This window comes from Bacillus rossius, chromosome 1 (genome assembly GCF_032445375.1).
Source record: "Bacillus rossius redtenbacheri isolate Brsri chromosome 1, Brsri_v3, whole genome shotgun sequence".
Classification (NCBI taxonomy): domain Eukaryota; kingdom Metazoa; phylum Arthropoda; class Insecta; order Phasmatodea; family Bacillidae; genus Bacillus; species Bacillus rossius.
The window spans coordinates 277,568,366-277,812,530 of record NC_086330.1 but is presented as its reverse complement, the minus strand read 5'-3'; the positions used below and the strand labels follow the sequence as shown (position 1 = coordinate 277,812,530).

The 244,165-nt window shown below is 37.5% G+C and overlaps 2 protein-coding genes across 2 annotated transcripts; both read right to left on the bottom strand.

Moving 5' to 3' along the window:
* Nucleotides 1–95,017: 95,017 nt before the first annotated feature.
* Nucleotides 95,018–233,776, bottom strand: LOC134527621 (ABC transporter G family member 20-like). Its single transcript, XM_063360467.1, has 16 exons — nucleotides 233,643–233,776; nucleotides 171,602–171,769; nucleotides 155,259–155,418; nucleotides 153,398–153,552; nucleotides 148,610–148,811; nucleotides 145,943–146,074; nucleotides 143,909–144,013; nucleotides 141,924–142,027; nucleotides 138,245–139,940; nucleotides 131,032–131,209; nucleotides 126,324–126,439; nucleotides 121,770–121,840; nucleotides 120,951–121,039; nucleotides 112,237–112,413; nucleotides 104,575–104,661; nucleotides 95,018–98,210 (listed from the first exon to the last, which is right to left on the bottom strand). Exons 2-16 carry the CDS (start codon nucleotides 171,730–171,732, stop codon nucleotides 97,996–97,998), a joined length of 3,618 nt encoding a protein of 1,205 aa, XP_063216537.1. The 5' UTR covers nucleotides 171,733–171,769; nucleotides 233,643–233,776; the 3' UTR covers nucleotides 95,018–97,995.
* On the bottom strand, nucleotides 211,766–240,649 carry LOC134527501 (uncharacterized). Its single transcript, XM_063360226.1, has 2 exons — nucleotides 240,519–240,649; nucleotides 211,766–212,375 (listed from the first exon to the last, which is right to left on the bottom strand). Exons 1-2 carry the CDS (start codon nucleotides 240,647–240,649, stop codon nucleotides 211,766–211,768), a joined length of 741 nt encoding a protein of 246 aa, XP_063216296.1.
* Between the last annotated feature and the right edge of the window lie 3,516 nt (nucleotides 240,650–244,165).

Genomic DNA, 244,165 nt, shown 5'->3' with positions numbered 1-244,165 from the left:
GCTGTCAAATTCTCGCGCCAAACACATGTCCCGTTAAGTTGGTGCGGTAAGGATCGCAAGCTCGCGCGGCCGCAGCAGTTTCCTGACCTGAAGATGGCACCTGGAACTTCTGCCGAAACATCAAAGAGCTCCTCCCTTCAACGCGACTAGAACCCACTGGCGAAGCAACCTCAAAATTATTAATTTTTTTTGTTGGTTGTAACGATTCGAACTCGTTACAGTGAATTTTGTGGTATTCCTTTTATTAGTAATTTCAGAGATTTTTTTATTTAAGTAAAATATTATGTTTAAAATAAATTTTGTGCAGATGATTGACAGTTTTCTGCATACCCGTATTTTTTCCTCTCTGTATTTTTCATTTTTAAATGTTATATAATTATTCCTGTGCGTCTTTATGACATAAAAAAGTTTTTTTTTAATTGTGTTTGAAATAATTATCAAATAAAACCGAATATTTAAATTTTTAAGTCTGTTTGAATTTTCTTAATAAATTAAAAATGTATATGCATATGCGATCTTTTTTCAGCTTAAATATAAAGTTCATTCAAGGTTAATATGTGTCTTAGATATATGGTAATTTAAAGAAACCTGTAGATAAATAAATTAGAGAATCATGATTCTATATAATGTTCCCAAATATAAGATCACTACTATGTATTATTTTATTTGAGGTTTTAAACATTTGAATGTTCATTTTATTCATTGGTGCTTAACATATTTTTAACACTCAAAGCTACGGTAACTGTTTAGACTTCTAGTGGCAGTAACCCCACAAAAGTTTTAGCTGGCCGCTACAGAAAATGGCGTCCTCACATAGGACCTGTTGTAAGGATCATGACGATACAAGGTAATTCATACTAGCGCCATCATATATTTTGTGTAAATGACTGCGTCTTAAAATTTTTGGATGTTCGGCACAATCAGCCCAACAGAATCGTGGCCAGTGGAAACGGAAATGGCTTATGGCTTGCGTTTCTTTTAAACAAATCTTTAAAATTGTTACATAAACTTGGGAAACTAAGGATGTTATAAATACAAAATATGCTAAATTTCATGGCTCATTTAAAGAAATTTAGTTGGACGATAACAATACGTTTTTTCTTTTAAGATCGCTTTATATTATTATTTTTTGCAAAGAGTAACAATATGATTAATATGCAAATTGTTTTAAAAGCAAAGAAAACCATAAAAGTCTTAAATGTTCACATTTACCATCATGCATTATCATTAGTAACTTTAAATTTCAAATAAGTTTAAATTTAAAAAAAAAATAGCTACCGTGATGGAATTAAAAATATTTTTGACTTTACCTAGTAAATTTTATTTGATGGATAAAATGTTTATCCATATTGCTTTTAATATTTACCAATCTATTTTGTCTAAAATGGTTGGAGCACAAAATTAGACTTTATAACATTGCCTTTACGTCATAGCTTCCAGTTACAGAGCGAGTGTGAACCCCTGGACTGGTTTAGGCTCTACAGCAACATTCTCCTCAAACAATGTACAGGCAATTAATTATACACAACGTTAATAATTAAATGAAATGGGTTTTCACAAAATTATAATTGAAAGTTTCTAGGCATTTTTGTAACTTTTAATTATGCTTTTATTTTAATTGGAAAAATCATTACAGTCACAGTGTTGGAAACATTTCATTGTTTGGCGCAGGATTAAGGATTACTGTGCCACACACGCACGGAAGTTGAATATACACAAACAGTCAGCAGCTGGTACAATCACAAAACAGCACACTCACTGGTAAACAGCACACGCATGAACGAACGGAGAATTGTCGACCTTCTTCCATATCTCTGTGCAGCGCACCGATTTAAATTCGCGGCCAATCAGCATACGCGACGTCACAAAGTAGCTAACGATTGTGCTTAAGGGGCCCGCCTCGTCAGGGGTGTATGTGCGTTAGTGAGGCGGGGTGATAAGCGCGACGCTCGCTGGTGCTTCCAGCGCGGTATAGCCTCTAAGCGCAAGGCTCTGAACTGGCGCGCATTCGTCTCGTCGTCACAGGATAACTGTGAAATTTGAGCTGTGACCGTAACATTATATGGCGGAGAAATGAAGATAAAGGTGTTATGCAAGCCCCTTAAGTGCTTTCAAGAATCTGTACTGATTGTTTTATGCCTAAAAATTACTCTGAAAACACGCGTTTTAGGCATTTTAACGCTTCTAAAAATACAGTTTAATAACATAATCCGAAATTAAAAGTACTTTTCGGTCCTCAGCGAACTCTTAAATGCTATTCGTAAATAGGTCCCACTCGGATATCTTGAGTAGTTTTGAAATCGCGTTGTTTTTCCTGAAGCTCTGCACACCGTATGTGTGCCCAGGTAGGCGGGCCCCTTAATATACGCATTTCAAAGTTAAACCAGAGACTCGTTTTAATGTGATATTTTTTCCCGATGACATGTTTATTTGTGAACTATTTCTAGTCGTTGAAAACAAAAAAATGTAAATTAAAATTATAGGATTTATGTTAACAACTGCTTCATATCACAACAGCTGACAAATTTACAACTTTTTAAATTCAAATTTTGAAAGATAAAGGTGAGGGGGAAAAACTATTGGAACGCTCTGTGAAAAGAGCTTCGAAATATATGACATGCGTGTGCAACTGAGATATTTGCATGCTTTTTGCGAGCTATCTAGAATGTAGCGTAAGCTTTACTCTTTGGGTAGTAAAATCATGTAACATGTGCATAGAATCATCGTACCACTAGACTTTTAGTTTTTTTGTAGTTCTAGTTTTGTGCAATATGCCTCTTGGGTTTGTGATCGGAATTATATTTACCCACTTAAGTTTTTGAACTCAGTGAAACTGAAGCAAAGTCTGTTCGATTGCAGTTTGTTGGGCAAAGATAAATATCATTGGGCTATGTTCACAGGGATTATTTATAGCATTATGCTAATTTTTTTTTTTATTTCAAAAAGAAAAAATAAGTGGCACTTCCACCATTGTCAAGCCGTGAAGAAAAACGCAACTATGATATAGGGGGAAAAAAATATTTCATGTGTTTTTATGTGATAAATATTGCCGCCAAAATCCTCACTGCCACTGATTGCTTCGCTAGCTAGAACTGTAAAGCGAAAGCTCCGAGAAAGCTAACCATAAAGGTGAACATGCGTCAAGTCACACTGCCTGTGTCGACCTTAAAGGGTTTCCCATCCACACAAGATCATACCACCATTATAACTCGGTCTCACACACCTGTCGGTAGTTTAAATTCCTTGTCTTTTTCAATTTTTTTAAGGGATTTTCCTGAAAAAATATTTTTTTTTTCGTTTCTAGTTTCGTCTCTAAATTGCTCAACAGTTGTTTATTAAATATTATAAAATAACGAAAAAAATGTTACTTAAGTTTTCATAAAGATGATCACTTATAGAGCTAGGAAATATCGTTTAGTAAATAGATGTTGGAAAATTCGTCACTTAACAATAAATACAAGAAAAATTTCTCTAGTAGAAAGAAATGAAAAGAGACAAGAAAATTATTTAACCAATATGACGTGGAGACAGGGCCTTCAAGCAATTTGGATTTATTTATTTTTTTGTATTTTCACGTCATTATATTTATATATTTAGAACTATTACTGCAGATGTTTTACTATGTAAATACTTTTTTTTTAAATTTTTATTTTTTAAATCTATCTAAAATACTATGGATATGGGACAAAAAGTCATGAGACTTAAGTTGTAAATATCTTAAAACTGGTTACTTCTGGTGCAATAATTTTTAACGACATTAAATTTTGCCACAGTAAACCTCTAAATAAAATTGTTTGAAATTAATTTTTAAGTCAAACCGCCCTTACAACTTTTTGATGAAGTAAAATTTCAAATTTTTTCTTAAGTTAAGGTTAAAATCTGTACTAAATTGTACCAAATTTCAAGCTGCTAGCTCATCTGTAATAATAGATCAGTGATTAGCATTTGGAATCATAATTATGTAAACATTTTTTTTTACCAGATACTTGCAGAACTTAACCTTCTTTTTGTTAAGATCAGGCCAATATGCATTATTATAACTTGTACCTGACTGCTTAACGCATACAAAATAGTCCCAGAAACTAATTTTTTGATCATTTTTAACAGACAAATAAGAAATAAAAATTACAACATTGCAGGGTAAGAATTATGATTTAATACAATTTCTTGGACAAACGGTATTGCAGTTTTTCACTCTTTGTCATGAAAAACATTCAAGAACTCTAATTAAGAAATAAAAATAAACACATAAATACACAAAGAATCAGCCTAAATCAACTGTGTCAAAGTGATAAACCTAACGATGTACCTAAAGAGGTACAGCACAGACGAACACATTCAAAATTAATATCAGAAAGCACAATTATTACTTACTTCCACAGAATTCTTGTGCTGCCTCATATTTAATGTTAATGTATTGAACGTGTTTATTTCTTAATTTGCGTTCTTGAATTTTTTTACATGACAAACAGTGTAAAACTGCAATGGCGTTTGTTCAAAAAAATGTATGAAATCATTGCAGGGGAAGAAGATCCTTATATTCGTACCGGTAGAGACAAAAAAATTGATGGTTTCACTGAAAGTAAGGTTGGACTGCATAAACCCCTGCATACATATCCCGAAGTAATCTGTTCAATGGTAGATTGTGTCAATTCTCTTCAGCCTGCAACGAGGCATACCCGTGACAGTGTATTTTGCCTGGTAAATGGCGGCCGGGCACAAGCAAGGCATACCATTTTTTGACCGAGCCTTTCAGGACGCGTTTGCTTCTGCAAAACAAAAAAGCAAAAAATTATTTTGATTTGTGTGACGATATTAGACGATATAACTTAAAAGAATCTCATCTAATAACGAAGCTCAGTCTATGTTACAGTTTTTTAACACAGGGCTTCTCTCGAAATTTTTTCGTGAAAATGACATGCCCCACTGATGAGAGTTTTTGGTATCATATGGCTGTTTTTCAAAACACGGAACTGTTATAAGCTATGGTGTAGAAATTTCTGCTGACAGATCACTTTGTTGCTAGTACTGAAATTTTCCTACTTCTTTCTTCTTAACCAAATACAGGTTTGTCCTTCAGACCTTTAACCTTTTTTCAGTGTTAGCCGGTCTTGAACGCAGCCTCGCTTATATCCACCATTCTCCCAGTACCGACGCCTAACTACTTTGTCTACCAGGTATTGCACGTGTGCGCCTCAGGGCAGTTCTCATTAAACCAGTCAGAGGGAGCTACCCTGGAGAATCCCAGCTATACGCTATTATTACCTAGCTGCACCTCCAGTGAGCAAGTTCAGAGCGAGCGATGTCCACGGGGGACCGCTCAACGAAGGAGGGAAATGTCTCGATCATCCATGGACTATTGTGCTTCTTTAAGTTCCCGGTTTTTACTGATAATCCCTGCTAATATTATAAATACGGAAGTGCAGTTGTTGTCTGTTTGTCATTCTTTCACACAGCAAGCGTTTCACAGAGCAATGGATAGTCATGATTTTTTTTTGCTTCTACATACTTTATGGGCTGGATAGTTACATATATGACATCACGAAACTCCATCCCCAAGGGAGGGAAAAATATTTAAATTACGTTTTATAACTGAAAATCATTGAAGGTAGTCCTAGACACACAAACAGAAAGTTTTTTTTCATTTCTCTATGTTCGCCAGAAGGTCAAATAGATCCGCCAACATCCTATCCTTCTTCTTGGCGAAACCCATCCGCCTAGTGAAGCTCATGGCTGCAAATGAACTAAAGACGCTAATAACAGTTTAGTTTGAAACTTCGTCTATAGATGGCGTTGCCTTGCATTTGTAACGCGCTATCTTTTTGTGCGTCCGCCATGTCTTGTCTCAAGGGTTACCTGCCCTCCCCAAAATGAAGCTGAAGATGGGCGTCCTGGTGTAGCTGATGTGTAGCCTTGATGCACCAAGATTGTGCAATCAATGGGACTTAAAAATTAAAATTTCCCTTTTTTTCCAAGTGTTAGTCCTACAGACTTGAAACTCGGTAGTGATGTTACTTATATAATTATGTGTTTAGCCCGGGCAACGCCAGGTTCTTCAGCTAGTTTTAAATAATTTCATCATACATTAATGTGCATTTGTTGACAAATGGTTTTAATAATATAAAAAGTTCTTGTGCTTAATGTTTTCTAGCAACTTTAAGTAAAATAAATAATTTAATGCCAGAATGAACAAAGAACGTGTAATTGTGTCATAAACAGTTTTTATTTAAGATTTTATGTGCAGCCATTGCAGTAAAACTGCTTCATTTCAGAATTTTCTTTCTGAATTAATAAAAAAAAGTCTCAAAAAAGACCTAGGGAAAGTCGTACAATACAAATTGTCTTAGAGATTCAACCATTTCTAGTTCTCACTTCTGACGCTAGGCAACAGCACTTTGTAGGCGTTCGAGAATAACTTTTACCTTCAGAGTTCATATTGTCACGCGGTAAAATTTTACGTGTAGAGTTTTTTTTTTAACTTGGCTTTGTGCTTGTAGTGCTTTGTGAGCCCGCGTGAGTTCCTGACACTTGTTTGCGACACTCGGGCTTTGATTTGTTTTCCTGGCGCGGTAGATTGCTAACGCTCTCTGTTTTTCTGGGGCGGTGACGTGATTCGCCGCCCGAGAGCCTGGCCAGCTGCGCGGGCGGTTGCGTCATCCTGTCCTGGAATCTCCGGGAGTGTTGGCCGCCCTGGTTGGTTACGCTGCGTTGTTGTTCGTGCGCGTGACGTGCTGGTGTTTGTGTCGCCACCAGGTGGCAGAAGTGCGAGTCTAGCATGACCGGTGGAGGGGGGGGATAGCGTCGGTTGGCGGAATGGCGATTGGTTTGTGGAATCGCGGCCGGGATTTTGGTTTTCGCGTGGAGGGTTCTCGACGTGATGACGTTGTGAAGTGAATTTAATAAATGGGGCCACCCTGGGTGCGGCGGTGTGGTTCTTCTCGGTGAGGTGCTGGAGGTCTGTCGGAGCCCCGGCCTGGCGGGTAGCTGCGTGCTGCCGTTCGACGGTGTTGTAAGTAATGGCGAACTCGTAATTTTCTTTCACCTCTTGTAACATCTGGGGGCGTATTTCAAACTTGGGTTAGGATGACTTAACGTTTTGATTCTTTTCAGGAGTGCAGGCAGTGTGTGGTATCCAGTAATGTAAACTTTCTTTCGTTTATTTAGCTTAAGGATGGGTCGAGGTGTGCGTTAAGAATAATCATGTTATTTTAAAAGGAAGTAATACTCGTTCTAAGAAGAGGATAAATTATTGTGTATTTATTTATTTTTATTGTTTGTTACCAGAGATATTTTGACATGATTGACTTTATTTAATTAGTTATTTATTTACTTTTGTGTTGGTCACAGTTTACCATAAATAAAACCTGAAACGATGTGGGATAAATAATACTTTATTTTCTTTCAGTCAACACCCTACACCCCCTGTCCTAAGGAGGTTAGACCATCCCTGTACCAGCTCTACTGCTACCCCCCCCCCCTCCCCCTAATGTTTATTTTGAGTGACATTTGTGTTGATCTTGACGGAGACTGAGGGCGATTGCGACAATATTCTTGGTGACTATTGGCTTTGTTCAGAGTGAAGGCGTTAGTTAGAATTTCGTGCGCAATTGTTTATTTTGATTTGTCACCTTTCTGGGGTGAGATTTTTCCTCTTTGCCATTTTCTTAATCTCTAAAATATTGGGTTAAATAATATGGTATGGCACTGAAGATATTATTTAAGATAAATGTGCAGCAGTTATTAATGTTAACCACTTTGCTATCATATTGTCGTCCAGTAACGACCAATAAAATAAATATTTATTGCGAAATGCATCAAGAATGTTTTATTTTCAGAGAAAATTATCTGAAAGAAGAGAAGAAAGAAAGAATGAAAAAATGGCCAAATACGAGTAATGAGTTTTGCAATACAAGGATTAGTTTCACACAAAATTACTTAAAATCCAGCATCTGATGTTTTCTGTTCCAAAAACTACCTTAGAAGATAGAATAAGAGGCATCAAAGCTGGTAAAACCATGAATCTAATCCCCAAGATGGCCAGATTTCAAATGACTATTGACAGCAACATGAAAAAAAAAATCATTTTTTTTAATGCAAGATTCAGGCCATAGTTTTATGCCTCTCAGTAGGAGAGAATATACGAAATTAGAATTCGATTTGGTTGAGCAAAAATTGGCTATATAGCAGTTTTATTGTGACATTATGGCTCGTCATCCCAAGTTTGTTTTGAGAACTCCATAGTCCAAATTCCTTCAGATAGCTTTAAATTTACCAAACATCAAGTAGGTCGCTCTTCCTATTTACAAGTATTCCAGGCTCCTTTTTGAATACTATTTCCCAGCCAGTGGAATAAACTTCTTTGATAAAAAATAGGGGTTCTATTTTTTATGAAAAATATGTCAAGTTGATCTAAAAGCCTGTAAGTAAGATTCCACCAGAAAAAAGGTATAAATTTCACAGTTTTATTGTTTATAATTGTTGATAAGAATATCTTTGTTCCACCGCTGTTAGTTTTCCTAATAAACAAAGATTGTATGCTGCCCTGAAAAAAAATTTCCCCTAGGAAATACTTTCGCAGCTGAGGAAAATAGTTAGATCATCGCTAAAGAATTCTTGAAATAGTTAGAAATGATTGTTGAGAGGATTCATCCTACTCAGGAAGAACTACCCCAACTCTTTCTTTATGGGAATATCAGCCATAATGATCTCTAGGTTACCATGTTTTCTTAGAAAAATCACGTTAATGTGTTAAGCCTACCGCCACACACTGCTCATTGATGTAATCCGGCTTTTCCAAGGTTCTTTTCAATTAAGCTTGCGGTTTCTGTACGAGGAAGAATAACCCTTTAAACATTGTGGAGATGGATTTTGCTGGCCCGGTTAACACTGCCTACATACACTTCAATCTGTATAATAAACTTGACACACGTCAGCTTTTTTATATACACGACTTCGGCCGTTTAACCTAGATATGTTTCCAGATTTGGATTTCATTCCTTCTGAGCATTTTCGAGAGCCAAACGCTAATGATGTTAAATCAGTTCCAGCAACTTCAGAGGCTTAGTGCCAGACTGTAACATCGGTGCACTCTTTAGAGTTTAATGTTGTTACCATATATGATAGGGAGTTCTGACAAGATGGAATTGGTTAGCAGCAGTGAGTACGAATTGTCTTAATATGCACATTTATTATAAACACTTTTAAATCACAAATATTAATTGCTGATAAGCAAAGGGTACAATACTAATAATAATAATAATAATAATAATAATAATAATAATAACCCTTGGATAGACTAAACGTGTGCTCGTAACTCATCTGCGAACAATCAGAAAACCAGCATTAAAAATAGCCTTAATACAAATTTCCACAATACCCTTAATGTCTATTCGTCTGTAATGCCTCTTTTGCGTTTAGCTCAACAAATAACGCGCTGGTTACGTGGCAGTGTATGTATACTTACACCGTCAAAAATAAAACAAATATAAGAGAGGCGGAAAAATATTAAGTTTACTCAACAATAAATAATGCTTTAGCAAAAGCCTCAAAAAAAATTAAGTAACTCAATTGCTCTTGTTACCAGTAAATGCCTAAATGTTATCAGCACACCAGCACTGCATCACACTCAAAAATATTATGGCTTTGTTCACAAAATATTAATACCAATAAATATTTCAGGCTTAATTAATTTAAAATATTTTATGCAAAAATGTTTACAAATATATTCAAAGTATTATATACGAAGGGAAACATAATAAAAATATTAATGCTAAAAAAGTAATACCGAAATAACATTAATACTAGAATGTAGCAGTGGTACAAGACAACAATTTATTCTAGAAGGTCTATTCCAGGAATGGATAGAACAGTGTTCTCCACCGGTTATTGAGGGCGGGATCGTCGTGTTTACTCGCCTCAATATCCATCCAACAGTAGCCTCTCCCACTTTGCACCGAATCTTCCGCGATGTTACGTCTATCGGAGGAACACCGGGGCCTGCTGGCGGGACTGGATCCACTCCTCTTCTCACAGCCCGTCCAGTGAGACTCATCGGTACACCTGTCCTTGGCCTGCACACTTCAACGAGAGGCTCACAGATGACAACAAAGACATGACTGGCCAACTTCATCCTGCCCCGAAGTTATTTTCCAAGCTGATCGTCGTCCGAATACAGAAAGCTGCCAGGTATTCGTGAGCCTGCACGGGTCTACTTTCGTCACGCTTGCAAATGTACCGCAGTTCCAACTCCAAAACGTATGCACCGTATCTGTCTCCTACCGTCTCAACCCGTATCTCTAGATGTTTTAAATTTGTAACGTGTGTACCTGCGTACACATGCAAAGGTTAGTGCCCCTGACTTGTCAATGAATACCACCGGCGCAACAGTGAGCGCGTGGGCGTTCAAACGCTGCGGCAGGAGGCCTGCCGTCGTCGGACGAGTTCGTGCGCCGTCGGCTGCGCGCGGATCTGGACGGAAACGGACGTTGGGCTGGCTTCCCCCAAATAGACGAGACTGTTCTTCTTCCAGCTCGTCAGGGGAGTCAGCGCGTATAAAAGGGCATGCGCCAAGTCAACCAAGGAGCAGAACAACTGGGACATCAGCGGGCAGGCTGCCACTCTGCTCCGACACCGCTCACCGGCCTACACCGTCAAAATACCACGGAGTTGCTGCCGCACAAAGGACCGAGAAGACTTCGACTGGGTGAGACCTCTTCAAGTTGTAAACCGGAATTTAGACAGTTAAGATGAAGCGGCGCTGTATTTGGCATAAAATTATTCAGAGTGGTTATTAACTAAATTCGAAGGTCCAACGATAAGGCCAAGAGGGCACGCGATAGCAACTTCCGAGAGGGCTGAGCGAGCTGGTGTAGGCAAACTATCACGACCCGATCACGTCACTTAAAAACTATACGGACTTTAACTCTCCACATCATGTAATGAAGAATCGTAGCAATAACGACCCGAAGATAGTACGTACGGCATGACTATTTGCGGACACAATGTTTGGCACGCACGATAAGAATTACGTGTTACGGAAGCAATGTTCACGTGGTAACGGCAGAATAGAAACATAAAACTGATTATATAGACATAGTCTCGTGCTATGTTACGTTGTAATATTGTGGCTTTTGTAAACCTTAACCAAGGGTTGTGTGCTATAATAAGGTTAAAGAAATAAATGTAACAAACTGTAAAGTACAGTGTACATGGACTAAGGACTGGAGTTAATGTTAAGAGAATTAGTTATTAAGGTTATGAATGTTCGTGGTGACTAACACTTTGTATTTCTCAAGCCTCTGCAGATTGACGGCGTACTGGTCGTAGTCTGTGACGAGCTCACGCCTCGACAGGATTAAGGCTATTGTTTTTACATGTTACATAATTATTCACAGAGTGTTAATTCGTCTGTCTTGTGTTGTAGTGGTATCATTTAACAGCCGTTCGACATCACAAGGACCCGGCTTATTTACGACACATGTCAGTTTGAGATTCAATGAAATACTTGTTTGTGTCATTGGGCTTGTTAATAAATTATCATTGGAATGAAGTCTACTTGGCAGATAATTCACTAACCACTCGCAAACGTTCTTTTTCCTCCATGTTAGGGTTTTCCTATGTTTATTGTAAAACCCGTGACATGTTAAAGAAAGTCCAAGCTCGGTTAACGTCATTCACGTCTCTCTACGTCACCGTCACACGATCGCCCGCCTGCCGTATTAACTTCGGTCCCTCACTATTAACGCGTATAGTTCCTGCAAGCCGAAGTATGAGTTCCACTCTACTTGTAATACTTCGACTTGAATACTTCTACAACATACTCTACCATAAATTGTTGTTTCTACTTCTGCCGTTAAGACACATTTGAGTCACTCATCGAATATTTGTAAGTCCAGCTGGTTACGTTTGATGGCAGCAAGCTTACTGACAGCCTATCCGCGTTGGCGGCGATTTCTTCAGTCGAGCAGCGTAGCCTCCTCCTTCCCGGATGTCGTTCGCACATCGTCTATCTTTGGCTCGTCCATATATTTATACGTCTTGGGTAAGCTTCCACCAGTAGCCAGAAGCTTCCCGAGGCTCGTAGAACCTGAACAGCGGGGCCGGGTTTCCGCTCAATTCCCCGCCAAACACGAGGATGGCCGGGCGGCTCCGAAGATTGCCGATGTTCTCCCGCGACGCGATTTGCGGCCGCTCGCTCTCTACAGGGCGGGTTGCGTTCTCCGCGCGCTCAGGCGCACGGCTCATGACGACAATACATGCGAAGACGCTATGTCTCCGTAACAATGTTTTAACTGTACAGTTTCAAAATTTAGACCCACATCATTTCTTTCTCTCTCTTAAGCTGAGCCTACTGAACTGCAGCCTGGACCTCCATCGCTCTCTCCAAGCATGCGGTAAAAACTTTATGTGTTGTAATTGACGATATTTTTTTAATTCTCAAAGCAAATTTTTTAATTTTTTAATTATATGTATTTTTATATATTTAAAGGAACATTAAAATCCATATTTTAAAAAAAATATTTCAGTTTATAAAATGCTTTTTGAAAATACGATATTCTTCTACCTTACTTAACTTACCGTAAAAAAACTTGAGGTAGTCGGTACTGTAGGACTCTCCCCAACCTGAAATTTTCAGTCATTAAAAAAAACTTAATATTTTTTGGTTATTAATACAATTTTTACAGCAAATGCTATTAACAATGGCCAAATGAAATTACCGTTTTAAATTAAAGTTTTAAAAACTATTAATTGACTTTCAAGGCGTTCGGAAAGGAGAGGAGTATAGGAAATATGGTTACACCACCGTAGTTCAATTAGCACGCGCCAGCCACCCTCTCTATCTAGGAATCCCCCCTTCCCCTGGTGCTACCGCCACCCTTGTGATATTTCCCCTCTGCTCCCAAGCGCTCACGCATGAGCGTGACGAGGTTGAAAAACTATATGAACTCGTGATACTTGTTCCTCGGTCTCATTCAGGTCACAAAATTAATCGAGTTAGTTCCTCTTCTTAATATATACTCTGCCTCGTACGGGACTTTGCTTGTGACGTAGGTTCTTCGTAATTTTGACGTGCAACGGAAACCCAGGCCGGCGATGGTCAGTTGTGAGAAACGTATTTTTTGGTGCAATATCTCCCCTCCCGAGAACCTAAAAAAATTAATCATTCCTACTAACAAATGTAAATAATTAGAAAGCAAAACGGGAAAATATCAACCCCCCTCCTTTTTTCCACCGAATTTGTACGATCAAAAAAAAATGTGACTGGAAAAATTTGCTTGTTAAATTAACTCTAGGATTGATTTCACGGTCCTCTGCATATTTGGGGTCTCAACTGAGTAACTAGTAATTCGATACGTCATTGATTGAGGGTTTTTAAATGGCCAAGATTCCTCTATACTAATAGTAAAACAATAGCAGAAGACGCACAACGGTATGATTGTTTTTTTTTGTTTTCAATTTTTGAGTATCAGAGAAGGATTCCACGAATTTTTTCAGTCTTCTACTAATAACCCTTTTTAAAATGATACGACCATTTAAAACTACTGTTACATTATTAGTTTTATTTAATTCACAGGAAAAACACATAATTTTAGTGGCAAAATCATTAAGAAAACCTTCCCTTTAAAGTGTTATAGAGGTGGAGAGATAACTGCTGCGCGAGTGTGGTCTCGCCTCTAAGCTCAAGGCTCTGATCCGGCGTGAAGTCTTTCCAGAGGAGTATACATAAAAATTATGTTTAGTAGTTCACGGTCACTACAGTTCTTTGAAGATTATTTATCAGTGGTTTCATACCTAAGGTTTTTTTTTAAAACAGCCGTTTTTAGGACATATGCACTCTCAGAAATATGTTATTTATAGTGAATGGAAAATTTCGCGTTTACACAATGGCATATAGGCCAGACTCCACGGTGCTAAAAACACTTGGGAAAAAGTCCCCTGCTCATTGATTGCTCACCTGAGATATTTCTAGCCAGTTTTGCCTGTAAAGTTAACTTTTCTTGAAGAGCGATTCTAACTGGCTCAGAGTTTTTCACATATTTTAAAGTTTAAATATAAAACTGTTTGAATTATAGCCAACCACGAGAGGTTTATCAAATTGCATCCTTTAACATGACTACTGTTCTCACTTCCACATATTATACAAGGCTTACTTTTTTTTTTAACAGAACCTATTACAATATCTTGAATAGGGTTTTAATGTGAGCCTTAGTGGGTGAAGGTTTTTACTTTAATGATGGACGGCGGTTGTTTTGTAATTTCCTGGGTGACCTTGGGGCATACAGGTATATAAATGATGAGAAGAAATGTTAGCTCAGTCACTAACAATCCAACCCAACGGATGTAAAAGCAGATAACTTTGATTTCAGCCAACAAGCACTATAAAGTTCATAAGAGTTTTTATCATGTTATGGTGTATTTGACTACCAGGCTAGAATACCCAGGCCTACTAATACTCGACTTAAAGCAACCATTTCGTAAGTGTAGGCATATATTTTTGGCAAAAAGATTTCGAGGCCAGTTATTTTAAAGCACAGTAAAATTGTAAGTGCTTGGTGACTGGTTGAATTTTAATTTTCGCGTTTCTCGCCCACCATCGGCACACTAATCACAGCATTTTATTTTGCTTAAGAAAACGCGTCCTGAATAGCCTGGCATAATGAGGCAATGTGTGACTTCTCCCGCAGAATGTCACCACTCACGAGGAAGAAACTGTTAGAGCTGGTAAATACTGTAAAATACTTTTAAATACGGCCTTGTCGCAGTCTAGCAACGGTCATATTTTTTTCCGCAAAATGTATACTTCCAGTCATTAGCTGCCGCTTTTGTACGACTAAAAATACATGCTTTACTGGTACAAGTAGGGAATTGCAAAACCATTCTATCAGCGAGCTGCTCTTTTTAAAACAGTGTATTTTTAGTCTGGTGTGTTACGGCCGTTTTCAGTTCTACCTGCTCTAATTTGGCAAAAAAAAAATCAATTGGAAATCCAGTTGACAAGAAATAGTTCGTAATTCTAAAAAAATTGTAACTTTGCATAAATTAAATAAATATTATGATATAATACTAAAGTAGTATAGGAATGTATTTCCGGCGGCTGGCTTCTGGCTGTGGTGCTTGGTGCCGAGCCACATCTCTGACGTCACGTCTATCTGTGACGTCACGTCGGCCATCTTGGACGAGCGTAACGGGACACAGCGTAACGGGACACGGTGTAACGGGACATAACGTAACGGGACAAGTAGATCACGGCGGCCATTTTGGATCCGCCATCTTGGATCCGCCATCTTGGATGACGTCATTTTGTTTTCTCGAACTTTCCACCATTTTGTTTTCCGCCATCTTGGATTATGACGTCACCGTTGCAATTTCCGTTACGGCCGCCATCTTTAACTTTTTTATTTATTATCCGATTTTAATGAATTTTTTTTTAAATTTATAAAAAAAATTAAATTAATAAAATTTTAATAAAATATTTATAAATATTGAACTTTTTAGACACGGAGTTCGGAGTCCTCGGTTCGAACCCGACGAGGTCAAAAAATTAAAAATGGCGACCGATCCTTCCCCCTGTGGTGGCTGCTGACAGACTGCCCCCCACCACTTTTTTCAAAGCATATATATCGACAGTGAGCATGACGTCATGTCCGCCATCTTGTCTTCGATGTTGGAAACCATCATCATTGTATCGGAGGCGAGAGTGCGCTGACGCCTAGTTAGTTTGATTCTTACCCGCTAGAGTGCAGTAATCATTTATTACTGTGACACCCGCCATCTTGAAATTTGGCCGCCATCTTGAAAATCCGTAATTTTAATGCTAGAGATTCGGGAAAAAGTTCAAAATCCATTAAATAAATTTGTAATCTATATACTGATTGATTAGTTCGACTAAGGTCCTTGGTTTGATCCCTGGCCGATACAAAACAACTTTAATTTAAAAAAATACTAAAAAAGTGACAGGATTGAGAAAATAAAAAACACCGCAAGTACTTTTAAAAACTTTTATTACATAAATTCAATACACTACTACAAGCACAAAAAATAATACACAGACATAGAACTAAAGTCTTGTGGATTTCTCGATGTCTGCATCTGCCACCCACGAATTAAAGCGAGGTGGAAAGCCCCACCACTTGACGTAGGACAGTCCTTTTCTTCGTTTTATAATCTTCTCCACCAAGTACATATCAGGATACAACGTAGGCTGAATCTCTTCGGCATAGAAGCCGCCACGGATAGGTTTGTGGTCCAAATCTTCGAGGTAGTAGGTCCTAGGCTCTGATTCACGAACATGTGTCACACGGAAAAGTTCGGGACTCCAGTTCGCAGTGAATCCTTTCTCGAAGATACCTTTCTGCTTGGAGATTCGCACAATGTCACCGACGTTAGCTTTACGCTTTCGTGGATCTTTCTTCTTCATGTTGGAAAACACTGTTCGAAGCAGGCGATTGTCCCTTACATCCTTTGGCTTCATTTTCGTGGTAGAATGCACCGCGGAATTATACTCGTTTATTAGTTTCGGCAAGATGTCAAGCCACTTGTAATTTCCGTTAGCCGTGAACTGCCGCCACATCTTGGAACGCAAAGTTCTGTTAAACCTTTCGACAATGGAGCCTTTGACGTTACTAAATGTAGAGTAGTGTTTGATGCCATACTTCTTCATCAAAGCCTTGAAGGTTGCATTGTAGAATTCTTTCCCGAGGTCCGTTTGCAGGTGCGACGGTACACGTCCATCACGCAAAATATTGTTCATGGCCTTGGCTACTTCAGTTGCAGTCTTTGATTTGACAGGTCTAGCCCAAGCGAACTTGCTATAAACATCGATGACTGTCAACATGTACTTGAAACCTTTATTCATTCGGGAATACGGTATCATCTCAACAAGGTCCGCCTGGAATAAATCATCAATTCCACGAACTATGACTTTGCGACGAAGGTATTTTCGTCTAGCAGGAGCATGAAGTTCGTGAGCGATTCCGGTTCGACTCATTGTATGTAGCCGGCTTCCCTCAGTTCTTCAAGTATGGAGACTATTTCGTTGATGTGCGAATAGTTTCCTACGCTAAGCGAAGCATGTAGAATTCTAAGGCGATCAACTAATTCATTAGGATCGTCCCAATATACATAGTCAAATATCTGACCACTTTCTAGCTTTTTTAAACCTTCGCCATGTATTGTTAGTTCACTGAAGAGATTAGCGAGAATGTCGATTTTTTCATGATCTACGTCTTTATATACACCACTATCTGGATCGTTATCGCGAAAATGTGCATTGGTTAGCTCTAGCAGTTTTTTGTACTCTTGTAAGTCTTTGTGAGAATATCCTTTAGGCTCCCTGCGAAACAGCAATTCGTACAGACCAGGAGTCCCGCGCGTTTTGAACTCTTCTACGCGAACGATATTTCCTGGTAGAAAGTCTATTTCTTTAGCACCGAGGAACCACTTATTATGTTTTCTGTACACTCCATAGGTCGTGTCATTATTCCGACTCGTAAACGATATCAGGTATGGTCGGACCATTGCATTCACTTGATGTCCCTTTTTCGGTATTTTTTTCTTGTGCATGGTCTCTGTACTTGTTAAGTCTTCTTCTTCTCGATCTGGTTCATACTTTCTCTTCTTTACAGTTGGCATTTCATCTTCAACTTCTGTCTTCACAATGATAGCTGGTTCTTCCATGTTTTTAAGTTCGTCGAGGCGACTAGTGATTGGTTTAAATATCTCCTCATTTTCCATCTCACGTGCAAGTCTGGTTCGTCTAGCAAGTAAATATTTTTCACGAACAGACTGTATAGCTCGATGAAGGTCACTGGCCAGGTCTGACATTGTACTGGCTGAAAACGTATTGCAAGTCCTCTTTATATACTTTTTTATTCATTCGCAGAAACTTCTTTCTTGTGTGTGGCAAAATCTTAATTAGTTGACAAGTGAGATAGTGATGCTTTCAGACTACTTTGAAAAGTCCTCAAATCGTCACGTCTTTGTGCATTCGATACTTCGATCATGTCGCGAATGCGAGAATCCGAGGCTTCCACACGCAGGTCGATGGCAACGAGATACTCTATTATTTCGTTTTTCACACTTTCTACTTTTTGAGACAGTAGTATAATGTATTTGCGGATATCAGAGTCGGGGCATACAGTATGTCTGCTGCTACGACCGAATTTCGAAATGCTATGACTCATGTTTGACGATAAACTGATCGAAACCTCGTCTGTACCTGCCCTTATATAGAGGCCAGTCCTTTACGATGACTATGAATCCGTGCTCGTCTTTCCAACACAAGGAACACATGTCTTTGAATTCCTGAAACGACATGTCGGTGTTTACGTGGTCGTCGTAGGCGTGACGTAAATTAAGTTCGTCCATGCGAAAAAGCACTATAACATTCGCATTATCTCGTAGGAGATGTTTGGGTATTCTACTGTACGTCTGACACAGGTATACGCAGTCTACCTTGACGTGCCTGCCCATGGAAAAGTACTCTTGTATAATACCCTGCTTCTCGCACATTACATCGTCGAACACAAACACGGAATTAGGCTTTGCTTCGTCGGTAGACACCACATCGATATTATCGCTAAACGGAAAATACTCCAGTCCTTCCACCGAGCGTAGAACAGTTGCTAGGCGCTGGTACTTTGGCTGTTGCAACGACTTGGAATACAAGTAAACGTTCTCGAACCGAAGACCGTTTGGCTCCTCCAGTAAACTCAGTAGAACGCACGTCTTGCCACAGCTTGACGGTCCCGCCATTATGTATCGTACAGCAGAAGGCAACAGTAAGCCATGTCGCGATTCGCGACCGCTAGTTTCATCGTTTTGCGTAATGCGCACGGGCAAACAAACATCTTGCTTGACGACCTGCATTGTACTAAATAAATTGTATATAATCAAACACATTTATACTTTCTGGTCAGTTGCGCGTAATGACTCGAAGAGGTAAGAACAATAAACACATCGGTGCAGGACTCGTAAACTCGCTGATAAACAATCTACCATTCGAGCTACACATTCCCGGCTACAGATTTTGCGGCCCCGGCACTAAACTAGCGAAAAGGTTAGCTCGCGGTGACGTGGGCATTAATTCTCTCGACGAAAAGTGCAAGCAGCACGATATTGCGTATTCCCTCAGCAAGGATCTGGAATCCAGGCACCGGGCCGACGAGACATTGGCACAGGAAGCTGAAAATATTAGTAAATCGACGCACGCGGGGCTAGGAGAAAAAATCGCGGCCTGGGGCGTATCTAAAATCATGAAGGCAAAGACCAAATTAGGACTGGGTGCTCGTCGAACCAGCTCCATCAAGTCAAAGACTAACTCACGCAAGACCAAACGCAAGACTGGAGCAGGCATACAAAAAGCCAAGCAAAAATTACAGACTCTCGACAAGAAGATTATAGGAGGATTTCTTCCTTTGCTTTTGCCTGCATTGGGTGCTCTCGGCGGCCTCATCGGTGCAACGAGCGGTATAGTGCGGGCAGTCAACACTTCGAAGAATGAGCGAAAGCAGTTAAAAGAAGCACGTAGACATAATGCAAGCATGGAAGCCATTGCCATCGGTAAAAAAAACGGCGCAGGACTGTACTTACGTCCTCACAAATCAGGCCGAGGCATGAAAAAGAAACGAAAATCCTAAGTTCTCTGCCGAAACGACCGCTCACCAACGTAGATTTAATAAAGTACGCACGCAAATTGAAAATACCAAATTTCTGCGGCGTGTTTATGCGAGACACTTTACCCAGCAAACCAAAAACCAACGAACGCGCCATAATTAATTTAGACACGACTGCAGGTCGCGGCACGCACTGGGTAGCGTATATAAAGTCTGGAAAAAAAGCTACTTACTACGACAGTTTCGGTAATTTGAGACCTCCGCCTGAACTTAGGCGGTACCTGGGCCGGACCACTACACTGTTCTACAATTACGAAACGGAACAGAGGCCTAATCAAACAAACTGCGGACACTTGTGTCTTCGCTTTTTAACTAAAAAAATAATTTAGCTGACAAATAAAAATTGCTACTTAAAGGTTGTGCAGTGATGATAATTTATTAGTCATGTCGATAACACTTACCTTGACAGGTCACGCATCTGAGCTGCGGGCGGTTCATTTCCCGCCTCTGGATTTAGACGGAGAATGGTGTATCGGACTCGTAGATTTTCAAACGTATAATGCCATACCGAATATCGACGAAGGAAACTGCAAGATCTGCTTCCTGAAAAGCGATGGGACCGCTCATGAAATACAGTTACCTGTTGGATCTTACGAAATTGACGACATTGCAAATTACATCAGGGATATGTTACCACAGGATGTAGACTTTCAACTGCGTGGAAATCCAAACACTCAAAAAAGCATTCTAACATGCAGTGAAATTGTCGACTTTACGAATCCTGGGTCCATAGGTTCGATGTTAGGATTCGAATCAAAGGTGTATGATGCAGGAAGAACGTACGAATCTACGCGCGCAGTAAACATTTTGCCTGTGAATGTCATAAGAATAAACTGTAATTTGGCAAGTGGAACGTATCTCAACGGAAGACTAAGCAACATGCTGCACGAATTTTCGCCGATGGTCCCGCCAGGATATAAACTGGTCGAAGTACCGCAAAGTATCATTTACGTTCCAGTCGTCGTGAAGTGTGCACACGAAGTCGTCGTCAGAATCGTTGACCAGCGAGGACGATTGGTGAATTTTCAAGACGAAGAAATTACATTACGGCTGCACTTGAAGCGATGGGCATAAAGTTCGTAACACCGAACAGTTATAAAAGAAGTCGTATTGACGTGAATAAGAACAGTTCTCTACCAGACATCGGTGCATTAACACCTGACAACATAAAGTATCTTCTTAGTATTGGACAAGTGCCGAATAAATATGGAAGACGAAATCCTCAACGTGGAAGATCCGGTAATTTTTGATGACAGCATTACGAAAATGGAATTGCACGAGTACCAGCCTTTCCTGCTCGGACCGTACGCACTTCCATCGGAAGTACGTATTGCTGTACAGCACCAAGATATTTGTACTTTACCTTCACAGTCATTTCTACGTATAAGAGGCATGCTTACAAAGGCGGATGGTACGCATCCGACAACGACGTCAATATCCTGCAATGGTATTCTTCACCTCATCGAGCGCATTACTTATGTACTCAATGGCGTCGAGGTAGACCAGACAAGAGATGTAGGCATAACATCTGCTATGAAAAATTACCTTTCGCTCACGCCAAATGAACTGACTGCTGCAAAGATGGCCGGTTGGGCTCTCGAGGATGAATATAAGCTTCCAATTTATGCCGAAGGAAAGTTCGAAGTTTGTGTTCCTCTGTCCATGCTTCTTGGATTCGCTGAGGACTACAGGCATATAATCATTAATTCGAAACAAGAGCTCGTACTGCTTCTAGCCAACACACACATTAATGCAATTGTCGTCGCTGCAGAAAACCCTCAAGATGTCTCGCTAACACTACAGTCTATCGAGTGGATGCTGCCCCACATCCAAGTGAGCACCGTTGAACGAGTCAAGATGTTGAAGAACATAGAAAATGGCAAGAACTTCGATGTGCCATTCCGATCCTGGAGCCTGGAAACTTATCCTGGCTTGCCTCATAGTCAGCGTATCAATTGGATAGTAAAGTCCAGCTTCGCTACGGAAAAACCAAGATACATCATCGTCGGGCTTCAGACCGGAAGACAGCTCAATGCAGGAGTAAGTCGTTCCTTATTCGATAACTGTCAATTACGTAATGTAAAAATATTTTTAAACAGCGAAAGTTATCCGTACGTTGATATGAACATGGACTTTGAAAGTGGAAGATTTCTTCTCGCATATCAAATGTATGCCAAGTTTCAGCAAGCTTACTATGGACGGAGACAGTCACCGATACTGAGTCCCGACAGTTTCAAGAACAAGGCTCCGTTAATGGTGTTTGACGTTTCCAAACAGGATGATCGATTAAATTCAAACATCATCGACTGTAGGATCGAGATAACGACTAGCGGAAATATTCCACCAAACACCTATGCTTTTTGTCTGATACTTCACGATCGGCTTGCATCGTACAATTGTCGAGACAAACTTGTGAAAATTCTGACTTAAATACTGTTTCGATTGCGATAATAATTCAGTTACGATCGAGCATTGCTAGCGACAAGATGTACTGCAACCTGCAAGGTTTTCAGAGCCAAAACGGCTTTGTTCTCAAAGAAATTGCAGTCACCTCTGGAGACAAGACTCGAACCCGCAGCTTCCGACCTCCGTATCCTTGGAAACTACTAGACGAAAAAAGTAAACGCTCGAACGAATGGCTATGCAAATATTATCACGGACTAGAGTGGGACGAAGGAAAAATCCCATACCACCAAGTGAAAAACACACTTAAAGATTTACTAGTTCAAAACGAAACAATATACGTTGCCGGACCTGAACAGAAAAAATGGCTACGAGATCTATGTGACGACGGAACAGTTGAAATTGTAGACTTACAGACCGACTATGGCTGTCCTTCCCTGCGCAAGCTTAGTGCAATATACGACGTGCAGCTACGTGACAAGTTTGAATGTGTCTGTGCCTGTACAAACTCGCAGTTAATGCAGAAATGGCACACACAGTGTTAGTAGGAGCCTGCATATATAAATGACGTACCTACGTACATGCCTTCAGTTGACGTTCAACCTGCAAGAAGATGTTTACGTTTCATCCTGCTAACGTGTACGTGAGCGCAAGACCTAGCTTCAGCAGTGTCGAGTACAGCTACTGGGATTCCGGGTATCTACGTACATATACAGAAACCTGTGATGGAGATGCTCAGCATTGGCGGTTTGCTCACTTTCCTGTGTCCTACGAACCGACTCAGCAGCTATTAGATTGTTGCGAACCTGGAAACTGTGCCGTCTATCACATGAGACCGCACACAATCCTTCCTGCTAGCATCGCTGAGGTAGTTGCCTCGTCTGCACGTGTAACACCAAACATGAGCGTGTTGCAACCTTTTGCTACCTGTGATGCTTCTACGCAGACTTCCAAACGGCGTGCGTCACGTCGTCGAAGTTCAGGCAGTGAATCTGTCCCAACTAGCACTGCAGTAGAGCCAAGGCGCAGACGTGGTCACAGACGCCATAGACCATGTCTTGCTCGAGATGACGACATCGCAGAAGATGACCAGCTGGAAACCTGTGTTCCTGATCCCGTGACCTGCGAACCAGTTGGAACCGGAGTCGAAGAGGCAGTTCGTGCGGCATTAAAGACTTTGCTTGCGAAAATGCTTAATTCCTTAACCTAACATGCATTTGTGTAATTTTTTTATAAATAAATGTGTAAAACCTGAACTTGAGTTTCTTTTTTATTTCTACAATTTTTAGCTACCTAATCAAAATTAATTTTAATTACAGACAATATTTTGACTAATGTAGTATTCCAGTAGACCGCGGGTATATAAGCGAAGTTCAGACGAGTGGACCCTCAATATACCTCTGGCCGCGGTGCAGTACGGGCCTGCTCTCTTCAGTCAATTTCGTGAGATTTAGTTACTGCTCCAATGTCGACCGGGATAGACTGTTTACCGTCAGCAGCGGGGACCTCGATGACAGCAATGATGATGGAGTCGGAGATTCCGATACCGGATGCAGAGGAGACCACGACAGCGGAGAGCTCAGTGGCTGCGGTGTCGACAGTCGCGGAGATCCCGATACCGACTGCAGAGGAGACTTCAATTAATGAAGAGCGTACTTCGCATCAGTGCAAATACTGTGGCGCATCATTTACTAGCACTTCAAGCGCTCGCAGACATGAAAGAAGCAGTTGTCCGAATAATTTACTGAAACCAATACAATTTCAGTGCAATAAGTGTAATAAACTAATTTCACGCCTCGACAGCTTACATCGTCATTATATAAAATGCTCCGAGACAGTTAAGTGCAAGTATAATGAACATGGTTATTGTTTTGACTCATGTGTTGTACCAGCTGATGAGAACATATAAGTGAGACCCCAGGTGATATGAACTTTAGTCCGTCTCTGGCTGCGGTGATGAACGCATCGGGTAGTTAGACTTGAATAATAGACCAAAAACTAGCTGTTCTTGAGACCTCGATGGTGTCTTTACCAGTATCAACACCGACCTGGATCGAAGGTCTACCATCATCAGTGCAGACCACGATGACTACGTCGTCTACAGCTACACCTGCTCTCTCAGCACAGCAGGAGATTTCGTCGCGTGCAACATCTTCTGCAGAGCAGACCTCAAAGGCTTCCGAAGTTAACATGACAGCAGTGTTACAATGGTTGTCAACAGTTCCAGTGTCATTGATAAAGGAAGGAGCATCCAACGGTGTTCCATCGCCCAACTGTACGTACTGTGAGAAGATCAAAAACTTGAAATTACGTGATTATGTAATACACAATTGTAATAATAACTCTGAACGTATTAAATATCAGTGCAACAGGTGTTTAAGCAAGTTTATACACTATGGAAGATTAAAACGACACCTTAGGAATTGTAATAGACTGGCTGTACATTCATCAGAATCAAGCTGTATATTTTGTAACAAAACATTTACAACTATTCGAAGTGCTAAACAACATGAAATATATCACTGTCCTTTTAATGAAGTCGATAATTCGGTTTTGTGTGAAAATTGTAGTGTACCAATATGTCGACCTGATAGACTGAATAGACATTTACGAACATGTAAAGGACTTAGTCCATACAATAGGAAGACTGTTTGAATCGAGAAATCCACAAGACTTTAGTTCTATGTCTGTGTATTATTTTTTGTGCTTGTAGTAGTGTATTGAATTTATGTAATAAAAGTTTTTAAAAGTACTTGCGGTGTTTTTTATTTTCTCAATCCTGTCACTTTTTTAGTATTTTTTTAAATTAAAGTTGTTTTGTATCGGCCAGGGATCAAACCAAGGACCTTAGTCGAACTAATCAATCAGTATATAGATTACAAATTTATTTAATGGATTTTGAACTTTTTCCCGAATCTCTAGCATTAAAATTACGGATTTTCAAGATGGCGGCCAAATTTCAAGATGGCGGGTGTCACAGTAATAAATGATTACTGCACTCTAGCGGGTAAGAATCAAACTAACTAGGCGTCAGCGCACTCTCGCCTCCGATACAATGATGATGGTTTCCAACATCGAAGACAAGATGGCGGACATGACGTCATGCTCACTGTCGATATATATGCTTTGAAAAAAGTGGTGGGGGGCAGTCTGTCAGCAGCCACCACAGGGGGAAGGATCGGTCGCCATTTTTAATTTTTTGACCTCGTCGGGTTCGAACCGAGGACTCCGAACTCCGTGTCTAAAAAGTTCAATATTTATAAATATTTTATTAAAATTTTATTAATTTAATTTTTTTTATAAATTTAAAAAAAATTTCATTAAAATCGGATAATAAATAAAAAAGTTAAAGATGGCGGCCGTAACGGAAATTGCAACGGTGACGTCATAATCCAAGATGGCGGAAAACAAAATGGTGGAAAGTTCGAGAAAACAAAATGACGTCATCCAAGATGGCGGATCCAAGATGGCGGATCCAAAATGGCCGCCGTGATCTACTTGTCCCGTTACGTTATGTCCCGTTACACCGTGTCCCGTTACGCTGTGTCCCGTTACGCTCGTCCAAGATGGCCGACGTGACGTCACAGATAGACGTGACGTCAGAGATGTGGCTCGGCACCAAGCACCACAGCCAGAAGCCAGCCGCCGGAAATACATTCCTATACTACTTACTAAGTATTTCTTATGAAAATTAGCCCATAAACTTATATTTTAATTGATGTTTAATTCCAGCCTATTTTTTTTAACCATGGAAAAGATTATCAAATATTTAAAAATAGGATTTAATTTCGTTTTATCATGCACAGTTAATACTGGAAAGCTATTCAGGGAACAGTTTAAAAATAACGTTTTGGCAGGACTGGGAATCCAGTATAACTGCGAACACTATTTTGTACAGATACAGTTGTTTTTTATATATAATTTGCAGTATTACAAATATACGTAATTTTTAATCACTATTACTGTCGTTTTAAAAAAAATACATTGTATAAACAATATCTAAACATATACCTAAAAGGACCTCCACCAATCTCAAAACACAAACGATGTTTTCAACTAGTTTCGAATCTCGGGAAATCCACGTAACAAGTAAATTCCATTAAAAGATACAAACGTTTGCTGACAAACCTGACCCGGAGCAACAAAGAGGATCTCGTAAATTAATAATAATCGTGTTTGGAACAGATGGAGCCCGACTGATGCGCTCACGCACCGTTTCTCTCGTCGTCTCGTCATCTGCAGTCTCTCTGCTCTGCACACACTCCAGCGAGGTGGTCCAAGGTCCTGCGCTGCTTAAGTGCGGGCTGGAAACACGGCGTCTACACAGTAAAAAAAATTTGTGAAATTTTTTATGTTTCGTTCAGTACTCGTTAGAGATGTGTAGGCTAATTAACGAGCGAATTCATGTCTTCTCATTTCGTAAATACACTTATAATACGAAACTCGGACACGAAATTTAAGGTAGCATTCTATAAACTATTGCCGAACGTACGTAAGTTCGCAATTTAACTGTATTTCACACGCAGTTTCTGCAACCGCCACTATAATTCGTTGCTAGAGCAGCTGCGTCAACAATCAAATCATTCCGTTTGCATACCATAATTTTAAACTATATAATGAAACGGGTCCAATTAAAGCAAAAAAGACTTGAAAAAATACCAAACCCCAGCTTAGGGCCTTATTTTAGAGAGGGAAACATTTTAAATACTTTTCATCTTGTTAAATTTTACTAAACATTTAATACCATAAGAGTCTCCCTTTGGTTATATGAGCTTTGGTTCACGCCATCCGCTAGAGATGGCAGCACCATGGTTAAATATTTCCGTTCCATGTGAATTACTCCTACCAAATTCCGTATACCTAACTCTAAGATATAAAATGAGATTTAAAAACCTAATCAAATATTTTTAAAAATAGTAAGGAAAAAAACTTAAAATTATAATTAATTTTGTTTTAACCAAAATATTCTGCTGGATTTATACAAACGTGTATCAGGTAATAGTGGAACATGTTTATGTAAATTAAGTGTTTAGTCCACCGCTACTTTGAAAGACCTGCTATTAATGTTTTGTAATATCGCAAGTCACAGGAGTGTCACTCCCAGGATGTACTCTCTCCTCCTGGGAGTGTTACTTTTGTAATTAGTATTAGCTGCATTCCTCTTACATAAATTTACATCTCAGTTTGCCTTGGGAATATATGTCATATAACTTAGCATTTTTTTGGTACGAAAACATAAGGAAAATTGTAATTACTTGAACCGGGGAATATTACATCACTTAGTAATTACAAAGGAACCATACACAGGAGAACACGATGGGTTTGGCTGGCAAAAAACAACATAACAAAGTGGAGTAAAATTGTCTGGATCGTATTTTAACATTCAGTACCATGTATCGGCGGTGGGCTTACTTCCCGAGTCCATTGACCATTGTAAGAAGTATAGAAAAGGGCATACTGGGACAGGGTTCAGGGTGTGGTGAGTGGTGCCGACCGAACTCTGACGTCACGGCGGCCATATTGGATGACCGTGACCCTGACCTTTGACCTTGAACTGACCCCGGCGGCCATATTGGATCCGCCATCTTGGTTCCGCCATCTTTTAATCGAGCGCCCCACTCACTCATTATGAAATTTTCGTCACGGCCGCCACATAGATTTCTTTCTGTTCCGCTGGAGGCCGCCATCTTATATACAGTCAACTTTTTTTCTGCTGTTTGTTCCTAGAGAGCGCCAGCGTCGCTCAAAGACTGTAATTATTGACATGAATATTGAAATCTATTTTACATTGAGGTATTAAACAGCACAGTTTCTATTACCAAATTTAGGAACAACTTAACATTGCAAACAAGCAATATTGCGATTTCTCGGTCTACAGCAGTAATGAAGTTTTTTTTTTAAAGAATTTTTAAGGATGAACAGTTTTGGCTAAACAAGATGACAAACAAGACTGACACGTTCTACTTAAAATTCCATTTGCCTGAAATAATAGACAGCTACATGAAAAAATATAAGGTAGAGACCAAAAATATATTTTAGAATAAAAAGAAAAGATTAATTAATACAATTTTTTTCTTGTATATTTACATTTTCTTTAATGAATTACGTTGTTTACAGAAAGGGTTTTTACTAACGAAAATGTTGGAACTTACGTTTTATTTTTCATTTATTATCTTGTACATTTGCTTCCTGTTATAACATGTATGAGATGATTATTACAGGACAGGTTTGATAAAGTGTGCCTGATCTGTCTTAGCATAACTATGATGATACATGTCATTAGAATGCAAATGTATGTCATGGCACAGGCGCAGGCGAGAAAAGCCAAGGAACCGACCGCCATCTTAGATTGTGACGTCACGGCGGCCATCTTGGATAAACTTGACCTTGAACTTAGGCCTTGGCCTTGACCTTTGACCTTCAAAATTTGCCAAAATTTGTCCTTAATTCCTCAAAATTCATCAAAATTTCGAGTTTTTTCGAAAAAAATTCGCAAAAAATCTCAAAAAATTTGTAAAATAAAAAAATTCTCTTTTCGAGAGAAAATTCCCGTTTCAAAGGAAAATTTCCCGTTTTTAGTAGATCAAAATACCAGCGGGTAGAAGAAATGTTTATATAATATAGGCTTAAGCAGATATGAATAAAAATGAGTATATACTCTGGAGCATATACTCTTGAGTTTGAGCATGTTGTTGAAGTTTATACTCTATTCAAAATGAAAAAAAATTACAGAGTATATACTCAAACTTCCCCTACTTTTGGAGTATAAACTCAAGTGAAGCTGCAAATAGTCTTCTTATTCCCTGATGTTACGCTTGTAAACATAACCAAAAAATGGCAGATGTATCATCTTCTGACGGTGAAGAAGTGGAATGCGGGGAAATAACTGATGCTAGCTTTGTTAAAATCATTTGCAATTATCCGGCAGTATTTTTAAAATCGCAAACACCAGAAGCAAGGAAAAAAAAAGAATATATGTTTGCAGTCAATACGAGATAAGTATGTTGGTGTTTCTGGAAAAAAATTTCAGTGAAGCTCAAATACTTAAGAAAATAAATAACATGAAATCTCGTTTGAAGGCGAAAACAGATGTCCAGAAAACGGGCAACCAGAAAATTGTACTTAAAAATTGGGAGCAATTATTATTTATTGCCCTGCAAGGAGAGTGCAATCCCACTTTGCAGCAAGTTCCTGGTAAGAATAGTTTGTGTATATTCAAAACTTTACAAGATAGATTGATTTTTAATATTTAAACATAAGGCATTTGTAATTGTGGACATTAGCTAATTTTATAGACCATGAGGTCGTTTGTTAATATATATGTTCCTGTGATATGTGGGAAATGTGCTAGGTCAGAAACAAATAGGTTTGTTTATGTTTGGTTAGTTTAGGTTATGTTAATTTTGGTTAGTTTACATAATATGCTCATCCCCAAGCAAGTTCAGTTAGGTTAGGTTATGTTTTGACAGTTGTTTTACCTAAGGTTTAATTTAGTTCAGGTTAGTTAATGTCAGTTTGATTTAGGTAAACAATTATTTTAAGTACATAAGTATGTAAACTCAACAATTACCAAGGCATGGTATAAAATGGAAAGAATACTAACTAAAATTTGTGTGTGAAACATAACATAACCTCAGTTTAATGTTTGCTAGTCAGAGGTTGAATACACACAGAGTACTGTACAATGCAATTGTTTAAGGTGTTGTATCAGTCGGATGTGGCGAAGATGGAAATAAACCACAGCAATCAACATTGGCACAATAAAGTGATGTGCCTAGGCCCCATAATGTACCATTGCGGCCTGTGAAACGAAAAGTCTGCAATATCGTTGCTGCTTGTGAGACTGCTGAAACTGTAAAGTTAACAAATTCAGAGCTCCAGCGTATGGTGCTTCTCAAGCAGTTGGAAGTAATTGATTTAAAGAAAAAGAAACTGATGCAAGAATTAAGACATCAAGAAGTAGTCTATTCGAACCATGTGTGTGAAAGTGTTGAATGTGATGCCACAAACTTAAGCTAACTTAAACAATATTATGAGAAAAAAATTCAAATTTTGTTAACAATAACGCATTTAATAGGTATTTCACCCACCTGCCTTAATTACATAATAAAAACAAATGTAAGATACACAAGATCCTGTTAACATTAATGTCTTATAATTATTAGTAGCCTATGGTACAATTGTTTTCAAATTAAAAGTCTCATAACCCATGTGCTCTATAGCATCATATATAGTGCAAAACGAATTAACCAATTGATAAAATTATGTGCTCCAATGAACTTGAATTAAAATACTGGTACTGTAGCACTAAATGTGCCTAAGGTAGGCATATATGTTAAAAGATTTTTTTCAAATAAATCCGTGAATTATTCGAGTAATGTCCAGTCTTCGAACCACACCTCTCCCTCGAACATTGGCTTCTTCTTCGAAATATTCTCCGAGGTCATTAATTTCAAAGTTTTCAACAGGGAAGTCATCGTCTTGTAAATATTTTGCTATATTATGTAAAACAAAGCATGAAAGCACAACAGATGGTATTCTGTCATGTGTAGTCATATTTTGTGATGCAGTATTGGAAATCTTTGTTTGACCTAACCAAAGCACCGCTCTATCACACACCTCTCCCTTTTGTGTAAATTGTTATAAGACTGTTGTTCTTCTGTATTTGGGTTTCTGAATGGTGTCATTACCCAGAATGCTAATCCATATCCTTGATCTGCTAATATCAGTGCACCACGTGCATTTTCTCGAATCATCCTATATGGAGCAGAATTCCTCCAAATTCTCGAATTATGCACTGATCCTGGCCAAGAACAATCTACACTTGTAAATATTTATTTGCTGTTGCAAGTAGCTTGCACGTTCAAGGTTGCCATACCTTTCCTGTTTATGTATTCATCTCCATGAACAGAAGGTTTGCTTATAGGAATATGAGTACAATCCAATGCTGCTATTGCACAAAAGTAGTATAGGAAAGTATTTTCTGGCACAGGATTCAGGTTGTGGTGTGTGGTGGGGTCAATGACCGACCTCTGAAATCACGGCGGCCATTTTTGACTCAAAATTCCTCAAAATTGATTCAAAATTCCTCAAAATTGACTCAAAATGACTCAAAATTTCCCGTTTTAAGAAAAAAATTCCCGTTTTCGAGGGAAAAATTCCCGATCCGAGGGAAAATTTCCCGTTTTATTCCTCAAAAATCCCAACGGCTAGAAATGTCCTGATAGAGGCTTAAGCATCCTTAACTCAAGCCTCAGTTAAGCCTCTATCAGGATGTGACCTTGACCTTTGACCTTGACCTTGACCTCGGCGGCCATTTTGGATCCGACATTTTGGATGACGTCATTGTGTTCTAGAAAATTCCGGTGATGTGTTTTCCGCCATATTGGATGATGACGTCATCGTTGCATTTTCCGTTACACGGCCGCCATCTTTAACTTTTTTATTTATTATCCGATTTTAAAGAAATTTTTTTTAAAAAATATAAAAAAAATCAAATAATAAAATTTTAATAAAATACTTATAAAAAATATACTTTTACGACACGGAGGTCAGAGTCCTCGGTTCGAACCCGGTGAGGGCAAAAAATTAAAAATGGCGACCGATCCTTCCCCCGCGGTGGCTGCAGGCATACTGACTCCCACCACTTTTTTTCAAAGCATATATATCGTCACCCAGTATGACGTCATGTCCGACATCTTGTCTTCGTTGCTGGAGACCACCATCTTGTATTCGTCGGCGAGAGTGCGCTGATAACATGTTAGTTTAGTTCTTATCTGCTAGAGTGCAGTAATCATTTATTACTGTGACACCTGCCATCTTGAAATTCGGCCGCCATCTTGGAAATCCGTAATTATTTAGCTAGGAATTCGGGAAAAGTTCCAAAACTCATTAAATAAATAGCTCATTAATTTACATATTGATTCGATCCGCTCCTGTCCTTGGTTCGATACCCGATCGATGCAATAATGTTTAATTTTATGTAAAAAATAATAATTGCAATAAACCATGTTCAACATATATTTAAAGAACCTCTAAATCCTCTACGACCACCATCCTATCAGACATCAAGACCACCATATTGGAAATTCGTAATTTTAATGCTAGAGATTCGGGAAAAAATTCAAAATTCATTTAATAAATTTGTAATCTATATACTGATTGATTAGATCGAATAAGGTCCTTGGCTCGATCCCTGGCCGATACAAAAAAAATTTAATTTTAAAAAATACCACAAAAGCGACAGGTTTGAGAAAATAAAAACACCACAAGTTCTTTTAAAAAAATTTATTACATAAATTCAATACACTACTACAAGTACAAAAAAAAACACTGACAAATTACCAAAGCCTTTTGGATTCCTCGTTTCAAACAGTCTTCTTATTGTACGGACTAAGCCTTTAACATGACTTTAAATGTCTATCCGATCCGTTCATTACCTCAGCCAGAGACGGACTGAAGTCCATATCACCAGGGTCTCACTTATATAGACTCATCAGTCGGTACAACACATGAGTCAAAACAAGAACCATGTTCATTATACTCACACTTAACTTTCTCGGAGCATTTTACATAATGAAGATGTAAGCTATCAAGACGTGAAATTAGTTTTTTGCACTTATTGCACTGAAATTGTATTCTTTTAACATTATTAGAACAACTGCTTCTTTCATGTCTGCGAGCATTTGAGGTGATAGTAAATGATGCGTCACAGTATTTGCACTGACGCAATGTACGCAATTCATTAGTTGAAGAATCCATTGCTGACGATGAAACTTCGGATGATGGTGGTATCACGTCTGTTGAAATCTCCTCCAATGTTGACATCGTTGGTGCACACGGGATCTGCTCCTTCTCCGTCGTAGCTGTCGTCAAGGTTCCCGTAGTCGATGGTACAACCTCCGAGTTCAACGTTAAAGACGGTAAAGATGCCATCGAGGTCTCAAGAACAGCTAATTGACACGACTTATGCACCAGAAGAAACAAACTAGGTGATCCTTACACCGCCGTCGTCAGAAACAAACTGAGCGTCCTGCTGTCTAGGACTCGCTTATATACATGCACCGTATGGAATAATACGCTAGTCAAATCAAGAACCATGTACAATAATTCTAGAGTCAAATCTACAAATTAAAAAAGAGGATCATTTGATCGAAAAAAAATTCGATCTCTCCAATATACGCCAGGCTCCAAGAGCTACAATTCACGTCATCAGATCCATCTACATTTTGCTCCTATGCTTCAATTGACCATTAGCTGCAAGTGCTCCAACAGCTCCATCAGCTCCAACACGTAATGTACGCAATGTACGCGCAATACATGCAATTTACACGCAATAAATGTAATGATTACACAGTACACACAGGAAATGGAACGTACACACGGTACACTCAGGAAACTGAACGTACACACAGTACACACAGGAAACGGAACGTACACACAGTACACACACACAGGAAACGGAACGTACATACAGTACACACAGGAAACTGAACGTACACACAGTACACACAGGAAACTGAACGTACACACAGTACACACAGGAAACGGAACGTACACACAGGAAACTAAACGTACACACACACAGTTCACACAGGAAACTAAACGTACACACAGTACACACAGGAAATGGAACGTACACACAGTACACACAGGAAACTGAACGTACACACAGTACACACAGGAAACGGAACGTACACACAGTACACACAGGAAACGGAACGTACACACAGTACACACAGGAAACGGAACGTACACACAGTACACACAGGAAACGGAACGTACACACAGTACACACAGGAAACGGAACGTACACACAGTACACACAGGAAACGGAACGTACACACAGTACACACAGGAAACGGAACGTACACACAGTACACACAGGAAACGGAACGTACACACAGTACACACAGGAAACGTAATGATCACACATACAGTAGCAGAAACACACACAGGCTTAGTTGGAAATCAGAATACAAGAAATAAAAACATTAAATTTTTACTTTCAATATTTTATTACTTCTCAACATTAAAAATAAATAGGAAAAAAAAATTCAAACATTCTGCTAGCTTGTGAACTTCTCATTGTTGAGCAAAGATATAGTTCTAGTACAAGCCAGAATGTTTGAATTTTTTTTTCCTTTTTATTTTTAATTTTTTATTAATTTTTTTTGTATTTTAATTATATCAAAGAAAACTTGTTGCGGTTTTCTCTGTGTGCTCCTGATTATTCTTGCCAATATTATGATGGTTTTCTCCGTGTGCTCCTGATTATTCTTATCAATATTTTGATGGTTAATCCGTGTGCTTGCGATCATTCCTGCGGTTTCGGTCAAAGGTCTAGGTCACACCCATCCAAGATGGCCGCTGTGACGTCGTAATCCAAGATGGTGGACCGTGAGAAATCTGAGAAGCACTAGCAGGAAGGACGAACTTTTTTCTCCTTGGCTACTATCGAAGCCAACCTCCCTTTGCGATCGATAGTGAGCGTTCCGCATCCCACATTATGAAATATATATTATTTACCTGCAAGCAACACGTGGCGTCATCTGTTGACGACAGCCGGAACTACTTGCATCAATTTGCTTTGCATTAGATAACTTAACTCTCGCTGATGTAATATTTCAAAAACTCTATTTAAGAAATGGTTCCAATTGGAGAAAACTGACAGTTTGTATCTAACATTAGTCACAGAAGCTACCATGGATCGTGGTTTGTTATCTATAGCTGAATCGGAAGGAAGCCGCTGTAGATACTGTGGCAAGGATTTTGTCATGAGAAGGAATGCTAGACGACATGAGAAGAATGATTGTGCTAGAAACCCACTACGCAACATGTTAAGCTGTAATCGTTGTAGCAGGTTGTTAACACGAATTGACAGCTTAAAAAGACATGGTAGAACATGTAAAGTCAGGACTACTTACGGCATAGAGGACACCGATGGATCCACTATACTAAAGAAGAGTGATCTGCATTATGACAATAATTTTCCTTGTCCTGAGCGTGATGGAATTAGCTCACCCGATCGTGAGGAAGAACATAAATTGAAGGATGCTAATGGCTTCGGGAAGACTGAAACTAATGGAAGTATCAACACCGTGAAAAGTGAGAATACATTCAAGCCTATATTCAGTAGATCCTCCATTCTTTGTAAAAATGATGGACTCCTAAAAAGGAAGCATGAAGACGATGAAGACACTTCGACATCATCGATAGCGAATTCATACGGTAATCTGGGTGAAGAGGATGTCTTCTACAGTGATTGTTACAGTGACTCTGAGGCTGTTGACAAAGGCATAGACTGTGATGAAGCACCTAGAGCTGACAAGATCGAAGAATGTGGCGATGTCCTGAGACCGAAACGATGGAAACGTCGTGTTATAATAAATAAATCTGATAATGCTTATTATGATCACTGGGACGATTGTGATATTAAAAGTATTTATAATAAACAAGCAAGTAAGATGGTGGTAGAAGAGATTGATTACACATCATGGAAAGATCCAAACATATTGGTTGACCGGCTAAGACTTCTACATGGCTCGCTTTGTGCAGGAAACTATCCGTGCATCAAAGAAATATCCTTCATACTCAAAGAACTGAGGAAAGCTGGCTACATACAATAATGGCTTCTTTTACTTGTATTTGTGTAATGTTGAGAAGTAATAAAATATTGAAAGTAAAAATTTAATGTTTTTATTTCTTGTATTCTGATTTCCAACTAAGCCTGTGTGTGTTTCTGCTACTGTATGTGTGATCATTACGTTTCCTGTGTGTACTGTGTGTACGTTCCGTTTCCTGTGTGTACTGTGTGTACGTTCCGTTTCCTGTGTGTACTGTGTGTACGTTCCGTTTCCTGTGTGTACTGTGTGTACGTTCCGTTTTCTGTGTGTACTGTGTGTACGTTCCGTTTCCTGTGTGTACTGTGTGTGCGTTCCGTTTCCTGTGTGTACTGTGTGTACGTTCCGTTTCCTGTGTGTACTGTGTGTACGTTCCGTTTCCTGTGTGTACTGTGTGTACGTTCAGTTTCCTGTGTGTACTGTGTGTACGTTCCGTTTTCTGTGTGTACTGTGTGTGCGTTCCGTTTCCTGTGTGTACTGTGTGTACGTTCCATTTCCTGTGTGTACTGTGTGTACGTTCCGTTTCCTCTGTGTACTGTGTGTACGTTCAGTTTCCTGTGTGTACTGTGTGTACGTTCAATTTCCTGTGTGTACTGTGTGTACGTTTAGTTTCCTGTGTGAACTGTGTGTGTGTACGTTTAGTTTCCTGTGTGAACTGTGTGTGTGTACGTTTAGTTTCCTGTGTGAACTGTGTGTGTGTACGTTTAGTTTCCTGTGTGTACGTTCCGTTTCCTGTGTGTACTGTGTGTACGTTCAGTTTCCTGTGTGTACTGTATGTACGTTCCGTTTCCTGTGTGTGTGTACTGTGTGTACGTTCCGTTTCCTGTGTGTACTGTGTGTACGTTCATTTTCCTGTGTGTACTGTGTGTACGTTCCATTTCCTGTGTGTACTGTGTAATCATTACATTTATTGCGTGTAAATTGCATGTATTGCGCGTACATTGCGTACATTACGTGTTGGAGCTGATGGAGCTGTTGGAGCACTTGCAGCTAATGGTCAATTGAAGCATAGGAGCAAAATGTAGATGGATCTGATGACGTGAATTGTAGCTCTTGGAGCCTGGCGTATATTGGAGAGATCGAATTTTTTTTCGATCAAATGATCCTCTTTTTTAATTTGTAGATTTGACTCTAGAATTATTGTACATGGTTCTTGATTTGACTAGCGTATTATTCCATACGGTGCATGTATATAAGCGAGTCCTAGACAGCAGGACGCTCAGTTTGTTTCTGACGACGGCGGTGTAAGGATCACCTAGTTTGTTTCTTCTGGTGCATAAGTCGTGTCAATTAGCTGTTCTTGAGACCTCGATGGCATCTTTACCGTCTTTAACGTTGAACTCGGAGGTTGTACCATCGACTACGGGAACCTTGACGACAGCTACGACGGAGAAGGAGCAGATCCCGTGTGCACCGACGATGTCAACATTGGAGGAGATTTCAACAGACGTGATACCACCATCATCCGATGTTTCATCGTCAGCAATGGATTCTTCAACTAATGAAGAGCGTACATTGCGTCAGTGCAAATACTGTGACGCATCATTTACTATCACCTCAAATGCTCGCAGACATGAAAGAAGCAGTTGTTCTAATAATGTTAAAAGAATACAATTTCAGTGCAATAAGTGCAAAAAACTAATTTCACGTCTTGATAGCTTACATCTTCATTATGTAAAATGCTCCGAGAAAGTTAAGTGTGAGTATAATGAACATGGTTCTTGTTTTGACTCATGTGTTGTACCGACTGATGAGTCTATATAAGTGAGACCCTGGTGATATGGACTTCAGTCCGTCTCTGGCTGAGGTAATGAACGGATCGGATAGACATTTAAAGTCATGTTAAAGGCTTAGTCCGTACAATAAGAAGACTGTTTGAAACGAGGAATCCAAAAGGCTTTGGTAATTTGTCAGTGTTTTTTTTTGTACTTGTAGTAGTGTATTGAATTTATGTAATAAATTTTTTTAAAAGAACTTGTGGTGTTTTTATTTTCTCAAACCTGTCGCTTTTGTGGTATTTTTTAAAATTAAATTTTTTTTGTATCGGCCAGGGATCGAGCCAAGGACCTTATTCGATCTAATCAATCAGTATATAGATTACAAATTTATTAAATGAATTTTGAATTTTTTCCCGAATCTCTAGCATTAAAATTACGAATTTCCAATATGGTGGTCTTGATGTCTGATAGGATGGTGGTCGTAGAGGATTTAGAGGTTCTTTAAATATATGTTGAACATGGTTTATTGCAATTATTATTTTTTACATAAAATTAAACATTATTGCATCGATCGGGTATCGAACCAAGGACAGGAGCGGATCGAATCAATATGTAAATTAATGAGCTATTTATTTAATGAGTTTTGGAACTTTTCCCGAATTCCTAGCTAAATAATTACGGATTTCCAAGATGGCGGCCGAATTTCAAGATGGCAGGTGTCACAGTATTAAATGATTACTGCACTCTAGCAGATAAGAACTAAACTAACATGTTATCAGCGCACTCTCGCCGACGAATACAAGATGGTGGTCTCCAGCAACGAAGACAAGATGTCGGACATGACGTCATACTGGGTGACGATATATATGCTTTGAAAAAAAGTGGTGGGAGTCAGTATGCCTGCAGCCACCGCGGGGGAAGGATCGGTCGCCATTTTTAATTTTTTGCCCTCACCGGGTTCGAACCGAGGACTCTGACCTCCGTGTCGTAAAAGTATATTTTTTATAAGTATTTTATTAAAATTTTATTATTTGAATTTTTTTATATTTTTTAAAAAAAATTTCTTTAAAATCGGATAATAAATAAAAAAGTTAAAGATGGCGGCCGTGTAACGGAAAATGCAACGATGACGTCATCATCCAATATGGCGGAAAACACATCACCGGAATTTTCTAGAACACAATGACGTCATCCAAAATGTCGGATCCAAAATGGCCGCCGAGGTCAAGGTCAAGGTCAAAGGTCAAGGTCACATCCTGATAGAGGCTTAACTGAGGCTTGAGTTAAGGATGCTTAAGCCTCTATCAGGACATTTCTAGCCGTTGGGATTTTTGAGGAATAAAACGGGAAATTTTCCCTCGGATCGGGAATTTTTCCCTCGAAAACGGGAATTTTTTTCTTAAAAAGGGAAATTTTGAGTCATTTTGAGTCAATTTTGAGGAATTTTGAATCAATTTTGAGGAATTTTGAGTCAAAAATGGCCGCCGTGATTTCAGAGGTCGGTCATTGACCCCACCACACACCACAACCTGAATCCTGTGCCAGAAAACACTTTCCTATACTACTCACAAATAAACTTGAAATTATCTTGCCATGCAGCCTTTGCATCCTCTAGTTCTTGCTGAGTCCTTGAAGATTTAATCCAAACATTTGCCTTCTCTGTTATTTTTCCCAATACATAACCTATTGTTTTGGAAACAGATATCTGATGAATACCTACATCTTCACCAACACCTGACTGGAAGCCTGGATCACCAACATAACGAAGAAATACCCTCATTTTTTCTTGGCTTGATAGAGCTTTGCCTTTTGCCTCTTCATACTCCCCAAGAATATAGTTGGCTAACCATGACACATTTTCAGGGTTAAACCTGTACAGTACTTTACAGTTTCTTTCGGTAACACTTCTTCGCACATCATTAACTTTCGTCTTCCTGAAGCTTTGCAAATTCATAAATTCTGCCATTGTCAACAGCTAATAACAACATTTGAGTTTGCTTGATACCATTCTCATAAAAAATGGAGTATAAACTCAAAAAACTAAGTTTATACTTTCCTTATTCATATCGTTTCGGAGTATAAACTCAGTGGTTGAGCATTTCCCCCACTCCCTGAGTATCTACTCAATAATGAGTTTATACTTCAGTATTTTATTCATATGAAACCAAGTTTAAACTCCAAATATTGTGAGAAAAAGTATATACTCATTTGTATTCATATCACCCCATGTCTACAGCCTCCGATAAGCCTCTGACGTCATCATGGATAATTACGTCACCGTTGCAATTTCCGTTACGACCGTCATCCTGAAAATCTATATTTATTATCAGATTATAATGAAAAAAATTTAAAATTTACAAAAAAATAAATTTATTGAATTTAATAATAAAAATTAAATTAAAAAATATTTCAAAAAATTATATCGACACTCACGCCATGAAGCCCGGAGTCCTCGATTCAAACCCGGAGAGGTCAAAAAAATAATGGCGACAGGTCCTTCCTCAACGGACGCTATCGGCAGACTGAACTCCCAAAGATTTTTTTCCTAGCCTAAATTATTCTAAGTGTGTAAGGGGAGGGTCCAGGTTAGGGGAGGACCTAAGTGTGTCTCAGGCCGAAGCCTATACACTCTACCATGTGGGTTTTTAACCATGCAGGACAAAGGCGCGTGCATCATGTGCTATTTGGGTTTACTGGCCAGCCATGGTCGCGATTGGCGCCATGGCTGACACCCCATTGGTCGTTTAGTTTAAAAGCTAGATAATGTGACCCAGGTAAAACCTGCATAGACACAGGGAAAACCCTGGGCTGGGTCATGCGGGAATCAAATAACATGCACTAAGCAAGCAGGTAACTACTGGACAAGAGGGAAGAAGGGTCCAGGTAAGAAGAGCTGGAGGGGCTGAAAATCAACCATGCTGGAGTTGGGTGCTTAGGCCTTGCGGCCCGCATTTAAATGTTGGGTACTCCTGGGTTATTATTAGCCAGGGGCGCATGCGCCCCCAGGGGCGGGCGACTTCACTCGTCAGCCCAGCCCAGCTGCCCAGGCAGCCACAGCTTAAGACAGAGGGTCGAGGGCAGACGAGCCAGTAAACCGGCTCAAACTGCGGGCGCACGGGGCGATTGGCAGCCTGGCGGTGTGCCATCTTCATCTACCTTCGTCAGGTTGACAGCTGATGACCTTTCAAGCCAGGGTGGGGGTAAGTCGTTCAGGCGAATGAAGTATCTTGCGAGTCGGACCCTCTTGTCCTCCAAAATCCCCGGGACTGTTTCTTGTCGCGCCGCCCAGGGCTACCGCTGGCTCCAACAGGGCCCCAACCTGAAGGCACCGCCGTTTCTGCCTTCGTAGTTCCGATGCTTTTCAGTTCCGTTGCGCGCGCAGCGGTCTACAGCTCCGCAAGTTCCAGCCCGCAGTTCGTCTACACTTCGCATTATTTCAGCACATCGAGCTCCCCTGCGGTGCCTTCGCCGACGGAACTGCTTCCTGCAACGCGCCGAACAGCATCCAGGCTACCTTTCACCCGATAGCCGTGATAACGACTCCACCGGGCCGGCCATTGGTCCGCGGACTGCTATTGGCTAGTCACAGTCACCCCAGCGAGATTGCAACTCTCGGGCTGGGATCCCGTATCCGCCACCCGCGGGACGCGGTCGGTAGCAGTTGGCGCTGCTAGGCCGCCCCCAGCACGCACACAAAACCCACACGCACTGCCAGCCTTCGGTTACCCAATAGGGCGCAGGGAACTCCCAGCCAACAGCCCGCGAGAGAGATGCGCCCGCCACGAGAGACGACCGCCTACAACTCCCACCACTTATTTCAATGTATATATATCGTCAACTAGTATGACGTCATGTCCGCCATCTTGAAATCAGTAATTATTATCCGATTTAACGCCAACCACAAGGTCACTTTCATCATCAAACCAGTGATTATCCAAAGCTTGATCAGGATAATTTAATTTATTACGACGTTTCCTTCGTTTTGGTCTCAGGCCACTATCACAGTTACAGTAAGTGTACGTATATTTTTTTAAAATAATTTTTCATTTAATTTTTATTATTAAATTAGATAAATTTATTTTTTTATAAATTTATGATATTTTTCATTATAACCCGATAATAAATATAGATTTTCAGGATGGCGGTCGTAACAGAAATTTCAACGGTGACGTCATAAACCATGATGACGTCAGACGCTTATCGGAGGCTGTAGACATTTCTACCCGCTGGTATTTTGATCGAATAAAAACGGGAAATTTTCCTTGGAAACGGGAATTTTTCTCTCGAAAAGAGAATGTTTTTATTTTCCAAATTTTTTGAGATTTTTTGCGATTTTTTTCCCAAACAACTGGAAATTTAGGTAAATTTTGAGGAATTTTGGGCAAATTTTGGCAAATTTTAAAGGTCAAAGGTCAAGGTCAAGTCCAAAGAACAAGATCAAGGTCATACAAGATGGCCGCTGTGAAGTCACAATCTAAGATGGTGGTCGGCTCCTCGGCTCCTTGTTCCTGCGCCTGTGTAGGACATACTACTCATGTCTCGTTTTGGTTTTATATTTTGCAGGCAGTAAACATTTACATTTATAAAAATGTTGTGCTGAATTTGCAAAAAAGATTTTTTTGTGGTGTATTAGCAAAACTGAGGCGACATTTATTTTCTGATAGGATCTTGAATGTTTAGGCACTTATCATTTAAATTTTTTATTAATATATGCGAAATTGGTAAAGAAATGTTACTGTTTGCTTACGAGGATATACAAATTAAGCTGGAAAGTATTCCAAAGTGTTTGTATTTTGAATGAGCATACACAATAAAAATAATCGCGTTCTTTTACAGAAACATGTTTGATATTTAGATCTTAAAGATCTTTAAACATTTTATTTTTTAGAACACACTTTGGTAGAATATATAAAATTCAAGTTGCGATCTCTAAATATGTAAATACCATAAATAACTTTAAAATGAATATAATTATGCTTTTCTACTACAAAAAAATATTTTTGGCATCTAGTTCCCAAAAAAAGTATACTGTATAGCTGTATACATTACTTTGATTCTGTGCGTTTTCTTAATTTTAAATCTTGCACCTCCTAATATATTTCAAAACCATAAGAATCCTTACATGTACTGAAAAATGTATTTTATACTGTTTACCAAATGTGTTTGTATATATATAATATATGGACGCAATTTGACAATTTTTTTGGAGTTAAACTATTTAAAAATATTGGTGGTGACATGATATGTTTGATAAATATATTTATATGGCAATTTTCTTAAATAAAATTCCTAATACACACTGTTACAATAAATTATGTTCCTCTATGATTATTTTGTCTAAATCGTCGTTGCAGTTAATCAGTTTTCTGCGCCGGAAATAAATATGCTTGGACTAAATTAAAAATTATATGTTTTTCTTCTTCATTGCTCTATTTTTGCGGTCAAGCTTTTTATTACAAGGTGTTTTTTTTTTGTAAAGCTTTTCCAAAAAAAAAAGCAGTAAAAACATTTTGAGACAAATAAATTATTTCTCAAAAGAAGCACATCCAAGGCAGTTTAGATTGCACACGAAAATCGTTCGTATTTGTTGAATATAGAGTTCTTCTTATTTGTTCATATTTGCTGTAACATAATAACAAGGGTGACCTAATTTTATTGTGATAATTTTCTTTGCCTTTTAATCTTTGGCCACCTGCTTAATCCATTCATACTGAACGAGATTTAGTAAAAATTTGCAGCTAGTTCGTGAATTGAAAAATGATAAAGTATACTGACTTGTAGGACTGCCGAATTCAAAGTATAACATGTTTCTGTATCTCTTTTTCTTTTCATCACGATCCTTCTCGGTATAAATTGTCGTTTATGATTAGAAAATGTATGTATTTTTAGTGTTGTTCGTTTGAATTTCGTTCAGCAGTGATTTGATGGCCGATGTATTATGATGACTGCCCTGCGCGGTGCTGTGATTCACACGAAATCTCGAATTCCTTGTCGAGTAAGTTATGGCATGCCCTCAGTTCCTCGAAGTTTGGCAGGTAGTCCTCCGAGTGTTTGTGTGTGGGGGGGGGGGGGGGGGATTAGGGAAGGCATTACGGACAGTACAGTCGTGCCTAGAACATTGTAGCCGCGCATATAGCAGACTTGCTAGCAGGTAATATGGCCTTAAGACTTTAGTAATTTGCTGGTTCTTTTTTGTAGTTGTGTAGAATTTATGTAATAATTAATTTCTTTGTAAATGAACTTGTTATGTTTTATTTCTTGAACCTGTCACTTTTGTGGTTTTTATAATTAAATTATCTTTTTTTGAAATAGCAAGAATCAAATTAATCAATTAATTAATAAGGTATATTTAGTGATTTTTGGATTTTTCCACCAATTTATACCTTAATAATTACAGAATTTCAAATTCACTTACAAGACTTACTACAAGATGGCGGGCGTCCTGCCATAAATTATTACTGCACTCTAGAAGGTAGAACAACTAACATGGAAGCTATTATATTATAATCCAATATGGCTCACTCCAACAGATGAAAAAGATATGGTCGATGTTACTCATACTAGCTGCCATAATATATACATTGGTATTAATGGTGGGAGATCAGTCTGTTGGTGGCCTCTGTATAGTAAGGATCTGTCACCATTTTTTCCTCTCACCGGGTTCGAACCCAGGACTCCAAGTTCCATTAATGTAAGTGCATTTTTAATGAATTTTTTTAAAATTAGTTTAAGGAAATTTTTTATTAATTTTAAAATGCTTCCATTAAGATAGGTTCGTAATTATTGATTTTCAAGATGACCGCTGTAACGAAAATTTCAACATTGATGTCATAATTCAAAATGGTGGCAATATCTAGAAAACAAAATAACTGAAAATATAATTGTGAATGTGACATCAAACTTAAAAATGGCAGAATCCAAGATGGCGGATCCAAAATGGTGACCGGAGCCAAGGTCAAGGTTAAAGGTAAAGAACATCCAAGATGGCCACCGTAACATCTCAATCCCAGATAGGGGACACGACCAACAATCCACACTCCTACTCCTGGGCTCAGGTATACTATTATATACAACTAATAGCCATTGCCTTATTTGGCAAGGCCCTTCATGTCATGTTTGCTTCCTCACAAAATTTCCGTGAGTCTTGTGCTGACTGTGGGAATGTACCTGAAAGCAACTCAACCAAACAGGTCACACAGACTATACATAGCTAGACTCGAAATAATTTTGCGAATCATACATGCCACTCTTATCTTTTCTAGTCATTGGGAGGTATATCCAATGGCAGTGGCAATCAAAAGTGCAAACATTTGGATTCTATACTTTCATCAAATTGCAGCGCAAATTTGGCAGGTATTGTGTTAATTATTTTTATAGTACAATACAACTGCTTCTAAAACTCTATTTACGTACCTGGTTTCAAAACTAGGAGTCTATTGTCAGGAAAGGCAAGGTACTATTGATAACGAGGGCAAAATTTCAAATTATGTAAAAATCGGGGAATATATACATATATATATGTGTATATGTATATATATTGGTACATAGTTTATTACTAAAACAGGGTATTCAAATGAATGTTTATATTACGGTTTATACCGTTTAACTAAGCTGCTAACTTTGCCGTGCATTTTATACTTGTATTTAGTTGGTTTTCATTCTGGTGTGCAAAGAAATATTGAGCAAAATTGTAATTTTTGAGACGTGAAACTAAAATACACTTATGATGGTACCCGTGAGTGCGAAATAAGAAACACCACGTTGTGTATAGCTTTCAGGATATATTTTGTCGTGTTAATCGTTTTGCCACGGCAGTGAAAAATCAGTACCTTGTGAGGTAAAGTGACAGTGGCAATTAATGAAACCAGTTATGCAAAATATTATCTTTTTTATTGGAAGACATCTTGTTTTTGCCATCAAAGTTTTTAATAACTCTGGGACTTGCCAGGGAAAACTAACAAAATAATATTTTCAGGTTTATGGCGTACATCCAAAATGTTCAGGAATCCATTGTTGTGACTGACTACAGGATATATATATATATATATATATATATATATATATATAATTGGAACAGAAAATTAGTTGTAAAATTACACATATTTATAAATTTTTACATTTACATAAAAATAATTTCATCAGTACAAAGTAGTACTCGCTTTCCGTTGTCCCAGTAACTCCAAAAGCTAAAAGCATTATTAAACAAAACATAGTCAAATTATTATATATCTAATTGTATTTTTTATGGTTTAAAACATTATTCTTTTAATGAAAAAAAATGAATTGCAATATAAAATTATGCTCTCATTTTTCGTAAGAACTACACAGTATTATTTCGAAAATCTTATTTTATACATGCCAAAATAACCTCAGGCATTTGTTGTAAAAAGTTACAATATCTTTTTTAGTATCACAAACTATTTATTGGCAACTGGTTGCCAAAAAACTATCTTTAAAACAACAGAATATTGGTTTCTGTTCGCACGTTGCCTCTGCTCGAGAAAGCATAGGGAAGGAAATGTAGTGTTTTGGAGGAAGTAGAGAACAAAAGTGGGAATGTCCTCGGTAAGGCAGTAAACCCATGGAGATCACGGCCACGAAGCAAGCTGACCAACTCAACTAAAATAAATTAATAAACCGGTTTTTCTGTGGAATAATGATGGGGTAGAACGTGCCCGCGAACTGCGCACAAAGAATACAGTGCGTCCATAATAGAAGGTTCCAGTAATAAATTTCAATAATAAAATTCTGTAAGCGTTGTAGAGTATTGGTTCAAGGTCACAATTAAGTACTACTCAAACAGTTTTAGATAAGCGCATGCGCGAGTACTGCTTTGTTGTTCACTCGCTTGCAGCGCCGCCTATGTTGACAGAATGGCAGTAATATAAAAAAAATTCTGACACAGGGTCCAGAGTCTGGAGCCTGTGTAGCCTACAGTCCTGATATTAAGGCAACCATATTGAATGATAACTTCACCGTTGTTCCTTCGTTACTGCCACTGCATTGAATTCTGACGTCACTGCAACCATATGGGATGGCCTTGACATTGACCTTAGCCACCATCTTGGATTTTAGAACCTTAGAGTTTTCGTTACAGTTGTTATCTTGGATTCTAGAACATTGCTCTTTCTTTACGGCCGCAGTCTCGGATCTGTATGACGTCACCGTTTTACTCTTAGTTACGGCTGCCAATTTGAAATTCCGTAAATATTAAGTGAGAAATACAGGAAGAAATTTTAAATTTATAAAAATAATTAAATAATTTTTTTTTATAAAAACTTATACCACCGTTTTTTAAAATTTATTTGCTATATTTACTATCCGAATTTTTTTTTTGCTATAAAATTGGGAACAATTCCAAAAATCATCCAAAAATAACCCGTTATGATAATTATTGACTGGATAACATACAAACAAATATATTTATTCTAATTAAAGACCACTTATTAAAAATAATTATGTTAAAAATCCTAAAAGCAGCTTAAGTTCCTCATCTATCAGCATCTAGTAATACTATCATGACATAATGCCAACCATCTTGTAAATTCGTATTTATTGACCTAGAAATTCGGAAAAAAATTTAAAATTACAAAAAAGTCATCAATAATTTAATTAATGTTCCATAGAATTTCGTCCACGGTTCGATACCAGGCAGTACAGAGTTAATTAAATTGATTAATTATATACTAAACTGTCTAAGGTATGAAATAAAATAACTAAAAAACATCAATTAACATTGAAACAGCAGGACAGAGGAGAAAGGAGTTATCATACAGAAACACCAAGTGGCAGTCACTCATGTGGTAAGGACCACGTGTTCGACACCCACCCTCCAACTTTATTTATTTTTATTTATTTATTTTTTTGCCTTGCAAAGAAAATAATTCTCAATACTCATTAAATTAAAAGTATTCAGGTACGACTAGTCAATGTACCTATATTCAAGCACGTATATTCACGAGGCTGGACGAAGCCGAGCGAGATCCCCACTCGCCGGCAGCTGCATGTGAACATTGACCCCGCATGTTCGACAGTTGCAACTTTGAATATATATACTGTATAGAAGTCGCGAGTGGATAGGATTTACTCTACGTTTTTCAGAAGCGCATGATGAGCAGCTTGGGAACTTCACCGCTGCAGTGCGCTGCCGTAACGCCCTGTATCGTCTTAGTTGTTATTTACACGTTAGAGCGCAGTGCTGTCGCCCGCTGTCATTCCCCGCTCCCCTCATCCATCATTCACTGCAGCTCAACGTCGTTCAACGGGAGGGGGAAGGGGTGTTTGAAGAGTTCGACACTTGTCCGCTAGGGACCACCACAAGTCGATGCCCTAGAGATGGTGGCGATTGCGGCGGTGAATTAAGCAACTACCTCAAAACCGTATTAGAAATTTTAACCTGGGCTGGCGACTTCTATACAGTATATATATTCAAAGGTTGCAAGCTAGCAGAAGCTAGCAGAACGTCGGTTGGGCCTCCAGCTGCTCACTAGAGGCCCGCGGAACGGTGTTTACCGACCATCACGCCAATATGTATAAACATGGTTGAAATCATAACCCAGTACATGAAAAGTACTTGTTGTGATGTCTTCGAAGTAGCAAAATGGAACGAGATGAGAAAACTAACACACCAAAGTAACATGGACCCAGAAAATTTTTATAGTTCACATACCAGAGTTAAAGCCATATGCCACAAAGAAGACATCGCCACGAATAATAAGAAACAACAAATCTTCATGCTGGTCACGCGAATCGGAATCACACGACTATCTTTTCTTTCGTTACTCGGCGAACATTTTAAACAAGTCATGTATAAAGTCATGCCCGTAGGCCATGTGTTTCCGAACCGAGAGGTTTTTTTCAACTATACTCAACGAATATTTTAAACAAGCCGCGTACAAAGTCAAGTGTTTATACCAGGCATCTCCAACCAATTATGTAGGGGAAGTCCGGGCAAAGCAAATAACTTAATTTTAAACTAACATCTGCATGTCACTAAATAACTCAGGTGACTGAAATTTGTTGTGTTGATTCGTTGTTTTGTGTACTATTAAGTTTTGCCAAAATTAAATTTTATTTTAAATTATACATTGTTTAAATTATTTATTTTAAAATATCATACACATTATTCGCTTTGCCCTTGTATAGGTCCAAAGCGAATAAGAGCAAAGGGCAAAGTGAATATCAAAAACAATATTAAGCAAGTACAATTTAGCTACGACTTGACAGTTAAAACTTAAGTGGCAGGTTAATTCTCTTGTAAATAATAAGCTTTAATTTGTCATTTTTCATTTTTATTCATAAACAATATAGGCTGCAAAGTAAAATTCCTAATGTTAATGTAGGCCCTATTATTGATATTGCAATAGAAAAACATAAAAGTCCCAACTAAAGCATAGGTATTCTGAAATTCTGTTACACTTTAAAACATCATGCTTGGGATGTTGCAGCGTTATATTAAATTATGTCACCTCACTCACACTCACGATACAAATATTGTCCAGTTCCACAATATGAAGTGCAGGACTCATGACTCCAGAGTTTGCACAGAGCACACTGAATCCAGTCTTCTGTTGGGGGATCCTCATATGGTGATTCACATATTTGACAACTGTATTCTGATTCTGTGCTTTCGACGTGTTTTTCACTCTTCTTCAGTATCAACAATTTTTTCTTTGCTGAAACGTGAAGAGTAGTGCATTTTTTAGCATTTTGTTCCAGTTTCATCTTTCGGTAGACCTTAACTGGAGTGCTAGTCAGTACTTCAGCTTGCTGGGATTTTCTTTTTCTTGTGTTTTGCTTGCGAGATGCAGTTGTCAGGGGTCTAATGTCTCTTGGACTAGTCCTGGAAGCACCTGATAGTCCTGCTTCACCTTCTAAAACATTTGAAGTGCCAGGGACAATGCTGGAACAATAATTGCTATGCACTACTGATTCACCACTACCATTTTCATTTGCATTTCTGTCCGGCACTAAAGCAGGAGCATAATCTTCATCACCAAAGATATTTGGGTTGTAGGGCCACAAGCCAGCAGACTTGAATCCGCTTACAGCATTCTGTGTTGAGGTAGCTTTCAAGTATGCTGGGGAAAGCAATTTAGAAATATCGTATTGGTTGATAACTCTACCAGCATGGTTCTTCTGAAACGAATTTACTTCTTGTTCAAAGTATTTCTTCAAAGGCCCGTAAACAGCTCGGTCAAGAGGCTACATTTTGTGAGTGGTGTGTGGAGCAAAATACTCAAAAACCACATTATTTTCTGTGGCAAACTGAAGAGCAGGGTAAAATTTGTGTGATTCGTGGTTGTCAAGCAAAAGCAGAATTTTTTTTTCTGGTTTAGGGCGGACATGTTCAACAAAGAATTGCAGCCACTGCAAGAATGCTTCACCATTACTCCATCCATTGTCTGTGCACGTTGCTTGTGTTCCTGGTGGCGCATCATCCAGCAGTCTCTCTTGCATGCGTTTTCTAGGAAAAATTAAGAAGGGTGGAATGAAACCTCCAGCAGCATTACAACAACAAATCACTGTAGTAAGTGTTCCTCTTTCTGCACTTGAGATTATTCCTACCTGTTTCTTTCCACAAACTGAGAGAATTTTAGGGGGTTTATTTGTCGTCGTCTGAATGCCTGTTTCGTCCATGTTGAACAATGTGCTTGCACTCACATTATATTTCTCCATCTGGTCCCATAAAATCATGTAAAACCTATCAACTTGAGGCCGATTAAAGCCCCTTGCTCTAGCGATTGTTGTCGGTTCCGGCTGTCTGAGCGAAATTTCAGGATGCCTTTGCTGAAATCCCATAAGCCACTCATTACCAGCACTACGATTCTTATCCCAGTTTGATGGATGATCTATGTTGTTCTTCTGGGCGAAGTCATATGCTAGTCCCATGAATTTACGTCTTGTAAAACCGTAAAAGATGCTGTCCATTTCTTGTATATATTTTAAAAGATCAATTTCTTGTTCATCTATGAATACAGTTCTGAACCTACCAAGCCGCTTTTTGCTTGAACCTGACTTACGATGTCTATAAAGATTTGCAAAGGGTATTCCATATTTTGTAGCAACATAATTTATTGAATTAACTTCACATTCTTCCATCGCTCGTTTCATGGTTTCCTCCGACCAGTTTCCTTGGTTGGTTGTTCTCTTGTATTTATACACCATCTGTGGACAGAGTTCATTTTGATATAAAATGTCGTATACTGATTGTATGGTGTAATATTTATGAGCATTATTAAAACTATGAAACATTATAAACTTATTATGAAAACACATAGGCCTAAACTTAGAATTTTTTAATTTATTCATTAAGTGCGAGTTCCTACCACAACTGTATGCTTGCAGTTATAACATTATGCCAGTAAACTAAAAGTTTAAGAACAACAAATATGTGGTAGGATTAAAAGCACTGGAAGACGAGTGTTTAAAATCTTAGTATAAAATAAGTTTTGTAAAGAGTAAAAAGTTCCTGCTTCGTAATTATAATACTTATATTTTATAAATCGGTTTCTATACAGTTCAATATTGACATGTTAAAGATATTTAACAGTTTTTTTACATACTAATTTACAAAAATAAAATTAATTCTAACATTGTCAACATTCCACGAACAGCAGTTTATTTTCCACTGTAATTTTCGGTGTTATTCTGCTGAATAATACGACATGCACACTCGGGACACTTTAAATATCACTATGAATCATGTTTTTATAGTAAAATTGTTGTCAGGGCAAAGTGAATAGCTAATAATATTAATCCGGGCAAAGTGAATAGCTATTCACTTTGCCCTATTCACTTTGCCCGCTTTGCAGCCATTACAGAACCATGAGAGTAAATAAAATTTACTGACACGTTACTATTTACGTTATATGCTATACATGTAGGCCATTGTATGGGTATCATATGATACAGTAATAATTATTCTGTCGTTAAAACTTCTTGAGTAGTTTTAAACAACTCACCTTTATAAAATCTTAACAAATCTGGCAAAATCTTTTGTAATTATCTGTATGCGCCGTTCCTGTCGATGTCCATCTCGTACCAAGTTCCTTCGAGGGCCGATAGGTAGCTCCACCTCCTGGGTGAGTAGACTAGAGCCATCTGTTGTCGTTCAGTTAATACTGCCTTTATTCGTTTTACCCGGCCTATTCTCTTTGCCCGGACTTCCCCTACTGAGTATAGAATTAACTATCCACAATCAATGTTAATGAAGCCCATGTGGAAGATAAATAAAAAAAAAGAGTCACAATTGAAAGCCCAATTAAAAAGGAAGCTGTATTACAATAAATCAGTCTTAGAAAACAGATTTCTAGAAGTAAGACAATCTTTTTGAAATCCAATATATATACATATATATATATATATATATATATATATATATATAATTTATTTATTCTAATTTTATACATATGCAGTTAAAACAAGTCATTATTGTATGTAGCCAGTTTTCCTCAGTTCTTTGAGTATGGAGGCTACCTTGTTTATGAATGAGTAGTTTCCTCCACTAATCGATGCATCCAATAGTCTCAGGCGATCGACTTATATGTTAGGATCTTCCCGTGACCTATAATCAATCTCTTATGCTATCGTAAATTTCCTGGAAGGTTTGTTAATAATAATGTTAAGATCACTATTGTCCCAGTGATCATTGTAAGATTGATCAGAATAATTTATTTTATCATGTCGTTGCTATAATTTTAGTCTCAGGGCTTCATCACAGTCTTCGATCTTGCCAGCTTTAGGTGCTTCATTACAGTATTTTCAATAGATTCAAAGTCACTGTCACCATCATGATAGGAGTCAGCATCTTCCCCTATTTTACTATAATAATTAAAAATCCTTAACTTCGAAGCTTCTTCATCGTCTACAAGCAACCTATTCAAGAGCCATCATTTATCCAAAGTACATGGATCCACTTGAATTTGGCTTGAATGTACTCTAAACTTTTCATGGTAATGATACTTCCATTGTCTTCATTCTTTCTTAAAAAAATACGCCTTTGACCACACGGCCATTGAGTCATACACAGGACTAAGAAATAAGTTATATACAAAAAATAATATTTGGACTTGTAATAATTTTAGTATGAAGGAATAATAGAAAGCACCTGTTGGAGGCTGAGCGGTAATCTTTGTTTTAAATACTTGCTACTAGAAGCATTAGCGTCACGTATTGTACATGTCATCTTCTAGAGTGCGCTACCAACATCTCGGTTTAATTTAAACCTCCTAGAGTGCAGTAGTGTTAATCACCAGGCTGTCAGATGTCATAGCATCCGCCATCTTGTCGTCCATCTTGGCCATCATATTAAAAATCTGTAATTATCAATTAAACTATTCGGGAATTTTTTTTAAAATCATTAAGATATTTACCTATTAAAATTTATTAATGGAACGATCATTATCCTTAGTTAGATACTTTATCAATTAAAATATTAATTTTTTCCTCGAAATTATTTATTTTATTACCTCATAATTACCTTAATTTAATCCTTTACTACAAAGGTAAATGTTCATTGTTAAATAAATAAAACATCACATTTTCACAAATAGTATTTATTACATTAATTATGCCCTACTACATGTACAAACACGAAAATTAGTAAAGTATTAAGCGTTTCTCAATTCCTTCCATCGTTCTGGAGTGCAAATCAATTCATTAATGTTTATCATGTCTTCTTAGGGCAGTTTAAAATGAAAGATGACCAACACCCATGCCACACTGTTCTCCGTTTTTAAAACGGCAGGAATAAATTTCGTAGAATAGAATTTTAAAATATATCAAATTGTAGTTCTTAAAATGATTTTTTAGAAACTTTCTACAACCTCTTTAAGTTGATTACATATTTTCCATATTGCGGCCAAGATGACCGAGATGTTGAATTCTATGGCAGCTGACGGTCTGGAAATTGACAGTACTGTACTATAGCGAGAAACGAAAAAGAAACTAACATGGTGGCAGTAAACTCCAGCAGAAGAAAACCAAATGGCGAATACAAGGTGGATCCAATATGGCCATCATGACATACTGGTTGGCGTAATAAATATTCTTTGGCATTACTGTAGGGGGTCAGTTTGCCAGTAGTTACCATGAAGGCATGAACACCCTTTGTAATTGAATTAGCTCGTCGGGACTTGAACTGAGGACTCCAAGATAGTACAATGACGTAAATGATTTTTTATTTATGCATTAATTAAATTATTAAATTAATTGTTTTCCATAAATTTTAAAATAGTTCCTGACTTTGTAATAATAGTTACGGAGTTTCTATACTGTAGACGTAATGTCATAATTTAAAATGGCGTATAGTTTTAGAATACATGATTTTTGTTGTGGTTTCACTATACAAAATTGTGGAAAGTTCTAGAAAACCAAACGTTCAAAATGGGATGAGGATCAAGGTGAATGTCAAATGTCCCTAACGACTTACTGATGACTGGTAAATGGAGAATTTATGTCACTTTGGGTATTTTAAGATCTTTTGAAGGCAAAATAATTTTGAGAGGTTTAGCATTTTAAATGTTTAAATTTGATTGGAGTAGTATAGGAATGGGGCTACTGGAACAGGATTCAGGTTGTGGTGCCTGTGGTGCCGACCGCCATCTTGGATTGTGACGTCACGGCAGCCATCTTGGATGACCTTGACCTTGACCTTGACCTTGACCCCGGCGGCCATTTTGGATCCGCCATCTTGGATCCGCCATCTTGGATGCAGCGTAACGGGACAAAGTGTAACGGGACAAAGTGTAACGGGACATAACGTAACGGGACACGTGTATCATGACGGCCATCTTGGATCCGCCATCTTGGATCCGCCATTTTGGATGACGTCATTGTGTTCTCGAACATTCCGCCTATGTGTTTTCCGCCATTTTGAATTATGACGTCACCGTTGCAATTTCCGTTACGGCCGCCATCTTTAACTCTTTTATTTATTATCCGATTTTAACGAATTTTTTTTTAAAATTTTTAAAAAAAATTAAATAAAAAAATTAATAAATTTTTTATAAAAAACAAACTTTTATGACACGGAGCTCGGAGTCCGCGGTTCGAACCCGACGAGTGCAAAAAAAAAATTAAAAATGGCGACCGATCCTTCCTCCATGAAAGCTACCTAGACTGATCTACCACCACTTTTTTTCAAAGCATATATATCGTCACCTAGTATGACGTCATGTCCGCCATCTTGTCTTCAATGCTGGAGACCACCATCTTGTTTTCGGCCGCTAGAGTACGCTGACGCCATGTTAGTTTAACTCTTACCCGCTAGAGTGCAGTAATCATTTATTATTGCTGTGACACCCGCCATCTTGTCATTTGGCCGCCATCTTGAAAATCCGTAATTATTTAGCTAGAAATTCGGGAAAAGTTCCAAAATTCATTAAATAAATCACTCATTAATTTACATATTGATTCGATGGATTCCTGTCCTCGGTTCGATACCCGATCGATGCAATAATGTTTAATTTTATGAAAAAAAAACAATAACTTCAATAAACCATGTTCAACATTCTTAAAGAGACTTTAAATCCTCTACTACCATCATCCTATAAGCCATCAAGACCAACATATTGGAAATTCGTTATTTTAATGCTAGAGATTCGGGAAAAAGTTCAAAATTCATTAAATAAATTTGTAATCTATATACTGACTGATTAGATCGACTAAGCTCCTTGGTTCGATCCCTGGATGATACAATACAACTTTAATTTTAAAAAAATACTAAAAAAGTGACAGGATTGAGAAAATAAAAAACACCGCAAGTACTTTTAAAAACTTTTATTACATACATTCTAATCTACTACAAGTACAAAAAATAATACACAGACAAATTACTAAAGTCTTGGTTAAGATTTATTTCCGCATTTAATCTTGTGCTGTTCAAGACACTGTATAGCTGTGAGTCCTGATTTTCGAGGTCGATTAGCAAAATACTTAAAGCACATCTTACACATATAAATCTTATGTTGATGTTTTGTAACCTGGGGTCTCACAAGTCGGGAGAAGTTTTTGATGTAGCAGTAGTGTGCAGAACCGCCTTCACTTGTCACAAGCAACAAATCGAAATGATTTTTTCTTTCTTGTTTGGTTACCCGAATCGGACACACCTTATTATCCTCATTTAGCGCATACACATTAACTGAGACTTCAGGGTTATTTTTCTCAAAAACTTTTATCTGATTTAACGGTGGCGGATAGCACAGTCCATCGAAGTTGTACTTATTCTCCAAAGCATAATACCTCTTATCAACACGGTTTTGATGACTTCCCTCGACAAATCTTGCCAAAATACTCCATTTAAAACAAAACTGGTCCTTGAAGTTTTGGCAATTGACTACTGCTCTTTTGTTGACTATCGCCTCAGGTAAGGCAATAAATGATGATGTCTGATTGTATGGAAGCATACTATCACTTGATTCGTTTCCTATGCACATAATCTTGTGACTGTCCAGACTGTTACAATGCGAAAAAACCTTATCGTATTTGTCGCACTTATATGTCTCTCGAGAGATTGTCAGAGACCCACTGCAGGTTATTGATGCACCACAATATTTGCATTGATGCGATGTACGCTCTTCATTAGTTGAAGAATCCATTGCTGATGATGAAACTTCAGCTGATGGTGGAACAGCACGTATCGTTGTCTCCTCTGCAGCAGGTATCGGGATCTTCACAGCTGTCGACACCTCAGCCATTGAGCTCTCCGCTGCCGTGGTCTCCTCTGCAAATGGTATCGGGATCTCCGACTCCATCATCGCTGCTGTCGGTAAACATTCTATTCCGGTCGACATAACTAAACCTCACGAAACTTAATGGAGAGAGCACGTCCGTACTGCACCGCGACCAGAGGTGAACTGCGGGTCCAGTCGTCTGAACCTCGCTTATATACCCGTGGTCTACTGGTATACCTCATGAGTCAAAATAATGTCTGTATTAAAAATTTTTTTATTAGGTACCTAAAAATTGTAGAAATAAAAAACACACGAGTTCCAGTTTTACACATTTATTTATAAAAAGTACACAAATACATATTAGGTTAAGGAATCAAGCATTTTTACAAGCACAGTCTTTAATGCCGCACGAACTGACACGTTGACTCCGGTTCCAACTGGTTCGTTGACTCCGGTTCCAACTGGTTCGCAGGCCACAGGATCAGGAACACAGGTTTCCAGCTGGTCATCTTCTGTGACGTTGACAACTCCGACAAGACATGGTCGATGACGTCTGTGACCACGTCTACGCCTGGGCTTTGGCTCAGTGCTAGTTGGGACAGATTCACTGCCTGAACTGCGACGACGAGACACACACCGTTTGGGCGTCTGCGTAGAAGCATCACAGGTCGCAACAGGTTGCAACACGCTCATGTTTGGTGTTGCACATGCAGACGAGGCGACTACCTCAACGATGCTAGCAGGAAGGATTGTGTGTGGTCTCATGTGATAGACGGCACAGTTTCCAGGTTCGCAACAAGCTACCAGCTGCTGAGTCGGTTCGTAGGACACAGGAAAGTGCGCAAACCGCCAATGCTGAGCACCTCCATCACAGGTTTCTGTATATGTACGTAGATATCCGGAATCCCAGTAGCTGTACTCGACACTGCTGAAGCTAGGTCTTGCGCTCACGTACACGTTAGCAGGATGAAACGTAAACATCTTCTTGCAGGTCGAACGTCAACTGAAGGCACGTACGTATGTACGCCATTTATATATGCAGGCTCCTACTAACATTGTGTGTGCCATTTCTGCATTAGCTGCGAGTTTGTACAGGCAGAGACACGTTCAAACTTGTCACATGGCTGCATGTCGTATATTGCACTAAGCTTGCGCAGGGAAGGACAGCCGTAGTCGGTCTGTATATCTACGATTTCAGCTTCTCCAACGTCGCACAGTTCTCGTAGCCATTTCTTCTGTTCGGGTCCGGCAACGTAGATTATTTCGTTTTGAACTAGTAAATCTCCAATAGTGTTTTTCACTTGGTGGTACGGAATTTTTCCTTCGTCCCACTCTAGTCCGTGATAGTATTTACATAACCATTCGTTCGACCGTTTACTTTTTTCGTCTAGTAGTTTCCACGGATACGGAGGTCGGAAGCTGCGGGTTCGAGTCTTGTCTCCAGAGGTGACGCTAATTTCCTTGAGCACGAATCCATTTTGACTCTGGAAACCTTGCAGGTTGCAGTACATCTTGTCGCTAGCAATGCTCGGTCGTAACTAAATTATTATCGAAAACGAAACAGTATTTATGTCAGAATTTTCACAAGTTTGTCTCGACAATTGTACGAAGCAAGCCGATCGTGAAGTATCAGACAAAAAGCATAGGTGTTTGATGGAATATTTCCGCTAGTCGTTATCTCGATCCTACAGTCGATGATGTTTGAATTTATTCGATCATCCTGTTTGGAAACGTCAAACACCATTAACGGTGCCTTGTTCTTGAAACTGTCGGGACTCAGTATCGGTGACTGTCTCCGCCTATAGTAAGCTTGCTGAAACTTGGCATACATTTGATATGCTAGAAGGAATCTTCCACTTTCAAAGTCCATGTTCATGTCAACGTACGGATAACTTTCGCTGTTTAAAAATATTTTTACATTACGTATTTGACAGTTATCGAATACGGAGCGACTTACTCCTGCATTGAGCTGTCTTCCGGTCTGAAGCCCGACGATGATGTATCTTGGTTTTTCCGTAGCGAAGCTGGACTTTACTATCCAATTGATACGCTGACTATGAGGCAAGCCAGGATAAGTTTCCAGGCTCCAGGATCGGAATGGCACATCGAAATTCTTGCCATTTTCTATGTTCTTCAACATCTTGACTCGTTCAACGGTGCTCACTTGGATGTGGGGCAGCATCCACTCGATAGACTGTAGTGTTAGCGAGACATCTTGAGGGTTTTCTGCAGCGGCGACAATTGCATTAATGTGCGTGTTGGCTAGAAGCAGTACGAGCTCTTGTTTCGAATTAATGATTATATGCTTGTAGTCCTCAGCGAATCCAAGAAGCATGGACAGAGGAACACAAACTTCGAACTTCCCTTCGGCATAAACCGGAAGCTTATATTCATCCTCGAGAGCCCAACCGGCCATCTTTGCAGCAGACAGTTCATTTGGCGTGAGCGAAAGGTAATTTTTCATAGCAGATGTTATGCCTAAATCTCTCGTCTGGTCTACCTCGACACCATTGAGTACATAAGTAATGTGTTCGATTAGGTGAAGAATACCATTGCAGGATATTGACGTCGTTGTCGGATGCGTACCATCCGCTTTTGTAAGCGTGCCTCTTATACGTAGAAATGACTGCGAAGGTAAAGTACAAATATCTTGGTGCTGTACTGCAATGCGTACTTCCGATGGTAGTGCGTACGGTCCGAGCAGGAAAGGCTGGTACTCGTGCAATTCCATTTTCGTAATGCTGTCATCAAAAATTACCGGATCTTCCACGTTGAGGATTTCGTCTTCCATATTTATTCGGCACTTGTCCAATACTGAGAAGATACTTTATGTTGTCAGGTGTTAATGCACCGATGTCTGGTAGAGAACTGTTCTTGTTCACGCCAATACGATTTCTTTTATAACTGTTCGGTGTTACGAACTTTATGCCCATTGCTTCAAGTGCAGACGTAATGTAATTTCTTCGTCTTGATAATTCACCAATCGTCCTCGCTGGTCAACGATTCGGACGACGACTTCGTGTGCGCACTTCACGACGACTGGAACGAAAATGATACTTTGCGGTACTTCGACCAGTTTATATCCTGGCGGGACCATCGGCGAAAACTCGTGCAGCATGTTGCTTAGTCTTCCGTTGAGATACGTTCCACTTGCCAAATTACAGTTTATTCTTATGACATTCACAGGCAAAATGTTTACTGCGCGTGTAGATTCGTACGTTCTTCCCGTATCATAAACCTTTGATTCGAATCCAAAAATCGTACCTATGGTGCCAGGTTTCGTAAAGTCGACATTTTCACTGCATGTTAGAATGCTTTTTTGAGTGTTTGGATTTCCACGCAGTTGAAAGTCTACATCCTGTGGTAACATATCCCTGATGTAATTTGCAATGTCGTCAATTTCGTAAGAGCCAACAGGTAACCGTATTTCATGAGCGGTCCCATCACTTTTCAGGAAGCAGATCTTGCAATTTTCTTCGTCGATATTAGGTATGGCATTATACGTTTGAAAATCTACGAGTCCGATACACCATTCTCCGTCTAAATCCAGAGGCGGGAAATGAACCGCCCGCAGCTCAGATGCGTGACCTGTCAGGGTAAGTGTTATCGACATGACTAATAAATTATCATCACTGCACAACCTTTAAGTAGCAATTTTTATTTGTCAGCTAATTTTTGTTTGTTAAAAAGCGAAGACACAAGTGTCCGCAGTTTGTTTGATTAGGCTTCTGTTCCGTTTCGTAATTGTAAAACAACGTAGTGGACCGGCCCAGGTACTGTCGCAGTTCGGGCGGAGGGCGTAAATTTCCAAAACTGTCGTAGTAAGTTGCTTTTTTTCCAGACTTTATGTACGCCACCCAGTGCGTGCCGCGACCCGCCGACGTGTCTAAATTAATTATGGCACACTCACGTGTCTTTGGCTTGCTGGGCAAAGTGTCTCGCATAAACACGCCGCGGAAATTATTATTTTCAGTTTGCGTGCGTACTTTATTAAATCTACGTTGGTGAGCGGTCGTTTCGGTAGGGAACTTAGGATTTTCTCTTTACACGTTTCTTTCTCATGCCTCGTCCTGTCTTGTGAGGATGCAAGTACAGTCCTGCGCCGTTTTTTTTACCGATGGCAATGGCTTCCATGCTGGCATTGTGTCGCTGTGCTTCTTTTAACTGCTTGCGCTCATTCTTCGAAGTGTAGACTGCCCGCACTATACCGCTCGTTGCACCGATAAGGCCTCCGAGAGCACCCAATGCAGGCAAAAGCAAAGGAAGAAATCCTCCTATAATCTTCTTGTCGAGAGTCTGTAGTTTTTGCTTGGCTTTTTGCACGCCTGCACCGATCTTGCGCTTCTTGGTCTTGCGTGAGTTAGTCTTTGACTTGATGTAGCTGGTTCTACGAGCACCCAGTCCTAATTTCGTCTTTGCCTTCATGATCTTAGATACGCCCCACGCTGCGATTTTCTCCCCTAGTCCCGCGTTCGACGATTTACTTATATCTTCGGCTTCCTGTGCTAATATCTCGTCGGCCCGGTGCCTGGATTCCAGATCCTTGCTTAATGAATATGCGATATCGTGCTGCTTGCACTTTTCGTCGAGAGAATTAATGCCCACGTCACCGCGAGCTAACCTTTTCGCTAGTTTCGTGCCGGGGCCGCAAAATCTGTAGCCGGGAATGTGTAGCTCGAATGGTAGATTGTTTATCAGTGAGTTCACGAGTCCTGCGCCGATGTGTTTTTTGTTCTTACCTCTTCGAGTCATTACGCACAACTTACCAGAAAGTATAAATGTGTTTGATTTTATACTATTACTTTAGTACAATGCAGGTCGTCAAGCAAGACGTGTGTTTGCCCGTGCGCATTACGCAAGACGATGTATTTAGTGCGCGTGAATCACGACATGGCTTACTGTTGCCTTCGGCTGTACGTTGCATAATGGCGGGTCCGTCCAACTGCGGTAAAACGTGTGTTTTACTGAGTTTACTGGAGGAACCAAATGGTCTTCGGTTCGAGAACGTTTACTTGTATTCCAAGTCGTTGCAGCAGCCAAAGTACCAGCGCCTAGCAACTGTTCTACGATCTGTGGATGGTCTGGAGTATTTTCCGTTTAGCGATAATACCGATGTTGTACCTCCAAGCGAAGCAAAAGCCAATTCCGTGTTTGTTTTCGACGATGTAATGTGCGAGAAACAAGGCATAATACAAGAGTACTTTTCCATGGGCAGACACGCCAAGGTAGACTGCGTTTACCTGTGTCAGACGTACAGTCGTATTCCAAAACATCTCCTACGAGACAACGCAAATGTCATAGTTTTGTTTCGCATGGACGAACTTAATTTACGCCACGCTTATGATGATCACGTAAACACCGACATGACATTCCAGGAATTCAAAGACATGTGCTCCTTGTGTTGGAAAGAAGAACACGGATTCCTAGTTATAGTCAAAGACTGGCCTCTATATAAGGGAAGGTACAGACGAGGTTTCGATCAGTTTATCACCAAACATGAGTCATAGCATTTCGAAATTCGGTCGTAGCAGTCGAGACTTACGTACTGCTCTCAAGTCTCATGACGACGTTATCCGCAAATACCTTTCGCTACTGGCTCAAAAAATAGACGGGGTGAAAAAGGAATTACTTGAGTACCTCGTAGCCATAGACCAGCGCGTGGAAGCTTCGGATTCTCGCATTCGCGACATGATTGAAGTTTCGAATGCACAAAGACGGGACGATCTGAGGACTTTTCAAAGTAGTCTGAAAGCATCACTATCTCAATCGTCAACAAATTCAGATTTGGCCAAACACAAGAAAGAAGTTTCTGCGAACGAATAGAAAAGTATAAAAGGAGGTCTTGCAATAAGTTTTCAGCCAGTACAATGTCGGACCTGACCAGTGACCTTCATCGAGCTATACAGTCTGTTCGCGAAAAATATTTACTTGCTAGACGAACCAGACTTGCACGTGAGATGGAAAATGAGGAGATATTTAAACCAATCACTAGTCGCCTCGACGAACTTAAAAACAAGGAAGAACCAGCCTTCATTGTGAAGACAGAAGTTGAAGATGAAATGCCGACTGTAAAGAAGAGAAAGTATGAACCAGATCGAGAAGAAGAGGACTTAACAAGTACATAGTCCATGCACAAGAAAAAAATACCGAAAAAGGGACATCAAGTTAATGCAATGGTCCGACCATACCTGATATCGTTTACGAGCCGGAATAATGACACGACCTACGGAGTGTACAGAAAACATAATAAATGGTTCCTCGGTGCTAAAGAAATAGACTTTCTACCAGGAAATATCGTGCGCGTAGCAGAGTTCAAAACGCGCGGGACTCCGGGTCTGTACGAATTGCTGTTTCGCAGGGAGCCTAAAGGATATTCTCACAACGACTTACAAGAGTACAAAAAACTGCTAGAGCTAACCAATGCACATTTTCGCGATAACGATCCAGATAGTGGTGTATATAAAGACGTAGATCATGAAAAAATCGACATTCTCGCTAATCTCTTCAGTGAACTAACAATACATGGCGAAGGTTTAAAAAAGCTAGAAAGTGGTCAGACATTTGACTATGTATATTGGGACGACCCTAATGAATTAGTTGATCGCCTTAGAATTCTACATGCATCGCTTAGTGTAGGAAACTATTCGCACATCAACGAAATAGTCTCCATACTTGAAGAACTGAAGGAAGCCGGCTACATACAATGAGTCGAACCGGAATCGCTCGCGAACTTCATGCTCCTGCTAGACGGAAATACCTTCGTCGCAAAGTCATAGTTCGTGGAATTGATGATTTATTCCAGGCGGACCTTGTTGAGATGATACCGTATTCCCGATTGAATAAAGGTTTCAAGTACATGTTGACAGTCATCGATGTTTATAGCAAGTTCGCTTGGGCTAGACCTGTCAAATCAAAGACTGCAACTGACGTAGCCAAGGCCATGAACAATATTTTGCGTGATGGACGTGTACCATCGCACCTGCAAACGGACCTCGGGAAAGAATTCTACAATGCGACCTTCAAGGCTTTGATGAAGAAGTATGGCATCAAACACTACTCTACATTTAGTAACGTCAAAGCCTCCGTTGTCGAAAGGTTTAACAGAACTTTGCGTTCCAAGATGTGGCGGCAGTTCACGGCTAACGGAAATTACAAGTGGCTTGACATCTTGCCGAAACTAATAAGCGAGTATAATTCCACTGTGCATTCTACCACGAAAATGAAGCCAAAGGACGTAAAGAATAATCGCCTGCTTCAAACAGTTTTTCCCAACACGAAGAAGAAAGATCCACGAAAGCGTAAAGCTAACGTCGGCGACATTGTGCGAATCTCCAAGCAGAAAGGTATCTTCGAGAAAGGTTTCACTGCGAACTGGAGTCCCGAACTTTTCCGTGTGACACATGTTCGTGAATCAGAGCCTAGGACCTACTACCTCGAAGATTTGGACCACAAACCTATCCGTGGCGGCTTCTATGCCGAAGAGATTCAGCCTACGTTGTATCCTGATATGTACTTGGTGGAGAAGATTATAAAACGAAGAAATGGACTGTCCTACGTCAAGTGGTGGGGCTTTCCACCTCGCTTCAATTCGTGGGTGGCAGATGCAGACATCGAGAAATCCACAAGGCTTTAGTAATTTGTCTGTGTATTATTTTTTGTACTTGTAGTAGATTAGAATGTATGTAATAAAAGTTTTTAAAAGTACTTGCGGTGTTTTTTATTTTCTCAATCCTGTCACTTTTTTAGTATTTTTTTAAAATTAAAGTTGTATTGTATCATCCAGGGATCGAACCAAGGAGCTTAGTCGATCTAATCAGTCAGTATATAGATTACAAATTTATTTAATGAATTTTGAACTTTTTCCCGAATCTCTAGCATTAAAATAACGAATTTCCAATATGGTAGTCTTGATGGCTTATAGGATGATGGTAGTAGAGGATTTAAAGTCTCTTTAAGAATGTTGAACATGGTTTATTGAAGTTATTGTTTTTTTTTCATAAAATTAAACATTATTGCATCGATCGGGTATCGAACCGAGGACAGGAATCCATCGAATCAATATGTAAATTAATGAGTGATTTATTTAATGAATTTTGGAACTTTTCCCGAATTTCTAGCTAAATAATTACGGATTTTCAAGATGGCGGCCAAATGACAAGATGGCGGGTGTCACAGCAATAATAAATGATTACTGCACTCTAGCGGGTAAGAGTTAAACTAACATGGCGTCAGCGTACTCTAGCGGCCGAAAACAAGATGGTGGTCTCCAGCATCGAAGACAAGATGGCGGACATGACGTCATACTAGGTGACGATATATATGCTTTGAAAAAAAGTGGTGGTAGATCAGTCTAGGTAGCTTTCATGGAGGAAGGATCGGTCGCCATTTTTAATATTTTTTTTGCACTCGTCGGGTTCGAACCGCGGACTCCGAGCTCCGTGTCATAAAAGTTAGTTTTTTATAAAAAATTTATTAATTTTTTTTATTTAATTTTTTTTATAATTTTTTAAAAAAAATTCGTTAAAATCGGATAATAAATAAAAGAGTTAAAGATGGCGGCCGTAACAGAAATTGCAACGGTGACGTCATAATTCAAAATGGCGGAAAACACATAGGCGGAATGTTCGAGAACACAATGACGTCATCCAAAATGGCGGATCCAAGATGGCGGATCCAAGATGGCCGTCATGATATACTTGTCCCGTTACGTTATGTCCCGTTACACTTTGTCCCGTTACACTTTGTCCCGTTACGCTGCATCCAAGATGGCGGATCCAAGATGGCGGATCCAAAATGGCCGCCGGGGTCAAGGTCAAGGTCAAGGTCAAGGTCATCCAAGATGGCTGCCGTGACGTCACAATCCAAGATGGCGGTCGGCACCACAGGCACCACAACCTGAATCCTGTTCCAGTAGCCCCATTCCTATACTACTGATTGGATATCTTCCCTGAAATAACAATTGGGTAATTTTTAGATTTTTTTAGTTATTTAAATTTTTTCAAACAAAGAATTTGGAATCATTTCAGCGGTATTTGTGACAATTTTGGTCAATTTTAACGAATTACGAAACAATTTTCGAGAATTTTATAAAATATAAAACTTCAAGGTCAAAGCCGCCGTGACGTCACAATCAAAGATGGCTGATACCGGCACCAGCTCCTCACTCCGACTACAGCCGCAGCAGCTCCCAATATAGCCTGTATTAATTACTAATTGTGAAGGAAGTAAAACAAAAATTGAATATGATTAGTTTCGAACTAAAGGTGAACCTATTTTTGATAATTTGCTTTCATAATTACTTTAACGTGATACTGCAAATTTCAGCGAAGGAAATGTTAGTAGCTACATACAACCTATGGATCGGACAGTTTTGCAAATCACTCTGTGTAAACCCACCATCAAAGCCTTTTAATGGCTCGTTTTGGTATGCTCGTATTGTAACGCGTTCAATTAAAATAAAAAACTTCATCACTCAACCGTCTTATGGTTAAAAGACATTTAAAAATCAGACTTGGTTTGCCGCTATTGAGGAGCGCTACTTCCGCACATACATATGTTTATATTGAAGGTTCTGAGTTAATACGTAGATTGATTAAAAAAATAATAATTTAAACCTGTACAGTCCAGAATATTAAAAGTATCAATTTAGCGACATTGGATAAAGTCTCAATTTATATTGTTAAATGCGACACTGTTTTTTTTTTTAATCAAATGTAAAACTTGTACATCGGTGATTTTGGGCACTTCTTTATTTTCATGATCAACTGCCTTGTGAAATTATTATTTGTGTAGTTGTCCGCGTAAAATTAGAATTAAAATTCCTTAGGGTTAAAAAAATTGGGGCCAGTTATTGAAAATCATATTGTAACGAAAGTAGTATAGGAATGACGGAACTGGCGCAGGGTCCAGGGTGTGGAGCTGTGTGTCCTCTCCACCATCTTGGATTTTGACGTCACGGCGGCCATCTTGGATGGTTGTGACCTTGACCTTTGACCTTGACCTTGACCTCGGCGGCCATTTTGGATCCGCCATCTTGGATCCGCCTTTTTGGATGACGTCATTGTGTTCTAGAAAATTCCGGTGATGTGTTTTCCGCCATATTGGACGATGACGTCACCGTTGCATTTTCCGTTACGGCCGTCATCTTTAACTTTTTTATTTATTATCCGATTTCAATGAAAAAAATTTTAAAAATTATAAAAAAATTCATTTAATAAAATTTTAATAAAAAATATTTAAAAAATATACTTTTACGACACGGAGTTCGGAGTCCTCGGTTCAAACCCGACGAGCGCAAAAAAAAAAATTAAAATGGCGACCGATCCTTCCCCCGTGGTGACTTTTGGCAGACTAACTCCCAACCACTTTTTTTCAAAAGCATATATATCGTTACCTAGTATGACGTCATGTCCGCCATCTTGTCTTCGATGCTGGAAGCCATTATCATCATTGTATCGTCGGCGAGAGTGCGCTGATGCTATGTTAGTTTAGTTCTTATCCGCTAGAGTGCAGTAATCATTTATTGCTGTGACACCCGCCATCTTGTCAATTGGCCGCCATCTTGGAAATCCGTAATTATTTAGCTAGGAATTCGGGAAAAGTTCCAAAATTCATTAAATAAATCACTCATTAATTTACATATTGATTCGATCGATTCCCGTCCACGGATCGATACCCGAACGATGCAATAATGTTTAATTTTATGTAAAAAATAATAATTGCAATAAACCATGTTCTAAATTCATTAAATAAATTTGTAATCCATATAATGATTGATTGGATCGACTTAGGTCCTTGGTTCGATCACTGGCCGATACAAAACAACTTTAATTTAAAAAAATATCACTTAAGTGTAAGGTTTGAGAAAATAAAAACACCACAAAGTCTTTTAAAAAAACTTTTATTACATACATACTACACTACTACAAGTACAAAAAAATACACAGACAAATTACTAAAGTTTTGGTTAAGTTTTATTTCCGCATTTAATATTGTGCTGTTCAAGACACTGTATAGCTGTGAGTCCTGATTTTCGAGGTCGATTAGCAAAATACTTAAAGCACATCTTACACATATAAATCTTATGTTGATGTTTTGTTACCTGGGGTCTCACAAGTCGGGAGAAGTTTTTGATGTAGCAGTAGTGTGCAGAACCGCTTTCATTTGTCACAAGCAACAAATCGAAATGATTTTTTCTTTCTTGTTTGGTTACCCGAATCGGACACACCTTATTATCCTCATTTAGCGCATACACATTAACTGAGACTTCAGGGTTATTTTTCTCAAAAACTTTTATCTGATTTAACGTTGGCGGATAGCACAGTCCATCGAAGTTGTACTTATTCTCCAAAGCATAATACCTCTTATCAACACGGTTTTGATGACTTCCCTCGACAAATCTTGCCAAAATACTCCATTTAAAACAAAACTGATCCTTCAAGTTTTGGCAATTGACTACTGCTCTTTTGTTGACTATCGCCTCAGGTAAGGCAATAAATGATGATGTCTGATGGTATGGAAGCATACTACCACTTGATTCGTTTCCTATGCACATAATCTTGTGACTGTCCAGACTGTTACAATGCGAAAAAACCTTATCGCATTTGTCGCACTTATATGTCTCTCGAGAGATTTTCAGAGACCTACTGCAGGTTATTGATGCACCACAATATTTGCATTGATGCGATGTATGCTCTTCATTACTTGATGTCTGGAATGCAGATGATGAAACGTCAGCTGATGGTGGAACTGCACGTATCGTCGTCTCCTCTGCAGCAGGTATCGGGATCTCCACAGCTGTCGACACCTCAGCCATTGAGCTCTCCGCTGCCGTGGTCTCCTCTGCAAATGGTATCGGGATCTCCGTCTCCATCATCGTTGCTACCATCGAGGTCCCCGCTGCTGTCGGTAAACATTCTATTCCGGTAGACATAACTAAATCTCACGACAATTAATGGAGAGAGCACGTCCGTACTGCACCGCGGCCAGAGGTGAACTGCGGGTCCAGTCGTCTGAACCTCGCTTATATACCTGTGGTCTACTGGTATACTACATGAGTCAAAATAATGTCTGTATTTAAAATTTTTTTTATTAGGTACCTAAAAACTGTATAAATAAAAAACACACGCGTTCAAGTTTTACACATTTATTTATAAAAATTATACAAATACATATTAGGTTAAGGAATCAAGCATTTTCACAAGCACAGTCTTTAATGCCGCACGAACTGACACGTCGACTCCGGTTCCAACTGGTTCGTTGACTACGGTTCCAACTGGTTCGCAGGCCACAGGATCAGGAACACAGGTTTCCAGCTGGTCATCTTCTGCGACGTCGACAACTCCGACAAGACATGGTCGATGACGTCTGTGACCACGTCTACGCCTGGGCTTTGGCTCAGTGCTAGTTGGGACAGATTCACTGCCTGAACTGCGATGACGAGACGCACACCGTTTGGACGTCTGAGTAGATGCATCACAGGTCGCAACAGGTTGCAACACGTCCATGTTTGGTGTTGCACATGCAGACGAGGCGACTACCTCAACGATGCTAGCAGGAAGGATTGTGTGTGGTCTCTTGTGATAGACGGCACAATTTCCAGGTTCGCAACAAGCTACCAGATGCTGAGTCGGTTCGTAGGACACAGGAAAGTGAGCAAACCGCCAATGCTGAGCACCTCCATCACAGGTTTCTGTATATGTACGTAGATATCCGGAATCCCAGTAGCTGTACTCGACACTGCTGAAGCTAGGTCTTGCGCTCACGTACACGTTAGCAGGATGAAACGTAAACATCTTCTTGCAGGTCGAACGTCAACTGAAGGCACGTACGTAGGTACGCCATTTATATATGCAGGCTCCTACTAACACTGTGTGTGCCATTTCTGCATTAACTGCGAGTTTGTACAGGCACAGACACGTTCAAACTTGTCACGTGGCTGCATGTCATATATTGCACTAAGATTGCGCAGGGAAGGACAGCCGTAGTCGGTCTGTATATCTACGATTTCAGCTGCTCCGTCGTCACACAACTTGCTCAGCCATTTCTTCTGTTCAGGTCCGGCAACGTAGATTATTTCGTTTTGCAGTAGTAAATCTTGAAGTGTGTTTTTCACTTGGTGGTACGGAATTTTTCCTTCGTCCCACTCCAGGCCATGGTAGTATTTACATAGCCATTCGTTCAACCGTTTACTTTTTTCGTCTAGTAGTTTCCACGGATACGGAGGTCGGAAGCTGCGGGTTCGAGTCTTGTCTCCGGAGGTGACGCTAATTTCCTTGAGCACGAATCCAGTTTGACTCTGGAAACCTTGCAGGTTGCAGTACATCTTGTCGCTAGCAATGCTCGGTCGTAACTAAATTACTATCGGAAACGAAACAGTATTTATGTCAGAATTTTCACAAGTTTGTCTCGACAATTGTACGAAGCAAGCCGATCGTGAAGTATCAGACAAAAAGCGTAGGTGTTTGGGGAAATATTTCCGCTAGTCGTTATCTCGATCCTACAGTCGATGATGTTTGAATTTATTCGATCATCCTGTTTGGAAACGTCAAACACCATTAACGGAGCCTTGTTCTTGAAACTGTCTGGACTCAGTATCGGTGACTGTATCCGCCCATAGTAAGCTTGCTGAAACTTGGCGTACATTTGATATGCTAGAAGAAATCTTCCACTTTCGAAATCCATGTTCATGTCAACGTACGGATAACTTTCGCTGTTTAAAAATATTTTTACATTGCGTATTTGACAGTTATCGAATACGGAGCGACTTACTCCTGCATTGAGCTGTCTTCCGGTCTGAAGCCCGACGATGATGTATCTTGGTTTTTCCGTAGCGAAGCTGGACTTTACTATCCAATTGATACGCTGACTATGAGGCAAGCCAGGATAAGTTTCCAGGCTCCAGGATCGGAATGGTACATCGAAGTTCTTGCCATTTTCTATGTTCTTCAACTTCTTGACTCGTTCAACAGTGCTCACTTGGATGTGGGGCAGCATCCACTCGATAGACTGTAGTGTTAGCGAGACATCTTGAGGGTTTTCTGCAGCGGCGACAATTGCATTAATGTGCGTGTTGGTTAGAAGCAGTACGAGCTCTTGTTTCGAATTAATGATTATATGCTTGTAGTCCTCAGCGAATCCAAGAAGCATGGACAGAGGAACACAAACTTCGAACTTCCCTTCGGCATAAACCGGAAGCTTATATTCATCCTCGAGAGCCCAACCGGCCATCTTTGCAGCAGACAGTTCATTTGGCGTGAGCGAAAGGTAATTTTTCATAGCAGATGTTATGCCTACATCTCTCGTCTGGTCTACCTCGACGCCATTGAGTACATATGTAATGCGCTCGATTGGGTGAAGAATACCATTGCAGGATATTGATGTCGTTGTCGGGTGCGTACCATCCGCTTTTGTAAGCGTGCCTCTTATACGTATAAATGACTGCGAAGGTAAAGTACAAATATCTTGGTGTTGTACTGCAATGCGTACTTCCGATGGTAGTGCGTACGGTCCGAGCAGGAAAGGCTGGTACTCGTGCAATTCCATTTTCGTAATGCTGTCTTCAAAAATGACCGGATCTTCCACGTTGAGGATTTCGTCTTCCATATTTATTCGGCACTTGTCCAATACTGAGAAGATACTTTATGTTGTCAGGTGTTAATGCACCGATGTCTGGTAGAGAACTGTTCTTATTCACGGCAATACGATTTCTTTTATAACTGTTCGGTGTTACGAACTTTATGCCCATCGCTTCAAGTGCAGACGTAATGTAATTTCTTCGTCTTGAAAATTCACCAATCGTCCTCGCTGGTCAACGATTCGGACGACGACTTCGTGTGCGCACTTCACGACGACTGGAACGTAAATGATACTTTGCGGTACTTCTACCAGTTTATAACCTGGCGGGACCATCGGCGAAAACTCGTGCAGCATGTTGCTTAGTCTTCCGTTGAGATACGTTCCACTTGCCAAATTACAGTTTATTCTTATGACATTCACAGGTAAAATGTTTATTGCGCGCGTAGATTCGTACGTTCTTCCCGTATCATAAACCTTTGATTCGAATCCAAAAATCGTACCTATGGTGCCAGGTTTCGTAAAGTCGACATTTTCACTGCATGTTAGAATGCTTTTTTGAGTGTTTGGATTTCCACGCAGTTGAAAGTCTACATCCTGTGGTAACATATCCCTGATGTAATTTGCAATGTCGTCAATTTCGTAAGAGCCAACAGGTAACCGTATTTCATGAGCGGTCCCATCGCTTTTCAGGAAGCAGATCTTGCAATTTTCTTCGTCGATATAAGGTAGGGCATTATACGTTTGAAAATCTACGAGACCGATACACCATTCTCCGTCTAAATCCAGAGGCGGGAAATGAACCGCCCGCAGCTCAGATGCGTGACCTGTCAAGGTAAGTGTTATCGACATGACTAATAAATTATCATCACTGCACAACCTTTAAGTAGCAATTTTTTTTATTTGTCAGCTAATTTTTGTTTGTTAAAAAGCGAAGACACAAGTGTCCGCAGTTTGTTTGATTAGGCTTCTGTTCCGTTTCGTAATTGTAAAACAATGTAGTGGACCGGCCCAGGTACTGTCGCAGTTCTGGCGGAGGCCGTAAATTACCGAAACTATCGTAGTACTCGGACATTTTTCCAGACTTTACATAGGCTACCCAGTGCGTGCCGCGACCCGCCGACGTATCTAAATTAATTATGGCGCACTCACGTGTCTTTGGCTTGCTGGGCAAAGTGTCTCGCATAAACACGCCGCGGAAATTTGGTATTTTAAGTTTCCGAGCGTACTTTATTAAATCTACGTTGGTGAGCGGACGTTTCGGCAATGAACTTAGGATTTTTTCATTCGTTTCTTCCTCATGCCTCGTCCTGCCTTGTGAGGTTGCAAGTAGAGTCCTGCGCCGTTTTTTTTACCGATGGCAATGGCTTCCATGTTGGCGTTGTGTCGCTGTGCTTCTTTTAACTGCTTGCGCTCATTCTTCGAAGTGTTGACTGCCCGCACTATACCGCTCGTTGCACCGATGAGGCCGCCGAGAGCACCCAATGCAGGCAAAAGCAAAGGAAGAAATCCTCCTATAATCTTCTTGTCGAGAGTCTGTAATTTTTGCTTGGTTTTTTGCACGCCTGCACCGATCTTGCGTTTGGTTTTGCGTGAGTTAGTCTTTGACTTGATGGAGCTGGCTCGACGAGCACCCAGTCCTAATTTCGTCTTTGCCTTCATGATTTTAGATACGCCCCACGCTGCGATTTTCTCTCCTAGTCCCGCGTTCGACGATTTGCTTATATCTTCGGCTTCCTGTGCCAATATCTGGTCTGCTCTGTGCCTAGATTCCAGATCCTTGCTTAATGAATATGCGATATCGTGCTGCTTGCACTTTTCGTCCAGAGAATTAATGCCCACGTCACCGCGAGCCAACCTTTTCGCTAGTTTCGTGCCGGGGCCGCAGAATCTGTAGCCGGGAATGTGTAGCTCGAATGGTAGATTGTTTATCAGCGAGTTTACGAGTCCCGCGCCGATGTGTTTTTTGTTCTTACCTCTTCGAGTCATTACGCACAACTTACCAGAAAGTATAAATACGCTTCTTTTATACAATTACTTTAGTACAATGCAGGTCGTCAAGCAAGACGTGTGTTTGCCCGTACGCATTACGCAAGACGATGTATTTAGTGCGCGTGAATCACGACATGGCTTACTGTTACCTTCCGCCGTACATTGCATAATGGCGGGTCCGTCAAACTGCGGCAAGACGTGTGTTTTACTGAGTTTACTGGAGGAGCCAAACGGTCTTCGGTTCGAGAACGTCTACTTGTATTCCAAGTCGTTGCAACAGCCAAAGTACCAGCGCCTAGCAACTGTTCTACGCTCGGTGGATGGTCTGGAGTATTTTCCGTTTAGCGATAATACCGATGTGGTGTCTACCGACGAAGCAAAGCCTAATTCCGTGTTTGTGTTCGATGATGTGGCTTGTGAGAAACAAGGCATAATACAAGAGTACTTTTCCATGGGCAGACACGCCAAGGTAGACTGCGTATACCTGTGTCAGACGTACGGTAGAATACCCAAACATTTGCTGCGTGATAATGCGAATGTTATAGTTTTGTTTCGCATGGACGAACTTAATTTACGTCACGCTTACGACGATTACGTAAACACCGACATGTCGTTTCAGGAATTCAAAGACATGTGTTCCTTGTGTTGGAAAGAAGAACACGGATTCCTAGTTATAGTCAAAGACTGGCCTCTATATAAGGGCAGGTACAGACGAGGTTTCGATCAGTTTATCGCCAAACATGAGTCATAGCATTTCGAAATTCGGTCGTAGCAGTCGAGACTTACGTACTGCTCTCAAGTCTCATGACGACGTTATCCGCAAATACATTTCGCTACTGGCTCAAAAAGTGGAAAGTGTGAAAAAGGAATTACTAGAGTATCTCGTTGCCATCGACCAGCGTGTGGAAGCCTCGGATTCTCGCATTCGCGACATGATCGAAGTATCGAATGCACAAAGACGGGACGATCTGAGGACTTTTCAAAGTAGTCTGAAAGCATCACTCTCTCACTTGTCAACAAATTAAGATTTGGTCAAACACAAGAAAGAAGTTTCTGCGATCGAATAAAAAAGTATAAAAGGAGGTCTTGCAATAAGTTTTCAGCCAGTACAATGTCGGACCTGGCCAGTGACCTTCATCGAGCTATACAGTCTGTTCGTGAAAAATATTTACTTGCTAGACGAACCAGACTTGCACGTGAGATGGAAAATGAGGAGATATTTAAACCAATCACTAGTCGCCTCGACGAACTTAAAAACAAGGAAGAACCAGCCATCATTGTGAAGACAGAAGTTGAAGATGAAATGGCGACTGTAAAGAAGAGAAAGTATGAACCGGATCGAGAAGAAGAGGACTTAACAAGTACAGAGTCTATGCACAAGAAAAAAATACCGAAAAAGGGACATCAAGTTAATGCAATGGTCCGACCATACCTGATATCGTTTACGAGCCGGAATAATGACACGACCTACGGAGTGTACAGAAAATATAATAAGTGGTTCCTCGGTGCTAAAGAAATAGACTTTCTACCAGGAAATATCGTACGCGTGGCAGAGTTCAAAACACGCGGGACTGTACGAATTGCTGTTTCGCAGAGAGCCTAAAGGATATTCTCACAAAGACTTACAAGAGTACAAAAAACTGCTAGAGCTAACCAATGCACATTTTCGCGATAACGATCCAGATAGTGGTGTATATAAAGACGTAGATCATGAAAAAATCGACATTCTCGCTAATCTCTTCAGTGAACTAACAATACATGGCGAAGGTTTAAAAAAGCTATAAAGTGGTCAGATATTTGACTATGTATATTGGGACGACCCTAATGAATTAGTTGATCGCCTTAGAATTCTACATGCTTCGCTTAGTGTAGGAAACTATTCGCACATCAATGAAATAGTCTCCATACTTGAAGAACTGAGGGAAGCCGGCTACATACAATGAGTCGAACCGGAATCGCTCGCGAACTTCATGCTCCTGCTAGACGGAAATACCTTCGTCGCAAAGTCATAGTTCGTGGAATTGACGATTTATTCCAGGCGGACCTTGTTGAGATGATACCGTATTCCCGATTGAATAAAGGTTTCAAGTACATGTTGACAGTCATCGATGTTTATAGTAAGTTCGCTTGGGCTAGACCTGTCAAATCAAAGACTGCAACTGACGTAGCCAAGGCCATGAACAATATTTTGCGTGATGGACGTGTACCGTCGCACCTGCAAACGGACCTCGGGAAAGAATTCTACAATGCAACCTTCAAGGCTTTGATGAAGAAGTATGGCATCAAACACTACTCTACATTTAGTAATGTCAAAGCCTCCGTTGTCTAAAGGTTTAACAGAACTTTGCGTTCCAAGATGTGGCAGCAGTTCACGGCTAACGGAAATTACAAGTGGCTTGACATCTTGCCGAAACTAATAAGCGAGTATAATTCCACGGTGCATTCTACCACGAAAATGAAGCCAAAGGACGTAACGGACAATCGCTTGCTTCAAACAGTGTTTTCCAACACGAAGAAGAAAGATCCACGAAAGCGTAAAGCTAACGTCGGTGACATTGTGCGAATCTCCAAGCAGAAAGGTATCTTCGAGAAAGGTTTCACTGCAAACTGGAGTCCCGAACTTTTCCGTGTGACACATGTTCGTGAATCAGAGCCTAGGACCTACTACCTCGAAGATTTGGACCACAAACCTATCCATGGAGGCTTCTATGCCAAAGAGATTCAGCCTACGTTGTATCCCGATACGTACTTGGTGGAGAAGATTATAAAACGAAGAAATGGACGGTCTTACGTCAAGTGGTGGGGCTTTCCACCTCGCTTTAATTCGTGGGTGGCTGATGCGGAAATCGAGAAATCCAAAAAACTTTAGTAATTTGTCTGTGTATTTTTTTGTACTTGTAGTAGTGTAGTATGTATGTAATAAAAGTTTTTTTAAAAGACTTTGTGGTGTTTTTATTTTCTCAAACCTTACACTTAAGTGATATTTTTTTAAATTAAAGTTGTTTTGTATCGGCCAGGGATCGAACCAAGGACCTAAGTCGATCCAATCAATCATTATATGGATTACAAATTTATTTAATGAATTTAGAACATGGTTTATTGCAATTATTATTTTTTACATAAAATTAAACATTATTGCATCGTTCGGGTATCGATCCGTCGACGGGAATCGATCGAATCAATATGTAAATTAATGAGTGATTTATTTAATGAATTTTGGAACTTTTCCCGAATTCCTAGCTAAATAATTACGGATTTCCAAGATGGCGGCCAATTGACAAGATGGCGGGTGTCACAGCAATAAATGATTACTGCACTCTAGCGGATAAGAACTAAACTAACATAGCGTCAGCGCACTCTCGCCGACGATACAATGATGATGATGGCTTCCAGCATCGAAGACAAGATGGCGGACATGACGTCATACTAGGTAACGATATATATGCTTTTGAAAAAAAGTGGTTGGGAGTTAGTCTGCCAAAAGTCACCACGGGGGAAGGATCGGTCGCAATTTTTTTTTTTTTTGCGCTCGTCGGGTTCGAACCGAGGACTCCGAACTCCGTGTCGTAAAAGTATATTTTTTAAATATTTTTTATTAAAATTTTATTAAATGAATTTTTTTATAATTTTTAAAAAATTTTTCATTGAAATCGGATAATAAATAAAAAAGTTAAAGATGACGGCCGTAACGGAAAATGCAACGGTGACGTCATCGTCCAATATGGCGGAAAACACATCACCGGAATTTTCTAGAACACAATGACGTCATCCAAAATGGCGGATCCAAGATGGCGGATCCAAAATGGCCGCCGAGGTCAAGGTCAAGGTCAAAGGTCAAGGTCACAACCATCCAAGATGGCCGCCGTGACGTCAAAATCCAAGATGGTGGAGAGGACACACAGCTCCACACCCTGGACCCTGCGCCAGTTCCGTCATTCCTATACTACTAACGAAGTATAAATCTAGGATAAGTATCATTTATTTGACGTAAGAGCCAAAGTAAAAAAAAATTAAAATCCAAATAAGGAAGACTGTTCTAAGTAGCGATTGGTTACATCATCTTCTTTTTTTCGAATCTGAATCTCCAAGTTGATTCTATAAATAGTCACTGAATTCAAAACGTATATTCTTATAGTCATGAATAAAATAGTATATAAGGAAAAACTACGAAGTATAGGTTTTTTAGAAACATCCGAACGATTTATTTTAATTTTTAGTATTTAATTATAAAGCGCATTCACATGTTCAGGAAATATAGTGACAATTAAACATTCTGAAAGCATTGTAGCGGGTTTCTTTACATTTAATCCAATACAGCTCATGTATTTTTGTTAACTTTATTGTACCAACTTATTAACTACACGCAATTTGCAAGCCGTAAAAATTCATGCAAATTATCATAATTTCGAACAATTCCATGGCTTGTTACAGCTATGAGATAATATTATGTAAATATCTTCTGGATATTAAAGGCACATAAAATTTCAGCTATTGTAGTTAATTTTCAGGATAAGGCTTTAATGAATTAAGAGCAAAAAACATTTTTTAAAAAAAGTTTTTATTTAAACGCTTTAAAAAGAAGAAAATAAATTTTCCCTTAAAAATTTTAACTATCAAATTATAACCTCATTATATACAATTTATATGATCATAAAAGCTAGTCGCGCGATTTGTAAATAAACTATTACCAATTTTATTATGTAAATTGATCTGCTAAGTTGATTGTATTTTCAATTTCAATTTAATTAAATACTGATAGGTAATTAAACCTCGCGACAAGATTTTATGATCATATAAATTGTATATAATGAGGTTATAAGTTGAGAGTTAAAATTTTTAAAGAAAAATTTATTTTATTCTTTTTATAGCGTTTGAATTAAAGCTTTTTTTAAAAAGTTTTTTTTGCTGTTAATTATTTTATTTTATTTTTTAGTTATCGCTGGCTAGGTTTGTCAGTCTGTTCATCTCATTCAACTCATCATTGTTGCCAGGTCGTTTGCCGGTTAGTTTCGAACAGTCCAGCTCTTCAATAAGGAGAACTTCTAATGTTTTTACCTTACTTATATATTTGTTTTTCCCATTTTGTTCCCACGAGTACCAAAGAAATATTCGTCGACCCTCCCAGAGCTCCGTTTGGAACGGTAAGAGCTAATACACAACAGGGTTCGCCCAGGTGCCCTGTGGTGGTACGTTCACGACATCATATTACACCCCGATGCCACTCAGTCATCGGCACGGCCTCACCTTGACTTGGGTGTTTGGGAGAATGGGCCACTTAGTTCAGCTTGGAGCTTACTTGTGCCTGACGAAGCACAGTTCCGAGTTTGTTTTTGGAGTTCTCCTTCTCCTAGACAGGTTGCAGACCAATGCTGATGACGCCCATCTGGCCAAATTACACAAGTCAAACTTATTTCAGCTTGGAGCTCACTTTTCAATTAACTCTCAATAAGCCCTTTCCTTTGATACCCATATTGTAATAGTGAATTAAAAATAACTACTCCGCCATCTCGGATGGTCCACCATATTGGATTTATAATGACGCCAAATTATTTTTCGAGTTACTCTCAACCATCCCTTTCATTTGATACCCATATTGTAGCAGTGCATTAAAAATAACTACTCCGCCATCTTGGATGGTCCGCCATATTGGATTTAGAATGATGTTACACACCATATCGTGAATTGTCATCCAAACTAAACGTGTATACAAAATTTCAGCTCAATCGGTTGAAGATATCTACTTCAAAATTGAGTTCAAAGATTCCACCCGAACAAACATACTTACATACATACATTGTAAGTTAAATGAAAGCTTTTAAAAATAGTTGTTATTAGAAAAAGAAAAAAAGGCAAATGAAAATGAGCTTCAAATTTCGACATAAAGTGTAAGTCGTGTTCCTATAATATGACTCTGTGTATACCAGTTCAATGGTTTATGATCGTAGTTTATGTGTAGCGTGTGAATAGGATGTTGAATTAATAATTAACAGAAATACTTTTAATTTTTTTCTAACCGTTATGGAAAAACCTCAATTACAGCACAGTATTAGGCCTATATGTTCATGGCTGAAAATGCTGTGTGCTTGGTTTATGTCACTTAAGATATAATACGAAACAATTAATAAATAAAGGAGTTACTAGCAATACATCAAGAAACTAGTGAATGAACTTACACGTCATATATTAAAGTGATTTAGTAATAATCTTTATTCTTTTATGAACTTGGGAGTTCATTATCCTGATGTGTTTCTATTATATTTTTTGGTATTTCAAGAGTGTTTGAAAATGTGTTCACAGTTCATGAATGCTTATATTTTTAACCGAACATAAGTATATCTATTTTTGTTTTATATATTGACTCCAAATAGATTATATTATCATTTCCAGTATGTGTTTATATATTAATTTTTACTAATTATGGTTCTCAATCTTGTACAAATTCGAGATGACACGATAAAATTATGATATTAAGTGATTCAATCGTAGCCATATAACTGATATTTTAAACCAAATATCCAAGTTATCATGAATTAAAAATTATATAGCTAAGAATACGTAAATCAGCATGAATTTATTACCAAATCGTATGTTTTAATGCAGACGAAAACTACACATAAAAATTGCCGCTAAATTTAACTTGGCGGCATTCTAGCTCATTTTCATTGGCTGGAAATTAACTACCTCTTATTCAATCATAAACTAGAAATATGCAGTATTATTTAAAATTGAGCTCATATGCGTATAGGTTTAGTTTATAACTCTTTATCAGTTTAATTCGAAACCCACTTTTACATGTCCGACTCATGTTATGTTACCTTTTTAAACTGTCTAAGTGGCAATGAGACTTATTTACATCGCTACGTGCCGCACATTAGTATTCTCGCACATCTTTGAAACTATATCAGCGTGACGTTAGGAACTATACTAAGTAGAAAACATTGGCATTCACTGTCTGTACGTATGAATAAACATACGGCTCGTAGGACTAAAGGCACTGTCTAGATTGTCTCTGCTGCAGGGGTTTTAGGTGTCTTATGTTTGAAGAATTCATCTCCATCATTTCGGCCGATATTGCTCTTGCCATCGTCAGGATGGCTTCGCTGATTAATGTAGTGAAGTTTTTCTATTACAGAAGGTGAATATTAATTTCTTTATACTTAATATATGAAAACATATATATTAAGTTGCATTAATTATTATCCTAAGTGAAATCATTGAATTTTCATTTAGGTCAGACTTTCATCTATTGATGGGGTTTCACCAATCAAAAATGAAACTATTTTTGGTAGTAAACTTAAAAGAGTAGTGACTACAAAAATTAATTAATTTATAAATTAATGAACTATTTTTCTTTCATTTGAATTAATTTACACTGTATTATGTTAAAAAAAAGTGATAAAAAAAGAAGTATTAACCAAGAAAGTTTCCTTGAAAAATACAAATTTACCAATTCTAGAGAAAAATATGAGTTTTTTTTTGCAAAACCTTACTAAGCTTAGCCAAATAATAAATAGTGAAGAATTAAACATGTGATCATAATTTTTCAAAGTTATTAAAATATTGTTTAAGAATATATTTTTATTACACATTGAATACTATCAGCAGCTAAGTAGTATATTGGCAAATAATATTGTTTTATTACATAATCTTACATCTGTGAAAATACAGTTAAAAGTAAAAATACACTGCATTGATAAAATTGAAATAGAAAATCTGCTATTTGTTTTGGTATATACTACCGTAAATTTTAAGAAAAAGATGCATTGTATTTTTATTAATACATAAGAGACTATAATCGACTTTGATGGCTATTGATTTAGTGTACCAATTATTTGCCAGATTGAAAAAAAAAATGTATCCAGAGAATTTTATTATGTGAAAAATTCATACGAAATAAAACCAATTAAATTGTTTTGGGAACTGCCTATTGTGCTCCTATGTGCTGTCATTTTTTTTGTCATCGAGAACAGACTGTGTGTTATAAGTAATTTTTTTTGTTTCGTTTATTTAATCACATGATTTCTCCTTTCTGTTGTGCTTTGTATGGTTTTCACAGACTTCATTTTTTGTTAAATTCCATATTTGCTTACTTATTTATCTTTGACAAAATCTTAATCAAGCAGGGTTTCTGCGTTTTGTATACGATTAGGTTAGTTCCGGGAGAGATGGACCATGTTTTTTTTTGGTTTTACATATTATTCTGAATACTTATATTTAACCAAATATGTTATTAGTCCAAATCTTGCACAGAGATGTTTGTTTTGCGTTTGTGGATTTAGGTAGGATGAAACTGAATTAATTATATAATTTTTACGTTTTTTTATGTTTGCATGGTTCATCTATCCCATAGTCCTATGGGTAAAATGGTCTACATGGTCTGGGATGGATGGACCAAGAATTTTAAAATACGATTAGAAAATCATAGGTTCCTAAATAAATATTTCTCTTTTTTAACTAATATTAGTTCAATAAAGCATTGCTGGTAACAGTAAAAAAAAACTTGTATTTGATTTTACAACACTAGAAGAAATTTTTTTATTTTATTAAACTTATTTCACCTCAAAAGGATAAGGTTTTAAATATTACAGTTAACTATCAAACTAAATATCAAACCATTGTGTTCCTAATGAAATATTCACTCTGCCAAATGCTTTTTTTTTCGTAATTTTTTTTACACATTTGTGACACACATTTTCATAATGACTGCAGCCTTCGTGAAGTCAATAATGACATAAAACACACTGAAACCCCTCGTCATATTGTTTTGTTTCGTTATAGTATTCTTTCTCCGTAACCAACACATTCATAATTATTACACTCTTCTGGTAGACCTTCATCAATTTCCTGGTTTAAAACTGAAGAGTCGTATTCACTTTCCAGTGAAAGAGGCAGGCTTGAATTTCTTTTAGTTTACTTCCTTTCCTCGTAAAAATATTGTTTTCCTCTTCTTTTGCATGATGTGTCCTCCTGCTGTCAAATTTGAGTTTTATTTCCTCGTTTTGTTTTCATTTTTTTTTTCTTATTTAAATTCTTCTCATTCACTCTTATGTTTAATTTCTTCATTTTGTATTCTTTTCTTATCCTTTAGCTCTGCTAAAATTCAGGAGAGTTGAGATTTTGGCTAGATGTGCTGGTTTACCCCTTCGTCATATTGATTTAGCTTTCGTAACCAAGTAAACTAGTGGAATATCACTGTGTGTTAAATGGTTTGACTTAACTTCTTGCGGTATATTTTCAGGTGTAGCAACTTTACGTCTCATATCTAAAATATCAAAGGACGGTGAAATGTTCTCTTTTGATAACTCTGGAATAGAAGTTTGAGAAGTCCCAGGAAAAGGCGAGATGTTCTCTGTCAAAGTTGCTGGAAAGAACTTCGAGAAGTTTCTTGGCAATAAGAAATATTCTCTCCTGAATTTTCTTTAAGAAAGGTTCTAGAATTAATGATACTTTGTACTCTCGTAGGCGTATCAATATGTTAATTTTCTGGCTGGGTCCCATCGGTCCAATACCGTTTGTAAGTAAAGCTTATTATGGGATGACATTAGAGTTTAAAGGTTTAACTCAAGAAAATTTGTATACATGGATGGAATTTTCAACTGATGCTAACTTATTCCAGACAGCAGTCAGCCTTTCTCCAAAGGTCAGTTTTCTTGAAAGGTGGTTTGCCATTAAGTTGTTGCATGCCTTAAAGTTGTAGGGCTTAAGATACTTGAAAAATACCCTGTCTAGTGGTTGTCAGAATAAGAATAATATTTCATTGTTAGTTAGACTTTATGTATTTAGGACTAAGGTACATAAATATAATAAAAGAACTTCCTGCCACATGCGACCACAACACTAATTTTAAAATCATTATAAACCCATATTTTAATTACCCTTTCCTAAAATGCCTTGTTTACCTTACACATATAAAGTGTACCATGTACACCATTAAAATAAGTGGTTCAACTATCCCTGAATGTGTCTGGCCTTTCTGTCCCAAAACTATGGGAGAGATGGACCACTAAATTTGCAGCCAAACGCCAGAAAACTGCAGTTTGACTACCAGTGCTTCGATTACAAAGAACAATAATGAGATATTAAAATCCCTTAGCATGGGCCAATTGTTGTGTGTATAACTAAAATTTGTTTATATGGTGCTTCAATAATACATGCGTCTATTATCAATATAAGTTTATTTATATTTACAACCATTATCAGCATCATTTCTTTACATACGAATCTTTACAATTTGGGTATAACCTATATATATATCTCTTTAAATGCTGTGCATTTACTAAGTACGAATGTTGTACATATTTGATTTACTTTTACGGCACAAGGTAATAGTAACTGCTCTTTAATGTATTCCTTTACAATAAGCATAAGCAAAACTATGTCCGCCTATGTGTAGACCCAATGCTATATGCATATTCCCTTATGATTATACGTAACATGTTGCGGAAACGTTCCTAACGTACATAGGGATTGGTTTACAGTGTTCTCGTAAATATGTAAGCGTATATGTTACCTACACCGGCTATGCGCTAACGTCTGAGTAATAACGAAATAGCAAGCTAAATTAAATAGTGCTGGCGCACAACACGCAGTTGTAGAGAGCCGAACTAACAATATAAATTGCATACAAATAATGGCGGGCCCAACACTCAGCGATCGCCGTCACTATTACCAGCATTTACTTTGCAAAATGTTATGCCGCGGATTTACGGTTTCAAGATCTACGTAACACGAATCTAGGTTCATGACGGTCAGTCCGTATTCGGGCAGCATGACGACGCTGAGTGTAGACGTAACTCGTTAGCGCTAACCGGCGGACTGTCCCCTTAGACCTACTGGGCAGACAGCAACTATAGAGAGCTGAGAGCCCGCTTAAATACTCTAAAAAGAACTAAAATCACAGATGTCGCTAGTGTTGAATCTAGAGGGAAAAAAGGGGAAGGATGAGAGGCGGTGGAGGGGGAACAAGACACCTAGAGTGGGAGTAGGGGAAATGAAAGGAGGTGGCGCTGCATCGCGACTGACGGCGACTGAGCGCAGCTACTGCTGCAATCTCCCCTCCCTTAAGACCGCGCCTATCTGATAGTCCGCCTTAGTAATTTCAACTTGCAGGAAAACCATCCTCTTCATACCAATCATCATATACGGGTAGGTCCACTCATGGACACAACTATAACACTGCGACGTCAACGTACTCATACATAGTGCGTAGACAATAAAAAATAACAAGCACAAGGAACGCTTCTTGCAGCAGGGCTCTGGCTGGTGGCAGACAGTCCTGCGTGTCCCGCTCTTGAGGCCTCAAAGAGCCGGACACTGCAATGGGCCGCCGATGGTTATGCAGCCATCCTATACGAAGTAGCGCCAGGATATGCGCCCGGTCGTCCTCTGGGAGCCTAATCACGTAGCTCGTCCTCGGCGAGCTCGCAGAGCTGAGGCGTAGACTCCTTAGGCTGTCTCGATAAGACATTGGTCGGGGAGAGGAAGCGACGAGAAGAGCCTCGCTAGGACGTCTCCTTGCGAGGTCGGCATGGGGCCGTCGATGCAGATGCAATCAGCAGATGCAGCGAGGGGGGGTAGAGGGAAGGAAGGAGAGGCGCGCCCAGCTGTAAAAAGAATGGAAGCGACAAACACCGAACACACATAAAACACGAACACTCCTACAGTGGGGACAATCAACAAATAAATAAATTATAAATCTCACCCCTTATAGCCTATAATATGTTGATATATATATATATATAAACTAATTACAAAGAGTCTTAACTCACAAAAGGTTTTACTTGACTAACATGGCACTTTTTATATTTATTTTTAAATTTACAAGAGCGTAGCAATAATGTGTTGGTGCCAAGTATCCTATCGACCACGAAGGGTCCATCGTACAATGGTAATAATTTCGAACTAACTTGGGCAGCTAAGTTGGGTAAGCGATATGAGCGACATAAAACAAGCTCACCAACCTTATAATTAGCCACTGTTCTGTTTTTGTTATAGACCTCGGCTACTGTACTGCGTGCCCGTTTCAGATTACATTCAACAGAATTTAAAATTTTATCAAGCTGTTGGGCTGTGAGACTGGAGTCAATGGCAGGCAGGCCCCACTGATTTAGTAAAGGATGAATTAAATCTCGACCCAAAAATGGAAGACATGGGGGGAAGCCAGTGGAAGAGTGATGGGCGGAATTTAAACCAACATTAATAAAGGCGATATCAGCGTCCCACATGGTCTGACCATCCCTGTAAAATGATATGAGGATGCTCTTTAAGACTTTATTTACTCGCTCCACCATATTCCCTTGGGGAAAATATGGTGAGCTAAACACGGGTTTTACCGACCACTCAAAAAGCGCATTTTTGTATATTATGGACTGAAAGTATGGAGCATCATCAGAGACTATGATATTTGGAGGTCCAAATATTTTAAAAACCTGATCAGACAGAACCTTAAATATTGTTTCGGCTTTCATATTTCTCATTGGAGACAAAATTACACATTTTGTAAATATATCCATAATGACCAACAAACATATGTTACCCTTTTTTGATCGTGTTAGGGGTCCATAAATGTCAATATGTATGGTATTCCAAGGGGCAACTGGCGGGTCTGCCGCATACAAGCCCACATTATCATTACGTGGTGGTTTTGATACTTCACAATCTATGCAAGAACGTACGAATTTACGGACGTCATCGCGTAAATCCGGCCAAAATAGATATTTACAAATACGTTGATATGTTTTCTCAATGCCCAAATGACAACCTATGACCGACGAGTGAAAGTATGTAAGAACCATGGGACGTAAAACGCTAGGCACAACTGCTCGTCGTAATTTACCATTTATTCCTGTATAGTACAATATCCCTTGCTCTACAAAGTACGGAATTGGTTTCTTTAACTTCAACTCCTTTACTATTTCACAACACGATAGGTCTTGTTGTTGACATTGTTTTATATTAAAATAGGATTCTGGAATAAATTGGAAGGCCAGTGCGTGTTCTGTTTGTAATTGATTGTCAATGTCGTTCTGTTCAAACTCATCCGGGTTGTACATGCGGGAGAGTGAGTCAGCTATCAAATTTTCCTTACCGGGCACGTGATGTATAACAAATCTAAAACGTGAAAGACGTAAAATCCACCTACCTAATTTTCCCAGCTGGTGTGGATGATTAAATAACCAGCTCAATGCTTGGTTATCTGTGTACAGATCAAATTCACGTGAATCTAAATAGCTCTCAAATTTTTCTACGGCAAACAAACAGGCAATTTCAAGGTGCGCAAAGCCAAAAGATTACAGGCACTAAAACATCTAGTCCACGTATGTATCATATGACCACCCAACAGGGGCCTCACAAGGTAACTCCATTGAATATATATAACTTATAGAAGTCGCGAGGGGATAGGATTTATTATTCCAATTTTCGGATCCAAAACTGAGGTAGTTGTTAGCTCCGCCGCTAGACAGCTCTTCTTTCCACAAGAGGGTACTCGTAGTTACCAGCTTCCACGCTAGAGCGCTGTAGCGTCGCTTTTTTCAAGGTCGTGCGCGTAATTCTCTGTTTCACTCTATCGAGAGGCGGTGCCTTTTGTTGAAATCCGAGCGCTTAGATACCGGCGGGCGCAACTGAATTGGAGGAGTACGGCCACCGAAAAAAAAAACAAAAAAAAAAAACAGTGCGGTTAAAAGATGCCAACATAAAAAATTAAGTTATAATAATAAGAAAACTACAGAAATTTCTTAAAGCGTATCAGATTGGAATGTACAGTATAGTGTACATTTTCACTGACATTCGTAGTTCAGAATTTATAAAATGTTGTGTTAACGGAGTGGCGCATTGAGTAAAATGGCAAAACATAATTTGGAATAATTCTTGAGAACGTTGAATGATTTTGGTAGCTATGAAACAACTATGGCTGCGATGACTGTTCAAACGCGTGCACGTGTTGTTATTAGTAACTGAAACTAATGGTATGTCATACTTTGTGGCTATGCAGTTTATAATTTTTTTAACATAAGATGAAGCATTTTTACATAATGTTTTGGTTGTTACGTAATTCAAAATAAATAATCTTAAACGTTATATGGTGAATATTCCCAGTAGCGAATGACCACAAAAAAAAATCAATTTTGCCAACATAGATCTGAAAAGTTAACGATTTACTATGTTAAGTTGCTTATAAATAACGCACATTTCCCGGATTTCTCCAAAGAAAATAAGAGTGTCTGTTATAGCATTGAGTTCCCACTCTTTATATTCCTTGCTTTGAGGTTAGATACACAAGTTATGCTCGTAAAAACGATGCGCAAGTATTTTGAATACAAATATATTTTCTTTTAATAACCGAAAGGTAAATATTATTTCCATGAAATATAATACAATTCTTTAAACACAGACAACATATAAGAGCTATTTTTTGTTTGTTTATTCCATCTGGCGTGATAAATATTATATTTTAAAAACTGTTTGTGGATTTTTAATATAAAATAAATATTTATTTATGACATCAATTTAAGTTGTTCAAAAAATTCACTTTGGTATGAATTAAACCAAATTCATGTTATCCAGGGCACAAAGTTAGAAACTACCAAAAAAGATTATTTACATTGCTGTTTTGTGTAAATCTGTGCACGGACTTAGTAAGTGACATATTTATAATTCCTCATTTTAGCAACCCATTTTAACACAAGAGAAAAATTATTTTATACTAAAAAATTATTATTTTAAACTATTAATTAGCAGTAAACATGTATGAATAATCTATTTAAATTTGCATTTGAACAGGAAATATTATTTTGCAATAATAAATATTTTTATCATCGTATATTACTGATGAAAAGTTTGTATTTCCATCTAATCAGAAGTATTATGACACAGTTAATTAAATTGCTTTACAAGTTTTTATTCACATGAAAATCATTAAAAATTGGTTGGGAAGTTATATAAATATACAAAAACAAATCATTATACATACAATTTTATTATCTTAGTGGATTTAAATTAATGGTGTCCCAGTGACTACTGCGAAGAAAAAAGTCTTGCGAAAGGTTTCCTCGTAATTGAAATTCGTAAAAAAAAACTCTCTCATTTTTGGTGACATTTCTGACAAGTGGTACGATGAAATTTGAGACTGGCAAATGAATGTTGTGAAGCAATAAACAAAATATCACATTCGTGAACTACAAATGCATAATTGTTTTTATTTTATAATAAAAGTGTATCTAATAACCCGTGGCTTTGCTCACGTAATTTGCGGGTATTGCTGATATTCTACCATTTTAAGAAAATATGTATTAAATTTCAAAGATTTTTGAAGAATTATACACAAAGAACTGTCAAGTATAGAACATATTTAATAAATAAAAATATTTTTACGACTTATTTTTAATTGGTTTAGCGTAAGTCTATTTTAACTTTTATTTAAAATTAAGTACCTACCTTATTTTCTATCTCCCGGTTTAGTGACTTTGAGAATATATTTTTCCTTGATGAAATCTTAACTCTTTTCCATCTGGCGAAGAAGCCAATTAAAAAATAAACTAAGACTCGCGCACTTATTGTATGTTAAGACTGCCATCGTTTTAAATTACTGTAATTTTTTTAGTTATAGTCATGCTTAGTATAATAACATAATATGCCTTATTACGCATACATTTCAGTATTCATGAAACAAATGCATTTTTATTTGAAATGTAGAGCAGTTACCAAATTTCTTATCTCGCATATTGAACTTTTGGTATGGCTAGTATTACTTATAAATTTTTGAATTTTCACTGATGCACTGTTTTCCCTTTTCTATGTGATTTAGAAAATATAGCAATATACGTAAACCAATTAAACCAAAATCATCCTGAATTTTTATTACCGAAAAAAGTTAATTACAAAAAATTTTAATGTGCGTATTTTAATATTGAATTTATATATATCTTGCCAATACTGATTTAGTGGGTTACATTTTTTTTATTTTTAAAAATAATATTTACCCCTTTTACTACTTAATAGATAACGTTGAATAAGAGAAGGTTGTTTAAGGTATGTTGATTTTCCTTGCCAATATCTAAAAGTAAATTTGTACAAACGCGAAATATAGTTTAAATAAGTATTTTACTTTTAAAATAAAACCATATTTTGAACGTAACACTGAGCTGACTATTGGCCCAATACAAAGTTTTAATAGCTAATTTTCACTTCACTCGGGTACAGAATCCCATCATTCAGTGATTTCCGTGGCTAGCTTCTTTTGGGATTTCATCATTCTCAAACGACGGTAAGGGAAGCTCCTCTTCAAGGTCGCCTAACGATGCTGATAAGACCTGCCGGGTAATTTGAATCGCTGGTCTGGGATTTTCGGGGGGGGGGGGGGGGGTGAAGGATGATGTCACGACTGGGCTGGTTAACCTAGTTCTGCCAAATACCGCCAGGGGCGTATACGGCCGATACCCAGCGATGAAAGCGATCGCAGCGGCGGAGCTTGGAACTACAACAATTCTTCTAAGAAACCGGACAGAAAATTTAACCTGGGCTCGCGACTTCTATACATTATATATATTCAATGGTAACTCCGCCTTGTGTAAGTGATCCGGGTGAACAGACACCGTCGCGGCCGCTTCACATCGCCCGCACTGCCCAGCAACTACAGGGCGACACGCAAAATACTCACCTACGATGCGCTAATTGTAGTAAATTTGGCCACATAGCATTTAATTGTAAAGGGCCGCGTGTTGAGGCGCAAGAGCGTAAGTGTTTTAGATGCCAGGGAAAGGGTCACTATCGTGCGAATTGCCCGGAAAACTACAAGTGACGGGACGTAAAAGAGGGCGTTACCGTCGTTTTTTGGTGAAATCCTCTTACAGAAATTTTCTACATTTCATGCCCATACAGATAAAAGATAGGTTATATCCGGCACTGGTGGATACTGGAGCCACACGATCTATAATGAGTGAGCATTTTGTAAAGAGCCTTCAGCTCAAATTTCCTAAATTATTTTCTGCCTCATCATTTGTTAGTGAATCTATAAAGCTGTGTGTGGCAAATGGGAGTTGTGTTCCCTCTGAACAATCTGTAATACTGCACTTTAAAATCAAACATTTCTCATGGTCGTGGAAGTTTGCCATAGTGGCGGGAATTTCCCCTGAGTTTATTATTGGTTTAGATTTTTTAGGTCAGTCACGTAGTGTTGTAGATGTGGGTAACCACGAATTACGGTTTGACTTTGCTCCTAACGTTAAGATCCCTTTACGTTACGACGTATGTAGTAACATTGTCGTAGCTGGTAGCGATGTGAATGAGTCTACGCGTGAACAAACCTTACGATCTTTAAAGTCACAATTTGCAGACACCATAACTAAGAAAATTGGTAAATGTGATATTCTTCCCTATAAATTCTATTTACGTGACGAAACGCCAGTGTATAGTAAACCTTATCAGGCATCTCCGCCTAAATTGCAAGCAATGCGACAGATTGTGGATAAACTGTTAGCTGCAGGAGTTATAGCGCCCTCGACTTCGGACTTTAGTACGCCTACCTTTCTTGTTCGTAAGAAAGACGGCGTAAGCTGGCGACTAGCTCATAATTATATTCCTTTGAATAAAAAAATAGCTTATCAGGACGTGTGTCTGAGTAATAACGAAATAGCAAGCTAAATTAAATAGTGCTGGCGCACAACACGCAGTTGTAGAGAGCCGAACTAACAATATAAATTGCATACAAATAATGGCGGGCCCAACACTCAGCGATCGCCGTCACTATTACCAGCATTTACTTTGCAAAATGTTATGCCGCGGATTTACGGTTTCAAGATCTACGTAACACGAATCTAGGTTCATGACGGTCAGTCCGTATTCGGGCAGCATGACGACGCTGAGTGTAGACGTAACTCGTTAGCGCTAACCGGCGGACTGTCCCCTTAGACCTACTGGGCAGACAGCAACTATAGAGAGCTGAGAGCCCGCTTAAATACTCTAAAAAGAACCAAAATCACAGATGTCGCTAGTGTTGAATCTAGAGGGAAAAAAGGGGAAGGATGAGAGGCGGTGGAGGGGGAACAAGACACCTAGAGTGGGAGTAGGGGAAATGAAAGGTGGCGGCGCTGCATCGCGACTGACGGCGACTGAGCGCAGCTACTGCTGCAAATTAATACAAACTTCTTTGGATAACATAGATCCACGTAAGCTACATTTATGCAGAAATTAAAATATACCCTTAAAAAAGTGAATATAACCAAATCTTGCATTACAACAGTCAACGCATTTAATGAACTAAATACATTAAAAAGGTTTTTACTTACCTCGTTACAGAAGACACGTTTAACGTGTAAACTGTGTTCTTCATAACATACAGAAAACGAAATCACGGCTGTTACGCAACCCCGATCATCGAGCAAACGGGATATGGTTGCATTCCAGCGACCGGTTTATAAATTATTAGCAGTGGTCTTTTCCCTCCCGGTGGTCCATCTCTTCCGGAACACTCTATATTAAAAATTTCACTTCAACTATTGGTCCCACAACTTCGTTCACGTAAAATAAATAAAACTGTCATGTTATCTATGTAAAAATTATGGTCAGCTAATGTTCATTTATACCTTAACTTGAGTTGAAGTTCCATTAAATATTCCCAGTAGAACTACTTTTTTTTTTTTGCATAGAAGAGCAAGCATAAACAAAACTTGAAATCATGCTATGTATAACTGATCGTTAAACAAATTTCTAGCTTTCCTATTTTTAATGTGTGTAAATATTCGAGCAGTAAAAATTTCAACTTTTTAAAATATCACTATGAAAAAATACCGAAATAATTTTGGTGTTAGAGTCTAAAACCTGTTTCAGTTTAAAGTAAATTGAGTGTAGCATTATAAGTTTACGAATTAAATGTTTCATAAAAGCAGACGAATTTTTATTTGGATTTCAGTTTGGTCTTAGTTTAAGCAGGTAGAATTAATTAATTAATTATATTTTTTGTCGCAGAACTTTCCCTGATTATTTATATACATTTTTTTAAGTATTAATTGATGTCATAGTTTTTGATGACGGACAACTTCCCTGCAATGACCTGTTTATGTACATAATTTTTCACTAACTTGCTTTTCCACATAGCAAAAATTTTTACCGATTAACCAGAGATTATAGTGTCATAGCACTAAGTGATAAATTACAAACCGCAGTGTTCTTTATTTTTCTTCTTTTATTTCCTAAAGGTCTTATAGTTAACATATGTTTCCTTGGTATTGCAGTAGTTCGCTTTGTGATGTTTATCACAAGGCTATTAAAATAAGTTTTTGCTTGAGAGACGTAATTTTGTTTTATGTCAATTGCTGCATAGAAGTAGTTTAGCCTGTTCTCGTGACATATTGTGATAGTCCTTGAAGCTGATGGCTTGCTACAAGCTTTCATTTACTTCATTAAACCAGATAAATAAAGGAACTCAGAAAGATAATATCCAAACTATAATCTTTTTCAAAGGTTACTATGAAACAACTTGAGAATTAATGCGGCTAGCATTATGAACCACACACATAGCAAAAAGTTGTCTGAGGTGCATGTATACGAATGCGTGTGTGTTTGTCTAGTTTTATTTTATTACGGATATGAAAAGTTATTCACTACTCTATAAGTGAAAGTATAAATATGTATACCGTCAACAACTTCTGTAACATTAGATTATGGTTGGGCAGCAATGTTAAGATATCCACCTTAATATCTATTTTTTTTTTCTAATTAAATAAGATAGCAAACCAACACAGTGCTCGTTCCTGTTATTGATACTAATAAAAAATAATTTCAAATATTAAACTTAATAGTTATATACACTAGTTTATAAATTGAAACTAAAACCTTTTTTAATAATGGACAAGTATTTACTCTCATATATCAGAACATATGTATTAACACAAGTTTAAGCAATTTTAAAAATATCTTTAAACATAAACTAATACATATTCATTATTTAAAAAAAGCAAATATTCATTAGAACATCCTAACTACATTAACAATATAACTGAACAATGTATTATACATATGAAGAAAACATCAAATAAAAGTATTAAAAAAGAGTTTTAGTGTCATTCAAATGGGTTATTTTGTTTGAATTTGTTTTTATAACAGTTATCAAATGTAGGTAAAGTAAAATATGAATGTCCGGCATCAAGTTCAGTCTTTGAGCTTAAGGTCTTAATTATCCAACCATTGGGTTACAAATAACTCGATTGACTAATGATGTTAATTCAAGTGAAAAATGGTGTTCTTAATGACCACAAATTTCTCTACGTTATCTACGAAAAAACTATACTTTTCTTAATCTGCACAACTCATAAATGTTAATTATAGGACTGTTTTATAATCATGTTCTTGACGTCATTACAAAATATATATCGCAAAAGACATACTTCAATGTTGCATATTCCGTAAGGCATAGCCCAGGTTAAAATACATAAATAGTATCACTTACTAACATTGGATGGATAAATTTCACAATTCACTTCAACATTCAGCATTTAAGGATCTTACTTGAACTATCCTTACTCTTAGACAAAACATTACTAATAATCAAACGTTTCAATTTCGTTTCAGTTCTCAGAAAATATGTTCTCATGGGCTCTCAGCTTAATTAAACGACCATAGATAGTAACTACACATTAAACGTAAAACTCATCACTATAATAACTTCAAGTCACTGTAACAGATTTAATTAATATATCAACATTATATAAATAATATTATTAATCTCTAGGCATAAGCAATATATCATTGGAGGGTTCCAGATAATACAGTTTAATAGCCGCTCTACTTGCATAGAAACTTTGCATATAGAAAAGTTCAACTATCTCTCCTTTCGATATCACCATGCCTTTCAGCACCTATTAATATTAGTAAAACAGTTATCAGTAAATAAAATAAACAATTTAACAACGTCTGTAACGTTGTAGTGATACAGATTATTAATTGAAAGGCGTAATTTTATCGGCAAGGGCAGTTGTGTGATTGGAAAGACTTTATGATGCATTTATAATCATTCCTTTGAATTGTACGTTTATTATTTATTTGTAACCGTTCCTACGTTATCAATTAAGTATGGTATCAATATTCACGTTTACCGTTTATTTGTCAGCATAGTTATGGGCCTAGTCCCAATCAATTGAGCGTGATAGGACTTGATTTCCTGTCGTTCTGCTTGTACTTAATGTATATTTATGGGGATTACTACATTAGCTTAACGGTATATGTACCCTTTCACAGTTAGTTTAAATGTTTTATTATGTCAGTGTTGCTGTATTTAAATGTACTCATTTGTTCTTGTACGCAAACGTACGGTACCTAATAATTAAGCGAATCATCTTTGTTAATCCGTAATGTGTAGGAAAGTGTAATTTGAACTTAGTATTAGGGATTTCTACGCCCCTATTCTGTTGTCCCGCGCGCATACACACGCGTGCAAGTTTTGTAATTATTATTGAAGCTTATAAAGAGTTGTATTTCTCTAGGGCTATTTGCACGTCTATAAGTATTTGTTATTGAGAAGTGCATAGTTAAATGTATCCTGATATCATTTTTTTTTTAATCTCAGGTATCTTGTGTGTTCACCTTTAAGTGCACCTAAAATACACGATCTGTGCTGAATATTTAAATTCAGCCCCTCCCCATTTCCCCTTGATATCTTGTCCTGGCAGTTGGAAGCCATTTCCAGGAACCGTATAGTTAGGGCTTTGTAAAGGCTTTCAATGTTACTTAATTATATTGAATGTTTAACAGGAGTAAACGTCAGTGTGATAATTTCAGGTTGGATTTTGTATTTTCTAGATTTTACAAAGTTTACAGCTGCTTTCTTCTGCGCAGGGGGATGGTGCGAGGTGGCATTTAGGTATCTGTGTGTATGATTATGATACTCAAAGAAACCAATTTTTCTAAGTGGTACTTAGAAGACCAGCACATCATGTAATAGTAGGTTTTATTCTTTTTCCAGTTTTATAATGAAATTGATGTTTGGGTATAAGCGTTAGATTACCCATTTATCGAGTTAAGTTTTTTGAAAAACTGTCTATTTTTGTCAGAAAGTTTCATTGAGCAAACGTATATGAAATTTACTTGCGCATCATTTTCTGTTCATTTGTGGTAGTTCACTAATACTTTTTTCACTGCTATAATATTTTCAAATAAAAAATGTAATATTTATTTCATTGGAGTTAAATTTTTTATCATGTTTATGCAATGTGTTATTAACATAATACTAAGTTAAAAAATAATTTTTAAGTTGACATATTTTATTAATCCAGACATGAAACATCATGTCAGATTTATTGCCATTTTGAGACTGTTGAAACTGTAATAAATAAAAAGGATAAAAATGAGAGGAAAATAAAACACGTACAAAAATTCACAACAAAAATTTACTATCTCACACAAATCAATGATCAGGAACTGTCTAGTGTATTGAACATTAATTTTCGTTCATTGAAATATTTGGTTTTGTTTAAATGGTTAAACCTTGAAATTATATAATTTATAACCATTATGAAACAATTAGTAAATGCAGCTAAAGCTAAACTCTTAACTAATAAACAAATGTATTTTTAATTAAATAACAAATAACATTAATAAATTAATTTAAATTAATTTGCTTAGTAATTTCTTGGTAAAAACCAGAGATAGAAATAATTTAAATGCAGTTTCAATAATATATTAATACATTTAATTGTAATATTTTATTTTCTATTAGAGCTTAACTATAATTTATCAATTTATCTGGTTAAGATTTTACAAGATAAGTAAAAAAAGTTTATATTCTAACCAGACACGTATTAAGCACATAAAAGTTAATGATAGCACTTCATAATGTCTTTGATCGTTTTTTACAACCACTGATAACCGATATAGTCATTAACATCCGTTTATGTAAATGAATAGTTTCAACTCCTTGGAACAATCGAGGTACATTCACATCGTTCATGATCACTTTTTTTTTCATTAGATATCTATTATTTGTAGTTATGCTCAGTACATTCCGTGGTGAAATTTAAACATGGCTGTCATCGATTACGTTTCAACATAAAACACATGGAAAAGATGACAAATATTTTCCTGAGTAGTGAAAAATAGGCAAATAAAATAGAAGTTCTACTTAAAGTTCATAAAGTAGCAACAATCTAACTTCATTATCAACAACAGAATTATCTTTATGAAGTCTAAGTGGTAATTTATAACCAAAACATATTTTTCAGGGACAGTTGTATCCACCTCATAGTTGTTTTTATTTTAACAGTCTCTATAGCTTGAGGGTACCAAAATTTGCTTCTTAAGACTAAACTCTTTTTTCGGTTTTTGGTTGCGGCTCACAAACATTTACGTTCAAAGCTGCTTGAACTGTATTATTACGGTGCAGAATAACAAGGAGGAAAATGATCTTCTTTAAGGGGATAATTATTGCACAGTCCAAAAATTCGTCATCCAGAGGAAAACTGAGAACGAAAAACTTTGGTCTTTCTTGAATCCGTTGCTGACAATGCCGGAAATTAAATAGGCACTATAACACTCGATGACGGTAGTGTAGAGCGAGTCTCGCCGTTTCGGGAACAAGATGTTAAAAGGCAGGCAAAGATGAAAGGACCATAACAATGAAAGTAGGCAGGGCAGAGGGAATCTCACTGATTCTGAAACCGGATTTTTATGGTGCAGACAACAAAGAAGTAATAATTTATTCAAAAACGAGAGGGACGAAGGTGTCGTACTGCTTCAACTGGATGATTACAGTGAAGATAGCTCAGACAGTGCCATTCAAAAATGATAGGATAGAGGACGTCTCACCACTTCTTTAACCGGATGGTGATTTTGCATTTGACGAATATGACACCGTTTATGTCGAAGAGAGTAGGTGAGACGGAGTCTTATGAGTTTCTTTAACCTGATGACTTTGCAAATGATGAATAGACTACACACCCATGTGAAATGGAAGGTAAGTCTCACATCTTATTGAATCTGATTTCAATAGTGCAGACAATGTAAACAAAACTAATCCAGTTGAAGTGTTTAGGTGAGTAATAAAATCGCATGCAAAAGATTTAAATGGAAAGTCCTACATCTTATTTATTCGAATTTTAACGACGTAAACAATTAAGAAGGCACACTTTATGTATGCTATTTTATAGTAAATTGAGTTTCCCAGCTTCTTAAACTCGATGATTACGTTGCACACAACAAATAAAATGCCTACTCATCAATATGGATTTTAAGGTAATTCTGAAATCTTCTTTAATCTAATTTTAACAGACAGTGCAAAATACACTTCTAATAAAAGAGTGTAGGGTAGAGGCACCTCATAGCTTAATAGATTATGATGGCACCTATTATGGAAAAATAAACTCATACGAAATGAAAGGGTGGTCCCACAGTTTGATGACGACCGTGCAGATGACGAAATAGACATGGTTACAGTCTAATAGGTTATCGTAGAGGTAAATTGAAAGCTTTCGGAACCTGATGACAACTGTGCAGATGACAATTAGATAACATTCCAGTCCAATAGATTAATGTAGTGGTAATTTCACAGTCGTTTGAACCGGATGATGACGGTGCAGATGACGAAGAAGACACCATTACAGTCGAAAATGTTACACATAGATGTAATATTACAGCTTCTTTAACCGGATGATGATGATGGTAGTGCAGAAAACCATTAAAATATGGTGCAGATGACGAAGAAGACACAATTCCAGTCCAAGGGGTTATGGTACAGGTTATCCCACAGCTTCGTGAAGCGGATGATGGCGGTGCAGATAACGAAGAAGGCGCCATTCCAGTCTAAGAAGTTACACACAGAAGTAATCCTACAGTTTCTTTAACCGGATGAATATGATGGTATTGCAGAAAACCATAAAAATATCATTCATGTTTAAGAGGTTATGGTTGAGGCAATCAATCACACAGCTTCTTGAACTGAATGATGACGGTGAAGATGACGAATAATGCACCATTACAGTCTAAGAGATTGTGGTTGAAGTAATGTCACAGTTTCTTGAAGCGGATGATGACGGTGAAGATTACAGATGAGGTATTGTCACAGCTTCTTGAAGCGGATGATGGTGCAGATTGCAGATGAGGTAATGTCACAGCTTCTTAAAGCGGATGATGACGGTGCAGACAACATTGCAATGAGGTAATGTCACAGCTTCTTGAAGCGGATGATGACGGTGCAGAGGACGAAAATGCGCCATTACAGTCTAAGAGATTATGGTTGGAGTAATGTCACAGTTTCTTGAAGCGGATGATGAAGGTGCAGATTACAGATGAGGTATTGTCACAGCTTCTTGAAGCGGATGATGACGGTGCAGACAACATTGCAGATGAGGTAATGTCACAGCTTCTTGAAGCGGATGATGACGGTGCAGAGGACGAAGAAGGCGCCGATCCAGAGGAAGGAGGCGGCGAACCCGAGCACCACCTCGTGGCTGGACACCCCCCAGGCGCGACTCATGATGGAGCGCATGGCGCGAATGGGCAGCGACAGCGGCAGCACGAGAGCCACATACCTCAGGGTCGAGTTCATGCCCTCCAACGGCCATATGATGCCTGAAAAAGACCCGTAAACACCTCACTACTGCCCAACCATGCTTAAAGCTCGGTTCTCACTCGCCGAGTTGCTTATTTTATTTTCATCACTCTTAATAAAGGAATTTATTTGTTTTTAAATTTTTCCAAAAATTTATTTTGCATGTGCTGGATTACCAATTTTCTACCCATATTTTCTATAATTTTTGAGATATAAGAAATCGCACAAGTAGTAATAATTATGTACATTTCATGATACTTTACCACTATTAGTTTTGAGATAATTTTAGATAAAATCTTTGGTGCAACATAATATGCGAGAGAGAAATCTTTTTAATTTACAGTAAATGGCCTTACATAATATGGATGATGTGAGGATTAAATAATTAACATGGTAAAGAGTCCGAGCTCTTACTAAGCAATTTCGAACTCGACCATCCGAAAATTTCACTGCACGTAAATAGTGAATGAACGGATTGGGGCAAACGGGATGTTCCATCGCGTAAAAACATGTGAGCGAATATTTCAGTACTTGTCAGACGTGTGTAATACCCATCCTCGTTGACCAGCAAAATCACATGTTCTCATGTTGCAAATCCTAAATATAGTTACGGTCATCACTGACTTCATGATTGCGTAACGCTGTGAGATTGCGCCTGCCTGCTCTGCAGGTAGCCGCAATTGCTGTTTTACACACAGCCACACTATCATAATTTTTTTATAATTTAAGAGTGCATTTGAATTTTTCACCAAATGGTGGCGTTAGAAGGTAAAGAAAAGAGTTTAATGTCATTTAATTTGCGAGATTTTAATAATTATTTTACTTTTATAATTTGAATAATTAACTTGGCAGATTAAGTAAATGTTCAATTTATCGCTGAAAATCAATTTTAATTACGCGAGTATGTCGTCATAATAAATTAAAGATTATTGAATGAGACAATTCACACGCAATGTAGTTTTTGAAGAAGTTCGCCATTAAATACAATTTTTTCACATACTTTTAATCATTATGTATATATTATAGATCATTTTCATTTGCACAATATTAAAATAAATTGAAATTTAAATAAATATTTTGTGTATATTAAATGGTTTGATATATTCATAATTTTTCAAAGGGTGACTTAGTCAACTTACAAAAAACTAGTAATATTACAATACGAAATCGGTCACGAAATTTACCGAAGAATTATTAAAAATAATGCCGAACATGATAAGTATACGCAAATTGTGTTTTCAACATCAGATCTGGACGCGAATCACAAGTAGTTTGCAGACCCGCATTTAAAATTTGCTGTCGATGAAGCTAATTCAACTTTTGAATCATATGATTAGCAGACCGAAATTTTAAAACTATACAACTTAACAATCCAATAAAAACGAAAAAAAAATATTAAAAAATTAAACCCTGGCTTTTGACCTGATTTTCTACAAGGAATCTTATTTGAATACTTTCCATCTTTTATAAAAAAATTCATAAAATATTTAATTCTTTAAAGTTTCGCTTTGTCGTAGTGAAATTAGTTCGCGCGATCTATCACGGATTGCAACACTGTGGTTGCAACATCTGTTCTATTCGACTGCCCTTCCATTCAGAAAATTACTCCTAACAAATGCTGTATTCAGAGAGCTAAATTGTAACGCACAATTTTGATCAATATCTCTAGATCACATGAGCAAAGGCATTGATAGTAAGTAGTATATAAAAGTACGTCCTGCAACTGGTGCCGGTGCGAGGTGCCTGGTGCTAATATCCGCAATCTTGGATTGTGATGTAATGGTAGCCATCTTGGAAGACCTATAAAACGGACTTTGACGTTAATATCTATTTATGACCCAACCAACTTTGATGAGATCTTTTCCACCATTTTGGATTATGCTATTTTGAATTATGACTTCACAGCCGCCATTTGGTTTTCTAGAACTTGCAACCTCTGGGACTCTTCCATTTTGAATAATGTTACATCAAACCTTTTTTTTTAGAACTTTCTGTCATCTTGATCCACCATTTTATAAAATGATGTCACATACACAATTTTTTTCTATAACATTCCGCCATCTTTGAATCCATAATTTTGAATTATAATGTCACGTGCACCAATTTTTTTCTAAAAGTTTCCACATTCTTGCATTCCGCCATTGGGTTTTCTATCATTTTACTTGATGACTTTTCCATTGTAATTTTCGTTACGGTCATAATCTTGTGATTTGGGGAAATGATTCCATTTTATAAACCAATGCTTTAATAAAATTTAATTAAATAACAATAAAAAAGGCACTTACGTAATTGAAGATGGAATCCGTGATTCGAACTTGGCGATGGCAAAGAAAATAAAATTGTGAAGGGGTCATTCCTCCATGGAGGTCACTGGCAAACTGAACTCCCACCACTTTCGTCAGTGCATATACTATAACACCAACCATCATGATGACATGGCAGCCATCTTTGAGTTGCTATCTTGTTTTGTCTGCTGGAAGCCACCATCTTGTTTTCGTTTGTTAGAGATCTCTGCCGCCATATTAGATTCATTTTCATCCACTAGAGTGCATTAGTATTTATTACCAGAAAGCGTCACATTAGCCATTTTGTCGGCCAATTTGGCTACTGTCTTAAAAATTTCTGATTAACCTAAAACTAAACGTTAAAAAATCCTTTTAAAAATTGCTTATTCAAATATTGATCGATGTGAGCAAATTAAATATTGGTTTGATCATTGGTCACTGCGAAAATGTAATTTTTAATTTTCAATATTTGAATGAATGTTACTGGACATCACTACGCCTACCAAGTAGGTCCGTTTTGATATTTGACATACATTGCAACTAGGTCATGACTAAAGTCAGGCTTATAGGCCAAGTAAATCCGAACCATGAGGCCTTTTTTCGATACTTGCCATAACCGTCAAAAAAATATGACATATTTCAAGCAGACAAGTAGAGAATCTTGAACTGTCTACCTACAGTAAAAATATAATCAATTACACGAAATAGAGAATATAATACTTTTTTGCGCTTACTTTAGTAACAATAATCCCCGATAAATGCTTTACGCGTAACACAAAACCAAGATGTTAATGAACCATTAGATATTTAGGTCTGACTTCTGTTTACACTACGCACATTTACCGAGATGGCGGCTTCTAATAGACGAAACAAGATAGAAGATCCAAGATGGCTGACTTAACGTCATACTGGTTGGTGTAATATCTGCCTTGAATAAAGTGGTGGGAGGTCAGTCTGCCAGTGGCCTCCGTGGAGGAAGGACCCAAAACCATATATTTTTGCCCTCACCATATTCGAAACGATAACTCCAAGCTCCAAAATGTTAAAGCATTTTAATTTAAATTTTAATTAATTCGTAATTAAGTAATCTTTGTTTGTTTTTCCGATAATTTCCGATAATTATTACCGAATTTTAACAAGCAGCTGTATTTAAAAATTGCAATGGTGACATCATCGTTCAAATTGGCGGAATCAAAGAAGGTAGAAAGTTCTAGAAAACAGAATTGTGGATATGAAATCATAATTCAAAATAGCAGAATCCATGATGACGGAATGTTATAAAAAACCAAATGGCAGTTGTTATGTCATACTTTCAAATGGCGAAATCCAAGGTGGTTGTAATGATGTCATCCAATATGGCGGCCTGGGTATGGTCATAAATCAAGGTCAATGTCAGTGGACAAGGTTAAGGTTATGGTAAAAGACACCCAAGATGGCCGTCGTTGTGTCACAATCCAAGATGGCAAGCACTTCGCATCGGTGCTAGTAGCAGGACCTATTATAATATTGTTACGAACGTGAGCAAGGCCACGTCACGCGTAGGTGCAGAGCTAGCTGGGCTGCATCACATGCCGCCGTAACATGAGATGTTCAGTGCGCACCTGGGTCGCCGCTTTATCTCCCTCCAGCCCTCCGCTCCCCCCGCGTGGCACTGTTAGTTTGACATCCGAAACCTGACAGCTGCGGAGTTACGCGAGCCATCTACACGTGTTTCGAGAGATTTCTGCCATCGTGTCGACGCGGAATGACGCAACTGGCCCCAGCCACGCTCGTGAGTTACAGAAATGGCGGCTGATATATAAAAAGAGGACGTCGGCTTCAGCAGAGTCAGTTCAGTGGAGTCGGGAGTTTCCCGCGGCGGAGTTTCCGGGCGATAGAGCGGCGAAGTTCCTGGACGAAGGTTCCAGGGCGAATAGTTCAGTTCCGGGCTATAGTGTCGCGGGTGCGGCGGAGTTCCAAGCGAATTTCCGAGCGAGGTGTTGAGTGGAATCTCGGCGAAGGGGTAGTGCGACGGCGGCGGCGGAGTGCGGTGACGGAGTCCTGCGACGGAGGACCATGAGGGGTGCTGCGGCGAGAGTTGCGCCAGAGGTGCGGCCTAGCGAGGTGTGCGGTGTGTATAAACCGAGTGACTGATGAAGCAACATTTTTAAGTACAATTGATTAATTTAAATTTTTAGATTATTTGCTAGTAATGTAAATAGTGGCAACAAATAAAACTCTGTGTGTAATAAAACCTTTAATTGGGCTATCCTTTACGAACCCGTAAATCGTAACAATATAATACTATATTTATACTGGTGTTATATTTCTCGCATGTCCTCAGTTTTAGCCAGACCTATCACAATCACTCGCAAGACACGATTGACTTGAAATAAAATACATTCCCAAACAATTACGTTCGACAACATATTTGATGCCAGCGTAACAAACTTCGCGGACGTGACAGTCTTCTCAATATTGTTTTTTTTTTTCTTTACGTGCCCATAGCGTTGCAGATGCGACGTTACTGAACGGCCACAAGAAGTTTTTTTTACGAAGTTAAAAATTGCACAAAAAATTATATAGAATTATATTTCGCGTATTTGGTTGTATTTTGTTTACAAAATTCTTTTGTGAAAAATTAAATGCATTCAAGTTAAATTAATTTTTCTCATAAATAAATTTTTTTTAATCAAACGACTAGTTTAAGAATGTAAAAACAAAACCATATTGGATTAATTTATGACTGCTATGTATGAAGTGCGACTTTAGGTTGTTACTTTCAGTTAGTCACGTGTTTAAAAACTGCGTGTTCAAAATATTGCTATATTTGGCTGTTGCATTGCGTAGGCTACTTAGCGTCACGTCTGTCATACTATTTTGATTCCAGGATAATGATTATATGGGGTTAAATCATCGTTTATGCGTTTTGCAGTTGGTGATAATGCAGTTTAAATCAAATCAAAATCAGTTCGAATGCACTGAATGTGAACATATATCTCTAAAAATTTACTAATACAGGGTCCATTACTAGCTGGACTTGCTTGTCCCTTCGCTCTGGGAGGGCCTCATGAAGAACTTGGTGACCGACGTATCTAGACATCGAGGTCACTGGAGCCAGACGTGGGGCACAACGGTGGATGGGGATTCAAAAGTAAGAGCTGACATCCCCCCCCCCCAAAAAAAAAAAAATTCGCAGGATTAAGGGCAATTACCTTCACGTTTGCCCTTGAGAAAATCTGGGTGTGATCAAGCTGGGAATCAAACCCAGATCACTTTGGCGGAAGGCAAGAGACGCGAACTGAAATTATGGTTATCGTGCAAAACAGTCCAAATTTAAACCATTATTGAAGCAACATTATAAAGACGTATACACTGAAAAAAAAGTTATGTACTCTTACAAAAGATTTATTTGTAAACCAGTTGCCCAAATATAGTTTGTAATACTACAATAATGATGATGTAGGTAACTTTGTACAACACATGGGTATAGTTGTTTTAGAGTATATGAAATACTTTTCGAGATAATACTGAGTATTTTTTTTACAAAAATTACCGTATGATTTTTTTTTATTTTGACTGATGCTTCATTCCAAATTAATTTCTTTAAATTATGGAAAAGATAGTTGAATATTAAATAATTGGAATTTAATTTGATTGTATAATGTTTATCAATATGTGCATCTAACACTCGAGAGCTATTCAGGGAACGGTTCACAAATAACTATAACAATTGGAGGTAATGGGACAACACAAAGCACAAATGCCAGGGAAAGAGTACAAACCCAGTATTATTGAAAACACTATTTTTAAGTTTTACATGTTTTATGTAAATATTTAAATTCAAAGCTATCTGAAATTTTACGTAAAATTTTCTATTCTATTTAAAAAAAAATTACTTTGTGTTATTTTCCTCTTTACTTATAGCACAGTTCTTATGAGTGTCTCCATTTGTTTACATTTTCACAATATAAGATGCCAAAACTCTAGTGCGAGCTTCAAATTAGTTAATGCGTGTGTGCAAGTCTCCTAAAATAGTAGTAATGTGTTCAAAAACTGAACGGGCCGCCTTAATGTCCCGATTGTTCTCGAATTTCTGGATTATTGATGTCATACTCACCACAGAGATACAGCATTGGCTGAATACTTCCTGAGGCGACCACGGTCGCTGTGACTTCGTCTTCGCAAGCGGCCGATATTACGAAACCTAAACAAAAATAAAAATCATTCAGGAAAACATATAGTTGTCAACTCTTGGTGGATGATTTAACCTCAACCAAGAAACTATCTGGAATCTACAAATTACCATGTTCCTATGAACCGACAGAAAGAAGGGGAACTACGTAAAATAAGATCACATCCGAAAGTAAACAAGAAAACCGATATAAACTTTAGCAGAACATTCATTCATTTCCATATTGTAGAATTGGACCTATTTTAAACTAAAGAGAACAAAAAAATTACAATAACATAAAATTTAGGGACTTCATAGAGATATCAAAAAAACACAAAAAAAAACGTAAACTAAGAAAATTATGGTGTAACTAAATAATATTATTGGAATATGCTCCTTTACAAATTAACCCTTAACTTTTGACAGTAAGATATCTGATATTTTTGTTAATTTTCATACTTATATTGACATAAACTATTAAATAAAACCGTTTATTTAATAATTATATAATTAAATTGCTTATTGGAAACTTCTATAAACTTCTGGAAAATTTTAAGTATCTACTTAATGTACATAACATATTAATGTTCTCCAATACAGTATTACAAAATGATGAATTAATGTTTTCTTATTTTCCATACAGCAAAAATATTAAGAATATTTTTAATTCATTGAACAGCTTAGAACAAATTTCATATGATATGCCATCTAAGGTAATTATTTAATTTTTTTTAACCTTCAAACAGTATTTTTAATTCTTTGAACTAATAAAGTGGTCGTATAAAAATTTGCTTTGACCAAAGTTTAGGATAATATTAAGATGTTTTAAAATGAATTCAAATTTATTTGATACTAAGCAAATAGGATTTTTTTTATTTCAACCACTGTTTTAACGGTAGTAATTTGTTTCTGCAAAAATTGTTTCAGCCAAATTTTTAAATGAAGTTTTTTATTAATACAATAAATTATAACGTATTTGATTGTAAATCTATTTAAAAAATAATAACTTTTTACTTGCAAATCTTATTTTCACCCCTTGCAGTAATGGTTGGTAAGATAAACATTTGTTTAACAATGGTTTCAGTAAATATGTAGAAAGAAAAACAAAAATAAGAATGGACTGGGTAGTGTTCAAGGTAGGGAAGTTTTATTTATAATGGTTTGTTTTATCAAAAATTGTTAAAAAAAAAAATTTTGATAAAAATTATAAGGTATGCATGCGATTTTATAGTGTACCTAATAAGGGAGTCATGAATTATATTTTTTAACCCCTGTTTATTATACCCCTTGCAGTTATTGTAGGTAGTATAAAATATTATTTCAGAGAAAAGTTCTAGATAATAATAAAAGGTTATACAATGAAATAGAACGAATTTGATAGTGTACATGGTAGGAGAGTTATGGATTTATTTCAAACCCTTGCAGCAATAGCTCATCTTATCATTAATTGTTTTAGACAAACATTTTAGATAAAAAAAATTTATAGGATTTACATAAATTTGAACGGATTCGATAGTGTCTTTACTAAGGGAGTTGTAAAATTTTTTTCTTCTAAACCTGTTTTTTTTCTCACCCTTTGCAGTTATGGTTGATCATATAAAAATCGTTTCAGACAAAAGATTTTAGATAATATTCAAACGGTTTACAGACCATTCGAACGGATTATATAGTGTGAATTTTTAAGGAGTTACATTTTTTATGTCTTCCAACCCTTGTTATTTTCCACCCGAGTTATATTTTTCATGTCTTCCAACCCTTGTTATTTTCCACCCGTTGCAGTAATGGTTCAACATATAAAAATATTTTCTGACAAAAATGTTAGATACTAATTTTATGTTTTATAATAAAACGAAATGGATTTAATAGTGTAAAAGGTATGGATTATATATTTTTTAATTTTAATCCCATTTTTTTATTCGTTGCAGCAATGTTACGAGTTATCAAAAATTGTTTCAGACGAAAGCTTTAGATAAAAATTATAATATGTAAAAACACTTTGAACGAATTCGATTGTGTGCTTGCGAACACAGTTATGATTTTTTGGTCCTTCATCCCTTTCTTTTTTACCACCCCTTGCAGTTATGGTCGTATCAAAAAGGTTTTAAGACAAACGTTTATGGTATTAGTCCTACGCGTTATAATACGTTCAAGCTATGTTGATATTTTCCATATTATGGGTGTTAGGGTGATTTTTCCGTGTTTCAAGGAGCGCACACAAAAATATTTTAAAAAATGTTCAAAATTGAACAGATTGTAGATAAATGAAAGTGTAGTTTTTCTTTATGTTTTTCATAAACGTCCGTCGGCGACGCGATGAGTGTCCTTCAGCAGCTCCCAAACGACAGACAGACCCCAAAAACGCGGTGTGGCCTGGTCCTAGCCTCCCGCCAGGAGGACGCACTACGACAGCTAACCGCGCATTCCCGCTCCCCTAGTCCAACAACGCTTTCACCGGCGCAGCAGACGACATTTCCAGGCGCAGGCGTTGCCCGGACACGCGGCGTAAGCAGCAACGCACGGCCGAACGCCAACTGGGCTGAAGCAACAACACGCCCCGACCACGTGACAGCCGGGTGCAACGAGACGCAGCAAGCACAGGGCGGCTATCGCCTGGGCACAACTACCCTGACACGAAAAGTTAAACAAATACCACCGGAATTTAAAAAAAAACGAGAAAACAAATAACCGCAAAAAAAAAACTGCGCGGTTTAAGTTCCGTCTTAAGTGACACAAATATCAAGTTAGTTTGTCAGTTATACGTCAAGACGCTGGTCAACCTTGCAACCTTGCAACATGCTAGAAAGTCATGCAGTTGGAATTACTTTTATAACATGTTTATAAATAAGAAAGAAAATACAAGACGAAACCTTGACATAACTGGTTTTATAAACATTAATTTACAAACTAAACCAGGTGGGGGAAAAAAATAAATACAAGCATCGGCCATCTTTCAACTTTTTTGTTTTCTGCCTTTGTATACCTACTTCACGTTAAAAGTTATGAAAACTTTAAAAATTCAGATGTCACACGTATAGAAGGCAACAGTTTTATTTTTATCACATGAAAATAGTTTTCGTTTATTAAACTATTGCATAGTGAAAGCAAATTTTGCTTTCAAAATAAGATGATTTTTAATTTCACAGTTTTAGTTAAATAATGTTAATTTATTAAATTAAAAAAACCAAAACATTTTTTTTAATTTTAAAATTGTAGGATTTGTGATATCTTGCGACTTGTGAGTTTTATAAACTATCTTAGTTTTCTCTAGTTTATTGCATCCTTGAGCTCTTCCGTTTCTTGTTATATTTATAAACTCAGTCTAAAAGATAATTTTTCATGGAGCGGACCTCTAATGCGTATTTGGTTGAAGCTCCAGCTTAGGGCTGAGTTTATAAACCACGCAAGGAAGGCAACGACACAACAAAACAACACGCAAAAAAACTTTAAATTTTTTTTTCACAGTTTTATATAAAGGATACAAGTGGCAAAACATTACTAAACTTATAATTTAAAGTTGTAAAACAGTGGAAAACAAATTTTGTACACCAGGTTTTTTTTGACGATATGTTGATCATGGAAACAAAATAAATTGTGGATAATTTTATTAAAAAGTATATTTTATTATCTCGTCAGAAAGTTTAACATGTTCAAACATTATGTAGGTGTGTAATAAACAGAACATTTTGTTCTCCTATGAGAGGACGTCTGTGTATTTAAAAGTTTCGGAACACTTCTCTTTAAACAAGGCCTTTATAAACTCAAGCGAAACTCAAGAAAGTTGGAAGTTGAACAATACTCGAGTTGCGTTATTGCGCCGTGCGTAGTTTATAAACAGGTGCTCTAAAATTTGGTTGCTGAATATTTTACAGATTGCGTTCTAGCGTTCTTGCGTTCTTGCGTAATTTATAAACTAGGCTAAGAGCGAAATTAACCTAAGATGTAAAAATGGTGTTATTTTACACTAAATGTATGTTTCAGCAGTGTTTCCACCCACATTAGTGTAATTTTACACCTACATGTTTTGGTGTAATTTTACTCTTGTGTTGAACTAAAAGTACTATCAAAAGTGTAAAAGTACAACTGCTGTCACGTCTCTCGTTATTTGTATGCTATTAACAAATAGAGTGTTGGAAAACATGCTCAGTTTCCGAGTTTGAGAGACACGTGACAATTTATTTAACATTAATTTTATAAACATTATTAACCATTAGTGGACCGGAACCTTGGTTATGACCAGGGTGTACAAATAAAAAAATAAACTACATTTATCTTTGTTACTCTATACTTCACTGGTCTGTAGAGTTTTCTTTTTTCATCTCTTACGAGAACAGAAACTTCATTAACTAAAAAATATAAAAAAAGCATTTAACATTCTGTTCTTACGACAAGATAACGTAAAACGATTTGGCTCATGGTATTTCCAGAGTCCATTGAAACGTCAGTGCTTCAAAGATACAATGGAATAGTATTACTGAAAAATGCTTTCCTTAAACGGGGACGTTCAGCAGCGGTGTCGGGAGCCGCCCGCGAGGAGACATCCTGTGGACGCGCCGACGAGGGAATCCCTCGAAAAGCCAGAGAAACCAGAGAAACCGTTTAATTTGGGCGAAACTTGGACCCACTGCATCGCTAATAACGCAGCGTGATTACCGACGGCAATTACCAAAAGCTGCTTTGACTGAAGGTCGTAACTTTACAAAATTTAAAGGGACATTAAAGTTTCTAAAAAAATTCTACTTACCTATTACGTGGGTAGCCCTAGATTGATCAAGTCATGATGAGAAGACGAAGAAACACCGGAGAGTCCATGCTGAACCGCGTAGCAAGACACACGGGTAGAATACCCAACGGAAAAAATAAAGAGACCAGTAAAAGAAACCTCCATGTTGTAACAGATGGAGCTATTGGGAGTCAATGCCGTAGTTTTCTGTCTGCATCGCATATCGAAGCTTGTCACTGAGCACTGATACGCGAATAGCGATTCAGACGAGAGCGGCGGTAACGTGTTATCAAGACGAAGACGCGGACAATTCTCTCTGAAAACACTCGGGAGAGCCGAGAAGAATTTCTCACTGAGGCGAAAGTATTGCCGGAGGGCAGGACATACACGCATTGCGTGTACATAGGCCCCATGGGAAAGAGGGGGAAGGCAAATTTACATAGAAGGTAGTCCACGGAGGGATAAAATTGTATCGGCCAGATACCTGTCGGGTCGCGAAAAGAAAATGTTTGCTGTTGTAAATGGATGGGGGAGGGGATTTGTGGAACCAAGAGTCTACGCCGGGAAGAAGGTGTTTTTTTTTTTGAGGGAGGAGGGGGGGATTACAGCAGGACCGTCCATGTAGTGGTGCTCGGTGGCAGAGAAGTCGAACTAAATTTAGTAGCGCCAACCGTAGTGGGGAAGGTACTACCTAGCGGGAACAAGCGTTGAGTAGCTTAAACATTAGTTCCGCTGGAGCCCGAGAGATAGCGCAGGATGGCGCTGCGCTTATCGGCCAATGTGGGCGAAGGTAGAAAGAAACCCTATGGGAGAAGGAGGCTAGAGAGGGAATCCGTTAATTGGCTGTATCTGGGTTCTTGGAAGCACAGCGAAAAACAGCGACTGTGAAGGGGTGTGGGGAGAGTGCTTCCACCGACAGACATGCAATGCCAGACGTGCTCTGGCAGGCCGACAGAGGATACGCGCGCCCTGAAGAAAGATGCAGAGCCCAGCAGACACATTAGCCGTGCCAGTACTCCGAGTGCTGCTGGTGGCTAGTACGGGAGGAATCACACTCCAGGACGTGCAGCGGGACGAGGGGAACAGACATCTCTCTGCTAACACCACTTGGGAAGAAGAAAGCTTGGCTGGTCCCTGTGGTCAGACTTACAGGCCAAAGTTTAAATAATAAGGTCCCCTTAAAGCACGGAAGCTAGAAAAATTTTAATATGAGCCTTTATATACTGATCAAAGTACAAAAAAATTGGAATTTTCATGGTGCCGAGAAAAATACCTAATTTACGGCACACTGCTATTGCCTGGTATATATGTCAAAGCTGTTGGTGTTTTATTTAATCTGCGATATATAAATTTACACATGTATACATGTACCTATATTTTTGTTAAAACAGTCAGTTAATTGCACTGCATCGTTGAGTAGATTTACATTGACAATGAATAATGCTAATTTGTGTTACTTCCAAAAAACTTTTGTACCTTATAGCAAATAATGTGTACTTTTAAAATAATTATAAATGTAATAAATTTCACAGGCTCAAGGCCATTGTCAGGAGTTGCTCAGCTTCTGGGTTGTAGTCACGCCGAAGGTGAAGATATCACAATGTTTCGGTCGACGTTGCAGTCGCCATCATCAGGGAGCAGTTACCTACTGTTTGCAACGTCGACCGAAACGTCGGTGATATCTTCTCCTTCGACGCAGCTACAACCCAGAAGCCAAGCAACACCGATTTATTAATTTATCACCTTTAATTCTTCAAGCAAACACATCTAAAATTATGTGTGAAATAAAGGAGTAGAACTCACGAGCATTGGTAGTTGGTCTAGCATATTAACCTGTCGACCACCGTACACGGTAATAAATCTTCATGTAATAGGAATACCACTTTGTAACTTATATAAATTAATAGAGGCGTTGTCAGTATAAATTGTAAAATACATTGTTATTTGAAGTTCATTTGTTGTTGTAGATTTACTATGACAAATATTTTGTATTTTTACTATAACGTTTGTGTGTACCCACAAGTACTGCGTACTGACAAAAAAAAAACAAGACACTAATTAATTTAACACTGTAAGACTGTGTAATTTCATTTATACATCCACTGTGTATTTAAACACGTTAGTCATTGATTTTGAAGATGAACGTTCTTGTATTTTTACCAAAGCCTGAAGTGCAGTTTGGTTTTCTAGAAACATTTACGTAATGAAAATAAAATGTACCAATTAAAAAAAAAAAAGTGTGTGCTTTGAGTCCACGTGTGAAAGAAGAAAAAATTCCTGTTTATTAGGTATAGAGAGAGATAAATTATTTACATCTCCAATCACACTATTCCCACAAAAATGAAAGATACTCATAAAGTTAATTACACAAATAAATAACTATTTTCCCAAAATAAACAAATGTTAGATACTTTAAATTAAATAAACAAAACATAGAATCGTCAATTTTTAGACTCTACGAAAACTGAGGCGTAGACGAACACAAACAGCGTTACGAAAATTCCTTAGCGTCACTGCTGCGTCATTTCCACCTCTCCCTTGCCGTCTTCCCGTCCGGCCGTTATACAACTATCATACGGCACGCTACGCTCTGTGCCTACCCCTCTCTATCCCCCTTTCCAGTCGACCGCTAGTGCATGCGTTGGAGAGGCGTCGCCACTAACGCACTCTTCTCCTCTACAGGTTCCCCCACCACGTACCTACCCAACTATTCCCCTCACGCGATCGGAATTTGACCAAACACTCGAAAATTGTAGCCGACCCAGCGAAGACTCAGACACGAGAAAAACATGTGAAATTACCGAACCTTTGCTTGTGGATCGTTAGCTTCAACAAGACCGCCCAAACAGACAACCGAGAAGCAGGAGCGCGAGTTATGGCGGACGCACCCAGGGCCATGCCGCACACTCCCTGCAGCAGCAGAAGAACCACCACCAGCGCCAGGTCGCCGTGGCACTGGAAGTGGTACACGAAGATGCCCAGCACGATCAGCAGCGACGCCTGGCCGCACATCAGCACCGACTGCGACAGGAAGTAGCCGAAGAAGATCTCGAACGACTTCACGCCTGTGCGGGGAAATTCACACAATCAATCAATCAATCAGTAGAAATAAATGAAAGATAAACACTGTTTAAAAAATGTATGAAGAAAACTGTTTACAAACTATCAAAGTAATATATAATAGCCGGACGGAGTGAGGTGCTGCAGCAAGTGTCTGCCATCTTGGATTATGACGTCATTACGGCCATCTTAGATGGCCTTGACTTTTTAACTTGACCCCGGCCGACACTTGGAATTCCGCAATTTTGTATAATGTTTTCACATTCACCGTTTTGTTTTCTCTAAATTTCTGTCATTTTGGACTATGGCACTACTGTTGTAATTTTCGTTACGGTCACAATATTGAAAATCCGTAATTATTCTCAAAATATTATGGGAAAATTTTTTATTTATGTAAAAATTAAATAACATTTTAATTTAAAATGTTATTTAAAAACGTTCTTCCATTTTGTATTACGCCATGTTGAATTATGACGTGAACGTGGCAATTATCGTTACTGCCGCCCCGCCGCGCCGTCTTGAAAATCAGTAATTATTTAACTAGAATATTATAAAAAAACTTCAAAAAGAAAAATTATATATTTAAATACCATTTTAATTGAGCAAGTATAGAGTTCTAATACATGCTAGAAATTTTTTTTAAATCTTCATTCATTTTTGGTTTGTATTATTATTATTATTATTGATTTATAAATATTTTGTAATTTTTTATTTCTATCTAAATTTTTATTTTTTTTCCTGTAATTTTTCTGACAAAGGAAAATGCGCACTGTCACTTCTCCTGGGTGTCTAACGAAGCCTTCTTTCTCTTGCGATCGTTAGTGAGCATCCAACATCCCACATAAAAGAAATTAATAATTTTTACTTCAACACAACACGTGGCGACATCTGTTGGCAAGAATCGAGACTACTTGCAAAATTTTCTTTTCAATGAGATAAATTAACTTTCGCCGCTGAATGGAGCCAAAGACAGTTAAGAGTCATGTAACTTCATAGACTAAGTAGCCTCACAGACTTGTAGCCCCGTAGCCAGTTGAAACCTTCAAGTCTTGTAGTCCTGTAGTTTCGTAGCTTCGTAACCTTATAGTATTGTAGCCAAGTAGCAACTAGGCCTAAGACTATTTGGAGCCAAATACTTTTGGCGCCATTGACTGTTGAAGTCAATGACTCTTGGAGCCAATGAGCGTTGGACACTAATGACTGTTGGAGCCAAAGACCGTTGGACCCAAATGACTGTTGTAGCCTAAGACCGTTTGAGCCAAATGACTGTTGGAGGAATTATATCCTATCGTAAAAGTGACGATCGCATCCTACTGAGTTGAATAAACTTGGAAAGGCGCTTCCTTTTACGCGAATTTGCGTTCAAATGTTCATTCTTTTAGTTAAATGCTTGACCTGTGTAATACATTACGTTTTTCTGTGTGTACATTGCATGATCATTACGTGTTCAGTGTGTACACTGCGTGTTCATTACGTGTCCGGTGTGTACATTGCATGGTCGTTGCGTGTACATTGCGTGTAAATCACGTGACCATTCCGTGTACATTGCGTATACATTGTGTGTCCATTGCATGTATTGCGTGTACATTACGTGTACATTGCGTGTCAACTGCACATTGGAGCAAATGGTACTTGGGAGCCTATCGAATATTGACGAGATCGTATCACATCTGATCGAATTTTTGTCCATATGTGCTTCCTTTCTGACAACGAATGAGAATCGATAAGTCTGTACTAAGGACATGATTGGCCTTATGGCTCGGAGACGAGTAGTATATTGGCGTAACAATGAACATGACTTTATTAAAATGCAGGTCTCATATCATTGTATATTACCTCTTGATTCGGAGAAGCTTGGTCTATGTGCATGGTTTTCAACATGAACTGACTACAATATTCACCGAGTATCGACGAAAAATATATTTTGGCTACTGACTGGATGTGTTTGACTACCTACTGGATGCGTCTGGTCTCCGACTGGGTGCGGTATGACAGCTACTGGACGTGCCTGGCCACCTATTACGTGCCTGGCTACTGAATAGACATTTCTGGTTAATCAACTGTTATGTACAACTGACTCGAAAACACATGTCACAGCATACAAAGGACTTGCTTCGCCTTCTAAGAATATTGTAGAAATCGAGAAATGCTAGTGATGTGTTTTGTTTTGTTCTTGTTGTAGTGTAGAATTTATGTAAAAAAAAATTATTTTGTAAAAGAATTTGTGGTGTTTCATTTCTCGAACCTGTAACTTTTGTAATATTTTAATTAAATTACTATTTTTTTTTTCATTGACCAAAGATATAACGGAGGAAATATATCGTTCATAATCAATCTTTTTAAAGTGGTTTTATGATGACTTTGAAATTTTTCCCGAATTAATAGGTCAAAAAATACAAATTACAAAAATGGTGATCATAACGCTGCTGCTGGAGCTGAAGGCTTTTTCATGAGGAACATAAGCCTCTTGTAGTATGTACAACCATATTTTATAAAAAATATTATTTTTTGCTTAAATTTAATTTTTTTGCATGTATGAATTATATTACCGAGGACAGGGACTGAACGAATCAATCAGTAAATTAATTAGTCATTGTTTTATAATGTTTGGAATTATTCCCGAATTTATAGCTAAATAATTACACATTTTCAAGATGGCATCCAATTTCAAGATTGCGGTGCCACAGTAATAATAAATGACTACTGCACTCAAGCAGGTAAAAATTAAACATGGCGGCAGTGCACGCCAGCAGACGAAAACAAGATGGCGGACATGATGTCATATTAGCTGGCGATATATATATATATATACTTTAGCATAAGTGGTGGGAGGTCAGTCTACCGGCTGCTTCCATAAAGGAAGGATCTGTCGCCATTTTTTTTTTGCCCTCACTGGGTTCTAACTGAGGACTACCGAGTTCCATGACGTGCGTTTTTTAAATAATATATTTTTTTTTAAATTTGATGAAATAAATTTTTTACAAGTTTTAAATTTTTTCCCATTTAAATCTGATAAAAAATATAGATTATAAAAATGGTGGCCGTAACGGAAATTGCAACGATCTAGAATACAAGATGGTGTCCGTAACGAAACGCGCAACGACTATGTCATACTCTCCAAGATGGCGGTCGTAACGAAATATGCTATCTTTCTAGAATCCAGATGGCGATCGTAACTATATGTGGAATGGTGTTTTTAAATACATTTTATTACAATTTTATTAATAATTTTTTATGACTTCAAAATTTTTTTCCCGATTTTCTAGCGTAAAAATTACAGATTTTCAAGATTTCGGGCGTAACGAAAAATTGAAACGGTGACGTCATAATCCAAGACAGCTGCCATGCCATCCTAATTGTCAAGTTGCGGCTTAGAGCGCCTAGTGGTTAAGGATTTTAAACCATTTTTAGGAATTTCGAAGCCGATGACATTTTTAAGGACTACAACTAGAAATTTTACCTCAAAATGGAAAATATTCCGTCGAAATCCGGAAGTTTGGAAGAATTTTAAGTCATTTTTGTGTCCAAAATGGCCACCGTGACGTCACAATCCAAGATGGTGGTCGGCACCCAGGCACCACAGCCAGAACCCAGCCCCGGAACCCCTTTTTTACACTACTGTCAGCTTTATTTATAATACTCCTAAACGTTTTGAATGATTGTATGTTTATGATAGGTCAGCTCCCTAAAGTTCTGTAAATTGATGTGAATGGTTTGATAAGTTAACAATAGTGAAACAATATTACATGATATAAACAAAATATTAGAACACACATGATATTTCGTTAAATCAAGCTCTCACAAAATCTCGCTGGCTTTAAATTGTGTTTGTAAACATATAACTGCTTTTATTGTCACCTATATGATCACTATTTGTCCTCTCATTTGATACATTATGTAATATTATAAGAATTTGCAGGTTTGTGTATTGAAAAACAGATAGTGCTACAATTTTAACAAGATGGCTACCGCGAATCATGAATTACGTTTGCAACTATTTCCGTTCGCAAGTATGTACCTACTTCCGTTCGCGCATGCAGTCGAACGACCGAAAGTCTAAATTTTACTCCCAACACCACCCCTATAAGTATAACTTGAATAAAATATTTTTTTTGTGCATTAATTTCAGTTTTGAGACTCAAGCTTAAACTTGATTAACAAAATGTATACCTACAAAAGTGTAAAAGATCCTAAAAAATTATTTTAACCAACAATTCCCATTCTAGTCGCTGTGTCAGTGACAGCCTAGAGTAACTTTTCTGTTAAAATGCATCTGATGAGAGATCATTCGTAAAATTCAATTTCCTAATCATACGAAGATTAAAAAACTGGTAATCTCCTCCCCTTGACCTCATATTGTGAATAAGCGATCTCCCTTCTCTTCTAAAATTCGCCTGACGCGATCATGAGCCACGGTAAGAGGAAAACAGGTTCACCTCCACACACACCAGGAAAGGTTTGTTCAAGGCGCCCACTTGGCGTACCTTTCTCCCTATGGTATCGCGGCCTCGGATGAGACCTTGACAGCACAAGTTACTTCCAGACCAAAGCTACAGTTGGTTCCGGTACAAACTCATCTGAACGAAGTATGCTAAATTATTTGGTTTCCATTATTTCGAAATTATTTATCATTAATGTGATGTATGGTTGTTTCAGAAAGTTTTCTATATTTAATAAATGTTAATTTAACGGTTTTTAGACATTTAAAGACTGAATTATTTTTAATATTTGCATTCATTAAAAGAATTAAAATTTTTGGTACACATATTTAGATAAAACGTTTATGTGTAGCTTTATTGGTAAAACCCTTTGGCTTTTGGGATTCATTAATAAATTAAGAAAAACTTTGTTTATTCAAAATACTAAAATACTCAGGATTTTGGAATATTTAGAGAACAAATTTATTTATAAATTATATCTGAAAAATAAAGAAGACATTTATAATAATAAAGGTAGGCACGAACACTTGATTTAAACTATATACCACACGATTACCTTTTTTGGTTCATGCTTGTTTATATAAAAACAAATTATCCTGTAATTAACTGAAATAAGGCAGTTACGGACACGTAATTCAAAACAAAATACTACACGTTTACTTGTTCTTGGTTCATGCTATGTTGTTTATAAAACAAATTGGCTTGTAAGTAATTAAAATCAATAAATACCCTTTTATGATATTGATAAGACCTTTATAAACAATGAACAAAAATCAATACTAAAATAATAAATTTATATGATATAATTGCCAAAATAACAAAATAATAGAAGCTAAACCACTATGAGGACGATGATACTTAAGCAAACTACCGTAGTTTCGCTTATCTTTATCTCCCCCACCATCAAACCCTGAACAGCCTGACACTCCCTTTTTCAGAACAAGACACTCTATAATATAAACACCGAATATTTAGGTAAACACATACTGCTCGACTAGCAAAGAACCTGAAAATAAAATTTGTCGAATTTTCGAACACTCCAACAAACTCACGGTAATTTTCTACTGATTGGTCACCCGCACAAACAACCACTGAGCTTCCAGACATTAACCTCTCATAACAACCCACTCCAAGCAAATAATTTTTCTTAATACTCGAGAATGTACTAACTGTTCGACTAGCAAATTTACCGAAAAACTAATTCTCCGAATTTTTTCGGAGCGTTAATTTTATTAAACCAAATATTCCTTATCTTCATTTCCCCAACCACTAACCACTAAGTAGCCAGAGACTCTCTCCTTCAGACCAAGACACTCCATTCCATAGCTGTCTCATAGTCCTTGGATGCACACACACTTTTTCAATAGCGAAGGCACCTGAAAAAAACTTCCCAATTTCTTTCGCAAGCTCAAATAAGTTCACATTGGACATTGGCTGTCAGCATCATCAAATGCTAAAATTCCTGAACTTTTTGGATGCTAAGGCTTATGTCAACGAAATTATTAATATCTTTATCGACTTCTACACCAACTTCTGAACTACCGGAAACTCTCTTATTAAGGTACTTGAAAACATCATGCCCTTCTAATTTTTAAGGCTGCAAAAACTACTTAAATATTAATGTCATGAGAAAAAATATTCCCCAAATTTTGTATGATTCTCAGGGAAACTCAGATAAATATTCCCGGTTTTTAACGGCCCCACCAACAAGCACTGAGTGGCCAGAGACACTCTATTTCAAGGCATAACGTTTAATAACATAACCATCATATAATCCTTGTGTGAACACAAACTGTTTTGCTGTTAATTTAACTGGAAAGCAGACTCATAAAATTTTGTGAAACGCTTAGAGAATCTCGCTTTGATTATCCTAAGTTTTAAGTTCCATTCAAAATAAACTATCAGTAGCCAGAATATTTTTGGGATGTTCAGGCCAAATCACAAAAATATTTCTCTATGTCTATCACCCCCAAGACCAACAACTAAGCTGTCAGCCACTCCTTTATGTAGAGCAAGACACAACATAAAATTTTGTTGTAACGTTAGTGTTCAAAATTAAATGTTTGAAAATTTATTTGAAATAAACCAATTGTTCACCTCCATTCTTGGAAGAACTTTAGACTATAATTCCTACCAACGTTTTCCACTTCATTTTTAATGCTCAACTTAAAGCTAACTGTAAGTAAAATTAAGACTCCACTTGTAATAGAGTCAATTTTGTATGCAATGCACATAAATAACTACTCATTGATTACCACAATGCAGTAAGTGAGGCAAAATATTAATTATGAATATTGGTTTGCCCTTTTAAAAAAGGCAAATAACACACATCTGGTGACAAAGATTGCAACGTAATACAATACGCAACGAATATTTCTTGTAACATCCTTAGAAATTTCTTTAGATTATATATAACCACACAATCGAAAAAAAAATTATTTATAACTACATTCAGGTAAATTTAAAACAACTTCATAGACACACGCAATTGCTAGTTTACACTTGTAAGCAAAGAAAAACATCAATAATTGTCTTTAAAAAATACATTAACATGTTCGTGGTTAGGTCTTAAAAACAGCGCGTGTCAATGAAATGGTTTTATATAATTTTCCCCCAATGCAAGCCACGTTAAAAGAAGTCACTTTTAGGTCGTTGCTAGTCTGCTATCGCGCGTTACAAGTGAACGTTGTCGCTACTCGAACAACTTTTATGGACTACAGTTGTTTGGTTGTTCAGATCCATTGCCTGTCACCGGGGCGATGCGGGTTCGATTCCCGACAGTATCTCCAAGGAACGCGGCCGAAACGGCAGTTAGCAAGGTGGGTTTTCTCTAGGAATTCCCGTTTTCCTTCCGCCCTTGCTTTCCGTCACTGCTTCGTCCACGTCATCTTCATTCCTCGTCGTCTCTAATGACATTGTTGTCGAAGATATGTTAATCATCAATTCATTCATTCATTCATTTTAACCATTTGTATGAATGGTAGTACTGGCGTACTTGTAAGATATTGTTTTGTAACTTTTAGTTATTGATTTGTTTAGCAAGAAAATATGGACTTCAGGGGCTAGAATTTTAATTTATATTGTTTTTTTATAATGTTTTTAAAAGGTTTTCAATATGTTTTCTCATTTCACTTCCTTTTTCACTGTTTTTATGTCTGTCCTGCTTCGGACTTTTAAACGAAGAATGCTCCACAAATATTTTTTTTTCATGGTTTTAAAATGACTTATTCTTCATAGGAACTACGCTGATTCCCACTGCCGAGTTACGTGTTCTGTTGTGAAGAAGGCAAACACTCTCGTCGAAAGAATAATGTTTTAATGCGTGGGACATCGAAGTTTTGGTTAATAATACTTATCACTCTTGTAAAATTTATATTCAAATCCAATGAAAAATTACTCAGTTCACGTAAATGTTTTGAAAATCATACATTTACGTAGATACCTGGAGAGTTTGTAGACTAACCAGTGTATATGTAAATATAAGGTGGAAATGTTTTAAAGTCTATTTTCTTCAGACCGGATTATATTTTCTTGCAAAACGTGATTCTAAAATTGGTTATATTGTTTTGAATGCAATATATTTTCAAAAGGCGATAATTATTTTTAAAATGAAAATCAAGGGGTTGTTATAAGGAGACAATATCCAATAAATATTCGAGAAATTATAAAATAAAATTTTAAAATATTTATTACTTACATATGAAATAAAATACGAATTATAGCTGCGATATTACAACATTATATTTGTTTTGCACTTTAGACATTGATTTTAGAATTTTTTACAGCATATAGTTTATATTTCCAGCTAAAAGTGCAAAACACAAAAATTTGTTTTAAAAACCAGTGTCCTGCATGACTGACATGAATTATTCCTTCGTGTGACAGCTTCTTCGGAACCTTAAAAATTATTTTGTTAAAATATGATTAAAGTTTGTTACATTCAATTTTAAAATGTATTTTAGTATTACCAAATTTATGCCAAAATTTTAACTTGTGATTAATAAAAGAGAAAACAACTCTTTAATATATAAAGTTTCTTAAGGTCCTATAAGTAAGTATGTATAAGTAGGCTAACGTAAAGAAGGTGTCAAATATGCAAATACCTGCTACAATATTCCTGTCCAAAAGGCCTTGTTTTCTCTCGTAAGCAATGCCCCATACCGACAACGCCACTCCAAAGAAGAACATCATCCTGCGAAAAAATACAGATAGAAACTGAATAGCTTTACTACTATTTGGGAACTACAAATGTGCAAACTACGAATTATCTTTAAACTATTTTCATTAACATACTTAAAATGTTTTGTTACTAAAACGCTGAAATTTATTTTACAAAAAAATTATTAAACATTTTTATTAATAAAGTTTATCACTAATCGGAAATATACTACTTCCAATACAACACATTGACTATTTTTTGGCGTTTTATAACTGGTTTTATTATAAAATAGCGTCTAATATTCTAAAAAAAATCACTTACAAATTATTGATAAAAACTGTCTTAAAGAGTAAATATGAACAACATGAGCAAACTCTGGGAATCAATTTAAAAAACAAAAAAAATATATATATTTTTAAATTTAATATTTGAAAAAGGTTTAGTTTATAAGGTATTTGATATTTTAAGTTTTTTCTGTGCAATTTATTACGAAGTTTTAAGTCATTAAAAATTTACACATCCTGCATAGGTACTTATGTACTAATTTCTCATCATTATGTGTGAACATGATTCCTAGGCAACATGAACTATAAAATTATGGTCTATAATTCCACCTTCTTATTTAATAATAAAACAAATTTGTGTCTTTCGTGATCCTTGAAAAACCACATAAAAGCTAGGCATGGGTCATTTACAATAAAAAAAACAACGAAAGACGATCTACAAGCCATTCAAGTATACTACAACCCTGGGGTGTACTTACGCCGAGAGCACAGCTGGCGCCGTGTAGTCGATGAATTCAGGTCTCCTTTCGCCATAGACTGGTTCGTTGAACTAAATAAAAAGGAATGAAGAACTACAAGATAATTATCATGGGGATGGCATTTGAATAAAAAACTTGTATCAGGAAAAAAAAACCTGAGTTGGTTAAGTTTTAAGCATAAGCAAACAATAATATAAAGTTGATTGAATTTTTATCATATTTATTAAAAAAAGTCAAATGAGATGAAAGCATATGAATATTTCTTGACAAAACACTGAAAATGATACTATCACATAAGCATATCTGTACGCATGGACAGCTATAATTCCTTCTATTTCAAACCATTCTTTCTACTTGTCCAGTAGGATCAAAGTTTTCTAACACTGTTACATAAAATTTTATATAATATTTATTTTTTTTACTAATGTCTGGATTTTTTTAATAAATATTTAAATTCTTTAAATATTTAATAAAAAATAGCACAGTAATTTTATGAAGGTCAATTTGAAACAGGTGTAGTACAATATTGTTGCGAAGATGCTAGAGACGAGACAGGCCAGTCTTCCTGGCGCACCTGGAAGCGGGTGGTCCAGGGTAAGCCCCACCTATTCCCGGATCGGTAGTGTCCGTCCCTCCCCTATCGCTACAAGAAAATCCAATAAGCAGTGTTGCCTCTAGGTCCCTCCCAATAGTTCGGCACATTCCCAAAGCCACATTTGCGTGAAGTGAAGTAACCAGGATGCCTTTGCCCTCACAGTTTTGACAATGTGACAATTTGGAGGACTACGAGAGCTTTCCTCGGGATGAGGAAAATATGAACCGGCAGGTATAAAAGAGGGATCGACCTGCAAGCTAGAGTGGGGTGAAGAGTGTGAGTGACGCCTTGGCGAGCGATAGCGGGTGACGAGCGGGCTTCGTGTGCGAAGGTTGGTGCATCGGTGACGATGTAGCTGCGCGGACGAGTGAGCAGTGCAAAGCAGTGTGTTGGTACCGAGGTACGTGGTAAGATAAGAACAGTAGAGAGAGCCCCTGTCGAGCCGAACTCCAGTGGGAAGAGCAAAAGTTGGACTTTGAAAGTGTGATTGATTTATGGACAGACATTTTAATTGATGTAATTTAATTGACAGTGCAGATACTTCCTAGTGTATAAAACTGAAATTAATTAATAGGGCTGTTCTTTCCGAGCCTGTGTTCCTTGCTCGTAAAAAGACATGTTACCTATAATTAACATACGAGGGTTATTTTTTTTTTCAACCTCCGATCGGCTGTAATAAAAAAACGGAAATGAATTGGGAAATTATTTTAATGTAAAAAAAAACGTACATCTTTACTCTATTTTTCCACATAATCACCGTGCAGATTGAGGTATTAGTCGTACCGATGCACCAGCTTTCCAATACCCTCTGTATAAAATGATGCCTCCTGCTTATTCAGCCACGTTTTAACAGTGCTCATTCGACGATGGATTTCTGCTGCAGTGTGCCTTTCTGCCTGTAAGAAACGGATGACTCCACGCAGCTCGCATTTCGCCGTACAGTTTATCGTTGCAGCCATGTTGACATTCCCATAACCAAACTTCAACTGAGGTGTGAGTTGGCCGCTCCACATGGTTGGTGGAAGGGGGTAAACACTACGAGACGTGTCGATTCGTGTACGAGCGATCAGGGTATCTATTAATGGGCATGCCATGGAGAAATGAAACTTTAATCACACTGCAGGGCACTGTTTAAACGTGGCTTAATAGGCAGGAGGCATCATTTTATGCAGAGGGTATTGGAAAGCTGGTGCATCGGTACGACAAATGCCTCAATCTGCATGGTGATTATGTGGAAAAATAGAGTAAAGATGTACGTTTCTTTTGACATTAAAATAATTTCCCAATTCATTTCCGTTTTTTTATTACAGCCGATCGGAGGTTGAAAAAAAAATTACCCTCGTATTACAGCATGTATAATATAACTTCATGAAGAAAAAATGTATGTATCGGGAATGTCCTTATGTTGTGTCCGAAATAGAGTAGTCCTACGCCGCCATGAAATTGTTACCCAGCATAGTTTACCTGCAATTGTGGCCTATTAAAGCAGTTAGGACATATATACATTCGGGCCTATACAAACTGTCAACCATACAGGTTATACACAATTTTATTTACAATAAATAATTTCATTTAAAAAAGAAGGTTTTACTGAAATCAGTAATTTCGTACACTTAAATTACTGACATTAAATTACAAAAAAAAATATAAATATTGTTCCACCTTTTTTTCTTAAGTTATGACATCTTTGATGTTAAATGTTTGGAAACATTTTTATTAACTCCTTTTTCATTCCATTTCATTATTCAATTATATTTTTAAGTACATATAATTTTACGAGTCTAAATATTACTTTCAAAACGCTTTTCAAAATGGCACTTTTTTACCTGGAATTATGCATATCGTTTACTGTGTAGCAGTATCGTTTACTATTATCCTCGCATACTTCTCTTCCAGTTCGGACATGCTTTGTGTTTTCACTTCTGAGGAAAAGTACGGACAAGAATATACCTACTTCAGGCTATTTCGTGCACGTTCAATACGGATGAGAATTTTCTTTCGGCCAGACAGTTGCAAACATTTCTTTTGGCGCCCGGCCGTGATGTGGAAAAACTCGCATGACTTTTGTCAGTGGAAAACTCAATGCTTTTACACAATTTAAGGAAGATTATATATTTTTAGAGAAAGTACAGATGCGTGACTAGTAGGTACACCGAAGTAAAGGTATAGATTTAAAATTAATTCGATACTTAAAAATAATATATACTTATTAAATTTCTAAATTATTTATTTTATAGTGTAGCGTCGGTAGTTCAGAACTAGAATTCTCACCTACCACGCAAGCAGCAATGCTTGGATTCCCGTGCGATGCAAGGGAAGAGCTCTCTCCTGGCCAAAACAACCATAGTCCACAAATAAAAAATTTCAGAAGCAAATATTTGTTCTTTATTTTCTCCTTGGTATTTAAATGATGTTTAAAGAAAACCGTTAACACATGTGACACTTCCTCACTCCCGTTAGATTTTTTAAACAACATTAATATGTGAATATAGTTTAACAATTAGGCTTGAAACTCTCTTGGTTCTAAATTATGGCTGTTTTTGCCAAAACAACTTCGTCAAAGTGTAAAAGTGAATGACTGCTACAATATCTTTCCCGGTAACGTAACGAGAAATGACTGCAATTAAAATAATACACACAGAAAATTAACACTTTTTTGGTCTTCTAAAATATTTTAATGTGTGATGTCTTCATTAACAAAGACAATTTTGCAATATAATCTACATATCTGTACCTACGAAGCATAAGACACGAAAACAATATTTTTCAGGAGAGAAGTTAAAAGAATGTTAAATTGTACCTCACTTAAATCCTCAAATTAATTCTACTCAAAATATGTGCATTTCTGACATAAAGAAAATCTTAATGTTGTATGCCAATAGAAAGAACTTCAAACGATTATCACGTTTATGGCTAAAAGTGCATTTTGCTTAAAGTGGACATAGTGTCTAAAGCATCCGAGGTAAAGATATATAAAGTAGTTCTGTTTGTTTCTTTGTTTGTTTCAAATACAATTGTATAGTATTACTCCGATCTCAATGGAATTCGGCACATTTGGCCTTCGAAACATAAGGAACGTTATATCTACAAGAGATTTCGCTAAAATCATACTGCAAAGGAGAATTTCGAAACTTCTTAATGAAATTTTGTTATTCTATTGTATAAATTATATTCATATTCATTGCAACCGGCATTTGCATTGTTGATACCTGTTTGCGTCTCCACGACAACTTCCATTGCATTCCCCACCCCATCCCCTGGGTCGATACACGGGCACTAGCGTACCCACGATGAGGGGCATCTGTAATGAACAGTGCCGGTGTTTTCTGCCGTGACGAAGCACGGGGACATCAGCGAGTTAAAAGTAAAAATATTAATGTTATTGTATATTTTTTGTATTAAATAAAACGTATTTCAGTTTCTATTCCTTTAAATTAAACTAAATTTTCTGTTTTATACTAACCATGTTTATTCAGTGAATTTCTTTTGTAGCAAAGGATAGGGTCACACAGCATTTTTTTTGTTGTAAATGGAACATAAATATTCGTATAAAATTACATTATGTTTGTAAATTTGTAAATTTGAACATTCACATAAAAAAACTGTATCACCACAAAAAATTGTTCGCAGTAATACTGGTTACGGATTCTTACCCCGGCATCATTGCTTTGTTTTTCCCCAGTACCTCCAATAGTTAAAAGTTTTTGTAAACCATTCCTTGAATTACAGTATTTACTGTGAACATTAAAAAGCATAATAAAACAAAATAAAGACCAATTAAAGAAAATCCTAATACCTTTTCCATGATTTAAAAAGTTGTTATTTAATGAAACATTAATTAATCCTACATTTATGCATTAATTTTCGTAAGAAGAACTCAGAATTATCCTGAAAAACTTATCTTTCTTCTAGTATTAGAAAATATTTCTCGGCAAAGGAAGCATGAGGCGTGTACTCACCCGGACGGGAATGTTGGCTATCTTGGTCTCCTTGTCGCACGAGGCGAGGATGTCCTCGGCGAACTCGACGTACTTGGAGTACAGTTGGTCCCGCAGCAGCCACGCCACCACCTGGTCTGCGGGACCACCACAGATCCAGCATCAGCGTCACACGTACCTGCACCCTTCGTCTGCGCCGTACAACCACTTCATTCATCACAAAGTTTAGATGTGTACCACTTAAGTTCCCGGTACACGGCCTTTGGTAGGAGTAATTTCGTGAATGTAACGGACGTCACGTAGAACGGAAATGTGTTACCACGGTACTGCCATCTGTAGCGGAAGGCGCGCACCAAAGTTCACAATCCAAAAGGGAAACTTTAAAAGTATTAACTGCTTAGTGAATTTGAACAAGATGGGGAGCATTTTAATATAATTCCTTGTCGTGAATTAGGTAGAAAGCCCGGGATTAGAATATTTTCAAGTCTTTTTCGCTTTAATCGGAGCAGTGTCATATATAGTTTAAAATTTCACTCAGAAAATACGATGTTTAGATATTCGACGTAGTTTCGCTGGCAGCAAATTCTAGCTGCGGTTGCATAAACGACGTGTGATTCGCATCAATAAATGTAGTATTTGAAAACATAATTTTCGAATATTTAACACGCTCGGCATTATTTTTCAAAATCCTACGTTAAATTTGGGGTCCGAGTTGCGTATGATGAGTGTATTCGCAACGTGAGAACACGAATTTTGCTCGATACCGAGGTTACATGTTACATATCTGGGGCGAGCTGAAATATTCACTCACGTTTTTTGGCTCTAATTCAATAAATCCAACACTGATAGCATAGTTACACGTCACATCTAAACTAGTCTCAGCGAACATGTTCAGGTGTGTGTAGTGGAAAAAAATTACTTGATTGAAAAAATTTTTTGTCTCTTTACCAAGGAATCGGTTGTTCACAGCCGGAACTCATCAAAATGTTCACATAGCTTATTTGCCTTTAAATTTATTTTTACAGCTGCATGAATCGCGTTCGCCCATGTTTTTATTTTTTCTTGCTATTGTGTGTTGACTTTCAAACCGCCAGTCACAAGCAAGCATAGAAAATATGTCGTTTTGAAGTACTTGAAGACCTGCAGTTTTAATAAGAAATAACATTAAGGTAACATGTAATAATAAATATTGCTTTTGCTGAATTAATTAGTATGTAGTTCCAATTGCCGTGTGGCCACGATCTAAATAAACATAAGAGTGATTACTAGTATTTTTGCTAGTACAATATTTATTTCCTTTCTATAGTCAAATTGGACAGTAATATTTCTTGAGGTAACAATAATTTTATATGTTAAAAAAATTGTAAGCAACAGTAGCCTTCTTCCTCATTAAGAAAATATTTGCACTGTTTTAATGAAAGTGAAAGTTTATTTTTACTGCGAATATATATGTCAGAAATATGTTATTCAGCAACATAAGATGTGCAGTAGCTCATATTTAAACAAATGCTGATGAATTCTAAACAATGTTTGAAATTTTCGAGATCATTTTATTGTCAGTGAAACTTAGAACGGTCTCAGCTGGACGGAATCTTGCATAAAACTTACCAAAACAATTCTGTAAATTGAACGAAATTTAATTTTTTTAAATTAGTTTGGTTATTAAAGCTAATGCCCTAAATAAATTGTTTTAATTTTTAATATTTTAAAATGTAATTCATGCTATAAGATATGATTATTTTTTTTAAGTTCTGTAAAAAATTTGAAATTATGTTTCCAAGAAAATAATTTTTTTTCTTGTGAAAAAAAAAAAGTTTTCTTCTACGTGTTTTAAACTTATCAAGTGATTTCGGACTCCGCTCTGTAATAAGACCTGGCCTTACTCGCGTATGTTTAGTAAATTATTTCTCAAGCCGTTAAATTATGTTTTTCTTACAAACTACCTTAATATTTTATCACACAAGCATTTCAGTTTACTATTTTACATTTCCTTATATTATCACCAGATAATTGATTAGTGTGATGTACTATTTGAAGTTTTTTTTTACGAGTAATTTATATTTGACTCTTTTTTTATGTTTTAATACGTTATGGTCACCCACAGTAAGTTCATTTTCCGTTATTTCACACGTAGATTAAACTTACTCTTTAACTTGAATTGCCACTTTTGTAAAAGTTTCTTTCCAAAAAACAGTAAACTAGAAAATTGAACATGAAGCACAGACATTGAATCTGACACTAAACGGCATTTTTTTAATCCAACCGCTCCTTTAGTGCAGCTTTTGTCATGCAAGAATGAATTAAGTAGTAAATACCGTTGTTACTAACGGTTTTCTTTGTATTTACTTTGTAAATCAGAACCAAACTAGCATAAATCAAAATTGCCTAAATTGACAGTAGAGTAAAAGAACTGATGTTCTTTCATTTGTATTGTTTTTTCCATAAGCCCACATTATGCAAGTTGATAACAAGAATGTTCTTATGATTCATTTCTTTCAAATGTGCGATGTTCCCCAACAGCCACAGCTACATAAAATTGTAAGTGGACTAACCTTTTTTATCGGTTTTATAACCGTCGCTAAATGCTTGAAATTTTTTAATGGATTACGCTATTGTGGTTTAAAAAAAAACATGTTAGGCAATAAAACAAAATTCAACAAAATTTGGATGTACGATTGTTTGGCTTAGAGCCACAGAGATAAAGCCTTTTCTTCCCAGCCTCAACTTTCTGTCTTTTAACTGGGATTTCTGTCGCAGCCACCATCTTACGGGTGATTTGTCTCTGAATCTAAATCTCGTACGTCCGGAATAAAATAAACAAAATTAATTTATGGGCAAAAACACAGAAATCTATGTTATTAGAACATTCATATAACTAATAATTCAAAAATACTTACTGATGTGTAACATTATACCTCTGGGTAATACGAAATTTGTTGGGAGTAATTTCATGAATGGAACGGAATTCGCGTGGAAAGTAATGTAAACACTAATGTGCCTTCTGTTGCGGATGGCGTAAACCAAAGTTTACAAAGCCAAAGGGAGATTTTAAAGAAATAATTTATTAGTGAATTTTATTAAGATGAAACATTATTTTAATAAAATTCCAAGTCAAAAATTAAGGTCCAAGCCAGGGTTTAATTTTTTTTATCAAGATTTTCAAGATTTTTTTTTATCGGAGCCGTTTCAATAAAATATTTCAAATGTTGGTCTACAAATGGAATTTTTCAATAGTTTACGGAGCTGTTCTTGCAACGAATTCTGGCGGCAAAACGGCTGCAGAAACTACGTGTGATTCACGTCCAGAAATGTAGCTGAAAACGCTATTGCGTATATTAATCACGCTCGGCATTATTTTAAATAATTCTACGTTAAATGTTGTGTCTGAGTCCCGAGTTTCATATTATAAGGGTATTTTCAACATGAGAAAACATGAATTAATTTGTTATGAGGTTATAAGTAACACATCTCTGGCGAGTACTAAAAGAATTGCTCACATTTTTTAAAAAATATTTATAGAGTAAACCATTTCAAAAATGCTCCCTGCAGAGTATAAAACCATCCTGGGATGGTCAATCAATAATTTTTTTTATCTTAGGAGATAAATAATCTAATCTTTGCCAACTATAATGATGCAAATGTTTAAAATTCTGAATGTCGTTCCCGTTAGTATGTTTCTTAGAATATATCTCCTAAAACATGAAATTTTTTTTCCAAAGGAAATATATAATGAAAGCTGAGAATTAGAATGTTTAGAAAACATTGAAACTAATACATGCCAAACAAAGCTAATTGCATATTTTAAAATTAAATTTAAATTGCTAACATAGTAACGAAGTAAATAATGTGCGGATATTTAAAGTTTGAAGATCAAGGATCGTTACTGAAGCTATAAAAATATTTGAATAGCATGGTAACGCAAAGTTTATTTAATTGAGTAATTTAAAATACAGATTACAACACGGGGACTCACGTGTATAATAATAATCAAAATACACTTGATTTAAATTATTTAATATAACATAATATAACCTGCGGAATTAAATTAAAAATAAAATTTGGTCTCGAAGAAGCTATCGTCCCTAAAGGCCCTGTGACAGTGGAGCTGGAGGGGAGTCTGTGCGCATAACGACGCGCGAGAGGTTAATAATGTTCATTTATCTACTTGACGACTCATTGCGAAGTAAAAGTGATTTCAAATGTGCAAAAAAAAAAAAACACTTAATGCTTTTTTGTAATAAAATAAAAAATGTTATGTTATATATGAATGAGTACGAGATGAAATATTGTTTGGTATACTTACTACACCCCAAAAATAGATTAATAGATTGTATTAATTTTCACTGGTTTGTTTGCTTGGTAACAGCTGATGCATTACTTCTCATTATCGATGTAGCTGTGTTAGCAATATATTCAGGGGCGAGTCAGGGGGGGGGGGGGAGGGTTGTAAGGGGTTCAAACTCCCCCCCCCCCCCCTTTAGCACAAATCTTTAATTAATTTCTTATTCATCACTCAAACAAATTTCATATTAAAATTAATAAAAATTTTACCATTACAATATTTAAATTTAAGTACCGAAAACTGCTAAAATAGCACTATTTTACACCTTAAAATCAACATTTTCCCGGGGGAGGACCCCACCCCCCCCCCCCCCTCCGCCAATGAATGTATTACGATAGCTGCTATTAACTAGCGGGCGGGGCCTTGGTAGTTCTCGAGCGGACTCACTGGACATGTCGAGCCGCACTTGCACGCTGCCTTGCTCCAGCGAGTCGTCGCTGGCGAGCGTCTGCTCAGTGGCGCGCTCCAGGAGGCCGCGCGTGAAGTTCTCGTGGAACAGCAGCGCTCCCCACGCCCGGCCGCGCCGCACCGCCTCCAGCGCCGCCTCGGCGCTGTCGAAGAACTCCTGCCGGGCGGGTTCAAACTCAGCCACCCTGCGCTTCACACTCAACTCCGTCTTAAATAATATGGATTTACAATCATCCAAAAATTATAATCCTTTCATGTTTTATCATTACACCTCGTGAATGCCAGGTATTAAAAGCTCCAGTTAACACAAGTCATCAACTAGAGAGCGCTGCCACCATCTTGTTTTCAGTAATCGATACAATGACCGATAGTGTCACGTAGTGCACCGCTTTCTAAATTGCGCTGCCTCTATATTAGTTTAATTTTTACCCGCTAGAGTGCAGGGATAGTATTTATTACCGCGGCATGCACCACCTTGTCGGCCATGTTTTTTTTTTGACAAAATCTAACTATTACATATACTAATATATAATGCTCTATCATTCCTCAACAGCCAAATATCTAGTTTCTATAAATGCTACAAAAAATTCTCGACACAATATAACAAAATTATTCACCGTAACTACTCATTAAGAAGCTATTAAGCCATTAAAAACGGTCCGAAATTTCATCAAAATATCATGCATAAACCAAACATAAATGAGAAAGACGTATAAATATTCTATCTTTCTAAATTAATTTTACTAAATCCTAGTTCATAAATATGAGGAACTAGATCATTTGTACTTAAAGTAATTGAAATAACCTTAAAAAATGCAATATTGTAGTTAAAACAGAAGGAGGAAGCAAGTAGGTCACAGAATGTGAGCGGCCAGGGACTTTAAAAAGAAGGACCCGTGATCACTTCCTCGAACACATTTAGGCCAGCTTATCAAAGTATCTATTAGCCTCTGTTTTAGCGTCGACTGTGTGGTGTTGCTTCTAGCCCAGTAACGGGAGAGCTTTCAGCTCTCTGGCCGTATGGCGAGCAAGCGGGTGACTGGTGGAGGATGGATGAAGGCATCGCTGAAAGCAGCACGCCAGAGCGCCGAGCTGCCACGGTAGCTACCGTGCCGCACAACAAGCGTCAATGGCTTTGATATGCGCGTTATTGAATACAGGGAGACTCATTGAAAGTCCTCGGGAGGACGGAATAGCGAGCTACATGCATCAAGTCCAGGAATAGACAGAGGATCGACTCCGATCGGGTCAGCGGTAGCCTCCACGCCGAACAGCTTACAAACCGAAGAGCCCCATGGCTCGGGGTATCGGACCACCTTCACTCTGTCAGTGCGGGTGAATTTTAGCTGGTTGGAGTTCGAGCTTTTAGTTATACAGAGCGGCAGTGCATTATTCGGCTGTTAGACAAAAAACCTTAATTTAAAATTTTATTATTATTTTAATTTTAGCTCATTATACGATAACAGCAGGTTTATTTTTTTAGTTTTTTAAGTTCTAAGTTTTTTTATTATTATTTTTTGTCTCAACATAAAAAATCGCTATGTTTGATCCAATTGTCATTAGCCATTTTGTACTTCATTGTTTACAGCACTACCACAGAACTGCAGACATTACATAATAAAAATTAAGACAACGTTTTAGCAGTTAACAATTATTATGAAACTAAATAACAAACGTTTATGGTTTTGAAAAACTAATTTAAAGGAAGACTGATCTAAATTTGTGATATTTAGGTTGAATGAAAGATTCTTTATATTACATACACATTAACTGAGCACGGGTTTTTCCTTAAATCAGCCTTCAAAGCAGGTTACGGGAGCGTTAAATATTTTAGGGCTTTAACTCCTCCCCCGGCACTTTTTTCCACTATGACCTGTCCTTTTGGATCGTGAACACTCCAAATTAAAAAAAAATCATAGATTTTTAAAATTTACAAAATTTTCTTGTGTTTAACTCCCTTCCCCCCTAGGGGCACAGTAGACCCAGGGGCAAATTAACATCATGCCCAGACCTCATGGATACAAAAAAAGCATGGTTATTACCTATAACTCGAAATAAGGTTTTTTTTTTCCTTCTGACCCGCCCACTCCCCCTAAACGCTAAGTTCTAACGTTAACAAAATATTGTAATTTCAGAGATTCTTTATATATACATGCAAAATTTAAAAACATTCGGACGTGGAAAAATGGGTAAAAAATTGAATGGGAAGATTTTATTGCCAGTCCATTCATTCATACTTACATAAATGTCAAGCTAATAAAAGCGTGGTAATAACAGTTGTGTGTATTTATTTTGAACTATTCAGTTTAAGAATATATTCCATGAATCTCCAATAAATTATTTTTCCTAAAATTCTAGAAACGATGAACATTTAGTGTAATTGGTAAAATCACAATTCTATATATTTACTAATAAAGTCCTAAATATTAAGAGTTTTACGACAAAAGCTACATACGAAAGGTTAACTAAAAAACTTTAAACAATACTATTGTGGAAACGGTTACTTGCCTTTTGATAATCTTAAAACTAATAATTAGACTTATACTGAAATAAAAAATATATTTAATAATATTTTTAAATATTCATTATTATTTCATACATGTGTAAAAATATTTTAAGACAAATTATTTATCAATTGATGTACTTTGTTTTAAAGAACAATTTAGCCTTTATATTGAACAAGACAAAAAAATGTTTCTGCAACTAAAATTGGCTGAAATAATTAAACGGAAAAAATTATTTTTCAAATAATCACATAGTCACAACTAAATCTCACACACAGTATTAACTAAATATGCTGTATCAAAATTTAGCAAAACTTTATCATAGACATCTAACAATTAATTTTATGAAGATAAAAACTTTTTAAATAACCGGTACACGAAGCTGATTAAAATAAGTTATTCTGAGAAGTTTTAGGCAGTAACTACTAGATAACGATATTGTACGTAATGTACAAAGTTAAATAGGAACTCTTTGTTAAAGAGAAACTTCTCGATATGATTTGTGTACATTTTTTTTAAAATACATACTTAATTTATGTCCCCTTATACGCTTTTAAAAATAATTTCAAGAATTTAAAATAAATTTCCATCATTCAAATGAACAGCTTGAACGTTCTGCTAAGGATTAAGAAAAAGTCACATTTCATTCGGTTGCCTTTGCGATTCTGTGAGAAAACCTAAGTCTTAACTTTAAGGCCTTGTCACACCGTTACTGTATTAGGAAACAAGTTTAAGCAGTTGTATAGAACGATTTAAATTTTAGTTTAATTAAAAATAAATTTACACTTATGTCCATAAAAATATTTTTGATTCCTCCACATTATTAAAATTTATTTTAATTAAAATTATCTTATAGAATATTTTTAATAAACATCGCATTTTATTTAAATAAAGGAATGTTGGATAAAAAGTTCTAAATTATTACTTTTGGAAATAATTAAACCTTCACAAAGTCTGTAAATTCTAATAATAATTATACTCGATGCAAATTAAGTTAACAATTTTCTTTTTACAAATAAATTACTTTACAAATAATATCAATATAAAAAATGTATAACCTTTTAATCTTCTGTTTTCTCTTCGCTATTTCAAGATCACTTACGACGGAAAAGTTGGCCATTTATGTTTTGGCAACGTACTAACAAAATGGTTGACTACCAAGAAAAACCCAACATATTTTATAACCAGTCCTATGTACTAAATATTGATGAAAACTGAAGTCATCCAAAATATTAAACCAACATAGCTGTGGTAGTGACGTTTTTGTGTCGTCGTACACTTCAAATATTATTACTAAATTTAATATAAGGAAAGGGGACGATTATGTATGACAGGATGTGTGTGAACGCCTAAGAAAAGGCAACCCGCTTTGCTATGGATACCTGCGGGTTGCATGCATGTAGGAAGTCACTCTTTTATCAGCGATAGAAGGTGGTGTTTGGGTGGCAGATAATCTCTTTAAAAACGTATCCTGCGTATGCCACATTCACCAAATTCGGCCTACCTTATTACATCGATTTGTCGGCGTTGAAATTACGACATCGAAATGTTGTCTTTAACTTATATATTTATCCGATACCTTTACATACAGTCCCTTGAGTGACACAGTGATCACTTATTTATACTAATTCTACCCTACTTCTAGCTGAGATAGAAATTTTAATTTCCGTAACTTTTTAATCTGTACAGACAGAAAAAATAAAAAGTAATATTGTAATTATCTTATCTTTGAAAGAATTGTGCAATGGGAGTGCATGACTTGATGTAGGCTTTTGGACATACGCCATTGCTTAGCACATGTATGTATGCAGAAGAAAACTACAAAACAACACAAATGACAAAAAACACAAATTAAGCACAATTCTTTCAAAGATAAAATCAATGCCCGGTATGGACCCGGTATGCATATTTCTCTGAGGAAGTTGGAAAATAAAATGATTGATCTAAGAGTCGCACCTGTGTTTCCGTACCATGTGCGTCTCTGCCTTAGGACGGGAGCAGATAGCAGTTCCCGAAACGTCGCTTGTTTCTGTTTTAGAAAACTGTTGTGTTTCGTCTTTTAGTTTGGTCGTGTTTTTGTCTCGTTTTGACTGCTGTGCTGAATTTTTTGGGTTCAATATTTTTTGTGCTGTCATCATTTGTGGGGGTTTTTTCGTTTCTATTTTTGTTTTTTGATTGTTTTTTTTTTTTGAAAACTATTGTGTTTGTTTCGTCTTTTCGTTTTGCTGTTTTTTGTCTCGTTTCAACTGTTGTGTTGAATTTTTTTGGGTTCGGAATTTTTGTGCTGTCATAATTTGTGGGGGTTTTTTCGTTCTGTTAGTCCATTTTTCTTTGTTGTTTCCTTGTTTGTTGACCATATTCCTGTTGTGGAATATTGTGTGGCGTTAAATCCTGACAACAGCAATTTTTGCTTAATTTTTGTTTTTTTGTAGTTTTCTTCTGCAGACATACATGTGCTAAACAATGGCGTATGTCCAAAAGCCTACATCAAGTCATTGTAACTATCACATTTTCTTACCAAATATATTTAAAAAGAATGACACAAACTTTAAGTATAATACAAACATTTTTTTGTGGCCACCCAGAAAAGCATATATAAATATGGACTTCAACATTATGGATTATTAGATATTTACAAGATTGGTCCTGTTACTTTTTGTCTTATCTCAATATTTTGTACCTTCGATACAGAAAAATAAATAAAATACACCTTTAAACGACAAAAAAGAATATATATAACCGAACTTTAACACATAACCTTGCTCTATCTTCGACAAAATTTAAAAAAATACAGGTAGAATATTTAAAATTTTTTATGCTTTTATTCACAACTTTATTCCAGTTATTCGTTTTAGAACATTCGTTTCCCCCCAAATCATAAAAATAAATGGGGTAGTTGGGGAAAAGCTTCCCAACGAGCAAAGAAAATATTCTAATTTCACATGGCTTTTGAGACGTGCCTAGTAGGTAAATTAGGATGGGTTGAAAAAAAAATGTCTAATTTTCATAGTGTGGAAACAATACTTACTATTATTAATTTTTAAAAATTAAAATTTTCTCTTTCTGCCAAAAGTTGATGAAAAATTATAAATTATAGAGATATTTAAAAATGCGTGTTACAAATAATTCTATGTTCAGCACACTGTAGTTTTTTATGGTTATTACATGTTTTTATTAAAGTTAATAAACTATGACATTAAAATATAAATGATTATTTTACTTTATTGAACAAAAGTAAGCATAGCATATCACAGCGTACCGACTGTAGAATTATTATAATGTAAGAATATACAAAAATGTTTTGAATGTGCAATTTCTATAACGTTTAGAACCATGCTGAAACCAATAATAGCAAACAATTATATATTTTTTACCTACTTTCCTTGTAATAGTAGGAAGTGTCAAGACCCCAAGAATATCCACGCACAAGAGCTGACATAGAGTTATAACCCAAAGGTCCATGAATACACGACTCCCTACGAGTATTTTCGTATATCCCTGGAGACACGCATTTACAGCCTGACGTGCCGCTGCGTGCTGGATTCAAACCCAGAGCTCCCGCGCCGCGCACTCGTAGCACGTGGCCTCTCTCTGGTGCTGGAAGGACACGAGTTGCCTTGCGTGCGAACCGAGGGCCAGTCTGAGTTGACGGAAGTGAAAGGGAAATGGGGATGATGGAGAGGGTGAAGAGGGGGGAGTATTTAATGGTGCGGGAAGGGAGGGAAATGGGACAGTAAAAAGTGAGGACGGGGAATGGAATGAAAAAAAGGGAGTATGGGAGTGGGCAGTTTCTTGATAACAGAAGGGAAGAGGGTTCAATATATGGGGAAATGGTGATAGGGGTTGGGAAAGGAAAAGAGGTAGAGTGTGCTAAAGAAGAATGTGGGGTGAAAGGGAGAGGAATGGGCTTGGTCAGGAAGAGCGGGGAGGGTAGATGAAGAGATTTGGAGGTTTAATAAGGGGGAGGAGAGGCCAAAAAATAGGGGCGAGTATGGTGAGGAAGAGTGGGAAGCAGGTTGAGTGATGGATGGTTAATCGATTGGGGAGGAGAAAATAATGATAATGTGAGGGGTGGAATAGGCCGCGATGTTTAGCCTAGAAAGGGGAATGTGAATGGAATAAGTAGGGCCATGTATTTTTCGCGAAAAGGTATCTAGACAAGCTGTGTGTTAAAACATTGTAGCCTTGTATTTTTTTCGTGATTGGTGGCTGGGTTTATTTCAGGTAATATGTCTACTGTCAGCTCATCAATTTTAAGCATCCATTGCGGAAGAAAACGTGACCTGAATGACCTAAAACTGCATACTCTCGCACTATGTTCATAAAAAGAACGCAATTATTTGGACCCACCCTCGTACGACCGTGCGCCAACGATGCTCAGCCAGGAGAGATGTTAGGGAATCAGATAGTGAAAATTAACAATAATAAATATTTTTTTGCTAAGAAATCAACCAATTGGAAAGCAAACATGGGTTAAGCACACCAAATACTTTGAATTCTATCTGGTGGCCAGAAGAAAAAAACAAAATTTTAGTTTCTCTATTTATAAGTTAAAAATAGACCTAAAATATACTATGACTCAGTCTTAATTGGAATGTAAACATGAAATACCACGTAATGAACAATGTATGTCGTAACGCTCACCCAAAATTAGGCCTGAAGAGCCTGATCCCAGCCGGGGAGCTCACCTTGACCACGGAGGGGCCCTCGAGGTGCCGCAGGTAGCGACAGCTCAGGTCCTCGAGGCTGCAGTTGGACGAGGCAGTGGAGCTCACCTTGACCACGGAGGGGCCCTCGAGGTGCCGCAGGTAGCGACAGCTCAGGTCCTCGAGGCTGCAGTTGGACGAGGCAGTGGAGCTCACCTTGACCACGGAGGGGCCCTCGAGGTGCCGCAGGTAGCGACAGCTCAGGTCCTCGAGGCTGCAGTTGGACGAGGCAGTGGAGCTCACCTTGACCACGGAGGGGCCCTCGAGGTGCCGCAGGTAGCGACAGCTCAGGTCCTCGAGGCTGCAGTTGGACGAGGCAGTGGAGCTCACCTTGACCACGGAGGGGCCCTCGAGGTGCCGCAGGTAGCGACAGCTCAGGTCCTCGAGGCTGCAGTTGGACGAGGCAGTGGAGCTCACCTTGACCACGGAGGGGCCCTCGAGGTGCCGCAGGTAGCGACAGCTCAGGTCCTCGAGGCTGCAGTTGGACGAGGCAGTGGAGCTCACCTTGACCACGGAGGGGCCCTCGAGGTGCCGCAGGTAGCGACAGCTCAGGTCCTCGAGGCTGCAGTTGGACGAGGCAGTGGAGCTCACCTTGACCACGGAGGGGCCCTCGAGGTGCCGCAGGTAGCGACAGCTCAGGTCCTCGAGGCTGCAGTTGGACGAGGCAGTGGAGCTCACCTTGACCACGGAGGGGCCCTCGAGGTGCCGCAGGTAGCGACAGCTCAGGTCCTCGAGGCTGCAGTTGGACGAGGCAGTGGAGCTCACCTTGACCACGGAGGGGCCCTCGAGGTGCCGCAGGTAGCGACAGCTCAGGTCCTCGAGGCTGCAGTTGGACGAGGCAGTGGAGCTCACCTTGACCACGGAGGGGCCCTCGAGGTGCCGCAGGTAGCGACAGCTCAGGTCCTCGAGGCTGCAGTTGGACGAGGCAGTGGAGCTCACCTTGACCACGGAGGGGCCCTCGAGGTGCCGCAGGTAGCGACAGCTCAGGTCCTCGAGGCTGCAGTTGGACGAGGCAGTGGAGCTCACCTTGACCACGGAGGGGCCCTCGAGGTGCCGCAGGTAGCGACAGCTCAGGTCCTCGAGGCTGCAGTTGGACGAGGCAGTGGAGCTCACCTTGACCACGGAGGGGCCCTCGAGGTGCCGCAGGTAGCGACAGCTCAGGTCCTCGAGGCTGCAGTTGGACGAGGCAGTGGAGCTCACCTTGACCACGGAGGGGCCCTCGAGGTGCCGCAGGTAGCGACAGCTCAGGTCCTCGAGGCTGCAGTTGGACGAGGCAGTGGAGCTCACCTTGACCACGGAGGGGCCCTCGAGGTGCCGCAGGTAGCGACAGCTCAGGTCCTCGAGGCTGCAGTTGGACGAGGCAGTGGAGCTCACCTTGACCACGGAGGGGCCCTCGAGGTGCCGCAGGTAGCGACAGCTCAGGTCCTCGAGGCTGCAGTTGGACGAGGCAGTGGAGCTCACCTTGACCACGGAGGGGCCCTCGAGGTGCCGCAGGTAGCGACAGCTCAGGTCCTCGAGGCTGCAGTTGGACGAGGCAGTGGAGCCGCCACAGCGGGGGTCGGGCGAGCCCAGGTCGCGGTTGGACACGGCGATCCTCAGCTGACGCGGGGCGAAGCCGAACCCAGCGTACAGCCCCGACACGGCCACCACGCACAGCCCGAAGATGAACGCCATGTAGCTGCGGGTGAGTACCAACGATACTCTCTAGAAGTAGACTCCGGGAATATTCGCAAATTTCTATAACCTCTAAGATGGACGCCAAAATCCTCTACATACTCAGGCAAATGCTATCATTGGCAACTGACTTGTGATACCAGTTACCTAGAATGCTAGTGATTAGTTACTTTATTTATTGAATATTGGTCTTAGTCTCAGACTCCCCTAGATAGACTGTGGCACCATCACTGAAGCATTACAGTGTAAAAAATGTTTCCTTTCAAGCCTATCGCTAAATGCATCCGTGAATTTTTCTTGGTTCTAACGAAAACAAAGGACCCAAAAATTTTGTCGATTCATTTGTTTTTGGTCTCAAATTGACATTCTTGTACACACTTATAAATTTCCAAGTAACTTTTTTCTAAGAAAGCTGGTAACTAATTATCTAGGGTTCTTCGATAATTTCATGTTATCTTGGTATATTTACGGGTGCTAAGTCCACTTTCTTTGCATCTGAATCAAGTATAGTAATATATATTATATAAAGAAAATATTCAAAAAGTTATTTCACCATAACCACAAACCTTCCTTTTCCTTCCACGTCTGTGTTTACCTTGTTTACAATGAAAAACAGAATTTGGAAGCCAAATACAATGTAGTTATAACGAAGAAGTGTACAAATGACAAACATTTGCTATCGCATTACTGTATAAGCTCCCCTTTTTTTGCAGTGGGGCGGTGTGTTTCGGTCATTCTACTGGTAGCTGGTATTTGAATGGTCCACAGTTGTAGAGGGGAGTGTCCAAGCCATTATGATCGAATAATTGAATCAATGGAAAGTTATAAAAGTTTGCTATCTACCTTGTGACCAAAAGAAACTGCGATATTTCTGGGTCTTTATCTAAAGAAACTTTAAATAAAAATAATGTTTTGGACATATGACATTCCTGGTTACACGGTATGTCATAGAGAAAACGATCAAAAAATTAATGCAACAAGTTAGAATCAGCAGATGTTGAAAATTTAAATCATATTACTTTTGACATCGGCTGATTGTATCTTGTTTTCTGTGTGTTTGCGTGTTCGTCTTTACTGTTTTGTTCTTTTTTTTTTATTTTTCTCTAGGACGTACAGCGTAACCAAAAATTGCGTATGTTCACAAAAAATTAACCGGTCAAGAAACATAACAACAATGAATTCCTTCATTTTTCTTATTTATATATAGTTTTTAAAACTTGGTCTCATAAGCTGAGTAGGTTATCTCATTTTCTTGTCATCACAACATTAACTAAGGAAAATACCTTTAGTTTTAATTTTGTATTAAACTTTCTATTTTCTTGTTGTGTCTCATATTTCCTCACCAGGTATTTACCACGTGTAATTTTCTAGCTGGAAAAGGTACACGTAAATGATAATTATGAACAGTACCTAACTTCTCACCGCTATTAAATCATTTTTGGTAAGTATCTGTTGAGAAAATTTTGAATCGAAAGAAGAATTCTAAGTTATATATTATCATTATTTGTACAAAGGAAAGTCTCTAGTAATAGATATAAATATTTTTAAAAATGTCAACGAGGCCAGGTTTAAGCATCATTAATTAATTTTCTTTTATTAATTTTTTGTGGATATTTACTTACTAAAAATGCACATTTATAATAGGTTTTTCAATGTTATGTGTGTTTATTATATTTGTATTAATGTATAATTAATATTTTACCCTAGCTTGAAATAATAACACGTAATCAAGTAGTATAAATGGTTTTAATTGACTGTTCCTTTATTGTCTGTGTCTTAAAATATATATTTTTTTTCAATTTCTTTCATAAATTGATAAAATATGTTATTTACAAAACACTTAATGCAACTAATTTTAAGGGGAAACAAAAACAAACGAAACAGAATTAACTTTTTTTCTCAAATATTTTTCTGCCCATTTAATATAAATACAAGGTATTTAGTTATATCAGGTTAGTGCTTAATACATTTGAAAGTTTTGAAATACCTTGGATCTCTAGTCGTTGTAATGATATTCTTGAAAAGAAGTGCTTTCATTGATCCTTTCGAAAGGATTCCACAGCAGTCTTTGGTAGGTGTCGCTGGAACAATCTGGAAGCATATCACAATATTGTTATACTAAGTGAATCAAAACATCACTTACATTTTCATCAACAGACACATCCATTCATTTAAGTCCCAATCGCCTTCTATTATTGTCTCAGCATGATTGGTTTGCTCTGAATAAACGATCCTGACCTTTGACGCGCCAAATGAGATAAAAATATGGCTGAAGGAACAACGATTCTGTAATCAAAAAACTTTTCAACGCGTAATATATCTAACTGGGTTGAAGGTACCATAATATTTTTGGTCCTGCAACACACGAAACTTTCATGAGATATAGATTTAAGTAATGTGTATACAAATCGTATTGTTGGTGGTACTGAATAATAGTTGTGGCTGCATTTTATACTTATTGCAGGACTATTGTGCTGTGCTCATTTTACTTCGTGTTTTTTTACATAGTGTAAAGTTGTTCATTCTGGGGCAGGATTCAAAGTATGCTACGTGTTACAGGTCAGTGACTGGCCACCATCTTAAATTGTGTTGACCTTTGACCTACAAATTCACCTTTATGTCATCATGATAACGTCACAAAACTTCCCTTCGCCTCTCAAAAAAGCCTAAGGAGCCATTGGCCTTAGAAAAGTTTTATTTTCCTTTAACAACGATTCATTTGTCACGGACACTTTATCTAATAAAATTTACCGAATATTAAGTCTTTGGGTTAGGACATTTACCTTGGTCGCCGCCATTATTGAGCTCAGTTATTTGAATTAGTGATAAAAAGGATCACCAACTGAATATTCACAACATTTTATTCGGATCTCCTGTTCGTTACACAGTAAAATGTTTGGTAGCTCTGAAGAAAATAATAGGAACAATCACGTCTTAGAGCAGTTTCTGTGCTATTTGTAAAATATGGCGCCAATAAGAGTATGCTTTCAGTCAAAACAGGTTTTATTTCGAAAAAATTCGTTCACTGAAAATAGAGACAAAAATTGACATTGTTACATAAATAGAGTCATGTATTAGTATATTTGACTTTAATTTAAAAACAAATATTGTTTAAACATTAATTTAATGTTGTATATTTTATATAATTATTTGCAATAAACGTATCAAATGATATCTATCAGCTTATCAGTTCCACCAATTGCATATTTAATTTCTGAAGCCCACAAACAATCGAAACGACAGTTTTTTTTAAATTTCTGATAGCATATTCAAACTACCATCTCATTTGAAAAAAATTGCACTTATATATTCTAGAATTATTATGGCCATACGACATTGCTAAATATAGAGCCAATAAACTTCAAAATCGGAATATTTTTCAATTGAGAAACATTGCAGATATTACTCGTGTTCCGGTGAGGTTTTCTCGTGGTCCTCCCGTTTCCCACCGTGTTCATTCCTCCAGTGCTCCATCATCGGTCGTCAACATTCATCGTCTCTCCTGATAATCGTCTCTCTCAATAATTTCTTATTGGCGTTTGTAAGTAATAATATATCTGAAATTAATGCTAGTTTTAAATTGTATAGGTGTCTGTAAAAATGCTAAAAACACAATTTCTGGATTTATATCTGCAAATACCGATATTTTTAATAATTTTTCACTAAAATAAAAATGACATATTAACATAGAAAATATCAATAGAAATGGGTAAGCTTTCTGCTAGCACCGCCATAGCCAAACCATACTTAATTTTCTTTAAAAACTGTGACAAACTTCTATACTCAGTTATAATCTAGTAGATATTTCCCTGGTTAATCTTTTTTTTAACGAAATTCCTTAATTTCCTAACAATTACAGTTTTTCCATGTTTACGCCGATGATGGGCAAACTGGTATTTTATCCATCACAAGTACGCCACTGTATGGCTATGAAAGAGAAGGTTATACTGAATTAAGGAGATAACGACAAACCTTGTTTGAGGTACCTTCACTGAAGTTCACGTCATCTGTTTCGTTGGAAAGCGAATTTCCGTCTTCGCCGATTTCTTGGTTTTCTTGGTAGTCAGTTATCGATGCCTGAAATATATAATTTGTATAACTATAAGGTTCAGAATAGCAAATAGAAAACTTAACATGAAACTAAATTTTAAAAAGTTTTTAAAATTCCTTAATTTTAAATGGAAGTGTTCAAACTGTATACTTATTGTGTAAGAAAATAATTGTTTTTCAGGTCTGTTTAAAATTGTATAATAAATCAGGCAACTACCATCTTCTATATTTACTTCTATATGATTGTGATACTGTATGTGTGAATTATTTTCATAGTGATATAATTAGTTTTGGAAATTTGGAACGAAATTGAAAGTGAACCTCAAACGAAGCCACCACAGCTAGTCAGAAATAAAATAAAAATCAATCTCAAAAAGCAATAACACAATTTGTTGGTGTTTAAGCCTTCCAGATTCAACTCTGGTGAAGATTAAAGACGATACCAAAATCAAATGTTTTCTTCTTGACAATGCCTATTGTCTAACTTCACTCATATTCAAATGGTAAAGTTTTAAATCAGTAGCAATACATTACAGAAACGCCTAAATAACATATTTCCAAAAGAATAAACACATCCCATATTTATAAATGTTTTGTGGCGTATGACTAAACAACAGCTGCCAGTCAAGTAAACAATCAAAAAAACATAATTTAGATTCTAAATGGCTTATTTTTTGTGATACTGTTCGCTTAAACAACGATAATACTATTAATTTAAAACAAATATTTTGAGTTAAACACTCTTTAGTGTGAAATACTAACTTCGCTTACTAAATGTTATTAAATATTTAAGGTCAAATTTTATTACATCATAAATTAAAGTAAGTTGTTATTTTTTGTTAATATTTTTTAACTAGAAATCTTTGTTTTTCTATATATTTAGTAAAATATGCACAATAAGAAATATATATCAAAGTAATATTAAGAATATTTTTACAAAGAGTATATTAAATTAGAAAATACAATATTTGTGTTTTTTTAGTAGTTTGAAGTTGTAAATATGTTAGTCCAAATAAAAAGAAATATTTTTTAGCTTCATATTTTGCGAATTACTGTTAAATCATTGCTTCATATTTAAAATATATTTTATAGTCACATGCAGTCTAGCATTGCTTTAGTATATCCGATGGAATCTCAAAATTTTAAGACAATAAAGTCTTAAATGTCACAAGATAACTTAAAGCAACAATTTGTTTGAGACAACAACAGAAAAGTTAAATTACTATATATGTTTACTTAACTACAATAAATATCTCTAGGAAACAAAATAAACTGCTTACCTAAATAATTCCTTGGACATACTTGTGATACTTGAATATTTTGGAAAAGTTCAAGTAATATTGAACCATTATTACATATCTATGTATATAGTGTACAAGAATTCAACAACAATATCAAACTAAAGGTTCATTACACACAAATTAGTTTAAAACATGTTAACACATACGGTCTAAATTGCTTTCCAAGGCTGGTATACACCTTTGATGATGTAGTTGAACAACTGGTATACTGGATATCGTTTAGTTGAAACAGTTTTTTGCAAACAACGATAACCTTTTTATTTTATTAAAATGATTTCATAATAATAATCTGGGATAACATCTTAACATTCCGTACATTTTTATGTGATATTTCATCAAATTTGTTAAAAACATCATTTCAGATAACTACAAGTTTTGGGGTGGTAATATATTTTTTTATGTTAAGCGTTCAATCTTAAAAACATTAATTTTATTTGCAATAACTTACATTGGTGGTTAGCTTCAGCTTCAATGGCTGATCCCATCCTTGGGAAGAAATTTAGACTGTAATTTATGTAATGGACCTGTAGCCCGTGATTTTTTTTCGGATTATTATTCAACACATACAACCAGAAAAAGTAAATAAATTATTAAAAATTAAAAAAATTAGCAAATGTGGAGTTTCAAACGTAATTTATCCTTCGCTGTCACTCACCATCGAATCAGTCTTCTCTTGCATTAAACTAAGTTTAAAGAAAACGTCTTCTAGCGACATGAGACCATGTTTTCTAAGTAGTTCTTTAGGACAGTCTTCGTCCAACAGGTGTCCATTGCGCAGTAGGCCAATCTGAAAAATAATTCAACATGTTTTCAAACATATTTTTATTATATGAAATGAAGTTAGCAGAAGTTTATTGCTGTACGTTTACTTAGGGTGCAGCGAGAGAAATTCACTTAATAGGCTATTGCGATCATTCTAAGAAAGTCCCCCTGAAAGTTGGCAGTATTGGATACGGGAAACGTCATGGAACCTGCTAATCTTAGTCTAGACTCCTAAAAGTAATTCTATATCCCAGAGAGAAAGGATTAACAGTTTTGAGAATAGCAGTTTAGATTGCAAATGATAGATGCATTGTGTTTGATAAAGGAGTTTTCTAAGCGATAACATGCAAGCATTTCTTCCTTTACGTGAAAATGCTAGACATGCAAGAACTATGCTAAATAAATAGGTATTTTCTTTCAAAATTAAATTTGGTTACATGATCAAAATGAAAAAAAAAATCTACGGAAAATTTCATTTTATAACTTTATTACGGATTTGTATACATTCGGAGCTATTCCGCTCAGTGTACATTGGGCTGTTTCGCTAGGTGTAAATAAGGCCATTACACTGATGTAAAACAAATTATTACTTTTCTATTCAAATAGTACGTAGTCAATAGTGCGCGAGGAATACATACAAAAAGAAGCGTGCAGAAAACACGTAAATGGAAAAAACTCGGAAGGTGTTTGGTAAAATAATGAGTCTTGGGAGAGCAGCAATTTAATTTAACCTTACAGTTTCTATTTTGAAGGGTAGATTTAATGTGATAAAAAATCTGCAATTTAAAGAGGATTCATTAGTTTTTTATGTATTATTTTTCCTGGACTCTAAAAGAATATATATATATATATATATAAAACTTTTTTTCTCAAACATTTCCCACCATACACTTGACTTTCAAGAATATTCTTTACGCAGAATCTAAGGAGCATGGAAATTTCAAGATGAATTACTCCTAAAAATGTGAAAATTTATTTATTTTCTAGCGTAAAGATTTTTCTATAGCAGCATTGTTAAAAAGGAGAATGAACTTGGATGAAAATACTTCATGTGGTGTCTGTGAAACAACATATTGTATTTTTCAGAAATGTTTACAAAAACGATATTTGGATTGGATCGTACGTCAAAAGTGTAAAGAGTAATTTCATAAAGTATGCATAGATGCTGTACATAGAAATAATTACACGTAGGAAGTGTCCATAAAATTTTGAAACATTTTCTATGAGCGGAACAACCCCACAAGTGCGTGGAATTGCGCAACAAATGTGAATTATCTTTAGTTCCTTAGATTTACTGTATTAATTTTCTGTCGAGCGGTAGATTTTTGATATTTGAAATATATTTGTATAGCTAAAATTACTCTTTTGTATGATAAAAATAAAATGTTGGTCATAATAGTTACTTAGAAGATTTTAAGGAGTGAAAATTGAAAGTGAACTGAATACCCCTAACCTACCATACTGCTTATTAGTTTCAAATAGTCGTGTTACACATCTTTAAATGCAGGGTTTTGCAAAATCTTCGAGTTAATATTAATTTTAAATTAATTATAATATAAACCTACCTATATATTACGCTTATAAACACTTAAAGGATAAGTGAAATTTAATTCTTTATTTTTTTCATCCTTGTAGGCAGCATAATGAGACATTTTTTTACAGCAGGGCCAAATAAAACTGGGTACAGTTGAGGACAAAATCCACTGTAATTTGTATGACATGAATTAAGTAGTACCTTATAATAAGATTTCAGATTAAGAATGCATCGTAGAGATTATAATGATTTTAAGCGGAACAATTTTGAAGGGTTGATAATGTTCTACACACTGTGTTCATTTTTCTAACAGAACGTTATTGACTCTTGTTGACGAAATAAGCTCGTTTCGTAGTTCATTCTGCCAATGAAGGAACACATACTGCAGTACAAAAGCCCATTATTCTTCATTAACTAACTACGTCATGTAAAAACAATTTTACAAAATAAGAAGTGTGAGACGATGTTACAGTGGATCTCAGACAGTATTGGCGGAGAACCTTGCGCGACAAAACATTACCTCTAGTCATACGATTTTTTTCACCCTATTAATCGATTTTGACAACCGAATATAATCAGTTTTGTAATGAAATTTGCTTTTGTAAATATTACAATTATGTTCATGTAAAATTACAGATATTTGTACATTTGTACACTTACATGAAAACAACTGTACCACTACAAAACAGAATTTGCTGTAATACTGGGTTCGGTTTCTTATGTAGGCATTTATGCTTTGTGTTTTCCCAGTAGCTCCAATAGTTAAAGTCATTTGTAAAACTTTCCCTGAGTAGCTTTCCAGTATTGATTGCTTTTATAATAACCATGATTAAATAAAATATTAGCCAATTATTTAACATTCTATTATATTTTCCGTGGTTAACCCCGGTATTATCTATAAAAACGTATTTCATAAATGCAAAACTAATTATAGCTATTTTTTGTTCAAAATTCCAATATCAGTAATGCAATCTGTTTTTTGGCAGAGTTTCCAAAGTAATCCGTTTTTTTTTCCTGCGTGCTGACCGTGTGCGCCAGGCTGGCCTCCTCGATGTAGTGCGTGGTGAGGATGATGGTCCTGCGGCCCGAGCTGGTGATCTGCAGCAGGTGCCTCCAGATGACGTCCCGCAGCACCGGGTCCATGCCCACCGTGGGCTCGTCCAGCACCAGGACCTCCGGGTCGTGCAGCAGCGCCGCGGCCAGCGACACCCGCCGCGTCTGCCCGCCGCTGCGACCACAACACGAGCCCAGCTGCAGCGCGCTCGTCGCTCGCTGCTCTCCTTCTCGGATACTTCTCATAAAAAACAATTTTACTCAGAGGTTTTTGAAGTGAAACATTGAATGTGAAACGTTTCTGGCGAGAAAAGGACGGGAAATAGGTTGCGGACGGTGCAGAGAACTCGGCGGGCCGCGGGCTCCACGTGGCGGCGTGCGGCTCAGGTTCAACTCTGCCTGCGCCTGACGCCACCCCGACTTGCTGGCTTCTAGTAAGGGAGTATTTGGGCAGAGGGCAACACAACGGAGTTTGAGTTTATCGTTGTTCACTCGCAAGGAAAAGTACGTATTATTTTAATTTTGTAAACCAGTACTGTTAATCATTGTTATATGAGTCTTTTTTTAGATGTGTAACTAAATATTTTTTAAGTAAAACTTATTTGGGCGCGATGAGAGAAATTTTTCAATTATAACTTCATGGCCGAATTTGAATGAAACGTTTTCTTAAAGCATTGTTTCAAAATGTTTCTGACGCCAAAGAGATACAAAGAGAGAGCACTTACGAGTAGAGGTTTGAATTGTGGCTCAGTACTACATGTACTGAGCTACACGCGATCTTTTTGTATGTGTAACATAAAAACCCTCGGTATACTTTTGTTAATAGTAATTTCGTGAATGCTACGAACGGAAGTCGCATGGAACAGAATTTCGTAACCACGGTGCTGCCATCTGTGGCGGATGGCACCAATCAAAGTTTACAGAGTTAAAGGAAATCTTTCAAGTATTACTGTTTAATGAATCAGACAAATGGCTAGAATTTGAATAAAATACCTTGTCAAAAATCGTGTCTAAAGCAGGGGTTTATTAATTTTTTCAATTATTTTTTTCTTCCGCTTTTATCGGAGCAGTTTTACTATAAAATTTAAAATATTTTCTCTGAGGTAGTTGCGTCCCGAAAAGTTGTTAAAAACACAATTTGTGTATATTCATGGAGCTCGGTATTATTAAAAAAAAAAAAATTCACGTTAAATTTTGCCCGAGTTTCGTATTCTATGTGTACTTCAGACATGAGAAGGCATGAATTTTCTCGTTACTAAGTTAGATGTTACGCATCACTAGGCGAGTACTGAAAGACTATCACATTTCTTTTGCTCCTTTTTTTTATTAATCGAGAAGGATAATGCTCCTAGGTCTGTACATGCGCCGTTTGTAAAATATGTTAAGTTTTAAATACTTTTATTCACACTTTTCTAGGCTTCTAGTAGAAGAACTTAAAATTTGGAACAACCCAGAATATCAGTTTTCTATAGCAAAATATTTTTTTTTCTAATAAAAACATTAAAACATCCTCGACCCGTGGTGGGAAGCTTTGTGAGATTGGCCTACACTCTTACTATAGTCTGTGTCACGTAACTTGACCTAAATATGACGTTTTCGGAATAAAAACCAATGGTCTGACTACACTGTAAAGAAAAAGCTGTGTAATTTCGTGGCAGCAGAGTCTCTATATATGTTAGTGTAATTTTACACCTACATATGTAGGTATATTCCTACTCTTGTGTAAATGTGCATTTGTATGGTTGGGTAACTGTTATTTAAATGTAGTATGAAAGCATGTATATTTACCACAACTGTCATTATATTTTACTGCATCTTTAAGTTAATTTTCGCTATCACTGAACATGTTAATTGGTTTTACTTCAAAAATCATTTTTTTGTAACCTATAGTTGTGAATAAAATATGTGTATATTAAAGTGATTATTAATTTTAAATCTTGTATTTGTTATAAGAAAACGTTTCTAACAATTTTCTTGACAAGCGTTATATTAAACAAAAAACCTTAAGGTTGTTAATCTACAGCCTCAATCTTTCGTCCATCGCGCACACTTTTAAAGCATTAAGTAATGGAGATACCCTTTCCGTAATCTAATGTGAATTAAATTAAGTATTATTATTGTAAACTGCAAACTTAATCGTCATGTTTGCAGTTCCTTGTTAGTGGTAAATAAACTGACAAATATTCAACACTTTTAAAATGAGGTATGTGTATACCCACAGCTACAGTGTAACATATTGACCAAAAAAACCGACACCGATGAATTTAACACGTGTTGTACGTACAATTTAATCTATCAATCCAAATGTGTAATTTAACACAGCAGTTACTGTAATAAAAAAAAAATACTCAAGCCATTAGCTAAACTTGGTTTTCCAGAAACTTTTGTGTAAAATTACACCAACTTTACTAGTTTCTGAAAATTACACGAACAACATGTAAAATTACTAAACCTTTATGCACTTAATTTTTCCTTTTTTTTACAGTGTGTCCTTCTGCCACTTTTATTATGTCAACAGTATTTGTATTCAATTGTGTGAGGTTGTCAGTCTTTGGAAATAAAACGTGTGATGATTTGCAGGTATAATGTTGGGAGGCCAGGTGAGCAGCCTCGTCAGGGATGTATGTGAGTTAGTGAGGCGGATGATAAGCGCGAAGCTCGCTGGTGCTTCTAGTGCGGTTTCGCCTCTAAGCGCAAGGCTCTGAACAAGCGCGCAGTCTTCTCGTCATCACAGGATAACTGCGAAATTTGAGCGGTGACCGTAACACTATATTGCATAGAAAGGAAGATAAAGGTGTAATGCAAGTCCCTTAAGGGCTTTCAAGAATCTGTATCGGTTTATTTACCCTAAAAATTACTCTGAAAACATGCGTTTCAGCCATTTTAACTCTTCTAAAAATACATTTTAAAAACTTAATCCAAAATCAAAAGTAAACTTTTTTGCCCTCAGCGAACAATTAAATGCTTTTCGTAAGCAGACCCCACCCGGATATCTTGAGTGGTTTTGAAATAGTGTTGTTTTTTCTGAAGCTCTGCGTACCGTATGTGTGTCCGGATAGGCGGTGCCCTTGAGCAGTGGGTAATCAGAAAGCTCTCGGTACAATGCTCGAAGCACGGGCCTAACTGTCGCTACAAATGAACGTTCAATTTAAAACTAATTACTACAGGATTTTATGCTCTCAATTTTTTACGAATTTAAAATATAAGTTGTCTATTAAGGTTTTCAAACCATTAGATGAATATTTACTTGCATGTTCATTATAGTAGCAAACAAGTTAAGAGTTATCGGAAATAACCGTTATTGTTAAATAGCAGAGGGCAGCGTTGCTGCCTTTCTCATGTAGCTAATTTTTATGTTGTGAAATGTAAAGTGTAAGAATGTAAACTGCCTTCACAGCATCGGGCAAATGAACAAAAGACTCTCTTACAATTGGTATGGGCAACATAGGTAGGTAAATTCTCTGTCTATGAAATTAACAGTGATTTTATTAAGTTCAAACCAACTTAATATTTATAATGTAATAAGTTATTGTACTTGTAAGTTCTTTCTTGACAACAGTACAAACGATTATGATTAAAACTAAAGAGTTTACAAATTATTGAGCTTGACATTTGATTCACTTAGTTCCAACAACGAAATTACTGTTGTCCATTTTATATCATTCAGTAATATAGAATTTTATAATATAGTTTTAATTGTGTCTGATCACAGCCAGATGAAATTAACAGGTTTATTTCGCAGGTAGTAATCGGTCGAAATAACAATAACAGGGTGCTACTTGGAATACAGAAAAATACGGAAGCAAAAAGTACAAAAGAGACTATGAATTATAAAGTTTGTACAAAAGTTTTGTTAAGTAATATTATATGATTCTTGTAAGCTCATGATTAATGAAAGTAAAATCGTTAACGGAATTTGACTAAGGTATTAAATTTTTTACATAAATCCTAGGTCATTTTACAATAAATGTTTTAGTTAAATAAGTGAGATAGTATGAAAACCTACATAAGCATGAAAATTTCGTGTATTTATCTGGTAAAAGGTTACACCTTCTACCACCTTAAATTTTTTTTACAACATCCGCTATCGGACTAGGCATTGTGCGAGACACCCCATTAATGACTTTACCTAACACAACATACAGAGAAGGAATTTCGATACAGGCACCGGCCATCTAGGAGCAGACATATTTGGCCCAAAAAAAATGGGTGCTTGTTTTTATGTAAGGCACGTTAGAAGTTATTTTTACTTGGCGTGTTAAAAAAAACTACCTTCAATTTTGCATGCGAATACTCAATATGTCATATTAATATAAAAACGTGTATAAAATTAATTGTTATTTTAATTTAGTAAAACCATCGAAATCAATTTTAATCATAAATAAAAGTAATAAATATGCTGAATGGTTATTCTTCTTTAACTATTTAAATTATTTACTTAATAATAACGAATTATATATACGGGAACTAAACTCATTTATACAAATGCAATAGAAAAATTTTATAAACACGTTTCATATAACTAATATTCGCATAAATGAATGTATTTAATTATATGCGCCGGTATTCAAGATAAATCATGTAAGTTTATGATTTAAAAGCAAATATATTTTATTCTGTAAACATTTTTGCGTGCTGCGCGCGTCTTAAAAATTAACTCTCATTGTGTTTTCCCTGACGCGCCTGAAGAAGAAGTGTTTACGACGGACACGTGCACGCTGGTTAGACTGGCCGCGCGCGAGTGGCGGACGCGGGCCTCACCTGAGGGTCTTGACCTTCTGGTCGCGGGCCGGGAGGTCCAGCAGCCTCGCCAGGAACTCCAGCCTCTCGTCACACGCGGCCGAGCTCAGGCCGTAGATCCAGCCGAAGTAGCGCAGCGTCTCCCGCGTCGAGATGTTCTGGTAGAGCGCCGTCTCCTGCACACGAGGCACGTCTGAGCTCGCTGCACATTCCCACGTGCCGGTCAAGTTGGTACTGAAGAAACGTTTCATTGCAAACACTAGGTATAGTATTTAAATTGGTACAACAGACAATGTTTAGTTGAACTCAAAACGGAAAAAAAATATCGCCTTTGTTTACTCTCCTTAACTCAAAGCGTATTCAATTGGTGCTAGTGTCATATTTACAGCGAAAACACTGCAGCGCCTGGCAAATATGCAACATGCTTGACAGTCAGTATGTTAGTGCTGCTGCAAATCAGGGAAACTGATTGTTAGGTGAGTAAGAACCTACAAAGGTATTAGAATAAAAAATTATAATATAAAGACACATTGATCTTTGTCGTAAAAAACTTTTTCCAAATAATTGTATTACCTCCAATTTATTATTTCAATGAAATAATTTCACGACAACGACTATGTTTGCGGTGTTTTTAACTGAAACTTCTATCAGTGGATTATTGTTCAGTTCTTGATAAAAAGAGCGTAAAAGATTTCGCAAGCACTTCAGACACTAAGGATTACATTTCCTTTAAACTTATTCTTTTCTTGTTGAATAAGCGGCCAAATTTTGTCGGTTGAAGCCAGACACACTTTATAGACCCATTTTTCGTGTTAATACTACGATAAATAAATTTGTTGTATTTTTTTGTGCTTAGTGGTACAAGTGAATAAATAAACTATTAATTATCAAACAACATCTATATTTATCAAACAACTAGCTTTTAATACCCATATTTGACGTGTTTAATTTCCCCGTTCTGTCAAAAATTGTTGAAACTGTCCTATTTATATTACACTCAAATATGAGAAATTCAAGAGATTTAAAATTCTTATCGCGTTCTACATTTTCTGGATCTCGTTAAAACAAAAAAGATAACATGACGTGGTGATACTGATCGGTGTGCTTGCAGCATATAATTTCATTCAGTGGTCGGATGTTATTTGAAATAGGTGTAAATTTAATATTACTGTCTGTAGTACCACGAGAACAGTAGACCAAAAAAACATTCATATAGCTCTTTGTTAGATGAAAAACCTGATTTTAATAAATTGAAAATTCATGAGGACTTGAAAAATCGTCAGAGCCGCTACTACAGACAACAAAAAAATATATGTGCATGGAGTCCAAGCCAGAGAGAAGTGTAACATTTAGCTTATTATATTAGGTATACGAATATAATTCTCTTTTCCTGAGGTTGCAGATATAAATAAATAAATATATATATACCTATAAGTATGCAAACGCTAAATAAGGTAATTATCCAATTATGCAAGTCTGCAAGTATGCATAGTCCAAGTATGCGAGTAAACAAGAATGTTGCGTCGTCTACTTCTTTCATGCTGTCTCCACCTCTCCTGATTCCCCCACTACATACCCCTCATGCAATCCTAATTTTCTTCGCGGTTTAAAATTGTTGCAACCTCAGGAAATAAGTTTCACTTAAAAAAAAATCCAAAATTTTCCTAATGAGATACCATACAAATTTTATGATTTTATTTATTGCATACCTACAGAAAAAGCGTGCAATTAGAGGTATTATTTTTTAAAATCAAAACACAGTTATTTGCGATGAACTTATCGTATTTCTGTCATACACATTTTCTTCTTTTTTGTTAAATTGAGAATTTTATATTTACACTGTCGCTGCCCCTGTGATTAGCCGAGCCCCGCGATACGGTACCTGAGGCATGTAGCCAAGCCGGCGGTGTGGCAGCCACCTGCCCTTGGAGCAGGGAGCGCCTCCCAGCACGCGGATCTCTCCCTTGTCCAGGTGTCGCCGCCCCACCACGCAGCTCAGGAGGGTCGTCTTGCCGCAGCCGCTCGCTCCCAGCAGGCCGTAGCTGTACACAACAACACAGCACACTCGTATATCTCCCTTGTCCAGGTGTCGCCGCCCCACCACGCAGCTCAGGAGGGTCGTCTTGCCGCAGCCGCTCGCTCCCAGCAGGCCGTAGCTGTACACAACAAAACAGCACACTCGTATATCTCCCTTGTCCAGGTGTCGCCGCCCCACCACGCAGCTCAGGAGGGTCGTCTTGCCGCAGCCGCTCGCTCCCAGCAGGCCGTAGCTGTACACAACAACACAGCACACTCGTATATCTCCCTTGTCCAGGTGTCGCCGCCCCACCACGCAGCTCAGGAGGGTCGTCTTGCCGCAGCCGCTCGCTCCCAGCAGGCCGTAGCTGTACACAACAACACAGCACACTCGTATATCTCCCTTGTCCAGGTGTCGCCGCCCCACCACGCAGCTCAGGAGGGTCGTCTTGCCGCAGCCGCTCGCTCCCAGCAGGCCGTAGCTGTACACAACAACACAGCACACTCGTATATCTCCCTTGTCCAGGTGTCGCCGCCCCACCACGCAGCTCAGGAGGGTCGTCTTGCCGCAGCCGCTCGCTCCCAGCAGGCCGTAGCTGTACACAACAACACAGCACACTCGTATATCTCCCTTGTCCAGGTGTCGCCGTCCCACCACGCAGCTCAGGAGGGTCGTCTTGCCGCAACCGCTCGCTCCCAGCAGGCCGTAACTGTACACAACAACACAGCACACTCGTATATCTCCCTTGTCCAGGTGTCGCCGCCCCACCACGCAGCTCAGGAGGGTCGTCTTGCCGCAGCCGCTCGCTCCCAGCAGGCCGTAGCTGTACACAACAACACAGCACACTCGTATATCTCCCTTGTCCAGGTGTCGCCGCCCCACCACGCAGCTCAGGAGGGTCGTCTTGCCACAGCCACTCGCTCCCAGCAGGCCGTAGCTGTACACAACAACACAGCACACTCGTATATCTCCCTTGTCCAGGTGTCGCCGCCCCACCACGCAGCTCAGGAGGGTCGTCTTGCCGCAGCCACTCGCTCCCAGCAGGCCGTAGCTGTACACAACAACACAGCACACTCGTATATCTCCCTTGTCCAGGTGTCGCCGCCCCACCACGCAGCTCAGGAGGGTTGTCTTGCCACAGCCACTCGCTCCCAGCAGGCCGTAGCTGTACACAACAACACAGCACACTCGTATATCTCCCTTGTCCAGGTGTCGCCGCCCCACCACGCAGCTCAGGAGGGTCGTCTTGCCGCAGCCACTTGCTCCCAGCAGGCCGTAGCTGTACACAACAACACAGCACACTCGTATATCTCCCTTGTCCAGGTGTCGCCGCCCCACCACGCAGCTCAGGAGAGTCGTCTTGCCGTATCACTCGCTCCCAGCAGGCCGTAGCTGTACACAACAACACAGCACACTCGTATATCTCCCTTGTCCGGGTGTCGCCGCCCCACCACGCAGCTCAGGAGGGTCGTCTTGCCGCAGCCGCTCGCTCCGAAGGCCGTAGCTGTACACAACAACACAGCACACTCGTATATCTCCCTTGTCCAGGTGTCGCCGCCCCACCACGCAGCTCAGGAGGGTCGTCTTGCCGCAGCCGCTCGCTCCCAGCAGGCCGAAGCTGTACACAACAACACAGCACACTCGTATATCTCCCTTGTCCGGGTGTCGCCGCCCCACCACGCAGCTCAGGAGGGTCGTCTTGCCGCAGCCGCTCGCTCCCAGCAGGCCGTAACTGTACACCACAACACAGCACACTCGTATATCTCCCTTGTCCAGGTGTCGCCGCCCCACCACGCAGCTCAGGAGGGTCGTCTTGCCGCAGCCACTTGCTCCCAGCAGGCCGTAGCTGTACACAACAACACAGCACACTCGTATATCTCCCTTGTCCAGGTGTCGCCGCCCCACCACGCAGCTCAGGAGAGTCGTCTTGCCGTATCACTCGCTCCCAGCAGGCCGTAGCTGTACACAACAACACAGCACACTCGTATATCTCCCTTGTCCGGGTGTCGCCGCCCCACCACGCAGCTCAGGAGGGTCGTCTTGCCGCAGCCGCTCGCTCCGAAGGCCGTAGCTGTACACAACAACACAGCACACTCGTATATCTCCCTTGTCCAGGTGTCGCCGCCCCACCACGCAGCTCAGGAGGGTCGTCTTGCCGCAGCCGCTCGCTCCCAGCAGGCCGAAGCTGTACACAACAACACAGCACACTCGTATATCTCCCTTGTCCGGGTGTCGCCGCCCCACCACGCAGCTCAGGAGGGTCGTCTTGCCGCAGCCGCTCGCTCCCAGCAGGCCGTAACTGTACACCACAACACAGCACACTCGTATATCTCCCTTGTCCAGGTGTCGCCGCCCCACCACGCAGCTCAGGAGGGTCGTCTTGCCGCAGCCGCTTGCTCCCAGCAGGCCGTAGCTGTACACAACAACACAGCACACTTGTATATCTCCCTTGTCCAGGTGTCGCCGCCCCACCACGCAGCTCAGGCGGGTCGTCTTGCCACAGCCACTCGCTCCCAGCAGGCCATAGCTGTAGACAACAACACAGCACACTCGTATATCTTCCTTGTCCAGGTGTCGCCGCCCCACCACGCAGCTCAGGCGGGTCGTCTTGCCACAGCCACTCTCTCCCAGCAGGCCATAGCTGTACACAACAACACAGCACACTCGTATATCTCTTTTGTCCAGGTGTTGCCGCCCCACCACGCAGCTCAGGAGGGTCGTCTTGCCACAGCCACTGGCTCCCAGTAGGCCGTAGCTGTACACAACAACACAGCACACTCGTATATCTCCCTTGTCCAGGTGTCGCCGCCCCACCACGCAGCTCAGGAGGGTCGTCTTGCCACAGCCACTCTCTCCCAGCAGGCCATAGCTGTACACAACAACACAGCACACTCGTATATCTCTTTTGTCCAGGTGTCGCCGCCCCACCACGCAGCTCAGGAGGGTCGTCTTGCCACAGCCACTGGCTCCCAGTAGGCCGTAGCTGTACACAACAACACAGCACACTCGTATATCTCCCTTGTCCAGGTGTCGCCGCCCCACCACGCAGCTCAGGAGGGTCGTCTTGTCACAGCCGCTGGTTCCCAGCAGGCCGTAGTTTTACACGACACAGCACATGTGTGTAAATGGTGTGCAGCGTATATGTAGCAACAATTTCGCAGATATCCATACTCATACAGAATGTCCATAAATGAATAACCCAGTTTCAATGGTGTATTATAATAGTTTGAATTTGACTATTTACAATAAATCATAAAATAAATTGAAGGGAAAGTAACTTTGTTTTTCTTAAAAATATTGTATAAGTGCACTTTTAATTATTCGGCACACATCATACCTAATGTCTCACGAGATTACAATGGGAAAGGTCATCCATCCTGTCACCAAATAAAGCTTACAGGTTCACCATCTAGTAATTGGGGAAACAGCCATTCTTTCAACATATTGGGCGATGCAAGCGAGGAAAAAAAACAATACAGTATTCGCGAATGCGCTTATCTAAAACTGTTTGAGTTACTCTTTAATTGTGACCATGAAACAAGACTCTACAAAGCTTATAGATGATACTATTAAATTTAATAACTGGGAAATTCTTTTCTGGATATACTGTTCTATAAATAGAGTGTGTGAATTGGTGATAAGTTAACTCAAACATTAATGCTTCTATTTCAATAATTGTTTCACTCACACAAAGCTACATAATTTCATATGGACACTGGCACTACATAATTTAATTTATTAAAAAATATTATTTATCAATTACAATATTTGTTACCAATAAACCTGAGAATTTACACCCATTGACTGCTTTCTGCAAGACTGCGCTGAGTAAATCTTTTCAGATGTAATGTAGTTATTAAATATAAACTACAACATAATTCAAGGTAAATCTTTTTTAAAACAGGCAGGAGGCTGAACTGTTAAAGATGACTGTAAGATTTTAATTCCAGAAAACTAATGCCACCACTCAATATGAACAGTTACCTGTTGGATCTTGTGAAACTGACTAAAATGCAAATTAAATCCAAGAAAATTTACTACCAGATATTGACTTTCAACAACTTGAAAACAAACAAACAAAAAATACGTGCAGATAAAATATCGTATTTTCAAAACCAGGCACCATATGGTAGATGCTTAAATTAAAATCGAGGATCTATGTTGCAGGAAAATTATATTAATTTACATAAGCAGTAAATAAATTGCATGTAAATGCTGGCTTACGTCACATATCTCGATGGAAGACCAAATAACATGATACAAGAATTGTCATCAAATGGTTCCGCCAAGGTAAAAAAATGGTTAAAATGCCACAAAAAATATAAGTTGCAGCTGTCGTAAAAAGCACTCACGAAGCCAAGATGGGCTCATAATATAAAGACATGTCTCTTGGGATAATAATTTTTAAATGGTGAATTAAATAATTTCGCAAAGAAACAATTAACATTTTTTAATATTAGATTTTGTTTAGGCATCTAAGTATTGACAATAGTATTTTCTCGTACATGCTTCGGGCTGTGGATTGGCATTGATTCGCAAAGCCAAAGTACAGTATTGACTTTCGGTGGATCATTGTTCGATGTCTGCAGCTGTATCGAAAGGACACAGGTGTAAAATTTGTAGCAAGGTATTTATCTTGAGAAAGCATGGTAGACAACATAAGAAGTATGATTGTGTTAAAAATCCGCTACGCAAAATGATAAGTTGTGATTGATGTAGCAAGTCATTTACACGAAGAGAGAGCTTAAAAAGACACGCTATAAATTGTAACGTCAAGCCTGCTTATAAGCTGGAGTACAACGATGGATCTTCTAATCTAAAGAGTGTTCTGCATTACGACCATAATTTTCCTTGTCCTGAATGAGATTATGTTCATAGCTCTTTCGATCTCTTCAAAGAACTTAATTGAAGGGTGATTGATTTATGGAAGAATGAAGACAATGGAAGAATCCTTAAAATTAAAACTGAGAATACATTCAACCCGAATTCAAGTAGATCGTTCGTACTATGTAAAAAAGATGGACTCTTAAGAAGGAACGTTGAAGATGATGAAGAAGCTTCGACATCAACGATTTCAAATTCTTACTGTAAACTTGGTGAAGACGTTGACTTCTACGATGGTGGTGACAGTGACTCTTAGGCTGGTGATAAAACCAACGACGGTAAAGAAGCACCTAAAGCAGTCGAGATCGAAATCTTTTATGAAGCCCTAAGACCAAAACTGTGGAAACATCGTGATCAAATAAACAATTCTGATCAAACTAACGATAAACACTGGGAAGATAGAGATCTTAAAAAAAATGAGAACCGACATTACAGGAAGATGGTGATAGCAGAAGAGATAATTAGCCTATATGTCATGGGAAGATCCTTGCATATTAGTTGTTCGCCTGAGACGGTTGGTGGCATCTGTTCGTAGAGGAAACTACCCGCATATCGACGAAGTAGCGTCCATACTGAAAGAACTGAGGGAAGCTGGTTACATACAATAAGCACTTGTTTTCTATCATGTGTGTATAGTTAAAAAATAAATCAAAAATTTAAATTTAAAAAAATGTTTTATTTCTTGTAAACAGATTTCTAACTAAGACTGTGATATCGCAATACAGCTGCCTCTTCGTTGATTGTGCTTCCAAATGAGCTTCCTTTTCGTTGACTGTGCTTACAAATGTTCTGGTTTTTGTTGGTTGTGCTTCCAAATGTGCTTAATTTCGGTGATTTAGCTTCAAAATGTGCTTCCTTTTGTCGATTGAGCTTCCGATGGTGCTTCCTTTTCGTTGAATGTGTTTCCAAATGTGCTCCCTATTTGTCAAATGTGCTTCCGATTGTGCATCCTTTCGTTGATTGTGCTTCCGATTGCACTTTATTTTCTTTGATTGTGCTTTTGATTGTACTTCCTTTTCGTTGATTGTACTTCCAACTGTGCTTCCTTTTCGTTTATTGTGCTTTCGATTGTGCTTCCTCTTCTTTGATTCTACTTCCAATTGTGCTTACTTTTTGAATGTTGGCCGTTAAGTCTATACTCAGGACAAAATTTGTCTCATGGTACAGAAATGTTTGGTCTATACGATTGACACTGTTCTTGACACCTGGTCTCGTGTTCCGAAGACACTTTACCTATACGTATAGCATTTTACATGAACTGGTCGTCGGGGTAGGTATCGTGTCCATAGTTGTTTTTCGCGAAGTGAATGATTAATAAACTCCCAGAAATGTAACGGAAACATAATTTAAAAAAAAAGCTGTAGTTATTCTTATCACTAATTGAGGATCAAACCAAAGATCGAAAACTATCGCGACAATCATTATTTTAATAGGAAGTAATTTTTTAATGAAATTTGGAATTTTTCCGAATTTCTAAGATGTCGTCCAAATTTCAAGATGGCCGATACCGTGAGAATAACTATCTTTTAATAAATAATACTGCACTCTAGTGGCTAAGAATTAAACTAACATAATGGTAATGCACTCTACCAGATATATGTGTACTACATGACCCTAGTGCTCATTGTATCGATTACTGAAAAAAAGATGGCGGCGATGTCCTCTAGCAGGTGATGTGTGTTAACTAGTGCTCCTGGTAGCGAGTATTGAACAAAATATGGTAGATCCAAAATGTCACCATGGTCAATGTTAAAGGTCATTGTCTAATGTCAAGGTCACAATCAAAAAGGTATTTGTCTAATGTCAAGGTCACCGTCAAAAAGGTCAAAAGTGAAGGCCAAAGTCGTTTTCAAAGGTCATTGTCAAGCTCAAAGTTCAAGGTAAAATATTAAGGCCAAGGTCAATGTCAAGACCCACAGTCAAGGTCAAAGGTCTAGTGGACGAAAATTATACTAAAATGGTGGTAACGCACTCTAGCAGACGAATCGCGTCAATCATTATTTTAATAATTAATTTTTTGATAAATTTTGTAATTTATTCCCGAATTTCTAGGTTAATTTTTATAAATTTAAATATGGCGGTCATAACAGCTTACTGGAAACTGGTATATGAGGAACTTAGGTCTCTTTTAGTATTTTGAACAGGATTTATTAAAAAGGTATTCTTTACAAAAATTTAAAATTGTTTAAGGGATAGAACCAAGGTCAGGAACTAATCGAATCAATTAGTATGTTAATTTCAAATTTATTTAATAAATTTTGCAATTTTTCCCGAGTTTCTGGCTAAATAATTACGAATTTACTATATGGTGCTCAGATGTCAAGATGGTGGATGCCAGAGTTATTATAAATAATTACTACAATCTAGTGGACAAACATTAAACTAATATGATGATAATGCACACTAACAGATGGCATGTGTTCTGCATGACACTAGCGCTCCTTGTATCTATTAGTGAAAACGAGATGTCGACAGCACTTACTAGCAGATGCCATGTGTGTTAACTAGCGCTCCTGGTAGCAAGTACTGAAAACCAATATGGCGGCTCGGTCTGGAACGGACTATGTTGTTAATCCTTCAAATTAAAAACGGACTATGTTGTTAATCCTTCAAATTAAAAAATTACAAGTCCGCAAATGTATGGAATTTTTATTTACCTTATTTAATTCTCAGTCTGGTAAATATCTCGATGGCCGTGCGGTTAAAGGAGTATGTTTTCCAACCTAGAGATCAGAGCTGAGTTGGTTTGAATCACAGTTCTTCCAAAGTATTTTGTAAAAAAAAATCATATGTCGATAAGAAACATAATAACTCTGGTAGGTAATGGAACAACGACCTTATGAGATGAGACAGAGTGATGCTGGCACTCTTTAGGAGTCAACAGTAGAAACAATGACGTCGGTATCCAAGATGGTGGGTCTCCATGAAAACAGAAAAAACCAAGAATGGTGGACGTGTCATCATCCAAGATGGCGGCCTCCAGCAGACGAAACAAAATGGCGGACATGATATCAGAATCCAAAAAATGAGTGTGAAATAAAAATCAAGATGGCGGACATGTTATTAGAATTCAAGATGGCGGCCATAACATAAATTGTAACGTTCTATAATCAAAGATGGCGGTTGTAATGAAAAGCGCAACGGTGACGTCATACACATCCAATATGGCAGGTGTAACGAAAAGTGCAGCATTAGTGAGTGGGGTGCACGATTTAAAGATGGCGGATATAAGCTGGCGAATCCATGGTCTAAGTCATGGTCGAAATTCAAGGTCAAAGGTCAAGGTCAATGACATACAATATTGCCGCAATATTGTATTTTCGCTTTGCAAACCATTGCCAATTCACAGCCTGAAGCCTGTGCCACAAATTCTATTGTACACTACTCATCTAGTTTTCCAAAAGGAAAAAAAAAATATTTAATATGTATTTATTTGGATTTCAAGGACAGATACTTCAATTTTTTATTGTCTTCAGCTTTTTTATGGTACTGAAGCATATATCTAAAGCAAAACCAGTAAGTTCTGGTTGTGAAAGATCACCTCTTGAGATAGTTTTTTTTTAAATTTTTTTTTTCCACTTAGGGGCAGGTGGCCTTCTGGCTGAGAGAAACGTAATATTCAGCAATAATGAGTCTTCGTTAAGTTTCATACTGTATGTACGTAACGTAATATTAGTAAGAGGAAAAAATATCTCTACCTTCAAGTAATTTAAAAGCAATGTAATAAATCTCGTAAGAAGGACAAAGAAAGGCTTATAATTTGCTTTAATCAGCACAATACTTCGCTCTGATCGAATCTAGTCAAAAAATATCTTATGTGAAAAATTTTCTATTCAGTTTAATTTTTTTTTTAATGGCCATTGTGTTTATTACTGTTGCTAAGCCCTCAACCAAAAGTTGGCTTTTTTACTCTTGCTAAGAGGCAGGTAAGACCGAGATTTCACATCTCTATCGTCAAAAAATAGATCACTTATCGAGGTCATAAAAACGTGATTTAGGTAAAAAAATGTTTTCATTTGACGGTTGTTTTGGGATTTAGGAAATATGAAACGAAGAACTAGGAAAACATTTGGGCACTAGGTATCTATAGTTTCCACACTCAGGTGCCGGGTATTTGTGCCACAATGAAAAACAAAATACTCTTTTAAAAAACGACGAATTTTGTTACATACAATTTTTAAGAATTGAATAGTTCAAAAACCTAATTATAATTCAGATTAATAAAAAACGTTAAAAATCTTCTTTATCTTTCTTGACATTTTTTTTTAACGTGGCAACTAAAGTTTTCTTCATTTGGCTAAGACGAGATAATATGCTTACAAAATTAAAAAAAAAGTTAACATTATTTTTAAAAGAGAAACGAAATAAGATATTTTTTTTATTATTCTACGAAAAGAGAGGCGAAAATACAAATAAAGTGTTTCTTAAAAGTTTAAACCACTTTTGCAGCTATTCAAACAACACGTCTTCATACCTATATTTATGTAAATGTATGTCTTCATATAAAATTAATCTTTTATTTCAAGCGATTATGAATTTTTTTATTTAAAACCATTAAACCATATCTACAGTTTTAAAGTATTTTGGCAATTGAATATGAAAATAAAAGTGACTTAACAACCAAAGAGCACTGAAAGTAAAACCACGTCACATGACTAAAATTATTTTTTTTAAATAGCTTTAGCTTTCTATAGTTATTAGTAATATACAAGGAACAAAGGCCGACAAATTTGAGAATACAGACATACATTTTTACGTTATCAAGCAATCTTTGTATTAACAACTTGAGTAGTTTATCTTATATATCACACACAGAAATGAAAAGTAAGTTGTAAGTAATATGTCAAACGATTTATGGCATAAAATATTATATTCCATTGCTTTAAATTATTTTTTTATATTTTTTTATTATTTTATCCATTTGAAAACAACGTTCTATAATATAATTTACGTTTGACGATTTAGATCGTTGTCACAGTCCATTTCTATGCTATCCACATGCTATACAAGCAAATTATAAATTGTCCAGTTTTCTTTTCTCAAGTGAAACCATTACTTAAAAATTATATGTGTAACGTTAGAGTAACCTGCTAAAGTTGTACTATTCCCTGATATTTTAGCGTGAAAAAAAATTATTTAAAAATTCCAAAAATGCCATTATAAAGAATACTTACTTGTAAAAAAAATTATCTATTGATTATACTGGATCCATCCCTTTAAAATATCTTGGCTACGGCCTTGACAGCAGACGTCGCGATTCGTGCAGTGTATGTCCGACGAGGTGGAAGAGAAGGCCGACATGTGTCACGTGTAAGGGCTGGCGCACGGCAATGTAGGGGAAGAACAAAGAGTGTGTGCCGAGAAAGTTTTCCAACAAGCCACGAGCAAGATGCGGCAACATTCCAGCGCTTTTTCTGCAAATAAAGTTTGTTGAGAAAACTAATCGCCGTCGGTCCTTGAATGTCCTAACACAATGCAATAGAAAATGTCTGAATAGTGCAAATGATAAATAGGCATAAATCCAGCTATACTGAGGTACAGAAAATTTCGATAGAATTGGGGTTATAATTTAGTATACCATCCAACATCCAAAGAGTATTCCTCAAATACACTTATCGTAGACATACTACTGATTAGCAACGAATAATTATAGTTACGATGATTTTGGGATACACTCCAAATCCAATCTTACCACAGAAATTTGACGTCTTATTTTCGTTCAAGATAATGTCGATCGTAAATTTTAAAGCATTTACGTTTATTGGATACAATAAACTGTTATAAATATTTATTTAGAGATATTTAATGACTCTTGTGTTTAAAAATTAATATTTTTAATTAAGCTAATTTATGTAGTCTACGTTCTGCCCAAGGTTACATGAGAGTAAAATTTGCTTAGTGGTTCCGAGAAATTATTTTTTAGAATATTTATTCCATATTCTTAAAAACACCTTTTTATTAAAAAGGATTAAATAATTAAAATAATTTTGCATTAACACACTATTAGTAGTACAAATATTACTTAGGTGCAAACATTATAAGACGTATTTTAAAGGGTGCAAGTAGAGTAAGTATTTACTACTAGGAGGTTGTAAGGCGCCCGTTGTAAAATGTTTAATATAACAAACACTTTTATTTAATATAAACAAAATTTTAATTAAAAATTTATTATATTATTGTGCATATGGAACTTATTTCAGCTATAAATATATACATATATATGAAATTATAAAAAATATTTGACAATAAATTATATATATTAAGCACATCTGAACTAATTACCGAAAATTTTTGCAGCAAGAAATTAAGTTTCTACAAAAGAAGAATATAATACCAAAATTCAAAAGGGTGTAACTACAAAAGCATATCTGCCACAAAAACTTTCATCCATACAAACATATATATAAACAAACTGCAAAAAAATTTTTTTTAATAAGATTATAAACTTCAGAGAAATAAGCATATTAAAAAAATAAAAACAAAGATTTTCGAAAGGCCATAAGTACAAATTTCTAAAAATCATCAAAAGATTCCCATTAACGAAAACTTACATTTACAATGAGGGAAAATGTTTCACAGTTATTCGTTTAGAGCAATATTTTCTGAGATATAAGCGGTTTTATTCATTATAAACATAAGTATTCGTAAGGTGCCTAAGGCGACCATTATTTAATAACTATGGCGTGTTCCTCTTATATAGATGTATTTTAAATGTTACTATATTGTTACACTTCCATTTATATGTTATATACACATCTCTATGGTGTAGGCCAATATTTGTTCTTCATGATACGCTTGACTCCAAGGTACACATATCTATTTGGCATTACAGAGTCAGTAGGCTCGTGATGAGCATAACTATATATAGGATTAATATAAACATGTTTATAAAATTAATTATTTAATTTTGTAAAATAATCGAGATAAATTTCAATTAATAATGATAATAAATCGATATTCTAAATGTTAGTCTAATTTACTGTGTATGATAAGTCAGTGAGTGACTGCTACACTATTTAAGTCCACCTATGCTCCTCCTCGTCGGTACGCCACTGTCCTTTCCTGTGGGTACGCGCATGGCTTTTACGAATATAAAATAAATAACTTTAATTCTGGATGCAAATAATTAAAAGAAATAAACATAATGAAAAGACTGGAGTGGAATCATTATTACGCTTGGTAAAGTTTCCATTTAATCAAATTTTAAAAAATTAATTTAAAACATAGTATTTAATATAAATTTCAATACGTTTATAAAATTAATTACAAATTTAGTTAAATAATCCATATAAATTTTAATTATTAGTAAAATCATTGCACACACTGAATTTAAATAATAATTTAATCATATGTAATTTCTAATGCAAATAAATAATAATTATTTTATTTTTATTTAAAAGATTGAACCAAATAATAACACAAACCACAGGCAGTAAGTTAATTCTTATTATTATCGCTATTGCAGCCCATATCACAATACACTACAACGGCATTAAAACATAGTTGTGGTATCTGTAATGGCTTACTTAACGTAATACAATAATGCAGTCAATTTGATCGTTCTTTTCCGATTTTAGTTAAAAATATGGCCATAAATACGAGCACATTTAAACAAAATAGCCTTTAGCCGACTTGAATAAAATATATTTATAAAAGTAAAAAAAAAATTTTATTCTGTTCCGTGGTTTTTGAGTTTTCTCTTACAAATAAATATACTCAAACCTTCTCTAAATAGTATTTTCATAGGCGGATTTTTAAATAATCAAAACTGTTCACCTTTTAAGTATATTTTTTTACATTATTAAATTCTAAAGCAAATCACTTTAGAGATAAAATAATAAATATCAACTCTCATAATCTGTTGTACAGAACTCTTTAAGAAAATGTTTTTACTGGTGGGCATTCAAAACTAATCTGTAAGCCTGCAAAATGTAATAGATTTAAATGACATCCGTTTTTTTAATTTCTAGTTATTTGACAATCCCCGGAAAAAAACAAAAAAAAAACAGACACTAACCATCTTTAGAACTACGTGTTACATAGTGAAATAAAACGATACTACAGCAGACATTTAAAAAATAGCCATTGCATCGTCCCGATAATAAACACGATAGTGGATTCTAACATGTGGACAGTATATTTTTTAGGTCTCTGCTATAAGTTAAATATAAATATTTATAACAAAAATATTTTAGTTTTAAGATCGTTTTAATCACAGAAACTTCTTCATAGTATAGAAGTTGGATAAATATTATCAAAGTAACTTTCAGAGCAAACACTGTTGTTCTGCACTGCAGCAGCGGCTTTCTAATTCACCCATTCAATGACAGTGTTGGCTTCTTTCAGACAGAAAGGTAATTAATTTTACCTAACTAATAGTTAAATATTTCCGCAACATACCGTATATCCATAAATTTTAATAGTAAAAACTGTAAGCGTTGTAGATTGTTGGTTCGAGGTCACAATTAAAGAGAAAATCAAATAGTTTCAGATTAGTGCATGAGCGAGTACCTTTTTGTTTTGTTTTTTCTCGCTTGCAGAGTCACCCACGCAAAATGGCAACTACTGAACGTTAAGCGTTTTGTGTCTGCAATTTGATAGGAGTGAATATGTAATTTAAGTTCAACGAGCGTTCCCCATTGGAATCTCTTTGTACGAGAGAGTGGTTGAACATCGGAGTCCCTGATCGTTGGATTGGTCGACAGAGGTCTTTTTCGCTGGCCTCCACGTTCACGTGGCATAACGCCATGCAATGTTTTCCTTATGGGGCTTTATAAAAGGTCGTATGTACGTTCCTCCGCTACCTAATGATTTGCTAGAGTTGAAACACAGAATTGAAGAGGCTATTGCTTCCATTGCTCCGGATGTGTTAACCAAAGTGTGGGAAGAATTGACTTTAGGTTGGATGTGTGCCGTATAACGGCAAGAAATAACGGTAAGAAAAACTAGGTTAGTTTACCCTCAATTTGATGTATGTTTTATTGCAAATGGTTAAAATAAGATGGTATAATATATCATTGAAACTGGGACATTCTTTTATAGACATAATAAAGAATGGTTGGGTGCAGGTATCTATAGTGTGCCAGAAATTAGGCATTTCGACACGATTTGTTTTCAATTTTTATTATAATTTTAAATTATTTTTGGAAATTTTATTTGCTCTATAATTTGGTTACTAAAGGGCGATTTACACTTTGTTAGGCTGGTGTACTCCCCTAAGTTAAACTTTGAGCCAGTTGTCTGAAGCACCTTTCCCAGAGACGTATCTGATATTTTGCAGATCTAATACTTTGCTGGCAGCCAGTTTGAAATTTCCTCGCTTACAGGCACGTACCAGGCCTGTAAAGTTATTTCACTTCATGACTAAAACCGCCTACAGCAGCTCTGGACGATCTGTTACCATTTCTCATAGGCGAGCTGACCATAGCTTTTACTGTCACGAATATGTATTAGGTTCTCTCCTCGAAAAGCACGTCATGGACGCTTGTTCCCAGCGTCGTTGCGTTCCCCCCCCCCCCCTCTTTAGTTCTAAGAATTCGTCTAAGGCAAATGACCGGTCAGAATCCCCAGCAGACAGCGACTGTCTCCAAGGACGCCTTGCATAAAAAAATGTGTGTGCCAAGATGGACCGCACATGATACCTAGCGGCAAACTCGCTAACCGCCCAGCCAACTTACCCTGTAGGCCGCCAGAGTGTAGCACCTGACTGCTCCTTTAACCCTTGGTTTAAGCAGACGCCTTGGGCGAGTCGATTCTTTTTTTATTTCAGACACCCCTCAACAGGTAGCGCTAAAGTCGGCCAGTGCTACCAACTTCGAGACATCAGTCAGAGTTTTTTTTTATGACGCCCACTCGGGGAACTTCGGAACCTTTCGGTCCGGACTCCCAGTCACCCCCTCCACTTTTGATTCGAGATTTACTTTTAATTAAGAGACGCGGTTCTTCGCGGGACACTTCGCGTCGCGACTGCAGACGGACCATTTTGCGGTTATCGGCGAGTCGACGAGACACTGCTAGACTTCCATCCGGCCGCAACCGACTATGTAGTCGCTTATATAAGGGATGCTATCCCTGTAATTTTTTTATGTAGTTTAGTCTGTCTGCGTAGTACAAACTGCTATAGTTATATTTCTTTTAAATTATTTATTTTGAAATGATGAAAACGACCGCGCCCAGCCGCGTGAGCTCCGGGAAACAAAGCCACGACCTCCGGCGCTTCTGTAACTTTTGACCCTTTTTTGAACTTTCTTTAAATTACGCCGTCAAACAAAGTTAATCATACAAACATAATTTCTGGACTTTAAGTACATACCTCAACTGGGATAGTTTAAATATATTTGTATTTTTTTTATTGGTTTATGTATTTTTAGTAAATGAAACTTTGATAATTCCATGTACGGCCGGCCAATAATTTTTTTTTTAATATACCTGAGAGCTGTTTAAGAATGTAATTAATATTGTACGTTAATATTTTCTTGTATCTGTTATAAGTTTCCTCAGTATGGAGTAATTATAGTTGAGACGGAATCACACCTTGTTTTTGTTCATTTATAATAAACTTGTGAACCTAAAGATCCATCCAGCAAGACAAAAATGGTAATCAGATCATGGTTTGCTGCTACAAAAATGGTAGCAGTTAGCTTGGTTTGATCCTTGCTACAATAGCAAAAAATATAAAAATAAAATAAACTGACAGGCACCAGAAGTTTCTTCCTTGTACTTGGCGGCTATTTGCAAAAGAAACCATTGTCTTATTCGGTCGGGCAATTATGCCCGAAGGCTTCCGCACCTCATGGCTGTAAGTCGCGTGCCGATATTGGGCAAACTCGACCGATCAAGGAGAGCAGACAACGCAACACGGAAAAAAATTTTTTTCTGACCTTTTACCAAAAATTCCTTGGAAACCAGTTGCCAATAAATCTCTTGCAGTACTGCAACAAAGATGTCTAATGTTGTACAAGACATGGCTATTTTTTTATAATACATATATAAAATAATTTTTGAGATAATACTTAGAATTTCCTACGAAAATTGGCGACTAATGTTATATCTTAGCTGATGTTTCATTCGAGCGTAATTTTTATCATCCATGGAAAATAAAATAGATATTTCAACTACTTTATTTTGTGTTATTATGCTTATTAATGTTTGCACTTAATCCTGGAAAGCTATTCGTAGAAGGGTTAACAAATAACTATTACTACTTGAGGTACTAAGAAAACACAAAGCCTGAATTCCTGGGTAAGAATCTGAACCCAGTATTGTTGTGGTGACAGTTATATTCCATTGCACAGTGTAATAACAGTAAATGCAACGTCACTCACATGTGGCCTGTCCGCACGGACATGTTGAGCTGGGACAGCACTGGCACGTCGCCGTACTGCTTGCAGCCTCGCCTCACGCTGACGGCCAGCTGGCTGCGGTCTCGCAGCGGTAGTGGCTGCAGCTCCATCATGCCGCATGCCACCCCCGGGGGTGCTGACTCTGCAACACTGCAACACGAGCACCCTGCAAACACTGCGACACGACCACTCTGCAACACTGCAACACTGTGATACTGCAACACTGTGACACTGCAACATGAACACCCTGCAACACTGCAACACGACCACCCTGAAACACTGCGACACTGCAACATGAACACCCTGCAAAACTGCAATACGACCACCCTGCAACACTGCAACACTGTGACACTGCAACACTGCAACACTGTGACACTGCAACACTGTGACACTGTGACACTGCAACATGAACACCCTGCAACACTGCCACACGACGACCCTGAAACACTGCGACACTGAAACACTGCGACACTGCAATACGACCACTCTGCAACACTGCAACACTTTGACACTGCAACATAAACACCCTGCAACACTGCAACACTGTGAAACTGCAACATGAACACCCTGCAACGCTGCCACACGACGACCCTGAAACACTGCGACACTGCAATACGACCACCCTGCAAACACTGAAACACGACCCCCCCTCAAAACTGCAACACCACTTTGGCGTCAGCGACAGCTCGTAGAGCAGACTGTTCTGCGATGTGAGTGTTATCATGTAGCACGTCTAAGATGTGTATTTCTAAGTAATCACACTTTTTTTGTGTGTGTTTGAAGTGCTGTTTATAAGTTTGACATTGCCAAATTGCCATCGTTCAAACGAAGTACATTTCAAAGTTATGTTATTGTTATCTATGTTGTTTGTAAATAATTATCATCATAGTTACGATAGTTCAAACAGGTGTGTTTCAAACTTTTGATCGTTCGAACTGATGACAGTTCTAAGTTATGATATTCATCCCACATCATTTAAGTGAAACTTGTTTGCTGATTCCAGAGCGTTACGAAAATTCCAATCACATGAGGGGAACAGATAGGTACTTGGTGGGGTGAACCGGTAGAGGAAGAGGATTGTGCGTCAGCGGCGAAGCCACTGCAACGCCTGCGCTAGCGGTCGATTGGGAAGACGGTAAAGGCGGAGGGGAAGGGGGAAGTTACGTAGCTTAGCACGCTATATACTAGTTGTAAAGGCTGGAAAGGGAGACGACAGGAAACAGGTAGAAATGACGCATCAGGGATGCCACGGAATTTTCGTAACGCTGCTGGCGTTTGTCTACTCCTCAGGTTTTTTGGAGATATTTAATGCATCCTTACTATTCTTATCTTGTTCAATAAATAATAATAATGATTTTTCTCTATCTATATACCAATTAAATAAAAGTTTCAATTCTGTCGTGCGAGGACTCCACGTATACACTCTTGTAATTTTTTCTAAGGGTCTTAAGTTATGACTGTTTCAAGCGTGACTTTCTAAGTCAAGTGTGTGCCCCGTCTCTCGTACCCGAGGCCAGACGCCGCGCCTGCAAGCACGTGGGCACATTCCTCACCCTTTGGGTTAAACATTTTCTTCACGTGAAGCACTGGTTAGTTGCGTTTTTAATGTAATTTTTTTTGTAGAACCATACAAAGCATCAATTTGTTTGTTTTTTCCGGTGGCATGACAACGTGTTGCAAATTCCTTTGCAAAATCCATACGGCGCCATTTGTTAAATTGCTGGTACCACATTTTGCTCTCTGTTCTGGTAGCACTTGAATATGTTACACGGTCTTCCTTGTGAAAATAATTTTTGAAACACTTATGAAGTGATTAAAATGTATGAATTTTGCAGCCCAAGGTATTATATACAATAACTTGAATTCATTATAAACCAAATCATTTAATTTGTTTAAGAAAAATTATTTTTAATAAACACAAACAAGTTTCTTTACCAAAATTGATTCCAAATATTTGTACTAAATGCTATAATCTATTTGCAAAACGTCAGGCAGGTATTAATTAACTTTAGGTACATTTATTTACTAATCACGTAACGGTGATTCTCTAAGAGTTCGCGGTGGGTGATGCAGAGCCTTACAGCACTCTCTCATGTTGTCAAACTTTCGTCTCTGGGAAAATTTTAGGCAAAATTTTAAAGGCCTCATGTTTGACCCAATTTTGGTATTTGATTCTTTGAGCAAACAAATCTGCGACTGCTTCGACCTCTCCAAGTGTGCATAAGGTTTCATAGCGAACCCAATATACACGAACAATATCCGCCCAACAATACTTGGCAAGTTTCCCGCCGCGCACGAAGATATAACTCGTCCATAATGAAATAAAATCCAACAAAAAATATTCTTTTCCCTCGGTTTAGTAAAAAAAAAAAAACTACGGTATCGCTTTATTAATCTCACCTCGTAATTCACAATGGGGTACATAACGTCTGGAACTAGAAAAATTCGCGTGTTCATTGACCTAAGAATTTTACTCCACAATCCTCAAATCCAACGCTCAGATTTCTCATGTCCTCCGGCTGGAGGGCCTGTGATTCGATACATTGTCGAAAGTTTTTTTCCTTAATTGGTCCAGATTCCTACAGAAAAACCGTCTACCAAATCACAGAAGCAGCATGCGCTGCAAAGTGTTTGAATTACACAGCCTATCGCGAAATGAATCCCAGCCTCTATTCATTGCTAACGCGTTGTCTTCATGAACATACCAGTTTTAAACAGTTATCTGGGAGGTTGTCTTGTAAACATCTCCTTACCTATCCATCGCAAAACAGAATGTCATTAAATGGAAGAGCGTAAGGATATCGCTCATTCTAAATATGTCGTCACACAAGTCACGAAATGAGCCGCCTGATTTTTTTTTATTTTGTATTCATGGTCCATACAATAAAAAAAAAAAAAAAAGATAGTTAAAAATTGTCAAATCTCCCAACACGTGGATGTTTGCAGGGTAGGCTGCTGGTGGAGGAACAGGCTGAATCTTGGGATACCTAAAGCTGTCTACCAGGCTACTTACGAGTGTGGCGACCTCCTGGGCTCCAGTCGCGCCGACGGCGAGGAACGTGTGACGTCACCCGAACGAGCGCACAGTGACTGCAGGAGCAGCAGTCTCGACCACCTCTCGCCGCGAACCACACCGAGTGTCGGGGGCCTTGGAGGCTGTCTGCTCCCGCTGTCTGGTCCTCGCGAGGAAAGAAGGCGCGCCGGTGTGGGTGGGGGGGAGGTGGGGAAGGGGGAAACGCTGCGAGGAGCGGAGCTGAAGAAACGTGTTTTCAGATGCTCTCGGGATTTTTTTTTATTTTTTATTTTATTTCAAGCGCGGCCTTCGACATTTACGTTCGCGACCTTGGAACCAGCGTGGAGAGTTCAACGGCTGGGCGGGGCCGTGGTATATGCGAAGCGCGGAGCGAAAGTGTCAGCGAACATTGTCAAAAACAACGCTACCCCACTACAACCAAACACATTTTCAATGTTAATTATACATATATACCACAATTTCCAACAGAATACTCTCTTTCTTTCTCAAAATTAGTATTTGAACGTAATAATTAAAATCTTGATAAGTGAAATTATGTACTCAGACTAAAGGTAACGGAAACAAATTGATGTTTTTTTTAAAAATAATAATAAAACTAATTGAATGAAGATAATGAGTATAATACCCGTGAAATTGCCGATGTCAAATGTTAAACATAAAGACAGTACATAGAGCATTCCGTGGAAGGAATAAGTACAGAAAAACAATATCACAGCACAAACAGTAGGCTGACAACAACGAGACAATTGTAACAAGAACAACAACACAACGATAACGCACAGCAATGAAAATAAACACAACGACGATGGCAAGGACGTCCAAGACAATCAGTTACGACGTTTCGGGAACTGAGATCTGTTCACGTCATCAGACTAGAACCTACTGATAAGAAGACACTGTGTTCATTAAATTGATCTCTTATCTGACCTTCCTCAGTATTTCTTTCTTCCTCGTCATTTCGTTGGAGACCCTAAAATTATATTTTAGTTATCTTTAGTGCCTCGTAATTGGTGGAGGCTTCAGAATTCACACATGTACGCAAATAAGTCATGGTCAATCAATCGTCCATAGGATACTGCCATTTTTTACTCCCGGCCAAGATTTTTAAAGGGTTTTTTAATGAATTATTTTCTTGCGGGAAGTGTCAAAACTACTTATGCTCTAACGAGAACGCAGTGAGTGTGTTTGATGGTATGCAACACAGCATTTTCTAAAAATTTTTACCCGCTGAGGTAAAGGACATCATGTCTCAAAATTGTAACTTTTCAGGAGAGCAAGTTTTCCAAATGTTCTAATTTTTTTTTTGTCTTTGTTATGAGTCTGAGTTTATAATTGGAAATTGAAACACAATATTTTTAAACTTCTTTATTAGAAAAAAATATGTTTTCAAGATAAATTCATCTTCATTCAAAAATAGTATTTTGGGAAATAGTGCTGTAGGTATCTGTACACAGAATGTTTCATATTTAAACGGAAAGTAGTTGATAAGCTGATTAATTACGGTTATAAATAACAAAAATATTCAAAAAGTGTCAAAGTTCTTAAAAGACAATTTTTAAGAAGTATATTAATCCACACTCAGCAACAAATTATTAAATACTTTGACTAAACGGTTTTGCTACGTAATCATAAATAACTTAATAATTGATAAAAATTTCAATTAATTTAAACATGCAATACTTTTTGAGGAAAAATATTTTTTGCAAAAAATTTTAATTGGGTAACTTTGGCTATTCAAAATCTAATATATATGTATACATATAAATTCACATACTTAACTAAATTCCCAGTTATTTGATTCATTAACCTTATTTTCCAATTACTTGATAGATAAATTAAGTTTTTTTCATTATGATTAGTCAAATTTCCCAGACTTAAATTATTGCCGTATTAATATTAGAAATAATATTTTCCCCCAAAAAATTACAGTACTGTTCATTTAATTATAAATTGTTATTTATAATTTTATGTAGGAAAAATATTAAGTCACAGTATCAAATAAGGCCTACAACTCTAAAACTAAGATACTTTATAAATTTTGTTGTTTTTATTCAGAACCGTAATTAACTGGTCTATATACTGTTCTTGGTTTGACGTTGAGTTTTGAAAAATACTGTACAAAAATTTCACTTCGGAAATTATGGTGTGAGTACACTGAGCGAAAACTGTACATCGTTGACATGGTACCTACAACCAAATTTCATAAAAGAAATGGGTGTGTGCACTTACATACTCGCGTTAGAATTTATACTTACTTGCGTAAAAAACTTACTTTAATTCTGCACGATAATAATTAATAGAAAATAAATAATAAAAGGAATGGAGTTGTATTTAAAAATACTGTTGGTAAAGTACAAATTCAGTCAAAATCATACAATTTAAATCAATACTCAGTGTTGAATATTGATGGAAACACGCGTATAAAATTAATTATTTAATTTAATAAAATAATTGAGATAAATTTTAATAAATAATTAAAGTATGTTAATATGCTAGATGATTATTCTAGTTTATTAATATTAATTATGTATGAAAAAAATATGTTATAAAGTTAAATTTAAATTCATATACTTAAATTATACATACGGGGACATAACCTCAGCTATATAAATAAGTACACTTGGAAATAATATTGAAAAAGTTTATAAACACCATTTCTCTCACTTATTTTAAAATAAATAATTGTTTTAAATTACACGGACCAGTGATCAGTATCAACCACTAAATTATATGATTTAAAAGTACATATACAATTTTTATTTGTATGCAACTTCCTTTTGTATGCAGCCATATTATTTTTTTTTTTTAAATTCTGTTAAGATGTCGTCGTATGATGCGCGCGCATCGTAAAAATTCCCTCTCATCACGTCTTCTCCATAACGCGCCTAAAGAAGTATGACTTGTAAAATGCACGTGGTCCACACACAGCGGGACCTCGGGCCAGGGCTGCTGGCCGGCGGGAGCGGCCTCCGGCGAGAAGGGAAGGGGGTGTCGGAGGCCGGCCCGACCTGTCCCGGCGGCGGGCAGTCCACGCACGCGCCACGCGCGCTCACTTCCGCCTCGCGGCTATCCGTGTCAGTGCCGCCCGCCTCCATGGGCGCGCTGGCCTCCGCGCCGCCCGCTGCACTCTCCACGAGTTTCACCCGAGAACTCACGGTGAATGCTGGTTACATAATCACCCACGGATATTCGTTAATTTTACGGTCTATCTTCGGCAATTTATCTCCACCGAGTTAACTTGTTAAAAAAATAAATCAAAAATAATTATCTTATTTTACTAACAAAACATTAAGATTCGTGTTGGATGTACTGCAATCAAAAATTATTTTTTTTATCCTTCCACGCTTGTGTTTAGCTTAACAACTAAACACTGAACTCGAAAGTCAGAAACAGGTGTATTTTTTTTTTTACAAAGATCCGGCTATCTGAGTTTACGGATAAGTCTCCGTTTATTTCTGGTCTATTCCTCATTGAAAAGTCCGTAAATTTACTGTGATTCCTAACAGTGTAGACACTCGGGCCTCTTCCCCAAATCGTCAAAAGGGGTGCGTGGTTTGTCCTAAAGCATTTGTCCAAAAGTCGTTTATCGAAAAAATTAAGACAAACGACTTTAGGAAAAACGCTTGCAGGACAAACGACTTTAGGACAAACGACATTAGGACAAGACGACTTTAGGACAAACGCTTGTAGGACAAACAACTTTAGGAAAAATGACATTAGGACAAATGATTTTAGGACAAACTACGTGTACTCCTCATCTGCAGTTCTCTATAGAGAGGCCTGTACATAACAACCATATTATATATATATATATATATCCTGTCTAGCTGAATTAATCGGTCTGATTTAGGCAGAGCACTGGGGCTCCAGCTGTAGTTGTTTCCGATGCCCGGATAACGTTTTGTCTTTTAGCGACCGGGATTTTCTCACCAATACTCGTTCCTTTCTTGGGTGGCATTTTCAATAGCTATGATTTAAAATTAATTCGTTTATTGATTATTTGTTGGCAAGAAGAGTTGAGATTTACTTTGTTAACGATTACGTAATTATGGTTGTTCTTGAATGTTTAAAACTTATGTATATAATATTTTATGTAATATAGAAATATAAATTCCGTTGCCAGAATATTAAGGTGACATAAACAAGACCAGTGCCATAGTGACAAAAAAAAATATTGTAGAGAAACGTGAAAGTTTGATCTTTAAGACCCCTCCAACCCCCCTTAGGAGCTTATTTTTATGGCATACGTTCTTAGCTGATACCTATGTAGCAAATAAATATGTTTATATATCTGCCAAATTCTAAGTCTGCATGTCTTATAATTACTGATTATTCGGGATGTGTGTGTCAGTGAGTGGCATTTTGCTTTTATACACATAGGTAGACAACATTGCCTTTTCTTTTCAGGTTTTTCTTCTTTTTGTAATAGTTGTGAAAGTTATTATTGATTTTTAATTATTTTCCCCAGTTGAGACGCCTCACAAGTCCTCCCGAGCAGTGCAGATGTGGGGTGGCGTGCTTGCCGTGAAAGCCTGCTGTGACGGGCTCCCTCCCGCCGAGCGCCCGGGGAGGTCAGCGACCCGGGCAGAGCGGCGAGAGTGGTCGCGGCGTGGGAAGCCAGCTGGCCTTGCGCGCTCGAGGGACTGCGTGGACCCGCGGCCGGGACTAGGTGTTGAGTACGTCACGCCGGTACCCTAGTCGTGTTCCTACCGCACCGCGGGACACCACCCGTCAGTGTCCTATCCGTTGCCGATCTGTTTCCCGAGTTCCGCGCACGCGCAGAGCTCACTTTTCCGTTCATTTCGTCCAGATGGCATACACGCGTCTGGCGCCAGTAACTCTTATATAGTCTTTTTTTTTATCATCGGGTGACATATCAAGATTGTTGGTGTGCCAATGATAGCGAAACCATCCTGGAATATACCTGTTCTGCACACTTTAAATGGCCATAACAAGAAATAATCTAAAATTAAAATGTACTTGAGGGAATTAGAAAGGCGGTTCTATTCTCGTGCGATGGTGCTGCTATCTCAAGTATTTTTTTTTTGCCGTAAAAATGGTATCGATGGATGCGAAACGCCCGCTTTACCGCTTTGGAACCAGTTTCTGCCTCACGCAGCGTACCGTTGCCGATCTGTTCTCTTAACGGGATTCGGTTTGGACACGTTCTGGAATTCGGTCCTCGAATAAGGGTACAGATGTATCCCAACAAGACAGTGCTTATTGGCTAACTTACCCGTGCGTCTTGGAATACCGCCCTATTAGTCGATATTCCAAGTCCTTGACAAATCGACGAATTCTAATTATTTCGAGGATTCATTATCATTCCAGGATTGACGCAAATTGCTGGTGAATTGTCAAGCCTTTTTAGAGTGATAGAGACAGGAAAAATTCGCGGATTCATTTCGCAATACGCTTCAATTCAAATACTTATACAGCAACTCTGGGTTGCTTTTGCTATTGGCTCACTGTTCATCTGTATGGCGCTGGGCCAATGATAAACCATCAACCACAAAAGTATCGAATCACAGGCAAACCTGTTGAGACGACTCTTAAGTCAGCAGTGAAATGGCGATATTTAGCTGAGTATACGAAGGACTGTGCAATATATCCTGAAGGTCGTCGAAACCACGAATTTTTCCTGTCCCTAGTGATTTATCGCTATGGACATGTATTTTTTCGCTAAATAATCTGACCGCTCAGTATACTGCAATGACCAATGAGTAGAGACCCGGAAAATTCACGGGTTCAATGACCTCCAGGATAGACTCCAATATCCTCTACACACTCGGGCAAATGCCAACTGTTCATTGGCTGCTGACTTGTGAGTCGTCTCGACTGGGTGGCCTGTGATTCGACACTTCTATGAGTGAGAGTCTCTAATGGGCCCTCAGTCCTCCAGATTAACAGTGAACCAATGACAGAAGCAGCACTAATGTATAATTTTTTAAATTTTAGCATAACACGAAATGAACCCGCGAATTTTACGTGTCTCTACCAATGAGGTATTCGTGAGCTAGCAATAGAAGCCATTTGCCCTGTTTGACCCGGGCCATTCTTGACTGTATGGTTATGATTGGTGTTCTGACGGTAGGCATGTAACTGAAATAAACCCAGCTGGCCACGAAAAACATACAATGCTACAAAGTTTTAACACATAGCGTGTCTGGAAATATTTTCGTGAAAAATACATGGCCAAAATTATTGCTCATTAACGAGCACACCTCCATTGATGGCTTGCACGTGACAGGGTATCCACAACTCGTTGTTTACAATCGGCTGGGGGTCTTCAGGAGCTGGATTTTAAATCATGAACGTGAAGCAGATGTATCTGTGCTTAAAGTCTATTTTTATGTGTAATAAACCCGCGACATATTTGAAGATGTGGCAGCATTCATGCCGCCAAATATTTGACGTTTCTGTTTTTTTTTTGTCAGTAAATAAGCTGCTTCAGTTGTTTTACAATTACGTTATTATTAATTTTTGTTTTCTGTTTGTGCTCATAAATATAAATGATTTCATAATTACATATGATAATTTATTGCGTGAATATTTGACTGTTTGATAGGATTAAATAAAATTTTTTCATGATTGTATTACCTTTTTTTTTGTACCATATTGATGAAAGAAGCTCGAGGCACAGCAGTCAGCTCAGCAAATGGAAAACTTTCTGCAGCACTATACTTTCGAGATTTACTCTAAAATAACTTTTTTCAGTAGACATATATTTCTTCCACTAATAAAAAGTAAGAAAAGGTTACAGTGGATTACATACTTAGTCGGCACAACACATGTTTGTGATAACTAATGTCAGCAAACATAATATAACTGATTTTATTTACAAAACGTTTTCATTAAATTATTCTGAGTTTAATTACATGTTTTATACTAAAAAATAATATTTTATACCTAGCTAAAAATTATACCATCATATCGTGTGGTGTATAAACAATTTTAAATTAACCGTTTGTATAGCACTCGTGTTAAAATTAATTTCTATAACATATTCTTGAATCAAAAAAATAGTTTTCTCATTATTCTTAAAATCTAGGCAAGCTCAAACTAGTCACATTTTAGCACAGTAATATTCACTGTATGCCGTTCAATGGATGCTGTCTCACTAAAGTTCTCTTTCTTTATCAACCCAAGATATAAAGTAGGTAGTTGATAGTTTTATGACTACATTATTCTGTAATTTTTCATCAAACTATGTATAGTAAAATATCTTATGTCTGCAAGTACTTATTTGTTACCTAATTATCTAGTACTAGCCAACTATTTTTCTATAGTTTTAGTTCTCTTTTTTAGTTGAATTATTTTTCCTCATAATTCTTAATTAACACATTTTAAACGACGACCAATAGGCCTATTGTGTACGGAGCAGCAGACTATCGATTTTTTCTTCTAACGTCATATAATATTTCTTTTTTAATTCTTGACAAATTCTTTCGTGTGTGTGGATTGCTCGACTGGTGGCGTCTGGTATGCAAGTGCATCGAACTTGCTGTGGCTTGTTCGATGGTTAATAATTAATTTTTTTATATTATTTATCATTTAAGGCTTGTCACAGGCAAGAGAGTGCGAATGAGTTGGCTGTAACTTAGCTCGACGGATGTCCCTAAGGCAGTGCTGCACTGTGCTACACTGTGCTACAATGTGCTACACTGTGCTACTCTGTGTCTGTGAGTAGTCCTGACTTTCTCGGGGGACGGTGTCTATCTCTTGAGATTTTGGAGCCGTTATCAGCACTATTATCACCAAGATGCGAAATTATAGTATCGCTGCACCAAGTCAACCTTCTGCCTCCTCGTGGCACCAGAAGTTTTTACCAGAGAAGACTAAACATCTGGTGAGATGGAGAAGCCCTCTCTGCAGGCAACGGCAGATGGTTCGGAAATTTTACCTGGAGGTGGGGGTGGGGAAAGGAGTCAGATCTGCCGGGCCCTAAGCCCGTAGTATTCCAAAGACCATGGTTCACTGTGAACGTCCAAAAGGCTAGTCTAGGCACGTCTTCTGCTCTGGAAAAGGTCGCAAACGGGTGGAATCAGCTGGAAGCTACGGGGTGCCGGAGCCGGTAGGGTATCCAAAGGTCTGGTCCTTCGAGTCTAGTTTTCAAGGCAACTCCTGTGGCCTGGACTGGGGCAGGTACCGCACTAGCTCACGGGCTAACAGACCGTACAAGCCCGCAAGTGCAGGGAAAATCTAGGCAGTTGTGCGGGGCGACCCTTGCTGATGCTGGGACTCCTTGCTGAGGTTCCTTCTACCGGTGTGGCAGTTGGTGGCTCTGGTCGCTTAGAGCACATATAGAGGATTCCCCGCTAAGTTGAGGTGCGGACTCGGTGAGCCGGGAAATAGCTCCGGTGCTTGCCTGGGCAGCTTGTAGGAGTTGGATGTGCTCCGCCCAGATCACAGGCTTTCTGATTTTCTGAGGGGTTCAGAGTTGTGATAAACTTGGATAAGGGCCCGAGTCAATCGCATGTTAGCCGGTGGGTTAAGGGAGGGTGTGTGGCTGTGATGTTGAAATGGGTTGCCTTAGCCTCTCGCTGTAGCTCATCCCCAAACAACTCCAAGCTGGGTTTAAATGGCGTATCCATTTCCCCGTGACTCTATAGGCTCGAGTCGGTGGTGTAGTCTGGCCCTTAACGGGAGTCGTTTCCATCAAATCCTGAACGTCAAACCACTATTCTCTGAATAGTCTGTAATACATTGTACTACAATTCTATACACTGTAATAACTTATACTGATATACAATGTGCTAATGTTTGCAACACTGTGATATAATATTCTACACTGTTTACAATGTGTTTCACTGCGCTACACTGTGCTATACTGTACAACATTGTTCAATACAGTGAAACACTGATTTATCATAAAACACACAATGCTACAATGTAATACATTGTTTTCAACGTGCTATGCAGTGATAAAGTATACTGCACTGTTATACATTGTTCTACATTGTGATACATAGTGCCACGGGAAAGAACAGTACAAAAGTTCTGCAGTAGGTTTACAAAGCAGAAACAACCAAATTTCACTATCAGCAATATAATTTATCCATATCCATAAAATTCTAAACCAGTGGTTATTAAATTTTTTTTAAATAAACGACCAATTGTTTTCTCAAGGGAAGTGTTGTGAGACGCACCGTGTTAAACTCGTACCACCATTATCATAACAATTTATTTATTGTGACGTTATTTTGCAAAATGAAAAAGGTTCCCTAAATCAAATTTCTTACATTTAAAGACACATAGATATTTTAAATTACAATATACTCTATGTCTCTACCAACCAATAATTTCTTTTTAATATTAAAATACTTTTGTAAAACTAAGAATTTCGATTCCTAAATTTATAAAATCATGATAAATAATAAGTATTAACTTTTAATTTTACACGTCAAATTAGGTTTACGTATATTACGTAGGCGAAACTGTTGTACAAGAATAATATTTTTTTGCTTAATTTGTTTTAATTTTTGATTGAAACAAACCTTCGCGAGATTTCTTGCATTAGTTAAAAACGAATTAAATAGGCAGTGAGCAGTCGCTAACTTACCACCGGCAATCGAACCTACTCCGCCTCGGTATTTGTGGGGTTGGTAGGAAAACACAAGGCTCGCTAAAACATGGTCCGCGGACTGCAAAAAAAAATAAACGTCACCTGGCGATTCTCAAGTGGCCGCGGGTTGAAGACCACTTATCCTGAACCACGGCGTAAGAAATTTCCACGTGTCGAAGTACTTTTACACGATACCATGAATCACTCATTTAACGGTGTGTTTATAGAGTGATTCTGATTTCGACCGTCAAACTTGGGCTGCAGGTTCACCACGACAAACTTAGTTTTAAATCTCTATACGACTTATAGTCTAAAGTGTCTCCGAGGCTGGTATGCGTCCTTAAAGTTGGGGCTGAAAAAAAAAATTGGATGTCTGTAAAGTCGGTTTACGGACGATAGTTTAACGTGACGTCATAACAAAACATTGATGAAATGATCGCATACTTTTATGAATAAAATTGAATAATTTTTATTGAATTATCACTATTTTGTATCGATACAAAGAAGGAGTGAAATGAAATCTACAATTTAATTGATACGTTTACTTTTATTTGAACTCATTAATTCAAATATGTTTATTACTTTAACGAAGAGATTATTTTAACTATAACTTTTATACATGTTTGCTATTTAACTTCTTCCAATCTGTGTTATTCTTTTAAGGATAGGACGATGATAGGAAAAGTAGGAAACGAATGGGAGTGTTTCAAGTTTACTGTGCCTCGAAAAAGTCAAATCGATGGTTGTTCCAATCGAGTGGAAGAGAGATATATGGGGCGCAAGAGTACAATGAGCTTAACGGGACACAGCGTAACGGAACAATGTGTGTAACGGGACACTTTTTCGTGTGTGCAGCCGGCGTTCATCGATTTATTTGACGTTGTCACGTCAAAACATTTTATTTATTTTGTAAATAATACTATATGTTTTTAATTAAACAATTTTCTACTACCCCCACGAGTTCTGTCACTGTAGCAAAATTATTTATTTGAAAGAATTGAGGGTAAAACTTTTATTATCCACGTATATTTATCGCGATTAACTAGCCCTAATTATTGACATAAATAATTTTGTAACCACGAAAATATTCATAGTGGTTGTAAATCTTAATTCAAGAAAACATACCCCACATGTTCATTAATACATCTTAAATATTTTTTCTATTATTTACAATAAAATTTTTGTTCAGCTGCAACTTGTACCAGCTTTGGGAAGAAGTTAAGACAATGCGTCGTACAAAGGTTTTCAACTTATTGCTTCACTTTGGTGATTGTATAAATAGAGTTATTGAAATGTCCCTGAAAACCTTCAGCCAGTTATAAAGACGTGTTCACCCAGTCACGTGTAACCTGTCAAAGGATGTGACCTTGTTATCGACTAATATGCATCCTAATAAGGCTTGATTACATAAATGCACGGTGAGTCTAGTATGGAGTGAAATTATTGTGTAAAATAATCATCCTTTTATGTTTATAAGTTATAAGTTCCAGAATGTGTTTCAAGCAACCAAACTTTTTTATGAAGTTATACTTCTTTAGGCGCGTTATGAAAAAAAAATATGACAGTGAATTTTCACGATGCGCACCCACCATGCAGCTACATTTTCACAGGATAGAAAAATACAAATAGAAAATACATATGTGCCTTTAAATAATATACTTTAGTGATTAATTTTGAAAACTGGTTAGTATAAAAAAATCATTTATTTATTGGAAACAATTTTGATATAAATCTTATTTACATTCATTTTCATGTGTTGTTATATTAATGAAGTTATATTCCCGTATGTATATTTTATGTGCATTATAAATTATTATTAGTGAATAATTAAAATTATTAAATTTAAAAAAAAATCATCCAGCATATTTATTTATTTCACTATTAATTACATTTTATCTGTTTTATATTACTAAATTAATTCATTTTATTCACTCGTTTATATTATAATTGAAACATAAGTATTCATTTTATTTTTTAATTTGATTGAATATGTACTTTACCAAACCGTATTTCTAATGTCCCTCCATTTCTTTCATTATTTTATTTTTATTAATTATTTGAATGCAAAATTAAAGTTAATTTTCATTGTGCCAAGTAATTATAACTTTTAACGCACGTGCATAAATACACGCACCCATTTTGTTTCTCATTACAAAAGAAAATTCCTATTTACTCATTAATAGAGACAGGTAATTTTCATTTTAAAAAAAAAACAATCGTTAGATTGCCATATGGTACGCCTGCGCCAGCGATTTCTTCCTTGTGACTGACAGCTTTATGCAAGGGAAGCCATTGACTTACTTAGCCGGAACATTCAGGACGCGTTTTATTGCGCACAAAAGAGTTGTGATTCGTGTGCCGATAGTGGGCGTGCAACTGAAAGAAAATTTTATTACCAATTTCAATTATTATAAAATGTTAGTTCATGGTATTCTATATTTTAGCGTTATGCTGACAGATTGATTTATAAGTAGGAGTAGGCCTATGCATATTTCGCGGAAAATTTCCGAGACTAGCTGAAAGATTAAACACTGTTGCATCGTCTGCGTTTCGTGATTGGGTAATTTTATTTCAGGTACTTGCCGATTGTTACAACACCAATCACAGCAATTCAGTCAGTGCGGAAGCAAACTCGTCCCGAATGGCCTGGCCAAATAAAAGCAATTGCTTTTCTTGCCGACGGCCACCAAAAACGAGGAAGAAAAAACGGATCTTTAAGAGCAGGTAAATTTTTTTTAGTGATATATATGTGCCCGTATTGTTTGTATTTTTACAAAGCAGTGAATACGCGAGGTGGCCCACCCCACACGATGCCCATTTTCTGCTATAACTTCTGTTATACCCATGGGTATAAAAATTTTCATAAAAATTTGTATAGCAGAACCGCAGAAAGATTTCTTAACTCCATACACACGATACCTAGAATGCTAACAGAAAACCAGCCAACGCAGTTGCCGACCAAAGCAAACATATCAGGGGAGGATAAACCTGTCGTAGTCAACTTATCAAAATTCTGGAAAAAAAGTGAAAGTTACACCTGTTTGTGTTAAAAATAATGTAACTTGCGGAAATATTATTTGATATTTTATCTTATATTTTTCATTTGCAAATAAATAACAAAATTGGTTTAGTATTTAAAAACAAATTAAGAGCAATTTTGGAATTACAAATATATTTTTAAGTTGTAGGTTAATTTCAAAATCTTAAAATATATAAATTTAAATGATACAAGGGTCATTGGGTTTACTAAATGTAGTTTATGTACGGTTTAAATTCTAATATTAATTTAATTATACAGTTAATCAAGCTAATTTCAATGTAATAGTAAAAAAATGCTACCGATTCATATATGGTATATATAAGATTTATTGATTACTTATATATTTAACTACATAATTAGAGGAATTGTAACTAATTTTTTTTGTAACCCAGTGAGACAAATAAACACGCACATACCGCGTAATAAATTTAAATCTTAGGTGAAGAAAAACATTTTGCATGTTTTTTTTACCCTCACAGGTGTGTCGCTATGAAGTATCAGTTTATTCATTATTAATTTATGGACACACGTTTTTTAATAAACGTTGGCGTTTGAATTATAAAATTAACTTTTGGTTTAAATTATTTGTGAACATGTGATTTTACTTTACTTTTTTAAAAGTAAAAATAAATCTAGGTACGTAGTACTATGAATAAAATCAATGGACTGAGACACCTAAATGTAGTTAATAATATTATATCATAAATTAATTCTAATAATTTATATTTGCAGAAAGCACAGTATGTACAATTTAATTATCTGTTATTTAAAAAAAACTAAAAAAAAAAATTGAACTGATGAGGATTCGAACCACATTCAAAATCACCCTTCTCCGCTGCCATTGTGCCCTTCGCCACTACGCTACCGCAACTTCTATGAATTTGTTAGGAGATAATGGTTAATATAGAATGCAACGTATTTTCATAACGTATTTTAAAATTTCCGATTACTTCTTTCTGTGGCAATTTCAGCTTAAGCCCACCCCACACGATGCCCATTTTCTGCTATAACTTCTGTTATACCCATGGGTATAAAAATTTTCATAAAAATTTGTATAGCAGAACCGCAGAAAGATTTCTTAACTCCATACACACGATACCTAGAATGCTAACAGAAAACCAGCCAACGCAGTTGCCGACCAAAGCAAACATATCAGGGGAGGATAAACCTGTCGTAGTCAACTTATCAAAATACTGAAAAAAAAAGTGAAAGTTACACCTGTTTGTGTTAAAAATTATGTAACTTGCGGAAATATTATTTGATATTTTATCTTATATTTTTCATTTGCAAATAAATAACAAAATTGGTTTAGTATTTAAAAACAAATTAAGAGCAATTTTGGAATTACAAATATATTTTTAAGTTGTAGGTTAATTTCAAAATCTAAAAATATATAAATTTAAATGATACAAGGGACATTGGGTTTACTAAATGTAGTTTATGTACGGTTTAAATTCTAATATTAATTTAATTATACAGTTAATCAAGCTAATTTCATTGTAATAGTAAAAAAATGCTACAGATTCATATATGTTATATATAAGATTTATTGATTACTTATATATTTAACTACATAATTAGAGGAATTGTAACTAATATTTTTTGTAACCCAGTGAGACAAATAAACACGCACATACCGCGTAATAAATTTAAATCTTAGGTGAAGAAAAACATTTTGCATGTTTTTTTTGACCCTCACAGGTGTGTCGCTATGAAGTATCAGTTTATTCATTATTAATTTATGGACACTCGTTTCTTAATAAACGTTGGCGTTTTAATTATAAAATTAACTTTTGGTTTAAATTATTTGTGAACATGTGATTTTACTTTACTTTTTTAAAAGTAAAAATAAATCTAGGTACGTAGTACTATGAATAAAATCAATGGACTGAGACACCTAAATGTAGTTAATAATATTATATCATAAATTAATTCTAATAATTTATATTTGCAGAAAGCACAGTATGTACAATTAAATTATCTGTTATTTAAAAAAAAACTAAAAAAAAAATTGGGCTGATGAGGATTCGAACCACATTCAAAATCACCCTTCTACCGCTGCCATCGTGCCCTTCGCCACTACGCTACCGCAACTTCTACAAATGTGTTGGAGATAATGGTTAATGAATGCAACGTATTTTCATAACGTATTTTAAAATTTCCGATTACTTCTTTCTGTGGCAATTTCAGCTTAACAAATATATTCCACAGTAGTTTTACTATTATAAAGTTTCATTTGGCATACCATTACATTTGTTACGTCCCTGAATGTTGACAATACAGACTATATACGAGGTTATATTGCAACACGTGGGTCCGCCATCTTGACGGCTCCAGCTCGTGGGTATAGCAGAAAAATAGAACACGTTCTATTACGGTTTTGGCTAAGACTTCGGTTATGAAAACTTTTATACCCAGAGCCAGACCCCTTGGAAGGGTGCTGAAATGTTACCCACACGGGAGCAGGCGCGCTAGCATAAAAATTACATGAAAACTGCTAAAGCCCACCCCACACGATGCCCATTTTCTGCTATAACTTCTGTTATACCCATGGGTATAAAAATTTTCATAAAAATTTGTATAGCAGAACCGCAGAAAGATTTCTTAACTCCATACACACGATACCTAGAATGCTAACAGAAAACCAGCCAACGCAGTTGCCGACCAAAGCAAACATATCAGGGGAGGATAAACCTGTCGAAGTCAACTTATCAAAATACTGAAAAAAAAAGTGAAAGTTACACCTGTTTGTGTTAAAAATTATGTAACTTGCGGAAATATTATTTTATATTTTATCTTATATTTTTCATTTGCAAATAAATAACAAAATTGGTTTAGTATTTAAAAACAAATTAAGAGCAATTTTGGAATTACAAATATATTTTTAAGTTGTAGGTTAATTTCAAAATCTAAAAATATATAAATTTAAATGATACAAGGGACATTGGGTTTACTAAATGTAGTTTATGTACGGTTTAAATTCTAATATTAATTTAATTATACAGTTAATCAAGCTAATTTCATTGTAATAGTAAAAAATGCTACCGATTCATATATGTTATATATAAGATTTATTGATTACTTATATATTTAACTACATAATTAGAGGAATTGTAACTAATATTTTTTGTAACCCAGTGAGACAAATAAACACGCACATACCGCGTAATAAATTTAAATCTTAGGTGAAGAAAAACATTTTGCATGTTTTTTTTTTACCCTCACAGGTGTGTCGCTATGAAGTATCAGTTTATTCATTATTAATTTATGGACACTAGTTTCTTAATAAACGTTGGCGTTTTAATTATAAAATTAACTTTTGGTTTAAATTATTTGTGAACATGTGATTTTACTTTACTTTTTTAAAAGTAAAAATAAATCTAGGTACGTAGTACTATGAATAAAATCAATGGACTGAGACACCTAAATGTAGTTAATAATATTATATCATAAATTAATTCTAATAATTTATATTTGCAGAAAGCACAGTATGTTCAATTTAATTATCTGTTATTTAAAAAAAACTAAAAAAAAATTGGACTTATGTGGGTTCGAACCACATTCTAAATCATCCTTCTACCACTGCCATCGTGCCCTTCGCCACTACGCTACCGCAACTTCTACTAATGTAATAGGAGATAATGGGAAATATAAAATGAAACGTATTTTCATAACGTATTTTAAAATTTCCGATTACTTCTTTCTGTGGCAATTTCAGCTTAACAAATATATTCCATAGTAGTTTTACTATTATAAAGTTTCATTTGGCATACCATTACATTTGTTACGTCCCTTAATGTTGACAATACAGACTATATACGGGGTTATATTGCAACACGTGGGTCCGCCATCTTGACGGCTCCAGCTCGTGGGTATAGCAGAAAAATAGAACACGTTCTATTACGGTTTTGGCTAAGACTTCGGTTATGAAAACTTTTATACCCAGAGCCAGACCCTTTGGAAGGGTGCTGAAATGTTACCCACACGGGAGCAGGCGCGCTAGCATAAAAATTACATGAAAACTGCTAAAGCCTGCCCCACACGACACCCATTTCCTTAGCAGTTTTCATGTAATTTTTATGCTAGCGCGCCTGCTCCCGTGTGGGTAACATTTCAGCACCCTTCCAAGGGGTCTGGCTCTGGGTATAAAAGTTTTCATAACAGAAGTCTTAGCCAAAACCGTAATAGAACGTGTTCTATTTTTCTGCTATACCCACGAGCTGGAGCCGTCAAGATGGCGGACCCACGTGTTGCAATATAACCCCGTATAGAGTCTGTATTGTCAACATTAAGGGACGTAACAAATGTAATGGTATGCCAAATGAAACTTTATAATAGTAAAACTACTATGGAATATATTTGTTAAGCTGAAATTGCCACAGAAAGAAGTAATCGAAAATTTTAAAATACGTTATGAAAATACATTACACTCTATATTACCCATTATCTCCTATCACATCTGTAGAAGTTGCGGTAGCGTAGTGGCGAAGGGCACGATGGCAGAGATAGAAAGGTGACTTTTGAATGTGGTTCGAATCCTCATCAATCTTATTTTTTTTTTAGTTTTTTTTTAAATAACAGATAATTAAATTGTACATACTGTGCTTTCTGCAAATATAAATTATTAGAATTAATTTATGATATAATATTATTAACTACATTTAGGTGTCTCAGTCCATTGATTTTATTCATAGTACTACGTACCTAGATTTATTTTTACTTTTAAAAAAGTAAAGTAAAATCACATGTTCACAAATAATTTAAACCAAAAGTTAATTTTATAATTAAAACGCCAACGTTTATTAAGAAACGAGTGTCCATAAATTAATAATGAATAAACTGATACTTCATAGCGACACACCTGTGAGGGTAAAAAAAAAAACATGCAAAATGTTTTTCTTCACCGAAGATTTAAATTTATTACGCGGTATGTGCGTGTTTATTTGTCTCACTGGGTTACAAAAAATATTAGTTACAATTCCTCTAATTATGTAGTTAAATATATAAGTAATCAATAAATCTTATATATAACATATATGAATCGGTAGCATTTTTTTTACTATTACAATGAAATTAGCTTGATTAACTGTATAATTAAATTAAAATTAGAATTTAAACCGTACATAAACTACATTTAGTAAACCCAATGTCCCTTGTATCATTTAAATTTATATATTTTTAGATTTTGAAATTAACCTACAACTTAAAAATATATTTGTAATTCCAAAATTGCTCTTAATTTGTTTTTAAATACTAAACCAATTTTGTTATTTATTTGCAAATGAAAAATATAAGATAAAATATCAAATAATATTTCCGCAAGTTACATAATTTTTAACACAAACAGGTGTTTTTTTTTTCAGTATTTTGATAAGTTGACTACGACAGGTTTATCCTCCCCTGATATGTTTGCTTTGGTCGGCAACTGCGTTGGCTGGTTTTCTGTTAGCATTCTAGGTATCGTGTGTATGGAGTTAAGAAATCTTTCTGCGGTTCTGCTATACAAATTTTTATGAAAATTTTTATACCCATGGGTATAACAGAAGTTATAGCAGAAAATGGGCATCGTGTGGGGTGGGCTTAAGGAAATGGGTGTCGTGTGGGGCAGGCTTTTCTTCTGCGTGCGATGTAAGACATGCACACACTCTGTGTACCAGAGTCCTTGAAGAATGTCAGGAGATAAATCTCTCAGCTGCACCAGTCGTAGAGCTTAGAGCTCTCCGTCGAGAAATCGTTTCCAAGAAAATTTCATTTATTTTTAGTATACAGTAACTTAATTAGTTTTATTTGCTACAATTGCTCAACAAATCTGGTATCTATAAAAATATGCATAAACAAACTGTAATAAATTTAATATAAATATAGTTACATCATCTAAAAATATCATTATTTAATGGTTTTCAAGAATTTTACGAGTAAGTTATATTTGTAATATTAGCATGAAATAAAAGCATGTAATCGTGTGTACATAGTAATAAATTCACCACTTATACATAATCTTTAAATTGTTTTTCGTTCACAATTTAAAACTATTAAAAAATAAACCGCAAAACTTTCTACGAAAATGTCGAAGTAAAAATGTTTAATTAATAATTGTAAATTTACCACAATATTATGTTCTAAAGAAATTAAACTTTTAGAAGTGAAATTTATCCTTAGGGAAATAATCAGAGAATAATATAAAAAAAAATATTCTTAACCCTCTATAAACCATTCACTGTAGTGATATATATGACTTGATATAAATAACCAGTAAAATTACAAAATTTTGAAATACATTTTTAACTAAGTTCATTCAATAAGGCGTTGACTTGTGTAATGTACTCACCAAAATTGCCTGCCAACATGACAGGTTGCAAACGTGGGTACACTTGCTTTGAAATTGTTGCAGTAACGGGACAGTAATTTTTTTCAGTGGTTTAAACTCATCCGACAAGCATGGAAAAGCTGTAGTCCCTTTGCTGCTTGAAAACTGTGTATCGTCATTACGCCTCTAAGAAGTCAGCACTTTGCCTGTGCAAAAATTTAAACTTAAAAATATTAAACTTATAATTTATTACTTGTTTGCTATTCTATTTCAAATACTTACAATTGTATATCACAAATATTCGATAGTATAACATTAACATTTTAGAACAATATAAATATATTTAATGAGAAGCACAATATTTTAAGTTCAGATGGCTGGACAAGAGTTAGCCTGAAAATTTTTTAGATAGTTTAAAAGAAGCAAACAACAAATATTTTTTGCAAATTTTAATTATTTTTTAATTATTTCCGATTGTTTGTGTAAAGCCTATACCAAAATTAAAACTGTTCGAGGCAAAACGTCTGAACTTTGGATGAAATAAAAAATATATATATATATATATCGCAAACGGCTGTTTACATTATTGAGAACACAAATATATAGTATTTAAAAATTTTTTCTGTTTGTCTATTTTTCTGCTATCTTTTTGTTTGTCTGTTTGTCTGTTTGAGCATCAATCGAAAACTAATGAACGGATTTGGATTAAGTTTATTTAATGAAAAACTCTTTGGCTAACTTAGAAACTAGGCTATGTCTAAATACAGAATTCCACCACTAAGGGGTTGAAAAAGAGGTAAATATTGATTTACGTTAGTTAACCACATGTATCTCTCAAACTAAACATGCTTAAGAAAATTCACATTGAAACATACGCACAGCAATTCTTATATTTGGCGAATTTCAACCCCTAAGGAGTAAAAAAAGGGTAAGTATGTTTTTAATGTTATTAATTATTTATACTTATTGATTTAAACGTAAATAATGATTTAGGGTGCCAATAAAGACCATACGAAAACTTCCATTCACACAAATTTATTTTGTGAAATTCAACCCCTAGGGAGTGAAAAAGGGGTAAGTGTGTTATAAAAGTAAATAAATATACCTCCGAATTTAATTAAGGATAATGATTTATTTAGGGTAACAATAATAACCATTCGAAAATTCTCATCCACAATTGTTATTTTTTGTGAAATTCAAGCCCTAAGGTGTGAAAAAGAAGTATCTAGTACTTAAGTTTTAAAAAGTAATATTTATATCTCCGAATTTAACTAACTGAAATGAATGATTTTGGGTACCATAATAAACATAAAAATCTTAAGACACGAATTAGTATTGTTTGCGAAATTCAATCCCATAAGGATGAAAAAGATATAAGTATTTTTTTAGCTTTATAATTGTACCTCCAAATTTAATACTTATTGGATACCAATAATAAACATACAACTAATTAGCAAATTTCTTATATTTTGCGTATTCAAAATTTAATAAATAAATTTGTTTTAATTATTTTGATAAATAATCATATCTTCGAATTAATTACTAAGCATAGTAAATTATTTAAAACTTACGAAAACTACCAACTACAACTTTTACCATTTTGCAAAATTCCAGCAGTAAGGTGTGAAAAAAGGGTGAATATGGTTTTAAGATAAATTATTTAAACTTTGAATTTAATCAAGCACAGTTAAAAAAAAAAGGGGTTCTACTAATACACATAAGAAAACTACCAACCACTGTTCTACCATTTACCTTTATTCAAACTTTAAGGTTGGTAAAAAGAGTATGTGTGTTTTTAAAACAAAAAAAAAATTAACACTTCCAATCCAATTAGAACTAGAAGCAAGATACTAAAAAAACTATATCTTATGTTACGCATGACTTACTTTTTTCTTTTATAAAAATTTGTATTTTAATGGGGTGATAAGAGGGTGAGTTTTCATTAAATTTAATAAATCTTATCTCCGAAAATAATAAATTTTTATGTAAACTAACTGGTAAAAATAATAAAATAAAAATTATTATTTTTCTTAATTGCAAGAGTCATTCCCAAAGGAGTGTGAAAGGGTAATATTAGGAGTAAAGAAAAATATGTATATTTCCAAATTTTCTAGATCTAAGGGTTATAAATTACGATTGAACAATAAGCACACACAGTTACGAATTGTATTTTTTTTTTTTTTAAGTTTTTCCTTTTTTCGTCTTTTAAGGGTTTGAAAATGGTTTAGTTTTATCATAAAAATTTCATAGTTTCACAGCAAATAAACCTGGATGAAAAAACAGCATAAATAACGTAAATAATTAACAATGTAAATTACTTTACTTTTTTCGATATTTGACCCTAAAGGCAGTGGAACGGGTCACGTTAGATTTATAGTAGTAAATCATATGTCCAAGAAAACTGAGATGAAGGTATAAAAACTCAGCAACAATAAGATAAAATAATGAATTAATAATAGTTTTAACCTTTACAAATTTTCTATATTCGACGTAAATGGTGAGAAAAGGTAAATGAGTTTTTTATTGATAAAATCGTATCTCTGAAGCTTATCAAGCGTGATGTAAGTATTGTAGTATTATTTACAGACATAAAATATCTACTATCTCTTTCTTACAAGATGCTGAAGTTCTATTTTCAATAGGAGAAATTTTGAAAATAATATTTAACTTAAAAAAATAATATATTATGATCAAAACCAAATTAATTTATAAATAGGAAATGTTAAGTAAGCATACGTTTACCTACTTTCTCCTATTTAACATTTCCCGAAATACCACTTCTTAAGTTGTACCGACTAATATTATATAAAAATTTTATTACAAATGGAATCTCTTAAATTATTAGTGACAAAATAAATTTAAATTCAATAATAATAATAGTTTATTGTAATTGTTTTGGAATCAATTTATGCAGTTAAAAGAAAGAAAATGTTTGAGTTTGGTTTGTGGTTAGTTAATAGGTATTGCCATATTTTTACTTGTTTTTAATGTTTTCAGTGGCATACCTGTGGGAAAAGTGGTGAGGTATAAAAAAATTAGGTGATTTTGTTTTAGTAATTCTAAGTAAACTAAGAGTCAACTAATATGTTGTATAATAAATTTGATATCTTATTTTATATTCCAAATAAAGATGTGATTATATCATATATCTTTAAATAATGGGAGGTATTGGTAATATTGGAAAATTATTTAATAATTTTAGTGTAAACGATGGTATAAACTTTTTTTAAAATAAATAAGCACGGGTTAAAATTTAAAAAAAAAAAAAAAATATCTTCCTCATGAAATGAAAAGGAGTTTAGTGTGATTTCATCAAGGTAGACTATATCTTAGAAAACACTGAAAAAAAAAAAGTTTTAAAATAAGATATTGAATCTATTCAATTAATCTATTCTAAAAAGGGGCTAAGCATAACTACTCCAAAATTAACATTCTTAAAAGGTTATGTTATGAAATATATATCACATGCAGCTGACTATTTATTTTTTCTATTTGTTAAGTAGAAATATTTGGAATTAATCACGTTTTTTTAAATGGTAAAATTGTATAAATACTCAGAAATCGTGTTAGTGAATCCGCGGGTTATTATTAGCTGGTATAAGTACCTATATAATTTTGGCACAAAACCACGTGAAAATATTTTAAATTTGTTAAATAAGTTGGAAACATAACTAACAGTTAAAATATCTTACTATTATTATTCTAATCTGAAACTTCCAATAAATAATGTTTTCCATTCGATTCCAAATAATAATCTGATATTCGCTCGCGATTATTCAACATTCGTAGGGCCAAAATCAGAATTCCTTTTTTGCAGCTGAATCAGCATAAAGTTTCTCCTAACACTGACATCGTAAAAGTATTGTCGCTGTTCCTTTGTTCTTTTTTTTTCTCCTTTCAAGTTTCTTTCCCTTTTTGAAGTACGGTCGTCTTTCACAACTTTAAAGACGAGCCAGAATATGTGACGCTAGATGGAGAACGAGTGGAATTTGAAAAAGAAGAAGCGTTAATAATATAGTGAAAAAAAAGGCAAGATGTGCATATATATATACAAATATTATTACAATATACAAGCACCGCTTAAGTATAGGCAGGCATTTTTTGCGTAAAAATCCGACTGCTTGTAAGACTGTGATATGGCATTCCCTCACCAGCGGTGTTTTCCTTGTGTTTGGCAGCCGTCTGCAAGAGAAGCCTTGACTTTATTTGGCACGACTATTCAGGACGGGTTTTGCTTCCGCACAGAACTGATAGATATCTCTTTTAATAAATCAATGCAAAATTGGTTTTTGGGGGGTGAAGATCATTCTACCAGTCTCCCGTGTGTAGTGTATATATGTGTTTTTGCAGATGCATGAAACTGTAATAAATGATAACTGAGACCTGCCAATCTAACTTCAAAGTTAATACTTTTCAAAATTTTATTTGATAGTTTTTAATTCTTTAATAAAAGTTTAATATTTTTTTAAAATCTGCACATTTGATTAACGAAACTCTAAAATTGAAATACCTATACTATCTTTTGTGTATTGTGCTATTGGCTCAGAGTTCCTCCAGATAACTCCTAGTAGACACGCGGAAATTTCGCGAATTTTTTTGGTGTCAGGCTAAACTTCAAAGTCTTAGGTTTGATCAAACAACGTTTGCTTTTACGTTGGCTGATTTCCTTGCACGAAAATTTTGGCTCTTGTTAATCAGGACTACCTGATTCGGTTATTACCCTCCTACAAGGGTTCGTTGATTCGCGGTCGTGGAGGGGCGTGTCCAAATAACTGCTGTCCAATCATGAACACAGTGTGGAGGGTGAAGGTTTGCCTTCCAGCTTGCGGCTAAATGAATGAGCGAAATTTTCATATACCGGATATATCTTATTATGGATTTCGAACAACGCGTTAATATTAAGGTTCCCGCCTACCTAGTCACACATTCGGTGCAAAGAGCTTCAGGAAAAACAACCCGATTTGAAAACTCATTAAGATATAAGAGTGGGGTCTTTTTACGAAAAGCATTTAAGAATTCGCTGTGGGACGAAAAGTAGTGTTTCCAGATAAAATTTTTAAACTATATTTTTATATGAGTTAAAATGTGTGTTTTCAGAATAAAGTTTAGGCATAAAACCACTGGTACAGATTCTTAAAAGCACTTAAGAGACTTGCATCACAACTTTATCTTCATTTCTCCTCCATATAATGTAATGGTCACCACTCAAATGTCACAGTTATCCTGTGACGACGAGAAGACTGCGCGGCAGTTCCGAGCCTTGCGCTTAGAGGTGATATCACGCTAGAAGCATCAGCGAGCGTCGCGCTTATCATCCCACCTCACAAACACACATACAACCTGACTAGACGGGTCCCTAAAGTTTAATTTTCAAAACGCAGACCAGAAAAATAAGTCGTACCAAAAGGAAAACGCTTTGACACATTCCCGACACTGAGAGGACCACGATTGAGAATATGACGGAAAGCTTCCAGTCATGGAATGAACACTGAGATAGGTGCGTATCGCTAGCCAAGGAGATAAATTTGAAGGAGATTAGTTAAAATTTAATGTTAGGTAATAACTTTGTACGTAATAAAACTGTCCACAATATTTTTTATTTCACCTCTCATTTTAGACGTAATCGAATACGCGAGTTTTCCCCGTAAACTAGTTAATATTTTGTGAGGGTCGAAGCAAAAAATGACCACTTTTATGCACCTCGTCAATGGACCACTGACTGTTGGACCTTCCCTGAAGGAATACAAGCCAACAACCACCGCGCTAGAATTGTTTGACCTAATCACGAGCGACCCAGAGAGAATGTGACATGTGGCAGCTGCCAATGAACACGCGACATCTACTTGACTTTACTTGTGAAATACCATCTGACTGCAGAAAATAACGCTAACACTGCATGTCCATACATTTTACATGTTCTTAGAAGAAGAAAGGAGAAAAGTTTTCTGTTAATTGTGTACATGTTTCCTTTTCGAAGAACCTAAGAAACTCTTTCTGTAGCATATATATATTGCGATTCTGGTTTTTAGTAGTGATTTTTGCTTCTAGTTAATAATTGTGTATATTTATGTTTTGGTGTAGCTGTTGGCTACTAGACACTATCTAAATGTTGTCATTAATGGTTTGTATTTTATTTGTTGCAGTCTTTTATGATCTACTACGAAGTGATATTTTAAAACCTTTTTAAATATCTAATTCAAATAACTAACCTCTATATTTTATGAGAAATTCGGCAATCAAGTTTGATACATTACTAGGGGCATGCATTTTTCGGCGAAAAGATGTAGAGTCTAGCTGAGAGTTGAAATATTTTAATATAATCTGTGTTTCGTGATTGGTTGAGTTTCTTCCAGATTAATGACTACTGTCAGCCCACAAATCACAGCCATCCACCACCGAAGCAAAAGCGTCCTGAATGGCCCGGCCAAATAAGGCAATCACTTCTCTTGCAGACGGCCGCCAACGACAGGCTGGCACAGTTACGCGTATTTTCAGTCTAACAGTAGTTCAAGTTTTTTCGCGAAATATGCATGGCCTATACGTTACCCAATCATTTATCTAGTTTATAAACAAATTTTTAAGTTATACCATGAATTCGGAAGAATAACTTACTAAAATTATTCTTAAGTAACGTTAAGAAACGATACCTACAAAAATATGTCTTGCCTTGTGGATGGATGGTGGTGAACATACATTATTTAAGTACTTTACTATGTTTGTGAGTATTGTATGCACTTTGTGTTTTAGTGTACAACTATTTTCTAAAAATAAATCCTATTTTCTTCCAACACTAGTCGATATTCAAAAATTGATTACATCATTGTCTCACCTTGTTCTTTACAAGAACAAGGTGACAATGTGAGTAACTTTTGAATATCGGCTTAGATGGATAGAAAAATATAAATAATCTCTCCAACCTGCTACTGTGCGGAAATTTTCCACATATGTAAGAATAAAAAGGCGTAGAAAAAAAGTGAGTGAGTCAGTTAGGAATCACTAGTGATATGTAAACATTTGACATCGGAAACGAGAAAATTCATATATTTTCATATTTTTTCACGTTAAAAATAATTATTTCTGCATAGAATTTTATTATGTCCATCTTGTTAAAATACACTAAAAAAGTTTATAATTTCCAGTTTTTGTACATACTGGGAGTTATAATTACATGACAATACTAAAATATTAACCTGAAACATTTTGAAATACACTTTATAACACTAAGTATATGTTTTAATATTTGTTTTTGCTTAAAAGACTGAAATCAGTCTGTAAATAATTACTACAAACTAACCATAACCTTACAGAGCTGATTCAACATTATTATATATTATTACTATACTAAAGTTTTATTAAAAATATAAACAAATTGAGTGATGAGATTCTAACCACATCTCTTGAGGTTAATAGGCACGCGCGTCACCACAGTGCTACCGAGTGCGAAAACATATTGTGAAGAGAATATGTATTATAATATTTCTATGGCCAACATTCTTAGGTATTTGAAACTTATTTTTACTTTTTACTGTGACTTTTAGTTTACCGAACATATTCCGGAGTAGTTTCATCATCGTGAAGTTTCATTTGGCACACCAATACGTTGGGTATGTACCCTTATGTTTACGAAAGTGACTACATACAGGTTTATGTTGCCACACGTGATTCCGCCATCTTTTTGCCACATTTCCGTTCATATATTTCCGTTCCCTTTTTACGAAATTAAGCCTACCAAATGCCGTATGCCAAAAGCTGACAAGTTTACATGTATAAATTTCATAGTGGCATCTTCCAGTCACACGTCGTACAAAATTATATAAAAATTGACGTATTGAATATTTCTTGCAAATTTGTTTTAGTAGGTATTATTTCAATTCTAAGATTGATAACTAAATGTTTAAATGCTTGTTTGATTGTTAAATAATGTGAAATATTTTAAAATAAAATTGATATTCTAATATTGCGCATGCTGAATCTCAATAAATCAAACGAGACGACACAGCTGGTGACAGTTACTGACGTGCTTCCTGCGAGGAACAAGTAATTAAGTTTTTGGAAGTTTTGCGAAATATGCTTGGATTTGTTATGTATATCCTCTATGTAAAACCACAAGGCCAGAATAACAACAGTTGGGACAAAAATTAATAAGCTTTTTCTTCAATCATCCATATATATAAACAAAATAAAATATTACTAAACCTATAAATAAGATGCAGTTCGGCTACTCCATACGTTAATGAACAAATTCTTCCTTATCCTATTAGATAATTGATATTCATGAATTACATTTTATGGCATACTTAAATGAAGTAAGGCTTAAATTTATACAAATTATTAAGGACAGAAAAAATTCAAATTAACATTGAACTCTACACTCTTCTACACACTCGCCCAAATGTCGCTTGCCCATTGGGTTCTGTCTTGTGAGACGTGTTTACTGGCATGCACGTCGTTCGGTATATCCTTTTTAGAAGTGTTTGTGATTGGTTGAGAGTCTCTCAGAGTAACTGCAGACCGATCACAGAAGCAGTTAAGGTGTTTCGATTCCACTCCATCCCAAAATTAATACATTAATTTTCCGGTCTCAAAATATTATTTATCTATTGCGTGCCCCGCTTATTGATAAACGGTGTGTTTCAAGGGCGTATCCAGCTAAACGTAATATAAGGATCAGTGGTGTCGTAAAATAATATAAAGTAACAAAAAATTATATTAGATAATAGTTAACAAAACAATATTTTTTTAAGTAATAGTTTGTGCGGATTGGTTACAAATTTTCTTTAACTGCATCTCTTTCCTCCTTGTTTTGGTTTTTTCCACTTAAGAGAGCAGGGGCATTTGCCCCATCGTTCCCACCCCCCCCCCAATTGGGTTACAATTTTGTTTTTTCAGCGTGTTTTGAAGCAATGACAAACTATCCAATGTTTAGTTACGCTTATCACTCACTCACTGATTCTGTAACGCCAAAAACAAGCGTATCATGAAGCACATTTATTACCTACTCCATAGAGATGTGTAAAAAGTAGAAAATTTATGTGTAAAAACGGAGTAACATTTGAAATACAGCTACATAAGTGGAATACAGCTACATAAGTGGAACATGCTCTAATTATTAAATTAAAGTATTTGTTATATTCGTTATATTTTAATGACCATGCTTATAATTATTATAAAATCCTAAACCTCAGAAATTTTAGTCCTAAACGAAAAACGGTGAGAAAGTTTCTTTTTTTTTTCTTTATAAAACTATGTTTGTATTACTGGGAATCTTTTCATGATATTTTTAATTTTGAACTTATAACCTTTCGAAAATCTTTGTTTTTATTATTTATATATGTTTATTTCTATGAATTTTATGCATGCCATTAATTAAAATACGTTGGTATTTTTGTATTTCATGTATCTATAGAATTAATTTTTATTTCCGAAAAGTCATTTAGCTGGTTTGCTTTTTTTTATTTTTTTGTAGTTTGAATTTTTATATTATATTCTTCTTTTATGGTCAATTAAATTCTTGCTGCTAAAATTATCGGAAAAATAGCATCGATGTACTTTATTTATATATACATATATATACATATACACATACATATGTGTGTGTATGTTAATATATATAATTTTAGTTGCATAACATTAAAAGTAAAAAATTATAAAAAAATCGTGTTTATTAAATTATATTGTTAGTTATATCCATCGTTTTTCAAAGGGCGCCTTAAGCACCGTACAACCTTCTGACATGTAGTGTTTGTCAAGTTTGCAAATTGTGTATAGCCACTTAGAATAGAAGAAAAATGTCGATAGTCAACAGCGAGGAGTGTCCACTCTGCTAGTTCCTTATTTGCGCCGAGCGTCGCGGAAGAGCGAAGGCTCGCGTCTGGCCGGGAAGCGGCGACCTCGCCTTCAGCAGTAGTGGAGAGGGAGGGGGGTGTGGCCCCAGGCCAAGGTCAGCGTGGATCGAGGACTGACCTCGAGCAGGTGCCCCAGGTCTCTCCCCCCTCCCTCACACCCAGCCTCATCGTACTCCATCGTTCAGACGCGAGCCTCGCTCAGAGTTATCGCTGAAGTGGCCCGTCTGGTCGGGGGGTGTGTGTGTTGATGAGGCGGGATGATAAGCGTAACGCTCACTGTTGCTTCTAGCGCGGTATCGCCTCTGAGCGCATGTTCACAGTGCTCCTGGATGTCGAAAAGGCTTTTGACAAGGCCTGGCATGAGGGCCTCCTCGCCAAGCTGCTTGACTGGCAGTTTCCGCTGAGGTACGTCCTCCTAGTTTCCAGTTTTCTGGCGGGACGGACCTTTCTGGTGAAGGTGGAGGGGACTCTCTCCGAGCCTAGGCCCATCACCAGTGGCGTGCACCAGGGCTAGACTAAGTCCCTTCCTGTACGGACTGTATGTGGCAGACATCCCCACGACACAGGGCATAAGGACGCAGCTGTTCGAAGATGACACAGTCATATTTGCGACAGGATGGGACGTTCAGGGCCTGAGAGAGCGTTAACAGGACCACCTGGAGTACCTCGAAGAGTGGCTGGAGCGCTGGCGAATTAAGGCCAATGCCGAAAAGTCGGTCTCCGTCCTCTTGACCCGTCGCAGGCCGCAGCCCCCACTACAGAGATACCGGTAGCTAAGTCGGCGAGATACCTGGGGCTGGCTCTCGACCTGGCCCGCCCACATCGAGCACAAGGTGGCGCGGTGCCGACAGATGGTGGGTGCGCTGTGCCCCCTCCTCAGGGGGAACACGCTTCCCGGCCGGACGAAAGCCCGCGTATACCAGGCGTCCATACGGCCAGCCATGCAATACAGGGTGGAGACGTGGGGCTACGCCCCAGCCAAAACAGTCAAGCCACTGCAGGGCGCCCAAAACCGAGTGCTCCGGCTCATCACAGGACTCAACAGATACACGAGAATCTCGACACTCCATGCCCTCAATAAATGCCAACTCATTTCACACACCATCATCACACAGACCCGGAGGAGATCGAAAGCTACCGCTGACCACGCCTGCCTGACCCTGACTGAACAGCAGGTGGCGCACGACAGACAACCACGTGACCCAACACAGCAGACCGCACGGAACCCACCTGGGGCCCCAAATCGCACCCCAAGAGGCCAGAGGAGGCTCGGGAGGGGCGGCCACCACCCCCGCCCTCGTGGCCCAGCAAACAGAGAGACACCCCCTGAATGTTCCTGTACCACACTTGGTACCCGTGATGTCTGCCGAGGCGTGCCTCACAATAACTAATCAACCGAGGACGCATACCAGGCACCAGCAGCCTAGGCGAGGGCGCCCCGCTACAAAACCGGGCCGGCCACGCTGCCTAAATGTCGACCACAACTTAAGACCTGACGGAACAAGGGGTGTCCCAGACATACGCCATATGAGCGTGAGTCGGTCGTGGAAGGGGGAGGGGGGGCTGCTTCAGTCCGGACTCGGCACGAGTCGGGGACGGCTTCCGGCCTAACCCCCTCCTCAGCTATTCCTCTGCCTAGAGGGCCCTAGGTGGACTCAGGCGGCCAACACAGACCACTCCAGCTCGACTACAAGAAACACCCAGGCGCAGACTGGCTAGCGCTCAGCGGGGGCCTTGGCGGACCTCGTGAGCGCATCACTCCCCACTCCGCCACATTCATCCACGCAACCAGACACCAGCACTCCACCACATCCAAACAGCCACCCCCTACCACAGACTCCAGAATCATTTACACCCAAACACATCAAAAAAGTACACACAGACACATGCCAAGAGGTAGTGGGCGGCACCCCGCGAGCCCCTGGATCGATGCCACAGACAGGCATGCGGACCGGCAATGATGACGGTGTCAGTTCCGCGACGCACTGGTTGCTGACTGTGCTGTCCGCATTAGCAACTGATCTGATCCAGCCTCTGAGCGCATAGCTGTGAACCGGCACGCAGTCTTAGCGTCGTGCGTAGGGAAACTATAAGATCTGAGATGTAACTATAACTTTATACGGTGGAGAAATGAAGATATATGTGTAATACAAAGTTCTTTGGGTACTTTCAAGTTGTGCTTACTATAAAGTTAAATATTGACTGGTGTTTAATATAGTCACAATTTTTTTGAATCTACGGTAAAGAAAATATAATATTTAAACAATGGGTCTATATATTTATCATGCTTTTTAATGTGCATATTTAATACTGGAAAAATATTCAGGGAACGGTTTACAAATAATTTAAACTATTGGAGGTTCTGGGATAACACACAGCATCAATGAGCTGGCAAAAATCTGAAATAAGTATTAACGAGAACATTTCATTTCTAGCGATGCAGTTGTTTTCATGTAAAATTACAAATTTACAAATATCAGTAATTTAACAGGATGTTTTCAGATCCATTTACAGAAATAATATCAGGATAGGTTTATTCGTTAATGCCAAGTAAACATATTTCAACTGTGCGCAAAATTAATTTTTTAGAGTTTAGTCGTGGACAGCTTAGCGAAATACAACAGTGGTGTGATTTTGGCGCTTATCTACGTATTGAAGAACTATTATTGGTTATCTGATTGAACGGATGGTTTCACACACGTCTGCTGATTAGCGATTAGTGTAGTCGGCCGCCGCTGAGAGGGCGCTAATGAACACCATTACATCTAGGTCGTGCACGTCCCCGCATTGCCATTCCCTATGATTCCTGCCATCTCGCTCCTCAAATAGGCCATTAGGCTGGGCGTACGGGCTTTGAAACGTCTCTTTGCCTCTACAAAGAAATAAAATGTATGTAAATTTACAAAAGATTCGTTTGGAAACCAGTTTGCCAAAAAATTGTTGGTAATATTACAAGACATATTCTGTAACTTTGTACAACTAATGGATGGCTATAGTTATTTTTTCATATATGCAATACGTTTTTTCGAGATAATTCTGAGAATTTCTTACGAAAATTGGCGCATAACTTTATGTTTTCATTGATTTTTTCAAACAATACTAAAAAACTCGAATTGTCAGGGATTTGACTTTATTTCGTTTTACTGTGTTTATTAATATGAGCATTAAAATACTGAAGAGCTATTCAGGGAACGGTTTACAAATATCTTTAACTATATGAGGTATTGGGATGTCACAAAGCATGAATGCCTGGGTAATAATCCGAACCCATCATTACTGCTAACAGTAGTTTGTAGTTGATGCTGAAGTTTCCGTTTAAATGTATAAATTTACAAATATCTGTAATTTTACGTGAATGTTTTGTTCCATTTGCAAAACAAAAATGTACAGCATACGAGCCAGCCACCAAACTTACCTGCATTCTTTTCGTTGTTAACGCACCTCAATTGGACTTTAAAGACGCAAAGTCTTAACAAATTATTTAAGTCTATTTGCGGTACCCTGATTGGCACGGACAGATAGTGGTTTTATCAAAACAAGGTTTATTTCAAGATTCATAATAATGAATTTTATATCTAAATTAATATCTATAAGTGTTTCAAACCATCGAAATTTCAAAAAATGGCTCACACATTCAAAGTATATATCGCTTTTTGTTATTTATGTTCTCGTGACCTGTTGTCGTTTAAGGTCAGGCTAACAGAAAGAAATTGCACGTATGGGTATAAGTAGTTACTCTGAAACATTCGTGGATTCATTTTGTGATATGCTTTAATTTTAAATAATTATAGCTGTATGCGTCTTCTACTATTTTATTCACCATATATGTGCACAAACATTGGCCAGTTAGAAACTCTCAGTCAAAGAAGTGTCGAATCAAAGTCACTCAGTTGAGACGCCTCACAGGACCGCAGCCATTAAACAGGCGACGTTCGCCAGTGTTGCAGAGGAACATGGAGTGTATCCTGGAGGTCGTTGAACCGGTGAGTTTTTCCAGTCCCCAGGTGTGAGTAAATACAGTGGACGTTGCTGTGGTAATTTATTATACAGTAATAACTTATAATATACAGTACAGCCAATTTGGTCGTTTGAAACCTGTTTTAATTCAATAATATTATTTTTCAATAAAATGTTATCAATGAACGTCTAGAATAATGATGTTTGGTTAGTAACAATTACAGAAAATTTTGAATCAGTTATGTTTTTTTCAGTTGACCTTTTACAAAGTAACCATCTCTCTTTATATAGTATTATATCGATAATGGCTTCTTCCACCCCACATAATTAATATTCATTAATGCAAACTTCTTCATACAACAATGGTCCATGAAAAAACCCGTTTTTAAAACGTTTTTATACATAAATATATACGGTGTAATTTATACTAATATTATAGGGTAACCTCTTATGTGTTTCGAAGCAAAATGAAACCGCTTGAGTTGTCACTCTATAATTGTATTTACTTATATGATAGGAATTATAGTTACTATATTAAGTTTATATGGGCGCCACACTTTAACATTACTATATTAATCATAAATGTTTACTATGCTATAAGTAATTTTCCATTGCGGCTTATGCCCAAGGTTACCTATTTCGACACTGAGAAACTAGGTTGCTTATCCATGACTCATTAGAAATCAAATAAAATATAATTTATCTATAAAGTTATGTTGGGCACAACCAAAATCAAAAGTTCATTTGTGATAAATAATAGTATTTAAAGTGAATAAAAAAAATTAACTAGCTCAGTTACTTCGGAGTGCACAGGAGTCTTTAAATCGGGACCACTAGGCGTAATTCAAAATAATTATGTTGTGCCATAATGAAAACCAGAGAAATAAAATACTATGCCGAAACAGTTAATAGGAGGGGTTCACCGAACACAAAACTTCAGTACTGAATACATTAGACTTTTGGTACCTTATATTTCAGCGGATAAAAGTAGCCCCGGTAATTAAATATTACCATAGCATTCGCCCTGGCTCAGGGGCACAACAGTTCACTTATTCAGTGAACTATCAGCTGATAATATAGCTGATACTAGCCACTAAAACTTCCTTCTTCATTTTATTCTCTCAAACTTATATCGTTAACAATCCACACTCCTTTCCATTTTTTAAAAGATCCGCCGATCCATAGACAAAATCACCTTCTCTTAGTCACATATCTTTGCACAACATTAAACATAGAGAAATAAATAAACCCTAAAGATAATTACACTTGAAAGACATATAAATAAACACTGAAAAATAGTTAAACTAAAGTTTCAGTGTTCTGAGATAATTAGTATTATCACAGATGCCGCTCTCGGCCTTAATTCACACAAAAATTACCTTAAATTTGGTTTAATTTAGGTCGTACCATAATTTCAAATTCAAACACTGAAACTTGACATTTGCCAAAAGTTGGTAACACTGAGTTTCGTGACAGTTGAGAATCGTAACGGCTCACACCATATTTCTTCATCCTGGGAGCGGGCAGCTGCTATCAACAAGTGTCTGGTAAACAAACACCCGGCGTCGTGAATCGAGGTGTCTATTACCTCGCTGAAGGTCTCGGGAACAAAGAAGAAAACTCGTTCTGCCGCTGGTTACAAGGTAGGAGTTGATTCTGCAGGGAATTACGAGGCTGCTATCAACAAGTGTTGTGTTGCGGGTACTAAGCAATACCGCTCAATGTGCAGATACACGCCGTCGCTGGACGCTGTTGACCGGGACGCCGTCCAAGCCAATGACAACCACTGATGTCACCACATTGACATCGTGATCCAGGCTAGCGAGGACTGTGGCAGCCATTCCAGACAACCCATGCCTGGAATATACCTCTCGGCCGCTCCACCCCAGGCCTGCAGTGGGACGTCATGCCTAAAGCCTGACAGACGTGGTGGACGCTGTCACTGCTGATGCTACTACCCCATGCAGTAGACGAGGATCAAGAAGAATTCATCTCGGTCCGTAGTTCGTCCGCGCAATCGTGTACACTATAAACACTCATTAAACTGTTATATATTAGCCTCTAAATGCACCCGCGCTTTTTAACTTTAAGCGTCCAAGTGAACTACCTCGTACAGTTTATTCTCCATTCGCTGCAGACACCGGAACGTAAAAATTCTTCTTTACTTGCTACCCTAACTAACCTTAAATAATGGGTAAGCAACCTTGGTTTAAAATAGGCCTACTTATTAAAAATTTAAAATCTTAAATTAAACACACATAATTTGACACAACTCATATTAACCAAAAATATTAAATAAAATAAGCATAATTCATTAACATAATAACACAACTACATAATATAGTGGAAATCAGATGTGGACTATTGTTGAGACTGGGTATTTTTTTCCATGTTCATGCTGTGTAAATAAATGTGATAATTTTTACTTGTCTACAACAATAGATAACTATTTAGTTATTTTGGCTGAAAATAATTAATTTTAACCCAGCCAAAGAAAGCTTTGCTATATTACAATTGGTATCATACCATCAATTGAAATAGTTGTTTGTTAAACTTCATTATTAAACATTATTATGTTAGTACATTCATTTTATGGCAGAAATAATAACATTTCCTGGAATTCTGCCTATAACAATAAACATTTGTTTCATTATGATATATATATTATATTTACAATCAACTTGTTCTTAGAAACATTAACTAAACTTCAGTGCAGGAACACATAATTAAACTTCAAACACAATAACATTGAGATGCACATATTAAATAAATATTTACAGTGATTACTAGAACTTCATAAATGACTTGCTGGTATATAGGAATAGCACATTCCTGGCCATTAATATTGATATGCACATATTCTAATATTTTACAGTTATTTCTGATTATACTTAGTAATCATAATTGTTTCATTTGGTCTCCCATAAAACAACATTAAATCACATTTTCACATCGCTAGCTTTTTAGCATTGTTATTAATTACCTCACAGATATTTAATAATATTTTGTCAATTAACAAATAATAACATTCTACACTCATCACTGAAGAATCTTTTCACATCAAGAAATAGACAGTGAATTACAGTGATTTCAACCTGAGTGCTATCTGTATGATGTAAACAAGTGAAATTCAATGATTAATGTGCATTTTTCTTTCTTGTCAGCTATATTTTCTTTCTTTTCAAAATTAATCTAAAGAGAATTGAAGGTGGTCTCTCTAGACAGCTATATAGCTAATTCTTTCTTCATGTGTGATATCTAGGAATTTGTGGATGAAGTAAATATCCACTTAGATAGGGTAATCCTGTGGGATTACAATCCTAGTCAGCATTATTTACTACTGATTGAAAAGTGTTAGAAATGAGGAATGCCTAGGAAATAGGTAGGTAAAAAGACTGTAACCTGGATCATAACAAGGTAAGCCATTATTTTCAATTTCTACAGTACCTTCTTGTTTGTTTACACACAGTGTGTCAGGGTGTCCGTGTCTACAACAGAACATTGCCTAGGTATACATTAGCACCAATCTACAGCCTGTACTGACAGTGTACATTAAAATTACTCAATTCGTGTGTGTGAACCGAACTATTAGGTGCTGCCAATAAACATGTACATACAGTACACCAGGTTCACAGTACATCCTCTAGGTCTCTGCCTAAGGACAAAAGCATTTACTCTCGTACTGAACCACATAAATGCTAGGAAGACTACGCTTCACCTAGCCGAAATCAACTGAGTTCACAAAATTAAAAAAAAAAAACTCAGCTGACTAACACCATAACCTTCCGGTATAAATTCACAGTTACACATAAATCTTATTAATAATTCTAGGCACAATAACAGTACAGTATACATATAGCTAACTATTTTGTATACTCTGATCTTACATATCTTGCACAGCTGGTGCGTGGTAGGCCCTTAAATGATTAATGTTGTAGTTTCCCACATTGATACCTGTTGACACTTCCTTTAAGGTGTAACAGTTCTCCCGATGTACCTGGAGAATCTCGTAGGGTCCACTGTAGAGTAGGAATAACTTCTTTGTTACATTCGCCCACTTGTTGCTTGTTGGTGCAGTTCTTAACAGCACAAGGTCACCGACCTTAAAACGGTGTAGCTTGCGCCTGGTTTTCCGCTTCTGCCTATTCCTGGCTTCTAGGTGTAGCTTTGCTCTAATTAAATCCTCAATTTCTTCCCTGCTAGGAAGTTTATCCTGATCCGGATTCTCGTCGCAGATGGGTAAATATTGGTTTGGTATCGCCTCCGACCGAACCAGGCATATGGCCTCATGAGGGGTGTACGCCGGTCTGCCGCTCCACAGGATTAACTGCTGGTAATCATTTACCCCCATGTCTGGTCCCTGGACTAATGATCGGGGCGTATCACCACTAATCCTTGCTAGTTTAACGCCGTAACATTGGCTGTGCTAGCCAAGGCGGCGTTTGATGATGAGCTGGCCTGCTGCTGTTGTCGCAGCTGCTGCATCTGGCTGCTGTTGGGAGGGATTGGTGATTGCCGCGCAAAGTATCCTTGTTGGTACTTTGACGTGGACGAGGGGAAGTTGTGAGTGGGGAAACTCGTCGTGGTGTTCGCTGACTGGACGGTTTCAGCTCCACTGGGAGGGAACACTAGCTGTTGCTGCTGCTCCGGTGATCTTGGCAATCGGTCGTGGTACCCTTGATGTGGTGATCTTGGTCGCTCTGGGTACTCGTACCTGGGAAGCCGTTGTTCTTCGTGTTGCGACCTCTTGTTATGGGGTTGTTCATGGTGGCTCGGCTCGTACTCGTCACCACCGGGACGACTCCATTTCCCGCTCCAGAAGTTCGAGTTATGTATTCGATTCTGCCGGTTGTTCCATTTACCAGTGTGGTGAAACTTCCATTTGGCGGTGTTGACTCGTATTTTGGGCTGTTCCCCGCCGCGCTGCCACTGTTGGTAAAGCGGAGGTGATTTCTGAGCTTGTGCCTTTTCTGGTTCAGTGGTATTAATCCGCCCCTGCTGCTCTAGCCTGGCGAATGCCAGTAACTGTTCTCTAAACTCGGTAATATTCGAAAAATTCCTACCAGTTAGCTGTAACTGGTACTTGTAGGGTAGTTGTCCAAGAAACATGGAAATAAATTCCTCGTCATTCATTGGTAGGTCTAAATATCTGGTACGTTCGAACATGCTCGAGAGATAGGCTTCCAGAGACTTATGTTTTTTATAGTAGAATTTTTCCCCATGCAGCCTGGCTCTTAAGTGGCCCTGTATTCGCACACTCCAGAACTTCTGCTTGAATTGAGTTTGGAAATCTGCGTATGTGTGGGTCGAAGTTTGTATTACTTCCCACCAGTAATACGCATGTTCGCGGAGGGCAGTATTCAGGCATTTTAATTTCTCCTCGTCATTCAGCTTAAACATGGCTGAATACTCCTCAAATTTTTTTAAAAACCGCATGGGGTTTTCATTTTCCCCACCTGCGAAACGAGGCATGGCCTCTGACCACTGTCTGGCCGGGTGGTGCATAATGGCCACTTGGTCAAGTGCAGGAGAAAGGCTAGAATGTGCTGCATGTGGTGTAGTAACTGGTGAAGCCGTCTCTGGCACGTTACTAGGGATAGCTATGGGCTTAACTGCGGTAGTGATGGGTCTATCCATCAGGTTGTCCAACCTGAGGGTAAGCATGCGATTTTCCAGATTACCTACTCGTTGTTCTAGTTGGTGCCCTAGTTCGTCCGTTTTGTGTGAAATTTGTGCCATTTGTTCGTGCACCTGTTGACTAGTGTTGTCCAAACTGCAGAGGTTTTGTGCAGCCTGTTGGGCCACTTGTTCTAAGCGTTCTGACACACTGCCTAACTCCTCCTGTATCTTCTGTGTGGTGTCTTGGCATTGATTCTGAAGCTGGGCTAATTTCTGATCAGTGTTAAACTCTAGTGTTGTTATCCGGTTGGTTACAACTGATACTGACTCCCTAACTTCCTGCAGCTCTAACTTGAGGTTACTCTCGAAGCTGAGGATACTTTGCTGTATGCCAGTCAGTTGTGCAGTATAGGAATCTAGCCTGGCACTGGTTTCAGCAGCGTTGACATCTAACCTGGCAGTATTAGAGTCTAATTTGGCAGTGTTAGAGTCTAATTTGGCAGTGTTAGAGTCTAATTTGGCATTCAATTCAGCAGCGTTGGCATCTAACCTGGTAGTGTTAGAGTCTAATTTGGCATTCATTTCAGCAGCGTTGGCATCTAACCTGGCATTTATTTCAGCAGCGTTGGCATCTAACCTGTCCATGAGTCCCTGGAGCAAGTTATTTAAGTCAATATTTTCACTAGGAGTAGGAACTAAAACTAAGATAGTTTCCAAGTGTTCCGTGGGCTGATTAGATTCGTTTCCCTCTATCTCTTGTGTTACCAGAATAGGAATTGTCTCTCTGTCCTCGGACATGCTGCTGTCCCTAGATCCGGTATTGCCTCGGTTATGGCACCTCCCTCTGGTATTCATGATTATACTCAACAAAAATTACTTGACAAAATATCGGGCCCCACGTACGGTCGACACTCTGTAATTTATACTAATATTATAGGGTAACCTCTTATGTGTTTCGAAGCAAAATGAAACCCATTGAGTTGTTACTCTATAATTGTATTTACTTATATGATAGGAATTATAGTTACTATATTAAGTTTATATGGGCGCCACACTTTAACATTACTATATTAATCATAAATGTTTACTATGCTATAAGTAATTTTCCATTGCGGCTTATGCCCAAGGTTACCTATTTCGACACTGAGAAACTAGGTTGCTTATCCATGACTCATTAGAAATCAAATAAAATATAATTTATCTATAAAGTTATGTTGGGCACAACCAAAATCAAAAGTTCATTTGTGATAAATAATAGTATTTAAAGTGAATAAAAAAAATTAACTAGCTCAGTTACTTCGGAGTGCACAAGAGTCTTTAAATCGGGACCACTAGGCGTAATTCAAAATAATTATGTTGTGCCATAATGAAAACCAGAGAAATAAAATACTATGCCGAAACAGTTAATAGGAGGGGCTCACCGAACACAAAACTTCAGTACTGAATACATTAGACTTTTGGTACCTTATATTTCAGCGGATAAAAGTAGCCCCGGTAATTAAATATTACCATAGCATTCGCCCTGGCTCAGGGGCACAACAGTTCACTTATTCAGTGAACTATCAGCTGATAATATAGCTGATACCAGCCACTAAAACTTCCTTCTTCATTTTATTCTCTCAAACTTATATCGTTAACAATCCACACTCCTTTCCATTTTTTAAAAGATCCGCCGATCCATAGACAAAATCACCTTCTCTTAGTCACATATCAGTAGTATATGAATGGGGTTCCGAGATCTGGCTTCTGGCTGTGGTGCCGGTGCCGGTGTCCGACATCTTGGATTTGTGACGTCACGGCGGCAAAAATTCCTCAAAATTCCTCAAAAATGACTCAAAATGACTCAAAAATTCCCGTTTTAAGAAAAAATTTCCCGTTTTCGAGGGAAAAATTCCCATTTCGAGGGAAAATTTCCCGTTTTATTCCTCAAAAATCCCAACGGCTAGAAATGTCCTGATAGAGGCTTAAGCATCCTTAACTCAAGCCTCAGTTAAGCCTCTATCAGGTTGTGACCTTGAACTTTGACCTTGACCCCGACGGCCATCTTGGATCCACCATCTTGGATGACATCATTTCGTTTTCTCGAACATTCCGGCATTGTGTTATCCGCCATTTTGAATTATGACGTCACCGTTGCAATTTCCGTTACGGCCGCCATCTTTAACTTTTTTATTCATTATCCGATTTTAACGAAAATTTTTTTTAAAATTATAAAAAAATTTAAATAATAAAATTTTAATAAAATTTTTTTAAAAATCATACATTAACGACACGGAGTTTGGAGTCCTCGGTTCGAACCCGGTGAGGGCAAAGAAAAATTAAAAATGGCGACCGATCCTTCCCCTACGGTGGACGCAGGCATACTGACTCCCTCCACTTTTTTTTTCAAAGCATAAATATATCGTCAGGTAGTATGACGTCATGTCCGCCATCTTGTCCTCGTCTGCTGGAAGCCATCATCAGTGTATCGTCGGCGAGAGTGCGCTGACGCCATGTTAGTTTAATTCTTATCCGCTAGAGTGCAGTAATCATTTATTATCGCTGTGACACCCGACATCTTGTCATTTGGCTGCCATCTTGAAAATCCATAATTATTTAGCTAGAAATTCGGGAAAAATTCCAAAATGCATTAAATAAATTTGTAATCTATATACTGATCGATTAGGTCGACTAAGGTCCTTGGTACAATCTAGGACGATGCAAAAAAATTAAATATAACATCAATTTAACATAATAGTAACAGGTTCGAGGAATTAAACACCACAAGTTCTTTTACAAACATAATATTTATTACATAATGTCTATTCTACTACAGGATCATTTGCGAAAGCCAGCAATATTATAATCATTTAGTTCCGCAGCGGTGTGAAATGACATTCTTAGCTCCAATCGGTTTATACTAGACAGAGTCCAGCCAGAACCTTTACAGACATAGTCCACCTCTTCTTGACAGAGTTTCTGGATACCGTTTTTAACAGTTTGCTTCACATCGTTAGAACTGTAAATTACTGCAGCCGATGTCTTGAATGCACACTTCTTCACTTTGTCATCGAACGGATATGGCTTTCCATATATACAGTCCAACCACAAGTTATATTTCAAAGGTCCGTTTGTTGCTACATCATCAGTAAGCTGATTGATTATCTTCTGTCTGATATCGTCAAGAAAATTACAAATGTCTTTCGACTCACCTAACGTATTTAAATAATAGTAGTCCTTCAATGTTCCACGAAATGCAGACTGCGCCAAGTAGAAACCATTATCGTTCACTTGTAATGCGCCGAACACAGTCTTAGGTTTATTTTCCTGTTCAGACGTCATACCAATCGGTTGCTGCACATCGGTTTTCTTGCTTGTACGCTCACGAGCCTTCAACCTAAACCGAGGAGTCGAAATTTCTGCAGGTAGTTCAGCAGTAGGCACACGGACTTCACCTTTACAGTTTTTCGCATGTCGACGCAAATTATCAATTCTAGTAAACCATTCATGACACTCATCACATCGAAACTTCATGCGAGATGGATTCTTCGTGCATTTGCTCCGCTCATGTCTTCGTGCATCATGGGAAAATGCGAACGACGTATCACAGTAGCTGCAAGGATACCGTGGTGATGAAGACGATCCTTTCAGACCCGATCCAGATACAGACGTTGCAACAGTAGTACCATTTCCAGGCATCCTCTTATGCACATCGATGCATCGTTGTTGCGACGAAACCTTTACTTTCTGCCGCACAGCAGGACCTTTGCATGCCTTCATGTGCGTTTTCATATTATCTTTTCTGGCAAACTGCTTATGACATTTCTCACAAACAAACATTTTACGATATAGGTTCTTGGCACATTCGCTCCTCTCGTGTCGTCGAGCATTGCTGCTGTTTGAGAAAATCTTGTCACAGTAACAACACCGATGTTCGTTAGTTGTTGTCGATTCGGCATCCATTGAAGCCTCCATCGAGGGCGAAACGAAGTTCGTCGAGTTTTCCTGCACAGCCAGCACTACCGGCATTAAAGTCTCTTCTGCTGGTGGTATCGCGTCTGATGAAGTCTCCTCCAGTGTTGTCGCCGTGGTTGTCAACGGAATCTGCTCCTTCTCCGTCGTAGATGTCGTCAAGGTTCCCGTAGTCGACGGTACAACCTCCATCGAGTTCGACGTTAAAGACGGTAAAGACGCCATCGAGGTCTCAAGAACAGATAATTGACACGACTTATGCACCAGAAGAAACAAACTAGACGATCCTTACACCGCCGACGTCAGTAACAAACTGAGCGATCTACTGTCTAGGACTCGCTTATATACATGCACCGTATGGAATAATACGCTAGTCAAATCAAGAACCATGTACAATAATACTAGAGTCAAATCTACAAAATTAAAAAAGAGGATCATTTGATCGAAAAAAAATTCGATCTCTCCAATATACGCCAGGCTCCAAGAGCTACAATTCACGTCATCAGATCCATCTACATTTTGCTCCTATGCTTCAATTGACCATTAGCTGCAAGTTCTCCAACAGCTCCATCAGCTCCAACACGTAATGTACGCGCAATACATGCAATTTACGTACAATAAATGTAATGATTACACAGTACACACAGGAAACGGAACGTACACACAGTACACACAGGAAACGGAAACGTACACACAGTACACACAGGAAACTGAACGTACACACAGTACACACAGGAAACAGAACGTACACACAGTACACACAGGAAACGGAATGTACACACAGTACACACAGGAAACGGAACGTACACGCAATTTACGCAAAGTACACGCAATGTACGCAATGTACGCAATGTACACAATATATATGCAATGTACACACAATGACTACGCTTCGTTCGCGCAGGACAAGCATTTAATGAAAACGAAGCACGTTTGGACGGAAATTCTATAAAACGAAAGCTCATTTAACGAAAAGGAGGCACATTCTCTCGTTCATTGAACTTGGTAGGATACGATCGTCAATGATAAGTTAGGATATAATCTCTCCAACAGTCTATGAATCCAACAGTTTATATTTCCATTAGCCATCGACTCCAACAGTCATTGACTCCAACAGTCATTGGCTCCAACAGTCATTGCCTCCAACAGTCATTGGCTCCAACGGCCTTTTGGTTCATCAGCTCCAATGATATTTGGTTAGAATGCTACGACTCTAAGAGACTATGAGACTACAATTCTACGAGTGTACAAGACTCCTCCAACTACCTTCAAGTGTACAAAGCTCCAACTACTTCAGCAGCATTATGTTATAAGATTACATGACTGCTTGTTTACATAGCTACAAGTCAACGAGGTTACTTGGCTACGTAGCTACAAGTATACGAGGCTCCAAACCATCATGACTACGCGACTACGAGCCATGAGGTAACGAGACTACGTGACTACGGGTATTCAAGCTTACGAGACTGCGAGGCTACAGAGATACGAAGCTTCTAGAACATACGTTTACGAGACTGCGAGAATACAGGACTACAAGTGTACACGAGTACTTGACTACTTCTTAGCTTCATCAGCTCCAAATGGCTCCAACAGGTCCAACAGCCTCCAAATGGCTCCAACAGCTCCAACAGCCTCCAAATGCTTAACACAGCTCCAAATGGCTCCAAATGCTCCAAACGACCTCCAAATGCTTGACAGCTCCAAATGTCTCCAAATGCTTAACACAGCTCCAAATGGCTCCAAATGCTCCAAACGGCCTCCAAATGCTTGACAGCTCCAACAGCCTCCAAATGCTTAACACAGCTTCAAATGGCTCCAAATGCTCCAAACGGCCTCCAAATGCTTGACAGCTCCAAAAGGCTCCAAATGCTTCAAAAGGCTCCAATTATCGCATCTGTCTTCGTCGGCATTTTCTCTTTTGCTCACACTGCTCCAACAGCATTATGTTATATGATTCCATGGATACTTTGTTACGTAGCTACAGGTCTACGAGGTTCCAATGCATCATGTTTACGAAGCTTCCAGAACACAGGGTTACGAGACTGCGAGGCTACAGGACTACGAAGCTTCCAGGACACGAGGCTACATGGCTACGAGACTACATGACTCTAACTGATTACAATAGCACCACTCAGTGGTGAGAGTTAGGTTATCTAATGCAAAGCAAATTGATGCAAGTAGTTCTGGCTGTCATCAACAGATGTAGCCACGTGTTGCTTGCAGGTGAATATTAATTAGTTATTTTATGTGGGATGCGGGATGCTCACTAACGATCGCAAAAGAAGGAAGGCTTCGCTAGACACCAAGGAGAAGGAAGTTCGTCCATCCTGTTAGTGCTTCTTAGATTTCTCAGAGATTATTTGACTGAATAATGATATATTTTTTTTAAATTTCCACCTGATAAAAATTTACAAGTGCTGATTTATTGGCAGAATTTCAATAATTAAATGCAACCTTGAATAAAAAATGACATGACTCATTAAGTAAAAAATTCTTCATGCAGAGATCAATTCCTCATCAGTAACCAGAAGCACTCGGAGAAAACCATCAGATGTCTAGTCAGGAATAATCAGGAGGACACGGAGAAAACCATCATAAAATTAGCAAGAATAATCAGCAGCACACGGAGAAAACCAACAAAATATTGACAAGAATAATCAGGAGCACACGGAGAAAACCACCAAAATATTGACAAGAATAATCAGGAGCACACGGAGAAAACCACCGCAAGTTTTCTTTGATATCATAAAATTTCAGGAAAAAATAGTAATAAAAAATTAAAAAAAATAAAATAAAAAAAATACATAAAATTCTGGCTTCTACTAGAACTCTATCTTTGTTCAACAATGAGAAGTTCACAAGCTAGCAGAATCTGATTATGTATTTATTTTATTTTATTTTTTTTAATTTTTTATTACTATTTTTTCCTGAAATTTTATGATATCAAAGAAAACTTGCGGCGGTTTTCTCCGTGTGCTCCTGATTATTCTTGTCAATATTTTGGTGGTTTTCTCCGTGTGCTCCTGATTATTCTTGTCAATATTTTGTTGGTTTTCTCCGTGTGCTGCTGATTATTCTTGCTAATTTTATGATGGTTTTCTCCGTGTCCTCCTGATTATTCCTGACTAGACATCTGATGGTTTTCTCCGAGTGCTTCTGGTTACTGATGAGGAATTGATCTCTGCATGAAGAATTTTTTACTTAATGAGTCATGTCATTTTTTATTCAAGGTTGCATTTAATTATTGAAATTCTGCCAATAAATCAGCACTTGTAAATTTTTATCAGGTGGAAATTTAAAAAAAATATATCATTATTCAGTCAAATAATCTCTGAGAAATCTAAGAAGCACTAACAGGATGGACGAACTTCCTTCTCCTTGGTGTCTAGCGAAGCCTTCCTTCTTTTGCGATCGTTAGTGAGCATCCCGCATCCCACATAAAATAACTAATTAATATTCACCTGCAAGCAACACGTGGCTACATCTGTTGATGACAGCCAGAACTACTTGCATCAATTTGCTTTGCATTAGATAACCTAACTCTCACCACTGAGTGGTGCTATTGTAATCAGTTAGAGTCATGTAGTCTCGTAGCCATGTAGCCTCGTGTCCTGGAAGCTTCGTAGTCCTGTAGCCTCGCAGTCTCGTAACCCTGTGTTCTGGAAGCTTCGTAAACATGATGCATTGGAACCTCGTAGACCTGTAGCTACGTAACAAAGTATCCATGGAATCATATAACATAATGCTGTTGGAGCAGTGTGAGCAAAAGAGAAAATGCCGACGAAGACAGATGCGATAATTGGAGCCTTTTGAAGCATTTGGAGCCTTTTGGAGCTGTCAAGCATTTGGAGGCCGTTTGGAGCATTTGGAGCCATTTGGAGCTGTGTTAAGCATTTGGAGGCTGTTGGAGCTGTCAAGCATTTGGAGGCCGTTTGGAGCATTTGGAGCCATTTGGAGCTGTGTTAAGCATTTGGAGGCTGTTGGAGCTGTTGGAGCCATTTGGAGGCCGTTTGGAGCATTTGGAGCCATTTGGAGCTGTGTTAAGCATTTGGAGACATTTGGAGCTGTCAAGCATTTGGAGGTCGTTTGGAGCATTTGGAGCCATTTGGAGCTGTGTTAAGCATTTGGAGGCTGTTGGAGCTGTTGGAGCCATTTGGAGGCTGTTGGACCTGTTGGAGCCATTTGGAGCTGATGAAGCTAAGAAGTAGTCAAGTACTCGTGTACACTTGTAGTCCTGTATTCTCGCAGTATCGTAAACGTATGTTCTAGAAGCTTCGTATCTCTGTAGCCTCGCAGTCTCGTAAGCTTGAATACCCGTAGTCACGTAGTCTCGTTACCTCATGGCTCGTAGTCGCGTAGTCATGATGGTTTGGAGCCTCGTATACTTGTAGCTACGTAGCCAAGTAACCTCGTTGACTTGTAGCTATGTAAACAAGCAGTCATGTAATCTTATAACATAATGCTGCTGAAGTAGTTGGAGCTTTGTACACTTGAAGGTAGTTGGAGGAGTCTTGTACACTCGTAGAATTGTAGTCTCATAGTCTCTTAGAGTCGTAGCATTCTAACCAAATATCATTGGAGCTGATGAACCAAAAGGCCGTTGGAGCCAATGACTGTTGGAGGCAATGACTGTTGGAGCCAATGACTGTTGGAGTCAATGACTGTTGGAGTCGATGGCTAATGGAAATATAAACTGTTGGATTCATAGACTGTTGGAGAGATTATATCCTAACTTATCATTGACGATCGTATCCTACCAAGTTCAATGAACGAGAGAATGTGCCTCCTTTTCGTTAAATGAGCTTTCGTTTTATAGAATTTCCGTCCAAACGTGCTTCGTTTTCATTAAATGCTTGTCCTGCGCGAACGAAGCGTAGTCATTGTGTGTACATTGCATATATATTGTGTACATTGCGTACATTGCGTACATTGCGTGTACTTTGCGTAAATTGCGTGTACGTTCCGTTTCCTGTGTGTACTGTGTGTACATTCCGTTTCCTGTGTGTACTGTGTGTACGTTCTGTTTCCTGTGTGTACTGTGTGTACGTTCAGTTTCCTGTGTGTACTGTGTGTACGTTTCCGTTTCCTGTGTGTACTGTGTGTACGTTCCGTTTCCTGTGTGTACTGTGTAATCATTACATTTATTGTACGTAAATTGCATGTATTGCGCGTACATTACGTGTTGGAGCTGATGGAGCTGTTGGAGAACTTGCAGCTAATGGTCAATTGAAGCATAGGAGCAAAATGTAGATGGATCTGATGACGTGAATTGTAGCTCTTGGAGCCTGGCGTATATTGGAGAGATCGAATTTTTTTTCGATCAAATGATCCTCTTTTTTAATTTTGTAGATTTGACTCTAGTATTATTGTACATGGTTCTTGATTTGACTAGCGTATTATTCCATACGGTGCATGTATATAAGCGAGTCCTAGACAGTAGATCGCTCAGTTTGTTACTGACGTCGGCGGTGTAAGGATCGTCTAGTTTGTTTCTTCTGGTGCATAAGTCGTGTCAATTATCTGTTCTTGAGACCTCGATGGCGTCTTTACCGTCTTTAACGTCGAACTCGATGGAGGTTGTACCGTCGACTACGGGAACCTTGACGACATCTACGACGGAGAAGGAGCAGATTCCGTTGACAACCACGGCGACAACACTGGAGGAGACTTCATCAGACGCGATACCACCAGCAGAAGAGACTTTAATGCCGGTAGTGCTGGCTGTGCAGGAAAACTCGACGAACTTCGTTTCGCCCTCGATGGAGGCTTCAATGGATGCCGAATCGACAACAACTAACGAACATCGGTGTTGTTACTGTGACAAGATTTTCTCAAACAGCAGCAATGCTCGACGACACGAGAGGAGCGAATGTGCCAAGAACCTATATCGTAAAATGTTTGTTTGTGAGAAATGTCATAAGCAGTTTGCCAGAAAAGATAATATGAAAACGCACATGAAGGCATGCAAAGGTCCTGCTGTGCGGCAGAAAGTAAAGGTTTCGTCGCAACAACGATGCATCGATGTGCATAAGAGGATGCCTGGAAATGGTACTACTGTTGCAACGTCTGTATCTGGATCGGGTCTGAAAGGATCGTCTTCATCACCACGGTATCCTTGCAGCTACTGTGATACGTCGTTCGCATTTTCCCATGATGCACGAAGACATGAGCGGAGCAAATGCACGAAGAATCCATCTCGCATGAAGTTTCGATGTGATGAGTGTCATGAATGGTTTACTAGAACTGATAATTTGCGTCGACATGCGAAAAACTGTAAAGGTGAAGTCCGTGTGCCTACTGCTGAACTACCTGCAGAAATTTCGACTCCTCGGTTTAGGTTGAAGGCTCGTGAGCGTACAAGCAAGAAAACCGATGTGCAGCAACCGATTGGTATGACGTCTGAACAGGAAAATAAACCTAAGACTGTGTTCGGCGCATTACAAGTGAACGATAATGGTTTCTACTTGGCGCAGTCTGCATTTCGTGGAACATTGAAGGACTACTATTATTTAAATACGTTAGGTGAGTCGAAAGACATTTGTAATTTTCTTGACGATATCAGACAGAAGATAATCAATCAGCTTACTGATGATGTAGCAACAAACGGACCTTTGAAATATAACTTGTGGTTGGACTGTATATATGGAAAGCCATATCCGTTCGATGACAAAGTGAAGAAGTGTGCATTCAAGACATCGGCTGCAGTAATTTACAGTTCTAACGATGTGAAGCAAACTGTTAAAAACGGTATCCAGAAACTCTGTCAAGAAGAGGTGGACTATGTCTGTAAAGGTTCTGGCTGGACTCTGTCTAGTATAAACCGATTGGAGCTAAGAATTAGTCATTTCACACCGCTGCGGAACTAAATGATTATAATATTGCTGGCTTTCGCAAATGATCCTGTAGTAGAATAGACATTATGTAATAAATATTATGTTTGTAAAAGAACTTGTGGTGTTTAATTCCTCGAACCTGTTACTATTATGTTAAATTGATGTTATATTTAATTTTTTTGCATCGTCCTAGATCGTACCAAGGACCTTAGTCGACCTAATCGATCAGTATATAGATTACAAATTTATTTAATGCATTTTGGAATTTTTCCCGAATTTCTAGCTAAATAATTATGGATTTTCAAGATGGCAGCCAAATGACAAGATGTCGGGTGTCACAGCAATAATAAATGATTACTACACTCTAGCGGATAAGAATTAAACTAACATGGCGTCAGCGCACTCTCGCCGACGATACACTGATGATGGCTTCCAGCAGACGAGGACAAGATGGCGGACATGACATCATACTACCTGACGATATATTTATGCTTTGAAAAAAAAAGTGGAGGGAGTCAGTATGCCTGCGTCCACCGTAGGGGAAGGATCGGTCGCCATTTTTAATTTTTCTTTGCCCTCACCGGGTTCGAACCGAGGACTCCAAACTCCGTGTCGTTAATGTATGATTTTTAAAAAAATTTTATTAAAATTTTATTATTTAAATTTTTTTATAATTTTAAAAAAAATTTTCGTTAAAATCGGATAATGAATAAAAAAGTTAAAGATGGCGGCCGTAACGGAAATTGCAACGGTGACGTCATAATTCAAAATGGCGGATAACACAATGCCGGAATGTTCGAGAAAACGAAATGATGTCATCCAAGATGGTGGATCCAAGATGGCCGTCGGGGTCAAGGTCAAAGTTCAAGGTCACATCCTGATAGAGGCTTAACTGAGGCTTGAGTTAAGGATGCTTAAGCCTCTATCAGGACATTTCTAGCCGTTGGGATTTTTGAGGAATAAAACGGGAAATTTTCCCTCGAAATGGGAATTTTTCCCTCGAAAACGGGAAATTTTTTCTTAAAACGGGAATTTTTGAGTCATTTTGAGTCATTTTTGAGGAATTTTGAGGAATTTTTGCCGCCGTGACGTCACAAATCCAAGATGTCGGACACCGGCACCGGCACCACAGCCAGAAGCCAGATCTCGGAACCCCATTCATATACTACTCATATCTTTGCACAACATTAAACATAGAGAAATAAATAAACCCTAAAGATAATTACACTTGAAAGACATATAAATAAACACTGAAAAATAGTTAAACTAAAGTTTCAGTGTTCTGAGATAATTAGTATTATCACAACGGTTAAAATATAATTCAAATAAACCCTAAAATTAAAATTAATTGCTTTTCGAAGAGAACACCTTTAATAAACCTTGATCGATTTTAAAATTTCACGTTAACACCTGAAGATTTGCACACAGATAGCTAATAATTACTCCAACGTAAAGTTGACTCACTCTTGCAAAATGTAACATATGTAAATTTAAATCAAAATTATAGATTAATCTTAAAACATCACTCGAAATTATTAATACCATGCGCTTATCAACTGTTATGCGTAGAAATGTTATCTTTGATTCGATCGTTATTCGATATCTTGTAAAATATTTAAGACACGAACGTAGGCAAAGCATATCAACTATCAACGCCCAACTAGTTTCGAAATCTTTTCGTGGAATATAACGTGACCTAATATCGTGTAACGTTGTTGTGTTCTGTGCGCCTGTCTCAGCGAAGTGGCCTTCACGGAGGTGGGCTTGTGGTGTCTCGCGGAATCAACACCCGCGGGCGCGGCTCTCTGCTTCCGCCAGCCGCCGTCAAGAGCAGAGGCGGGCTGGTAGCTGCACGAGGACAGCGACAACGCGAGGTCGAAACAGGCACCAAACAAAACAAAACTTCGGTAGTTTAGAGGTGACCGTTTCACCGCTGGGTCGAATGATAGATATGCAGTATGTCAATTAAAGAACGTACCACTTGTAAAATTTAACTGTAAGCGTAACAGAGTGTTGGTTCAAGATCACAAACAAAAAGTAACTGAAACAGTTTCGGATAAGCGCATGCGCGAACACTGCTTTGTTTGTTTTCTCGCTTGCAGTGCGGATGAATGGCTCTTTCCCCAATTAGTAGAGCGTCAAACTGTAAACTCTATTTGGCAACAGGACGGAGCCCCTCCCCATTGTAATCTCTTTGTGCGAGAGTGGTTGAACATCGGAGTGCCTGACCGTCGGATTGGTCGTAATGGTCAAGACGACATAGCACTTTTTCGCTGGCCTCCACGTTCACCTGACATAACGCCATGCGAAAAAAATTTTCCTTTGGGGCTTTATAAAAAACTGTGTCTACGTTCCGCCACTGCCTAATGATATGCCAGATTTGAGACACAGAATTGAAAAATATATTGCTTTCATTACTCCGGACGTTTTAACCAAAGTTTGGATGAGTGCCGTATAAATAAATGTACACATATTGAACATTTGTAAGAAAAACTAGATTGGTTTTCCTTCAATTCGATGTATGATATGTAGTAAATATTTGTAAAAAAAAATCGGTTATTGAATTCATTTCAAATTGGGACATTCATTTTATATTTATCCTGTATTTCATGTCAATCTTGTTTTATATAAACTCTTGTACATTATATCATTTAATTCTTTATGTTGGCCTCAGTAATAACTGTAGTGTCAGTCTTATATATTTATACAAAATTAACATTAACTGGCTTGTATGGTTTAACACAAACGCTTTGTCTGGAACGTTAGTAATAATTAACCCAAAATAAATTATGAATACTTCTTAGGGACAGGAAACTGAATTCCCCAAATCAGTGGTGAGACGATTGTTGAAGGCGGTCGTATAAACTCGCAGCTGAGAAGAAAAATAATAATTCTGTTTGAACAGTAAACTGGACTCTGACCGGCAGAGTTCACTGGTTTGCAGAGATGTGATCGAAATTATCCTGAATATTGTACCTATTTGCCGGAAAATTACGCGGATTCATTTCGTGATATGCTAACATTCAAGAGCTTATACCTATTGTTGTGCTGTATCTGCTATTGGCCCCATCTGGAGGACTCTGGGCAGTGGAGAAGATAACAACCAAAAAACTATCGCATCACAGACAACCCAGTTGAGACGTCTCAAAGTCAGCAGCTCATTATCATGATACATTTGCCTAAATACTGAGAGGAATTTTTAGTTTAGTTTGGGGGGTTGTTGAACCCAATATTTATCTTGTTTTTTTTATTTAGTAATCTTGGTGACTAACAATATACAGGTGGAATTTATTGCCAAGATTTAAGTCCTAAAAAAAGTTTTTCAACAAAGCCAATTAAAAGTTCGTAGTTATATATTCAGTATATAGTGTTTTTGAAACCTTTAAGGCCATAATGAAATTTTAAAATTCTTTTTTCGTCTGGATTCCATAAAAATACGTTTTCATTAATCTAAATGAATGACTCGGTTTAATACGTTTTAAATTATAATTTGTTTCAGTTTTTAGTAAAAATCTAAAGTAAAGGACTAAGGACACGATTGTTCTGGCATTTATAAGTCATCTTTTTTAAAAACAACCTTTATATTTTTACTATTGTTTACGGCAACTATTTTCCTTATAATTGAAAGTTAAAGGTATACTTTTTCAATTTATTTCGTAAACAATAGCGAAACTATACCATCTTAGAGATATATTTCTCAACATGGAAGTTTGCAATATTACAGGTAAAAAGATGAACTTTTTCACGCATAAAGGGAACTGACAATCACTGAAAACCATTTGTCGCCTATTTTTCATGAAGTATATGTATCGCTTTCCTGATTTCTTGTTTCATGTTTATTAAACAATATACACTTGATAAAAGTATTTTTACGTTTCTTCTTAACCAGTTCCTTTCAAGCCATTAAACAAACTCCTAGCCTTAAAATTTATTCATGTGCAAGTGGTTTAACTGACCATTTTCTAACAAGCCACTCCATGGTGATGTCAAACGTCCCCCTGTGCGAGAAGGAAATACACGTAGAATGACGTCACAGTCTGTTACAATTCCAGGAACTAGAACGGCAGCGGTTGTAAGAAAACTTGACGCACACCTTTCTTTTCCTTACTCGTCGTTTTTCCTTCCCCGATTCATAAACTACTAGGAACAGGTTTTCGTCTTCGGCCTTATTGCTGTGATTTGTTTACCTGAAAAAACTCGACCAATCATGAAGCACGCACGATGCTACAGTGTTTTATCACATAGTTAGTCTCGAGATATTTTCGCGAAAAATACATGTCCATTTTAAATACATACAAAAATATTATATTATTAATGAGTGTATATTTACATATAGGTATTGCAAATTTTCTCTTCAAAAATGTATACAATTCTTGATTAAATAGAACTAAAACTCAATCAGATGAACTTCATCTCAAGTGAAGTTCATCTGAATGTTACCTACATAGTTTATTGTTATTTTCAAATGTCTAAACCATTTTGTTTGTTTTTTTCAAGTAAAATATATAACATGTGACATGTCATTTTTCTTCGTTGAAACTATACAGAAGAACCTAATGAGTCAGAATTAGGCTGAAAAATTTCCACTGAATATTATATAGAGGAAAAAAAAATCTTCGAACATAAATACCACTTACAGGAGCTGAACAACTGGTTTATTCAAACAGTAGAGATTTACAAAAAAATTAATATTAGAGGATGCAAACAAAATAAGGTTCGTTTGTTTTCAATATTAAAGTTGTACTTTGTTACATTGATTGTAAAAGTCTTGAAGTATCAAACAATAAGTAGCAGTAAAAGAGAAATCCAAACAATTATGTCATATTAATATATACGGTAAATAGCTTCTAAAATTGCATGGTAAATTTACCATACAAATGCTATACCTCTATAAAATTTGTTTGCAAACACATCAAAGGCCCATGGAAAATTTTCCTTTCAATTTTATAGTTTTATATCTTCTATTTCAGGTTAAAGAACGTAACCAAAAAATTGGTTGTCTGTAAAGTCGGTTTACGGACGATAGTTTAACGTGACCACGTCATAACAAAACATTGATGAAATGATTGCATACTTTTATGAATAAAATTTAATCATTTTTATTGAATTATCACTATTTTGTATGGATACAAAGAATGAGTAAAATTAAATCTAGAATTTAATTGATAAATTTACTTTTATTTGCACTCATTAATTAAAGTATGTTTATTACTTTAACGAAGAGATTATTTTAACTATAACTTTTATACATGTTTGCTATTTAACTTTTTCCAATCTGTTTATTCTGTTAAGGATAGGACGATGATAGGAAAAGTAGGAAACGAATGGGAGTGTTTCAAGTTTAATGTGCCTCGAAAAAGTCAAATCGATAGTTGTTACAATCGAGTCGAAGAGAGATAGATGCGGCGCAAGCGTACAATGTGCGTAACGGGACACAGCGTGACGGGACAATGTGCGTAACGGGACACTTTTTCGTGCGTGCAGACGGCGTTCATCGATTTATTAGACGTTGTCACGTCAAAAATTCTTTCAATACAGCCTATAGGCGTAGGTATTTATTTTGAAGTACCTATTTCTACTTGAAATGTTTAAAACTTTTATAAGCATCTGGAAAATTTTAAGAACTCAATGTATATAATATCGAATATGTTCTCTAAGATTCCAAAATGATCAATTAAAAATTTCTCATACTCCATTAAACAAGAAAGTTTCGAAAGTTTTTACTCAATACATCCAGCATTTAAAAGCTTAGAAAGGATTTTATATTATTTCTTCTATGGTAGTTATAAATTTTTTGACCATCAAACACTATATTTACTCCAATTTCACTAAGACATATTCGTATAAAAGTTCTAACGAATTTGGTAGTAGTAAGGAAATGTTGAACTTTCTTTCAGCCCCAGTTTTACGATTATAGTTCGGCTTCTCAAAAATGGTTTCGGCCAAATGTTTTTGATAATGTTTAATATTTTTAAATAAACTTTAAAAGATTTTATAGTTTACTTACAAAAAACGTTATGATTCTTTTTGTCTTTCGATCCTTGTTATTTACACCCTTTGTAGTATTAGTTGGTTACATAAATATTAACTTCAGACAAACAATTTAAAGTATTTATTTGATAGCGTGCCTTCTAAGGGAGTTTTGAATTTTTTTGTTTTCAAGACTTTTTTTCTACACATTGCAGTAATGTTTTCATACGAAAGTTGTAATTAATATCCTAAAGTTTTACTGTTCGTTTTCGTGTTCGAAAATGTGCCTACTAAATGTGTTATGAAATTTCTTTGTTTCCAACTATTTTTTTCCACCCTTTGCGGCTATAGTTGGTTGTATCAAAAATGTATTCAGACACAAATGTTGGTATCAATCCTATAAATAATAATACGCTCAATCGGATTAGATATTTGTAATTTTATGGAAGATATTGCAATTTTATTTCCATTTTTTAACAAACATTCCTCATTTCTACCCCTTAGATCTAATTTTGTTGGGAATCAAAGAAATCGACCGAGATTTGCCATTATTAAATTTTCTGTTTTAGTTTGGAAGCAATTTATGCGAAATTATGACAGTTATGGTGTCCACAATAATGTGACGTATATAATTTTTTTTTATTTTGCAATGATTTGGGGTCCATGGACCAGAAAACAAAAAAAAAACTATGAAACAATTTTCCGAAAGTCTTTTGAAGAAAGAATACAGTTAGTAGTATTTCTTCGAAATATACTTTAAAATATTGATATGGTAATAATATGAGCGTAGAGCAAATACGTAGAGGGAGTGCTTTCACATAACAATTTTTTGTACTATAATGAATGAGTCCTTTGGAAACCAGTAGCTAAAATACAGTTTGTACTGCTACAAGGAAAAAATATTAAGTCTCTGCAACTTATTGCTATAACTATTTTAACACATTTGGGAAACGTTTTTCGAGATAATATTGGGTATTTTTTTTACGCTAATGGAGCATAATTTTATGTTTTAATTGATATTTAATTCAAGAATAATTTTTGTATACCATGGAATAGTTAATCGAATTTTCAACAACTGGACGTTTACTTTTTACTAAGCTAATATATATGTGCATTTAATACTGGAAAGTTATTTAGGGAACGGTTTACAAATAACATTAACTAATTTATATCTGACTAGAATCCGAACCCAGTATTATTCGTGAACTTTTTTTTTTTGTGTAGCGAAACAGTGGCTTTCATGTAATGTACAAATTTACATATATATTTCTGTGATCTTACATGTTTTTTATTCAGTTCCATATACAAAAATAATTAAGTATGGGCTGCTGTTCACCGTGCAATCATACACATTAATGTGTAAGCAAAACTTAGTGATTTTATTTATTACCTATGTTTGATAACATGAATTCCGAGATAAATTACTTTGTTGTTTGAAAGTAACTTTTTTTGTTATTTAATTGTAAAATAAGATGAATCATTCAATTTTAAAGCTTTGAAAGTTAAGGTAGTTTTTTTTCGTTGCTATGCACACAAAAAGAATAAATTTCCGTATTCCGGCTTGATTTTTTTTCTTTGCACGTACGTGATACTGGTTTGTCAGGCGAACGCGACACGCGTGTGTAGGCAGATGTTGGCACCGAATGCTCGGTGCGCGGTGCAGCCTCGCCCGCAGTGTAACTCCGTATTCTCGCCTCGGATGCGGGATTTATAACCTCGACATTCTACATCGCCACGGCTGCGTCCGCCCTTACAAGCGTTTTTGTTAGCCCTGCCGGCGCAGACGTTTAGTTTTGGGACTCGGTGCACATTTTTTTTTATTTCAAAATGAAATGATCAAGAAAAATGTAAGATTTTGGTAAATTATGTACATTTTCATGAAAACAATTCAATCAATGGTGTTCGCATTAAAATTGGGTTCAAATTACTACCGGATATTTTATGGTTTTTCTTGCCCCAGTAGCTCCAATAGTTAAAATTTATTTGTAAAACCATTCCGTGAATAGCTGTCCAGTATTAACTGGGAGTGATAGTAAGCATTATAAAAAAGGAAGCCCCATTTATGAACATTCATTATCTTTTCTGTGGTTTAAAAAATATATTTCTTGAATTTATTATCACTTAAAATATAAAATTATGCGCCAATTTTCGTAAAAAATACTAAGTATTACTCGAAAAACCTATTTAATATGTTCAAAAAATAACCATAGCCAACTAAAAAGTTACAGTATATTTCTTTGTACTATTACAAATATTTATTAGCTACTGGTTTATAAAGGTTTCTTTTGAAAATACAGAAGTTTTTTGTGTGAGATCCAGTGGTCAGAGTTCGCTACTTTGGGGCAGTCCGTGAGCCGATGCGATTAAGGGTGTCCATTCAAATTTCTGATAAAATTTATCTGAATTTTCCCCATCATTTCCTGACTAAAAATTTCTATATTTCTTCACTTTTTCAGGTTAAGAAGTAAACCCTCTGAATTTCTCTGGCTTTTTCCATATGTATCCCTGATTTTTCCATCGCTTTTCCCTTACTTTATCTGACATTTCTCTAACTTTCTAGAATGTGGACACTGCTTTTTTCTTCTCGGAGAATTTCGATTTTCCTACGCACATTCATGTTAGAAATTTAACTGTATTTCATAGCGAAAACCTAAAGAACGGGCGAAGAAAGATGAATAAACAAACACGCAGACAACGAGCATAAATAAGCCGATGTCAAATGTTAAATATTGAGCCAGTACAAATGATTCCGTTGAAAATGAATGTGTCTGAGAAATATCACAGAAGAACACGGAGGGCTGACAACGACGAGATAATTGCAACAAAATCAATAAATACAGAAAAAACCACAACCTTAGACAACACACCGACAACACATCAAATCAAATGCAAAACCAGCGACAAAATTAAACATATGTTCTAACAACACAACGACGACATCACAAGCAAATGCCGTATGTCCCAAATAATTATTTAAATCCATCTTCTGCACTGCAATAATCAAATAACCTTTTGCCAATGCTTCAAACTGACTATACCACGCTTCATCGTAATTAACCCCGATATTAAGGGGACTTTTAGCATTTATTTATAAATTATAAAAATGCAGTTTTACTTTGCAGTCTACGTGTTACCATCGCCAGTCTATAGCCGTAGCTAGGGGCTTTAAAAATTCTCGGTTTCAAAGACCTCTAAGGTAGACTCCACATTCTATGCACGTTTGGGTAAGAGTCCCCTGCTGATTGGTCGCTCACTTGAGATATTTCTAGTCTGTGTTGCCTGCGATTCGATACTTTTTATCGATGAGAGTTTCTCATTGCCTCAGAGTCCTTCACAAAACCCGCGAATCAATCATAGAAGCTGATCGAAGGTAAAACTCTTTGAAATCCAGCCTACCACCAAATAAATCCGCACAGGGAAAAAATATATTTCTTTACTTTTACAAAAAGATTTCTCTGGAAACCAGTTGCCAAGAAATAGTTTAGAATACTTCAATAGAGATATTGCAGCTGTGTACACATGGCTATAATTATTTTTGCATATATGAAGTACTACGTGTTTCGAGATAATACTGAATATTTCTTAAGAAAATATAATTTTATATATTAGTTGATGTTTGATTCAAGCATCAATTTTTTAACCATAAAAAATATAATAAAATTTTCAACTATTTAATATTTTTTATATGTGCGCAGTAATACTGAAAAAACATTCGGGAGGTACCGTGACTGAACAAAGTATAAATGCCTGTGTAAGAATCCCAACCCAGTATAACTGCAAAAACTATTTCAAAGTTTTCATGTTAATGTACAACTTTACAAACATCTGTACTTTTACTGACTATTCATGTTCCGTTCACAAAAAAAGAAAAATAATATTACAGTGCATAGCGCTCCACTCACCTGAAGACGAGAGCGTGCGGAATGCCTGGACAGACGGGCGGGTGGACTGGCTGTCCGCTGACCCGGTGTCCGGGAAGGTCCAGTGTATCGCCCGGACTCTATGCGCGCTCGACTGCGGCGCGCGAGGGCGCAGCGCCAAACAACAACAAACCGCAAAGGCTCGCGGGAGGCAGGGACTCCCCTCCACACCATCCTTCGGATTCCTTTCACTGACCCACAATCAGTCCCCGAACCTACCCGATGTTCGTCTCTCGCGGTTGCAATGAAAAAAATGAAATAAAATTTTTCTGATCATCCGTACACGTATACTATTTTAGGGTATTAAAAATGACCTACACTAACACATAACAATATATATATATATATTTTTTTTCTTTTTAAGTTGTAATCATCTTTACAAGTAGAAACCTACCCTTACAAGAAAAAAAATTATAATTTAATTATTATATTAAATATTAATAATATACAAAATTTTAAGTAAAGAACTCCTGGACCTGCAGTAAAATTAATTAAAAAATATTTTTTTCTACCTGGAAAAGTTTTTAAGTAATTTTATGAAACTTTCATTTAAGGTACGATCACCTGACCACGCAGTGGTGGTCCTATGTGATAAGTTATTGGAGCTATTTCCCCCCTCCTCCCTCATATACACCAAAGATCTTTAAAAAATATCCGCAGGGATAAAATATAATCCACAAATGACCCTTGGAGTCAGTTAAATTTAATCAATTTAGTTAAATTTCATTTTTGTGACCATTTTGATTTAGATGGTTTGTAAACTTTTTTTTTTTGTTTTTATCTGTGGTCTCATAAGCCTATTTTTATAAATTAGTAATCAAAAATTCAGATGAAAACGTACTTTGTATTAAGATTTTTCAAGACATCAGAAATGCCTTAAATAGCTTTTCAAAGGCCGTTTAATGTGGCGCAACGATTAGCTGAAGAGGAGGAATAAACGTCTTCACGTAGTTAGCATGTAATCACGCAGACATGACCAACCCCTGACTGCAACTGTTATATATATTATATATTCCAACTGTGCACCCAGCTTCAATCGGGAGGGGGTCTGACTCCGGCTCAGTGAGCGGCGGGCAGGGGCGCCACCACCTGCGACGCGAATAACAATCGGGTCGTCACGTACGGGCGACCTCCCTGCAGCGAGGTCGCGCAGGCGAGGCCGAGGCCTTGGGCCAGGTTGCTCGCGAGTCTCCGCCAGGGATCGGGTTGTGAAAACCTCCAAGAGCGAACAAGAAAAAAAAATGAACGGCTCGGTGAATGCAGACAATGCACTTGAGCTGCGTTCAGAATAAGGGAAAAAAACACGTGGCAGGCCAAGAGCACGATTGTGAACACAGCTTTTGCGAAATCGGTTCGCAATTGAAATCTTACTGTCTTCTTCAGCCGATGATATTTTGCATGTGTCCGACATCTGTAGGTAGTGTTAGTAAATAACTATATTAACTAACATCTGGCTGGGAATTTGAGAACACAGTATTTCATTTCATTTCACGTGGGTTATGTGAAATATTAATGTTACCATTCTAACTAATAAACATCTTATTTTATTATTTTATTTACTGTACTAGAATTGCTAGTGACCTTTTATAAGAAAAAGCAATTATAAATTTTTTAAAGCAGGAAGTAAAAACACCTGAGCATTGTAATATCCCGAAAATTCGATAATTATAAACAGTTCTCTAGTCCCGCCAAAAATTGCTTCCTAATCTACTCTCGTTGGCTGTTGCGCCATGCCTACGTAACAGAAGTAAAATACATTCATTTCCCTCCCATGCACACGACCGCCCTATATGCTATTGTGAATCAGTATGTTCATAAACATGGTAGTAAAATCTTGTACACACGAACTACTATTACTGTTAATCTTTTTTTTTTTTTTTTTCAATTTTGCACCCAGCTTCATACGGAGGAAAGTAACAGCCATGAATCTTCGATCTACTTGCATGAAACTAGGGTGGAAACCTTGAACCTGGAATACCATCGAATATATAGTATTTAAGAGATTGGATGATCGAAAAAAAATATTCGAAAAAAATATATTGGAGGAGTTATAGTAAATTTAAAAAATTTAATACTGAAAACTTAGATTTTAAATAGACATAATTTTTTCATACCTATTACCATTTACCGGAATATAATAATTTTAACACATATATATAAATGAACTTGCTGTATGTATTTGTTCAAGAATATTTTTTTTTTGTAAAACAAACATTTAAAGGGTTGTATGTTTAATAACTTTGAGTAACATAATTTTTGCATATTATTTTACTCCTGAAAGCCTAATTAGGATGTTTTGGGGTAGATTAAAGGTAATCTATGTTAATAAAATTTTAAATTATGAAGTAGAGAATATTATTGTGATGTGATTCATTTCTTTATAAAAAAATCCGCTAAAAAAATAATATAATCGTGATTATTTCTGTCAATATTTTGTTGGTTTTTTTTACGTGTTATCCAGATTAATTCTGTGACTATTTTGATGGTTTTCTACGTGTGTTACTTATATTTCTGTCAATATTTAAATATTTTATCCATATGTGCCTGATTATTCATGTTAATATTTTGTTGGATTTCTTCGTGTACTCCTGGTTATTTTTGGCGAGACTTCTGAATATATTTTCTGAGAGTTCTGGTTATTCATGAGAAAAATATCCTTGCATGCATTTCGTTTTTCGAGATGAGACATGTAATTTTATTCCGAGTTTCGTAAACTTGCTGAGTTCCTGTTATTAAGTCATCCGTTAAATATTTAAATCAGGTGGAATTATAAACAAAAATATTAGTTACTCAGTCGAACACTATGCCTTCAAAAAGGTGGTGAACACAATCATGCAAGACGAACTTCCTTCTCCTTTATCTATAGAAAAGCCCTACTTCTCTTGCGATCGTGAGTGAGCATTCCTCATCCCACATGAAAAATAAAAAATATATACCTCAATACAACGCTTGGCTACATCTGTCAGCAGGAATAGAAATGACTCGCAAAAAGTTTCTTGAATGAGATAAATTAACTCTCGCTGACGGAATATTTAAATGATACATATAAGAGCGGTAATTTTGGCGAAATTTTTTCGAAAGTGAGTATGTTTGTCCGTGGTTGATTATTTTCTGTTAGAATTACGGAAGACGATTTTGATGTCATATCAAGAACAGTCAGCGTGGTTCCAAAGGCAGTAGTGTGTGTCATCGTCGGTATATTATGTTTCGGTACTGTGGAATTTCGTTCACTAAAACCAACAACGCTAGACGTCATGAGAAAGACGATTGTGCAAAGATTTCTTTGCGAAAAATGTTACGTTGCGACAATTGTGGCTTTCAGTTTGGACGAAGTAATATATAAAGAAAACAAATCAAACCTGTGAAGGCACATTTTCATCTTCTGAGAACAAGTCAGTTGTTGGATCCAATGTGTTTGGAGTTGACATAAATCATCTTACTTGAGCATCTGCATCGCCTGCATTGAAATATACTTAATGAATTTCCAGCATCTAAGAAACGGAAACAATATATCTTACTACAGGAATAAAATGATGACAAGTTTCCTAAGATGAGTCATGAAGGATTTGATATTCCTTCAGAATTCTCTGATGGATTTTCGTTTACTCGAAGGATTAAATAATATTACTGGAAACCATGAAAGCAACAACGGGTTTTCATAAAAGGAGAGAAATTCAAAATAATTGGAAGCTCCCAAGGCAGATAAATGTGATGATGCACTGATGGCAAAACGATTGAAACGCCGCATTAAACTAAATAATTCTGATCAAGCTTATGATAGTTACTTGGGGTGATAATGATGGTGAGGCTGTTGTTAAAAGGGAAAACTTCAAAGATCTTACAAATAATAAACATGCATGGAAGATGGAAGCAGCCTGACAAGAGATTCATTACAAGTCATGGGAAGATCCTAATATTTAGGTCGATCATCTGTGTCTGTTGGTGTCATCGGTTCGTGGAGGAAACTACTCGCATATTGGTTAAGTAGCCTCCATACTTAAATAATTGAGGGAAACTGACTGCATTCTATATACACTGGTTTTACTTGCATGTGCATAATATTGAATAATAAATCCAATAATTTGATTACAAAATTTATGGTTTTATTTCCTGCAATCAGATTTCTAAGACTGAGTTCTCGTAGCATCCTAGCTATCTACCAGTCGTATCCCACCAATCGTATTCTACCGTATCCCAACGATCATATCCTAAGGTATCCTGCAAGAGATCGTATCCCGCTGATGAGATAGTATCCTTGCGATAAGATCGTATCCCTGTGATGAGACTGTATCCTACCAAGTTTAAATTTTGCACAAATGCGTGCCTCTTCGTTAAAAGTGCTTCTTTTTTTTTAATGTGCTTTCTTTTGACGAATGTGCTTTCTTTTTAGATTGTGCTTCCGTTTTGACGATGAATGAGCACCAATAAGTCTGTAATTTGAACATGATTGGCTTCGTGGTAAAAAGATACTGGTCTATACGCCTAACATTGTACATGGCCTGGTTGGAAGTTATTCCAAGAATTGAAAAATTTGACTTTCATGGTAGGCCTAGCGACAACGTATTTATTTCGTTGGACAGTTATATTTTATAGAGTAGATTTTCACAGAGAGATTGAAAAATGAACCCCACAAAAGGTGATGGAAAACCGAATTTAAATTTATTTCAATTTTAGTTACTATTATCACTGACCATTAATCAAACCAAGGACAAAAATATATCGAGTCAAACTTACATTACTAGATGATTGTTTTTATGATTTCTAGAATTTTTCCGAATTTATAGGTTAATTATTATGAATTTCCAAGATGACAGCCAATATGTCATCATCGGCTTACTGTAAGCTGGTAAACTAGAAACCTAAATTTATTTTAGGATTTTTAGTCATATGTTATTGAATAACTATTTTTTAACTAAAATTATCTTTTTGCATCGATCAAGTATCGAACCAAGGACAGGAATAATTTGAATAAATTATTATTTTAACAAGTGTTTTTTTTATGAACTTTGGAGTTTTCCACAAATTTCTAGCTTAATAGTAGTATGTTTTGGTTCCTTCTGGGGCAGGCGCCAGGGGCTGGTGCCTGGTGCCAACCATCATCTTGGATTGTGACGTCACATCGGCCATTTTGGATGACCATTATCTTGACCTTTGACCTTAAAAATTTGCCTAATTTGCCTAAATTTGCCCAAAATTCCTCAAAATTCGCCAAAATTTCCATTTTTTTTGAAAACAAAAAATTCCACCAAAAAATCTAAAAAAATTTGAAAAATAAAAAAATCTATTTTCGAAGGAAAAATTCCCGTTCCGAAAAAAAATTTCCCGTTTTAAGTCCATAAAAGTACCAGCGGCTAGAAAAGTACATATGTAGGCTTAAGCATCCATGTCTACAGCCTCCAATAAGCCTCTGACGTCATCACAGATCACCGTTGCAATTTCTGTTACGGCTGCCATCTTGAAAATCTTTATTAAGATCCGATTTTAATGAAAACATTCTAAAATTAAAAAAATTTAATTTTGATTAAAAATATTTAAAAAAAATACTGTTGAAATTTCCATTACGGCCGCCACGTTGAAAATCCGTAATTTTTATGTTAGAAAATCGGGAAAAAATGAACTTCATAAAAAAATTAATCGATCGAATTGAATAATAACAATTTTAAAAAAGTTTTTAAAAAAATATTAAAAAATGTACACTGTGGCGGTACATCGCGAAGACATCTACCGCGCTACGCCAACCATGAGGCTATCAGCACCGGCTGTCCCGTCGGGGTTTGTACACCCCTGGGCCAGAATGCAGCACACTCTCCAGGAGTCCCGTTAGCCCGGATGCCAAGGGGATTATCACCCCTCCTCCGTGCGGGCTAGCAGGCTGGTGAGGAGGAAAGAAGGGACAGTTGCAGTCTGTCTCTTAGCACGAGTAGGCTGTTGTGCACTGTAGACTCATGTAAATTTGCTAGAGCACTCTACGGCGCAAATAAATAGTGTGCAACAGTAGACCTATCGTTTATTTTAGCATGACCTACCTGCCCCTCCCGAATAATCAGTAGCCTCGCGGCTACAGTGGTGACCCCGAAGTGATAGGGGCAAGGCTAGTATGCGTTCCGAAATAAGTGTCACGCGATATTCATGTTTTGCGTAATATAAGCGACCTGTCGCACCGCATGTTACGCGCGTAGCACGTCGCCCGCAAGGCACATCACTTATGCCGTACGTCATCCGCGTTGCATGTCAGCCGCAACGCACATCATCCGCGACGCAAGTCATCCGCGTTGCACATCATCCGCATCGCACATCACGCGCGCCGCAAGTCGTCCGCGCCGCGTGTCATCCGCGTCGCACATCACCCGCGCCGCTGGTCACCCGCACTGCCGCGGAAGTATAGGAAATGAACGAGTTCTGTGACACTTCCAGCACATACTTCGGACTTCCGAGACTCGTTGTGACACGCAAGTAGGAGTTATGTGGATGTTCGGCGACACAGTCCAGGCAGTTTCATCTTGCTCCAGCACATAATCGCAGCTCGTTTTTTTCGTCTCCATCGAGCGTGTTGCAGTACGCATTCCACCCTTCTGGGCTCCGGACCCGGAAATGTGGTTATTTCAAGTGGAAAACCAGTTTGCCCTAGCAGGTGTCAAATCCGACGAATCCAAGTTAAACTATGTGGCAGGTAATTTGGACTGTAAATATGCGACAGAAGTGCGCGATATACTTGTCCATCCTCCGACTGAGGACAAGTTTGGCCGACTCAAATCAGAACTTATAAAGAGGTTAAGTGCTTCACAGGAACGGAAGACGAAACAACTACTGGAACACGAGGAAGTCGGTGACCGAAGGCCTTCGCAGTTTCTACGGCACCTCCGCAGTTTGGCAGGAACAGTCGTTCTGAAGTCATTGTGGCTGGGTCGGATACCACCACCAATGCAAGCGATCTTGGCAACACAGACAAATTCTTCATTAGACTCATTAGCCGAGCTTGCAGACGCCATCGTGGATACAATTCCGAGACCACAGATGGCAGAAGCAGCCTCATTAGAATCCATGTTCGAGAAAATATCAATCCTCATGACTGCCAAAATAGGAGAGATGGCCACAACACTGCGACAGGAGATCGCAGCTGTAGCATCCCAGACTCATCTTGGCCAGCATAACAGTCGCCGCGACCGCTCCCCATCTACATCACGCCAGCAACGCTCCCGCAGCAGGAGTTTGCAGGGGATCTGCTGGTACCATAGTTGCTTTGGCGATGGGGTGCGAAAGTGTGTTCAGCCCTGCGAATACAGCCCCGGAAACATGCTGGGTACTCACTGATTGTGGCCAGTGATCCAACCCCGACTTCAAGCAGCCGCCTCTTCATCTCGGACAAGGGCGCAAAGGTACAGTTTTTGGTTGACATGGGTGCTGACATTTGTGTGTTTCCTTGCGCTAGACTGCCTGGAAGGCAGCCCAAGTCTAATTATGATTTGTTCGCAGCCAATGGCTCAAATATTTCGACTTATGGCTTCCTCACCCTAACTTTAAACTTAGGACTCAGGCGTGATTTTGTCTGGCGTTTTGTGGTGGCCGATGTTACCAAACCAATCATCGGTGCTGATTTCCTCCACCATTATGGCCTTTTGGCAGACATTCGGAATTAGAGCTTAGTAGACAGTACCACATCTCTTGCCTCTGTCTGCCACAGGGCTACAAGTGACATCAGTAGTGTCAGGACTCTGCCTCAATCATCTCACTACCTCGAACTCCTCCAAAAGTATGTATGTCTTACCTGCCCATCTGGTACACAGCATCTTGTCCAACATTCTGCAGTACACCATATCCGCACTACAGCTGGGCAGCCTGTGTTCAGCAAACCACGTCGTTTGGCACCGGACAAACTCACAATTGCAAAGAGGGAGTTTGCATCAATGCTCAAACTTGGCATTGCTCGCCTGTCTGACAGCTCCTGGTCTTCACCTCTGCATATGGTACCCAAAAAAGGGGAGGAATGGAGGCCATGTGTGGACTATCGGTTGCTCAATGCACGCACAATTCCAGATAGATATCCAATTCCCCACATACAAGACTTCTCTCACACTCTTTGCGGAAAAACAATCTTCTCAACTATTGACCTTGTGAAGGCCTACAGCCAAATCCCAGTTGCACCAGCTGATATTCCAAAAACTGACATTACAACTCCCTTTGGACTTTATGAATTCCCATTCATGTCTTTTGGCCTTCGTAATGCTGCTCAGACTTTTCAGAGGTTCATAGACGAAGTTCTCAGAGGACTTGAATTTTGTGTCTCATACCTCGATGATATCTTGGTAGCTTCCAACAATGAGGTAGAACATAGACAGCACCTCGAGGAACTCTTCCGACGCCTTGCTCAGTATGGGCTACTTATTAACCCATCCAAGTGCATATTTGGCAAACTACAAGTGACATTCTTAGGACATAATATCTCAGCAGACGGGACCACACCTGTTCCAGAGAAGGTAGATGCTATACTCCAATACAAAAAACCAGTTACGGCGAAGCAGCTACGCCAGTTTACAGGGATGCTAAACTTCTACCGGCGCTTCATTCCCAAGGCTGCCCAGTTGCAGGCTCCCCTTCATGAACTTCTAAAGGGCGATGTGAAAGGCAAAGCCCTGTTAACACGGACACCTGACAGCGACAGTGCCTTTGAGAAGTGCAAAACTAGCCTTGCTGAAGCCACTCTGCTCGCCCATCCAAGTTCGTCCACACCCTTAGCAATAATGGCAGATGCTTCAGATTTTGCAATGGGAGCAGTTCTCCAACAGTTTGTACAATGATCCCGGCAGCCATTAGCATTCTTCTCCAAGAAATTCAACCCTGCTCAGCAAAAATATGGTGCCTATGATCGGGAGCTACTAGCCATTTATTTAGGGATCCACCAATTTCGCCATATGGTCGAAGGCAGACATTTCTCTGTTTTTACCGACCACAAGCCTCTCAATTATGCCTTCCAGCAAAACCCTGACAAATGCTCACCTCGGAGATCCCATCTTGATTTTATTAGCCATTTCACCATAGACATTAGGCATATCACGGGGTTCCATAACATCGTTGCCGATGCCCTGTCTAGAGTGGATGCTATCGCTGCAACCCTCGATTACCAAGCCCTTGCGGCCTCACAGGCTGAGGATGAAGAACTACAAAGGTTTCTACAACTAGATTCTGGCCTGCAGCTGCAGAAGATATGCTTGCCAGATTCCCCAACAGAGATCTACTGCGATGTCTCCACACCAACACCACAACCCTTCGTCACAGCCCCATTTCGCCAGGATGCATTCAACTTGGTACACCAGCTGGCTCACCCAGGCATTAATGCATCTGTACGGTTGGTCACCCAAAGATTTGTATGGCCCTCTGTCAAATCGGACTGTCGAAGATGGGCCCGTGCCTGTCTACGCTGCCAGCGCTCTAAAATTTCTCGCCACGTTTCTTCCCCTGTTGTCTCCTTCATTCCACCATCCTCCCGCTTTGACCATGTTCACATCGACATTGTGGGACCCTTGCCAATTTCACAAGGTTACCGTTATTGTGTGACCATCATAGACCGCTTCACCCGCTGGCCAGAGGTAGTTCCAGTGGAGAACATTGAGGCTAACACCATAGCTCGAGCATTTTATACCAACTGGGTTGTACGCTTTGGAACTCCCCTACAAATCACTACCGACCAAGGGCGGCAGTTCGAGTCCTGCCTTTTCAGGGACCTCAGTAACCTGACGGCAATGACTCGCTTTCGGACCACTGCATTTCATCCTGCTTCCAATGGTATGGTGGAGCGAATGCACAGGCAGCTGATGGCCACCATACGTTGCCATATGACAGAGCACTGGGTGGACATCTTACCCACCATACTCTTAGGCATCAGAGCAGCATGGCGCGAGGATCTCCGTGCTTCTGCAGCAGATTTGGTATATGGCCAACCACTACGCCTACCCGGCGAGTTTCTTGTCGCCCATCCTGATGCAGGACAACTGGAGGCCCCGGGCCTTATCCAAGAGCTTCGGCAGCACTTTCGTGAACTCCGACCAGTTGGTGGAACAAGACATGATAAGCCAAGAACATTTGTTTTCAAAGATCTTGCCACATCTACTGAGGTCTTTGTTCGCCACAATGGTCCAAAAGGGTGCTTGCAACCTCCTTATGAGGGGCCTTTCCCTGTTGTTGTTGCTCAGGAAAAACTGCGACTATCCAAATGCATGGTAGGCAGGCTACTGTTTCCATCGATCGCCTCAAATCTGCATACACCATCTGTGACATCGTTCCAGAGGACCACGACATACCACGTCCTGCTGCTGGGATGGCCGCTCCAAAACATCAACTGGATGTCAACAACGTGCCTCCCCAAACTGCAACACGTCGATCCGGCCGCCAAGTCCGCTTTCCTAACCGCCTCCAAGGTGGTTTCTCGTAACTTGTGCACAAGTCACTGGCAGGGGGGTACTGTGGCGGAACATCGCGAAGACATCTACCACGCTACGTCAACCATGCGG

Coding starts and splice junctions, on each gene's coding strand:
- LOC134527501 (XM_063360226.1), bottom strand. CDS start 240,649: ATGGCGTCTGCAAGCTCGGCTAATGAGTCTAATGAAGAATTTGTCTGT. Junction 212,376..240,518: donor GTTCCTGCCAAACTGCGGAG/GTGCCGTAGAAA, acceptor GGCATTCGCCAG/GCTAGAGCAGCAGGGGCGGA.
- LOC134527621 (XM_063360467.1), bottom strand. CDS start 171,732: ATGATGGAGCTGCAGCCACTACCGCTGCGAGACCGCAGCCAGCTGGCC. Junction 153,553..155,258: donor GGCTTGGCTACATGCCTCAG/GTACCGTATCGC, acceptor CCTCGTGTGCAG/GAGACGGCGCTCTACCAGAA. Junction 112,414..120,950: donor GGACAGGAATATTGTAGCAG/GTATTTGCATAT, acceptor TTCCCCGCACAG/GCGTGAAGTCGTTCGAGATC.